At 40.8% G+C, this 288,358-nt stretch overlaps 1 protein-coding gene, 4 long non-coding RNA genes, 1 other non-coding gene and 1 pseudogene across 11 annotated transcripts; 5 read left to right on the top strand and 2 right to left on the bottom strand.

Annotated features, from left to right (window-relative positions):
* Positions 1–55,626: 55,626 nt before the first annotated feature.
* On the top strand, positions 55,627–62,254 carry LOC123329475. The gene is made up of 2 exons (XR_006544950.2): positions 55,627–55,907; positions 62,091–62,254. It is a non-coding gene; the product is annotated as an uncharacterized LOC123329475 (long non-coding RNA).
* Positions 62,255–93,125: 30,871 nt separating this feature from the next.
* On the bottom strand, positions 93,126–114,572 carry LOC123329474. The gene is made up of 3 exons (XR_006544948.2): positions 113,813–114,572; positions 98,312–98,486; positions 93,126–94,134 (listed from the first exon to the last, which is right to left on the bottom strand). It is a non-coding gene; the product is annotated as an uncharacterized LOC123329474 (long non-coding RNA).
* Positions 114,573–139,793: 25,221 nt separating this feature from the next.
* On the bottom strand, positions 139,794–142,600 carry MSC (musculin). Its single transcript, XM_006080468.4, has 2 exons — positions 141,891–142,600; positions 139,794–140,978 (listed from the first exon to the last, which is right to left on the bottom strand). The coding sequence occupies exons 1-2, from the start codon at positions 142,398–142,400 to the stop codon at positions 140,892–140,894; spliced, it is 597 nt and encodes a 198-aa protein (XP_006080530.1). The 5' UTR covers positions 142,401–142,600; the 3' UTR covers positions 139,794–140,891.
* Positions 142,601–142,699: 99 nt separating this feature from the next.
* Positions 142,700–282,423, top strand: LOC102393072. Of its 6 annotated transcripts, none has more exons than XR_006544943.1 (4): positions 142,785–143,266; positions 148,236–149,084; positions 151,523–151,613; positions 280,626–282,423. It is a non-coding gene; the product is annotated as an uncharacterized LOC102393072 (long non-coding RNA). The 6 variants fall into 6 exon arrangements; XR_006544945.1 differs by lacking the exon at positions 280,626–282,423 and adding an exon at positions 215,713–216,140; XR_006544944.2 differs by lacking the exon at positions 280,626–282,423 and adding an exon at positions 178,273–178,633.
* Positions 173,661–173,732, top strand: TRNAE-UUC. The gene has a single exon. It is a non-coding gene; the product is annotated as a tRNA-Glu (tRNA).
* LOC112579092 lies at positions 178,765–179,932 on the top strand (annotated as a pseudogene).
* LOC123329473 lies at positions 259,897–262,553 on the top strand. The gene is made up of 2 exons (XR_006544947.2): positions 259,897–261,352; positions 261,673–262,553. It is a non-coding gene; the product is annotated as an uncharacterized LOC123329473 (long non-coding RNA).
* Positions 282,424–288,358: the final 5,935 nt, after the last annotated feature.

The raw sequence follows: 288,358 nt of genomic DNA, 5'->3' as shown, positions 1-288,358 counted from the left end.
AGGTAGAGGAAATAGCCTATTGATCAGTTTGTAGAAAGGTGGCGCTTAAGTAGTCGGGAAGTAATTTTGTTCATGTAATTCTCACATTTGGATAGCTTTAATGAGGTTACACTAACCACTGAACAAAGTTCAAATCTGACTCTTAACTAATCTTCCAAAGTAATTCCTCACCCCATCTGCCTCACCCTTACCCTTCACCCCAGGTAACAGATTCACCTGCCAGCAGGCTCATTAGGTTAACACACCTGGATGAAGCAGTCCAGGGAAATGAACACATACATGATGCCTGAGTGGTGCCTGGGAAGAACTGGAGAAAGTCCATGTGTCCAAGATGGGGCAGGGACTGGCTGGCTGGCTCCATCTACTGTTGAGTCTAAGAAGGAGGGTCCAGGGTGGCTGGATCATCTGCTTTTCTTTAAGAAAAGGCAAAGAGACAGCTATTTTAATTCTGCAACCTCCTGATTTCTTTCTGATCTTAGGCAGAGTAATTTTTATTCATTCTGCCACCATGTTGGTGAACTATTTCCCATCCGTTGACTGGCAGGGTGCAACCTGCTGCACCCTAGCAATCCTGACTACTTGGACTTTTCTCAGAAAGCAGCACATTATCCTGCCTCTGAGTTTTGGTTCCTATTGTTTCCTCTGCCTGAAATGTGCTCTTCCACTTATCCATTTGATTGAGGCCTGCACACTCATCTTTTCTTTCTCATATTTATTTATTTATTTTGCTGCTCCAAGTCTTAGTTTTCGGCCTGTGAACCCTTGGTTGCAGCATGTGGGATCTAGTTCCCTGACCAGGGATTGAACCCAGCCCCCCTGCAAGGGGAGTACAGAATATTAGCCACTGGACCACCAGGGAAGTCCTCCACCCATTCTTAAACATGGGCTCAAAGACAACTGTGAACAAGCGTTTGTTGGCCTCCCTCCTCATCTGATCTCCAAAAGTCCCACAGAACTATTCCTTTTTCCTATGTTTCCCTTTACATTATTTATACCTTGGAGGGGAGGGTGTGCTACATTGGAATAAACTTAGCTGTGATCAATACCCATCTCCCCCACAAGATGTAAGATACATTTTATTCCTCTTCATGTCCTTGGTGCTTTATAGGTGATGCTCTTTACACCGAACGACACCGAGATTGGCCAATGCTTGTTGAAATAGCACATAGAGTAAAGGGTTCTCACAAACTTCCCTACCTGCCTCTTCATCAGTCATCATTTTCTATTCACATCAGAGCAACAAAGCCCAACAGTCTCACTGATAAGAGTCTACAGTTTAGATTTCAGAGTGGTACCTGCTTTGAGACCAGATTTTCATAACTAGTGGGACTGGTTTTTGCTGTCTTGTGCAGTGTGAATGGGCTTCCCAGGTGGCTCAGTGGTAAAGAATCCACCTGCCAAGCAGGAGACTCGGGTTTGATCTGTGGGTCAGGAAGATCCCCTGGAGAAGGAAATGGCAACCCACTCCAGGGTTGTTGCCTGGGAAATCCATGGACCGTCCATAGGGCCGCAAAATATTGTCAGACTAGACTTAGCACCTAAACAGCAGCAGCAGCAGCAGTGTGAACACACACACACAAGCCAGGTCTCAGGGGGCTTCCATTCTGGGAAATGAAGTCTTTTTCTTTCATTCAGTATTATTTCAATACTGTTCATCATTCAAGTACCCTCAGGTGATTCTAAAAGCAGATCAGCCAACACTCCCCTTTCCCATACTTCTATTTTTTAGGTGCAGAACCCGAGATCCAGAAAGTGAGGTAATTTAGCCAGACACACAGCAAGTTAGTGTTAAAAGTGGCTGTTGAAATCATTTTCGAGTATCAGATACAGTGTAAAAAAAAAAAAAAAAAATCTAAACAGCTATTTCCTTTTTCTTAAAGGAAGCCAAAAGCTTCCCATCTGTACACACCCTACACTCGTATGCATACACACGAATATTTGTAAACATTAGGGGTCAGCCACTCCTACCAGATTTTCATTTGTTTGATCTTTTCATCATTTTGTTTGGCACTATCATGGGTTTGAGGTGAACTTGACTCTCAGGTCACAGGTTTAGACTTGTTTCACATCATGGAACTTCTCTAAAACATTTTGTTTCTAGAATAAAAAGTGATATAATTCAATTTCTGACAAAACAAGTAATTTTAACTTTCTTCTCTGCTTTTCTATATTTCAATACAGTGGCATGTTTTCATTTTATAATTGAAAAAAAAGGAAAACTTGTTTTTAAGAAGGAATACAGATATACACATGGTCAGTCTAACTTAATAGACATATCAAATTCACCATTTAATGTATTATTCTATGGTCTACTTATTTTTTCAAGTGGCCAAACTTTATATGACCTTAAAATGGTTGAGCTAAATTCTATTATAATCGAGACCGAAAGATACTTAAACACAAATGTATTTATGAGGCAATCATGGGAAAATAAAATGTACCCACAAGAGCCCCACAGATTTTTGTAGTTTGCAGACAGGCAACCCCGCTCTGGTTCAGAGAGAAGTGCTTCAGGGAGTGTTTTATGATTTCTTGTCAACAAATTATACTCACTAGACTTCTGGGCTGAAGCCCCAGTTTTCTCATTTATAAAACATGGATAATAAGATCCACCTCTTCCTTCTCCCCCATGTCTGTTAGAGACACATTAGCTCTTAGGGGATAAAAACACAATAGAAAAAGAAGGTTCTAGAATACAAACCAGAGTTAGAAAATATGTATGTTGTGCAGAGTTGGTTTGGTGGTGAGAAAGCGCTTTCACTATGTGGAAGAATCCTGAGAATATAGCAATATTCATTTATTAATTCCATAAACATTTTTGAGGGCTAAGTGCCCAATACAGTCATAAGCCTTGGGACTCTAATTTGGAATAAGACAAGGTTCTTGGCCTTGTGGGACTTACAATCTAGCAAACAAGATAGACAAGTAAGGAAATAAGCAACAGGTAAGATAATGACATAATAATAGCCCAATTAATACAAACAATAGCATAATCACATAATTATTTTACAATGTACTACAAAAAGTAATAGTGCTTGGTTCTATGAAGGAAACTGGGTGCTGTAATATAGAGTAACAGAAGGAAGCTTTTTAACGATTGTGCTGATCGTAAAAATAATTTTTGTAGGTCTTATGTAGGTTGGGGTAGTTGTGTTTTGCCCTTTAAATTGGACTTGAACGTCCAATGAGAAACTCTAATGATACAAAATTAGCTGCAGTAAGAACTAATTACTAATTACCTAAAAAGAAGCACTTTTTAGTATTAGGGACATTTTATTTCTCTGGATTGATCTCATCTTTTATCTCTCACACACACACAAGTAATCATTTTGCTTTCAAAGCTTTTGCAGCATCTTTGACTTTGCTGGAAATCTCAGAAAATTGCTGAACGTTTACTCAGCCCCTCCAGAGCCATTATAAACCCATTTTGTGAAAGTAATAAGGAGAAAGATGGGTGGAAAAAAGAAAAACAAATTTTGTCACTTGTGAAATATGCCAAGATCCAACCTTCACTAACCCCATTGTGTGAAACATTCAGAATATTATTGAGAGAAAGCTTACAAGTGTAAATATACTTATTCTCAATGAAATCAACACCATCCGACTGATTTGTAACTATTCCCTTAATGCCGCTATAAAGTTTATTGCAGTGAAAACACTGGTTCTACAGATTGCTTTCCTCTTCCTCAGGATGTGTTTGACCTTTGTGGCATCACCACTATAAATCTCATGGCCCAACAACCCCTTGTCTGCAAGTGATTTCAAGTACTATCATAAAAATGAAACAGACAGACTTAATTTGAGTTCCAGACTTGAGGAAACTCAACTAAAATATTAGCATAATTTTGCTGAGGATGGAGGAAATTGTTAAAATATGTGTATTAGAGAGTGTCTGCAATTCGATCCATCTTTTTTTTTTCCTGGCTCTTGGGTGCCACCCAGGGATTAATTTAGTGGCAGGTTTCCAAAGGGGTCTGTGGGGGCACAGACACTGGTCACAGGAAAGCAGGGGCGGAGATATTCGGGGTAGTGAGGGCTGAAGTCCTGAATTAAATTTAGGAATTAAAATAAATCTCCATATAGAGATTTGTCCCACCCAGAAAAACCTGGCTATTGGTGATGTCTTCCTTCCAGACATCCAGACACTGTAGATGATCTGGTCTGTAAATAAGGAAAATCAGATCTTTAAAACACAGACTGGGTGTATAGTCATTTGGTAAAGAAGAGCAGTGGGAAGCAACTGGCCGGGACTTCCCTAGTGGTACAGTGGATAGGAATCCACCTGCCAATGCAGGGGACATGAGTTCAATTCCTGGTCTGGGAAGATTCCACATGCCTCAGGTAACTAAAGCCTGTTCACCACTACTACTGAGCCCATATGCCACAACAACCGAAGCCCACGTGCCCTGGATCCTGGACATCGAAACGACTGAGCGCTCTTGCGGCACCACTGAAGGCCCTGCGCCTAGAGCCTGGACTCTGCAACGAGGAGAAGCCACCACAATGAGAAGTCTGTGCATCACAACAAAAAGCAGCCCCTGCTCAGCACAATTAGAGAAAGCTCACTCACAACAACAAAGACCCAGCGCAACCAAAAGTAAATAAATATTTTTTTTAAAAAAGCAACTGGCTGCCCCTTCCTAACCACCTTCCCATCCCTGTCCCTTGCTACAGTCCCTTGCCCCAATTCTATCTTAAGACAGAGCTGGAAGAACTCTGCTTTATAATCACAAAGACAGAAGGCTGATTCAACCAGGTGATTCTTCTCATTTCATACTTACTAGACTGTTTCCTATCCTTACAACTCATGGGGTGAATAAGAACAAACACTGCCCTTAGCCTCACGCCACAAATATCAATAGACATCTGATGCTGTGCTTGTTTCCAAACAGAGTTTTCTTTCTCCATAACATGTGTGACAAAAATAATACCTTTTACTGAAGATTTGTGTTGCTCTTTGGAGGTAAAGCAACATATACTCAGCTTAATGGGCCTTCTGTTTTCCTCTAGAAAAATACAATGAGCTTAAAAAGAACACTTCTCTATATAGTATACATATTTTTCCTGGTATGTATCATTTATATACTATTACATATACTGTTCATGTTGCTGAAGCTGAAGCTCCAAAAATTTAGCCACTTGATGTGAAGAGCTGACTCACTGGAAAAGATCCTGATGCTGGGAAAGCTTGAAAGCAGGAGAAGGGGGCAACAGTGAATGAGGTGGTTGGATGGCATCACGGACTCAATGCACATGACTTAGACCAAAGTCTATTCTGGGAGATAATGAAGGACAGAGAAGCCTGGTGTGCTGCAGTCCCTGGGGTTGCAAAGAGTCAGACAGGACTTAGCAACTGAACAGCAACATATACATTTTACTTTTATTTATTTCATGTGCGCTCAGTTGCTCAGTTGTATCTGACTCTTTGTGACCCCATGGACTATAGCCTGCTAGGATCCTCTGTCCATGGGATTTTTCAGGCAAGAATCCTGGAGTGGATTACCATTTCCTCCTCCAGGGGATCTTCCCAAGCCAGGGATCAAACCTGTGTCTCCTGCATTGGAAGGTGGATTCTTTACCACTGAAACACCTGGGAAGCCCCCATATTTTATAGGTAATATGTAATATAATCTATTTGTTTTATCATTTGTCTAGTCTCTCTTGCATTGACTTCTGAAAGGTTCACTCAGGCCAAGCTGAGTAGAGGAGTAGATCCTACACAGAAGTATGAAGGTGAAATGGACTCCTCAAGCCATTGTGTTTTCCCCCTACTCAGGTACTATCATCATGGTTACTGAGGGAGGCAGGATCAGAGGACAGACAGTCTAGAAAGAAGGAGGAAATATATTCTTCAAAGGACTAAGAAGGTCCCTATGAATGAAATGGGTAGGGCAGCCCAGATTCTGAGGCGGGAAATGAGCATTGGCATGAATCCCCCCAGTCTCCACTATGTACCTGCCCCTCACCCAGTGCTCTGTCCACTCCCTCTGCCCTGGATCTACAACTTGGCTGAATAAAGCCAAAGGGTGGTGGTGATGTAACAGCAGGCACAGAGGCTGGCCTGAGGCAGGTGGGGACAGCGTGCTCATCTATAGGAACTAGAAACCACCAAGATGCCCACGAGTTGAACAAGAGGTGAATGCCACCCAAACTGGGGACAAATACAAGGAAGTTCACCCCCAAAGAAACTTTTAGAGAAAGCTCATGGACCTGTGGCCTTTTGATCAATCCTGTGTGATTTGAAGGGGCTGGAAGTCCTTCCAGCCACATCCCATGTCCCACTAACATTTCCTCCTGGTTTTCCTGATGCCCTCAGGAGGAAAGGGGATGGGGAGCCATGTTCCCAGACCCTCTTAGTCACATGCTGCCTTCTCACAAGGAACTGCTCTGCCAAAACCAAACTGATGATGAGGCCTTGACACAAGCCCACCAAAGAGATTAACAGACCACTCCTGATGCTAATTTCTCATGACAGTATCACAATAGCAGGAAGATGAAATGCTTTATTTTATTTTTTAATATTTATTTTTATTTGTTTATTTAATTTGACTGTGGCAGGTCTTAGTTGCCTCACGTGGGACAGTAGTTGTGGCATGCGAACTCTTGGTTTTGGCATGTGGGATCTAGTTCCCTGGCCAAGGATCAAGCCTGGATCCCCTGCACTGGACGCATGGAGTCTTGGCCACTGGACCACAAGGGAAGTCCTGAAACACTTTAGTTTATGATGAAATCTTAACTCTTTGACCTATTTTTATAATTTATGGACTGTTTACATACATTAATACTAGGCACTGTGCTGTGCTATTTGAAACTTAAAATCTCTATTTTAAAACCTATTCTTATATTCTTAAAAACCTATTCTTATTATTACCCTTTTTATATAATTGTATAAACTGTGGCAATCAAGGTAAGTACTTGCCCAAATTCATGTTGCTGGTAACTAGCAGCTAGGATTCATCTGGCAATTTAACCCCAAACCTTTTAAGCTTTTGTTGTTGTTCAGTTGCTAAATCATGTCTGACTCTGTGTGATCCCATGAACTGCAACACACCAGGCTTCCCTGTCCTTCACTGTGTCCCGGAGTTTGTTCAAACTCATGTCTATTGATTCAGTGATGCCATTCATCCATCACATTCGAAGTCACCCACTTCTCTTTTGCCCTCAATCTACAGGGCAAAAGTGACTATTTTTCCAGTGAGTATGCTCTTAGCATCAGCTGGCCAAAGTATTGGAGCTTCAGCTTTAGCATCAGTCCTTCCAATGAATATTCAAGGTTGATTTTCTTTAGGATTGACTGGTTTGATCTCCTTGCTGTCCAAGGGACTCTCAAGAGTCTTCTCCAGCATCACAGTTCGAAAGCATCAATTCTTTGGTGCTCAGCCTTCTTTATGGTCCAATTCTCACATCTGAACATAACTACAGGAAAAACTATAGCTGTGACTTTTGTTGACCAAGTGATGTTTCTGCTCTTCTAATACACTGTCTAGGCTTGTCACAGAGAAGGCAATGGCAACCCACTCCAGTACTCTTGCCTGGAGAATCCCAGGGACGGGGGAGCCTGGTGGGCTGCCGTCTATGGGGTCACACAGAGTCGGACACGACTGAAGCGACAGCAACAGCAGCAGCAGGTTTGTCAAAGCTTTTCTTCCAAGGAGCAAGCATCTTTTAATTTCAAGGCTGTAGTCACCATCTGCAGTAATTTTTAGTAGCTTTCTGGCAGCTTTTTAATAGCTTATCATTTGATACAATACCTGAAGTAACATATTTTAGAAACTCAAACTGCAAATTAAAATGATTTGTCTCCATATGGATTAAACAAACTAAACTAATTTTCATATAGATTTAATAAATTTTAAATAAGCTCATTTCCATTTTTTAACACCATTATAGCACCATTGTTTTTGGAAATGCACTCTGACTTTGTATCAACTTACACATGTAATTTTCAAACACAAGCAACCGGTAACTTGAGTATTAACTAAATACATAATTTCCTGGGAAAAATAACCAAAATTACTACCACAAAATCTGAAATTTTAAATCTGTAATTTCTGAGATCCATTTTATATAAACTGATCCATCCAGACCAGTTTATATAAAAATTTATGAAGTTTAATTCTTTTATCTTGTAACTGCTGCCTGTCAAGAGTGATGTAAATAGAAGCTTTAGATTCATCCAAAGTACTAACATGCTTGTTAGTAACTCATTGAAGCCCCAGGTTTCTGTAGTTTAAATCCTGAAGGAAATAACCTTACTCAGAGATTTTTAGCCTAAATTTTAGCAAATCTTTGATTCTGAAATGAGACATTTAGTGCACACTTTATTTTTCAAAGGCTTCATTCTGATGTATCCAACTAGAAGAAATTGACCCCTGGATCCATCCTCAGATAACTAATACATTAATAGGTTGAGTGAAACTGTTTTTATATTTTGTAACTGGATGTCAAAAATGATGAGTTTGATTGAAGCATAATAATTATCTGTCCTTAAAAGTTATTGATCAAAACATCCATTTACTAGTTGATCATGGACAACAATGGCTCTCTCTAAAATGAGATAGAAGATTCAATTGCCATTATATTTATGGATGAGTTTTTCTCCTGCTTGTTATTGGAGGAAAAAATGATTACTATTTATCTAAAAGCTTCAGTAGATTGTTGTACCAACTTTCAAAGGAAGAGCTAGACTAAGTCTCATTTCATCCCATTTAAATAAAAATTGACTGTGTCAAAAGGCCATCACTGCTCTTCTAATGATCTGTGTTGCATTGTAATAGGAACTGTGAAGGAGAATGATATATATCAGATTGATGCTGAATTCCACAAGTCAGCCTGAAATCATAGAGGAATATAACGGTACCCAAATGGTGTCTGAATACTTATGTGTGCCCTGGAAATGGACTCATTCCTGGGACTCAGGAAGGCTGAGAACTGGCCCCTTTGGAGATGATCAGATCTCAAGGGCCCAAAAAGACTATTGCAAGACAGTCAAGGATATTCAGGAAACAGAAGTTCAGTTCAGTTTAGTTGCTCAGTCATGTCCGACTCTTTGCAACCCCATGGACTGCAGCGCAACAGTCTTCCCTGTCCATCACCAACCCCTGGAGCTTGCTCAAACTCATGTCCATTGAATCGATGATGCCATCCAACCATCTCATCCTCTGTTGTCCCCTTCTCCTCCTGCCTTCAATCTTTCCCAGCATCAGGGTCTTTTCCAATGAGTCAGTTCTTGGCATCAGGTGGCCAAAGTATTGGAGCTTCAGCTTCAGCTTCAGCACCAGTCCTTCCAATGAATATTCAGGACTGATTTTCTTTAGGATTGACTGGTTTGATCTCTTTGCAGTCCAAGGGACTCTTAAGAGTCTTCTCCAACACCACAGCTCAAAAGTATCAATTCTTCAGTGCTTGGCTTTCTTTATGGTCCAACTCTATGGCCCAACTTTATGGCAGAAGTTCAACTACCAGCAAATAACCACAAGGTTTACAACTTTGGAATTGAGCAAATGGACAAATCAAACAAACTGAGCAAATATACAAATACCCTAGGTCAGCACCTTGTCACTGCTTTGGATAAGATGATTACCTTCTTCCTGAAGCCTGCTCAAATATTAACATGTCAAAGCTTTCCTTGATCACTGTTCCTCTTTCCTTAACTCTCTACTCCCTTCTTCTGCTTATTCTTCAGACCATGTAGCACTACCAAATACATTGCTGCTGCTACTGCTAAGTCACTTCAGTCGCGTCTGACTCTGTGTGACCCCATAGATGGCAGCCCACCAGGCTCCGTCGTCCCTGGGATTCTCCAGACAAGAATAGTGGAGTGGGTTGCCATTTCCTTCTCCAATGCATGAAAGTGAAAAGTGAAAGTGAAGTCGCTCAGTAGTGTCGCTCAGTCGTGTCTGACTCTTAGCGACCCCATGGACTGCAGCCCACCAGGCTCCTCCATCCATGGGATTTTCCAAGCAAGAGTACTGGAGTGGGGTGCCATTGCCTTCTCCAACCAAATACATTACTTAAATATATATATGTTTGTGTGTGTAAAAGTATATATATATATACACACACACACACATATATATTACTAACAGTTTCCACGAGTTAAACTGTAAGCTCTGTGAGGGCAGAGCTTTTGCTGAGGTCACATAATAAGCATTCAGTAACTAACTGGTGGATGAATGAACTTTTGTGGGTCTCAATTTATCCCTCTGTAAAATCTTATTTCTCGAGATTAAACAAGCCTGCTCCTTACCCAGAGTGGGTACTTTTTTGCCTATTTCTCACACAGGTAAGAGGGATAACAGCTTTCATCTAGGAACCTCTGAATTTTATATCCTCTAATCTACATCACCATGAACATTAAAACCGCAGTCATATTCTTCTGTACCAGGCTTCCCTGGTGGCTCAGCGGTAAAGAATTTGCCTGCGAATGCAGAAACCACAGGAAATGCAGGTCTGATTCCTGGGTTGGGAAGATATCCTGAAGAAGGACATGGCAATCCACTCCAGTTTTCTTGCCTGGGAAATCCCATGGACAGAGAAACCTGGAAGGCTATAGTCCATGGTTTTGCAGAGTTGGTCATGACTGAAGTGACTGAGAACATATTCTTATATAGTTCATAGATAGGATAGTCTGTTCATTTAAGTCATTTATTCACTCAACAAACACTTATGCAGCATGTACAGGGGCTGCTCTGCTGCTCTGAAGTTTCCCAGCAGCTTAGAGTCCTAGAACCTTCATTTTCCTGGATCTAGAATGCTAAGATCAGATTGCTGTCTCTCATAAGTTCAGCCTGAAAAACTGAAGCCAGCTTCCACAGCAAGGGCTCTTTTTATTTTCCACAGTCTCTTGTTGGCATGTTGCTGCTGCTGCTGCTGCTAAGTCGCTTCAGTCATGTCCGACTCTGTGCGACCCCATAGACGGCAGCCCACCAGGCTCCCCGTCCCTGGGATGCTCCAGGCAAGAACACTGGAGTGGGTTGCCATTTCCTTCTCCAGTGCATGAAAGTGAAAAGTGAAAATGAAGTCTCCCAGTCGTGTCTGACTCTTAGCGACCTCATGGACTGCAGCCCACCAGGCTCCTCCATCCATGGGATTTTCCATGCAAGAGTACTGGAGTGGGGTGCCATTGCCTTCTCCGCTTGTTGGCATGAGAATTATACTATTTTATCTTTCCCTTACTTAGAGTGAACCTCACTTCTTTCTTAAGTTACTTCGTCTAGAAAATATTATTTTCCTATGGGAAAATTATAGCAAAGAATTTGATTTCGATTGTAGTAGCAGCAACCCTTGTTCTAGCCTAACAGTCCTTAGCAAAACTTCTTGTTTGTAATAGAAACAGGCAAAATTAGTGAAGAAAGCAACCTCTAAAATATGTTCTCATCTTAAACACTCATGCAGCCATAAATCTAGATTGAGTTAGCCAAGGTACCTACTGATGTGTATCTCAGCAAAGCAAAAAAATATTTTTTCACTTAAGTGGAAAGAATTGTAGTATCAATCACTTCTAACAATTGCCGTCCTGATATCCTCAAGTCAATAACACTGTCATCTGGATAATTATTTGCTTCAGAAAGATAAGGGATGATGGTGACAACCTGGGCAAAGTTCTACCCACGAATTCCTAAAATTCAGTTGATGGTTGTTAGAAATAATGGCACCTAAAAATCTGTAGGTTGTGAATAACTGGCCTTGATTTCATTTTAGTATTTTAAGTCTGAGATGAAAGGAAAAGCACTGTGAATCACCTTAAGAGGTTTATCAGATCACAAATTCATTCTGCAAAATTCCTATGGAGTCTTGGCCAGGATTTCTTGATCCATTCTCATGGAAAAAAATATGCCTTTGACAAAATCATAATGCTTTCCAATCTTTGCTTTTAAGCTAAGATATCCCAGATATCAAGATAATGCAATGGTCACCTTCAGTCAATGCCGTTTACCCACGAATGGAATGTTTTATGACCCAAGTAACTCACACATATCATTTGGGGATAGCTTTAACTTTTCTGGAAGTTTCTTTACTAAGTAACTCTCCATAGAAAATATAAGATGCAGAATCTCAAAATCTTGAATAATCTGGGTTATTTGGTTTGCCATTAGAGATGAATCAGAATTTACTGTATGATTAAAATGTCCAATGATAGTGGCACATTATGATTTGGATATTCAGTGGCAGATGGAGCACATATGATCTTGCTATCATTCTTTAGATTTGTGGGTGGTTTTTCAGTGAGAAATCTTTTGACAGAAATACAGGAGAGGTAGGCATACTTCAGATAACTATGAATTTTAAGACAAGGCCTTGGAAACAACTGTATGTCTTCCTGAGTCTGACAAAAATTGTTTTGTCAACTTGTATTTGAACAGCTTGTATTTAGGTCTGTCTGCTCTTTTTCTTGAATAATAAGTAATACACATTTTTCTAGCATTGTGTAGCAAAACATATCTCTAACGCACTTGTACTAGGGCTCTCTCAAGATTACTTGGTAATGCTAAAATGTCCTGGAGTCCTAAGTTTTACATGTGGACTCTACTCTGGACATCAGCTTTCAAAAAAAAAATACTGTTTTATAGTAAAACAAAGTTATAACAGCATAGAACCCCAGATTTAAATGCATTTTAAAGATGAAACATGGGAGTTCAAAGTAATTCTGACCTTGCTGTGCATCCCTTCTCTCTAGGCCTTCAACTTTGGATCTTTATGATGCTCTTTCTGCTCTTGGGGACATTTAGTGGGAAAGGCTCAGAAGGGCTGTTACGTGCTAGTGTATGAGAGATAAGAAGTCTTAATGTGTTTTAAGACTTAAAAGTGAATGACCACTTCATTGTTTAGAAAACACTCCTTAGACTGCAATCTAACATGATGGAATGCCTTTTTCCTGCAGGCAATATTGAGGCTCTATAATGGTTGCCTTTTATGGAAGAAAAATGTGGTAGAAATTAAATAGTACCAGAATAACCTAAAATGCTTAGTTTGCTTTTGGAGGAGGTGTATCATGGTTTATTCCCTCCCTCTTTATCTTAAATGAAGTAAATATTGTTTTTGGAGCTGTGATAGTATCACTATCATAGTTCTGATTTTATAATTTTTTCCCACTGATAGGTCAAATCAATGTAGGACTTTCTAGGTTACTTCTGTGACTTTATTTTCAGTTGACACCATAATATAATACACTCAGTTGTCCTGTAGAGCCTTGAATTCATCAGAGCCCTAAACCTTCTCTTCTTCCTGCATGCTAAGGGTAGGCAATTTTTTATGCAAAGGCCCAGATACTAAATATTTCAGACTTTGTGAGCCATGAAGTCTCTGCGACAACTACTCAACTCTGCCACTGTAGCAGGAAAACAGATACAGATGACGTGTAACAAATGGGCATAGCTGTGTTCCAGTAAAACTGCATCAACAACAATATGGAGGCAGGCGGGGCAGATAGTAGACTTTAACTGAGAACTGTGGTTTATCGATAACCTGTTCTATGTTCTTGCTTACTGGATTCTACCACCATCCACCCACTCAGTTCAGTTCAGTTCAGTCGCTCAGTCATGTCCGACTCTTTGCGACCCCATGAATTGCAGCACGCCAGGCCTCCCTGTCCATCACCAACACCCAGAGTTCACTCAGACTCATGTCCATCGAGTCAGTGATGCCATCCAGCCATCTCATCCTCTGTCGTCCCCTTCTCCTCCTGCCCCCAATCCCTCCCACCATCAGAGTCTTTGCCAATGAGTCAACTCTTTGCATGAGGTGGCCAAAGTACTGGAGTTTCAGCTTCAGCATCAGTCCTTCCAAAGAAATCCCAGGGCTGATCTCCTTCAGAATGGACTGGTTGGATCTCCTTGCAGTCCAAGGGACTCTCAGGAGTCTTCTCCAACACCAGAGTTTAAAACCATCAATTCTTCGGCACACAGCCTTCTTCACAGTCCAACTCTCACATCCATACATGACCACTGGAAAAACCATAGCCTTGACTAGACGGACCTTTGTTGGCAAAGTAATGTCTCTGCTTGTGAACATGCTATCTAGGTTGGTCATAACTTTCCTTCCAAGGAGTAAGCGTCTTTTAATTTCATGGCTGCAGTCACCATCTGCACTGATTTTGGAGCCCCCAAAAATAAAGTCTGACAGTGTTTCCACTGTTTCCCCATCTATTTGCCATGAAGTGATGGGACCAGATGCCATGATCTTCATTTTCTGAATGTTGAGCTTTAAGCCAACTTTTTCACTCTCCATTTTCATTTTCATCAAGAGGCTTTTTAGTTCCTCTTCACTTTCTGCCATAAGGGTGGTGTCATCTGCATATCTGAGGTTATTGATATTTCTCCTAGCAATCTTGATTCCAGCTTGTGTTTCTTCCAGTCCAGCGTTTCTCATGATGTACTCTGCATAGAAGTTCAATAAACAGGGTGACAATCCACAGCCTTGACGTACTCCTTTTCCTATTTGGAACCAGTCTGTTGTTCCATGTCCAGTTCTAACTGTTGCTTCTTGACCAGCATACAGATTTCTCAGGAGGAAGGTCAGGTGGTCTGGTATTCCCATCTCTTGAAGAATTTTCCACAGTTTATTGTGATCCACACAGTCAAAGGCTTTGGCATAGTTAATAAAGCAGAAATAGATGCTTTTCCAGAACTCTCTTGCTTTTTCCATGATCCAGTGGATGTTGGCAATTTGATCTCTGGTTCCTCTGCCTTTTCTAAAACCAGCTTGAACATCAGGAAGTTCACGGTTCACATATTGCTGAAGCCTGGCTTGGAGAATTTTGAGCATTACTTTACTAGTGTGTGAGATGAGTGCAATTGTGCGGTAGTTTGAGCATTCTTTGGCATTGCCTTTCTTTGGGATTGGAATGAAAACTGACCTTTTCCAGTCCTGTGGCCACTGCTGAGTTTTCCAAATTTGCTGGCATATTGAGTGCAGCACTTTCACAGCATCATCTTTCAGGATTTGAAATAGCTCAACTGGAATTCCATCACCTCCACTAGCTTTGTTCATAGTGATGCTTTCTAAGGCCCACTTGACTTCACATTCCAGGATGTCTGGCTCTAGGTCAGTGATCACAACATTGTGATTATCTGAGTCATGAAGATCTTTTTTGTACAGTTCTGTGTATTTTTGCCACCTCTTCTTAATATCTTCTGCTTCCGTTAGGTCCATACCATTTCTGTCCTTTATCGAGCTCATCTTTGCATGAAATGTTCCCTTGGTATCTCTAATTTTCTTGAAGAGATCTCTAGTCTTTCCCATTCTGTTGTTTCCCTCTATTTCTTTGCATTGACAGCTGAGGAAGGCTTTCTTATCTCTTCTTGCTATTCTTTGGAACTCTGCATTCAGATGCTTATATCTTTCCTTTTCTCCTTGGCTTTTCGCTTCTCTTCTTTTCACAGCTATTTTTAAGGCCTCCCCAGACAGCCATTTTGCGTTTTTGCATTTCTTTTCCATGGGGATGGTCTTGATCCCTGTCTCCTGTACAACGTCACAAACCTCATTCCATAGTTCATCAGGCACTCTATCTATCAGATCTAGGCCCTTAAATCTATTTCTCACTTCCACTGTATAATCATAAGGGATTTGATTTAGGTCATACCTGAATGGTCTAGTGTTTTTCCCGACTTTCTTCAATTTAAGTCTGAATTTGGTAATCAAGAGTTCATGATCTGAGCCACAGTCAGCTCCTGGTCTTGTTTTTGCTGACTGTATAGAGCTTCTCCATCTTTGGCTGCAAAGAATATAATCAATCTGATTTCGGTGTTGACCATCTGGTGATGTCCATGTGTAGAGTATTCTCTTGTGTTGTTGGAAGAGGGTGTTTGTTATGACCAGTGCATTTTCTTGGCAAAACTCTATTAGTCTTTGCCCTGCTTCATTCTGTATTCCAAGGCCAAATTTGCCTGTTACTCCAGGTGTTTCTTAACTTCCTACTTTTGCATTCCAGTTCCCTATAATGAAAAGGACATCTTTTTTGGGTGTTAGTTCTAAAAGGTCTTGTAGGTCTTCATAGAACTGTTCAACTTCAGCTTCTTCAACGTTACTTGTTGGGGCATAGACTTGGATTACTGTGATATTGCATGGTTTGCCTTGGAAATGAACAGAGATCATTTTGTCATTTTTGAGATTGCATGCAAGTACTGTATTTCGGATTCTTTTGTTGACCATGATGGCTATTCCATTTCTTCTCAGGGATTCCTGTCCGCAGTAGTAGATATAATGGTCATCTGAGTTAAATTCACCCATTCCAGTCCACTTGAGTTCGCTGATTCCTAGAATGTTGACATTCACTCTTGCCATCTCTTGTTTGACCACTTCCAATTTGCCTTGATTCATGGACCTGACATTCCAGGTTCCTATGCAATATTGCTCTTTACAGCATCAGACCTTGCTTCTATCACCAGTCACATCCACAGCTGGGTATTGTTTTTGCTTTGGCTCCGTCCCTTCATTCTTTCTGGAGTTATTTCTCCACTGATCTCCAGTAGCATATTGGGCTCACCAATGACCAAACTTTTGCCTCTCCATTCATATCCAAACAAAGATTAAGTCAGATATTTTACCTCCTGTACTAGTTTTCTAGGGCTGTTGCAACAAATTATGATAAACTTTATGGCTTAAAACAACAGAAAATGATTCTCTCACAATTCTGGAGACCATAAGTTCAAAATCAAGGTGTTAGTAGGGCCATGCTCTCTCTAAAGTCTTGAGGAATAGTCTTCCTTGCTTCTTCCTGACTTCTTCCCAGCTTCTCTGGGGTGCTGGCAATCCTTGGCATTCCTTGGCTTGCGGCCTCATTGCTCCAGTCTCTGCCTGCAGTGTCACATGTCCTTGTCTCTCTGTCTCTGTGTTCAAATTTCCTTCTTCTTGAGAGGACACAATTCATGTTGCACTAATGCCAAGCCACTCCAGTCTGGCCTCATCTTAACTTTATTACATCTGCAAAGGCTTTATTCTAAATAGTGTCATGTTTGCAGCTTCTGAATGGATGTGAATTGCAGGGGAAATGGGAAACACCTTGTATTTTCTTATCTGTCCTCTACTTTCTATCTTAGCTACCACAGCCCTAGTTCAGATCTTTATCACTTCTCATCTCTTATCTGATTATTCCACAGTCTCCTAATAGGTCTCACCTCCTGCAGCACCTAGAGTGACCTTTCTAAAATGCAAATATCACCATGTCTCTCTCCTTTTAAAAATCCTTCTTGACCCTGTCATCTCAGCAGTGGTTCTCCATCTTTTTGCCAGCACACTTGATGAATGAGTTCCCTGTATAGTAACAACCTATTGAGTGCCCACATCATGTGCAGACTAACTGCACATCCACTCAATTGAATCTGCTTTAATTTATAGAGAAAAGCAAGTCATTTACATTATTATTGTTGATGCCATTACTTTCAACTCACCCCTGATTGTGTCAAACAATGTTTTTCAACCCTATGGCTTAAAACCACTGGTATTCTGGCTACAAATTCCTCCTTAATGGGACCTTACCAGCACTTCTTTTTTATCTTTGTCCTTAAACAACTGGTTGACTGTTTCGTTTCTCATTATTGTTGCACTCATACTCATCATTTGTGCCCTTTTTTCTGGAATAGTACAGACTCTGCCTTAAAGCAACTTAAAGATAACACAATCTCTGGACCTACCTAGAGACTATCATGCTAAGTGAAGTCAAGAAGACAAATATCATATGATATCACTTGTATGTGGAATCTAAAAAATGATACAAATAAACTTTTTTTTACAAAACAGAAACAGAATCACAGTCTTGGAAAACAAACATATTTACCAAAGCACAAGTGGGGGAGGGATAAATTAAGTGGTTGGGACTAATTTATATACACTATTAAATATAAAATAGATAATCAACAGAGACCTACTATATAGAACAAGAAACTCTACTCAATACTCTATAATAACCTAAATGGGAAAATAATCTAAAAAAGAATATGCATAATTATAATATAATAATATTCAATGTAATAATATAATATGTATTAAAAAGAATATGTATAAGAATATATATAATTAAATCACTTTGCTGTGCACCTGAAACACAATATTGTAAATTAACTATACGCCAATATAAAATAAAAGTTTAGAAACAAAAATGATGGTTTTTAGATGCAGTATGGTTATTAGACAAAGTATATGAAAATGCAAAGCAAATAAAAGAATTTTTTGTTTATCTGAAAAAAATGACAACACAGTCTCAACTTATCCTTGGGAATTTGAAGTTCATTCATGTAGTGGGACAAGTCTGACAAGGACAGTGTACTTTGGGAAATAATATGACCAGATATCTGAATCAGGTCTATCCTGAAAAGCCAAGGCACATGACTGTCCTAAGAAAATATAACAATATACTGCTGCTAAGTCACTTCAGTCATGTCCAACTCTGTGTGACCCCATAGACGGTAGCCCATCAGACTCCACCGTCCCTGGGATTCTCCAGACAAGAACACTGGAGTGGGTTGCCATTTCCTTCTCCAATGCATGAAAGTAAAAAGTGAAAATGAAGTCGCTCAGTCGTGTCCGACTCTTAGTGACCCCATGGACTGCAGCCTACCAGGCTCCTCCGTCCATGGGATTTTCCAGGCAAGAGTACTGGAGTGGGGTGCCATTGCCTTCTCCATAACAATATACTAGCAGTTTTAAAAAATATATTTCCCCAATTTTCTATGACAAGATGCTATCATAGCTGAATATGGTACACAGAAGTCTGTGCCCTTGCCTCAGTCACTCGCACCACTAGATCAGTTCTCTCAATGCCAGGACAGTTTGCCTCAAAGGGAAATTTCATCATTTGCTCTTTACTGTCTTCTGGGTAAGATCCTTATTTTTAATATGCTAAACAAGACCCTCCATGACTTGTTGCTATCAATGTGCCCATTGTCTGAAAGGTGAGCCTCAGATCTGGTCCTTGGAGTGTGTGCTCAGTCATTCAGTCATGTCTGACTCTTTTGTGACCAAATGGACTGTAGCCTGCTAGACTCCTCTGTCCATGGGATTTTCCAGGTGAGATTACTGGACTAAGTTGCCATTTCTTCCTCCAGAGGCTCCTCCAGACCCAGGGATCGAACTCTTGTCTCCTGCTTCTCCTGCGTTGGCAGGCAGATTGTTTACCACTGAGCCACCTGGGAATGATTTGAGCAAACTCCGGGAGATGGCGAAAGATAGAGAATCCTGGCATGTTGCAGTCCTTGGGGTCGCAAAGAGAAGGACATGACTGAGCGACTGAACCACAACACCTGGGAAGCCGTCTGGTCCTCAGTACTTCCTCAGAAATACTTGTTGAATGAATGAATGAACAAATGACTACATGGAAATTTTACAACTTCTAGAAAATACTTTAAAATAAGCTAATAGCTTATTTCATCACAGATAAATCTCTTTGTTGGAGGAGGTCATCAGAGGATGTGACCACTGGTTGACCCTGGAACTGGTCCCAGGCAATCAAAGGCTCCTCACACCTCTCCTGTCCTTAGAATGCATGCTCTACCTGCTGTTCCCACAGTGGGAGCCATTCCAAGGACACAGCTTTTGGAGAGGAAGGTGTTGTTGAGACCATCTGGATTGAATACATGACTGAACCCTGTTAAGACCTCAATATAAACTTTTAAGATTTGGTGAGCAGGTATAGGTACTCATATTGTGGCCACTCAAGACTAGCCTCTTAAGATCCCTTGCTTATTAAACCTGCCACCTACCAATCTGGAATGGTCTGACCTCTTTCCTGGGTCTCTGTCTACACTCTGTTTGGGGACCAGTTTCAGATTATACCAAGGAAGCTCTCAAGGTCGTGACTCAACACCCCTTTGGACATAGGAGGAAAGTAAAACACAGAGAAACTAAATAACCTGCCAGAAAGTCACACAATATGAACTCTAAGTATTCTGACTTCAAATCCTGCTCCATAAAAAAATAATACATCCACTTCTACTTTATCATTTTAAGTGTCCAATCAAGCTATGCTGCTATAGTCAACTCAGACTTTCAAAAACCATTGGCCTGCCACTAAGTTTATGTAAGTTTGATATTAGAACCACTTAAGGGGCCCTATAAGATAAGGCTCTCCCTGAAGAAGGAAATGGCAACCCACTCTAGGATTCTTGCTGGGAGAATTCCATGCACAGAATAGTCTAGCGGGCTACTGTCCACAGGGTCACAAAAAGTCAAACACAACTGAATGACTAACACATACATACATAAGATAACACTCTGCACTTTTAAGCACTGAATACCTGGGAAGTAATCTTTTATGTTCAATTCATTCATTGTAAAGCTGTTAACAATCAAATGATGATATCTCTATAAGGCTTTATGATATATAAATATCATGGCTAAGTTACATGATGTTCAACAGTTTAAAACACAGTGCAAGAAAGTACATTTTCTCCTTCAGTTTCTACTTTAGCACCTCTCAACAGTCCTTTAAAGATTCTTAGCTAAGAAATAGTTGCATGCCTTTCTCTGGGTGTGACTAATGCTCTAAAACTGGCTTCTAAGAAAGATAGGACTTGTCCGGAGATGAGGATGATGGTGGTGGCGATGATGATGGAGATAAATGTCTAATAACTTGTGAAATTAAAGAAAAACAATTGTAGATCATCAATTAAACAACACTGTACAAAAGTTATCAAAAGAAACTGAAGCTAAATTGACAAGATCTCTGATTACTACTCAGTGCTAAGATTAGACAGTCAAGGGAAAAATACAAAAGTAAACATTTTATCCTAATGTTGGAGAAAAAGAAAAAGATTTGAAAAAAATATATTTTTTTATTTGGATAGGGTAGCAGTACACACAAATCAGCACTATTTTTCTTCTGTCTTGATACAGAAATCAAGCTGCTTTGTGCTGTAGACATAAGCTTCATGTCAGTTTGCCAAAAGCATTATAGAGCACTGTAGGGAATACTGTAGTGAGCCTTGTTCTTGTGGGTGGATAAAAAAGAGGAATGTTAGAGACCAAACTCCCTCAGCTTCCCTCCTTACTTCCTGGCTTTCCTGTGCTCAAAATTTCCCTGCATCTTCATCCAACTTCTCCCCCACTTCACCTCTTTCCTCCTATTCCATTCTAATCTTTCTTCCTAATCCCCGTTCCCATCCTGAAACACTGCTGAATCAATTAACTGGCCCCCACCCCATCCCCACTCACATTTGCTAATATATCCCCTCTTCGAAAGTCGCTTCCATTCGACCTGCCAACATGCTATTGTTTTCCTATCCAAACCAGCTTTCTCTTGATCCCGCCATTCCCTCCAACTCTCCCATGCTTTCATTGTTCCTCCTTCAGGTCATGGCCAAACTTCTGGAAAGATGATTGTCCACCACATTGCCTAGCGCCTACTCATACCACTGATCCAATTCTCCCAGTTTCTTGAAACATTTCACTTCAAAACTCACTCACTTGGCTTATATGACTCTCACTCATCTTTCCTGCTTCTCTTACTTCTCTGGCCATGACTCCTCTGTTTCTTCTTCCACCTGATATTCTCTACCTGAATGTAGTCTGTAAGGATCTGTCTTGGCTCCTCCATATCTGCTTCTGGGGCCATTTTCTTCCTTTCCTTCCTTCTTCTCTTCCTTCCTTCTGTCCTCTCTTTGATTCAGGAATTTCATCCAGTCTCAACTACGAATCCACAGCTGGATAACTTTCCTGTCCGCATATGAAAAAGAGATAAAGAAAAGGGAAGAGAGCATACCCAGTGTTTGAAGGCCAAGCCAGAGAGCAGTAAATATTGCTCCAGCTCACATGTCATTCCCCTGACTTAGTCATGTCACCACACTGAATGTGGAAAGAAGGCCGAGTCTTTAGCTGACTGTCCCTGTCCTCTGCTAAACTCTGTTGCTAGGAAGAAAGGCAAACAGACTTTTTGGGGGGAGGGGCACATGAATTGTGCCAAGCATTGAAATTCATTGTTTGGAATAATTCTCATTCCAATATTTTCTTCCAGATCTGGATTTTATTCAGTATTTTATATGTCTATGGATGGTACCATCATCCATACTTTTGAAATAACCGAAATATCTTTCTTTATTGAAGTGTAGTTGACTTACAGTATCATATTAGCTTCAGGTGTGACTCAATATTCCCAAAATATCTTTAATGCTTAATCAACATTCCCTACCTCCCTCCCTCATTGTAACAGCCACAATTTTCCAAAGTATTATGTCGTCTTCCTCTGTTTCATTTCTAGCTAACCACATCCTTTTCTATTTGCCTTAATATTTTTGAAGAGTTAGTGTTTATTACCATTTTTTTAAAGGTTCCTACCCTAGAAGTGCCTCCTCCTGGGTGGTGGTGGTTGCCATGGTGGTAGCAATGCCCTTCTAGACATGCAAATCCAACCACTATCAATATTTCGAGGTCAAGTTTAAATTCCTTTTCTGAGAAGTCTTGTTTCTTCTGTGAAAAAAATTCTCTCTCTCCTCAGATCTTCTGTAAAACTTTATCTTTACCTCACTTGTAGTACTTAACTCTTTATTTATTATATTAAAGCTTTTAGGTACATATCTTATCTTCCATGGTAAGCCCCTCAATTTGTGGACTAAAGCTAATTCTTTTGTGTATTCCACTTGGGTTCTAGTACAACTCAGGACACATAGTGTGTGTTTAACAGATGTGAGATTAATGAACGAATGTTTGAAGAATCAGTTACCAGAGTATGATAAATGCAGAGAGTCTATTAAGAAAATAAGTCATTGTGACAGAAGGACTGACAGGTTTTTGCTTCTGGAACTAATTTCCATTCAGTTAAAATATCGGTAAGACATTCAGGAAGACACACTTAGAGTACTAGCAATTGGTATCTTGGTCTTTTAAGTTTGTAACAGAGATACAGGTGTAAGAGGCATCATGAAAGTATTTTCTCCAACAAGACATACTTCCCTTATGATTATCCAAAACTCTTGTGCGGTCCTAAGTTTTTGAACTATTGTGGGTTTTTTTCTTTGTACTACGTTTTCCAGTTAAGCCTAAAAATATTGAAATAATTTTCATTCTAGTGATTATGTGGTGTTTTCAGTCACAGTCAGTAGTAAGGCTATGAAAACTCTCATTAGAAAAATCCTTTTCATAGTATTTTCCAATTGCATTTTATAACCTGGAGATATTACAATTCTTAAGATAATTTCCCCCCAAAGTCCAACATTTTTCCAAACAAGAACTCCAATTCTTCTGACATTTATGTATATGAAGCATTGGTAAAATGAAACTAACATTTACTTGTAACAATTCTACATTTGCCTTCTGGAATTAGGACAACATTTTAAAGTGGCAGGATCTCATAAATGTTTCATGGAAAATAAGATACATATGTTGTAAAAAATCACCAAACCGTGAGATAAGAAGGAAGAAGAAAAAGTGGGTGATCAATGAAGCACACTGGGATGATTGTGGAATAATTCTTCTAACTATTGACCATATTTTCCTGGTAAGCTGATAAGCGACTTTCTGATCATACATTAGATAATTCTTGAAATTGCTTTAACCCTTTCAAGAACCATATCTCTGTTATCTATGCAGCTAAATCCGGTCCTTTCTAAAGAGTCTACATTTTATTTTGGAGTCCCACATTTCAACTAGAAGTGGCTCCTTATTCACTGTTAGATCTTCGCAAGTTTCCTTTTTCTGAACCTCAGTATCAATATCTACGAAAATGCCCATAATAGAGATTTCTATTACATTGATGATGGTGGGTACATAGACTTTCATTATTTTTGAATATTTGAAGTATTTTATTATAAATTTAATATGTGGCTAAAATACATGCAAAGGGTGTAAGTATATAAGGAGAATATGAATGCAAACTACTCAGTTCAGCACAATAATGGACAATTATTGACATTATTGCTAATAATGATGCTGCTACAGATGATTATTGTATTTCCTTAGCAATAATTGTGTTCAGAGGAATGCACTGGGCATTAGTAGAAGCAGAGAGAGAGGACAGTAATTAAAAAAATAGTAAGACCTAATTATTAGAGAAATGTAAATGAAAACCACAATGAGACACCACCTCACACCAGCCAGAATGTCCATCATCAGAAAGTCTATAAAGAATAAATGCTGGTGAGGGTGTGGAGAAAAGGAATCCTTATACACTACTTGGAGTAGGAAATGGCAACCCACTCCAGTACTCTTGCCTGGAAAATTCCATGGACAAAAAAGCCTTGGCAGGCTATAGTCCATGGGATCACAAAGAGTCGGACATGACTGAGCACACACACACATTCTACACTATCGGCGGGAAAGTAAACTGGTGCAGCCACTGTGGACAACAACATAGAATCTCCTTAAAAAACTAAGAACAGACTTAACATACGATCCAACAATCCCACTCCTGGGTATATATATGGACAAAACTATAATATGAAAAGATAAAGGCACCCCAATGTTCATTGCAGCACTATTGATGATAGCCAGAACATGGAAACAACCTGTGTCCACCAACAGATGAATGGATGAAGAAGATGTTGTATGTATATACAGTGGAATACTACTCAGCCATAATAGAGAATGAAATTATTCCATTTGCAGCCACATGGATAGATCTAGAAATTATCATACTAAGTGAAATAAATCAGACCAAGAAAGACAAATATCTGATTTTCTTGTATGTGGAATCTTCAAAAATGATACAAATGAACTTCTTTACAAAACATAAATAGACTCATACACATAGAAAACAAACATGGTTTCCAAATAGGAAAGCTGAGGAGGGATAAATTAGGAGTTTTGGGTAACATAGTTTATATAAAATAGATGACCAACAAGGACCTACTGCATAGCACAGGGAACTATACTGAATATCATATAATAACCTATAATGTAAGAGAATCTATAAAAGAATATATATATATTCTTTTATATATATATATATATATCTGAATCACTTTGTTGTACCTTTGTTGTACACCTGAAACAAACAACAGTGCAAATCAATTATATTTCAATAAATTTTTTATAAAAAAGTTAAGACCTAATCCCAGTCCTCTATGATTTAAGAGCTTTATTCTGGGACAATAGAATTTACAGACACGGAACTATTAAGTAACAAAACAAGGCAGTATATGATTAAGGTCAAAATGAATGTTCCAGAGTTCAGAGATGCATGTGTTCAAATAATTAGAGTGTGTGTATGTGTGTGTGTGTGACCCACACTAACCAGGACCATGCAGGACTTTAAGAAAGGAGAAACGTTCACATTTCAGCCTAGAATGACAGAGTACTCCAGAGTTTGTTATTTAAGAAGAATTCTTTCAGGGGCTATTTTTTGAAACTCAGAGACCTGTTTGTAACAAGTCTTTCCCCTCCTGCCTAGAAATGCCACCCATATACTATTATCCTGACATATATGGTAAGGCATAAAATACACAGAAACCACTAAATTGATGAGTTAACAAAATACACATGAGCACCAGGAAATTAACAAGATGATGGTCCCAGGTTAGCAGGAGGCATATAGCATTCTGCTCCATGTGGTTTTCTGGCATGCTTATTAGACTCCTGGGCAAGGAAATGCCTCTACCTGGAGATTTAGACACTAGAATTGATATTCTCAAGCAAGAGCATCCTGTTGCTAATAAAAGCAGTCTTTGTGTAGAGAAAATAAAACTACTAGCTTTGTACACTTGTAAGCCACCACTGGCTCACCATTTGCTATTCCTCCTTTACTCTCAGATTGAAAAGAGCTTTTAAATCTGATATATTTTAGCCTGGAAGAAAAAATAAATAAATAAAAGAGCAGGATTCTGTCAACCTAATCTCATTACACATGTAGCCATTACAGTCAAAATGAGTTTCCTCTGAGTAAGTTTGGGTGAGTTTCAAAACCAATTCTCAGAGGAAAAGAGTCATTACATTAAAGTCACGTGTTGTAAGATGCCGCTTCCTATTGTACTAGAACTTTCACCTTCACGTTTGCTTAAGCAGGAGGGTGATAAGACAAATAACCCAGATTTTGTTCAGTGAAAGAAGGGAAGACAAATCATTTAAAATGCATAACGTTAATACCTCATTAAATGTTTTCTTTAACAAGGAGAAAGTAATGGCTTTGGGAAAATACACTCACAGTTATTCTCTCTTGCTTCTATTTTATGTTCTACCGTCTCTTTATTGTACACTTGTTACTCAGAGTCACTTGCCAGTTGACCCATCCATTCCCTTCAATCATTTAACTTCTACCCTCTTCTTTGTTCTTTTACGTAAAACTCTGTTCTCTCAAAATATAAGCTTTTTGATGGCAGGGACTTGGCTTGATGTGTATCTTTAGGAACAAGGTAGGTATCTTATCCGGTGAAGGCGATGGCACCCCACTCCAGTACTCTTGCCTGGAAAATCCCATGGACGGAGGAGCCTGGTAGGCTGCAGTCCATGGGGTTGCTAAGAGTCGGACACGACTGAGCGACTTCACTTTCACTTTTACTTTCATGCATTGGAGAAGGAAATGGCAACCCACTCCAGTGTTCTTGCCTGGAGAATCCCAGGGATGGGGGAGCCTGTTGGGCTGCCGTCTATGGGGTCGCACAGAGTCGGACACGACTGAAGCGACTTAGCAGCAGCAGCAGCAACAGGTATCTTATCACTAATGGGTCTTCAATTAATATTTGTCTGTATATTGTCTGTATTCTGGAAATCCTCTCTCCAGTAACTCCCTGTAAATTCAGTATCATAAAGATGAAGTCCTCATTACACATTTTAATTGGTAAGGAGAGTAATGGTTTCATATGTAATGAGACCAGGCAGGTAGAACTCTGGGTTCTAAAACAAAAATTCAGAAAGAGCTCCAATAGTGAGGCAATGTTGCAGAAAAGTCAATTGGTTCAGAATGGGGTGGGGGAGGACAAGTTACTGGGTTACTGGGCATTTATTCTTTATTTCCTTGTTTTCTTTAAAAGTCAATCAATGGGACTTCCCCATGGTCCAGAATCCATCTTACAATACAGGGACAAGGGTTCAATCCCTGGTCGGGGAATATCCCATATGCTACAGGGCAACTAAGCCCATGTGCCATAATTCCTGAGCTGGAGCTCTAGAGTCTGTATTCTGCAACAAGAGAAGCCACCGCAATGAGAAGCCAGCATACCGCCACTAGAGAGTGCCCTGGCTCGTGGCAACTAGAAAAAGCCAGCATAGCACAAAAGACCAGGCAAGCGGAGAGATCACAACAGACAACACAGAAATACAAAGGATCATAAGAGACTACTATCAGCAATTATATGGTAATAAAATAGACAATGTGGAAGAAATGGACAAATTCTTAGAAAAGTACAACTTTCCAAAACTGAACCAGGAAGAAATAGAAAATCCTAACAGACCCATCGCAAGACATTAATTGAAACTGTAATCAGAAATCTTCCAGCAAACAAAAGCCCAGGTCCAGACGGCTTCACAGCTGAATTCTACCAAAAATTTAGAGAAGAGCTAACACCTATCCTACTCAAACTCTTCCAGAAAATTGCAGAGGAAGGCAAACTTCCAAACTCATTCTATGAGGCCACCATCACCCTAATACCAAAACCTGACAAAGATGCCACAATAAAAGAAAACTACAGGCCAATATCACTGATGAACATAGATGCAAAAATCCTTAACAAAATTCTAGCAATCAGAATCCAACAACACATTAAAAAGATCGTACACCATGATCAAGTGGGCTTTATCCCAGGGATGCAAGGATTCTTCAATATCCGCAAATCAATCAATGTAATATACCACATTAACAAATTGAAAAACAAAAGCCATATGATTATCTCAATAGACGCAGAGAAAGCCTTTGACAAAATTCAACATCCATTTATGATAAAAACTCTCCAGAAAGCAGGAATAGAAGGAACATACCTCAACATAATAAAAGCTATATATGACAAACCCACAGCAAACATTATCCTCAATGGTGAAAAATTGAAAGCATTTCCCCTAAAGTCAGGAACAAGACAAGCGTGCCCACTTTCACCACTACTATTCAACATAGTTTTGGAAGTTTTGGCCACAGCAATCAGAGCAGAAAAAGAAATAAGGGAATCCAAATTGGAAAAGAAGTAAAACTCTGTTTGCAAATGATATGATCCTCTACATAGAAAACCCTAAAGACTCCACCAGAAAATTACTAGAGCTAATCAATGAATATAGTAAAGTTGCAGGATATAAAATCAACACACAGAAATCCCTTGCATTCCTATACACTAATAATGAGAAAACAGAAAGAGAAATTAAGGAAATAATTCCATTCACCAACGAAAAGAATAAAATACTTAGGCATATATCTACCTAAAGAAACTAAAGACCTACATATAGAAAACTATAAAACATGGGTGAAAGAAATCAAAGAGGACACTAGTAGATGGAGAAATATACCATGTTCATGGATCAGAAGAATCAATATAGTGAAAATGAGTATACTACCCAAAGCAATCTATAGATTCAATGCAATCCCTGTCAAGCTACCAATGGTATTTTTCACAGAGCTAGAACAAATAATTTCACAATTTGTATGGAAATACAAACAACCTCGAATAGCCAAAGCAATCTTGAGAAAGAAGAATGGAACTGGAGGAATCAACCTGCCTGACTTCAGGCTCTACTACAAAGCCACAGTCATCGAGACAGTATGGTACTGGCACAAAGACAGAAATATAGATCAATGGAACAAAATAGAAAGCCCAGAGATAAATCCATGCACATATGGACACCTTATCTTTGACAAAGGAGGCAAAAATATACAATGGATTAAAGACGCTCTTTTTAACAAGTGGTGCTGGGAAAACTGGTCAACCACTTGTAAAAGAATGAAACTAGAACACTTTCTAACACCATACACAAAAATAAACTCAAAATGGATTAAAGATCTAAATGTAAGACCAGAAACTTTAAAACTCCTAGAGGAGAACATAGGCAAAACACTCTCCGACATACATCACAGCAGGATCCTCTATGACCCACCTCCCAGAATATTGGAAATAAAAGCAAAAATAAACAAATGGGACCTAATTAAACTTAAAAGCTTCTATACATAAAGGAAACTATAAGCAAGGTGAAAAGACAGCCTTAAGAATGGAAGAAGATAATAGCAAATGAAGCAACTGACAAACAACTAACCTCAAAAATATGCAAGCAACCCCTGAAGCTCAATTCCAGAAAAATAAACGACCCAATCAAAAAATGGGCCAAAGAACTAAATAGACATTTCTCCAAAGAAGACATACAGATGGCTAACAAACACATGAAAAGATGCTCAACATCACTCATTATCAGAGAAATGCAAATCAAAACCAAAATGAGGTACCATTTCACGCCAGTCAGAATGGCTGTGATCCAAAAGTCTACAAGCAATAAATGCTGGAGAGGGTGTGGAGAAAAGGGAACCCTCTTACACTGTTGATGGGAATGCAAACTAGTACAGCCACTATGGAGAACAGTGTGGAGATTCCTTAAAAAACTGGAAATAGAACTGCCATAGGACCCAGCAATCCCACCGCCGGGCATACACACCGAGGAAACCAGAATTGAAAGAGACACGTGTACCCCATGTTCATCGCAGCACTGTTTATAATAGCCAGGACATGGAACCAACCTAGATGTCCATCAGCAGATGAATAGAAAAGAAAGCTGCGGTCAGATCAGATCAGATCAGATCAGTCACTCAGTCGTGTCTGACTCTTTGTGACCCCATGAACCGCAGCATGCCAGGCCTCCCTGTCCATCACCAACTCCCAGAGTTCACTGAGATTCACGTCCATCGAGTCAGTGATGCCATCCAGCCATCTCATCCTCTGTCGTCCCCTTCTCCTCCTGCCCCCAATTCCTCCCACCATCTGAGTCTTTTCCAATGAGTCAACTCTTCGCATGAGGTGGACAAAGTACTGGAGTTTCAGCTTTAGCATCATTCCTTCCAAAGAAATCCCAGGGCTGATCTCCTTCAGAATGGACTGGTTGGATGTCCTTGCAGTCCAAGGGACTCTCAAGAGTCTTCTCCAACACCACACTTCAAAAGCATCAATTCTTCGGTGCTCAGCCTTCTTCACAGTCCAACTCTCACATCCATACATGACCACTGGAAAAACCATAGCCTAGACTAGACGAACCTTTGTTGGCAAAGTTATGTCTCTGCTTTTGAATATGCTATCTAGGTTGGTCATAACTTTCCTTCCAAGGAGTAAGTGTCTTTTAATTTCATGGCTGCAGTCACCTTTAGTGATTTTGGAGCCCAGAAAAATAAAGTCTGACACTGTTTCCACTGTTTCCCCATCTATTTCCCATGAAGTGGTGGGACCGGATGCCATGATCTTCGTTTTCTGAATGTTGAGCTTTAAGCCAACTTTTTCACTCTCCACTTTCACTTTCATCAAGAGGCTTTTTAGTTCCTCCTTGCTTTCTGCCATAAGGGTGGTGTCATCTGCATATCTGAGGTTATTGATGTTTCTCCCGGCAATCTTGATTCTAACTTGTGTTTCTTCCAGTCCAGCGTTTCTCATGATGTACTCTGCATATAAGTTCAATAAACAGGGTGACAATATACAGCCTTGATGTACTCCTTTTCCTATTTGGAACCAGTCTGTTGTTCCATGTCCAGTTCTAACTGTTGCTTCCTGACCTGTGTACAAATTTCTCAAGAGGCAGATCAGGTGTTCTGGTATTCCCATTTCTTTCAGAATTTTCCACAGTTTATCGTGATCCACACAGTCAAAGGCTTTGGCATAGTCAATAAAGCAGAAATAGATGTTTTTCTGGAACTCTCTCGCTTTTTCCATGATCCAGTGGATGTTGGCAATTTGATCTCTGGTTCCTCTGCCTTTTCTAAAACCAGCTTGAACATCTGGAAGTTCACGGTTCACGTATTGCTGAAGCCTGGCTTGGAGAATTTTGAGCATGACTTTACTAGCGTGTGAGATGAGTGCAATTGTGCGGTAGTTTGAGCATTCTTTGGCATTGCCTTTCTTTGGGATTGGAATGAAAACTGACCTTTTCCAGTCCTGTGGCCACTGCTGAGTTTTCCAAACTTGCTGGCATATTGAGTACAGCACTTTCACAGCATCATCTTTCAGGATTTGAAATAGCTCAACTGGAATTCCATCACCTCCACTAGCTTTGTTCATAGTGATGCTTTCTAAGGCCCACTTGACTTCACATTCCAGGATGTCTGGCTCTAGGTCAGTGATCACACCCTCGTGATTATCTGGGTCGTGAAGATCTTTTTTGTACAGTTCTTCTGTGTATTCTTGCCATCTCTTCTTCATATCTTCTGCTTCCGTTAGGTCCATACCATTTCTGTCCTTCATCGAGCTCATCTTTGCATGAAATGTTCCTTTGGTATCTCTGATTTTCTTGAAGAGATCCCTAGTCTTTCCCATTCTGTTGTTTTCCTCTATTTCTTTGCATTGATCGCTGAAGAAGGCTTTCTTATCTCTTGCTATTCTTTGGAACTCTGCATTCAGATGTTTTTATCTTTCCTTTTCTCCTTTGCTTTTCGCTTCTCTTCTTTTCACAGCTATTTGTAAGGTCTCCCCAGACAGCCATTTTGCTTTTTTGAATTTCTTTTCTATGGGAATGATCTTGATCCCTGTCTCCTGTACAATGTCACAAACCTCATTCCATAGCTCATCAGGCACTCTATCTGTCAGATCTAGGCCCTTAAATCTATTTCTCACTTCCACTGTATAATCATAAGGGATTTGATTTAGGTCATACCTGAATGGTCTAGTGGTTTTCCCGACTTTCTTCAATTTAAGTCTGAATTTGGCAATAAGGAGTTCATGATCTGAGCCACAGTCAGCTCCTGGTCTTGTTTTTGTTGACTGTATAGAGCTTCTCCATCTTTGGCTGCAAAGAATATAATCAATCTGATTTCGGTGTTGACCATCTGGTGATGTCTATGTATAGAGTCTTCTCTTGTGTTGTTGGAAGAGGGTGAATGAAGTATTACTCAGCCATTAAAAAGAATACATTTGAATCAGTTCTAATGAGGTGGATGAAACTGGAGCCTATTATACAGAGTGAAGTAAGCCAGAAAGAAAAACACCAATACAGTATACTAATGCATATATATGGAATTTATAAAGATGGTAACAATAACCCTGTACGTGAGACAGCAAAAGAGACACAGATGTATAGAGTAGTATTTTGGACTCTGTGGGAGAGGGAGAAGGTGGGATGATTTGGGAGAATGGTATTGAAACATGTATAATATATAAGAAACGAATCGCCAGTCCAGGTTCGATGCAGGATACAGGATGCTTGGGGCTGGTGTACTGGGATGACCCAGAGGGATGGTATGGGGAGGGAGGAGGGAGGGGGGTTCAGGATTGGGAAAACGTGTACACCCATGGTGGATTCATGTTTGTGTATGGCAAAACCAATACAATATTGTAAACTAATTAGCCTCCAATTAATATAAATAAATTTAAATTTTAAAAAAAGTTCGATGAAAAAAAAGGTTAATGAAACATGCCTTTTGAAGCACAAAACTCAAAACTCCAGTGTGCATCCTCTGTCTGTGCCATTTGCTTTGTGGATAGACTGTCTCTTAGCCAATTCTCTGATGAAGATAATAGACATTAAGAACCCCTGCATGTCCATCTTCTACCATCAAGCTGTCTTCTAAGACGTAATCCATTAGTCAAATGGATAATAAACATTCTATTGCCATTTTCAATTGTTTTTACCTCTTACTATATGTTGTTAATGTCATTATATTTGGATTTTATCAGCTTTGGCCCTTTTTAGTCAGCATATACATACTTAAAAATATATTTGTGAAATAAATTTTTTAATATCCCCCAAAAAACAAAAGTAAATAAACTATTTTTTAAAAAGTCAATCAATGGCTTTGTTTGTGTTCAGTATCACTATGAATGGACTCTTATTATTTTTACTGATGCTCAGTTGTCTAATCCTTGGTCAGGGGAGACTTTTCAAGTTGGTTCCTTGGACAAAACACTAGGTCACTTCCCTGCTTTGTAGTTATGACAAGATGTGGTAGCCTCACCTTGTTCATTTCTAGCTCTAGACCTGTAATTGACTATCTCTCTAAGGAGCATTAGTCCTTCCAGCAGGAAATGACACTTGGAGGTCACAGTTTTGTGCAACAGGGATGTTCATTGCTCCTTTGTTGCTCACTGTTCACGAGTTTCTTCCGTGGACACACTGGGGAGTGTGTATGTGTGTGTGTGTGTAATCCTTGGTTATATTCCAGTTCAAACACAGGGATACAGGAATTTTATTTAACCTCATGAGTGTTACATCTGTATCTGCTTTCTTACCCAACAAAAATCTTGGAGGGGTGTGGATTCTGGGAGATGTAATTAACAGATCTCTTCTGTGATACAAAGGACACCTTGGAAGGAAATAGAATGGAGGCTACTAATTAGCCTTTACTTGGCCTTAAGGAAACACATTTTTCCCTTCTACTTTATTTCATTTTTATCCACTTTTTGGATGGGAAAAGGGATTATGAATCCAACTAATAACAATAAAATCAATAGCCCTTATCTAGCACTTATTATGCACTAGGCACTGGGCTAAAGTCTTCACATGTTTAGGGATGAGAAAGGGGTTCTTACTTCCACACTATTCTTTATCTCTGTTTAGCAATTATAAGACTGTGTAGGAAATAAAACATACTAACAGGCCAGTATTGTCTCATGAACTGATATATAGTTCAGTTCAGCTCAGTCGCTCAGTTGTGTCCGACTCTTTGCGGCCCCATGGACTGCAGTGCGCCAGGCTTCCCTGTCCATCACCAACTCCCGGAGCTTACTCAAACTCATGTCCATACAGTTGGTGATGCTATCTAACCTTCTCATCCTCTGTCCTCCCCTTCTCCTCCTGCCTTCAATCTTTCCCAGCATCAGGGTCTTTTCCAATGAGTTAGCGCTTTGCATAAGATAGCCAAAGTATTGGAGCTTCAGCTTCAGAACCAGTCCTTCCAATGAATATTCGGGACTGATTTCCTTTAGGATGGACTGGGTGGATCTCCTTGCAGTCCAAGGGACTCTTGAGTCTTCTCCAACACCACAGTTCAAAACCATCAATTCTTAAGCACTCAGCTTTCTTTATAGTCTAACTCTCACATCCACATATGACTATTGGGAAAACCATAGCCTTGACTAGACAGACCTTTGTTGGCAAAGTAATGTCTCTGCTTTTTAATAGATTGTCTAGATTGGTCATAGCTTTTCTTCCAAGGAGCAAGTGTCTTTTAATTTCATGGTTGCGGTCACCATCTGCAGTGATTTTAGAGCTAAAAAAAATAGTCTGTCACTGTTTCCATTGTTTCCCTATCTATTTGCCAGGAAGTGATGGGACCAGATGCTATGATCTTAGTTTTCTGAATGTTGAGTTTTAAACCAACTTTTTCACTCTCCTCTTTCACTTTCATCAAGAGGCTCTTTAGTTCTTCGCTTTCTGCCATAAGGGTGGTGTCATCTGCATATCTGAGGTTATTGATATTTCTCCCAGCAATCTTGATTCCAGCTTGTGCTTCATCCAGCCTGCATTTCACATGATGTACTCTGCATATAAGTTAAATAAGCAGGGTGACAATATACAGCCTTGACATACTCCTTTCCCGATTTGGAACCAGTCTGTTGTTCCACGTCCAGTTCTAACTGTTGCTTCCTGATCTGCATACAGATTTCTCAGGAGGCAGGTCAGGTGGTCTGGTATTTCCAGCTCTTGAAGAATTTTTCACAGTTTGTTGTGATCCACACAGTCAAAGGATTTGGCGTAGTCAATAAAGTAGAAGTTTTCTAGTATTCTCTTGCTTTTTTGATGATCCAGTGGATGTTGGCAATTTGATCTCTGGTTCCTCTGTCTTTTCTAAAACCAGCTTGAACATCTGGAAATTCATGGTTCACATACTGTTGAAGCCTGGCTTGAAGAATTTTGAGCATTACTTTACTAGCATGTGAGATGAGTGCAATTGTGCGGTAGTTTGAGCATTCTTTGGCATTGCCTTTCTTTGGGATTGGAATGAAAACTGACCTTTTCCAGTCCTGTGGCCACTGCTGAGTTTTCCAAATTTGCTGGCATATTGAGTGCAGTACTTTTACAGCATCATCTTGTAAGATTTGAAATAGCTTAACTGGAATTCCATCACCTCCACTAGCTTTGTTTATAGTGATACTTCCTAAGGCCCATTTGACTTCACACTCCAGGATGAGCGCTCTAGGTAAGTGATCACACCATCGTGGTTATCTGGGTCATGAAGGTCTTTTTTGTATAGTTCAGTTCAGTTCAGTTCAGTCGCTCAGTCGTGCCTGACTCTTTGCGACCCCATGAACCGCAGTATGCCAGGCCTCCCTATCCATCACCAACTCCCAGAGTCTGCCCAAATCCATGTCCATTGAGTCGGTGATGCCATCCAACCATCTTATCCTCTGTCGTCCCCTTCTCCTCCTGCCCTCAATTCTTCCCAGCATCAGGGTCTTTTCAAATGAGTCAGCTCTTTGCATCAGGTGGCCAAAGTATTGGAGTTTCAGCTTCAACATCAGTCCTTCCAATGAACACCAAAGGACTGATCTCCTTTAGGATGGACTGGTTGGATCTCCTTGCAGTCCAAAGGACTTTCAAGAGTCTTCTCCAGCACCACAGTTCAAAAGCATCAATTCTTCGGCAGTCAGCTTTCTTTATAGTCCAACTCTCACATCTATACATGACCACTGGAAAAACCATAGTTCTTTTGTGTATTCTTGCCACCTCTTCTTAATATCTTCTGCTTCTGTTAGGTGTATAGAATTTCTGTCCTTTATTGTACCCATCTTTGCATGAAATGTTCTTTTGGTATCTATAATTTTCTTGAGATATCTAGTCTTTCCAATTCTATTGTTTTCCTCAATTTCTTTGATTGATCACCTCTTTATTCTTTATTCTTTGGAACTCTGCATTCAAATGGGTATATTTTTTCCTTTTCTCCTTTGTCTTTAGTGTCTCTTTATTTCTCAGCTATTTGTAAGGTCTGCTCAGACAACCATTTTGCCTTTTTGCGTTACTTTTTCTTGGGGATGGTCTTGATTACTGCTTCCTGTACAATGTCATGAACCTCCGTCTATAGTTCTTCAGGCACTCTGTCTATCAGATCTAATCCCTTGAGTCTTGATATATAGTTAGACTACATTTAAATACCCTTTTTAATTTTAGCATCTTTTCTTGACCAAAATTTATGTTGTAAATGTTTAGCAAAATGTAGCAATAAAATTTCAAAATACTTCTGAAAAAAACAAGAATGCCCAGTTTGTAGTCTCTAGATACATCTTCCATAAAAAGGTATCTGGCTCAGAGAAATGTACAGAGAAAATATCTGGAATAGGAAATGTGTAATATCAGCCTGAAAGGTCTTTTGTATGAGAAAGAAAGGAATCACCCCAGTGATTATTGAGGGTGGTACTCAAAGGATTCAGAAGCAATTCTCATTGACTGAAGAGATAAGAGATAATTTGACCATTAGTGATAACAACTTCAGTGGATTGAAAGATATGGACTAGGTTTAAATCCATGATTTCACAATGATATATGAGATGGTGGCGAGAAGAATGTCATTGGTTATCTTTAGAAGATGCCAGGGATGAACTCATTCTTCTATTAATTGATAAACGGGAAAAACGAGCATTTAATCTACCTTTTCTGTTTAAATTGTATCTTGGGGTAACCAACGGGTTTATGAGGAGGAATTTGCATTTTTATAGTAATTTTTCCACCACATAAATGAAGATGGAATGATAGACCATCATCACTTTTCAAAATGATAGTTAATGGACCTTAACAATAATCACCAAAGGCTGCAACATAATAAAATAGGAAGCAAGTTTTATGGGCAAGAAAATAATGCCCATATTGATAGACGTACATAGAATCATGTGTAATTATTCTTGCCTCCCAAATCAAATCTAATTAACCCCTATATCTAATTTCCTTTTGATTTCACTGGCCCAAGAACACTGGCAGGAAAGGCAGATAATATTGTTTGTGGGCAGACATTGCTAAACTGGAGAGTTGTTGCTGATTCAGATTTTTATGTAGGATGACCTGGTGTGTGTGTGAATGCACACATGTACATGTGCTCACACATTTGAGGGCAAGGAAGGTAGAGTGTCACTTTGTTGAAAGGAAAGTGAAAGTCACTCAGTCGTGTCCTACTCTTTGCCACCCCATGAACTGTATCCATGAAATTCTCCAGGCCAGAATACTGGAGTGGGTAGCTTTTCCCTTCTCCAGGGGATCTTCCCAACCCAGGGATCAAACCCAGGTCTCCCACCTTGCAGGTGGATTCTTTACCAGCTGAGCCACAAGGGAAGCCCCAAGACTACTGAAGTGGGTAGCCTATCCCTTCTCCAGTAGATCTTCCTGACCCAGGAATCGAACCAGGGTCTCCTGCATTGCAGGCGGATTCTTTACCAACTGAGCTATGAGGGAAGCCCTTGTTGAAAGGAAGAGGATACTGAACTTTCACTTGCAGAATTCTTCATTCTTAGCTGAGATTATGTCAGTTGTCAATATCATAGAGCGGGAGTGTCTTAGGGAAATTCAGGAGGGAAGCCTGAAAGCTCCCTAAAAGCCCAATAGCTACTATAATGCTACTATAGCCCTAGACAATAGAGCAAAGTATCTGTGGGCTCCTATATTAGTCTCAGAAGAGGAGGGAAAAGATGTTACATTCCAACAAAGAGGGTTTAATAAAGGGAATATTTACAAAATGTGGGAGGCTAACAGGCACTGTAAGCACCTGGTAGTTAGCAATAGCAGGAAGCCCTTACTACCTCTAGGCTGAAGGCAGCAGACTGGGAAAAGTTTACTGGAATCCAGAGAGAACTGTAGCTAAAGCTGTAGATGAAAATGCTGACAGGAGATGTGGACTGTAGTACAGAAATTCAGTCCCTGACAACCTGTGGCCTAACAGATAGGGAACTGACATCCGTCTCCTCTGCTTTGACCTCCTAACCTCCTCTCATCACCTCCGGCTGGATGAACTGGACTTGAAGCCAAATGGAAGCCACAGGCAGAGAACCCACTGAGGAAGTACAAAGGTCAGGCTCCCAAGGTGATGTCAGCAGGTCAGCAGAGTGGGGAAGGGTGGAACAGCACACTTACAGTGGCAGATGGAGGCTACCCACCACAGACCCCCTCCCTGTCTAGGGAAAACTCTCTATTAATGGGTGATCCTATCACCACATTTGATAGTATTAATATATTGAATCTCTGACCCTGACACCATCAGCAATCAGGTCAACTTTTTTATGATTTTATGATTCTAGCTAGAAATGCAAGTTCTTTACCATCCTGCACAGCTCCAGTGATTCTTCATATTTCCCTCCTATATTCTGGAAAATAAAATAGCAAACAGGCCACTCACCATTTGGTGGAGTCCAACCCTACTCTCAGTTTACCCTTACTCCATTCCTCTTATTCAAGTCTGAACTCCCATGCCACTTACTCTTTCTTTGCCCAAGGCAGGTATCATCAGTTGATCTTGGCTCTTTCTCCTGATGAGCTAAGATGCATCCTCAGAATCTTTCTTAACCTAATGCTTTGAGGAATCAAATCAATCAGTTAGAGTTGGGGTACAAGATAAAAGTCATTTATTTCTTATTCCTGGCCTGGTGGGTAGCCTTGAGTCAGAGTTTTCCATGTTTTGTTAAACAGATCATTTCCCATGAACCCTGGAAAACTTACGATACGTGCACTGTTTGTCTTTATCAACTGGAACAACATCACCATTATTAGCAGTAGTTGTAGCAGTATCATTAATTGGAAACCTTTCTTGAGCTTTCTAAATATCAAGGCTTCACAGCTTCCCTTTTACTGTCAGTTTCTTTTCCTCTGTTGAGCTTATGTGCTAACTTGCTTCATTCATGTCTGACTCTTTGCAACCCCAGGGGCTGCAGCCCACCAGGTTCCTCTGTCCCTGGGAATTCTCCAGGCAAGAATACTGGAGTGGGTTGCCATGCCCTCCTCCAGAGGATCTTCCCAACCCAGGGATCAAACTCACGTCTTTTATGTCTCCTGCATTGGCAGGCGGCTTCTTTACCACCTATCTTAGTTCCAGCATTTCATCCTTTTCTTCATTCACCACTTTCCACTCTCTAACTAGGCTTTCATGGGTAGATTCTGATTGGAGTTTCAATTCTTTTACTTAGGTGATGCTGTTCCTTCAACAGGATCCATAATAACAGCAATACCTCATATTTATAGAGTGCTTTACGATGCACCAAATACTCACACATATATTTATAAAAGTCTTTCTGATCAAAGGCAAACTTTGGGGATGTAATTAAAGGATTTTAGATTTTTGGTTTATGGGACTAAATTACTCTTCAGATGCTTATTATCTTCCTATGGCTTTTAGTCACCTTCTTTAAAATAATATCTTTCTACCCACAAATTTCAGAGCTTCTTTTTCCTCACATATTTTCCTTCAATTACATAGGTAATTTTGGCTTTATAGAGTTGGATAAAGGAAGTAAGCCTTTAGAAAAATAAATGTATGAAAAAACCTCTGACTTAGGAACTGAACTACAAATACTTTCTTCCTCCAAGATGATATTCAACAATTGGACTTAATGTAAACCCAAGTTCATATCTGTACTTCTTAGCAATTTACTTATGATTTAAGAAACCTATAGACATTACATTTTAGATGCTTTTTCTTAAGAAGTTATCTTTTTGAAGATATTCATGTTCTAACCCTTTCCTTAAAAAAAAAAAAAAAAAGGAGGGGGAATAGTTTGATATATTTTAGCTGGTCCTTAGAGAAAGTTACAGATGCAATTTACTACATTTCCTGTGGTCTTTTTTATAGGGGCTTAAAATTTTTTTTCTTTTTTACCTTTTTAAAGCCTGCTCCACCAATGCCTTTCCTCTTAGACACAATTTGTCCAGGTGCTCCTGCTAATGTTGTAAAGCTTTCTACTACAATGAGTCTTTAAATGGGAAGCCTTCCTAAACTTTTAAAATAATGAGACCTCACCAGGCAAATTTATGATAAGGTTTCTTTTCTTCCCAGCCTATCCCATTGAATCTCACTCGATTCATATCTCGCCATTGGTGTTTAAGACAATGACAATAAACAATGAAAAGGTTTTCTAAAGTGTCCCAATCTTTTTATGAGAAAGAGGAAATGACTAAGTGATTTCATATTGGCCAATAAAGTCACTAGATATAATGTGATGTCACTATTAATCTTAAGTCTTGATTCTGACTCCTATTTTTTTTTCCTCCAGACTGTTTGCTTCCCTTTTACAATAAAGCCAATGCCTGTGATACATTGGAAAATAGAAAAAGAAAAATGACTTAAAATTACCGTGTCTTTTATCCTCTTTTAGTGTTCCTTCTGTTTCCCAAGGAGCTTCCAGGTCATGATTAATCTGGAGTCTGCAGTTTTAACATTCTTATGGTATTCTGTCTTTTCTATAATACAGGGCCACTAACACCCCAGGGAGTATGTTTAAAACAGGAAGTTGCACAAGCAAATTATTATCTTTAGGAGGACAGATCTATGGCCAAAACATTGCAAAGGCCAACTGCCTTTTCTTCAGGGGCTAGCAGACGGAGGAATACTTTGAGAGCAGAACTAAACACACAAGGCTGCTGCTTTCTGTCATAGCTCTGTTACTACTCAGAGCAGCCATTGCTGAACTGAAAATAGGAGTCACTTAAAGAAGGGCTTGTCATCTTCAACTGAATTAGCTCATATTTTTCTGTAAAGCAGTAAGTGGTTGTAAACACACTCTTCATTTTCCTTCAATGTCTCCACCTTGTCCATGGTTCAGTGGTGACCTTCATGAAGGTTTTTCATTCGAGTTTTACTTCTTTTTCCACTTCATTTGTTGCCAGTAGCTCCAACCTGTGTACGCCTGTGCAGTTGGTTCCCAATTTGGGGGGTATGGGGTAGCAGCAGAGAACCCAGGTGAGGAGTTAGAAAATTGTGATGAAATCCAGCCTGCCCTTCTTATATTACTCTGATTTCAGGACTTGAAGATCCCTGAATCTTACTTCCTATAGCCCACGACAGGAATGGGAGGTTAGGGGCATCTGTTGAAAGACACAAGAAAAGGCTCTGGGGAGGATGTGAATAGCTTTCAAATTCAGTGTCAAAATCTCTTCCAGAGTACAACTGAAAATTATCATTGCACAGAACTTTGGAAAAGTGAATGAACAATAAAATTATTTTATGATAAATGTGGTCATTGGCCATTTAATATAGGAAGAATGCAGTTCCGATGGTTTGCTTAGAGCATAAAAGACCTGTGCACTGAAGCTCTGTGGGGTATGACTCCTGTCTTAAGATGTCTTTTGGTTTTTGGGGCCACCGTAGGTGTGGAACCCAGTGGGCATTCAAGAACCACTCATTAAATAAATAGGTGTCTAGCACCCTGAGCTCATATCCAACCCCAAATACATTTAGGCAAATTGTTATAGAAAAGAAAAATAGAAGGTGAAAAAGGAAAAAAAGCCCTTCATTCAATTGAGTTTCTCCAAGATGAGTGGATATGTGAGGCCTAGTAAAAGATGGACCTGAGGTTCAGAAATGCTTCAAAGTTTCTTCCACTTGCAATTTTTAAGGTAAAAAAGCTTCTTTTAAAAGCAAATTATAACACTACGAAAACAGTGAATGTTTGATGTGGAAGTCTTTTAAACATCAGTAAAAGGAAAAAAGAGAGAGTGAAAAAACTTTTTATTATTTCAAAAACAGGGAAATGGTTTTGGATTTCTTTGACTATTTTAGAATTTAAAAGAATTTCCCAGGCATGAATAAAATCAGATTTTCATCAAAAGGCTTTTAAACAAAACTCCACACTTTTCTCCATAAAACCAAACAAATATTTTTCAGAGCAATATTCTCTTACACAAAAGATTTTTACAAATCATTAGAGTGTTCTGTGTGAGGAAAATAAAATTCAAAATTATTCCTTAAAATATTTTTCTTTCATTTTTTTATTGTTACTAGGAATAAGAAAGCATTAAAGAGGATGTATGACTGTAGATGAAAGTTACCCTGCCAAATATATATATAAAAAAATTCTTTTAATGTTTTGGTCACGAACTCTGACAATGATAAATCACTTTTCAACAGCTGCAGACAGCTGTTAAAGTCTAGAGCCTAAAACACTTAATTGGGGAAGTGTGTTAAAAGTTAAAGGGCCAGTGTCTTTTTAGGGTACATGAAGACTTTCTTCGGCACACTCAAAACAGTGCATTCCAAGGTTTGGGAAAGAACACATTAGTCTCTAGATTCATTAAATGTGAAACATTAGGTGGACAAATGATAAAGTGCTCTTATTTACGTATATGAGCAAGAAACAAGAGTTATTAAACATAACAGTGTTTAATAAAAGAAGACACTCAAGCTCCTTGATAAACAGTTTTCATATATTATTTGGTGATGTGACTGAGATTAGTGGTACTCTTGTATTTCAGGTGTTTGAACTGGACACTCCTAATCTCTTCAATGTGGGTTTTACTACAATAAATACATTTGCTGCTGCCTAATCTCTTCAATGTAGGTCTTACTACAATAAATACATTTACCCAGGATTAATTTATTGATGGATGATTTCCAACCCTAGTCAAATCAGGAGAACTAGAAAAATTCTTTTTTAAATTTTTATAAATTTTTTAAAGTTTGTTTTGTGATGCTTGTATTTTATTCTGACAGTGTTTGAGCAGTTATTTCAGGTAATTTAGGGACTTCACTTCAAATTTTTTCTTCATTAGAGTATTTCAAACTGATTTGCAGTGATAATATTTATTCAAGACATGCTTGCTGAGAGAGTGCCCTTCTGAAACAAGACTTCTGTTGCTTGCATGTGTGACTTTTTCCAAAGTGTGTGTGTGTTTGTGTATATATGTGCATGTATTCACTGCATATGTTATATATATTCACTGCATATACTATATATATAATATATTCATTACATATATAATATATATTGACTGTATAGTATATAATCACTTCATATATGATGTATAATATATAGCATACATTCACTGCATATATATTTTCACTGCAGTCATGTATATTTCTACATGTGTATATATGTGTGTGTGTGTGTGTGTGTGTGTGTATACTACTAAGCTCTGAAAGAACTGACCTGATGGTTTCCTTTTACTTTTTTCATGGGTACCAAGTGTGTAAAGGTAAACATCATATATCTGCTTGAAGAGGGACAGTCCCCGTTGAGTAACTGTCAGTAGGTCATTTCTTCTCTGTACAACCCCTGACATTCAGGAAAGGGAGTACTTCTGTTTCACACTCCGTAGCAAAGGTGATCTCTGGGAACTGTTTGCTGAGTAATTCACTGTTATACAATACATCATTTTTATTGGTAATAAGGCAGATGTCACCAACAGAGGAGTTTGTCCAAGGCTGGCTCTGAAATTTCCTTTAAGGCATTATGCTCCCAATTAGGCAGAAAATTTTCATCAGCGATTGCAGATTGAAAGATCCCATTGCGGCATCCAAGGACTGTTTATGACTTTTCCAGCTATACACAAAGTGGGTGGTGAAGAGTGGTCTTGTGTAAGTGCATTGTGTAAGTGCATACATCAGTTATGATGTATCCATTCTACTAACTTTGGAAAGAAATATACCCTAAAAATATGTTGTGTGCAGTTTGTATTGTGTGAAGCAGATGAATTTATATAGAGGATGAGGGGGGAAAGCAATTCACAAAGTTTGTCTCATAAAAGTGCCTGTTTGAAGCAATTTTACTTATTGCTTTGAAAAACTAAGATAAATGGCTTTAAATGAAAGCTTTTTATTGCTAATATTAATTAGAGAGACAGGTTTGCACCTTTCATGCATAAGAATTTTGTGAGCCATTCTTAACACACTAGATAATGAACCATCATCTCAGGATCTATACTTGTTTACGAGTTCTGTGTTGGTTCCAATTCAATGAATTATTTCAAATTAGAGAAAATATACTAAGTGTAGAATTGTACTATCACTCTACACTAAACTTGTAACTTGTAACTTCTATCTCTTATAAATGTGAGATACTGTTGAGAGAGTGCCCTTCTGAAACAAGACTTCTGTTGCTTGCATGTGACTTTTTCCAAAGTGTGTGTGTTTTTGTGTGTATGTGCATATATTCACTGCATATGTTATATACATTCACTGCATATACTATATATATAACATATTCATTACATATATAATATATATTCACTGTATAACTTATAGTCACTTATCCCACTAAGCAAAAAGTTAAGAGCAACACAACCGGAAAATAAATTTCATATATGCATCACATGAGTGGCTTATCCCAAGCCATACATTCTCTTTTTGCTTTGTTGTTTATAGTATATATAAACAATATATATTTTTGTTGTTTGTGTAACAAAAATCCCTCCGTCCTTGGGATTTTTCCAGGCAAGAGTACTGGAGTGGGGTGCCATTACCTTCTCCGGATTAGCAGCTACTTTCTATAATAGCAACTCCATCTATGAAGGCAAGCAGGAATTTAGAGGACAGCTAGGGCTTCCCAGATGGTAAAGAATCAGCCTGCTAATGCAGAGGATGTAGGTTTAATTCCTGGGTCGGGAAGATCCCCGGGAGTAGGAAATCACAACCCACTTCAGTATTCTTGCCTGGAAAATTCCATGGACAGAGGGGCCTGGTGGGCTACAGTCCACGGGGTCTCAGAGTTGGGCACGACTGAGCACACATATACAAATTTAAAAACTAACCTTAAAAAGAGACAAATGCTCAAACTGAAGCTTCCAAGAACAAGAAGAAAATTTCATGAAGTAAGGAAAATTTACTTTAATCATATGGATGACTTATGCTTATTAAGTTAAAAAAATAACGTGTGGCAAAACTACTACAAAAGTATTTTTAAGTGCTGAACATTAAAACAGCAATAACTAAAAGTCTAGAGTCTAAATTAGATGAAGCCAAATCTACCTGTTCTGCCACTTTTTGTCAAATTTACAATTAGACTTACTTTTGGAATAAATGATTGTCTCTTCCCTCAGTAGTCTGAAAGCTTTATGAGAGTAGATCATTTAATTCCTAGTACCTAGTGTAGTGATCAGCATATAATTGGCTATGCTATGCTAAGTTGCTTCAGTCGTATCCAACTCTTTGCAACCCTATGGACTGTAGCCCACCAGGCTCCTCTGTCCATGGGATTCTCCAGGCAAGAATACTGGAGTGGGTTGCCATGCCCTTCTCCAATATAACTGGCTGCTCTTAATTTAATTAGTCTGCTCTTAATTTAATTAACCAGTTTATAATTGGCTCAAAGAGTTGAATGAAGGAAAAAGTAAATGAATATGTGAATGAATGAAGAGAAAGATATTTATAAAGTTTCCTATTAAACATATCCTGAATCTGAAGATACCCTATGTTTATTATTATTATTAAAGAGAATAAAAATGTAAAGTGACCTTCTGAATTGGCATGGTAATGAAAAACAAAATGTATAATGAAATGAAATGAATGAAAAACAAAATGTTATAACACATTAAAGCTAAAATTCAAAATACACAATGCAATGATGGGAATAATAAACATTAGACACATCTTTGATAGATATGAGTCAAGTCAGAGTTCTGAGAAGATTCAAAACTGAGATTCCAAAATTATGTGGCAGGAATACACAAGGATAGTGTCAAATGCCCACCAGAGAGAAAGTAGTATGTTCGTATCTGGCTACACCACTGCACATAGTTATAGAAAACTTGAAGCAGATTCAGGGAAATGTCACTCTGCAAACTGAGTCAGGGAGTGCAAATGAATCCTTAAGAAAAATGTAAAAAGAACTAGTATAATTGAGCTTCAAGAAAAAGGAAAGAAGCAGCACCCTTCATGTAAAACGTTTCACACTAAGACTTTAGGGAACTATTTTCCAACTCTTCTGTTGCCAGAGCAATAAAAAATGAATAAAATGCAGCAAGCAGGATCTATTATAAGTTAGGATAATTGTTTGAAATTGAGATTTTCAAACCTTGTTACCGGCACTATGTTCCTCTCAAAAGCCTATAAGGACACAAATCTTCTCAGTGGGATGAAATGATTTCAGGGAACACCAGAGGAGGTCCAAGACAAAAGTCTCCATGACCTTCCCAGTGCCCTTAACCTTCATACTGAATAATGAGAGAGGGCTGGAGAACGAAAGAGTGTTCTTTCTTCTATGGAAATCTTTTATCTTCATTGTAAATTTGCCCTGTGCTCAACCACAGAATCTGCTTACATAGTTAGTGAAACACCTTCAGAGGTTTATGATTAAAGGCGATGATCACAGCAGATTTATCTAGAATATGAGTGATAATGCAGACTTGTTTGTTCATATGAGCATTAAAAAAAAAAATTGGCCTCAGAGACAAAAAATTGAGACTGTGAAGGAAAATTCATGCTATGAAACCAGAAACAGACTGAAATTGGTGCTAAGTTTATGAAACAGGAAGTTTTCAAAAGTTAAGTGTATGTTGATTTAATATACTGAGCTTCAAGTATCTGAGTACTGAGGAAGCTACAAAAGCTTCAGCTTTTATCCTGAAGTTTTCAGATATCATTAATCCATGATAGAATGTGGAACTGCCCTGTGACCAGCTCATTCACTTCATTCATTTAGTGTCAAGTAAGTAATAACCAAATAACTATCATTGCATGTGTAGAGTCAAATGTTAAGTTCTATCAACTCAAGAAATGTAAAATAGGAAACTCATTCATGTATAAGGTTTGCTAACCTTCTTTTTATGCACTGTATTGAAAACTAGATGTAGCAAACTATAAAGTACCTACATTTATCCTGTCCTAATGTAATTAAACTCATTTATTTATTCATTCAATCAATAAATATTTATTGCAAGAGAAGTGAAGTCATATTTTATCTCAAGGAGCTTTTGGTTTGGTGGGAAAGAATTCACACCAATACCTAAAATATTAGGTAACCTACTTTCAGTGCCTGCTACTACAGGTTGACTCTCTCAACTTCACCGTTCCTAACCACTTCTCTTTGTTTTCCTCATTTATCATAAAAACTAGAAAGCCAAATGCTTGATTTTTCAGACTCTCTTAAAGCTAGGGGTGACCTATGACATAGTCTTCTCCAAAAGGATGCAGGGCAAAGTATGTTAAAGGAGAGTCCATAAAAACTTTTGCTTTTCAGATAAAAACAGACACAGTCTTTCATTGTCCTTCTATCTCTTCCTATCTGGAATGAGAAAAGTAATAGATGGAGACACCACAGCCATCAAGTCAAGAGGCAACAAGAATGAAAATAACAGGGATGTTGTAACCTCCTTGCCTAATGATACCAGTGATCAGCTGAATCAACACAAACAAGGACCTACATCCAGATTTACAAATAACAAAGTCCTATATGTAAGCTACTATTAGTTGAACATTGTAACATGCAGCCAGATGTATTCTTAACTGACCCAGTATTAAATCTTGGCAAGAGATATCAAGCACTATTGTGGTCCAAGAAGAGAAAGAAGGAATCTGCAAATCTTTGCCAAGGTGAGGGAGGAATGACATTTATTTATATAACTTGAAGTCTCATGTCTTCTATTAGACCAAAAAGCTCTTTGAGAAAAGCAAATGTCTCACCTATCCTTGTATGCTTATGCCTAGTAATTAGAACAGTGTTCAGCATAGAGGAGGTTCTCATTAATGTAAGTTAAATAAAGGTTTATATTCTTTCATTTATATTAAACATAATGAGAAATACCAGAAAATTGTGTCACCTAGTCCAGTTCTCTAAACCAGTGTGACCATACATTTTTGTTGACATAACTCCATTAGCATACCACAAATCTATGTAGGTAAATACTTAAATTATGCATATCACAAAATACCTGAAATAAAGAGTTAAAAGAATGAGACAAAAGTAAACATGATAAACACTATGGTCCCTCCCCTGACTTCAGACAGTGTTTGAGGTTTAAAAATAAAATTAAATTTAAAAAAAAATGTAGGTTAAATAAAGATGATTCCATAGAGGCAAACAAAAACAAAAACAAAAAACATACCATCTGGGGACATGTTTTATACATAGCTCCCCTTGGGGAACACCTTTCCAAATTAGAGTACCAGAGAACTATTATAAGTTCAAGGAGCAACTGATGAGTCACATAAATTATATCAATATCTCAAATTGCACTATCAATCATTATATATCATTTCCTTCTAAGTTTTTCAAGTTTTATAACTATAAGAATTGGTGTACAATGGCTAAAAATAAGATATTTCTAGGAATCCAACCGATTTCACCTGCATTTGCTCCAAAATGAAATAAAATGCACTTAGGAAACATTCATTGGGTCTCTACTGTGTTCTTGACACTATGTTGGGTGCTGGAAATGTAAACATTAATTGTCCCAGCTCTTCAGGAATTAATTGTTCATTGGCAAATAGGCAAATGAATGAATGAAGCACCACAGTTTCTATGACAGATGCTTGTCCCCATACAATAGAGCCATGAAGGAGCTATTCCAGCAGAAGTTGCATAAAAGTCAGTGACACAAGCTGTCAAGGTCATTAAAATGGGGTTTGCATTTCATTTGCTAATTTTTGCCAAGTAAAAATCCTTTATATTTTATTAACTAATAATAAATTACTTCTCAAATTACCTCTTACGATGAATAACATTTTTTAATTAACTGGTCTAATAATAGAGTATTTCTGGTCTAGAAGTGCCATTAAAAATTGTCTGGGAGGCACACAGCTGATTTTTTGGCATCGTGCTTTGCATAGTACAGGTCAGTCTTGGAGTCAGTAGGAATTTGCTTTCAGAAGTAGAAAAATGGCCCATATTTTAAGGTGATTTTATAAAACATCTCACCTTAGAGCCCACAGCATAGCTTCTAAAGATACTATGGAAATAAAATTTTGGCTAGTAATTTAAAAAAATATTATATTCAACTGATTTAGACATGAAAGTGTATTTGCATTTTTGTACTAAAATAATAAAATTTATATTTATTATAAGATTATTTTATACTCTACTGAAGAAAAGAGGCGATGAGAAAAATTTAGAAGAAAACTAATTCTTCCTTTGACTTAAGTCATGAGCTCCTTCCCCCTACCAGCACACCCCCAGTCATTCCTATAATGGTTTCTATACAGAGTACTTCCCAGTTTTAGATCCTGGGAGGTATGTCTCTTTGCCATAAGTCCTTTGACTTCCATCCCCTCCCCCACCCCCCAGCCAACCCCCAGTGACTTTTCATTCAACACCTCCAAGAGCAAATGAGTTTCTTTTGTCTAAAATTGTCTAGACAGATACAAGGGGGCAGGGAGAGCATCAGACTGCTTTTTTTTTAACCTGGTAATTAAGGCTGTATTAATTTACTCCATACCCGTTCACACTAAAGAGTTTTAAAATGGCTAATATAAATCCACTTATTTAGATCAAGCTATAGTGTTGAGTGTCCATTATCTGGTGGTGCCTGAACATTATGAATATCGTGTTAGCAGGAATCCTCTCCTATTTGGCCCGTGATGAATATCTTGATGCTTAAATTTGTCCTTTTCAAAGCCCTCAAGGACAGGCACATTTCTGCTCTTGGTGGCTTACTTGAAAGCAGAAAGCCCAATTATTACATTTTCGCATTTAAGCTGCAATGTAGGCTTTGATTTCTCACCTTCGTGGCAGTTTTTCAGCTTTGGCAAGATTTTCATAGTAATTTTTATTCACAGAAAGAGTGACAAGAATTCCTCTCAGCTCAGTTATCAGTGGACAAATAGATGATCTTGGAAACTGGCAATCTGCATCTCCTCCTGAGGATGTCAGCTAGATAATGAAGAAATACATTCCAGGGTTCAGAGGTGACTATTTCTTGCATGTATGCATGCATGCCTGTGGATGTATATGCATGTGTGAGATGCTATGGGTATTAGTGTGTTGCTGTGTTAGTGTTAGTATATTACTGCATATTGATGTTAGTACACGGGTCAGTGTGTATACTGGAGTGTGTGTTGACGCACGCGTATTTGAGTGTATGTGTGTTAGTGTATGTCAGTGTCTGTTTTAGTGTGCATGTTAGTGTGTTGGTATGTGTCTATTAGTATTTATATTGTGTGTGTATGTTAGAATACGTGTGCATATGTTGGGGTGTGTATGTATGCTGCAAAAACTGGGGCAAAGATTAACCCACAAGCAGGAATAGGAAACAAGCATATTAATCAAGGAAGGCTATGTTCTGTTTGTTTGTTTTCCATGAAAATGCTGGGCTGGAACTATTCAATTAAGTATTGGGGCAAAGAAAAAGTTGGGAACAGGAATAAATTGGGAGGGATGAAGTGAGGATAGAGAGTAAGATCTAGACAGGAAGGTAGAAAGAGAGAGAAAACAGAGGAAGTTGGAAAGGCAGCACCATGACCTGAGCCTATGTTGCCCTTGACTTCCCCACTAAAATATCACCATGGAGTGCTCAAGAAAAATGAGGAAAGGTCAAGTTCAACCCCTTGGTCTGAAGTCCATCTTACCTCCATTCTGCTTTGCTCTCTTTTTGAGGAACATTAATGATTAGCCTGATGAAGGACAGTATGAAGCCCAGGACATTTGAAAGCTTCTAAACTGGTGATGACTTCCTGGAACTGGACAACAACATTCTGCTGTCAATGCAGCAGTGGCCCCAGAAAGAATGGGAGAACTTGCCCCCAAGATTAATTCTTTCTGTGGAGGGGAGTATGTGTGTGTGGGTGCCTGAGTGGGGGTGGGATGGATGGGAGAGAACAATAGAGGAAAAAAGAAGCATAGTTTCCACACAGAGTAGAGCCTTTAGAGCTGTTGAATAGTCCAATCCATTTTCATGTGGAGATTTTACTAAAGGCATTTTATTATGATTACCAGTAAAGATTTAGTCATATTATTTATCTATACACACACAAACACAAAAACTATATGTAAGAGCCTTGCCTTGCCAAACAAAAAATTTCATTGCATTTAAACATAAGGGAGGTTAAAAAAATAAATGAGGCACATGCTTGCAGAGATAAACGTTCACTGCAAACATGAAAATGTGGTTTGGACTGATGTCACGAGTAACATAATTAACTACGATAACAACAAAACCACTAAAGGATTTGTGAGAACTAAAAGAAAACCCAAAAGGCATCCAAAAGGTGAGGGGCTTTCCGATTACGCCATTCCTCGTGCTCAGTCCCCACGTCAATCATTTCCCTCCCAGCGGTCACTAGCTTGGCTATTTGTCTGTTTCCACACTAATGCATCACGAAACATCATGCCCACTTGCCTGGAAAAGATACTATCTCACACATATGGGGCCTGCCTTTGATCTCTGTGGTCGAGCTAGAGGTCAGAGGCCTGCCTTCTCCAGGCCCTTACTTCAAATGATTCCTTTCATTTACTGAGAAACCAAACGTTAGCAGGGAGAAGGCAGGAAAAATAAAAGCCATGATTTAATAGCAATTTATGTGTTTGGCCTATTTCAGTTTGGGTTTTATCCTCTTTGGCTCACATATAATTCGTCATTCGTCCCCGTTCCCCTGTCCTCCCTGCCCCACCATTTGTTTATTTTGGGCCCTCAGACAGATTGGCACTGGAAGGGATGCTCTTACATCCTCTTTGTCAGGTTGTGGGGTGCCATTTTGTTCTTCTAAAATGTCAGACTTAATTCACTGTCTCTTGTTGATGGGAAAAAATATTGTGAGTAAGTAATAAAGCACAATTACAGACTGGACTCTGGTAAATTTAATGTTTCAACCGGTGGGTATAAAGGGCTTTTGAAACTCACATGATTCATCGAGGGAATGTTCTATTTGTACACAAATGGAGAAAGAAGGTAGGTGATGATAAACGTTGGATCCCCAACTGGAGTGGAACTTAGACATGGAAAATATTTTATAACATTTTCTCTTTCATGAATAAAATAAAAATGATCAGAGTGGTGCACATTTTAAAAGTATGAATTTTCATGTAAGTTGTAACAGCTAATTTGTAAGCTTATTAATGATCATCACGATGCAGAACTTCACCTCATAATACCAGGGAAGGTTCGAATTTACTGAGGGCGTCCCAGGTGACTCACACTCAGTAGGGTGCTTAGTCGTCTTTTTTCCCCATCATCTTCACAATAAGCCAATGAGGCAGATATTATTGTTCCCCTTTTAAAGGTGACAAGCAGTCAATCAGGAGTAGCAAGGAAAAGGAAAACTCCTTTGATTCCTCTGGAATTGTCAGTTTCCCTCGAGAGACTGACTGCAATGGATGTGTTTTTACATCCAGAGTAGAAAATACTCTACTGTGTTTTTATAAAGGAAGGAAGGGCTGGCGTGTTCAGTTCACTGTTGCCATGCTTATATTATCATGGCAGTTCACTGCTTTCCCTGCTGCGAATGCAAATGACCCCGCCAAGGGTCCTGGAGTCAGAGAAGAGGGAATCTCAGAGTCAGAGTTAGCTAGTAACCCCCAGGCCCCAGTTTCTCTGTAAAGTGGGTATAAAGAGAGTACCTACTTCATAGGGCTGTCATGAAGATTAAATGAGATGACACATGTGAAACCCTAGTTTACTGCTTTCTGTATTCCTATATACATGTGCCTCTGTGTGTCCCATATATATTCCAACATATATATATATATATATATATGTGTGTGTATATATATATACACACACACACACATATACACATATATATAGGGACAGGGAGGGAAACAGAGAGAAACTTAGAGGCTGACTGTTATGCCTGACCAAAGACGGCCTGTGGAGTGAAAGCAGAGACTCATATAGACAGCCATATAGCAATCAAGATTTTTGCAGCTCAAAAATGTATCATGGGAACAAATTTCTCAAAAAATTAAAACTAAAACTACCATATGATCCAACAATTCCACTCCTGGGTATTTACTTAAAGAAACAAAAACACTAATTAGAAAAGATATATGCACCCTGATATCCGCTGCCGTGTTATTTGCAATAGCCAAGACATGGAAGCAACCATGTCCATCACAGATTAATGGATAAAGAAGATGTGGTGTGTATATATATATATATATAAACAACGGGATATTATTTAGCCATAAAAAAGAATGAAATCTTGACATTTATGATAACATGGATGGATCTAGAGGATATTAAGCTAAGTGAAATAAGTCAAACAGAGAAAGACAAATACTGTAAGATCTCACTTATGAGTGGGATCTAGAAAACAAAACAAATGAGCAAACATAACAAAAGAGAAACAGAATTATAGATACAGAGAACAAACAGATGGTTACCAGAGAGGGGTGAGGTTGGGGAAAAAAGAAACAGGTGAGGGGAATTAAGAGGTACAAACTATCAGTTGCAAAATAAATATTGGAAATGTACAATGTAGAGAATACAGTCAATAACTAAGTAATATATTTGGGCTGACACTTCCTAACTAGATTTATGTGGTAATCATTTTGAAATGTATTTAAAAAGTCATTATATTGTATAACAGGAACTAATATAATATTGCAGGTCAATCATACTTCCAAAGCAAATATACAAACTCAGGGAAAGAGGTCAGATTTGGGGGGGAGAGGGGGCAGGGAACTGGAAATAAAGATATGGGGGAAAACTTTAGAATGTTGAACATTATACAGTGACTGCAGCCATGAAAGTAAAAAACTCTTGCTCCTTGGAAGAAAAGCTATGACAAACCCAGACAGCATATTAAAAAGCAGAGACATCACTTTGCTGACAAAGGTCCGTATAGTCAAAGCTATGGTTTTTCCAGTAGTCATGTATGGATGTGAGAGTTGGACCATAAAGAAGGCTGAGCACTGAAGAACTGATGCTTTTGAACTGTGGTGCTGGAGAAGACTCTTGAGAGTCCATTGGACAGGAAGGAGATCAAACTAGTCAATCCTAAAGGAAATCAACCCTGAATAGTCACTGGAACAATTGATACGGAAGCTGAAGCACCAATACTTCAGTCACCTGATGAGAAGAGCTGACTTACTGGAATAGACCCTGATGCTGGGAAAGATTGAGGGCAGGAGGAGAAGGGGGCAACAGAGAATGAGATGGTTGGATGGCATCACCAACTCAATGGACATGAGTTTGAGCAAACTCCAGGAGATAGTGAAGGACAGGGAAACCTGCCATGCTGATATTCATGGGGTTACCTTGAAGAGTTGGAACCACTTAGCAACTCAACAACAATACAGTGATTAGTTTATGGAGACTTTGGAAAAGTAGAACATAAGATTCTACACATACTATTTGCCTAACCATAAAAAGACAAACATGGAATTCAGTTAATCTGGTCTGAGCAGCTTTCTATAGGAATAGGAGGGCCATGTACTGTCCCAGGTATGCTGCCTGGGGCTTGGGAAGTCTGTAGAGGACAAAGTCAGGCTACTGTAGCACCTGCTCAATTTTCTATCAATGAAAGGGCAGGTGGTGTGGCAGTTAAGAGCCTGGACTTTACAGCCAGGCAGCCTTAGTTCAAATACCAGCTCTTCCTATTTGAACTGGGGGAACTTGAGTAAAGCCAGCATCTCCACTTGCCCACTGGCACAGCACACCGTGGTGTGAGGGTTACCAAGTTCATGTATATGAAGCACTCGGAGCACTGCTTGGCACAGTTTCAAGATTCAAAGGATGCTTTCTATATAGAGGCCAAGTGTCAGGCTGGATGGATGCATCTCAGTGCCAGGGGCTGCCTAGTTTGTTTTTCAAAGCTTTCTCTCATGGCTCTCAGAATCTCTTGGAACTTTATTAACAAGAAAAGATGCAGAATTAAGAAGGGACGACATGAGTTTTCAAGAGGCTTCCGGTGTCTGATTCATTCATTGTTAGGTTCTGAGAGAGTACTCCATACCTTGTGCCAACCAGAGTACCATTTGCTTCCTCTGCTCCTAAGTAAAAACATTTATGATTCAGGAGAAAAGACTATAATGATTCCATCTGACTGAGAGAGCAGGAAAATTACAGGTTTTCAAGAAACAGGAGTTGCTTGGGAGCCAATGTCCATTTTTACTAGATGGTTCTGTCAGAGTATGAAATTTAAAATGATCTGGAAGAATAGATGGGAACTTGAAGCTAATCTAAGAGAGAACCTTCCATCACAAGAAGACTATGAGCATGGGAGATGGAACACCATTTGTTAGCACTGTATCGCCTTAACGTGTTCATTCAGCAGCATTCACACTCATTTGACAGGTTTGGGAAAGGAAAGCCTTCATGGTGATAGATTTTAAAGGGAGGTTCTCCCTTCACCCTGAAATGGGTGAATCCCCTATTTGGGAACGCTCATTGCAGACACCTTAGAGAAGGAGGGCAAGTACACAGTTTCAGGTTCTCCTAGATTTAGAAGGAAAAAGAAACTGCAACAGAGATGTGCATACCAGGCAAAGAAGTTAGAATCCAAGAAGCAGGGTCTGGGGATCTGGACACCAGAAAAGCTGGTCCCTCCCCAGCTCCCTGTTAGGGCAGCTGAATTCTGTTTCTCAGGTGTGCATTCCACTAATACTGCAAAAAGGGATTAGCCCCGAAGCACCTGTGATCGTCTAAGCTCGGGCTTAGACTTGGAACACAGCAAGATAAGCTTTTCCAGGAAGGAATTCTTGTTTAAACAGAACCCAGTGTTGTTTTCCCACGCTTTTCACTTACCACTGAGCCATCTTTTTCTTTTGTTTCTAAACAAACTTTCTGGGGGTCTCAAGCTGAAGCCCATCCTGATTCACTCACACTCACTAATCCCCTCACTTACAATAGTCTGAGGTCCTGAAAACCTGGATCTCTTACCCACCTGCTAGTCGTTAAAACAATTACATGGTTAGGAGCTCACAAACAAAGCAATTCATAATGGGCTCGGGTCCTATTTCCCCCTGGTCCCCTGTGAGGGCGGATGAATTATGTCCTTGTCCCCTCCAGGACCGGTGTCTCTGGAACAATGACACACACATAAAAGCGCAGAAGCGGGGAGTCTTTTTTACTGCTCCTGTCTGTCTGTCTCCCCAAACCCTCACCTCAAGGTAAGCTCTCGTTCCCACGTTGTCATTATCATTTCCCTAGAAAATCCGGTTATTTTCTGCTCCATTGCATATAAATAAATTTTAGTTCATTAGTTCAACATTTAGCACGTATTTGTTGCATGCTTACTGTCCTTGGTATGGGGGTGCAACTGTAAGTGGGCAAAATCCTTGACCTTCTGGAGTTGATGGTCTCAGGACTATGTGGTTTGGCTGCAGCAGTGCTTTGCAAGCTGGATGGAAAGTGTTCCGAGGGTAAACAGGATGCTTTCTAGTCTTGTTTTTAGTAAGGGCATGAATTTCAATACCAACAATCCTTTGCATTCACTTCACAACTTGTAAAGAACTCTGGTCCTGGTGCTCAGTTTTGTTACTCCCAGTAGAAAGCGCTATCTCCACTGGGGTTGGTCTTTTGTGACAAGAGGCAGTCTACCTTCTATTTCTCAGAGATCTTCAGAATGTCCCGTGGTATGACAGACGGTGTGGCTCCTTTACATTCACTAAAAAAATTATTTCTTACAATAGAAGTCATATTGGAATAAAACATTAAAATGTACACAGAAGAACATAAATATTAAAGTTAGAAAACAGGAAAAGGCAGCATTCTGGCTGAGGTGGGAGTGGGTGTGTGGGTTAAGCCCCTTTGCACAAAGAAACCTGGGAGCTGCCTTTTCATTGTGGCTTCAGCCAGGAAGTTGATCTTACTTCCACTCCCCAAGCAAGGTCTCTGTGGCTCAAGAATAGAGGCTTCTGGAAGAAAACACTGTGGACTCAGGAAAAGAGTGAGAACACAGGGCATATTTTTGGAGCTTGGGGTATGGAAACCCTTTTAATATACAGCTGATAAATTCATTCAACAAACATGAGCCAAACGTCTCTGTGACAGGCTTTGTGCCAGGTGCTGTGTGAGGGGTGGTCTAGGGAGTGAGGACTGTATGTAGGGAAATAGCGATTTTTCTTTTTTTGCTATGAATATTTTTTTAATTGATGGTCAATTTAACAATACTATATTAGTTTCAGGTGTATAATACAGTGATTTTATATTTTAGATTATATTCCATATTAAGTTGTTATAAAATATTGACTATATTCCCTGTGCTATACATCACATCCTTGTATCTTATTTATTTTATACCTAATGGTTTGTATTTCTTAATCCCCTCCCCCATCCTGCCCCTCCCCCCCCCTCTCTCCTCAGAGCTACTAGTTTGCTTCCTGTGAGTCTGTTCTGGTTTTATTTACTCTATTTTTTAGATCCTACATATAAGTGAAAACATACTGACTTGTAATTTCAGGTGTGAACTTGGTATGGCTGCAGATACAACACTGAGAATCATGCAATAGTTACAAGGGTCCTGATATAAGGAAACGAGAGCCCCAGTGTGACCAAGAGCAATTAGTAACACAAGCCAGAGAAAAAAAGTGGAGAGAAGGTGTTAAGAAAACTCTTATTTGACTAGAACAGAGACAGTTGCTGACAAAGAGATTTAAAAATTTTTCACTGAAGAGGAAGAGAAATCAATATAACAGCACTATCACATATCAGTTGTTGTACATGATTATGTTTAAATTAATTGCATAGTAAGCCATGTTCATTCAGCAATAGATATGTATTGAACATTAATACAATTAGCTCCCACCCTGAAGAATCACTAGGAGAGATTCTTATACTCAGAGCCCCCACCTAGACCAAATAAATCAGAATTTTACTGGTGGGGTACATATACCAGTATTGCTTTAAAAGCTCACCCAGTGACTTGAATGTACATTCAAAAGTTGAGAACTATTGGCCTTGTGTGGTGGTTCTTGAGGCTCACTGCATATTAGAATCACCTGGAGAACTTCTAGAGCATACTGATTCTGGGTTCCAGTACTGACCAATTGAACCTGATTGTAGGAGGATGAGGCTTCCCAGGTGGCTAGTGGCAAAGAATCTGCCTGCCAATGCCAGAGATGCAGGAGATGCAGGTTTGATCCGTGGCTCATGAAGATCCCCTGGAGGAGGAAAGGGCAACCTGCCCTAGTATTCTTACCTGGAAAATTTCATGGACAGAGGAGCCTACAGATGGGCTACAGTCCATGGGGTGCCAAAGAGTCGGATGTGACTGAGCAATTGAGCATGCATGCACACAGGAGGAAAGGACCTGGACATCAGTAATTAAAATCTCCCTGGGAATTTCTAATGTTCGAATACAACCAATACCAGGCACTCCTGTTAGGTGCTTGTAAACAGAAAACAAAGCTAGTGAGCAAATATAACATCATTTGTGTCCTCACAGAACATCAGATTTAATGCAAAAGAGAGGCAAAGAACATCTTAAAACAATACAATTATGATATACTGAAATAAGTATGGTGATAAAACCAAAAGATGGCAAGCATTGGAAATTATGGTGGAGTGTGAGGGAATGACTGAAATTAGGCAGAATCGTCAGAGAGGTGACATTTAACCTGGAAATTAAAGGAAGACAGAGTTCCAGTATTTGGAATTTAAAGAGAGTGGGGGGCGGGGAGGGGCGGGGAGAAGAAATAGGGAATAGATGTTTCTAGGTAATTCAAACAACACATGCAAAGGCCCTGGGGTGAGACAAAACTAGACATGTCCAAGGAAGGCTTTTGCCTGTCCGGGAATAAAGACAGAAATAAGTGATGCAAGATGACCTGGAGAAACTTCACAGGGGCCCGTCATGCCATGTTAAAGAACTTGTATTTCACTTTAAGCTTAATGAAAGTGAAAGTCACTCAGTCGTGTCCAACTCTTTGCCACCCTGTGGACTATACACAGTCCGTGGAATTCTCCAGGCCAGAATACTGAAGTGGTAGCCTTTCCCTTCTCAAGGGGATCTTCCCAACCCATTGATCGAACCCAGGTCTCCTTCATTGCAGGCAGATTCTTTACCATCTGAGCCACCAAGGAAGGCCTTAAGCTTAATAGAATTTATCAAAGGCTTTTAAGCAGGCATGTGAGATACTTCCATTAGTTTTTCCCAAAGGTCAAGCTAGAGATGGGAGAGGCTTGGATGATGGTGATGCAGTAGAGATGTAGAAAAATACCCCTACTGGCTGGTAACTACATGTGGTTTTAAGTAACAGAGACCTGGAATAAAGGTTATTTAATACAGAGATTCAGTTTTCTCTTACATAACAAGCATTCCAGGGCTGAAATGGCGGCTTCTTGAGTTTCTACCTCGACCTTCCCTAGAAAGTGCCTGTACCCTTAAAGTAATTTCATGATTGCAACATGGCTGATGCAGCCCTAGTCAGCATGCCCTAGCCAGGAGTAACAGGAGATGTGGGGGCATGGCAACCCACTCCAGTATTCTTGCCTGGAGAATCCCCATGAACAAAGGAGCCTGGTGGGCTATAGTCCACTGGGTCGCAAAGAGTCAGACATGACTGAGCAACTAAGTACACACAAAGGAGACTAAGATGCCGTGCTAACTAAATGCAATGTGGGATTCTGGGGTGGATCCTGGAACAGAATTAAGGACATTATTAGAAAATCTGGTGAAATCTGAATAAAGTCTGTAAGTTAACAGTATTGTACCAAAGTTACTTTTTTAAACTTTGGTAGCTGTATCGTGGTTATGCAAGGTGTTAAAACTAAGGAAATATACAGAAAGCTGAAGGGTATATGAAACTCTGGAATATTTTTGCAACTTTTCTCTAAGCCTGAAAATTATTTTGAAATAAAAAGTTTTTTAAAATCTATGTGATAAACATAACTCCATAAAGCAACAACCAATGCCACTTTGGTCTCCTAAATGCCATTTTGGACACCCAGGTAACATCTCATAATTATTTATTCTGAAGTTTACTAACGCAAGGGAGAAATGCAAACATTGAAACAGCAAAGTACATTACCATTAATGTAGCAATCATTACCAATCATCATCAGATATTTCAAACTCTTCCTCTCTATTCAATTCCAGATCACAGTTACAATTTAAAAAAGTAATTCTGTACTACTGAGGCTATATCTAAAAATGGCTGGTGACGAGTTGCTTGGTAATTTTTGTCTGTTTAAGCTAACTTCCTACAATGTGACAGTTTCAGACAGCCTAATAAATAGGAATTATTTTCTTCTTTTCTTCCAAACGCCTTAAAATAATGTGCACAAACTTCAGTGGGTTTTGTTGTTAGACTTAAATCTAGAGACACATATACTTAAGAAGATGATGTTTCCACATATACATTCACATGAAAAATTGATAAAACAATGAGAAATATCTAGATGACAGTTTATATGAAATACTCAAACTAATGATATAAAGTATTTTAATACATTATGAGTTTATTAATTTTCTGTCACTTTTATTATTAAATGTGTGTATGTGCTCAGTCTTGTCTGACTCTTTGTGATCCCATGGTCAATAGCCCACCAGGCTCCTGTGTCCATGGGTTTCTCCAGGCAAGAATACTGGAGTAGGTTGCCATTTCCTCCTCCAGGAAATTTTCCTGACCCAGGAATTGAACCTGGGTCTCCTGAGTTTCCTGCACTGGTAGGTAGATTCTTTTCCACTGCACCACCTGGGAAGTCATTATTAAATAAATGTATTAATTTTTTAACTTAAAAAATGTTAAAGTACAGAGTTTAGCAGTTTAAGTATTATATTTTATGACATGAGTCATTTTTTAAAACTATTCTCAGCTGCCATAATGACCTACTTTTTATATCTGGGAAACACTGTCATCTAGTAAGTGAAAGTCTAAAAGAAAGTTAGACAAATCACTTATTAGAGCTTTGCAAAACAAACAGACAAAAAATACTTGTAGGTGACAGGTATCTATAATTTCTTCTTTTCAAAATATATCTCTAGAACACAGTTACTTCCTATTAGTACATGTATAGTTCCAAAACATTTCTAGAAACTGATAAACAGAAGATTGTAGTCTTTACTCAAAAATGTTCCTAAAATTCTGCAACCTTGAAAATAAATAACTACATTTTTTGATAAGCAAATGCATCTATCCCAATAATAAAGGGAACTGGAATTTTCTTGTGGTATTCTCCGCAAAGTAACTCATATTGAAGAACTAAAACTGCTCAAGGTTAATCAGCCTAATCTGAAAGACAGGAAGTTTACCCTTCATTTCCCAACTGATTCTCTTTAATTTGGAAGCTACACTGACAGGTGGCCTCAACACTTAGGGCATTGCAGACCACCTTGAAGGTCTCAGTGCCAGTAGCCTTTGAAGTCAGAATAATCAACAAGCCATTCGATATCTGATCAGACGAAACCTCCCCATGGAGAAGGCAGTCTCTCAGGTAGACTGATTGTCTATCAAATATGAAGAACTCGATACAGTTTGCTGAACCAATTTATAGACTTAATAGACCTCTAAAACAGAGACAAATTGACATTACAAACTGATTTTCAGTGCTCTTACTTTCTACATGTGTTAATATATTTTCTTTCAAGAGTACATAAAGCATCAACCAAAAAAATAATAATCCTTTACTAATAATGAAGGGAAGAAAAATAGTTTGTATTTTATCGGCAGATAAAGTTCCTCTTCTTATATTGGTACATGGTAAATAGTTTGATCAAATATTTTGAATAAGAGGTCAGGTATAGTACAAAGAAAAAAATTAATTCTTTTGCCATGATGTGTGAATAAATGGAGGAGAGAATTTTCATTCTTGGGAAGGAATTGATGTTTTCCTATCAGGACAAAATAGTTTTCCCAACTTCAAGTATTCTCTGTGATGATGGTTATTAAGATTTCTATTCACCAAATATGATTCCAACTGCATTTATTGAGTTCTTAGTTGAGTTTTTCTCTTAATTGGGCAGATAAATTTGTGTCTTTACCTTAAGTGGCCAACACTTCCTGTTCAATTGAGGAATAATTTATAATTGCATTGTGTGCTCAGAAAAGGACCTAACACGATTTGCATGTATATTTATGGCCCTCACATTGTCACTGTTCATACCAATTACACTTAATATAATAGTCACTACAATATTCATATCAATTCAACCTGATACAATAGTTTCTAAGCCCCACCTATATTTCACTCACTGGACCAGGGGCTGGAAATGGAATTCCATGGATTGATTGTAGTGGCTTTCCCACTAGTATTGACAAATGCATGCATGGGCAAGCTCCCCAAAGTGAATGATGTGTTTGAAATCCTCTGCATGACTGCAGTTCTCAGAAAATCATTTTTCTATTTCATAGGAATACTTAACCTTATGGAATATGAAGAGATTCCCATTAGCAGAGACAGCTGCTATGATTCATCACATGCATTGGAAAAAAAAGACTGCTATTGTTAACCTGTATTTTACCTATGATAACCTTCCTGCCTCTTAAGAAACTCAAATACAGTGAAGGAAGAGATAACAATTAATTGGGCTGTGACTTCCCTGGTAGTAAAGCAGATAGGGATCCATCCACCAGTGCAGGGAACACGGGTACAGTTCCTGCTCCAGGAACGTTCCACGTGCCATGGGGCAACCAAGCCCGTACACCACAACTACTGAGCCCAGGCTCTAGAGCCACGAACCACAACCATGGAGCTCGTGTGCCACAACTACTGAAGCCCACACACCTTAGGGCCCACACGTTGCAACTACTGAAGCCCATGCGCCTAGAGTCTGTGCTCTGCGACGAGAAGCCACCACAGAGAGAAGCTGGTGCACTGCAGCAGAGGGCAGCCCCCGCTCACCACAACTAGAGAATGCCCACAGGTAGCAACAAAGACTCAACACAGCCAAAAATAAAATTGATAAGTTACAATAAAAAAAAAAAGAGTAATTTTTTAAATACAAATCAGTAGCATTGGAAATGTCCAAATAGCTGAAGTCTCATCTCTCTGTGATGCCTGGATTCTATGACCATTTGCCTCATCATTGGTGAGCATTTGCCACCTGATAGTTGCCACATGGTTCTAAGGCAGACTTAAACACAGGCTCTAGAGTCAGGCCATGAATCAAGTTCCAACTCTGCCAATTAATAATTGAGTGAACTTAAACTGATTACTTGAGTTTTCAAAGTCTCAGTTCCCTCATTAGTAAAATATGGGTAATATTATACCTACCATAATCTCAGAGACTCACATGAAGATGAATGAGAGTGCATGTAAAGTGTTAGCATATAGCTTAGAATAGAATCAATATTTGATGTCATGTAGCTTCTATTTTTATTTGGAAATGTTCAACTTTTCCTCAGAGCTACTTGGCAAAGCATATAGTATTTTTCAAGGCCCTCAGCTTCTGTACTTGTTGTTCCAATTTAGCTATTAAACCACTGTTGTTCTTTACCCCTTCCTGTTATTAATATATCTTAACTTCCAGAGCTCAAAAAAGATACTTCAGAGTAGATGAATTCAGGACTTTGAGAATTTTCTGTCATGAAATAGGAGAAACTTGTAAAAATTGTCTTGAATACTATTCTGCAGGGGTTATAATGCAAAGATATTTAATCTGAGTAACAGGAGGAAAGTTGTGGTTGAGGAAATCTGGCTGAGAATAACGTGTTGAGCACAGTGACAAGAGACAGAGAAATCAATGACAGAGACTGTTAAAATAATCCAGCCACTAACTAGAGCGAAACAAAAGTGAAAGCATAAGGAAAATGTGATTTGAAGAGATTAACACCCCCCCCCCCAACAAACAAACCCAATACCATTAACAAAATCACCAAGAAAGATCAAATATTTAGGAAAAAATAATCTGACAAAATATGCACAGGATCCATGTCCCAACAACTATAAGACACTGATGAAAGAAACCAAAGACCAAAATAAATGGAGAGATAAACCATATTCATCTACCAGAAGGCTCAATATTGTTACATTGATTTCCCCCAACCTGATCTACAGATCTGATGCATTCCCATCAACATACCAGCAAGGTGTTTTTTGTAGATATTGACAAATCCAATTAAAAAAATTTTTTTTGAAAAGCAAAAACCCACAGAAAGCCAGAACAGCCAGAATAATTCTGAAAAATAAAAAGAAAGTCAAAGAACTACGTGATTTCAAGAATTACTATAAAGCTGAAGTAATCATGAGAAGTGGTCCTGGCAAAAAGACAGACACCTAGATCATTGCCACAGAAAGACAGCCCAGAAACAGACATACATATAAATTGTCAACTTGGGCAAGTGGTTTTTGCCAAAGTCCAAAGACAACTTGGTGGGGGAGAAAAATAGGTTTTTCCAACAAATCCTTCTGGGACAACTAAATCTCTAAGTGTAAAAATATGAATTTTAGCTCATACCTTGCATATATACAAAAATTAATTTAGAATGGACTTAAATATATAAAGTCCAAAAAATAAAACTAAAACTTATAGATGAAAACATACATGAAATGTTTATTGCCTTGGTTAGGCAAAGATTTCTTAGATATGTACCAAAAGCACTATCCACAAAAAAAAAAAAAATGATAACTCAGATTTCATCAAAATGTAAAGCTTCTGTAAAAGATACCCTTAAGAGAATAAAAATAAAAGCCACAGACTAGAAGAAAATATTTGCAAATTACATATTCACAAAGAACTTTGTCAAGTATTTATTAAAGAACTCTTGGCCTTCCCTGATAGCTCAGTTGGTAAAGAATCTGCCTGCAATGCAGGAGACCCAGTTCGATTCCTGGGTCGGGAAGATCTGCTGGAGAAGGGATAGGTTACCCACTCCAGTATTCTTGGGCTTCCCTGGTGGCTCAGTTGGTAAAGAATCTGCCTGCAATGCAGGAGACCTGGGTTCGATTGCTGGGTTGGGAAGAACCCCAAGAGAAGGGAAAGGTTACCCACTCCAGTATTCTGGCCTAGAGAATTCCATGGACTGTACAGTCCATGGGGTCATAAAGAGTCGGACACAACTAAGCGACTTTCACTTTCACTTTCTCAAAACTAAACAATAAGAAAATCAACAACTTAATTTGAAAAAATGAGCATAAGATTGGAACTGATATTTCACAAAAGAAGATAACAGGTTGGCATATAACCACATGAAAAGATATTCAACATCATTAGCCATTAGAGAAATACTAATTTAAATCAACATGGTGGTGTGGTTCATGCCTGCTCAGTTGTATCCTACTTTTTTGCAACCCTGGTGGACTGCAGCCCACCAGGCTCCTCTCTCCATGAGATTTCACAGACAAGAATACTGGAGTGGGTTGCCATTTCCTACCCCAGGGGGTCTTCCCGAGCTAGGGACAGAACCTATGTCTCCTATGTCTCCTACATTGGCAGACAGATTCTTTACCACTGAGTCACCTGGGAAGTTCCATGGTATATCGTTAAAAACCTATGAGAATGTCTAAAATTAAAAACTGATAATGTCAAGTGATGCAGAGCATACAGAACAACTGGAACACTCCAACTTTGCTGGTGGGAACACAAAGTGATGCAGCCATTTTGGGAAAGAGTTTAGCAGTTTCTTATAATGTTGAACATACATACATGCCACATGATTCAGCAACTATATACATAAGAGAAATGAAAACTTATGTATACACAAATGCCTTGTACATGAACGTTTCCAGTGTCACTACTCATAATCACACACACACAAACTAGAATGACAAATGAAAAAGAAAAAATAAAATTAGAAAAATAAATACACATTGGAAAAAATAAAAATGAAACAACACAAGAGCAAAAATAAATACAATTAAAATTAAAAAATAGATAAATAACTGGAACCCCAAATACCCTTCAACTAAAAAACAGATAAACTGAGATTCATCACACAATGGAATACCACTCAACAAGGAAAAATTTTTCATAGAGAAAGCAACAGGGATGATGTGATGGTAGTATGAAAAGTAAAAGAAGTCAGACTCAAAAGCTACATACTGTAAGTTTCTATTTAATGACATTCTATAAAAGGCAGAATTTGAGGAACCAAAAATAGATCGGTAGCTGCCAGGGGATGAGAGTGGGAGCAGGGATTAATTACAAAGGAGCAGTGTGAGAAAATCTGAGGAAGTGATAGAACATTTCTGTATCTGAAATTGTTGTTGTTACAAAACTACATGCTGAACCTGTATGTCTATGCCTATAGACCTGTCCAAAAAAGAGTTCATTTTACTCCACATTCATTTTTTTAACTGAGTAAAATAAAACAAAAAAAAAGTCAAGGTGTTTGAGCTGGTATGGCTAAAAAGAAATGATTAAAAGGGTAAACACTATAAGAGATCTCAGAGAAGTAGAAAGAAAACCAAAAATATGTAGAGTCGTGGGAGGGAAAGGAAAAGAGCCTTTCTAGAAGCAGATGATAGCAAATGCAGTCAATGATAAAAAAACATTATTGTTGATTTTAGGAAGACCTGTTCGAGCAAAAGAGTTTGCCCATTTAGCAACTACTTTATTCTTTCCTAGGTCAGCAACACACTAGTTTGACATTTAACTAACCATTGCCATAAGGGGTCTGGACTTCACAGGTGGTACTAGTGGTAAAGAAACCCATCTGCCAATGCAGGAGACATAAGAGACGCAAGTTCAATCCCTGGGTTAGGAAGATCCCATGGAGGAGGGCATGGCAACCCATTCCAGTATTCTTGCCTGGAGAACTTCTAGGACAGAGGAGCTTGCCGGGCTATAGTCTATAGGGTCACAAATAGTCAGATGTGACTGAAGCAATTTAGCATACAACGATAAGAAAAGACTACGGTAGTTACTAGATGAGGCTTCAGGTTCAAGAAACGAAGTTTTAAACTTGGGGATACGCTTGAGAATGTAAGATACAGGGGCAAAGGATTCACAGAGGAAGAGGAGACTGAAGAAGCTGTTGGAAGAGAGGACATGGCCCCTCAGAAGATGAAGAGAGAAGTTAGCCTTGAAGGAAGGGGAGTGAGTGGCCTCTTTTCTCTTGAGTGGGGGAAAAGGCCAGAGCTAAAACAGAGCTTCTTGGGTGGCGATAGTGGTAAAGAATCCACCTGCCCGTGGCACCTCACTCCAGTATTCTTGCCTGGAAAATTCCATAGACATAGGAGCCTGTGCGCTACACCCATGGGGTTGCAAAGAGTTGGACACGGCTGAGCATCTGAGCATAAAGACAGTGAAACAGAGACACCGAGAGACACAGGGCTGACGCTGAAGTGATTATTCCAAATGGCTCTGCACGTCATTCTCTCTCTCTAGTGATGATAAGTCTTCATACAGCTTATTTCTTACTGTGGTAACTTCAAAACAGCTGGTGTGAGTTTCTGTTGTTTTCGTTCTGCAGCTTGTCTTGAGCAAGCGAACCCTACTCAGTGATGTATTCAGGAACGTGTTAAATTAGTGCCCCCTTGTGGCCTCAGGGAAGAATGGGGTCCATTGTGTTGACTACATTTGCAAACAAGCCCCTAGACTCAAGATGCTCTATAAAAGACCACATCCATTGGTTGCTTCTTCCCCCTAAGGTAACGAGGATTTAGTCAAGTGTCACCTTGAATAAACTGTTTGTTGTTGTTGTTGTTTAGTCGTTAAGTCCTGTTCAGCTCTTCTGTGGCCTGACCAGGGTCCTCTGTCTGTGGGATTTTCCAGGCAAGAATACTAGAGTGAGTTGCCATTTCCTTCTCCAGGGGATTTTCCTTACCCAGGGATCAAACGCACATCTCTTGTATTGGCATGTGTAATCTTTACCATTAAGCCACCAGGAAGCCCAACAGGGATAATGTGCAAGGAGAAATGTTAATAACAAGTAAAAATAATGTTTGAATGAATTCTACTTCCAGATGTGTTCAAGTATGTTCACAGCTTTCATTCAGACAAGACTTGTGAGTATATAACTTCTGGCATCAACAGAAAAAAGAGAGTAAAAATGGTTCTGAAATTGCTGATGATTCCTAAGCTGTTACTTAATGGGCATCATTCATAAATCTATTTGTAAGGCTATGGACCAATGACTGAAGCAATGGAAACCAATTTGCTATGGTGTTTGGAATGAGAGACTTGGGATATAGATGTTCAACTTCAGCAAACTTGAGGCAATTTTTCATGAAAAGGCCTAAGAATTGATCAAATTTGACATATGTCATACCATGTTTGCCAATTAAATAAAAACCCTACAGAGACACACATAGTGCTTTAATTGCAAAAATAACACCTACACTCAGGAGAAGTACAGCAAGAATCCTCAGGATTCCCATTACCTCTAATTGGAATCAAACAGCAAAATCCCTGACCTCCATGAGGCATATTCATTTCACAGCTGACATTTGTTTTTTGTTTTTTTTTTTTTCCTTCTCAGCTGATATTTTAAAATTATCACACAAGCAGAAAAACGTTTTAGGACTCTGTTTGGTTCAATATTCTAGCCTTGACTTGTAGGATTACCTTCAGAGGCCAGGCCGAGTCCTTTCTCCACACTACTTTAGAGCCATATGGCCAAATGAAAACAGAATCAGGTCATCGTAGCTTTTCCTTCTAAGCCATCTTGTAAATGGAAAAGTGCTGTGGTGAAGCAGAGAGAAGTGTGAATTTCCACACTCATAACCAGCAAACAAAGAAATAAATTACTTTATGGTTTCCATCCTTAAATGGAAACAAAATGGCCTCCTCTTTGACTCATGACAATTTAGTCCATTTCATTTGAGTTGTTCCCAGAGGTCAAGCCCTTCCAGATCTGGAAATGATTGAATATGGCAAAAGTGAGCAGCAGGATGTACCCAAATGTTTATATTCAGGTTGACTGTAAAAGGCTGATAATCTGAAAGCTGAAATTTATAACAGCTTCAGGGCTACTGTGGTATTTATTTCTTGAATTGGCCTGGTTGAGGATTAATAAATCTATTGAGAAGTACCATGGGGAATTCCCTCTCAGGCTATTTGAATGGTGAAGAAGAATTAAAGTAATGTGGCTGATAGCTGAAATGGTACCTGGTGACTTCACTGAGTCAAACAGCAGCAAACACCTAAATAAAACTAAAAAATGCAGTAAATTACCCTAGAAATTTGACCTGTCCTATTGTCAAATACACAAACATACATAAAAGTATAGACACAAGAACTTGCTTGTGATATTGTTCTCAGGATCCACTGGGATTTTTTATGGAGAAACTACTTTATCAGTTCAGTTCACTTCAGTTCACTCAGTCATGTCCGACTCTTTGCGACCCCATAAACTGCATCATGCCAGGCCTCCCTGTCCATCACCAACTCCCAGAGTTTACCCAAATTCATGTCCATTGAGTTGGTGATGCCATCCAACCATCTCATCCTCTGTTGTCCCCTTCTCCTCCTACCCTCAATCTTTCCCAGCATCAGGGTCTTTTCAAATGAGTCAGCCCTTTGCATCAAGTGGCCAAAGTATTGGAGTTTCATCAATCCTTCCAATGAACACCCAGGACTGATCTCCTTTAGAATGTACTGGTTGGATCTCTTTGCAGTCCAAGGGACTCTCAAGAGTCTCCTCCAACACCACAGTTCAAAAGCATCATCTTCGGTGCTCAGCTTTCTTTATAGTCCAGCTCTCACATCCATACATGACCACTGGAAAAACTACAGCCTTGACTAGACAGACCTCTGTTGGCAAAGTAATGTCTCTGCTTTTCAATATGCTATCTAGGTTGGTCAAAACTTTCCTTCCAAGGAGTAAGTGTCTTTTAATTTCATGGCTGCAGTCACCATCTGCAGTGATTTTGGAGCCCAAGAAAATAAAGTCAGCCACTGTTTCCACTGTTTCCCCATCCATTTTCCATGAAGTGACGGGACCGGATGCCATGATCTTAGTTTTCTGAATGTTGAACTTTAAGCCAACTTTCTTACTCTCCTCTTTCACTTTCATCTTTAGTTCTTCTTCACTTTCTGCCATTAGGGTGATGTCATCTGCATATCTGAGGTTATTGATATTCCTCCCGGCAATCTTGATTCCAGCTTGTGCTTCTTCCAGCCCAGCATTTCTCATGATGTACTCTGCATAGAAGTTAAATAAGCAGGGTGACAATATACAGCCTTGACATACTCCTTTTCCTATTTGGAACCAGTCTGTTGTTCCACGTCCAGTTCTAACTGTTGCTTCCAGACCTGCATACAGATTTCTCAGAAGGCAGGTCCGGTGGTCTGGTATTCCCATATCTTTAAGAATTTTCCACAGTTTATTGTGATTCACACAGTCAAGGGCTTTGGCATAGTCAATAAAGCAGAAATAGATGTTTTTCTGGAACTCTCTTGCTTTTTCCATGATCCAGTGGATGTTGGCAATTTGATCTCTGGTTCCTCTGCCTTTTCTAAATCCAGCTTGAACATCTGGAAGTTCACGGTTCATGTACTCCTGAAGCCTGGCTTGGAGAATTTTGAGCATTACTTTACTAGTGTGTTAGATGAATGCAATTGTGAGGTAGTTTGAGCATTCTTTGGCATTGCCTTTCTTTGGGATTGGAATGAAAACTGACCTTTTCCAGTCCTGTGGCCACTGCTGAGTTTTCCAGATTTACTGACAAACTGAGTGCAGCACTTTCACAGCATCATCGTTTAGGACTTGAAATAGCTCAACTGGAATTCCATCACCTCCATTAGCTTTGTTTGTAGTGATGCTTCCTAAGGCCCACTTGACTTCACATTCCAGGATGTCTGGCTCTAGGTGAGTGATCACACCATCGTGATTATTTGGGTGGTGATGAACTTTTTTGTATAGTTCTTCTGTTTATTCTTACCGCCTCTTCTTCATATCTTCTGCTTCTGTTAGGCCCATCCCATTTCTGTCCTTTATCGAGCCCATCTTTCATGAAATGTTTGTTCCCTTGGTATCTCTAATTTTCTTGAAGAGATCTCTAATCTTTCCCATTCTGTTGTTTTCCTCTATTTCTTAGCATTGATCACTGAGGAAGGCTTTCTTATCTCTCCTTGCTGTTCTTTGGAACTCTGCATTCAAATGGGTTTATCTTTCCTTTCCTCCTTTGCTTTTCACTTTTCTTCTTTTCACAGCTATTTGTAAAACCTCCTCAGACAGTCATTTTGCTTTTTTTGCATTTCTTTTCCATGGGGATGGTCTTGCTCCCTGTCTCCTGTACAATGTCACGAACCTCTGTCCATAGTTCATTAGGCACTCTGTCTATCAGATCTAGTCCCTTAAATCTATTTCTCACTTCTACTGTATAATCTTTATACTAAGGTCTATTTCATATAAAACCAACCAGAAGCATAAAGTCACCTGAGAGTAGTGCTGAATTAGAAATAGGAATCTATATAGACATAAATTTAGAAATCTGCCATAGGGAGGATCCATGTAAGCTAATGAATTTCTCAAGATTTGGAACATATTAATAGAAAAGGACAAGCAGAAGGTCAAGAGAGATAACTGGTAGATACAAATCTACCATCTCATTTGTCTTCATCACAACCTGCCATTATATATTCATTTTGCCAATATATATTCATATATTCATTCATGTCTTTCCTCCTGACCCCACCCCTTAGGAAACCTCCATGAGAGTAGGTGTTTTGTCTTTTTGAAGTCCCAAGTACAGTTCAGTTGTTCAGTCGTGTCCGACTCTTTGTGACCCCATGGACTGCGGCACACCAGGCTTCCCTGTCCACCACCAACTCCCAGAGTTTACTGAAACTCATGTCCATCACATCAATGATGCCATCCAACCATCTCATCCTCTGTCATCCCCTTCTTCTCTTGCCTTCAATCTTTCCCAGCAACAGGGTCTTTTCAAATGAGTCAGTTCCTCGCATCAGGTGGCCAAATTACTGGAGTTTCAGCTTCAGCATCAGTTCTTCCAATGAATATTCAGGACTGATTTCCTTTAAGATTGACTGGTTGGATATCCTCGCAGTCCAAGGGACTCTCAAGAGTCTTCTCCAACACCACAGTTCAAAAGCATCAATTGTTCAGCATTCAGCCTTCTGTATAGTCCAACTCTCACATCCATACATGACTACTGGAAAAACCAAAGTTTTGACTAGACGGACCTTTGTTGGTAACGTCATGTCTCTGCTTTTTAAAACACTATCTGGGTTGGTCATAGCATTTCTTCCAAGGAGCAAGCATCTTTTAATTTCATGGCTGCGGTCACCATGATTTTAGAGCCAAAAAAAAAAAAAAACAAAGTCTGTCACTGTTTCCACTGTTTCCCCATTTATTTCCCATGAAGTGATGGGATTGGATGCCGTGATCTTAGTTTTCTGAATGTTGAGTTTTAAGCCAACTTTTTCACTCTCCTCTTTCACTTTCATCAAGAGGCTCTTTAGTTCTTCTTCACTTTCTGCTATAAGGGTGGTGTCATCTGCATATCTGAGGTTATTGATATTTCTCCCAGCAATCTTGATTCCAGCTTGTGCTTCCTCCAGCCTGGCATTTCGCATGATGTATTATGCACAGAAGTTAAATAAGCAGGGTGACAATATACAGCCTTGATGTACTCCTTTTCCTATTTGGAACCAGTCTGTTGTTCCATGTCCAGTTCTAACTGTTGCTTCCTGACCTGAATATAGGTTTCTCAAGAGGCAGGTCAGGTGGTCTGGTATTCCCATATCTTTAAGAATTTTCCATAGTTTGTTGTGATCCACCACAGTCAAGGGCTTTGGCATAGTCAATAAAGCAAAAGTAGATGTTTTTCTGGAACTCTCTTGCTTTTTTTGACGACCCAGCAGATGTTGTCAATTTGATCTCTGGTTCCTCTGCCTTTTCTAAATCCAGCTTGAACATCTGGAAGTTCATACTTCATGTACTGTTGAAGCCTGGCTTGGAGAATTTTGAGCATTACTTTACTAGTGTGTGAGATGAATGCAATTGTGTGGTAGTTTGAACATTCTTTAGCATTGCCTTTCTTTGGGATTGGAATGAAAACTGACCTTTTCCAGTCCTGTGGCCACTGCTGAGTTTTCCAGATTTGCTGACAAACTGAGTGCAGCACTTTCACAGCATCATCTTTCAGGATTTGGAATAGCTCAACTGGAATTCCATCACCTCCACTAGCTTTGTTCATAGTGATGCTTTCTAAGGCCCACTTGACTTCACATTCCAGGATGTCTGGCTCTATGTGAGTGATCACACCATTGTGGTTATCTGGTGTGGTTATCATGAAGATCTTTTTTGTACAGTTCTTTTGTGTATTCTTGCCACCTCTTCTTCATATCTTCTGCTTCTGTTAGGTCCATACCATTTCTGTCCTTTGTTGTGCTCATCTTTGCATGAAGTTTCCCCTTGGTATCTCTACTTCAAAGCCTAGATCATTGCTTGTCATGCCGTAGGTAGTCCAAAGAAAACACACAGAGCTGCTGAATGAAGTGAAGAAAAATACAAAGAAAAGAGATGAGAACCAGGAGGAAAAATGTGGGAAGAATCACAAGAAATAGGTTACTCAGTGCTGTCAGACAAAGCTGAAAGGCACAGATATTTAAGAAAAAGTCTAGGAAAGGTTTGTATACTGGGATAATGCATTGTAGAGAGGTTTAGTGGAAGTGAGAGCAAGCAGGCCATGTCATGAGCGGCATAGCAAGCCTGCTACTGAAAAATAAGTCTCTTTTCAGTTATACAAAACATTTGTTAATTTGCAATGAAAAAAGCAGGAGGCATAATAAAAGAATATGAGGAGGTATTAACATAGGTATGTTCCCCAGATGGTCACCTTTCACCTTCCTTATGTGCTTTTTAATATGCAACATAAATGTGGGATGGAATACAGGACAAAATCTCTTACCAATTATTTGGAAAAGTTTCCAAAATTAAGATTGCTCATGGAGATCGGGATTGAAATGTATTTCGAATAGATTAAGTGATATTCTTTCGCAGCACACTGAATTTTCTATTTTGATCAGGTTAATATCAACATGACTTCGTTGTTTGCAAGTGTTCATGTTGAGGGCAGGAAAAGTGACCTCAGAGGTTTCTACTGTACAGGGAAAGCAACCTGAGATATCTATGTGCTCTGAATATGTACAGTGAGCCACCTAATATTTCTGAATTATCATTACTGTTCAAGGGCACCCAGCCAGAGTAAGTGTGTGTACTGAAATTCTATGGGGGTCTAACTTGAGCTTGCGACAAATACACATAAAATCTAATATAAAAGGTCACCATTAATTGTGTATGTGTGTGTGTGTGTGTGTGTGTGTGAACAGTTATCCTGTGACTCACCAAAACACACTCAACCATAACTCCCCTCCAGCATCACAGCCAACAACCTCTAGTCACTGTGGCCTCCTGCCTGTCATCACTAGTGAGAGAGATGGAAGCCAACTGGGAATGAGCTGGGACATGGGTGCCTGGAACATACATACAGGTCATCAGAGTTCTTATTGCAACTTCAGTGTGTGGGGGGCCAACTTGGAAAATGCTTAAAAACAGTGGCTTTTTTTTTTTTTTTTAATGGTATGAGTTCAGGAATCTGATCCAGAGAGGAAAAGAATAATGAACTGTATATTTTTAATAAACAGAAGAGAATCCCAACTGGGGACTTGATTGGGGGATTCTGTTTGTGATGGTTAATGGCTGTTTTATGTGCACTTGAGAGTGGTTCAGGAGCCCCATGCTGAAGCATCACACATAGTAGTTAGATGTGAAGGCCTGCCTCAGTGAATCCTTATGAAGATAGGAACTTTGCTATAAACTTTTCAAAGGAGACAGCATTTTGGAACATTTGAAATCAATTACACAAAAGGCCTATAATGAATCAGGTATATGAATTTTGAATTATCCCCAGTTGGGAATTTCTGGGCAAGTATGTGTAGATTTAAGGGAAAGAATAGTCTTCAAAGAAAGCTCAGGTATCCAAGGATGTTGAGTCATCTGGCTTTGAATATTGTATTGTTTTCTCCATTGTCCAGATTTTTTCTCTTGGTCTATGTGCCATATTTAAAATAGGGTCATAATTAAGGAAACTTTTAGAGTCAAAGGAAAGGGGCTTGCAGATGGCTGAGTTGAGATGGAGGTGACCTTTTCCAGAAAAGAAGAGAGGCATGGGAGTGTTGGGGTCAGGCAACCAGATTAGGGACTTCTGACCCCAAATTAGTGGTTTAACTAGTTCTGCAACCCTAAATTAACCTTCCTGAGCATAACATTTTTATCACCTGTAAAATAGGGATAATGGTATCTACTGTGCAGTGATGTTAATCAGATTAGCACTGATTTAAATAAACACCTGACATACAATTGGTACTCGTAGTCATGATTGCATCTATCCCTTCACATTCCTCACCCAGAGCTAGTTGTACCATAATGCATTGTATATATTGTAATGTTTATCTCTAGAAATGTGGTAGATAAGCACCCAGCTAAATTTGATCTGAATTTTACATTTCAGATAGATAACAATCTTTGGAGTTTAAGTAAGTCCTATGCAATTTGGAGAATATACTTAACACTAAAAAATTAGTTGTTACTGATTTGAAATTCAAATTTAGCTGAGTAACTGACATTTTAATTTGCTAAATCTGGCAAACCTGCCTACTCAGTATGTATTCCCTATTTATCTCTTTCTAACAGCACGTAGATTTTCATTCTGATAATGAACCCTCTCCTACAGTGCAGAGTCTACATGGCTTAAGGCAATCAACACTTTTCATCCTCCTGGCCAAAATAACTGGGTTTTTTTGGTAGGCATGTGATCTAAGTCACAGTGAATTTAGGCCTCTTGTTTGGAACACAAAATTAGAAATATTCGCTCTCTCTTAGGTGTGATCAAGAAGAAAGAACTCTGCACATTGTTGGTAATCATTTAGCTACTGTGTGAGGAACTGACCCATAGAAGATACAAAGCCAGGGTTACAGCTGGGGAGTTACCCTTCTGGGGCTAGCAGTAGAATCAGTTTCCCTTGAAGCACAGGGCGTATGGGGAAGAGATGGACACCTGATGGACACCTGAACAAAACCCTCTTTCTCCCTTTTTTTTCCTTTTGTTTAAGGAAGGAAGAAGGAAGAATTGATGCATCATAGGTAAGAGTATCCAGTACAGGGTGAAAAGAGGAACTAAGAAAAAGCATGTCCTTCTGTGAGTTCAAATGCTTTAGTTGCAAGTAGTAGAAAAACCTAACTCAGCTAAACAATAAAGGGAATTTATAGGTTCTTGTAACATAAAAATCCCAAGGGTAGGTGAGCTTCAGGGGAAGCTGTTTATTTAACAGTGAAATATGACAACAGAGAGAAAAGGGGAGGGGGGCTTGTTCTTTTTTTTTTTTAAGTTAGCCACTGCTTCTATTTTTATGATTCTATAATTTTATGATGATTTGGCAAACTCAAAATGCAGCTGCACTCATTAGTTTCCCAAATTAATATTTATATAACTTGATGCAGCATTGGGGCCAAATTTTTAGTAGAACTTTACAAACAGTTCATTGCACGTCAGTCTTATCTGCTTAGAAATGCAAGCATCACATTTTCCTATACACATCCCAGAATTACTTCTGCCAATTCAAGATTTCATGATAAGTTTGCATTTGTAAGCTTCATTTCCTGATTCCTTGATTTGTGCACTTGCAAATTACAATTCTGTGCATGTTCAATAGAATTAAGATAGTCAAAATTCTGTAATCTCCTTACTGCATGAATTTAGATCTCAGACATTTTATAATAATACTTTTCCCACAGCTGATTTTAATAAAATATATAAAAATAATAATTATGAAAATAAAGAGCATATGATAAGAAATCTTCCTTTCAACCCAGCAATCATATTAAACACATTTGGGTCTAACAAACATATTCTTATATACATGAAGCTACCAATATGCATATAATAGATCTTTTATCCAGGAATATGAAACTAGAAACATCCAAACAGTAGAATTATTGTGAAGTATTTTTTTTAATTTTCATCCATTAAAAAAAATTATATATTGAAAGATTTGAAAATAATATAGCTAGATATTTTTCAGGCAACAGCAGCTCACGGTTGCCCTGTAAACTGAAAGATGGCAGAATAAAGTTGTCACCTGGTAGATTTGTGGGTATCATACTATATTAACCACCTTAGCTCTCAGCTGATACACAGTTCAGAAGACAATTACTTTAAAGTGTTATTTTCCAGTCGTGCAAATATGTGTTACATAAATCATTCCTTAATTAGGATAACAGAAAGAAATACCCTGAGAATGTACCTAGTGGGATGGAGTCTTTCCTAATCGATGGGCTCCATCGAAATGCAGACATCTCAGACCCAGAAATACTATTGGACTAAGATACATTTCAGACCATCCCAGTGAATTCTTCCCTACTAGAAATAACATTGTATTAATAATTAAAATAAAAATGGCTCGTGTTTACTGAGCTATTATTATGTCTGGAGCTAAGAGTTTTGACTTTCACAGCCCTGTCTCCACTTTGTAGATAAGCATTTTGCTAAGTCCAGAGAAATGCCAGGCCACTTGGACCAAAGTCTCTCTAATAGCAGAGCTAACAAGAACACAGGTCATCCTGGGTCATAATGGGGATCATACACAGTAGGCTACACCCTTTAGACTGGAGCTTTGTGAGACAGGCACTCGTGTTCCCATTGTGTAGAATAGGGAAGCTAGTCATTTGCCAAACTCACTCACTCATCTATCAGTTTTTATTAATTTAATATAAAAAGTTTAGGAATGCAGATGAGCTCTCCCTTGACAAAAAGAGATGTTCTGTGACAGAGCTAAGATGAGCTAAGGAAATTTTGTGGAATGACTGATTTGAAAGTGTTAATTTTCAAGAGAATCTTCAGCTTTGAAACTACTACTTTTTAGTTAGCATAAACAAGGTAGCTTAATACAAGCAATAATATTCTAAACCCATATATTTTCCACCCAAAAGACAAAGAAATAAAACTTCACAAACAACATTAACTTTGAGATACGCCTTCCTCACCATGCATTCAAATAGCATGCACAAGCTCTAGTATTGGCATTGCTGAGAAATTGGTTCTTTTATGTCATTTAAATGGCACTATAATCTTCCATTCAGGGTCTGGCTAAAACTCAAAAAACAACAAACTACAGATGAAGACCTTCCTTTTCAAATTATTCTTTTGTTCTGTCCAAGTTAGGGAAATTGGTATTCCAGCAGAAAGCTGCTGCTTTAAGCAGAACAGTCTTTAATATGGAAAGATTCTTCCTTAGATTGCTAAAAGTTTTGCAGTTCTACTTTTAGTCATTATTACTATAATCTACCATCAAGAAATCTCTTTCACAGTGAGGTCAGGAAAAGTATATGGAATCTTCTAATGGTCAGGTTCTCCATTTCACTTTCTACTCTGTTCTCCTCCAGAAGTGGGGCAGGATCCAGAGTTTAACAACATGGGATTCAAAATTTATGTGCATACATGTGTGTGAACATGTGTTTTAACCTTTTTACACCTGTCACCTTGGAAAAGACCACTTGTCCTTTAAAACCTCAGTTTCCTTATCAGTACAAGAAAGGCACTGGACTAGGTCAGGTCAGTTCAGTTCAGTTCAGTCGCTCAGTCGTGTCCGACTCTTTGCGACCCCATGAATCGCAGCACGCCAGGCCTCCCTGTCCATCACCAGCTCCCAGAGTTCACCCAGACTCATGTCCATCGAGTCAGTGATGCCATCCAGCCATCTCATCCTCTGTCATCCCCTCCTCCTCCCATCCCCAATCCCTCCCAGCATCAGAGTCTTTTCCAATGAGTCAACTCTTCGCATGAGGTGGCCAAAGTACTGGAGTTTCAGCTTTAGCATCATTCCTTCCAAAGAAATCCCAGGGCTGATCTCCTTCAGAATGGACTGGTTGGATCTCCTTGCAGTCCAAGGGACTCTCAAGAGTCTTCTCCAACACCACACTTCAAAAGCTTCAATTCTTTGGCGCTCAGCCTTCTTCACAGTCCAACTCTCACATCCATACATGACCACAGGAAAAACCATAGCCTTGACTAGACAAACCTTTGTTGGCAAAGTAATGTCTCTGCTTTTGAATATGCTATCTAGGTTGGTCATAACTTTCCTTCCAAGGAGTAAGCGTCTTTTAATTTCATGGCTGCAGTCACCATCGGCAGACTAGGTCAGCCACTCTCAAAGAATGGTCTGGCAGCATCTGAGGTTTCCTAAGGCCCTTTCAGGCAGCCTTATGAGCTTTCAAGCCCTTTCATGAGCCTTTCAAGCTCATGGTTAAAACTATTTTCCTGATGACACTAAATACTGATTATATTATTTTTTCACTCTCACACTTTCACTTGTGAAGAGTGCAGTTTTCTAGAACCTCCATGCTACGTGATGATGTCATCAACCTGAATGTGTTCTTATGTAACCTTGTGTTTCAAAATCATTTTTAGTCTTAAATATCTAATACCATAAATTTCAATAAATACAATTCACATAAAATCTAATAGGGCTCTCAACAGTTTAGGGGTTAAAAGGAGTCTTAAACCTAGAGAGGTGAGATGGGGGAGTGGCAGGGAAGTTCAAGAGAGAGGGACTATATATATACTTATGGCTGTTTCACATTGTTGAATGGCAGAAACCAATACAACACTGTAAAGCAATTATCCTCTAATTAAAAATTTTTAAATGAGTCTTAAAATCAAAAAGTCTTAAAAAAAAAAGTCTTTTAAAAGACTTTTTAAAAAAAGTCTTAAAATCAAAATCAAAAATTTGAAAATTGGTGGGCCAGATCATCTCTGCCTCAGTGGTTTCCAGTGGCTTGTGCTAGGGTTAAAATGTCTTTTTCTTTTTTTAAGGTGATGAGGGTAGATTTTACTTTTTAAAAGTTCCTATTTGGTAAGAGAAAAGTGATACCCTTTGTGACTACCTCCATTAAAAAAATTATTACGCTACTAGTTTATATAGATGCAGCCCTATGAACCCTTTTCGTGACCTCCTATGTTACCTATGATTTCTTGTGACCTTCTATGATTTAAAGACAAAAAACATTAGTTTCTGTGTAGATTGTTACTACCCAAATAGGTATTGATGGTGTTCTATGAAATTGTCCTTAGGCCCTCAGAGCATTTAGATAGAGTTTGTACTTAAGTGAAAACCTAATTAAGTGTAAGAACGTATTTACACATGACCAATTCTCTAATGTCAAATTCAACCGTGCTTTGTCTTTACCTGGGCTTTTCTAGATTTCCCGCTATAGACTTCAAGTCAGATCCTGAGACTTGAGCCAAAAGCTCATTCCTCAAATATGATTTTAAGGTGTCATGAAGATGGATTGATTGATAATAAACTCTTTCAGTAGGTATGCAAAAAAAAAAAAAAAAAAAAAAAAAAAAAACGCCTGCTGGCCAACTCCAAGAGGAAAATTCCCAATTCAAACAATACTTCTCCTTGCAACACTTTCTGTATTTGATGGATTACTTCTGGATAAGTTATAAAACTGAAAGTTCAATTTTAAACAGGACCTTTTATTCTGAAAGAATTGCAACTCAGGATAATATCAGTGAATGTTTTCTTTCCCAAACCAATTATATGGTAAAATAGGATTATCGTATTCATTTAATCTACATAAAGTCCATAGCATTAAATGATAGATCAGCTGGTTGTTTCCAAAGCACTTTGCACTTTTGCAGTGCTGAAGGAGGCTTATTTATTTACTTTTTATTTTCAGCCTTTCTCTTTAATTGGCTTTCCACTACATAGTGCTTATTTCTTGATTTTTAAAAAGAACTTCTTATTATTCTTCTCCATTATCTCATCTTTTTTCCTCTTTGTTGGACTGAAGTGACAAGGGGCCTTGAATCCATGATGAAAGAAAATGTAATTGAGCCTAGGGAGCTAACCACAGGAAAATCTGAGTTCAAACTCTGGCACTGTCTCCCCTTCATTATCAAACCCTGGAGTTCCATAATCGAGAAAATGTATATTGTTAGAATACTTCATGGAGATGTTGTAAAGATCACTGAGTGCATTTCCTTTAACATTAGTAGTCTAAAAAGTGAGGCAGAGAAAAGCGCTTTTCCAAATGCACTCCCCTGGAGTGAGGGTACAAGACCTTGGAAGCAACTTTCTCCCCAGATATCAGTCAAGTCAAGAACAGCAGAAACAAGGTGATTAGAAGTATGCTTTTTCACTTGTAGGGGGTTGTAATTAGGTTAATTTCTTTTGGAGGGACTCTCAGGGACCTGTTGCCTAGGAAGTAAGTAGAACCTGTTCTTGTTGTGAAAATGACTTCATTCTGGTATGGGTTTCAAATGTAGGTGAAAGGACCAGGGAGCAGGTCTCAATCTGATGTCTGCCTACACTGACCGCTTGTCTTTTAATTTGCTGTCTGGGAAATTGCTAGTTAATGATTTTTTGTGCAGAATCCCTTTGATCACTGCAAAGTTCAACTATGCTCCCATGGAAAAACCCTCACAATGGTGACATCGCTGTCTACAGCAGTCTTCTTCGACTTGGCACTATGGACATTAGGGGGTGGATAATTCTTTGGTTGGGAGTGGGAAGCTTTCCTGGGCAATCGTGACCTCTACACACTAGATGTCAGTGGTGACAAACATGAATGTCTCCAGACATTGCCAACTGGAAGGAAAAATCACCCTCGATTGAGAACTGCTAGTCTATGGAGTCAAAGAATGTTAGAATCAGACATGGTGCTCAGGGCTGGTGCACTGGGACGACCCTGAGGGATGGGATGGGGAGGGAGGTGGGAGAGGGGTTCAGGATGGGGAACACATGTACACCCATGGCTGATACATGTCAATGTATGGCAAAAACCACTACAATACTGTAAAGTAATTAGCCTCCAATTAAAATAAATTAATTAATTTTTAAAAAAGAATCAGAAAAAATATTCACATTGTATCATTCCTTGTTTCCCCTAAAATTACATCTCATTTACCACTTGTGGTATACTTGATGATTTTAGGTAGAAAGCAGCATTGAAAAAGTGAAAAGTGAAAGTCACTCAGTCGTGTCTGACTCTTTGCGACCCCATGAATCACAGCACGCCAGGCCTCCCTGTCCATCACCATCTCCTGGAGTTCACTCAGACTCACGTCCATCGAGTCAGTGATGTCATCCAGCCATCTCATCCTATGTCATCCCCTTCTTCTCCCACCCCCATCCCTCCCAGCATCAGAGTCTTTTCCAATGAGTCAACTCTTCATATGAGGTGGCCAAAGTATTGGAATTTCAGCTTTAGCATCATTCCTTCCAAAGAACACCCAGGGCTGATCTCCTTTAGAATAGACTGGTTGGATCTCTTTGCAGTCCAAGGGACTCTCAAGAGTCTTCTCCAACACCACAGTTCAAAAGCATCAATTCTTCGGCACTCAGCTTTCTTCACAGTCCAACTCTCACATCCATACATGACCACTGGAAAAACCATAGCCCTAACTAGATGGACCTTTGTAGGCAATGTAATGTCTCTGCTTTTCAATATGCTATCACGGTTGGTCATAACTTTTCTTCCAAGGGGTAAATGTCTTTTAATTTAATGGCTGCAATCACCATCTGCAGTGATTTTGGAGCCCCCAAAAATAAAGTCTGACACTGTTTCCACTGTTTCCCCATCTATTTCCCATTAAGTGATGGGACCAAATGCCATGATCTTAGTTTTCTGAATGTTGAGCTTTAAGCCAAATTTTTCACTCTCCACTTTCACTTTCATCAAGAAGCTTTTTAGTTCCTCTTCACCTTCTGCCATAAGGGTGGTGTCATCTGCATATCTGAGGTTATTGATATTTCTCCCGGCAATCTTGATTCCAGCTTGTGCTTCTTCCAGCCCAGCGTTTCTCATGATGTACTCTGCATAGAAGTTAAATAAGCAGGGTGACAATATACAGCCTTTATGTACTCCTTTTCCTATTTGGAACCAGTCTGTTGTTCCATGTCCAGTTGCTTCCTGACCTGCATATAGATTTCTTAAGAGGCAGGTCAGGATGTCTGGTATTCCCATCTCTTTCAGAATTTTCCACAGTTTATTGTGATCCACACAGTCGAAGGCTTTGGCATAGTCAATAAAGCAGAAATAGATGTTTTTCTGGAACTCTCTTGCTTTTTCCATGATCCAGCTGCTGCTGGGGATGTTGGCAATTTGATCTCTGGTTCCTCTGCCTTTTCTAAAACCAGCTTGAACATCTGGAAGTTCACAGTTCACGTATTGCTGAAGCCTGGCTTGGAGAATTTTGAGTATTACTTTACTAGTGTGTGAGATGAGTGCAATTGTGCAGTACTTTGAGCATTCTTTGGCATTGCCTTTCTTTGGGGTTGGAATGAAAATTGACCTTTTCCAGTCCTGTGGCCACTGCTGAGTTTTCCAAATCTGCTGGCATATTGAGTGCAGCACTTTCACAGCATCATCTTTCAGAATTTGAAATAGCTCAACTGGAATTCCATCACCTCCACTAGCTTTGTTTGTAGACATGCTTTTTCTAAGGCCCACTTGACTTCACATTCCAGGATGTCTGGCTCTAGGTGAGTGATCATCCCATCATGATTACCTGGGTCATGAAGATCTTTTTTGTACAGTTCTTCTGTTTATTCTTGCTGCCTCTTCTTCATATCTTCTGCTTCTGTTAGGTCCATACCATTTCTTTCCTTTATCGAGCCCATCTTTGCATGAAATGTTCCCTTGGTATCTCTAATTTTCTTGAAGAGATCTGTAGTCTTTCCCATTCTGTTGTTTTCCTCTATTTCTTTGCATTGATCGCAGAGGAAGGCTTTCTTATCTCTTTTTTGCTATTCTTTGGAACTCTGCATTCAAATGCTTGTGTCTTTCCTTTCCTCCTTTGCTTTTCACTTCTCTTCACAGCCATTTGTAAGGCCTCCCCAGACAGTCATTTTGCTTTTTTGAATTTCTTTTCCATGGGGATGGTCTTGATCCCTGTCTCCTGTACAATGTCACAAACCTCCGCCCATAGTTCATCAGGCACTCTATCAAATCTAGTCCCTTCAATCTATTTCTCACTTCCTCTGTATAATCATAAGGGATTTGATTTAGGTCATACCTGAATGGTCTAGTGGTTTTCCCTACTTTCTTCAATTTAAGTCTGAATTTGGCAATAAGGAGTTCATGATCTGAGCCACAGTCAGCTCCCGGTCTTGTTTTTGCTGACTGTATAGAGTTTCTCCATCTTTGGCTGCAAAGAATATAATCAATATGATTTTGGTATTGACCATCTGGTGATGTTCATGTGTAGAGAGTTCTCTTGTGTTGTTGGAAGAGGGTGTTTGCTATGACCAGTGCGTTCTCTTGTCAAAACTCTATTCGCATTTACCCTGCTTCATTCCATATTCCAAGGCCAAATTTGCCTGTTACTCCAGGTGTTTCTTGACTTCCTACTTTTGCATTCCAGTCCCCTATAATGAAAAGGACATCTTTTTTGGGTGTTAGTTATAAAAGGTCTTGTAGTCTTCATAGAACCATTCAGCTTCAGCTTCTTCAGCATTACTGGTTGGGGCATACCCTGGATCACTGTGATATTGAATGGTTTGCCTTGGAAATGAACAGAGATCATTCTGTCATTTTTGAGATTGTATCCAAGTACTGCATTTTGGACTCTTTTGTTGACCATGATGGCTATTCCATTTCTTCTAAGGGATTCCTGCCAGCAGTAGTAGATATAATGGTTATCTGAGTTAAATTCACCCATTTCAGTCCATTTTAGTTCGCTGATTCCTAGAATGTTGACATTCACTCTTGCCATCTCCTGTTTGACCACTTCCAATTTGCCTTGATTCATGGACCTGACATTCCAGGTTCCTATGCAATATTGCTCTTTATAGCATCAGACCTTGCTTCTATCACCAGTCACATCCACAACTGGGTATTGTTTTTGCTTTGGCTCCATCCCTTCATTCTTTCTGGAGTTATTTCTCCAGTGATCTCCTGTAGCATATTGGGCACCTACTGACCTGGGGAGTTCCTCTTTCAGAGTCCTATCATTTTGCCTTTTCATACTGTTCATGGGGTTCTCAAGGCAAGAATACTGAAATGGTTTGCCATTCCCTTATCCAGTGGACCACATTCTGTCAGACCTCTCCACCATGACCCGTCCATCTTGGGTGGCCCCACACGGCATGTCTTAGTTTCATTGAGTTAAACAGGCTGTGGTCCGTGTGATCAGATTGACTAGTTTTCTGTGATTATGGTTTCAGTCCATCTGCCCTCTGATGCCCTCTCGCAACACCTGCCGTCTCTCCTAATGGACTTTATATTTGGCATATCTTAGCATGAAAATGGCAAGGCTTGTTTGCCTTCATAGCATATTTTAATGTGGCCAGGTTACAATTGCTTTGTTTATAATGGTGTGACCCCAGGCTTAAAGTTCTGGAAAAAGTTTTCCATTTCATTGTGATGAGAAATGTGACTTCAACAGATTTACAACTACTGTGTCCTTAGGATGATTATTCTTCTAGACAGAAACACTTTTCTACAGTTTCCCCCCATGATAAGCAATGCTGCACTCTGGGAGTCCAGCCAGCTCCGTGGAGCACAGGGCTTTATGGAAATTTCAGTGTAAACAGTATACTAAATATTTCTGTATCAGTATTAGAAATTATGTACATGACACAATAAATGATTAAGCTATTATTCTCAAAGGCTACTAAATCTCCTCATATATTAAATCACAGTGAAAATAACATTGATCTTCAGCTTTTGATTTCTAAAAGTGATTTTTGAAGCTTACCGCTAAGATTTTTTTATTTCACAGGCCAAAATTACATCAACAGAAAGGTCTTAATTGCTATCTGGTTGATGTGTTTGGGTACAATGAAAGGCCCTTGTTTTTACTTCCATGTGACAGTCACATCAGTCTGAAAGAACAGGAAAAGCTACTATGATGAAAACCTCTGCAGCAAAGGGACTCAACCTCTGCAAGTTTACAAGTTGTTGGATTTCAAATGGCATGAGAGGAAATCCTTTGGGCCGGAAGTTGACGTGTCATTTTGTAGCCCTCAGCCTGACCTTCCCCAAACATTAGCTCAGACACAAAAGACAACTCTGCTCCAAATGACTTTTTTACCTTTAGGCTGGTAACCCTATCATCTTCCTGAATGACACCTCTGCCACCTTCCACTCTTGTCAGGAAGGAAACCTTTGAATTCTTTGAAGCTCAAAGCCAGTGATGTTCTTCACAGTGACCTTGAGGGGCTGATCACTCCTCAGTCCTTGGCAACTACAGATTAATTTCTATTATTTGGCCCCAAGAAAACTGTCAAGGAGCTATGGATTCATGTAAGCCTCCCTGATGGGCTGAGTCCGTTTAAATTTATTTGCAGGTGAATTTGTTTGTGATTGATCATTTTCATGGGAATTCTAGAACTACTACTAGGCTATTTAAACCCCTCTCTATTAGAAAAATAGCGTGAAATATCAGTGGATGTGAACATATTTGCCTCCATGTAAGGACTGAAAAACTGTTAGAAGAAAAAAAAAAACAAGGTTAAACTGTTCTATTTTTTTTTTTTTTTAACTAAACCAAAAGAAGCAGAGCCAAATACTCGATTTGAGGGCTGGCCTCAAATAGTTTCCTGTAATGAAAATTGGGAGGAGAGAAACAATCCAAAGTCAGTGAGAACCAAATTTGATTTAAATAAAGCTGTTAGAAGCTTTAGTACTTCTAAAAAGCAAAGTACTTTCCCTTACTTTCTTTTCCATTTAAAAAATCCTCTCTCACTTAGGATATGTAAGAAATTGCCTAGGGATTATTAAAAAAAAAAAAAAAAAAAAAACTTATTGCATGGGCCATCCAACATGTTTTGCTTCTGAGAAACAAAAGAAAAAGCCCAGAGGTCCAACCAAGATACCATTCAAAACCAGAGTTACTAGGAGCTGAATTTGGAGATCTTTTTACAATTTTGTGTCTGAAACTGAAGAAGGCCTTTAGACCCACAGAAGCCCCATGCACTTGTGCTGATCTTCTGTGTTTTAGGACCTCTGTAACCCTTCAGTGTTGACAGGTCTGTATGTGTATATTTGTGCATTTTAATTGAGGAGAAATTCATATCTCATCGAATTAACCCTCTGAAAGTGCACTGTATACTCACAATGCTATACATTCATCACCTCTATCTAGTTTCAAAACACTATCATCCACAGAAGAAATACCATCCCCATTAACCAGTCATTCACCATTCCCACTAGTGTTTAAGGAATTACTAATCTATTTCTTGGCTCTCTGGATTTGCCTGTTTTGGATATTTCATAGCAATGGAGTTATACAGTATGTAATCTTTTGTGCCTGGCTTCTTTCACTCAGCCTAATGTTTTCAAAGTGCATCCATGCTGGAGCATATATTAGTCCTTCACTTCTTTTAAATGGATGAATAATAATATTCCATTATATGGATAGATCACATTTATTCATCTATTCATTTATTGATGGATATTAGGGGTGTTTCCATTTTCAAGCTATGGTGAATAGTGCTGCTATGAACATTTGCATGTAAATATCTAAATTGTCATGGTAGTTTCGTCGCTAAGCCGTATCTGACTCGTGTGACCCCATGGACTGTAGCCTGCCACACTCCTCTCTCCATGGTATTTCCTAGGCAAGAATACTGGAGTGGGTTGCCACTTCCTTCTGCAAATATTTGAATATTTGCTTTCAATTCTTGTGGTTATATATCTAGTAATGGAAGTTCTGGGTCATATATTGATTCTAAGTTTAAACTTTTAAGGAACCACCAAACTGTTTTCATAGCATGTGCTCATTTACTTGAGGCATACAATTCATCTCTCTTCTTTGAAAATCTTTTTGAACAGGACTCAAGCAGAATAGACAAAACTTTAGGTGACCTGGTCTTCTTCAATCTTCTCAGTGTGGAGTGGAAGCAGCAGTAGTTATTGGTTCCATTTGGAAAACCTTTCTGGGGGGCTTATAATATACTTGATGAATTACTCAAACTCCAAATCTTTCTCCATAGGGGAGGATGGCTGTCATACTGGGGAAGTATTAAACACAGTAAACACTTACTATAGTGTGGTCTCTTAAGACCTGGGTCTGCAGTTGGAAATCTGCCCCCTTTCCTCACATTTGTGTAGAGCAGCAAAGTGACTTAAACGGATAGCCAATGGGAATTTGCTGTATGGTGCAGGAAACTCAAACAGGGGCTCTGTATCAATCTAGAGGGGTGGGATGGGGAGGGAGATGCGACAGAGGTTCAAAGGGGAGGGGATATATGTATACCTATGGCTGATTCATGTTGAGGTTTGACAGAAAACAACAAAATTCTGTAAAGAAATCATCCTTCTATTAAAAAAAAAAAAAAGACCCAAGCTCCAGAGGCTGTTGAAGCACATTTTTCTCCATCAGAAAAACCCAACAGACATCTTTGAATCCTACACATTGCCCAATTCATACATGGATACATAGTAATATGATGTTTTGACATTCTGGAAACTCATCCAAGCCATTGTTTAAATTTTGAGACAATAATTGTTTTTTTCTCAGTCTTTCCTGGAGGCTCCAAGTTCTCTAAGATGAATAAATAACTAAGAGCTGTTTAGCCATTTCTGTGAATTGCTTATTTTACAAAGATATCTCCAACCTTTAGCCTCCAAGCATTTCATTACCATTTGTAGGCGACTATTAGCACAGAAATTCTCTAACTCCCTGAGTCTTCAACCAGGCTAGAGTTTCTTATTAAGCATGGATTTAAGAAGGAGTTCATTCTTTCTGACTTCAAGTCATAATGACTTCTCCATCTCTGCTCTTTATTGAGAAGACAGCTTACTTTTGGAACAATTTTTCTTAGTTCTCAAAATATCACTGTGTTTGACTCTTATTTACTACCTGATGGATTCAAACAGGACCTGGTTTGCAACCTACCACTCCCTGGTGGCTAAAGAGGTTTTAGTTGACAGTTCAAGTAACTAATTTATGACCCCAGACTACCCTTGACACAGTGTAGTGCAAATCAGAGTCTTGATTATTTTTATACTGATATATTTTAAATATATATAATTTATTTTCTTCTTAGTCAACAGACCAGCTTTGTTTATACTGATGTAGTCTGTTGTCTATTCTTCCCTTTTACCCTTAAGTTCATAAAGTCATTGAAAATCCTACTTCTACGCTTTCTCGTTTCATGAAACTAGGAAATTTTAACAGATATCACTTCTTTATTATCTAAAAATGGGAAGAGCTCATATTCAAGAATTGTGTTTCCAGTGATTTGAATGGGCAGAGAGGTTAGGGAAAAGGGATTGAAAAGGAGCAAAAATCTTCTCCCAGGACTTCTGGAAAAGGCAATGTAACGGCTTATGTGTTGTTCCCAGAGACGTACAAGGTTGAGCTGGGGCAGGACCAATACTGGAGACAAGCTGAGTCACAAAAGAGCCACTGGAGTTAATTGAACTGCAACCATTCACACTCTTTCCTCAACTATTTTCAAGATGTGATACAGGATGACATAAGTGAAGTGTTGAGAACTCCAGTCAAGGGTCATGTCCTGTGTTATTACGAGTTTAAAAATGTAGTTAAGAGGTTGGTGGTAGTGAAAGCACCACTCAGAGGAGAGAGCAGATTCCCAGACACACCATCTTTGAGTTCCTTTTAGGCACTGCCAAGCCAGGCCCTCAGGTTTAGCCTGGCTCGGATGTGAAATAGTCTCCTTCTCTTTTCAGAGGGTCATGGATTCTGTTTTGATTTCCATGCTTTTTCCTGAAAGTGTGCCATCATGTTACTATACCTTCCCCAAAAGTGAGTCAGACGTGCTGACCATTAGAACACCAAAGTGGTGGTTCCCATAGCAGCCAGAACCACATGGAGGCAAACAATAAAATACCAACACTGTTCTCAAACCAGCGGAGAACTACAATCACTAGAGCGAATCGAGGACATAGTCACAACGCTGTGCGTTTCTGAGGTTGACATGGCTTTTCCAAACTGGAAGAGTTGTCCCTCCTCCTCTGAAACCATCTTCACAAAGTGAATATTAGAGCCCCTCAGTCTTTCCAAGGAAGGACGCTCTTAAGTTTCCTCTTGAATGCACACTTCTGACTAGGATGACGTCACATGGTGGACTCACAAACAAGACCCCTTTGTGGTCTTCCAAAGTAAAGCCAGATGTTGGTTGCTGCTTCCACAGAGACTAAATGAGGTTTCAGGTAAATCAGATCTATGCATGATTATAAAATTGCATGGTCCATTTCACTGAAATCTGCACTGGTGCAGAACATGGTCTCCATGGTACAACCTTAAAATGCGGACTTGAACATTTACCTGGAAATATTTTCAGCTTTTATAGAATCATATTTGGGTGAAATAATTATAGTTGTAGAATATTTACCTTTGGAACAAGGAGACAGAAAAAACAAGTGTTCTTAGAAATATGACCAAAAAAAAAGATTTTCTTGATTCTGTGTAAATAAGATGCCAAAGACATAAGAGACAAAAAGGGAAAATTTCTGAACTGATATATTTGTGTGTACAACAAGGAGAGAGTATAGTTTAATGGTTAAAAACATCTACTCTGGAATTACACAGATCTGAGTCTGGGCATGTGCTTAACATGCTCAAACCTCAACTGTCTTCTCTGAGGAGCGAAATGCGAGTGACGGCAGTAGCTCCTATCTGTTGAGCGTTTCTTGTGTGACAGGCACGGCGTTATCCTCATTTAATCCTCAGAACAACGGTTACAAGGTAGGCACTATTACTGTCTGATCACAAACAAGGAAACTGACAGAGAGAGCGTTTTAGTTGCCTAAATATCTAATAGAGTTGACTTGTGGATTAAGCAGCTACCACAGCATCTGATACATATTAGCACTAATAGATGATACCTATAGATGGGATTGGAGAGTTGGTATAATGTGTATAATTACTTCCTGCTTCATTTTGAAATGCATTTTTATAGGTTTTTTTCTCCTTTTCTTTTCCCCCAGTTTTATTGTATTACCATAATTGGTATACAAAAAGCCACACATAATTAATGTATTCAATTTTGTGAGTTTAGATATATGCATATACTTGTGTTACCATTACTAGAATCCAGGCATTAAACATATACATCACCTAGAAGTTTCCCTGTGTCCCTTTGTTGTTTTTTTTTTTAACAAACACAACATTAGATCTACCCCTCTTAAAATTTTAAGTATAAAATGCCTTATTATAATTACTATTATAATATGTAATACTTTCTTATTAACTATAGGCACTGTGTTGTACAGCAGACCTTTGAAACTTACTCCTCTTGTATAACTGTAATTTTATACTCATTTTCAAATACCAAATTTAAAATCCCAGAAATGGATCTTCCCTGCGACAAGAAATAAGCAATAGGTCCTCAGAAAAAGATTTTCTTATGCTACTTCTTCTCTACCTAGAGTCACCATTAAACATCAAGGGACAGTTTTACTTTAAAAAGCTGTTTTTATGCTACTCTAAAATGGGTTGTCTCACCTCCATACTTTTTATAGGTTTTGTTTTTTTTTTCTATATTTTCGGGAGGGCATTTCACCACTTTCTCACCTATCATGGGGAAAGTACAGAGCAAACTTTCTTTGGGGAGAATTTCTTTCAGTGAAAAGGAAAAGCCTAAAAATAAATCTGAACAGTCCAAACATCCATAAGTGCTTTAAAAGCAAATATTAGGATCCCCATATTTACACACATCCAGAGATAGACATATTTTCCTTAAGTTTGGACAAGAGCCCAACTCTGGCAGTTTCTGCAGTGATGAGAAAAAAAATAAATAAATGCACATGGAGCCATGATATAGTGAAACTCTTAGAAGCCTTATTGTTTCCTGCCAGATAAAATAAAAGTGAGCTGATTGGGAAAGAATTCCTAATAATGCCAGCATCATCAAGAAATAGGTTAAAAGATTTTAGAGTGAAATGAGGGCCAAAACAGATAATCATGGGCTTATTATATAAGTAATAATCTGTCCTCATGTTGTGGTTGTGGCCCATAAAACTTGATTCCTTTTTCTGGCAATAGGGATGAATGTGTGCTGAGCCCCTCACAGTCTTCTTGTCTGGACCACCTTATGATGAGGGTCAGGAATTCATGGATAATGGGTGGGATCTGAGTTCAATCCAGAACATGAATCAGGGGCATGACTTTCTGCTCCAAACCTTGTCCTGGCCATGCTGCCATGGTGTGTGTGTGTGCTAAGTCGCTTCAGGAGTGTCTGACACTTTGTGACCCCATGGACTGTAGCCCGCCAGGTTCCTCTGTCCATGGGATTTTCCAGGCAAGTATACTGGAGTGGATTGCCATTTCCTCTTCCAGGGGATCTTCCCAACCCAGGGCTCACACCCACATCTCCTGCATTCAGTTCAGTTCAGTCGAGTCACTCAATCATGTCCAACTCTTTGTGACGCCATGGACTAAAGCATGCCAGGCTTCCCTGTCTATCACCAACTCCTGTACTGGCAGGCAGATTCTTTACCATTGCACCCCTGGAAAGTCCATGCTGCCATGGGGCTATAACCAAATGATAGCTCCAACACAGTATTTCCAGTTTCAAAGGATGTTGCATTTATACTCATTGAACTCACACTTCTGAAAAGATAGCTCTTGTTAGGGCTGACATTCAGCAGGCGTGGATGGGAACCCTAGCCCTTCTTCTGCATATGATGTCCGAAAGTTACAGGTTAGTAAGTATTTTGAATATCACCCTGAAAGACTGCATGGTACAACATAACCTGTTCATACAACATATCTATCAAAAGTCTGAAAGCAATATTAGATTTTAAAAAGATCCAAAATTAGACATCCAGAATCTGATGTCTAAAATTGGCCTTGTTGTGTCCATCTAGATATGAGGTTTTTAATTTTTTGCTCAGCAGATGAATCTCCAGAGTTGCCAATTAAGTATTGATAAATGATTCTTACATGAAGGTATAGGCTTACACTGCTGAAGAAATGATTAAGTCAACCTTCTACAACCATAGGATCTACCTGCTTAAGGCAATCACTGAATCCAAACTTCACAGCCCTTTCAAAGTATGTATTCAGACATCACAGTTTTGAAAAACTTCCAATACATTTGCCAAGTGCCTTCCCCCCACAACCTTTTAATATTTGAACAGATTTAAAGGAAATCTAATCCATATGTTTCTGACTCATTTACACTTGAATCATAAATATATTATTATCTAAGAACCATTCAATATCCAATAGCTTTTTGTCACCTATAAAAGATAAAATTTTCAAACTTCTTCCCTTAAAAACAAACAAACAAACAAAACACAACTTTGAGCAAACTAACATAGAAAACAGGTACAATTCTAGTTGAAAGTTTCTGTTTTGGGTTCATCTTAAACTTGGCAAAGGGTGCTCCTTACATGTTCCCTATTTGTTATGTTAACTTCAGAAGCATGCCAATTTTTCATTCTTTTACTATATAATTATTAACTTTAGTACCATTGTGGTTCCTGTTAATTCATTCCACACGTTGAATATCCTCTGGAGACCTTTATTTTTCAAGTATCTTTAAGCTTAGGTCATTTGGGGCTTAAGAAGTAAAAGAAATGGTTTTTTTGCAGGGGGGAAATTTTGCTTTTTTTGGAATGTAATTTTTCAGCAAATAATTTCTTAAAAGACATATACACTATGTGATCCATAACCAGCTCTGGATTATTTTTTCCTTCATTTTGAAAACAAACAAATAAAATTCCAGACAGCACAATCATTCTAGGAAAATCCTCCAAGGAGGCCAACAACCATTAATGCAGTGCTTGAATTTAAGGTGATTTGAATCAGAATCTGCTGTTTCCAACGCACTCGTGAATAAAGAGGATTGAAGGTCTGGGAACTTAAGAAACACTAGTATTACACATTACTGTATGACAGCCAAAAAGCTTTTATTTTTTTAGCAAATATTATTTTTTCACTTTCTCCAAAAAGTTCATCTTGTTTAATGCATTTCAGTAATGGCCATAGATATGTTTCTATTTCTCACTGAAAATATTTCTATTAATTGCTTCCATGTGTTGGTATCCATGCTGATGTAAAGCTGTCTTTGCTTGGAAGCACCCAGTTATTTACTTTGACATGACATTTTAAGGATTCTGTCTTTTCCTTACATTTATTTAAGGGCTTCATATACTTGATGTAGTTCAATTGCTATCAGATTTATAGATCTATCTTAAGAAATAAAATGGAGCCCAAGAATCTTTAGAAGAATAATTACATTTGGCCCCTTGAGATATTCCATGCATGTTTATGTGATCTGGCAAGCGATCTCCTAATGCTTACTTATCATGAGGTATAATCAACACGACAGGAATATAAGAATATCCAAGCTCCATTAAACTATTTAATTTAAAATTTTAGAATTCACTTTTCCTTAAAAAAGGAAAACTATAAGCATTCAATATCCATGAAGGCTGCTTTTGATTTGGAGGTATATCAGAGGTTACTGGACTTCCCAGGTGGTGCTAGCGGTAAAGAATCCATCTTCCAATGCAGGAGACATAAGAGATGCAGGTTTGATCCCTGGGTCAGGAAGATCCCCTGGAGAAGGAAGATTTCATGACAACTCACTCCAGTGTTCTTGCCTGGAGCATCCCATGGACAGAACAGCCTGGTAGGTAACAGTCCATAGGGTCACAAAGAGTCAGACAAGACTAAAGTAACTAAGTGTGCATGCACATGCTTAGTAGAAGCACGTGTAGAACTTATTAGAATATTAAGTAAAACCAGTTCAGACTACATCTATATGACACACTCATGGTAGTCTCACAATATGTGAGTCTGCAGTAATTCACGGTAGATGCAAAATCAACGACATCACCAACTCAATGGATGTGAGTTTGAGCAAACTTCCGGAGATGGTAAAGGACAGGGAAGCCTGGCATGCTGCAGTCCATGGGATCGCAGAGAATCAGACATGACTGAGCAACTGAACAACAAAAAACAACATAGTCAAAAGAATGATTGGTGTGGGTGGCCTTGCTTTGGTAACCAAATGATTTGTTGCCCCCATCCACCCCCATTTCAAGCCATTTCATCAGCTTATGCACTTGACTGACAGCATCTCAGGACTTCCTTTCTATTCTCCCACTTTCTCACCCTCACTGTTACAAGTAGGACATCCTCCTCCCTTCTACAGCTCCCACTGACAGAGACAGTAGTTTGGGATACATCCTTGCACTCATACAGAGGAAAGAGAGCTAATATTTTTGAAGAACTCACAGCAATTGAGAAGGCTTTGTTATCATTTTCCATGACTGATCCAAGTTGGAGAACACAGGAAACTTTCAGTAATGAATAAAATCCTAGGATCACAATGCCTTGCATTCCTAAGCATGCTTTGGTGAATCACCTACTCACTGACAGTCTACATGGTGTAACTCACCTCTATGGCTTGGGTGTTCCAAAGAGACACAAAAGATTTTGTCAACTCCTTTTGTAGCCACATTGCTTAAACATGAATAGCATGTGTCAAAGAAACAAACGCTAATACGAGCCATGCCAGGAATAGTCAATTCAACAATTAAATCAATGTTTTAGATTCCCGATCTTGTCTTAGAAATGAAAATTGCTCTTTTTGATTCCTACTTCAAGCTAGGAAAACAGAATACACATTTCGGCAGCAATGGACAGTATTAAGAAAGTCTCAAGCAGAAGCCAACTTCCTCAGAGTTGATATTTCAAGGCTTGTTCTTAAGCACCCATAGTCAAATGTTCAGACAATTTATGTTCTGAAATCCTGACTCTGCCATTGGTTTGGCTCACAGCCTAGGCATGTCACTTGGATATCAAAGGATCATGAAAAAGTACTATGGCGTATGAAACTGTAGGGTGTTGGTGAAAGGACTAGCCTGTACTCAGGCTTAGGTATGATTACAAACGTGGAAATAGGGGTACCTGTGGTGGTTCATGGTATGACTAGGGGGAAGAAAGAGAGGGGAAGTAACAGAAGGGATGACCAGGGGCCAGACAGAAAAATTCTTTAAGCCATGCTCTTGAGTTTGTACTGTATTCTCATGGCCAAAGGGAGTCACTGACATGATTAAGGATGGGTTTGACAGTCATTTGGGCTTCCCTGATATCTCAGCTGGTAAAGAATCCACTGCAATGCAGGAGACCCTGGCTCAATTGCTGGGTCAGGAAGATCCGCTGGAGAAGGGATAGGCTACCCACTCCAGTATTCTTGGGTTTCCCTTGTGGTTCAGCTGGTAAAGAATCCGCCTGCAATGCGGGAGACCTGGGTTTGATCCCTGGGTTGAGAAGATCCTCTGGAGAAGGGAAAGGCTACCCATTCCAGTACTCTGGCCTGGAGAATTCCATGGACTGTATTATAGTCCATGGAGTCTCAAAGAGAAGGACATGACTGAGAAAATTTCACTTTCACTTTGACAGTCATTTAGAAAGCTCACTCTGGCTAAAAATAGTATATTATTGAAGTTTGAGGTCAACAGAAGCACTATGGACCTTAGACTGTAACTCAGCATTATTCTACCAGGCTCAACAAGGAAGCCACCACTTAACCAATACCTACATTTTAAATTCTGATAATTATAAAATAGAATAAGGCAGACAGTATTGCATGAGTTATTTTAATGGCAAAAAAAAAGCTTGAAAACTAAGTGCTTCCTCTATGCACTATCTTCTATGGTTACAAGAAGAGTACTGGAAACTTTTTACCACCTGATTAATCTTTAACACTGCTATTTCTATCTACCAAATTATCAAGTTTATACTAGGTGATAATAAATGTAAATTACTCCATCTTCTAGGTTAACTTTGGGAATGAGACAAATTCATCAAATTCTGTATAAGATGTCCTTATGTGACAATGACTCTGAATAAACTGCTAATGTCACTGAGAGATCAATTTCCTCTATTCCAAATAAAATATTGTATGGAAGCAGTCTTTCCTTTGAGTCAATTCAAAACCCATTCTTGGACCACTCAGTTCCTCTAACCCCTATCGGCCTCACTAATCTTTCTTTAACTGTAGCTCCTGGAAGGGGCTACTGGAAAACTTGTTACGGTGGCCAGAAACAGAAGGAGCAGAAGAGAGACAACTTAAGGCACCAACTGAAAGATGGTCAAATGGAGAAAGAGAGTCATTAATCTGCAACAGGGATTTTGTTCAGGGCAGAGAGAATTAAACTTGGCCCAAGCTGGGGAGAATAGTTGTTCTGTTATTGTTATTACTTCTGATTGTCATACATTCAATTTCCACTGAAAAAAAATATTTATTCCACTAGCCGCTCCATGGGACATGACTAATAAATAATACATGGAAACAATAATTCCATTTGGTACAATTTATTTCAGTGGGTCAAGGCACATTTTTATTGCTTGCTGTCGAGGACCTTGTGTTTAGAATGTGTTCATGTGTCTATTTATCAAGAGACAGGTACTGGTATTGGCGGAAGAGGGGGACTAACAGGAACTAATCAATTCCAATCCCGTGGTTTCTTTCGAGTTCTCCAGCTGCCAACGCGCAGGCTGCATTCAGCATTCAAGAGCCTAGGAAACCACAAGCCCGTAAAACCTGCTTTCCTCTTGCAGTTCTACATCCTGTAGAAGGACAGATTTCCCTGGTTTGGGGTGCACCGTGACATTTGGTGGTGAGGAGGAGGTGGGGGCCGATGCTGGCCTTCAGAGAAGGCCTGGCACTGGTGACTGTTAAGCCAGCTGTCTGGCATCACATTACTTGGAAAACAACCCTTCATTTTTCACTCCCCTAAAGCTGGAGGGCGGTAATTCTTGGGCTCATTACCCTTGTCTGTAAAATACCGGAATGTGAGAATGTGCTGGAGTGGGTTTCAAAGCCATCGGACTTTGTGGTCCTGGTATCTACTTGGGTGCCCAGCTCTGTGTTTTATGGAGCCCTCGTCTTGTGTGCTTTGTGGGCATCATGATGGATAAGCACTTTGCTGTGGCCAAAGCCCAGAGCACATGGAGTGACCAGACTATCAGGCTGTCATTAAAACTCCAATTGCATAGAGATAGTTCTAGGCTATATATTGTAAAAAATTTTTAAAGGGTATAAAAGATGGGTAGATATCTGTATATATAAATTTTATACATAATATTTGTAGGGGAGAATTTGGAAAGCTACACAACAGCCATGTAACAAATAGCTCCTTCTGAGTTCTGGGATTTGGGTTAGTTTTGCATGTGTTTATTGCCTGTTCTATTTTAAGAGAGCCAACTCTGGGTTTGAGTTCCACACACCGCTCCCCCCCCACCCCCCAATAATAGCTGGAGACTTGGGATCTAAATCTCAACTTTTCTATTTGCACAAATGGAAATAATAATAGTATCCACTACGAAATGAAATGAAACAAGGTTAGATATATGAAAAGCTCAGTTCAAGTCCAGGTTCACAAGAGGTACTCCATAAAGGTTGGTTATTGTTCATATAGTAGTATTATGTTGGTGCTGTTGTTGTTATTGGTACTATATATACATATATATATATATATTTGGTGAAACTAATTGAGGCATTTCCCCAGTTGTGATTTCCTGCTCACATGTGTATGTCTCTCTCAGACCCCTATGGGTCAGGGTTGTCCGAGCAGCACTTCCCAAGAAGAGTGTACTGGTGGGTTCCAAGCCCATCTAGACCACTCACCAAGTTGACTTGGTCCATACTTTCTCTAAGAAAACCATATATTCATGTGTTTGCCTTAACTAAAATGAAAATAATCTTCAGACCATGGCTACTCACCAGGATTCTCTGAGTTCTCATAAATCATGAGGGTTGTATTAAATGTCACAACTGAATTGAAGAGTCCCATGAGAGAATTCCAGAGTGAACTTCTCACCCTTCTGATCAAGGTCCTCATCTTTCTGAAACAAGGAGAAATAGCCTCTAGTGCATGATTCTTGTAACCTCAAAGATTCTGAAAAAAATAAAATACGCAACACATGAGAATTGCATTCTTGCAAACTATGCTTCATTAGGTTGCTGGAAGTCCTTACACTTTCACATGATTCAAAATTGAGACATTTTGGAAAGGTTGTTGACATTTCAGATTTTGAACCTTTCCACAAGGTTCAAGATGTTTTACCCGAATCTTGTCTATAAAGAACCCGCCTGCCAATGCAGGAGATGAAAGAGAGGTGGGTTCGATCCCTGGGTTAGGAAGATCCCCCTGGAGGAGAGCATGGCAACCCACTCCAGTATTCTTGCCTGGAGAATCCCATGGACAGAGGAGCCTGGTGGTCTACAGTCCAAAGGGTCGCAAAGATTTGGACACAACTGAAGTGACTTAGCATGCACACCTCTCTATAAAGCCATGTAGACAAAGCTACATGCATTTCTCTAAGGAGAATTGATATGCGAGAGCACTTTCCCATGGCTGAGATTCCAAAAACCTCGGTCATGTCATCCAAGAAGCAGTTACCACATACCTACAGACTGTGTAGCTATAGATGCCCCAGCTTCAACCCTGCACATACACTCAATGCTACATAAACAGTAGGCCCAGATCCGTAATAGTCTGTAACTCAGTGTCAGACGCAATCCAGAACCAGAGAGTGCTAGTTGCTCAGCCATGTCTGACTCTTTGCAACTCCATGGACTATAGCACATGGACTATAGCATTATGGGCTCCTCTATCCATGGACTTCTCCAGGTAAGAATACTGGAGTGGGTTGCCATTCCTTTCTCCAGGGAATATTCCTGACCCACGGATCAAACCCAAGACTCCCACAGTGGCAGGTGGATTCTTTACCATCTGAGCTACCAGGGAAGCCCAAACCAGATAAGGGCAGGATAATAACTCTCCAGCTGCACAGTCATGAGAACCAGTGTCCACAGAATCCTCTCAACTCCACATCCTTTCTTCCCCCATGGCGGTGGCCAGAGAATCCTGGTCCCAGTGAACAAGTCATGGCAGGATCCATCTGCATGGTCACCCATCATCTGGTGCAGAAACCTCACCTTCACCTTCTCTCTTGGACAGATGTTTCCCTGAGACGACTTTATATATCTTTCACTTAAAGTCAAATTGTGGAGGAAAACACCACATTCTTTAGACAAGACTGTCTAGACATGATCTGCATGCATGCTGAGTTGTTTCAGTTGTGTCTGACTTTGTGCAACCCCATGGACTATAGCGTGCCAGACTCCTCTGTCCATGGGATTCTCTAGGCAAGTATACTGGAGTGAGTTTCCATGACCTCGATGATCTCAAAATATTTTTGTGCCACTCTCAAGCTCCCCAGTCGAGTGACTTCTCCCTGGTTGGTCAGTGCAGTAAACATGACTCCAGCAGCTGCCCATACAACTTCACAGCCTGAGCTATTTGATAAGAAAATGAAAGTGAAAGTATCCCCATGGAAGATACAGTCCATGCAATTTGCCAGGCCAGAATACTGGAGTGGGTAGTCTTTCCCTTCTCCAGGGGATCTTCCAACCCAGGGATTGAACCCAGGTCTCCCACACTGCAGGCAGATTCTTGACCAGCTGAGCCACAAGGGAAGCATTTGATGGGAAATGGCCTCAAAATTACTGTGAACGTGACAGGATGCTTGAAGACTAATGCTGGAGGGCTCAGGCTTGTTCTTTGATGGAGAGGGCTTCTGAGGGTACAATGGGGCAACCTGTGGAGCTTTGGGATCTTGAACTCCTGAATGTGAATGATATCCTGTGTCTGTGGACATCAGCTGAATCCTTTTAATCCTCAAATCCTTAGATTTGATTCTGACAAGATCAGAGTAACAGGACATGGTCAGAAGCTTCATCCTTCACTTCTAGGGCTCTCTTGAGGGAAGACCCATGTTGATGATCACAAAAATCAGAGAGTAGCAAAATAAATTAGATTTTTCAAATATTTAATAGGGAGAAACTTGTGGTAACAATAAATCAAGCAGTTAAATAAAGTAGTAGAGTGATTTGACGTCTCTCTCAACACACATACAGGCAAATGTACAGAGAATTGGTATAACACCATAAATTTTTTTTCAAAAGCCCAAAGACTAGAAAAAGGACAGGTCTAGAATTACTGAAGTGTGATGCAGAAATTGAAAAATTAATAGAAGATGTTATAGAAACACAGAGTCAATGTTTCTGTTCACAAATTTTGACATTTTGGCTGCTAATCCTATCATTCTGAACTTTGCTGTGTACATCTGTGGAATTAAAAACTAAGCTCCCAATTTTGTTTTTCTTCATTATTTGCCCTTCATTATAAACATATTTGACCACTTCCAATTTGCCTTGATTCATGGACCTAACATTCCAGGTTCCTATGCAATATTGCTCTTTACAGCATCGGACCTTGCTTCTATCACCAGTCACATCCACAACTGGGTATTGTTTTTGCTTTGGCTCCATCCCTTCATTCTTTCTGGAGTTATTTCTCCAGTGATCTCCTGTAGCATATTGGGCACCTACTGACCTGGGGAGTTCCTCTTTCAGTATCCTATCATTTTGCCTTTTCATACTGTTCATGGGGTTCTCAAGGCAAGAATATTGAAGTGGTTTGCCATTCCCTTATCCAGTGGACCACATTCTGTCAGACTTCTCCACCATGACCCGTACATCTTGGGTGGCCCCACACGGCATGGCTTAGTTTCATTGAGTTAGACAAGGCTGTGGTCCTAGTGTGATTAGATTGACTAGTTTTCTGTGATTATGGTTTCAGTGTGTCTGCCCTCTGATGCCCTCTTGCATCACCTACCATCTTACTTGGTTTCTCTTACCTTGGACGTGGGGTATCTCTTCATAGCCGCTCCAGCAGAGCGCAGCCACTGCTCCTTACCTTGGATGGGGGTATCTCCTCATGGCTGCCCTTCCTGATCTTGAACGTGAAGTAGCTCCTCTCAGCCCTCCTGCGCCTGTGCAGCCACCACTCCTTGGACGTGGGGTAGCTCCTCTAGGCTGCTGCCCCTGACCTCACCATGGGGTAGCTCTTCTTGGCCTCTGCCCCTGACCTCGGGCGTGGGGTAGCTCCTCTCCACCGCCACCGCTGAACTTGGGTGAGGGGAAGCTCCTCTTGGCCACCAAACAATGTTCAAACTACCACACAATGGCACTCATCTCACACGCTAGCAAAGTAATGCTCAAAATTCTCCAAGCCAGGCTTCAGGAATATGTGAACCATGAACTTCCAGATGTTCAAGCTGATTTTAGAAAAGGCAGAGGAACCAGAGATCAAATTGCCAACATCCACTGGATCATCAAAAAAGCAAGAGAGTTCCAGAAAAACATCTATTTCTGCTTTATTGACTATGCCAAAGCCTTTGACTGTGTGGATCACAATAAACTGTGGAAAATTCTTAAAGATATGGGAATACCAGACCACCTGACCTGCCTCTTGAGAAACCTATATGCAGGTCAGGAAGCAACAGTTAGAACTGGACATGGAACAACAGACTGGTTCCAAATAGGAAAAGGAGTACATCAAGGCTGTATCTTGTCACCCTGCTTATTTAACTTATATGCAGAGTACATCATGAGAAACGCTGGACTGGAAGAAGCACAAGCTGGAATCAAGATTGCCAGGGGAAATATCAACAACCTCAGATATGCAGTTGACACCACCCTTATGGCAGAAAGTGAAGAGGAACTAAAAAGCCTCTTGATGAAAGTGAAAGAGGAGAGTGAAAATGTTGGCTTAAAGTTCAACATTCAGAAAACTAAGATCATGGCATCTGGTCCCATCACTTCATGGGAAATAGATGGGGAAACAGTGGAAGCAGTGTCAGACTTTATTTTTTGGGGCTCCAAAATCACTGCTGATGGTGACTGCAGCCATGAAATTAAAAGACGCTTACTCCTTGGAAGGAAAGTTTTGACCAGTCTAGACAGCATATTCAAAAGTAGAGACATTACTTTGTCAACAAAGTCCGTCTGGTTAAGGCTATGGTTTTTCCAGTGGTCATGTATGGATGTGAGAGTTGGACTGTGAAGAAAGCTGAGTGCCGAAGAATTGATGCTTTTGAACTGGGGTGTTGGAGAAGACTCTTGAGAGTCCCTTGGACTGCAAGGAGATCCAACCAGTCCATTCTGAAGGAGATCAGCCCTGGGTGTTCTTTGGAAGGACTGATGCTGAAGCTGAAACTCCAGTACTTTGGCCACCTCATGCAAAGAGTTGACTCATTGGAAAAGACTCTGATGTTGGGAGGGACTGGGGGCAGGAGGAGAAGGGGACGACAGAGGATGAGATGGCTGGATGGCATCACTGACTCAATGGATGTGAGTTTGAGTGAACTCGGGGAGTTGGTGATGGACAGGGAGGCCTGGCATGCTGCGATTCATGGGGTCACAAAGAGTCAGACACGACTGAGTGAGTGAACTGAACTGATAAACATATTTTAAAATATTGAGAGACTGTTTTGCTCGGAGAGATTTAATCATAATATTGAGGTACCTGATCCATGCTGGGTGGCAATAACCCCATTCCTCCACCCATTCCTTCATGCAATAATGCATTCTTTCATTCTTATGCAGATATTCAAGTACCTGCTGAGATTTAGAAACTGAATTCCACTCCAAAATAATCTCACCCTCCTCCTTAAATCATCCTCTTCTCTGATGTTGACCATCTCTGCAATGGCAACCCTGTCCATCACTCTCTCCTTTCCTCTCTAAGCACCCCTTCCCAACACCATGATAAGCATCCTTGAAAATCTAAGTACTGGTTAAACTGCTGATCCCTCAATCAGGGATTCTCTGATTTTTCTTTGAATCCCTCATACAAAGAAGATACATGGTCAGAGTAAGTGTTTAATAAAAATGGAAGAGATGAACGAAAGAATGAAAGAATGAATGGTTCATCCTCTAATGTCTCTCATATTCACATTCTCTTTCTATCCCTGGGATCATAATTCAGGTATGTAATCTCTTCAAGCAGACCACTGAAGTCACCTAACGGACAGGGTCTCCATTTCTATTTCCTCTCTGTGACCATCCATTCCTGGCACCCCTTCAAGCATGTTTCTCAACTCACTATGTCTCACGAAGCCTGAAGTCTTTATGGTGGCCTTCAGAGCCAACTCCATTTGGCTACAATTTATCTTTTCAGCCCCACCTCCTGCTACATCCCATTAAATTCCTGCTTTATCCAGTCCAGATGACAAAAATGGCTTTGCCAGTGTTTGAATCTCTATCTCTATAATATTTCTGCCTGTGCACCCATGGCCACTCCATCTCATCCAACCGACTTTGAAGGCTTATTTATACAGTCTTATCAATTAGTAGTTTACTCTGTCCCCTCAAGGTAAATTTTACTTATAGCATTCATCACATTCTTTCTTATCTTTCAGATATTTGTGACCATATTTTATCTTCCACTACTAAATCATAATCTCATGATGGTGAGAATGTGTGTCTCATTTATGCTTTCCCCACAGTGTCCAGAAAATGCCTTATACATTTTAGGTACCAAATAAACAATTCTGTGTTCAACACAGAAATGCAATACAGTTCTTACTCTTGAAAGAATAAGGGAGAATATACATGAAAGAACACAGTATAGTGAAAGCCATCAACTTTGGGCCCTGGAGATATTTTCCTACTAACAAGAAAATGCAGATTTATACCACGGACTATCAATATGCCTGACAGAGAATACAGGATCCTCCGTAGTCTAATACCTCCATCCCGATCACGGTACTAGCAGTCAAAAGTTAAACACACATATTATTGAGCATTTTCAATTGCTAGTGGATGTAAAAGATCTCTTCTAAAGCCCTCATATCAAACATGAAGATGCTGAAGGAAGTCCAAGGAGGTTGATAATGTCCTTGTACATTTATTTTGTGCCAGATGCTGTGCTAAGTGCTTTATATGCAGTTTAACTTGAATCCTTACCACCCCATGAAGTGGGGACAGTTAATAGTCCACATTCCATAGGTTGGAATGAGGTTTGCAGAGGTTAATAACTTGCCCAAGTTACATAAAGCAAGGAGCAGGCAGAATCAGGGTTGCAATATACATTGTCTAACTTACACGTACTCTTTATTATGTGGGTAATGCAATGCTTCCAAGACCTTTCCATGAGTTACAGGTAGGTATGAGATGACAGCTGCAAACTCCCAACATCTGTTTCCTGTCTCCTTCATTTATCACTTTCATTGGGATTTGCCTAGTAAATTTCACAGGTTTTAAGTGCCTAGGAAATGCAAATTAAAATCAAATAAACTTGTTTCATGCCCCTGAGTGGTAGGGGATACTCTTTATCTTTTGTGATCTTTTGTCTTCTGTGCTTTTCTCTGTTTGAAATTTTCTATAATTGACATATACATACTTTGTTGTGCTCAGTCTCTCAGTCGAGTCCAACTCTTTACGACCCCATGGGTTGTAGCCCACCAGGCTCCTCTGTCCTTGGGATTTTTCAGGCAAGAACACTGAAATGGGTTGCCTTTTCCTCTTCTGTGGGATCTTCCCAACCCAGTGATCAAACCAGCATCTCCTGCATTGGCAGGCAGATTCTGTACCACTGAGCCCAATATACACAATACTATATATAAAATAGATAACTAATAAGAATCTGCTATATAGTACAGGGAACTCTACTCAATACTCTGTAGTGGCCTATATGGAAAGAAAAAAAAGTCTTAAAAAAAAAAAATAAGAGTGGATGTGTGTGTGTGTGTGTATGTGTGTATATAACTGATCCTCTTTGCTGTACACCTGAAACATAGCATTGTAAATCAACTATACTACAATAAAAAATTTTTAAAGACATAAATTTAAAAGTTGATATTTTATAATAACTATAAATGGAGTATAACCTTTAAAATTTGTGAATCACTATATTGTACACCTGTAACTTACATAATATTACACATCACCCATACTTCAATTAAAAAATAAAGAAAAATTTAATGAAAAAGCCTATGGCCAAAAATAAAATAAAGTAGGATTTATTGTTCTTTAATACTAGAGAACCATTCTTTAGGGAAAGACCGTATCAAAAGCTTCTTGGTAGGCTCTATCAGAAATAACCCTTTTTAAGATAATTTTCTACCAAGTCTCATCAAGGAACAGAATTTTAAATTTAGATAACGAGCTGACAGAAAAGTGTATCAGAAGATGAGGAAAGATCAGTATGTATTTGAGATGGAGGGAGTGGGTTGCTATTATTTATTCCCTTCACAGGCAGAGGCTGCCCTCTGCTGGAAGAAATAAGCCTTTACACCCCTTTATCTGATTCAACTGCAGAACTCTTGTTATCAAATGTGCCACATAAAAGGTTGTAAGATACTAGGTGTAATGTTTACATTCATCGTGAGAAAACTTTATTGCTGTGGATCTGAAAGGCAGAATATGAGCTTCAGATTGGTGGATTTAGTCAACGAGGTGATTGTCATATACATCTTAAAAATCACATTTTTACTTTACAATGACCAAGTCTTATTTAATGGAATGCCAGAGCCACTAGCCAAAGCACTTCTTCTACTCTCCTGTTGGAAAGAGGTACCAAGTTCCCATCACAGGATAATGGTCCAGATTAAATTATATAAACAAAGCACCCAAACACAAAGCCAGGCACATAGTAATCGTTCAGCAAATACAAGTTTTCCTTATTATCTTTATCTCCATCACAGTCATATCAAGGGCAGTGTATTAGTTTGCTAGCATGCCATAACCAAATACTCAGACTGGGTCACTTAAACAGCAGACACAGCTTTGGAGGCTACAAGCCCAAAATCAAGGCGCCACTGGGGTTGATTTCTGGAGAAACATCTCTACGTGACTTGCAGATGGCCACCTTCTCACTGTGTCTTCACGTGGCCTTTCCTCTGTGCAAAGTAAGGTAAGTAAGGTAAGTAAGCTTTGGTATCTCTTCTTTGTGTAAGGATGTCAGTCCCATTGGGTTAAGTTCCACTCTTATGACCTCACTTAACCTTAATTACCTCTGTAAACTGCCCACCTCCAGAGAGTCACGTTGAAGCTTGGGGCTTCAACATATGAACTTTGTTATCTAGTTGCTAAGTCATGTCCGACTCTTTGTGACCACATGGACTGCATCATGCCAGGCTTCCCTGTCCTTTACCATCTCCCGGAATTTGCTCAGACTCATGTCCATTGAGTCAGTCATGTCACCCAACCATCTTATCCTCTGTCACCCACTTCTCTTCCTGCCCTCAATCCTTCCCAGCATCAGGGTCTTTTCCATTGAGTCAGCTCTTCCCATCAGGTGGCCAAAGGATTGGAGTTTCAGCTTCAGCATCAGTCTTTCCAATGAATATTCAGGGTTGATTTCCTTTAGGATGGACTGATTGGATCTCCTTGATGCTTAAGGGACTCTCAAGAGTCTTCTCCAGCACCACAGTTCAAAAACATCAATTCTTCAGTGCTCAGCCTTCTTTATGGTCCAACTCTCACATCCACACGATTACTGGAAAAAACCACAGCTTTGACTATATGGACCTTTGTCGACAAAGTGATATGAATTTTAGGAGAACACAATTCAGTCCATAGCAAGGAAGACAATGAAAACATCACTTGGGTACATCTTGGAATGTACAGACAGGCTGGTTGCCTGCCCTTCTGACATTCGTCATTTAGGTCTACAACTAGGTAGAATGAGCACTCAGGCATGATAACTCCAAAATTCCCTTGCCCAGTTCCCTGGATCTTCTAGCATGGAATTCACAGGCTAGCCTCCTACATTTCAAGATTTTCAATGAGGGCTAAAACAACTTATATTTAATACAAAAAGGAATTGAATAAATCTTAATTTAAGCTGAAGATTCAACAAGAAAAATCCAGTCCTCAAAGCCATCTAATGGAAGTTTCTTATTTTTCTGTGGTTTCATCTCACATCTTAAAGCCAGAATGGATTCTAGTGCTGACCAGCTACAGAGCAGTCAGCCTGACCTTGTGTTGGAGTCACCAACACTTCAATGCTGCTGCTGCTAAGTCGCTTCAGTCGTGTCTGACTCTGTGCGACCCCATAGACGGTAGCCCACCAGGCTTCCCGTCCCTGGGATTCTCCAGGCAAGAACACTGGAGTGGGTTGCCATTTCCTTCTCCAATGCATGAAAGTAAAAAGTGAAAGTGAAGTCACTCAGTCGTGTCGACTCTAGCGACCCCATGGACTGCAGCCTACCAGGCTCCTCCATCCATGGGATTTTCTAGGCAAAAGTACTGGAGTGGGGTGCCATTGCCTTCTCCTAGAACTGAAGCAACTCTTGGTTCTTAGAGGGAACTGCTTTACTTTGTACTGGAAATAAATGTTACCTTGTGCCCACAGAAGAATTTTTTGATCTCCCAAGTTGCTATTTCATTCGCAAGTCCTTTAAGATCCAAGGCACTATTTGGCATAAGATAGTAACTACAGCTGGAGAAGGCAATGGCACCCCATTCCAGTACTCTTGCCTGGAAAATCCCATAGGCAGAGGAGCCTGGTAGGTTGCAGTCCATGGGGTCACAAAGAGTCAGACACAACTGAAGCGACTTAGCAGCAGCAGCAGTAACTATAGCAGAAACACTGAACATGCTAAGATCTTTGTGGATTTAGTTTTAAAAAATTTTAAACTTGGGCCAGAGTGCTTGGGCCAGAACATCAACTTTCACTGGGCCCACCACCACATTTCTTTTCAAAGAATAACTCAGGAAAATGAAACAAAACATCAACATTTCTATTTTGCTTACAGAGATTTTAATTTTTCCTGTGCTTTGGAGGTAAGAAATCAATTAGGAAAAAAGAACAAATTAATACAAAGAAGACAGTGAAGCTCTTTGTTTGGAGCAATGGGTTATCTGGCCTCCTCCTTCCTTTACTATGGAAAATAATTTCATCCTTTGACAAGTAAGTAGTCAAAGCTTGTTGCCATAGAGTGCTTTCCTTTTGGAAAACAAAAATCCTCGTGGTTTTAAAAATCTTCTTTGTCCCAAAATTATTCCCATCAGTTTTTTAAAAAATTAATTTATTTAATTGGAAGCTAGTTATCTTTACAATATTATGGTGGTTTTTGCCATACATTGACATGAATCAGCCACGGGTGAACATGTGTCCCCCCGTCCCAAACCCCCCTCGCACTCCCCTCCCCATCCCATCCCTCTAGGTTGTCCCAGTGCGCTGGCTTTGCGTGCCGTGTTTCATGCATCAAACTTGGACTGGTCATCTATTTCACATATGGCAATATACATGTTTCAATGACATTCTCTCAAATCATCCAACCCTCTCCTTCTCCCACAGAATCCAAAAGTCTGTTCTTTATGTCTGTGTCTCTTTTACTGTCTTGCATATAGGGTCATTGTTACCATCTTTCTAAATTCCATATATATGCATTAATATACTGTATTGGTGTTTTTCTGACTTACTTCATCTGTATAATAGGCTCCAGTTTCATCCACCTCATTAGAACTGACTCAAATGTGTTCTTTTTAATAGCTGAGTAATATTCCACTGTGTATATGCACCACAACTTTCTTATCTGTTCATCTGCTGATGGACATCTAGGTTGCTTCCATGTCCTAGCTATTGTAAACAGTGCTGCAATGAACACTGGGGTACACGTGTCTCTTTCAATTCTGGTTTCCTCAGTGTGTATGCCCAGCAGTGGTATTGCTGGGTCATGTGGCAGTTCTATTTCCAGTTTTTTAAGGAATCTCCACACTGTTCTGGCTCTACTAGTTTGCATTCCCACCAACAGTGTAAGGGGGTTCCCTTTTCTCCATACTCTCTCCAACATTTATTGTTTGTAGACTTTTTGATAGCAGCCATTCTGACCGGCATGAGATGGTACCTCATTGTGGTTTTGATTTGCATTTCTCTGATAATGAGTGATGTTGAGCATCTTTTCATGTGTTTGTTAGCCATCTATATGTCTTCTTTGGAGAAATGTCTGTTTAGTTCTTTGGCCCATTTTTTGATTGGGTCCTTTATTTTTCTGGTATTGAGCTGCTTGTATATTTTGAAGATTAATTCTTTGTCAGTTGCTTCATTTGCTATTATTTTCTCCCATTCTGAAGGCTGTCTTTTCATGGTTTTCGAGGGATAGCAGACACTTTAGTGGGATTCCCAATTGGCACTAGTGGTAAAGAACCTGTCTGCCAATGCAGGAGATGCAAGAAATGTGGGTTCGAATTCCTGGGTCAGGGAGATCCTCTGGAGAAGGAAATGGCTACCCACTCTAGTATTCTTGCCTGGAGAATACCATGGACAGAGGAGCCTGGCAGGCTACAGTCCATAGGGTTGCAAAGAGTCGGACTAAAGCGACTTACACACAGACTTCAGTAACTTCGTTTTTTCAGCAATCTGGAGGGACTCGCTAATAATGAGACTTCTCAGCCAGGAAGCCAGACTCTTGCAGATCCAGCTTCAGACTCCCTTTTCAGACACCCCTGTCCTCCTCACCTTCTCCTCCCTCCCACCAACCAACCCACTGGTCCCTCAACATGCTGTTGTCATTACTCTCTTCCATCTCCATGCCTTTACATAAGTTGTTGCTTTTGTCTAAAACACTTCAACCTCCCTCTTATTTGCCTATCAAACTTGTAGTAATTTTACATTTTAGATTAAATCATCTGATCCTTTGGAACAGCTTCATGTTCATCCTTCACTACAGAATTCATTTTCATAGAACATATTTCTGGGACAGCACTTCTAATAATGAACAATAATGATTTCTTTACATAGTAACAGCTAGAATTTTTTTAGTATACGATATGGTAAGAACTCGGTTGTATGTTTTACGTGTATTATTTCTACTCCTCTTATTAATTTGAACAGATGCAGAAACTGAGGCTTAGAGGCATTAAGTGATTTGCCTGAGATGACACGGGGTGTGGAGCTCAGATGTGAACCTATTTCCTTTCAGTTCACAAGCCACGTGATTTGTCACTACCTCACACCACTTTCTATTAACCATCTCCCAAGATGATCAGTTCCTTTACGTCAGGGTCACACTGAATTCCTTTTGGTAGTCTTAATGTAAAGCACAGTACTTTTTATCTAAGTGTTGTGTTAGAATGTAGGCTGAATGAATAAGTGGAAATTAATGAAGCACTGCAAAAGCTTTTTGAAATAAGCATTACATAGTAAGAACTCTACTTTCTAAGGTTGAGAAAGGAGGTTCTCCAAGGAGGTCTACAAGAACTACTCCTGTTCCAACCCCATATCCTCTCCTCCCATCCTCTTCCCTGACTGTACCCTGTTCGCTGCATTTCAGCCTTTGTTGTTGTCCAGTCGCTCAGGTGTGTCTGACTCTATGCAACCCCATGGACTGAGCACGTCAGGCCTCCCTGTCCATCACCAACTCCCAGAGCTTGCTCAAACTCATGTCCATTAAGTCAGTGATACCATCCAACCATCTTATCCTCTGTCATCCCCTTCTCCTCCTGACTTCAATCTCTCCCAGCATCAGTCTTTTCTAATGAGTCAGCTCTTTGTATCAGGTGACCAAAAGATTGGAGCTCCAACTTCACCATCAGTCCTTCCAATGAACATTCAGGATTGATCTCCTTTAGGATAGAGTGGTTGGATCTCCTTGCAGTCCAAGGGGCTCTCAAGAGTCTTCTCCAACACCACAGTTCAACAGCATCAATTCTTCAGCGCTCAGCACTTCACTCTAGCAGAGCTGATTAATGCTACTTCCTCAGAACTGCCAGTGCAGCTGCCCAAGTTGCACTCACTATTCCCACCCCTCTTTCACCGTCCTCACCAAGCCCCTTCTCATTTCACACATGTAACCTGTGAAATCTAAACTCCCTGCCAATAACACTTCTCTGGACTAATCAGACAAGGAGTAAAGTAAGAATACTAAGAGCTGTAAAAGATCAACCCATGGGGCAGCAGTGAGGAGTGGTCAGAGGTGAAGGCTCTAGAGTCAGACACACTTGAGTTCATTCAATGGTGCTGCCACTTTTTTGTTGCATCATTTTGGAAAAGTAGCTAAAGGTCTCTACATGTTATGGAACCACTGATCAAAACCGCCTGCCTTGTCCAGGCACAATAATAACTGAATGCATGAGTCATCTCACAACAAGAGGTTCCAATAAGGAACATGTTGCTGACACCAAAAACTAACTGGGAGAATTCGGGAGGGGCCAAAAAGAAGGGGACTCCAGCCCATAATAGTCCTTCCCAGTAACTCTCACAGTAGAATCTATCTTGGCAGAGAGATGAATGCACCACCAGGAAGGACCCTGAGTCAGACCAAATATGGGTGCAAGCAAGATGACTGGACAGAGACAATCTGGAGAGTTAACCCTACTACCATAAACCCTGAGACTGCAAGTCACCTAGCAAAGCAGATGTCCTGGGTCCCCTTACCCTGTTGCCTCTTTCCAATAAAGTCTTCTACTTTGTCAGTATGTGTGTCTCCTCACAACTCATTTCCAAGTGTTAGATAAGAGCCCACTCTTGGGCCCTGGAAGGGTTCCGTCTTCCAGCAACATACAGGACAATTTTTTAAATCTACCCATCTTCTAGGGTAATTCTGAGAATTCATGCCTCTAAAGCTTAGGATTTTGTACAATATAAACACTCAAGGAATATTAGCTAATATTATTAATAAAACAGAAAACTGTAACCTTTCATAGATGAGTGGTCTTGCCAAGGGCTTCTCTGGTGGCTCAGCAGTAAAGAACCTGCCTGCCAATGCAGAAAGCCCGGGTTCAATCCCTGAGTCAGGAAGATACCCTGGAGAAGGAAATGGCAACCCACTCCAGTATTCTGGGAAATTCCATGGACAGAGGACCCTGGCGAGCTATAGTCCATGAGGTCACAAACAGCCAGACATGACTGAGGGAGCATGAGTGTGGTCTTAGAGAAAGGAAAGGAAACCTCTCCAGATTTTGAGGCCCAACTTCCAGTGACCTGATAAAAAAAGTAACTCCTGGGCTATGTACATGGATGCAAGACTCACTGTCTTGCATACTCAGGTGAAGACTCATTGTCTATGAGTCTTGCCTAGAAAGCCCATTGAAATTTGGGATCAAAAAGCAAAGACTATAGTCTTCCATCTAGTAAAACAGGTAACAACTCCACACCCTGTGATTTTTGGCAAAGAGATTGATTCAAGGGCAACAGTTCAGGAAAAACAGGCTATTTCCTGTTTTATGGAAATGGCTCATAAACACATGGGCTATACTCTTTGAACTCAAGTACGTCAGGCCTCCAGTGACTCGTGCTCACAGAAGTTCTTAATTGTGAGGCAAAGACACTTAACAAGTGTTGAGTTTTCACGGAAAATTAATGACGATTTCTTTAGAGGTACAAAGAGGGAACGTGGTAGGGGTGGGGAAGAGAGGTAACAGCATACAACAAGGAGCAGGGATTCATGGAGAGACTTGTAGGACTGTTAGGAAGGCAAGCAAGTTCATGTGCCCAACTCACAGTGAGGCCAAAGAACACCAAAACGTCAAGAGTTTGGAGCAGAGAAATGCTTACTGCAGGGCCCTGCAAGGAGATGGGTGGCTCATGTCTTAAAAAAAAACCCTAACTCCCCAAAAGCTTTTAGCAAAACCCCTTTCTAGGAAAGGTGAGGGAGGGGTATGGTTAGTTGTTGAAAACCTCTTGGTGTCAGATCTTTTGTTCTTGAAGTCAGGTCACGGTTGGGTCAGAGTATTCCTGTAAACCTCCACCAAAAAATGTTATTCTCTGTTCTGAGAAGAAAGGGCAGAGTTCCAAGGCTCAACTTCCCTCTCCCAGGTCCAGGGCCTGGCTAAGACCTGGATAGGCTGCCTGGGAGTGATTGTTCAGCAACCAGTCAAGGTCCTTCTGCCACTGCCCAGGCCAACTCAAGAGGCAGTTATAAATTGACGGCACCTTCAAAGCCGGCTCCCCAGACTCTGCTCAGCCGGGATCACCAGGAAGCCAGGCGCTCAGGGCCTAGTGGGCCCTCAGGCTTTTCACTTAAACTGGGGAGAATCATTTGTATAGGATTAATAGAAACTAACACACAGTTGTAGCAAATACCAGTTAATTACCCCCTTTAGCTCACACTTAGCTCACAATTGCCCCTCTTTATAAACAGCCCCCAAAACGGAGTGGGACCAGAAGTAATAATATGCAATATCCTTGCAACTTCAGCTGGACCAATATTTTGACATTTGAACGGAGAGACTTAAGCTGGTGGTAACTGTTACTTTAACAGCACTGTCCGGTATACTTCAGTTGATGAGGCCTCCATGGGCCTTGGCCCACAGAAACTGCCGAAGCCATCAGGTCAAGGCTTAGGCCTGGCTAGCAGGCAGCCAGGCCGAGGGCTCTGGAGCTCTGCCGGACACACCCCCAGCCTGTCCCCAGGCCCCTCAGCTTACCTGCTGGCCTCTAGGCCTGGAAGGCTTCAGGAGAAAGCTGCAATCCACCTCACACCGCACTCTCTGCCATGAGGACCACAGTGAAGCTGACTGTTAGTAGAGCTGATCCTCAAACCTCAGAGCTCAGGGTCTCGCGAGAACAGTGCTCAGGGTCTCGCGAGAACAGTGCCTAGCGTGTCCAGATAATGACTGTGTGGCCTGCTCCACCCCTATTATAGAAAGGTAATAAGACCAACTAGCTTAATCTGTATTTCTTCTGCTGCTAATGAGCCATGTACTTCCTTTACCTTGGCCTATAGATTTCCCAACAACTTCTTTGACAAGTAAAGGAAACATTTTCTGTTTCTAAGTATCCCTCTGAACTAGAGGCTATGCCTGCAAACAATGGTTCCTTGGGGAAAAAAACCCACAAAACCCCCTTTTTTGGAAGCAGTATAGTGTGGTAGTCAAAGCAGGAGCTTGAAGTAAGATAGCAAGTTATTTCCATTTCAGACAGTAATTGCAGGGATTCAATGCAAATATCTATGAACCATCCTTAGCATGATGCTAACACTCAACATTTGGTAGCTATTTATAGAAGGAAGGAAAGAAGGAAAGAGAGGAAGAAAAAGGATGCAAAGAAGAAAGAAGGAGAGAAGGAAGAAAGGAATTTTTTAAGTAACCTAAATTATATTTGTGTTAGATTCTCAATGCCCTATTATAATACATCTACTTTATATTATCTATTTTTTGTTTTTTAATTGAAATATAGTTGATTGACAATATCATGTCAATTTCTGATATACAGTGAAGTGATTCATATATATCTGTGTATGTATACATATAATTTTCAATCTTTTCCATTATATATTATTGTAAGATATTGAATCTAATTCCCTGTGCTATATAGTAAATCCTTGTTATCTATTTTACATACGGTGGTGTATCTGTTAATCCCATACTCCTAATTTATCCCTCCCCCTTCCTCTTTAGTAACCATGAATTTGTTTTCTATGTCTATTTTAAATACTAAATAGAATGAGAAAACCCATCCACAGTCCATCCATTCCCAAACTCGTCTTACTACTGTAGGGATTATCACAGGTGCCTGGATGTATCAGATCATGAAACAGTTTTCATCCTAAAGGAGATTCCAGTTTTGGTTATAACCAATGGAAAATTCACCTCATTCTTCCCAGGGAGCAAGCAACTTGACCAAATTAAGCTGAGTCTGATTTTCTTTGTGAGCAATTCAAGTCTCATCTCAAGAAAGTTACTGTGTAGAAATTGCTGGAGAGTGCCAGAGATAGATCCCTTGGGTTCCCACCCTAGAAGTGAAAACACTGCAGCCCCTCACTAGCAAGCATCTGACTGTGCTTGAGAATGAGCCACCTGTCCTGCTAGAAGAGTCGGCATCGGCGTCTCAGGACTACTCTTAGGTAAGGAGAGAAGGTATTGAGAAAACTAGAATAAAATGGAACAAATTCACTTTCAGCATTTCCACCTTAGAGGAATTGCTGTACCTTTCTGTCCTCCTTCTTCCTCAACTAGAGTGAAAGCTCCTGAGGTTGGGGAGCAGATCTCTTGCTAAGTGCCCCAGGCAGCAAATGCTCAATAAAAGTTTATGGAATTGTTGAGTTGAATTTACTGTGACATTAAAACACAACCTTTCCCTGGTGTGGGAGTGCCTATTTCTGCTCGGTCTTCTGAAGGGATTATATTTGTCCACCTCTACTTTCCCTGACAGTAGTTGGGAAAAAGGCAAGTGAGTATTAAAGTGGCTAACTGTAGCTGCTGCTGCTGCTAAGTCGCTTCAGTGATATCCAACTCTTTTCGACCCATGGACTGTAGCCCACCAGGCTCCTCTGTCCATAGGATTCTCCAGAAAAGAATACTGGAGTGGGTAGCCCTGCCCTCCTCCAGGAGATCTTCCCAATCCAGAGACTGAACCCGCATCTCTTGCGTCTCCTGCATTGGCAGGCAGGTTCTTCACCACTAGCGCCACCTGGGAAGCCCCAAATTGCTAAAAGCCCATCCTAATAAGAACGTCCAAACCATAAATAACGTGTTTCTGGAAATGAATAAAAACAAGTTTTAAAAAGATGAATCATTGGTACTGTGTATAAAATCTTCTAGTCTCCAATCACTCTTAACTTCTAGAAATAATGGTATATGATATTCATAAACAGAGAATTCTTAGAAAACATATATTGAAAGGGCAAAACTTTTTAATATACCCCACAACCTTCCCTAGTAACAGAGAAGAGGTGAACAGGGATGACATCAGTGTAGTTCTCATACCCAACCAGAATTTACAGACAGAGAGAGCTCTTGCCGAGTGTTAATGGTGAAATCCACATTAAGTCTAAACATGACATTAAAGACTCTGTAGGTTAAGGCGTTCTCCCCAGGTAGAAAAAGTCTGCCAGGAGGAGAAAGGGTGTGTTCCAGAACACTTTGGTTTTGTGACTGCCACTCAGTTTAAAAAGATAATTATATTACTAATAAAATTAATGCCCTTTCCATTTCTTTTCAGAATCCCATCCAATCCTTTCTCCAAGGGGTAACCACCACTGTCAATTGAGTATTTATCATTTCTATGCATTTCTTTTACTTCTGCTACCTAGGTGGGTATCTCCAAGCAACATAGAGCATTACTTTGCCTGTTTCAACTTTATATAAGTAGAATCCTGCTCTGTGTTTCTGCAGGTTTGTTTTGTTGTTCTTTTTTTTTTTTTTTTTTTGCTGCATATCAAGAAAAAGATTTATAAGCTTGCTATATTCATTTTCAAAACTTCTGATCATCAAAAGACCAGAGGCAAAAGGAATAAGCCTTAGATGGGGAGATGATAGTTGTAAAACTCATGAGTAATGATCACCATCCAGACACTAAGCTCACAACTTATGTCAGGTTGAAACTTGAGTCTCTAGCACTCCCTTTCCAGGCCTCTGGACAAATGCGCCCTACAGTGCTTCAAATGATAATGTCATTAGCTCTGGACCCACAAAGCCTTCCTGTCATATTACAGCTGCTCAGTGATGAGAACAGATCAGAAATCGAGATCAAGTTCAGACCGTTTGTTTGGAGACCACCCAGAAAAGACGTTGTCTGTGCCAAGAAACCCAACTTCTCCAACCCCAGCTAAATTAGACAAGCTAGATGATACCAAAGGAAAGAAAAAGAAACCAGGGATACGGTGAGTAATTGCTGGTGACTGATGAGCTTATAAAGGAAATCTTAAAAATCAAACTAAAAGGTCAGCTGAAGTGACAATCAGAGTCCTCAGCATCATGGAACATGAGGTCATGGGATGATCCACTGTAGTTACTGAACATGACCCCCCAGAAGATACTCTACTCCAATTCTGCTCTCCGGAACCTGTAAATATGACCTTACTAGGAAACAGTCTTTGCAGATATGATTAAAGAACTCAAGACAGGATCATTCTGGATAATCCAGAAAGTGAAAGTGTTAGTCACTCACTCATCTCTGACTCTTTGTGACCCCCCACGGATTGTAACCTGACTCTATGCAACCCCGTGGACTGTAGCCCACCAGGCTCCTCTGTTCAGGGGATTCTCCAGGCAAGAATACTGTGGGTTGCCATTCCCTTTTGCAGGGGATCCTCCCAACCCAGGGATTAAACCCAGGTCTCCTGCGTTGCAGGTAGATTTTTTACCATCTGAGCCACCAGGGAAGCCCCAAGTAAGTATGTAAATAAGTAGTAGTGACTCAGTCCTGTCTAACTCTTTGCAACCCCATGGACTATAGCCTACCAGGCTCCTCTGTCCGTGGGATTCTCCAGGCAAGAATACTGGAGTGGGTTGCCATTTCCTTCTCCAGGGGATTTTTCCCACCCAGGGATCAAACCTGGGTCTCCTGTATTGCAGGCAATTTCTTTACTGTCTAAGCCACCAGGGCAACCCCAGGTGGAGCCTAAATCCAATGGCAAGTATTTTACAAGAGACAAAAGAGAAGACACAGAAGGGGAGAAGGCATATGAAAACAGAGCCAGAGACTGGAGTGATCTGTCCACAAGCCTAGGAACGCCTGGAGCCATGAGAAACTGGAGGAGATAAGCTTTGCTAGTGCCTTTGGAGGAAGTGCTGACTTGCTGACACACCTTTCTGAATGCTATCAGAAAGCCAACTGTATTTTCATTGTCTAGGATTTTTTTTTCTCTAGGATTTCCAATATTTAAAGACAGCTGGCTTCCTCTGTTCTCTGTTAACCTTCAGACCTGCTGAACTACCTGCATCTTCCACAAGCATAGTCTCTTTCAGTGACCCAAATAGGAAAAATAATTTGGGAAAATTAATAAAACCTCATACCAGATGGCTAGAGACTCCATCATTAATTTAACTGGGGCCTGCAACTTAAAAAAAATTACAGGCTAGTTTTAATTTTACCAGTTTAATCTTAAATGGGCATACATACAAAGTTATAAATTGGGGATAAAAGGATACAACTGTGCATATAGAGATTAAACAGGTTAGCGGTATAGTGTGTGAAAAACAAAGTAAATCAACAGAGATTGAGACACAGGGAAGACTATGTGAGAACACAGGGAGAAGACTGCTGGATAGCTACAAGCCAAGAAAAGAGGCCCCCCAAAGAAACCAGCCCTGCCAACACTTTGAGCTTGAACTTCTCACTTCCAGCACCAGAGGGAATAAATTCCTATTGTTGAAGTAAAAAAAAAAAAAAAAAAAAAAAAAAATTGAAAATGACATGGACATGCTGATCAATAACAACAATTCTGGGCTGCATTAATAAGAATGTAAGAATGGAGCAAAGCAGACAGTAGACTGGGTCTACTCTATCCGTTCCTGGAATCCACCCCATGCTAAGAGCAATGTCTGCAAACTTAACTTACCCAATGGAAAGCAACTAAGCCTTTAGAGTGTGGGTGTCATGACCAATGACCAGCAGATGAAACAGTTCATGATTTTCAGCTTGGAGAGAATCTTTGGGTAAATGTGATGCTGTTTTCTTGCCTTCGGATCATCACAGGAATTCGATTGAACTCTGGGTACCAGAGGGCAGAAACTGGTAGAAGTGGGTGGGCCTTCAAGAGGCTAACAAGAGTTCATCAGAGAAGGTGTGGGTGAGGGGGGACCAAGAGTGTGTTGTATCATAGAAGCCAAAGGGACAGTTCCCGGCCAGGTGGTGTTTGTATGGAAAGAGACTCAGTCACCAGGACCACGCAAATTGAGGGAGACAGAGGACTTTTCTAGAAAGGGAGAAATCTTTGAAGACACTCACATTTACATTCTGTGTCATATCACGTATCTATTCGTCCTGGATTTTGGCTAATCTGTAAAAACACAATAACAAGAACAACAACTCATCTATCCTCTATGTTTACTATGGGTCTTAATGGTTGTCCACTGTTGCCAACCACCTGTGAGGAAAGTTCTAGTTTTGTTTTGTTTTTTTAAGGTTTTTAAACATAATTTTATTTATTCATTTTTGGCTTTGGTGGGTCTTAGTTGGTTGTGGCAAGTGGGGAGCACTCCCATTGTGTGTGGGCTTCTCACTATGGTGGCTTCTCTTGTTACGGAGCGTGGACTCTAGGGAATGAAGGCTTCGGCAGTTGTGGCTCCTGGGCTCTGCAGCACAGGCTCAACACTTGCGGTGCACCGGCCTAATTGCTCCACGGCACATAGGCTCTTCCTAGACTAGAGATCGAACCCGCGTCTCCTGCGCTGGCGGCAGAGTCTTTGCCACTGAGTCACCAGGAAGCCCAAGGTCATTCTAGTTTAACGGAGAAAGGCATCATCCCTTAGGCCGGGTGCAGAGCAACGTCGGTTCACGCGTCACTCTCCCAGCCACTCTCTCAGATACTCATCTCATTTTACAGATGAGGAATCTGAGAGTTCGGAGCAGTTAACCAGCAATGAAAGAATTTAGTTGTTGCATAGTAATCTCCACCACAGTACAAGGAGTTTCCCCAAAGAACCGTATTTCTTTCCCACTTTCACACCCTCCTTCCTATGATACCACTCTTGACCACAAGGGGGAAGTATAGACTCATTTTAATGTGTTCATTTTACATGACCAGTTTTACCTATTCTTAGTTTTACTTATTTTTAATGAAAACAAAGTGCAAAAATCTATATTACCATTTTTTAATGCTTCTGTTTTTGTCCACAATATTATTTGGCTGGAGTGAAGAACCAAAATGGACTTCCCTAGTGGCTCAGATGGTAAAGAATCCGCCTGCAATGCGGGAGACCTGGGTTTGATCCCTGGGTTGGGAAGATTCCCTGGAGGAGGGCATGACAATCCACTCCGGTATTCTAGCCTGGAGAATCCACATGGACAGAGGAGCCTGGCAGGCTACAGTCCATGGGGTCACAAACAGTCAGACACGACTGAGCAACTAAGCACAGCACAAGAACCAAAATGGACAGAGTGAGTAGAACTCTGGACTGCACTACAGTGTGTGTGTTCCTCTTAAAGCACAAACACAGAATTCATACCTGTGGATCCAGATTTTCCATGAGAAGGAGCAGAATGCTTCTAGTATTTTCATAAAGATGTAGCAAGTGAACCTACCACCTCTGTTTATTCTTTTTTTTTTTTTTGGTTTTACACATTCTTTATTTATTCAAATGACCAAGCATCCGAGTTTGATACATGTATACATAGATTTAACAAGGAAATATTTCTAGGTAAATAAATTACTTATGATCTGAGCTATGTAATACATTGCATTATTAAAAATAAGTAATAAGAAATAGTATATTGCTTTATAAATTTATTTTATGAATCATAAAATTGTATGAATTAATCTTGTCTTAAGAGGATGCTATCTTACTTGTTCTACACTATATTGCTCAGTGGTTTTGAAATACTTTTCAAAATAAGTATTTTTTTTATTTTATTTTTAAACTTTACAATATTGTATTAGTTTTGCCAAATATCGAGATGAATCCGCCACAGGTATACCTGTGTTCCCTATCCTGAACCCTTCTCCCTCCTCCCTCCCCATACCCTCCCTCTGGGTCATCCCAGTGCACCAGCCCCAAGCATCCAGTATCGAGCATCAAACCTGGACTGGCGACTCATTTCATACATGATATTATACATGTTTCAATGCCATTCTCCCAAATCTCCCCACCCTCTCCCTCTCCCACAGAGTCCATAAGACTGATCTATACATCAGTGTCTCTTTTGCTGTCTCGTACACAGGGTTATTTTTATCATCACCTCTGTTTATTCTTAAAGACAAGGCTCAGGTCTAACAGGTATAAAGTGGCCATAATCATCCCCATTTATTTCTCACAGGATTGTTGAAAGTTCAAATGAACTGATCATCACTGATCCTTCCTTGAATAACTCTTGCTCCAAAAGCCTCTAAGAACTGTAACACTGCTAACAAATATGACCAAATGATGAAGCAAGTTATACATCTGTGTCTCATTCATAAACGAAGTAAAGAATCCTCCTGAAATGCAGGAGACTCCAGTTTGATTCCTGGGTTGGAAAGATCTGCTGAAGAAGGGAAAGGCTACTCCCTCCAGTATTCTTGGGCTTCCCTTATGGCTCCGCTGGTAAAGAATCCTCCTGCAATGCCGGAGACCTGGGTTCAATCCCTGGGTTGGGAAGATCCCCTGGAGAGGGGAAAGGCTACCCACTCCAGTATTCTGACCTGGAGAATTCCAGGGGTTGTAAAAAGCAAGACACGACTGAACCACTTTCACTTCACTTTACATAAACTAACTAGTTGTGGGTAGCTTCCTAAAGCAGTTTTCTAGAAGGGCTCTGATAGCAACAGTGTCCTTGAAAAATTACTACAGGGGATCTGAGACTCCCCAGATGGCCCACAGGTGAAAGAAATACTGCCTGTGTTGTGGGTGCTCCTAACAGTTTGACACACGTGCATAGCCCAGTTTGTAAGCCTCTTTGGATCCCCTCCAGCATGGCTGCTACTGCTGCTGCTAAGTCGCTTCAGTCGTGTCCAACTCTGTGCGAACCCATAGATGGCAGCCCACCAGGCTCCCCCGTCCCTGGGATTCTCCAGGCAAGAACAGTGAAGTGGGTTGCCATTTCCTTCTCCAATGCATGAAAGTGAAAAGTGAAAGTGAAATTGCTCAGTCATGTCTGACTCTTCGCGACCCCATGGACTGCAGCCTACCAGGCTCCTCTGTCCATGGGATTTTCCAGGCAAGAGTACTGGAGTGGGGTGCTATCGCCTTCTCTGACCAGCATGGCTAGGTCTCCAGAAAGACCCCTGCCACCAGCTACTTTCTTGATGGTTGCAGAGGAAGAAGATACACTTCCAGAAAAGTAAATTTTGTTGCGTTCCATAGCTGCCTTTAGGAAATGAACGATGGCTTACGGTGAACGATGTCAGATTCATGATCCCCGAAGATTAAGCTTCAGGACCAGAGACCAGACTTGACCACTCAGGGCTCTTGTGTGGCAGAAGTTTTATTACAGTGAAAGGGGACAGAGAAAGCTTCTTACATAGACGTCAGAAGGGGCCAGACAGTGCCCCCGTCACTAGCGTTAGCTAGTGTTAGCAAGGGAGTTATGTACTTTTTAAGTTCAGTTCAGTTCAGTTGCTCAGTCGTGTCCAACTCCTTGCAACCCCATGGACTGCAGCACGTCAGGCTTCCCTGTCCATCACCAACTCCTGGAGTTTACTCAAACTTAGGTCCATTGAGTAGGTGATGACATCCAAGCATCTCATCCTCTGTCATCCCCTTCTCCTGCCCCCAGTCTTTCCCAGCATCAGGGTCTTTCCAAATGAGTCAGTTCTTTTCATCAAGTGGCCAAAGTATTGGAGTTTCAGCTTCAGCATCAGTCCTTCCAACGAATACCCAGGACTGATCTCCTTTAGGATGGACTGGTTGGATCTCCTTGCAGTCCAAGGGACTCTCAAGAGTCTTCTCCAACACCACAGTTCAAAAACATCAATTCTTCAGTGCTCAGCTTTCTTTGTAGTCCAACTCTCACATCCATACATGGTTACTGGAAAAACCATAGCCTTGACTAGACAGAACTTTGTTGACAAAGTAATGTCTCTGCTTTTCAATATGCTATCTAGGTTGGTCATAACTTTTCTTCCAAGGAGCAAGCGTCTTTTAATTTCATGGCTGCAATCACCATCTGCAGTGATTTTGGAGCCCCCCAAAATAAAGTCTGTCACTGTTTCCACTGTTTCTCCATCTATTTGACATGAAGTGATGGGACCAGATGCCATGATCTTAGTTTTTTAATGTAGCTTTTAAAATTAGTTATTATAGTAAATCAAAAGAATGTCTCAAGGCTGTAAAGATCTTACTAGACCCACTCCTATAATTTACATTTTAAGATAACAGGATTAGCCGGAAGGTTTTCAGGAAGTAGAAACTGTCCTCAAGCAGGATTGTTGTTATATAATCCTTAGTACAGAGTTTAAACTGAGTTGTTTGTTGTGTAGTTATCAGTTCCAGGCTTAAAGAAAAAGAAAAAAAAAATTTATGTGACTAAGACTAGGGAATGTAGAGAGAGAGAGAGAGAGAGAGAGAGAAAGAGAGAGAGAGATGTTTGTCCTTTCCTCCTTGAGAATTCCAGACCCCTATCTCTACTTCAAGAGCCCTAGACACCTTTCTCCTCCTTAAGGACCCTGGACTTCTTATCAATCTGCCTAGGAAGTGACTCTCTCAGAAAGGGACCACTTCCCAAGTGAACTGAGGGCGGGAGCAGGTCATCAAGGCAGGGCTGTGTGAAAGGAGAAGTTCAGGGCCTGATCCCACCTGGTGCCCAGGCAGGAGTAAGGGAGGAGACCCCAGGTGGGGCTGACCTCCAGGAAAGGGAGATGGAGCAGGTGGGAAATCCCTTCCCCCAACCCTCCCTCAGCAGCCCCAGCACCACCACCCTTAGGGGACCCGGTGGCTCCCTGCGTCCTCTCTGAGGATGTCCTGCTTGTCCCCAAACTGTAACCAGCTTAGCTTTGCACTACATGGGGTTCCATTTCCTCCTTCCCTGCCTCGCTCCCATTTCCTTCCACGTCCTCGCTCCTGTGATCCCAGATTCCCCGCATAAGGTGGTAGTGCCAATGCTTTTGCTTCTGGCTCTGTCCTGTAAGGAATCCAGGATAAGACAGAGTGCTTTTGTTGTTTTAAAATGTTAAGTCTTCCAGAAGGCATGTAACCTCAGTCTTTGTATTCACTACCGGAGACCTAAAATGGTTGAGCGTGAAAAGGCAGAAAGTATGTATTGGATGTGAGAGCTGGACTATAAAGACAGCTGGGCGCTGAAGAATGGATGCTTTTGAACTGTGGTGTTGGAGAAGACTCTTGAGAGTCCCTTGGACCGCAAGGAGATCCATCCAGTCCATCCTAAAGGAGATCAGTCCTGGGTGTTCGTTGGAAGGACTGATGTTGAAGCTGAAACTCCAATACTTTGGCCACCTGATGTGAAGAGCTGACTCATTTGGAAAGACCCTGATGCTGGGAAAGATTGAGGGCAGGATAAGATGCTTGGATGTCATCACCTACTCAATGGACATGGGTTTTGGTGGACTCCGGGACTTGGTGGTGGACAGGGAGGCCTGGTGTGCTGCGGTTCATGGGGTCGCAAAGAGTTGGACACGACTGAGCGACTGAAATGACTGAACTGAACTGAACTGAACCTCAGGGTTAATACATGCAGGTTAAATGTTTGCGGCAACTTACAAATTGGTCACTAGATGGCGCGCTGAACACATCTTTTCATGGCTGGGCTCGTATGGTGCTCAAAAACTTGACTTTAAAAAAATATATATTTAATGTATTTTAATTGGGGGATAATTACTTTACGTTACTGTGATGGTTTTTGCCATATGTCGACATGAATCAGTCACGGGTATACATGTGTCACCCTATCCTGAACCCCGCTGCCACCTCCCTCCCCACCCTATCATCTGGATTGTCCCAGAGCACTGGCTTCGGGTGCCGTTTCAAGCATCGAACTTGCACTGATCATATATTTTACTTTCTAAATTCAATTATTTTTTCTGATTGAATCCTGTGATAAGAGTTTGAGCTTCAGAGAGTTCCCAGAATAGCAGAAACAGTGATTATGTAAGAAAACAATATAGTGTGGAAGTGTCTGTTGACAGATGTATTTACTGCCCTTGAAGATGAGTTTAAAAGGACTCATTTTCTTATACTTGATAAAAATTACTACTTTTTTAAAAAGAAAAATCCTTTTTGAGATGAAATTCACAAGACATAATTTTAAAGTGAATAATGTAGTGACATTTAGTACACTGACCATTTGTGCAGCTACAAGGTACATCTAGTTCCAAAACATTTCCATCATTACAGACTAAAACTCTTTTAAGCAGGCTGTCCCCATGCCCCCCGACTCCAGCCGCTGGCAACCAACCAATCTGCAGTTTATCCTGATGGATTGATTTATCTGTTTAATACAAATTTCATACAAATTAAATCATACAATATGTGATCTGTAGTGCCTGATTTCTTTCACTTTGCATAATGTTTTCAAAGTTCACCCACCTTGTGGTATTTATTCATTTTTATGACTGAATAATACTGTATTGTATGAGGATACCACAATTTATTTATTTAGGATATTTGGGCTATTTTCAGCCACTGCTGTGAACTGTGCTCTTTTAAACATTCATGTGCATATATTTGTTTGAGTAACTATTTTCAATCCTAGGAGTGGAATTCGTGGGTTATATGGTAATTCTATGCTTACCTTTTTGAAGGACTCTCAAACTGTTTTTCACACCAGCTAGTATTTCTACCAGCAACATTGTTGGAGGACTACAACTTTTTCACATCCTCACCAATGCTTGTGATAGTCCTTTTCTGTTACTAGAATAACCATCCTAGTGGGTGTGAAGTAGTCCTTCATTGTGGTTTTGATTTAAATTTCACTAATGACTAATGATGGTGAGCATCTTTTAATGTGTTTGTTGGCCACCAGTATATCTCTGGAAAAACATCTATTCAAATTCTTTGACCATTAAAAACAGTTTGGAATTGTTTGCCTTTTTGTTATTTTTAATCTTTGGCAATATGAAATTAAAAAGAAATTGTTTCCTTCTGTTATTGTTCAGCTCAGTCAACTTCATACATGCTTAATCCTTACCATTCACTTGTGTTATTTCATTTTGTTCTGTTTTTCTTTTTTTTCCCATTTCCCGTGGTATATCAGTGTCTTGTTACTGATTTCTCAGAACTCATTTATGACTAAGGATGTCATGCTGTGCAAATGAAATACCATATTTTATTGCCATCAAGTTACTATGATGTTTTATATTTTGGTTGTGTATTAAAATATAATCATGTATTTTTTTAAGAATCTTTTATATACTCTGGTTACTAGATCCTTATCAGAATATAATTTGTGTGTGTCTTAGGTGCTCAGTCGTGTCTGACTCTTTGTGATCCCATGGACTGTAGCCTGCCAGGCTTCTTTGTCCGTGGAATTCTCCAGGCAAGAATACTGGAGTGGATTGCCATTTCTTTTTCCAGGGTTTTGGTATTATACCCACTGCCAAGTCCAAGGTCTTAAAGATTCACCCCTACGTTTACCTCTAATAGTTTCATGGTTCAGGATGTTATATTTAACGCATAAGTCACTTACGCATTTTGAGTTAATTTTTGGTGTGACGTAGAAGTCCAAGTTCATTCTTTGGCCTGTGGATGCCCTGTTGTCCCAATACCATTTGCTGTTGTTGTTTAGTCGCTAAGTAGGGTCCGACTCTTTTGCAGGCCCATGGACAGAGGAAGGCAAACCAGCCAGTAAAAAATAGCTAAGAAATTATCTTAAATGATAAGGGAATGAAAGCTGAATCTTCAAGCAGAGTCTTTCTCTAATCCCAGATAGTTGAGAAGCCACATTCAATTTCCAAAATACAAATTCATTTTCCTTCTCTGTAAAATGAATAGATTGTCTTGGTTTCAATTATCATTATTAAAATTATCATTTCTTATCTGCTCATAGCATAAGCCTTTCCCATGTAGTTACACAATTTGGAGACCATAGTTTTTAATTGTTGCATAAGAGTCTGTGGTTAGGTAATCACAGTAGACATTTAGATTAGTCTTTATTTTTAATTATTTTTAGCATACTGTGATGAAGCTAAAGTAGATATCTATGAGACACCTTCTAGCTCTAAAGTGTTCTGGCTTCATGATTCTATGAAATAGATAACACAGATCCTACTTAATTTCATGATTACTAATCCCTAATAGTGGAGAAGGCAATGGCAACCCACTCCAGTACTCTTGCCTGGAAAATCCCATGGATGGAGGAGCCTGGTAGGCTGCAGTCCATGGGGTCGCTAAGAATCAGACATGACTGAGTGACTTCACTTTCACTTTTCACTTTCATGCATTGGAGAAGGAAATGGCAACCCACTTCAGTGTTCTTGCCTGGAGAATCCCAGGCACGGCGGAGCCTGGTGGGCTGCCATCTATGGGGTTGCACAGAGTCAGACACGACTGAAGCGACTTAGCAGCAGCAGCAGCAGTCCCTAATAGTAATGGTTAGAAAACCTCTCTATCAGATTTCCTTAGGTTTACCCTGATTTTCACGTCTCATTTCAGACGTATCATTCCTTGTCCTGTCATTGTGAAAATGGGTAAGAGTGAATCACTCATTGCTGGTGGAAAGTTGTCTCTTCCGAAACTCACTTCAGCAATTCTCCATTAAACACCTCTGATCTGATTGGCTATTCTAGGTAGAGTGGGAGTGGCTCCAGTGCTGTATTCTCCAAGACTGTAATTCTATGAGCTAAAAACCCCAGTGCGGGAGACATAAGAGATGCGGGTTCAATCCCTGGGTCAGGAAGATCCGCTAGAGAAGGGCATGGCAACTCACTCCAGTATTCTTGCCTGGAGATTCCCATGGACAGAGGAGCCTGGCAGGCTACAGTCCATAGGGTCACACAGAGTTGGACACGACTGAAGCGACTTAGCATGCCTGCATGACGATAGATTTACCTCTTTTAGTTCAGCCCATAGAGAGCAGGCATTTTTCAAATCATCTTCATTAGGAGATAAAGAGGAAAGCATAACCAAAAAGAAACAGATGTCTTTACAGATGACAAATGCCTTCCCCTGTCTGCTTCAGTTGATACTACCAGCTAAGCAGACAGACCCTGGCTCTTTTCCCAAGGTTCACACTGTTCTAAGCACTCAGAACCAGGTAAAACTCTGTAGACTCATCCACTGTTCCAAGTTCACATCCAAGGCTAAGGTGGCCTGGTTGGTGGGAACCATTTTCCCACCAGCTTCCTTTATACCTGGGAGACATATTGAGGGAGATAACAGGATGGGATTGATTAAGGGTTCAGATTCTGAACTAAAGAGAACCAGGTTTAACCTCTGAGTCTATCACTAACACCCATGTGGCTCTCAGCAAGCTCCTGAAGCTCTGTGGCCTTCAGTTTTCCTACCTATAAATGAAGAAAAGCAGAGACTTTGTAATGTTCTGAGGAGAGACTTAAACGAGATACTGTCTACAAAGTGCATAGCATAGGAGTTAGCGTGTATACAGTGTTAGTGTGTCTCTTCCCATTTTAAAGCTTTTGTCCTTTATTATACTCAAGCAGTGAGTTTCCTTTCTGTCTGAGGGCTCCCAGGAACTATCAGATTCTGGGCAGAGCTGAGGCATCTCCTGTTTGGCAAGAATTAGTATCATTGTCAAGCCGTGTCCTGGATGCCTGTGATGATTAAGTATCTCACAGGGGCTCTAAAGAATGGACTTTCCCCAATCACCATCATTTCACAACAAAAAAATAACTTACCCCAGGAGTTGTTGCTTAGTCACTAAATTGTGTCTGACTCTTTTTTGACCCCATGAGCTACAGCCCACCAGGCTTCTCTGTCATGGGATTCTCCAGACAAGAACACTGGAGTGGGTTGCCATTTCCTTCTCCAGAAGATCTTCCTGACCCAGGGATTGAACCCGTGTCTCTTACGACTCCTGAATTGGGGTTTTTAGCTCACAGAATTACATAGTCTGCGTCTCCTGCATTGGTGGGCGGGTTCTTTACCACTCAGCCACCAGGAAAGCCCAAACCAAGAGTAACAGTAACTACTCTCTATTAGGACTAATTCATTAAATATTTATTGAGCGCCTCCTTTCTACTAGAAAGATGGGGCTTATGATTTCATAAAAACTCAAAATGAAAAACCAAGATCCCTGATCTGAATACATTTACAGTTCAGGGACAGGAGAAAGTCAAGCTCATGCAGAAGGGTGGCAGGGACATTGTTTCCAAGATGTGTGTCTTTGAACCAAGGAGTCCTTTTTTCTCTCTCTCTCTCTCTCTCTCTCTCTCTCAGCTTTTAGTTGCTAGTGTACCAGTTTCGAATCTGAACCCCAAGACCAAGACCAAATGTGGTAAGAATCTTGTTAGGCCAATGGACAGTAGAGTCCCTAAATGAATGGAAGAGTTTCTAAATTCTGTACTCTTTCAAACTTGCCTTTTTAAACTTCAGTGATAAATGATGACTCATGATGTATACTGTCTGGCCCAAGTTAGAAACCTTGTAGTCATCCTTAATTTCTTCCTGTCTTTCGTCACCCACATCCAGTTCACAACCCAGTCAACTCAGTTCTAGCAACAAAATGCCTCTTGAATCCTCCCCTGGCATTCTCACCATTACCCTTAGCCTGAGAGCTCAGCTTCTTTTGCCTGGTCTGCTCAATCCACAGGTCCTTCAGCCCATCCTGCACACTGCAGTCCATGGAGTGTTCCAAGCGTCCAGGCTCAGGTGACCACATCTCATCTCTAGGTGTGAAACAACTCACAGGTGTGATGCTAAAGCACCAACAGAGATTTTGAGAAATAACCAAGGTGAAACTTACTAAAGGAAAGCAATGGGAAAATATCCTACCTAAAGAGAGAAAAAGCTCACCAGATTCTCAGAACAACAGACAGAGTTTCAACATTTCCTAGGCTTCTAGGAGTTTAAAGAAAGCCATCCTTTTCTTCTTCTTCTTTTTTTTTTTTGGCTGAAGTTTCTTTGATTTGGATCAGATTTTTCCACTATAATTTTTAGTCTGAGGCAAATTAACTACAATCATTGAACGCTTGTTCAAAGGTCTGACCAGTTTCCTGGTCTCATTAAAAAAAGAAAAACTAATTAAAATCTGTTTTTAGAAGGGAATGGCTTTATTTTTAAAAAATGTTTTAAAAATGTGAGCCATTTTTAAAGTCTTTATTGAATTTGTTACGATATTGCTTCTGTTGTCTTTGTGTTTTTTTTTTTTTTTTTTTTTTCCTGGCCTCAAGGCATGTGGCATGTGGATCTTAGCTCCCCTTGGATGGGACCCTTACCCCCTGCACTGGAGGGCAAAGTCTTAACCACTGGATCACCAGGGAAGTCCCAAGAATAGCTTTAAATACCACAATTTCCACACTTATTTGATTTCTACATCACATCAAAGAAGGCTTTAGCACCTTTGTCAGACTGAGTATAAGGAAAACGAAGAGTCTGTATCAAAGTTTATAACTGACAGTTAAATTGTATTGAAATAGCACAATTCTTCTGTACAAGTCAAAAGACACCTGAGGAGTTTGATTTCACCTAAAACCTTTAAGTGAACTTTGTCCTTCTGCTCAGGGGTTCAGCCTCCCTTTTGCTATGTACTAATGAACTGGATCACTGATGTCGAATGGGAGACCCATAAGAAGTAGACCATTTTAGAACTGAAAAAGACCAGAGGCTTCATCTCGCTCAGGCCCCTCATTTTTGATGAGAACCCAAAGTTGGAACATGAGCGATTGCTCCGGGCCACCCAACTAGTCAGTTTCTCTGATAGCCCCCACTTGTCACCCTCGGCAGACTCCCAGTGCTTGGCCAGCGCACATCACAAGCAGCTGCGGAAAATAGCTGTCCTGGTGCCAAATTCTTATCTGCTGGTGTCCTTCAGATCGGGTGGGCTGAATGCCAACGGGAAACTCAGAGTCTGTGAATTCTAATCCTGGACAGTTCTGGTCATAGGGTCTTAAATTTCCCTCCAGAGCCAAGGTCCTGGGACAGATCTAGTATGAGTGGGTACATCTGAATCCACGCAGATGGTTGGTGCTGTTTATAACCTCAATATGTTATAATGGCCGTAGAGTGAATCTACCCGTTGTTCTATCCAGCTGTCGTGACCATATAGATATATTTTAGAGACCTATTCTCCAAATGAGCTAGATGTGTTGCTTGTTGCGCAAATCAATACCCTGAAGATTTCAAAATTCTGAAAAGGCCAATCCCTTTAGAGGAGAATTGAAACACAGTCAGAGTTAAAGGCTGAGATTTTTCAGATTTATGGAAAAATAAGGGGCTCTGAATGGTCAGGGACTTAGCATTTTCTCCTACATGCTGAGAAAATGACTTTTCCCAGATGGTTATCTCAGTGTGATGATAATGGTGATAGGAACGCTGATACTAATAGATGAACATTTGTTGATGACTTACAATTCCAGGCACTAAGTGTTTGATAGTCACTGTGGCTTTGAACCTTCATAAACAACCCTCTCAGGTAGGTTCTATTATATCTTCATTCTACAAGTGAAGAAATTGAGATTCAGTGATTTTAAGTCACTGGTAAGAGTCCATGCTCTCCACTGCCATACTAGCTGTGAACTTCAGCCTCTTGACCAGTACTGGAAGCTCTTCATAACTTATAGTTCTTTCTGGGACGTCTTTCCCCTACCTTGTCTTCCAGCCTCACCTGTCAGCTCTCTGGGAAGCCTTCCACGATGATCCAAGGCTGTGTGTTATACCCTGCCTCCTGAAAGGCCATGTCCCTCCAAAGCGTGCAGCACCCTGTACTTCACAGATCAGTCCATCTGACTGTTTCTCTTTTCCTTTATGGTCTTTGAGGCAGGCAGCTGTCATTCATTTCACTCTACCCAATGTTGTCCTGGCTCATTGCGGATGACCCATAAGTGTTTCTTGAATAAATGGATGATGTGGAAACTGACAATAAGTTTCAGTTATCTATTGCTGAGTCATAAACCACCCCCAGTTTAGTAGCTTAAAACAACTCTATTATTAATGCATGCGTGCTGAGTCGCTTCAGTAGTGTTTGACTCTGTGTGACCTCTATGGACTGTAGCCTGCCAGGCTCCTCTGTCCTTGGGATTTTTCTGGCAAGAATACTGGAGTGGGTTGCCATTTCCTTCTCCAGGGGATCTTCCTGACCCAGGGATCGAACCCACGTCTCCTGTGTCTTCTGCATTGCAGGCGGATTCTTTACCTGCTGAGCCATCAGGGAAGCCCTTGTTATTATTATCTCTCACAATTCTGTGCATGGGGAATTAGGGCAGGGCCCAGTGGGACTGGCTTACTTCTGCTGTCCATTCTCTGTGGCTTCTTCATTTGCCACAATATGCACCAGGGTTGCCTCTGCTGGGATCATCGGTCTCACTGATCTTGCTTTCAGCAAGGCTCCTCCATTCTTAGGTGTAGACTCAAGGTTTCTCTCTTTGTCCTGTGGCCTCTCCATGTGGTCCCTTCAGGAAGGTGGTTGGAATTTTCATGTGAAAGCTCCAGGATCCCAAATAAGTACAAGCAGAAGTGGCTGGTCCTAAGGCTCAGGCCCGGAACTGTCAGAGAGTCACTTCCCCCACCTTCTATTGGTTACAGCAGATCACTGGACCAGCCCTATACAAGGGGCCTGGTTCATGGGGGACCATCTTTGGTGATTAGATACCCCATCATCTAGTGGAACCTAACCCATCCCAACCCAAGCCTCCAAAGAAATGGTGTTGGTCGGAAGAGGGCCTAGGCAGAGAAGGTAGATAGCTGAACCTATTCCACCACCAACATTTAAGGGAAAACCTGTAATTAAAGCCCATGAAAGTTAGGGATTTCCAGAGATTTCTGTCTGTGTAAACAGCCAGCCATACAGGGCCTGGTCAGAAACACCTCAGGTGTTCTGTTTAGAACATAATACACAGCCCATGTCCAGCAAGGCAGAGGTCTGAGACAGCATGAGGACTGTGCTCCTTCCTCTCCTGACAGCTTCTTCCTTTTCTCTGTGTATATCTGGTTTACCCATCTTGACCCATCAGGCTCCTGAGGCCTTGGTTTGAAGCCCCTCAAGCACTGTCCATTGCAATTTTGATTCTCCTTAACTGGATTTAGCCTGAGGTGTTTCTGCTATTACTTTGCACAGATAATATGCTGTCCAACTGCCTGGCTCTTAAAACAGTTTCTTTAAGGATCAGCCAAGTGCCTTAGACCTCATGTCACTGAGTTTTTTATTTTATGGGGTCCTTTCTTTGCATTGAAGATGCTTGCTTCCAAAGCATTTGATGGCTCAGTGGTAAAGAATCTGCCTACCAATGCAAGAGAAGTGGGTTAGATCCCTGGGTGAAATGACAACCTATTTCAGTATTCTTGCTTGGAAAAATCCCACTGACAGAGAAGCCTGGTGGGCTACAGCCCATGGGTCACAAAGAGTTGGACATGACTTAGCAACTAAACATCAACAACCAAAGCATTTGAGGATTCTCTGGGTTTTTGTTGTTGTTTGTTTTTGTTTCTTTTCTACTCTAATTATGCATGTCCAGGCATTTAGTTGCTTTAGTGATGTGCCCAGTATAAGTTAATCGATATTATCATGAATAAATGTATCTTTCCCTACTTGGCAAACCTACAGATAAAAATAAATTCTTTATTGAGGACCACTAAAAGCAATGCCCGTATTTCCTTAAATAAATTTATTTTTTAGTATGATATAGAGAAATTTATTTAAGGGAATATGGGCATTGCTTTTAGTGGTCCTCAATAAAGAATTTATTTTTATCTGTAGGTTTGCCAAGTAGGCTTTATTAGTATAATATATGGAGAAGGCAATGGCAACCTACTCCAGTACTCTTGCCTGGAAAATCCCATGGACGGAGGGGCCTGGTGGGCTGCAGTCCATGGGATCGCTAGGAGTCGGATAGGACTGAGCGACTTCACTTTCACTTTTCACTTTCATGCATTGAAGAAGGAAATGGCAACCCACTCCAGTGTTCTTGCCTGGAGAATCCCAGGCACGGCAGAGCCTGGTGGGCTGCCGTCTATGGGGTCGCACAGAGTCGGACACAACTGAAGTGCCTTAGCAGCGGCAGCAACAGCAGTATGATATAATGGCTGTGATTCTAATATAGCCATAAGACAATATTAATATATGGACAAAAGAAAAAGGGATTTTGAGGTCTTGAACTTTGGCCATTACTTTCCCTTTCATCTGAAAAAGGGGGCCAGTCCTGAGGCTACCAAATTAAGAGCCTGGAGGAGACAAGAGAGATGGGAATGAGGAAGAAAGAGTAGGAAGTGATACAAAGATCCTTCCGCCTCCATGGAACCATGCACATGTTGGTCCAGCTGCTTTCCCTGAGAGATACAGGAAGAATGTATGGAGAAAGTGTTGCATGGAGAAAGTCCTTCACATCTAAGCTATCATCCTAACCTCTCATCCTAAGCCATTCCCTGATGGCTCAGATGGTAAAGAATCTGCCTGCAATGCAGAAGACCTGTGTTTGATCCTTGGGTTAGGAAGATCTCCTGGAGAAGGGAATGGCTACGCACTTCAGTATTCTTGCCTGGAGAGTTCCATGGACAGAGGAGTCTGCCAGGCTATAGTCCATGGGGTCACAAAGAATCGGACATGACTGAGCAACTAACACTTTCACTTAACCTCTCTAGAGAATCTTTCTGATCAAGTGTTTGCTTCTATATCCAATGTAGATTTTATCTACAGGCTCCTGTCCTACTGAGATCATCACAAAATCAAGAAAACATCAATCTTATCAATTGATAAGCCTTAGGAATGATCTAGGCCAGTGGTTCTCAAACTTTTCTTTGTTCTCTTTTTTGACATTAAAAAAAATTTTTTTAAACCCTGAAAAGCTTTTGTTTATGTGGCTTCTATCTGTTCATATTTACTGGATTAGAATTAAAAACTGAGAGAAAATATTTGTTAATTCATTTAAAAATAATAAGGAAGTAATTACATGTGAATGTAAATAACACACTTTCTATTATAATAACTGTATTTTCCAAAACAGTTGAATGGGCAAAGTGGCAAAAAGTTTTATATTTATGCAAGTCTCTTCAATATCTGACAATAGAAGATAGCTGAACTCTCATTTCTACTTTCTACATCAATTTGTTATGATATGTTATTTTGATTAACGTACATGAAGAAAACCCAGCCTTACACAGATATGTAGTTGTAAAGGGAAGAAGTATTTTAATGGCCGTTTTAGGTCATTGTGGATATTCTTTTGATATAACACCAAGGTTCCTAGAATCTAGCTTCTGAAAGGTTGGCTGCAATACAGAATTATATCAATGAAAATTTTATACTCTATTATATCAAAATCCATTGGACTATCTTGCACTCCTAAATGAATTTTTTTTTCAACCCATGGATAAGTTTTGATGGTCAGTGGTTTGATCTTTATTTTTTAAGAGAAAGCAAATGAAAATTTCTCCTTAGTGACAACAAAAAGAAAGGTCAATATAGGAAAACTGGCGTGGCATAAAAGTACAAGGTGATAAAAGTGGCAGGGGGGAATGACAGAACACATTTTCAGGAGAGTGAAAGACATCTGAACTACTGTTAGAGGAAAGGAAAGAAATCAAAGCTTCAATTTTTTTTTTTTTAATTGGCACTTATGGAGTATTGCCTAAGTGTTTAATAGAATTGTTGCATTTAATCCACTTTTAATACTTTTGGGGATATAGGATGTATTATTCTCATCTCACAATCATAAAGGAAATCAGTCCTGAATATTCATTGGAAGAACTGATGCTGAAGCTGAAACTCAAATACTTTAGCCACCTGATGCAAAGAACTGAGTCACTGGAAAAGATCCTGAAGTTGGGAAAGATTGAAGGCAGAAGGAGAAGGGGACAACAGAGGATGAGATGGTTGGATGGCATTACCAACTCTATGGACATGAGTTTGAGCAAGCTCCGGGAGTTGGTGATGGACAGGGAGGCCTAGCATGCTGCAGTCCATGGGGTCGCAAGGAGTTGGACATGACTGAGAGATTGAACTGAACTGAACTGATTCTCATCTCACAGGGAAGAAAGTGCATGAGGGTGCTGAGCTGTGAAATGGTGGGATTAGACTGGAATCAGCTACATCTGACACATCTTTCAGTCTTTTTAAAAAATTGAGTTTTTAATAATTCCAAAAATCAATATATAACATTGGGTTATCCAAAAAGTTTGTTTGGATTTTTCTATGTAAGAGCTTATGGAAAAACCCAAATGAACTTTTTGGCCAACTCGATATATAAACTTTCTTAATAAACAAAGTAAAAAATACAAGTTTCTTGCTCCTTGTTCCCCTCTTCTCTGCATGTTTACTGATAAGAGTAATAATCAATATAAATACCATATTTTCACCAAACTGAAAGCTGCTCCATAAGCAATGAAGGACCCCAAAGTTGATCTGTAACCCATCTTGGTGACAGAAGAACCACAAGGGCTGAGAAAATTCAAGGCACTGGTACTCAGTGCTAATTAGGTTTATCTACACCATTATATATAGATTTCAAGTTCTGGCTACTTCTTAGACCTGGATTTCAAGAAATTTTATGGACCATTTTTCACCACTGTGGGAGAGAGAAAAAAAGATAAAAATGACAAAATGGTGTTGAAAAGGAGATGAATGGCGGGTTGTTGTTGTTTAGTCACTAAGTTGTGTCCAACTCTTTTGCGACCCCATGGACTGCAGCCCATCTGGCTCCTCTGTCCATGAGATTTCCCAGGCAAGAATAGTGGAGTGGGTTGCCATTTTCTTCTCCAGGGCATCTGCCCAACCCAGAGACAGAACCCGGGTCTCCTGCACTGGCAGGTGGATTCTTTACCACTGAGCCACCTGAGAAGCCTGAATGGTGGGTAGTTAATACAGAGATGCAAGCATTCTGATCATCCTCAGGTAGATAAACAGAAGTGCCCAATGAAAAGAGAATAGCCAGGTGCCCAGGTACAAAGGTGGTGCCCATAAGTTAGATGCTTGGCAATGAGAAGTCAATTATGAACTTTCCTGGTTTTTGTCTTTCCAGACATTAGAAAAACAACTTTCTTGGTTATTTTTTTCAAAAGTATTAGCCAAGCTATTTACCTACTACCTATTAAAATAGGGTGTGTTCCATTTAGTTCTTTTTATAGAGGGGAGATGTCTTTCTTATTTATTTTTGACTTATGAAGATTTTATTGCCGGAGGCAAAAAAGCTGTGCCTGTAAAAAAAAATCTCCACTGTAAATTGTAATGATCATTGTCACTATCTGTTGAAGGAGATATCAGACTGAAATAAAGTTGTAACTTGAAGCTCGGTGCAAAAGAAAATGCCCCAAATCAATTCTTCATCCACAACCAAGAGAAACGCCTAAATGTTTCAAAATTACAGTGCCGAAAGTATTTCATGTAGAATATTCATCTTAGGAAGAGCCTGTGAAAGGGGATTTTTGTTCTTTTTGATTGAGTCAGTCTCACTAATAATAATGCTTTGGTCCCTCAAAAAGCCCCCGGAAAAGTATTTTTCAATTTACTCATTTGATTTGTTATTCAGTACTTTTTACATTTCTTAACCTTTCTTCCTTCAACTTTTCTCTCACAGTAGTATAATCAAATCGAAATAACCCTAAGGACAAACTTACTTCTCTTTTTTTAATTTGCTGATTTCCCCAGTCCCAATTCCTGTTTATCCAGCCCAAATCCCTAAAAGGAAGGGAAAAAAGAAGGAAGGCTTTGGGATGTCTTTCTACCCCTTAGAGCACATAGTAATCACCATATTCACTGGAGATCAAGAAAGGACAGTTCAAGGTACTCCAGGCCTCTCCCAGCAGCAACCCTTGCCCAGAAGTTTGAGCAATTTATACTGATTCATTTGGACTTACTAGAATTGGCCTCTCCTCTTTTTTTAACTACATAATTCTTGACATTGAACTTTTTACTGAAACCATGGGGCAAAATATTCTTGAGAAAGTTTTTTCTCTTCTCTATAAATTATTAGGTTATCAAGTGCAATAAAAAATGAGCTTGCAGAGAACAACACTCTGGATATGTGAATCAGTGAAAGCACCCCCTTCTTGGGGGTGGGAGGCAGAGGAGGAGCAGAAAATCTGTGGGTTTGCCCCTGAAGTATCCTGAAAGGATATAATCATGGTAACACACATTTTAAATATTTTATTTATGAAAATGTGCCCTAATATATTTCCTTGTTTATCCAATTGCTTTTTCCTGCTTATATTCACTGCAAGTGGTCTTTTTCTTTTCTTTTCTGTCTCTGTTTCTACTCTGGTGGGGGGCACTTTTCTCTCACTGTTTTAATCCAGGCATCTCAAAACAGGACCCAGTCTTAAAGACTGGATTCCTGAAATGTCCCACCTGTTTAAAGTGGTACCACCTGTTTAAAGTGGCCCCCCCCTTAAAATGTTCCCTTTTGCCAAAGTCTTCCCTTCTGTTTCCTTCAGTCATCAATAAGCCTTTAGGACACGGCTCACTGCCTTAGGAAGGATGCTTAAATACTGCTGTCACTTTTATTCCTGATGACCATCTTCTGAGGCAACCACTGTTACTACCCCATTTTGTAGATGCGGAAAGTGAGGCTGAGGGGAGTTGCATAGTCACCAGTCTGTGGGGGGGTGTGGCTGAGCTTGGATCCCAAGGTAACTTCTGCAGACTTTCAGGTTCACATTATGAGCTAGGACACTGCCTCCTTTCCTTTAAAATGACCTCATTTGCTGGCAGCTTTGTAAAAGACCTCGACTCAGGGCTGGCTTCTAGCAGACACCCAACTCCCAAGAAGCTGGGTCCCCAAAACTGGCCTAAGTGGGCTTCCCTGATAGCTCAGACGGTAAAGAATCTGCTTCCAATGCAGGAGACCTGGGTTCGATTCCTGGGTCGGGAAGGTTCCCTGGAGAAGGGAATAGCAGCTCGCTTCAGTACTCTTGCCTGGAGAATCCCGCGGGTAGAGGAGCCTGGCAGGCTACAGTCCTTGGGGTCACAAAGAGTCAGACAAAACTGAGCAACTAACACACACACTAAGTGCCTTTAACCACCATGATAAGGTTTCCTGTCACTAGTTACTCCCAAGTACTCCTTTAATCAAAGATCCTTGATGCCACAGAAAGCTCCTGCCAACTTCTGCCACTGAAGACTGGATCCTGAGGGCTGGATCCCCCACCGGGATATGAACAAAAGCCCAAGAAAATCCTGCCAGAAACCAGTTCTCCAGAGTTTGGGTTCGGTTTAGTGCAACACAGGAAACCATGCTCCCTCACTTCCCTCTCACCTCCTAAACTCCAGCTATATTTTCTCTCTCTGGTAAGTGAACTGCCTTTTGATTTCATAAAATAATGGACACACCCCAAATTGGGCATTTGTTTAGTTTCATCCTTCACACTTTTCTAAAATTTTTAAGGTTATACAAAGAGAATGCTCCTCTGTAAAAAGACCTGCATTTAAAAACCTTGTGATGGGTTTCCCCAGTTATTACTTCCTGTGAAAATTGCGGGTGGCTGGATCAAAAGTCTATATAAACATTATTAAAAAAAAACCAAAAACTCTCCTGAAATACAAATCAGTGCCAGTTAGACCCAAGACTCATTCCTACTCTGGATGTGTTGGCTGTAGGGAGTTCTTGAATTACTTGCAATTGTTAGCACTAAAGTGTCTTTTAGGCTGGAGAAATTCTTGTGTGTGTGTGTGTGTGTGTGTGTAAGAAAGAAGTGCACCTATATTGCTTTGAAGAGTGTATACCTTTCTTTCCACGTGGCCCTGACGCCAGAAGACTATTAAGGGCCTTACAAGCCTCTAGTCCCTGGCTTCCAAGAACCCTTGCCTTACGAAGAGGAATCAGAATCAGAGAAAATAATGAGAGTTATACTTAAAATTGCAGCGATCCAAACCTGATCAACCCCTCCGCCTCCAACAATGACCCAATTCCCACACAGAGCCAAAGGGCAGCTTTAAATTAATTCCCAGACCAAACAGCCACGGGCAAAAAGACCACGTTTTGACGCCCCAGGGCACTTTTCACAATGCGTTTTATTATTCATAAAAAAATAAATTTATTTACATTTGCTAATTATTGTGGTAGTGCTGCCTGGGGCAGCGGCGCATTCCGCCGCATCATGGTCTCTAGTACGGAACAGCCTCCGCGCCCCATCCCGCCCGGAGGAAGAATGGGGGCGCCGGGAGGTGGAGTCGGAGGCGGGTGCCACCCGAGGGGGAAGCCAGGTGGGGACAGTCGGGAGTGGGGGGTGGGGAGGGGGCCTGCAAGTAGGTGTGGGAGGAGGGAGCAGAGGGAGGTGCCCAAGCAGACGCGAGCCAGGTCGGTGAGGAGAGGCGGATGCGAGGCTCAAGCCTTAGAAGGGGAGGGGGCAGACCTAAGCCTGGTTAAGGGGAGATGCTCGCCTCGAGGGACGGAGGGGCGTCACTGGCCCCCGGAAGCGCGACCGCAGGGAGTGCTCCGGGCAGACCCGGTCGGGTGGGTCTCTGCGAGCGCGCTCCCACCTCTCCCAGAACCGGCAGGGCATCGTGCGTCCGGCCCAGGGAGAGCAACCCTGTGCGATACAATTCTAGCACAGGTGTGCCGCGCTCCTCTCTTTGCAACTTAAAAACACACCCCGATGTAGGGTCTGGCGTGAAGACTTCGGTCTTTGAAGCCGGTTGTCCAGAGCGCGTTCTGACCATGGTCTAACCGTGAGAAGCTTGGGCAGTGCAAAGTCGTGCCATCACACGGTAGATCTGGCTCAGTTTGGAAACTAACCCCTAGGCGGCTGCGCGCTGGGCTCTGACTGCACCGCGGGGGTAGTCTATACAGCTAAAGCCCGAGGCTTGATCTGGGTCCGCGTGTAGTGTCGTCGCCCAGACCCGCGGCAGCAGAGCCGTCTGCGCCCTGCGATGCCAGGCTCACTGCCGACACCCGGGAACTGCCCACCCCCACCCCCAACCCCCCCCCAACGCCCGCCACCTGTCCAGTTCACGGTCCTGGGCTGGGGGAGTCTGGGAGAATCCAATGGAACGTTCTTCCCATTCTTGGGGCTTCTCACACTGTCTCCCTCCTCTCCCTCGTCCCCAAATCCGTGTGCTCAACCAATAATCCCAAGTGAGTTCGAGTTCGGTCTAAGCGGTGGTCCCACATAATCTGTTGGCCGAGGAGACTTCTTTGGTGTCAGAGTCGGGTCGTCCCGAGACCACAAATGGCCACGTCTGTAAACCAGAAAGAGCATCAGATACCGGAGAAACGATCATTTCAAACCGAAACCGCTCTCCAAAAGAAACCCCGGGATATCCCTGGCTTTGTGTAGCTCCGATTTTATCAGTATTCTGGGAATTTTTCGTGTCTTCTCTCTAAAACCAAGATTTTAATTTTACTGGATTTTGATCACGTAAGAAGGGAATTTTCCGTTCCTGCTGTCCTCACGGTGATTCCGAGAAATTTGCATGAATTTGGGATTTTGTGGCTTAGTTCCCTTCCCCCCAAACACACACACACACACACACACACACACACACATCCACACACCCACACACCCATCCACCCATCAGCCATTCACTCCAAGAAGGAACTGGGATATGATCTTTCTCAAGCCGGGAGAGTTGGCAGGTCGAAGAGGGACTTTCCAGACAAATCCCGTTTGGGGAAACCTCTGCTATTCAAGAATTGAAAAAACCCAAAGGCTTTTAAAAAGGTCTCGGTCTTCCCTCCCTCCTTTCAGAAAGTAGGGCTGGTTGATTTAAACCTGTCAGACTCTTATCTGGAAAAAGTTAGGAGAGGAGACTTTTCGTTCTATCTGCAAAGGGACAGCGGACTCCAATGGAACGTAGATTTACCCCGGAAGCAGGATATTAGCCATAGTGATAGTAACTATCAACCGGCAAAAGCGTCACGCACAATGATCAGACTGATGCAAACACAGAAGGGTGGATGGTTCTCTTCCAGGAAAACGCCTGGCTCCTCCCGTAACTTGGGAGAAACCAAACTGGCCTCCTCACCACCCCTACCAGACCTACCCCCGCCCCACTTCGGGTTCTTCCCAGCGGCCAGACTCTGCCGAGCGCCGGGAAGCGCGCTAGGCATCACTCGACCGCCCCGGCCCGGGCCTCGCGCGCGGCGCCTACCAGGTTCACCGGGTGCACGTAGCCGTTCTCGTAGCGGTCCTCCTGCAGCAGCTGCCGCAGGTGCGCGATGTAACTGGAAGCCAGCCGGAGCGTGTCCAGCTTCGAAAGCTTGGTGTCGGGGGGCACCCAGGGCAGGCTGGTCTTGAGTCTGGAGAAGGCTTTGCTCAGCACGCGCATCCGGGCGCGCTCTCGGGCGTTGGCCGCGTTCCTCTGAGACTGCTTGCACTCGGCCGCCGAACCCTTGGGCGGGAGGGGCTTCTTGCCGCCGCCGCCCCCAGCCACCCGAGGCCGCTTCCTCTTGCAGCCTCCCGCGCCGCCCGCCGCGCCCAGCGCACAGCGCTCCTCCTCGCCGTCGGGGTCATCCTCCTCCGCAGACGAGTTGTCGCTGGGCGACACGTAGCTGCGCTCCGCGCCGCGGAGGGACGGCCTCTTGGAGACGGGGACCGGGTACCCTCGCTGCAGTCCCCGCAGCTCCATCTCCTCGGGGTCGCTCACCGAGCCGGTGGACATCGTTGCGTCCCCGGCGCCCCAGCTTTCTTCCCCCAGTCCAGTCTCGCGGCCTCCGCCTTCCGCTCCCTCGCGGAGGCGGGGGCCAGGCTGAACTCCGCAGGCGAGGAGAGATCTGGGTCGTGAACCGCGGAGCCTCGAGACTGATCCGGGAGAGCGTGGCCGAGAAGTCGGCGCCTGGGCCCAGGCTCGGCGCTCACTACCGCGCACCGCGCGTTTTGACCGGACTATTTATTCTGTACTCCTCGGAACAAACCACCCCGGCAAAGAAGAGGGGGTGGGAAAGGGGGGCAAGAGGTGGGGCGGGGGCGTGGAATGGGTGGGGACCGCTTTTCAGAGTGCCGAGAATCTGCTGGTGGGGGCGGGGAAGGGGAAGTCTCTTGAACTGGGATCTGGACCCCTGGGCTCGAGGGACCCATCACTGCGAGACGAGTGCTCCTGGGTGAGTGAAGGAGGGGATCTTGTTCGTACCCAGGTACCCACTTCCACCCCCTGCTGATCTTAACGGAGGCGAAGATCTCCGGACACTTGGAAACCCCAGGATCTCGACCTCTGCGTCCTTCCCCTCTTGTCAGCCGAAATGTATTTTCCAAGTTCATCATTCATAATGTATGACTGCCTATTCAAGCCCGGCCCGACAAAAGCGTAAAAGCTAAACAAGCAACACCGAACAATGGGCGAATTACCTCTCATTTTCCTCCCCTCTTTTCCTTAAACGTCGCAGTTTGATTTACAAAGCACTTTCATCTACAGTGGTTCGTTTCCTTTTCCAACATCTGTGACTTAAATGTTATTATCTCCACTTTGCAGAACTTGAAGCTAAGCCGCAGAGATGGATGTTAAGTAAAGGACCCCATATCGACGGTCTGGTAAGCAGAATATGGACTCAAAATCCGTGTGTAGAATCCCAGGCCCCTCGGTATTTCTGTCGCACAGCACAGGATGCTCTGCGTCTGTTTTCTGCTATCTGGGGAGTTCCACGCGTTAATTCTGTTTTCAACATCAGAGTGCGGTAAGCTAGAGGGGTCCTGCCCGCGCTCTGAGTTACAGTCTAGGGAATCAATGACTATTTTCGATGGTGTGTTGAAGAGCACGCTCCTGGATTCAGCATGCAAAGTCAGCACAACCATCCAAAGTAAAACAAAACAAACAAGAAAAAACACCACGATAAAACAGCACCCAGAAGTATGCCCCTCAAAGGAGACAAGGCATAACTGCGGTCTCCTTGTTTGCTAACTGGGAGAGCCTTGGCAATACGTGGTCTGGGACTGTGTGCTTCATTTTGGGAGTGGACATCAATGGCCAGCTGTTGAGTGCCTGCTGTGTGTCAGGCACTGGATTAGGCGTCCGGTGCACCCCTTGAGTAATTAAAACTGAAACAACAGCAAAATAATTAAAATTCTGTGAGTGGGTTTGGGTTGGCCATGCCATTCTGCACTGAGGAAACTGAGTAGTCACACCCGAATTAGGTATACCTGTCCTTTCCCTACAAGCCTACAGCCAAGCTGAGAGAAGCTTAAGGAGACAGATGGGCAGTCGACCCGGGACGGTGCGGGCAGAAGCCGCAGGCCAGCCTCGTCCCAACGACTCCTCCAGCAGAACAAATGCGCCGGGCTTGGTGCCTGAAGTGCCGCAACAGGTGGCTGGCCAGGGCTGACTTCATCACTCAGGCATCATCGTTCCACCTTCGTCTCCCAGGCCAGGCCTCCCTGTGGGGATGTTTTGCCAAACCCCTCCCTCTCGCCCCGTTTGCAGAGGTTTTCTCCCGATATATTTTGCCATTTGGGGGAGGGGGTGGGGGTGGGGGGGGGCAGAGCTGGGGGAGGGTCTCTGAGGTCAGTTGAGTAAAACGCTCGCTCTCAGTTCTCTCGGTGCTGGGAAAACTCAGGGAGTACTTGACAGAGCTAGAAATCTTTCCTGGACCGCTGCTTGAACTTGAACTTGACTCTAGGTGCTGGGAGAAGGAGGGGCGGTTGGGGAGAGGAGAGAGAAGGGAGGGTGGCAGGGAAAGGGGAGCAAAAAGATGTAAAGGGAAGATCTCAGGCCGCTTTTTGCACCGCCTATTGATGACCTGAAGCTATCAGTATAAATACAGAGCCTCATACATTAGAGGCAGGCATATAGGTTTTAAAAAACGGGATTGTTTATACAGGTGCAGAACAAAGTCTTTCTTTGGAAAAGATTAATGGCAAGGAGACTGCTAGATTTTCTCTAAACAGTCACAAAAACTGTACCCAGCCTCAACGCCAATCAGGTCATGGCCAGTTTCTTTTTCTTGAAGAAACTGCCTGACCCCAACGATTCATGTTGTTGTTGTTGTTGTTTTAAAACTAGCTCTTTCCTGTTTGTTTTTTTTTTTAATTTATTTCCCCTTCCTTCCTACTTTCTTTTCTTCCTTCCTTCCCATCCTTCTTTTTCCCTTCCTCCCTCTGATCTCTTTCAAGAAATATAGCCATTTCCTCTATTTTCCCATTATTTTGTTTTCATTTTCCCTTTCCCTCCATTTCTTTCTAATTATATTTTTATTCTTTCATTCTTTTTTTTTCAAGTTGCAGACTCCTAATGAAGATTAAGAAATGTATCTTCATATACATTGCATGTTAGTATATAACTGCAGTTTGCTTTAACAGGTTTGTAATGGCATCTGATATTACACTTTAAAAATGCTTTTACTTTTCCTTCTCTCTCAGTGATTACAAAAACCTCATAAGCTGAAGTGCTAATATAATATCTGTTTTGAAAAACCAGTTGTTTTGATTGTTTCAGCAAGTCCCCATACACTGCAAATAAAAAAATGAAACGTTTACTTTTGTATTTTAAAAACAAGCACACTGAAAACAATTCCTATTTGCCCATGAAAATAACCTTTGAGATTTGTAACACAAATATACAGGTTTCTGGAAAGTTATGACCAACCTAGATAGCATATTCAAAAGCAGAGACATTACTTTGCCAACAAAGTTTCGTCTAGTCAAGGCTATGGTTTTTCCTGTGGTCATGTATGGATGTGAGAGTTGGACTGTGAAGAAGGCTGAGCGCCGAAGAATTGATGCTTTTGAACTGTGGTGTTGGAGAACTCTCTTGAGAGTCCCTTGGACTGCAAGGAGATCCAACCAGTCCATTCTGAAGGAGATCAGCCCTGGGATTTCTTTGGAAGGAATGATGCTAAAGCTGAAACTCCAGTACTTTGGCCACCTCATGCAAAGAGTTGACTCATTGGAAAAGACTCTGATGCTGGGAGGGATTGGGGGCAGGAGGAGAAGGGGACGACAGAGGATGAGATGGCTGGATGGCATCACTGACTCGATGAATGTGAGTCTGAGTGAACTCCGGGAGTTGGTGATGGACAGGGAGGCCTGGTGTGCTGCAATTCATGGGGTCGCAAAGAGTCGGACATGACTGAGCGACTGATCTGATCTGATGGTATATATTGATGATTTTGAAATTCTTTTAAGATGTTCTTTTTAAGTATGCAGTGGGAGGTGGGTTAAAGTTACATTATCAAACAAACATTAAATACATTTAATAATGGTTAAGACATTAATAATCCCAGCTCTCCTTCTTATTAACTGTATGACCTTTGGCAATTTTTTTTTCAAGGCCCAGATTACTAATATATAATATGAAATATCTATCTTGTTGTGAGGAAGGGGGAGTCTATGAGAAATTGCCTGGGCCACAGCCTGATGCATGAGAAAAAAAATCAAGAAATGCTAGTTATTTTTATTACTATGAATTGTGTGATGCCCAACATCAAACATCTAGTAAGTGTTAGGGTCCAGAACTGACCCAGGGTTTGTAACCAAGGGCTTGTTCTGGGTTTCAGGCAGCACCAGAGGTTTCTTTTCTTTAACTGCAGGCTTCTGTGGTTCAAGTGCATGGTCCTATTACCTGACATTTCCCCCAGGCCTCAGAAAAGGCCTCACTGAGAGAAACTGATGGGACTACATTAGAAACTTTCTTTTCCCAAGCTTTCTCCCCATAATGCCACAGCAATTCTCCCAGCCTCCCTTCCCCTATTTGAAAACTACTAAATAAATAAATATAAATAAAACTCCTAAATCAGTTACTGAAAGGGTTAAATGAAATTGTGGAAAAGCAACACACTAAGTGTAACACTTAGTGCTTAATTTGCTGAAATATAAAATTCGCAGACTCTGGTTTTCTAAAAAGAGAGAATGAGGTCACAGACCACAGGAAAGGCCATTTAATGCCACACACCCACCCTTTCCACCCCCGAAGTAGGTACCAAGGCCATTTAATGCCACATCACTCCAAAGTAAGTGCTGGGGGAAGAAGTTTGAGGCTGTGCAGATCAAATAGTTTAGAGTTTAGGGAGAGTAGGGACTGTGTCTATACTCTTGGACACCAAGTCAAAGCATGTAGAAAGTAGGTGCTTAAGAAATGGTTGTTGTGGGAATGCATTTCCCATATGACTTTCCTGGTGGTGTCTCCCCAGATAACTCTTGATGTTCTGGGTTGCCCAGTTGGCTGAACAAATTGCCTGTTCCTTTGATCTAGAAAAATAAGAGTCTAGACCAACACTGGCTAATATTATTGATGTCACCAGCCACATAAGGCAACTGAGCACTTGGAATGTGACTAGTCATGTCCAGTATTGTAAAATACACACTGGATATTGAAGACAATGTGAAGAAAAGATGGAAAATATCTAATATTTTAAAAAATATACATCAATGATAATGTTTTGATATATTGGGTTAAAGGAAGTATATTATTAAAAATAATTTTCCATGGCTTTGTATTTTTATAATGTGGCTACTAGACATTGGGATTTACAGATGTGGCTCGCATTATATTTCTGTTGGATAATTCGGGGATTAACGATGCAATTGTGCATTGAGTGTCGTGTTTGCTGTGGCAGGTGTTGGTGAGCCCGACTCCCGCCCACTCGGAAGGCACATTCTCGTGGGAAAAAGCACCATAATGCGGGAAGCACGTCTGCTCTCACTACCTCCTGTCATCTCGCCTGCACCCTCCACGTGTACCCTACCCCATCTAATAGGTCCAACCCCAGAACACTGGGAGAAACGCTTCCTGTGGGTTTGGGCTTCTGGTGGGTTTGAATTTCCGTAGCGCTTCTCACGGGGAAAAGTTACACGGAGGCGTCCATTCCCCAGGTAGTTTGGGCCACCCCACAGACAGTGGATGCCAGGGCTCCGGATGCCCAGTTCCTTGGTCGTTTCAGAGCATCTCTGGATGCAAAGTACGACGTGCACGCGTGGGAGGCTCAGGGTCTGGCAGTATGCAAGTCACGTGGAGCACAGGTCATGTGGTATACGGTTATGGTGGGGCGGGACAGTCACGTGGGGAGCATAGTGTTGCCATGTTTGTCTTGTGAAGCCGGGGAGCTGATTGGGCGCATCCAGCGTGTTCCCACGCTTCCTGACCCGGAAGGACAGGAACTTGGACCCTGACGGCCACGTGGTCAGGTGCCTGTGGGAACTGTGGGGCCTGCGAGATGAGTCTTCTATTGTTCCGAAGGCAATCGTTCCTCCGCCGGTTATTTATCCAAGATTTGCTGCTAGATTTTTGCCTCTGTGGAGTTCCGTGAGACCTTAGCCTTTAGAGAGGCTGGGCCTGGGCAGGTCAGGTTTTCGGAGTCTGAAGGTGGAAAAACTGGAGTTAAGAATGAAAAATGAGATATGGAATGTGATCAGACCCAGAGACCTGATTTTCTCTGCCATTTAGGACAGAAGAAAAAAAAAAAAAGTCCTCAGTAGTTTGTCTTGATAACTAAAATGCACGTGACTTTGAAATAGATATTTTTTAAAAGCTATATGTGTGGGCACTAACCAAGGTTTCTACAAACTCCAGGTTAGGACTAGAAAGCTGCGGGACTCCTACAGATGGACTTTCCAGATGGCTTGGCTGTAAAGAATCTGCCTGCCAAGCAGGAGAGGCAGGTTCCATCCCTGGGTTGAGAAGGTGTCCTCTGGAGGAGAGAATGGCAACCCACTCCAGTATTTTTGCCTGGATAATCCCATGGACAGAGGAGCCTGGTAGGCTATAGTCCATGGGGTCACTGAGAGTAGGACAGGACTTGGCTACTGAACAACAACAAATTCCTGCAAACGACTTTGAATTCTCCATTAGCAGAGTTAAGCAGCCCAGCCCAGCTCTCAGGAGGAAACACATGGTGATGGCTTGGCCTCTGGAGGTTTGTCTGCAGAATCCCTGGACTTCACTTATTTGGAGGATCCTGAAGGACAAGTTGGTCTGGGCTGTGATTCATGGGTCTGACAGAAGTCTTATTTTTTAAAAACCCTTTGGGACAGCCTTCCATTCTTAGAAGCTGAGTCTCTGTCTAAGAAGTTTTTCTTTTACTGTTGATTTTTATTGGCAATACTTTGAAACTGTGACAATGCTACATTTCCAAAACATCCCTTGAAACGTAGAGGGTCTCTGGTATGTTGCCCCAAGCCTTGGATTTAACTGTGGAGTTAACCTAAGAGAAGATGACATCCTGCCATGTGGCACGTACTGGAAAGAGGCCCCTCTGCTGTGGACATTAGGAGATCTCTGCCTATCACCTCAGTGGCCTCGGGACACTTGCTTGCTGTCTTGGAGCTCTTTCTCTGTGTATAGCCCACCAACCAGGTGGCGGTGAGGGGAACTGCAAACCCATGTGTAAGCTTCCCTGGAAAGTGCAGAACATTGTACAAGGTCAGTTATTACACTGCTGTCTTCATTCTCTCTCCTAGGGACTCATCTTTGTCCTACCCCCTTCTCTCAATTGTGAGCCCTGCTCTGTGTCACCCTCATGTTAGCAGCCCTCTACCCTCTACCCTCTACCCCCTTCCCCTCAGCGCCTCATCCCCTATTGAACATCAAGTGAAAACTAAATGCCGCCTGGCGCCAGAGGAAGTTGTCCTGTAATAGATACTTCGTGGTGTCAGAGAGCAGGGATCCTGTGCACTTTGTCAACCAGTCCCTTAAAGTCTTCTGTAAAAGGGAGCCTGGCTTATTTACATACAAACTTTGTTTCCTTGGCCCTAAGTCCCTCTCACCTCCAATTCTAAAATGAGCTCCCATAGGGATCAGAGAAAAGGGAGGTGTTTGGGGCAATGTGCACACTTTTTCTGAATGTTTTGTCCTTTGGATTATTTGTGCTGCTCTGCCCAATTAGCAAGGATAATGAGCCAGTTAGCAGGGGGAAAACGCTGCCCTCTTTAAGTTTCAAAGATGAACTCCTTGAGGATGTTGGAAACAGTAGATAAGGAATCTTCATGCCTGTTTCATCACTCTATCCCTATTTCTTCTTAAATTGCGACATTTAGGCAACTTCCTTTAGAGAGGAGAGTAGCAGAATTAAAATTAATAAGAAAACAAAAAGACTAAATTGTCAACTCAGTGATGACAGAGACTGTGCCTTGTTCATCTGGGTATTCCCCCTGTCTGTAACAGACACTACCTAAGTATTTGATCATTGAAAACATTGAAAAACACAGGAACCCAATCTAATCTTCACCCATAATTACTGGAAGACATACTCAAACCATTATTTGCCCTTCACTTAACCAACTCAATTTACTCCTGTGTGCTCTGCCCCACTATCAGTACTTACAGAGATCCAATTACATTTCTGATTAATTGAATGGACTTATGGAAACTATTTTCTGTTTTTGAATGTAGCTTATATGTCAGTTTACTCATAATGTAGTTGCCACAATCCGAGTGTTAATTCTAAATAATTGAAGAATTATGTTTGTTATAAACATCCCAGCAATGAAATTTCTCCTTATAAAAATGAAATCTGGCTTTAAATACTGTCAATAATTTTTTTTTCCTGATTGAAAAAAAATTCAGAATTTTTATAAAATTTCAGAGGGTCATAGTTCTATAAAGCCTCACATTAAACCTTTATCATAGTGTAAGGGGAGAATGGAGCCCCGAAAGGCCCACACATTTAATGGGTGAGCAGAGCAGGGGATTCAGAGAAAGTAAGGCCATCATCAGAGAGGTGAGAGGAAAACCAAGATTACTGTTTTTGAAAGCAAGGGAGGGGTTTCAGGAAATAATGGGTGGGGACTTCCAGTTGAGGTGGTATGATAAAGTCACGTTTTGAAGCTGCCTTTGTGCTCCAAGCACATGGCAATGAGTTAAAGTGTAAAAATAGGAAACTAGAAAGGCGCAACTGGGTTCAAAAGCAAGAAAAATACCCCTGTGGACCAGGAGTAGAACAGAAACTGAATGTTGAGTGCAGTTGGAGCTTCTGGCAGATCCTCCAGGCAAGAGCATCCAGGAGTTGAGTTCCTTTGCAGAAAGGGGGAACATCATTGTCCCCTGTGAGGAGGGGGACTGGTGTGGGTCACTACCTAAATTAGGATGGAGGTCCACCTTAGTGAGTACAACCACCAAGGAAACAAAGAAAGCAAACCCAGCTAGCCTATTGGCTCTGTGACTGAATCAGTTTCTTTTTTTTTTTTTTTTCTCTTAATTGTGGGTCACTTTTTCCTGCTTCTTTGCATGCTTTGGTGCCTTTTGTTTGGAGGGCAGCAGACACTGTGAATTTTGCCTGTTGGTGCTGGATATCTATGTATTCTTATAAATACTATCAATATTCGTTCTGGGATGCAGTTACTTGGAAATAGTGTAATCCTTTTCAGTCTTGCTTTTCAGATGGCTCGGTAGAAGGAATCAACGGTGCTCATTCTAAGTTAATTCTTCCCCGTACTGAGGGAAGACTCTTCTGAGCACTCAGCCTGAAGCCCTGCGCATAATGGAGGCTTTCCAGTCTGGCTGGAGCATGTGTTATTCCTGGCCCTGTATCCCTACCTGACTCTGTTCCCTTTCATCTTTTTTGGTGAGAGTTCCTTCAACCTCTGGTAGTTTCCTCCTATGCTTGTGCTGCTCCACTGAAAACTCCAGGGGGACCTCCTGCAGATCTCTGGAGTTCACTCTCTGGGCCCCTGCCTTCTCTCTGGTCTTCTGTTGGGTGGATTCTAGCTGCCTCGTTCTCCCCACTCTCTCGGCTCTGGCTTCTCCACTCAGGGGTCTGCCTGAGTTCTCCCTTTCTGCTTCTCACTTTGGAAACGTCTGTGATGGCAAGATCTGGGGCAACGGCAATAATTATAGGCCTTTCCTTGTTTCCCATCTCTTAGGGTCCACTGTCCTTTACTGCCTCCCGTCCAATGTTTGGAGAACCATTGTTTCATCTCTTTTGCCTGTTTTGTGGTTGCTCCAGATGGAAGGGTAAGTCTTATCACTGGAACTCAATTTTGGCCCTAAGTGGAAATTTTTGAAATTACTCCTTGGTAGGAAACTGGTTTCTTTTTGGTTTGCTTTTAAGGGTTAGAATTGCTTAAGCATGCTTATGTTTTGAGGAAAAATTAAAGATGTTAAAAATATGAGAAACAGGAGTTCCCCAGAGGAGGTGGAAGGAGATGGGAAGGTAGCTTTGATGAGCATAAAATACACCTCTTTGCCTGAAATGAGTTGAAACTAAATAATGTAGGATGCCACTGTAGATCAGGAATGGTTTCTCATAGGAAGTTAAGAGGCTAGCCCCTGTGAGTAGGAATGAGGTATTGAGGTTAACAGAGGTGGGGAATGCGAGGAGTAACCTTTTGGAGAATAGAAGAAAGGACTGAGTAGGTGTAAGACCAAGTGTTTCAAAGAGTGTTAAGGGCCCTGATGAGGGACTTCCCTGGTGGTCCTGTGGTTGAGACTTCCTTCCAAAGCAGGGGCTGTGGGGTTCGATCTCTGGTCAGAGCTAGGATCCCACTGTGCCTTGGGGCCAACCGCTCCCCCCACCCCCCAAACATAAAGCAGAAGCAATATTGTAACAAAGTCAATAAAGATTTTTAAAAGAGCCCACCTAAAATAAAAGAAAAAAGGGACCTGGTGAGTTTGAGCATTTATTCTCATTAATAAATATGAAGTTTTCTAGCATATTGGTTGATATATAGTGGTTATTAGAAATAGTTGAATCTTGATAATAAGATTCCCGGTTTACATCTCTGGTAACAAGAAATTGCAAGAATAAGCTGCAAATGGATTCATTATGTTTTGATGAGGTAGAGAGGCAAGTTAGGAATATGGAGTTTAGGGGAGACACTGTTAGGGATTTAGATGAAGCTTCTATAGTTGGGGACCCGTGGTACACAGGAGGGAGGCAAAAATGAAAGTGTATTTTAATTTTTTTTTTTTCTTTTGGGGTTAGTGGAGAGGAAAGGATTTGCAAAGACACAGTACCACTATGTTGCACAAGTTTTGAGGGTGTCATTGACATAGAATTCAATGTGGAAGAACCATATATTCAATTATCATTTATCTATTATTGATTTTTTTAATTGAATATCTATTTCTTATATTTTTTGTAGTTGTGCCTTGTCCTTGCAACCAGAATACATAAATACATGCACATATGCCTACATACATGTAAACTGTTCTTCGAAATTTAGGCTACCTGGAGGTATTAGCAGATTTTTTTTCAACATATCCCACAGCAGTTTAGAACACAGCAAATATTGTGTATTTTAAATCAATGAGAGGCCCCCTGATGTCTTGATATTAGTTAGAGGGTACTCACTGGCATGTAATAGATAGTTTAATGGGGGAAAAAGGTAGGATGAGTCAGATTGGTCCCCAAATGCCCTTATTTTCTCACTAGTATTCCTCTACATTTTATATTAAAGATATTGAGGTTAAGAGAGGCAAAGTCCCTTGCTGAGAAATAGTTGAAGGTGAACTCAGACTTCTAGATTAGGAGTCTAGCTCTGCATTTACCATTTCACACCCATGATGGTTAATTTCATGTGTCAGTTTGGCTAGGCCACAGTTCCCAGTTACTTGGTCAAATGTTGTTCTAGATGTTTTTGTGAAGGTATTCCTCTGTCTCTTTTGGATGAGCTTCACTTTGAAACAGATAGACTCTAAGTGAAACAGATCATCCTCTATCATGTGAGTGGGCCTTATCCCATCAGTTGACTGTCTTAATAGAAAAAGACTGACCTCCCTAGAAGAAGAAGAGGAGATTCTGCCAGGAGACCACCTTCAGACTTGGACTTCATCTCTTCCTTCTGTGTCTAGTCTGCTGGCCTACCCTGCAGATAATGCTCTTAACCAAAAACTGTTGAATCTTAAAGAATTTAGTAAGCAAGATAATGTGTACTATCAGGCACTCCTAAATTGGGAGTGTTATAAAGGGATAGTGAATCTCATAGTCCTTGAAATTTAGTCCTTATTTTAGAAGTCATGGAAAAATGAATCTAGCCAGGAAGGAAACTGCCCCGGGTAACTGTAAGTATCAATGCACTGACTTTTCTTTTCTTTTTTTTTTTTAATAGTATTATGCTACTTGGTTGAAAGATGGTGAATTTAATTACAAATTTTTCTTTACATTGTTTGGTTGGATGTAACGACTGAGTCTCTGTCCAATAGAAATATAAATCTCGTACCATAAAAATTCACCCTTTCCAAATATGTAGTTCAGTGGTTTTTAGTATATTCACAACATTTTGCAATCATTTCCATTATGTATTTCCCCAAAATTTTTGTCATCCCAAACTGAAACCCCATAACATTTAGCAGTCACTCTTCACCTCCTGGAAACTTCCCTTCCACAACTCCCGGAAACCGCTGATCTCTCAGTCTCTGTTTATTTGTCTATTCTGGACATTATTACATAAATGGAATCATCTAATTCCATCTATAAGCCATCTGTATAGTAAACTATAGACCTTTCCATCTTAGTTTATTTCACTAAGTATAATATTTTTCAAGGTTGATCCATATTTTAACATTATATTAGTTCTTCATTTTTACACGGATGGATAATATTCCATTGTGTGTATATACCAAATTTTGTTTATCCAATCGTCAATTGATGGCATTTGGCTTATATCCACTTTTTGGCTATTATTAATAATGATGCTATGAATATTTGTGTATAAGGTTTGTGTGAACATGTTTCCAAGCCTCTTGAGTATACATCTAGTGGTAGAAATGCCTAGTTGTATGGTAACTTTGTTTAGCTTTTTGAGAATCAGGTTGTTTTCCAAAGTGGCTGTACCATTTTACATTTCCAGAAGCAAAGTAGAAAGCAATTTCTTTGCATCCTCACCAACACTCTTTATTGTACTTTGTTCTGATTATAGTCATTCCAGTGGGTGTAAAGTGATATGTCATTGTGGTTTTGATTTGCATTTTCCTGATGACTAACAATGTTCAGCATCTTTTTATGTGCTTGTTGGCCATCTGTATATCGTTTGTGAAGAAATGTCCATTCAAGCCTTTTGTCCATTTTTAAATTGGATTATTTGTCTTTTTGTGGTTGAATTGTAACTATTCTTTATTTATAATAAAGATTAGGATTACTAGAACCTAATCAAATAATATGATTTGCAAATATGTTCTCCCATCCTGTGGGTTTGTCTTTTCATTTGGTAGTATCCTTTAAAGCACAGAATTTTTATTTTGACAAAGTCTATTTTTTTTCTTTGATTGCTTAGGCTTTGGGTGTCAGGTCTAAGAAACCATTGTATAATCTATGGTCACAGAGATTTACCTCTGTTTTCTTACAAGAGTTTTATAGTTTCAGCGTTTATATCTGTCTCTGTGGTTGATTTGTAGTTACTTTTTGTGTATGGTATGAGGTAGAGATCCAAATTCTTTTCTTTTTTTTTGCCTGTGAATATCTACTTTTCCCAGCACCATTTGTTGAAAAGATTGTTCTTTCCTACTTAGATTATCTTGGTCTCCTTGACCAAAATGAATTGAGGAATATGAGAATAATATTTATTACCAAATAAGGCAATATTTATGGACCCTCAATTCTGTTCCACTAATCTATATGTCTACTTTTATTCCAGTACTGTAAAGTCTTGATTACTGCATCTTTCTAATCAGTTCAGTCGCTCAGTCATGTCTGACTCTGTGACCCCCATGGACTGCAACACACAAGGCTATCTTTCTAGTAAGTTTTGAAATTGGGGATCTTTTTCAAGATTATTCTGGTTATTCTGCCTCCCTTGAATTTCCACCTGAATTTTATGATCAGTCTGTCAGCTTTTCAAACAGCCAGCTGGAATTTTGATAGGAATGGCGTTGAGCCTGTAGACTAACTGGGGAAGAGTATTGCCATCTTAGTTTTAAAGCTTCTGACCCATTAACATGGGATATTCATTCATTTAGATATTTGGTACTATCTTTCAACAGTGCTTTGTAGTTTTCAGAGTATAGCTTTTATACTTCATTTGTTAAATTTAGTGCTAAATATTTTTATTTTTTTATTAATTACTTTTTCTTGGAGTATAGTTGCTTTAAAATGTTGTGTTGGCTTCTACTGCAGAGAAAAATGAATCAGCCATACATATACATATATCCCCTTCCTTTTTGGACTTCCTTCCAATTCAGGTCACCACAGAGCTTAAGTAAAGTTCCCTGTACCATGCAGTATGGTCCCATCACTTGTCAGTTTTATAGATACTGTCAGTAACGTACTGTATCTGAGACAGTCCCAGTCTCCTAGTTCCTCCTACCCAACTCCTTTCCCCCTTGTTATCCATGCATTTGTTTTCTGCCTTTGTGTCTGTATTTCTGCTTTGCAAATAAGGTCATCTATACCGTTTTTCTAGATTCCATGTATATGTGTTATTTTCCAATATTTGTTTTTCTTTTTCTGACTCACTTCATGCTGTTTGACAGTCTCTAGGTCCATGCACATCTCTACAAATGGCCCAGTTTCATTCCTTTTTATGTCTGAATAATATTCCATTGTATGCAATAAATGGAATTGTTTTCTTAATTTCCATTTTGGACTCTTCATTACTAGGGTGTATAAATACAATTTATCTTTGCACATTATTCTTGTACCCTGCAACCTTTCTGTACTCTTTTATTAGTTTCAATGGTTTTATAGTAGATTGCTGAGGATTTTCTGTATGTGAGTTTGTCATCTTCAAGTAGAGATAGTTTTACTTGTTTCTTTCCAATTTGGATGCCTCTTTCTTTCTTCTTCTACCCCCTCATCCCACCTTCCTCCATCGTTCCCTCTCTCTTGCTTTCTTGCATTTTCTTTTTGGTCTAATTGTCCTTGTTAAAATGTTGAAAAGAAGAGGTAACAGTGTAAATCCTTCTCTTATTCTTGATCTTAGGGGAAAAGCATTCATTCTTTCATTAAGAAGTATGATCTTTGTTGTGGATTTTTTATAGATGCATTTTTTCATATTGAGGATATATCATTCTATCCCCAAATTGTTTAATATTTTACCATGAAGGGGTTTGGATTTTGCAAAACGCTTTTTATGCCTCTGTTGAGATAATCATGTGAGTGACTTTTTTGTACTTTATTCAATTGATATGGTGAAATAATTGGCTTTTGGATGTTGAACTACCAACTTTACATTCCTGGATTAAATCCTAATTGATCATCACATGTAATTCCTTTTCTATATTGCTGGGTTTGGTTTGCTAGTATTTTATTTGTTGCTGTTGTTCAGCCACTAAGTCTTGTCTGACTCTTCATGACCCCATAGACTGCAGCATGCCAGTCTGCCTTGTCCTTCACTGTCTCCCGGACTTTGCTCAGATTCTTGTCTGTTGAATTGGTGATGCTGTCTAACCATCTTATCCTCTGCTGCCCTCTTCTCCTTTTGCCTTCAGTCTTTCCCTGCATCAGAGTCTTTTTCCTATGAGTTGGCTCCTAGCATCAGGTGGCCAAAGTATTGGAGCTTCAGCTTTAGCATCAGCCCTTCCAGTGAATATCCAGGGTTGATTTCCTTTAGGATTGACTGGTTTTATCTCCTTAAAGTCCAAGGGGCTCTCAAGAGTCTTCCTCAGCACCACAATTCAGAAGCATCAATTCTTTGGCACTAAGCCTTCCTTATGGTCCAACTCTTGGTTTCTCAGGAGACAAGATATTTGTCTTGTAACAGAATATCTATGTCTATATCAGTGAAATATGGATTTTGTTTTCTTGGTACGTCTTTATGTTCTTGGTATCAGGGTAATACTGGCATCACAGAACAAGTTAGGAAGTGTTCCCTCCACTTCTGCTTTTTGAAAGAGTGTGTGAATGTTCTTTAAATGTTTAGAAGAATTTATAGGCTTTTTTTGTGGGTAATTTTGTGATTACTAATTTAATCTCATGTCACAAGTGTATTCAGAAATTTTATTTCTTCTTGAATCTGTTTTTGTAGTTTGTGTCTTTGTGTACATATAATTTAGGTTATCTAATTTGTTGGCTTACAGTTGTTTTTAGTATCTCCTTATAATCCTTTTTATTTTTGTAACTGTATGTGTGTGTGTGTGTGTGTGCACACACACACATGTGCACAGCCATGTCTGACCAACTCTTTGCAACCTCATGGACTGTAGCCTGCCAGGCTCCTTTGTCCATGGAATTTTCCAGGCAAGAATACTGGAGTGAGTTGCCATTTCCTCCTCCAGGGGATCTTCCTGACCCAGGAATTGAACCCACGTCTCTTGCATCTCCTGTCTTGGCAGGCGGATTCTTTACCACTGCACCACCTGGGAAGCCCATTTATTTTTGTAAAGTCAGTAATAGTGTCCTGTCTTTAATTCTTGATTTTAGTCACTTGAGTCCAGTCTCTTCTTTTCAGTCAGTCTAACTAAAGTTTTGATTACATTGATCTTTTCAAAGAGCCAACTTTTGGTTTTGTTGATTATTCTTTATTTTCATATTTTATATCTCCACAGTAAGCATTGTTTTCTTCCTTCTGCTTGCATTTGGTTTACTTTACTCTTTCTTCTTCTGGTTTCCTAAATGTGGAAGTTTAGGTTATTGATTTGAAGTCCTTTTTATTTTTTAGTATAGGCATTTACAGGGGTGGTGAATAATTTTACATGTCAGCTTGGGCTAAGCTATCTCCCAGATAGCTGGGAGAACAGTGTTTCTGGATGCATCCGTTTGGGTCTCTCCAAAAGAGATTGATACTTAAATTAGTAGACTACCTAAATGTGATGGGCCTCACTAATATAGATGGACATTATCCAATCCCTTGAAGGGTCTGATTAGAACAAAAAGGTGGAGGAAGGGTAAGTTCACTCTTTCTGCTTGAGTTGAAATATCCATCTTCTCCTTGCCCTTGGACATCAGCCATCCTGGTTCTTGGACCTTGTAAGTGAAAGTGAAAGTGAAAGTGAAGTTGCTCAGTCGTGTCCGACTCTTTGAGACCCCGTGGACTGTAGCCCACCAGGCTCCTCCATCCATGGAATTTTCCAGGCAAGAGTACTGGAGTGGGTTGCCATTTCCTTCTCCAGAGGATCTTCCCCACCCAGGGATTGAACCCGGGTCTCCCGCATTGCAAACAGATGCTTTTACCATCTGAGCCACGAGGGAAGCTTGGATCTTGAGACAGACTGAATTACACTACCTAGTTTCCTGGTTCTCCAGCTTGTACATGGCAAGTGTGGGACTTCTCAGCCTCCATAATCCTGTGAGCCAATTCCTATAATAAATCTGGTTTTGTTTCTCTGGAGAACCCTAATATAAATATCCTTCCATGTATGGACCATGCTTTATTGTTTCTTTGCATGCCTCGTGATTTTTTTTCGATAATCAGACATTTAAAATAATGTAATGTGGCAATTCTAGAAATCAGAATTTCTTCCTCCCCAGGGTTTTCTATTGTTTATTTTTGGTTTTGTTTGTTTAGTAACTTTTCTGCAGCAATCCCATGAAGCCGGCATTCTTTTTTGTGTTTCTACTTGGTTTCCACTTGATTATCATAGTGGTCTGCTGATTAGATAGGGATTTCCTTACATGCTTGGAACCAAAACGTTTCCCAGTCTTTGCTGAGGGGCTCTCTGTGTGTTTTGAAGCATAGCTTCAAACCTTCAGCCCTTAATCAGACAGGTTCTGCCTTAACCTTCTCTTCCTGTTTGCACAGAACCTCCAGATCATCCAGAATTTAGGCCCTAAATTCAGGTCTTTCTTAAGCATGTACACGGCTCTGGGAATGTGCACAGAGCTACTTGTGTTTGTGGCTTTCTTAATTCCCAGAAGCATGGCAGAGCTTTTCAAAGCCCACATAGAATTCTCCTTCCCAAGCTTTTCCTTTTAACATTTTTGGTTAGCCTATTATTTTCCCCAAGCTTTATTCACCACCTTAGGCAGCTTCAGAGTTGAGCAGCTGCCTGTAATTTTTGACGAATGCACCTGGAGGAGAGACTTTTTGCACTGGCTGAGCTGAGTGAGGTCAAATACAGGCATCACTTCAAGTGGGGTCTTCTAGGGAACTAACAGGTCAGATAACGACAGTTCTCTTGGAATGAAAGTTAACAGAGCCCCACCTCATTCTTCTCCCTCCAGCAGCTGCCAGTCCGCTGATTTTTTTTTTAATTATTTATTTTTAATTGAAGGATAATTGTTTTACAATATTGGTTGTTTTTTTTTTTGCCATATATCCATATGAATCAGCTGTCAGATCAGAACAGATCAGTCGCTCAGTCGTGTCCGACTCTGTGACCCCATGAATCGCAGTCACCCTGTTCATTTAACTTATATGCAGAGTACATCATGAGAAACGCTGGACTGGAAGAAACACAAGCTGGAATCAAGATTGCCGGGAGAAATATCAATAACCTCAGATATGCAGATGACACCACCTTTATGGCAGAAAGTGAAGAGGAACTCAAAAGCTGCTTGATGAAAGTGAAAGTGGAGAGTGAAAAAGTTGGCTTAAAGCTCAACATTCAGGAAACGAAGATCATGGCATCTGGTCCCATCACTTCATGGGAAATAGATGGGGAAACAGTGGAAACAGTGTCAGACTTTATTTTTGGGGGCTCCAAAATCACTACAGATGGTGACTGCAGCCATGAAATTAAAAGACGCTTACTCCTTGGAAGGAAAGTTATGACCAACCTAGACAGCATATTCAAAAGCAGAGACATTACTTTGCCAACAAAGGTTCATCTAGTCAAGGTTATGGTTTTTCCTGTGGTCATGTATGGATGTGAGAGTTGGACTGTGAAGAAGGCTGAGCGCCAAAGAATTGATGCTTTTGAAGTGTGGTGTTGGAGAAGACTCTTGAGAGTCCCTTGGACTGCAAGGAGATCCAACCAGTCCATTCTGAAGGAGATCAGCCCTGGGATTTCTTTGGAAGGAATGATACTAAAGCTGAAACTCCAGTACTTTGGCCACCTCATGCGAAGAGTTGACTCAATGAATCAGCCATAGGTATAAATATATCCCCTCCTTCTTGAATCTCCCACCTCCCACACCATCCCACTCCTCTAGGTTGTCACAGAAGCCCGATTTGAGTTCCCTGAGCCATACAGCAAATTCCCACTGGCTATTTTACACATGACAGTGTATATGTATCTAAGTCAGCTGAGTTTTACTGTGATTGTGAGCTGTCAGTTTTCAAGGCTGCTGTGGAGCTAGAGAGGAGCAGTGAGCACAGGGCAAATGAAAATGCCTCAAAGCACACTGTTCTTACCAAGATTAAGCAGTTTGCCTTGAAAAACCACTACCCAGATTTCTGGGATCTTTTGATCAATTTCTAGAATTCTTAAAATACTTAACCTGACCATTGTTTGTGAGTTTTCTAGTTGCTTTAATGGAGAAAATGAAGAGAGAACTTCTGTAGTTCCTTGATCTGACATCATTTCCCTTGCCCACTGAATTGTGATGTATCAATAGATTATATATATCTTGAGATCCAATTAGAAAGGCAGTACATGAAGTGCTGGTTATCCTGTTCATGTGTAGGAAGGAGAATGTTAAGAGGTCTCACATATGTTGAGGAATTTGCTTTCAGTCTTTTCTTGAACTTCTCTTGGTGCAAGAATCAGAGGAATCAAGGAGCAGCTTGTATTCAGCAAGACTGTTTTCACATTGCTCGTCTACCACATCGTCCTCTGTAAACCACACTCCTGTGCATTTGTGTTTTTGCCTCTCCATCTTCCATAATAGCTTTCCTGTGATTAGACTTCCCAGGGTGAGGACTGAATCATTCCACTGAGAGAATCTGATGTAAGAACTGCTGTGTTCTAAAAACTTTCCCTGCACATTCAAGAAGGAAAGCCACTTAAAAGAATGGGTGCCCTTAACTATTTGTATCATTGACAACAGATTAATATTATGTAGTACTTTTGTAAGACTGTTCCGAGGTGAATAAAAAGAAACAATAGGTATTTAGTTTCTTTCTTTTTTTCTTATCTCCCTAATAATACTTGCACATATAAGCACAAGTTGCCTGTTGCTAATAGGCAACAGTAGTCATTTTGGCATATATTCAGTCAGTAAATTCTGTAATGAACCCAGGTAAATGAGTTCACTCCCTCAGCAAGGAGATGGTGAGAACTTACTATGGACTAGGCATATGATTAAGTTTGTTGCTCTTATTCTCCCAGAATTCCAGAATTTTCCTGTTCCTTCCATATCTTGGGTGTAAACTATGAAATTGACTTCGTTACTTCTCTTGCTTTATCCAGAAACACAGAACAAAGTGATCTAGATGCCACACAAAATATTCAGTGTTCCCTCTGCTTTCTCACAGACACACAAACACATCATACACACGAAGTGAAACAGGAAAACTACCTATAAAATCAAGGAATGTTAAGTGCAAATAATTTCTTAAGCTCATACCACTTCCTGAGACAAGGCATACTAAGGCACAGTCATCGGTTTTTTCTGGTCCTGCTCAATATCCAGAGATACACTCAGATCCTAATTTGAGATTTGGAGATCATGGGGGAAATTCTCCTCTTGAAAGTTTCCACCTCTACATCCAGTACGTGCCTGGTATCATATTCAAAAATATTTCATGAATGAACAGTAGAGTTCAGAATTTGCTGGTTTAGCCTCAGAAGTGATGAGATTGCCAAGATTTTCCAGTTTTCTGTGTGTCACCTCTTTGTACATAAGCTTGCAAGGTCTGCGCGGGGCTGGGTACTCCCAGTCCTGTGGGGGAGGGTGGGAACGCGGGCAGCTGCCAGGACGGCTGTGGCGGTGGACGGCTGGATGCAGGTGCACAGCCTGCCTCGATTTGACAGGCTTTAAGGCTCGCATTATCTCTAGTGGTATCCAATATCCTGACCAATACGGTCCTTCAAAACAACAGAAGCAACCCAGTAATGCAACTTCACCAGGGCATCCAGTTCCATAATGTTCACTCAGATCTACGTAGATAAAACATCTGCAATGTGTTTTTTTGTGTGATTTGCATGGTCCCCCGTCCCAGCAGCTTAGAAATTAAATCATGCCCCTGACGTTATGATCCATTGGTATCTGCATGATATTTTTTTTGCTTACACCCTGTATGCTCTGTAAAGATTAGAACTTTTAAGGGTGCGTAACAGTTCCTTGCCAGAGCAGTTCAAGGGACAGGTAGTAACTGCTGGGTGAATTATTCTCCTGGTAGAAAGTTGGTGTAGAATTCTGAAGCTGTACAATGTTCATTCGGAGAAGGCAATGGCACCCCACTCCAGTACTCTTGCCTGGAAAATCCCATAGATGGAGGAGCCTGGTGGGCTGCAGTCCATGGGGTCGCGAAGAGTCAGACACAACTAAGCGACTTCACTTTCACTTTTCACTTTCATGCATTGGAGAAGGAAATGGCAACCCACTCCAGTGTTCTTGCCTGGAGAATCCCAGGGACGGGGGAGCCTGGTGGGCTGCCGTCTATGGGGTCGCACAGAGTTGGACACGACTGAAGCAACTTAGCAGCAGCAGCAGAAAGTTCATTTGCCTCTGGTTTGGAGAGTCTAGTCTCATTGTCTGATGAATGAACTTAGTCCCCATCCACCACTAACTAACTAGACCATGGATGAGTCACTTGAGTTTTCTAAATCTCCATTTTCTTGGCTGTAAATTAAAACAAATAACCCCTGCCTGGCAGCAGCCTTACGAGGTGGTTTTGAGAATGAAATGATAAGAATGTGTGTGAAAGTAGTTTGGAAATGACTGTTAGAGGCAGATAAGAGCTCAAGATTATCTCTCCTCCCTGCCAGGTTTTCACCTCAAGAGAGAAGAAGAACCAGCAAATAGGGCTTCAGAGTGTCATCCTGTTAGAGATGTAGCAAACAAAATTTGGGGCTTGGGAAATTGGAATTGGAGAATGTGGCTTAGACCTGAGGCTAAAATTGTGTCCCCTGCCTCCCACCTCAAATAAAAACCTTTGTATTGGCAAAGAGAGCCAAATTGACTGGGCAGCAGTCCAGTCCACTCACTGCCAATTCAAGGATGCTTCTGGAGGATGAGAGGAGCTGGGACACAGAATGGCAAGCAGTCCACACACACAATGGTGGTGCGGGTCCTCCCACAGTGGTCAGTGCTCAGAGATAGGAAGCGCTGGCTCACCCCAGAGGAGGAGGGGGCTTCTACTGCCTGAGCCCACGTGGTCAAAGAGAGCTAGACATCCTGCCACCAATGAATAGTGACTTGCCATCTCCCCAAGCAGGGAAACAGGCTCCTCAAACAGATGAGCACCCCTCCTTCCTGAGGAGAAGAACAAGTAAAGAGGGGAGTGTTGACTTCATCACTGTAGAGGGAGGAAGTGACTGGAAGTTTGTGGATTTGTGAAGGAGGGCAAGAGTCCCCTCCTGTCGCCCAGTCACGGTGGTGAGGCATACAGAGGAATCAGGGTTTGCCTTTATAGGATTTGCCTATAAGTGAAAAGTCTGAGGAACTTGTTTATTAAGGTACATTGCTGCTGCTGCTGCTGCTGAGTTGCTTCAGTCATGTCCGACTCTGTGTGATCCCATAGATAGCAGCCCACCAGGCTCCCCCGTCCCTGAGATTCTCAAGGCAAGAACACTGGAGTGGGTTGCCATTTTCTTCTCCAATGCATGAAAGTGAAGAGTGAAAGTGAAGTCGCTCAGTCGTGTCCGACTCTTAGCGACCCCATGGACTGCAGCCTACCAGGCTCCTGAGTCCATGGGATTTTCCAGGCGAGAGTACTGGAGTGGGGTGCTATTGCCTTCTCCGTAAGGTACATTAGAGGATATTAAACAGTCCCCTCATTTTATAGGGAGAAGGGGCCAAGGGCAGGTGGGTGACTGGCTCAATTCATTGATGTCAGTTTTCTGGTCTTCAGAAAGAAGATTAGGTCTAGAGAACAGAACACTTACCAGGGAGGGTAGGACTTGGGTGGTGCCCCTGGGAAGCCAGAGAGACAAGTAGGGGAGTTTGGGAGTGTGTTCTCAAACAGAAGTGTATGTGTGTGTTGTGTTCCAAGTTGCTTCAGCCGCATCCGACTCTTTGCAGCCCTGTGGACTGTAACTGCCAGGCTCCTCTGTCCATGGGGATTCTCCAGGCAAGAATACTAGAGTGGTTTGCCATTTCCTCTAGGGGATCTTCCTGACCCAGGGATTGAACTCATGTCATTTATGTCTACTGGCAGGCAGGTTCTTTACCGCTAGCGCCATCTAGGAAGTCCTTCAAACAGGAGTGTGCATGCTAAGTCACTTCAGTCATGTCTGACTCTTTTTTTTTTTTTGTAAATTTATTTATTTATTTTAATTGGAGGCTAATTACTTTACAATATTGTAGTGGTTTTTGCCATACACTGACATGAATCAGCCATGGGTGTACGTGTGTCCCCCATACTCAACCTGCCTCCCACCTCCCTCTCCATCCCATCCCTCAGGGTTGTCCCAGTGCACCAGCCCTGAGTGCCCAGTCTCATGCATCGAACCTGGACTGGCAATCTATTTCACATATGGTAATATACATGGTTCAATGCTATTCTCTCAAATCACCTCATCCTCGCCTTCTCCCACAGAATCCAAAAGTCTGTTCTTTACATCTGTGTTTCTTTTGCTATCTCACATAGGGTCATCATTACCATCTTTCTAAATTCCATATATATATGTTAATATACTGTATCGGTGTTTTTCCTTCTGACTTACTTCACTCTGTGTAATAGGCTCCAGTTTCATCCACCTCATTAGAACTGACTCAAATGTGTTTTTTTAACAGCTGAGTAATATTCCATTGTGTATGTGTACCACAGCTTTCTTATCCATTCATCTGCCAATGGACATCTAGGTTGCTTCCATGTCCTAGCTATTGTAAACAATGCTGCGATGAACACTGGAGTACATGTGTCTCTTTCAGTTCTGGTTTCCTTGGTGTGTTTGCCCAGCAGTGGGATTGCTGGGTCATGTGGCAGTTCTATTTCCAGTTTTTAAAGGAATCTCCATACTGTTCTCCACAGTGGCTGTACTAGCTTGCATTCCCACCAACACTGTAAGAGGGTTCCCTTTCCTCCACACCCTCTCCAGCATTTGTTGTTTGTAGACTTTTTGATAGCAGCTGTTCTGACTGGCATGAGATGGTACCTCACTGTGGTTTTGATTTGCATTTCTCTAATAATGAGTGATGTTGAACATCTTTTCCTGTGTTTGCTAGCCATCTGTATGTCTTCTTTGGAGAAATGTCTGTTTAGTTCTTTGGTCCATTTTTTGATTGGGTAATTTATTTTTCTGAAATTGAGCTGCATGAGCTGCTTAAATATTTTAGAGATTAATTCTTTGTCAGTTGCTTCATTTGCTATTATTTTCTTCCATTCTGAAGGCTGTCAATAACACAATAATAGTGGGAGACTTTAATACCCTACTAACATCTGTGGATAGATCAACCAAACAGAAAATTAGCAAGGAAACAGAAATTTTAAATGATGCAATGTAATAGTTAGACCTAATTGATATCTATAGGACATTTCACCCCAACACAATGAATTTCACCTTTTTCTCAAGTGCATACGGAACATTCTCCAGGTTAGATCACATCCTGGGACATAAATCTAACCTTGGTAAATTAAAAAAAATTGAAATCATTTCAAGCATGTTTTCTGATCACAATGCAGTAAGATTAGATGTCAACTACAGGGAAGAAAAACTATTAAAAATACAAACATATGGAGGCTAAATACCACACTTCTGAATAACCAAAAAATCACATAAGAAATAAAAAAGAAATCAAAATATGCATAGAAACAAATGAAATGAAAACATGACAACCTAAAACCTATGGGATTCAGTAAAAACAGTGCTAAGGGGAAGTTTCATAGCAATACAAGCTTACCTCCAGAAACAAGAGAAAAATAAATAACCTAACTTTACACCTAAAGCAACTAGAAAAAGAAGAAATGAAGAACCCCAGGATTAGTAGAAGGAAAGAAATCATAAAAATTAGGGCAGGAATAAATGAAAGAGAAACAAAGGAGACTATAGCAAAAATCAACAAAACTAAAAGCTGGTTCTTTGAGAAGATAAATAAATAAGGCAAACCATTACCCATACTCATCAAGAAAAAAAGGGAGAAGAATCAAATCAACAGAATTAGAAATGAAAATAGAGAAATCACAACAGACAACACAGAAATACGAAGGATCATAAGAGACTACTATCAGCAACTATATGCCAATAAAATGGACAACTTGGAAGAAATGGACAAATTCTTAGAAAAGTATAACCTTCCAAAACTGAACCAGCAAGAAATAGAAAATCTTAACAGACCCATCACAAGCATGGAAATTGAAACTGTAATAAAAAAATCTTCCAACATTCAAAAGCCCAGGACCGGATGACTTCACAGGTGAATTCTACCAAAAATTTAGAGAAGAGCTAACACCTATCCTACTCAAACTCTTCCAGAAAATTGCAGAGGAAGGTATACTGCCAAACTCATTCTATGAGGCCACCATCACCCTACTACCAAAACCAGACAAAGATGCCACAAAAAAAGAAAACTACAGGCCAATATCACTGATGAACATAGATGCAAAAATCCTCAACAAAATTCTAGCAAACAGAATCCAACAACATATTAAAAAGACCAAGTGGGCTTTATCCCAGGGATGCAAGGATTCTTTAGTATTTGCAAATCAATCAATGTGATATACCACATTAACAAATTGAAAGATAAAAACCATATGATTATCAGAGAAAGCCTTTGACAAAATTCAACATCCATTTATGATAAAAACTCTCCAGAGAGCAGGCATAGAAGGAACTTATATCAACATAATAAAAGCCATATATGATAACCCCACAGCAAACATTATTCTCAGTGGTGAAAAATTGAAAGGATTTCCCCTAAAGTCAGGAACAAGACAAGAGTGTCCACTCTCACCACTACTATTCAACATAACTTTGGAAGTTTTGGCCACAGCAATCAGAGGAGAAAATGAAATAAAATGAATCCAGATTGGAAAAGAAGTAAAACTATCATTGTTTGCAGATGACATGATCCTCTACATCAGTCAGTTCAATTCTGTCACTCAGTCGTGCTGACTCTTTGCGACCCCATGAATCGCAGCACACCAGGCCTCCCTGTCCATCACCAACGCCTGGTGTTTACCCAAACTCATGTCCATCGTGTCGGTGATGCCATCCAGCCATCTCATCCTCTGTCATCCCCTTCTCCTCCTGCCCCCAACCCCTCCCAGCATCAGGGTCTTTTCCAATGAGTCAACTCTTCGCATGAGGTGGCCAAAGTACTGGAGTTTCAGCCTCAGCATCAGTCCTTCCAATGAACACCCGGACTCATCTTTAGAATGGACTGGTTGGATCTCCTTGCAGTCCAACGGACTCTCAAGAGTCTTCTTCAACACCACAGTTCAAAAGCATCAATTCTTTGGCACTCAGCTTTCTTCACAGTCCAACTCTTACATCCATACATGACCACAGGAAAAACCATAGCCTTGACTAGACGGACCTTTGTTGGCAAAGTAATATCTCTACTTTTTAATATGCTATCTAGGTTGGTCATAACTTTCCTTACAAGGAGTAAGTGTCTTTTAATTTCATGGCTGCAGTCACCATCTGCAGTGATTTTGGAGCCCAAAAAATAAAGTCTGACACTGTTTCCACTGTTTCCCCACCTATTTCCCATGAAGTGATGGGACCGGATGCCATAATCTTCATTTTCTGAATGTTGAGCTTTAAGCCAACCTTTTCACTCTCCTCTTTCACTTTCATCAAGCGGCTTTTGAGTTCCTCTTCACTTTCTGCCATAAGGGTGGTGTCATCTGCATATCTGAGATTATTGATATTTTTCCCAGCAATCTTGATTCTAACTTGTGCTTCTTCCAGCACAGCATTTCTCATGATGTACTCTGCATATAAGTTAAATAAGCAGGGTGACAATCTACAGCCTTGACGTACTCCTTTTCCTATTTGGAACCAGTCTGTTGTTCCATGTCCAGTTCTAACTGTTGCTTCCTGACCTGCATACAGGTTTCTCAAGAGGCAGGTCAGGTGGTCTGGTATTCCTGTCTCTTTCAGAATTTTCCACAGTTTATTGTGATCCACACAGTCAAAGGCTTTGGCTTAGTCAATAAAGCAGAAATAGATGTTTTTCTGGAACTCTCTTGCTTTTTCGATGATCCAGCGAATGTTGGCAATTTGATCTCTGGTTCCTCTGCCTTTTCTAAAACCAGCTTGAACATCTGGAAGTTCACGGTTCACGTACTCCTGAAGCCTGGCTTGGAGAATTTTGAGCATTACTTTATTAGCGTGTGAGATGAGTGCAATTGTGCAGTAGTTTGAGCATTCTTTGGCATTGCCTTTCTTTGGGATTGGAATGAAAACTGACCTTTTCCAGTCCTGTGGCCACTGCTGAGTTTTCCAAATTTGCTGGCATATTGAGTGCAGCACTTTCACAACATCATCTTTCAGGATTTGAAATAGCTCAACTGGAATTCCATCACCTCCCCTAGCTTTGTTCATAGTGATGCTTTCTAAGGCCCACTTGACATCACATTCCAGGATGTCTGGCTCTAGGTGAGTGATCACAACGTCGTGATTATCTTGGTCATGAGGATCTTTTTTGTACAGTTCTTCTGTGTATTCTTGCCAGCTCTTCTTAATATCTTCTGCTTCTGTTAGGTCCATACCATTTCTGTCCTTTATTGAGCCCATCTTTGCATGAAATGTTCCCTTGGTATCTCTCATTTTCTTGAAGAGATCTCTAGTTTTTCCCATTTTGTTTGCATTGATCACTGAGGAAGGCTTTCTTATCTCTCCTTGCTATTCTTTGGAACTCTACATTCAGATCCTTATATCTTTCCTTTTCTCCTTTGCTTTTGCTTCTCTTCTTTTCACAGTTATTTGTAAGGCCTCCTCAGAGGGCCATTTTGCTTTTTTGCATTTCTTTTCCATGGGGATGGTCTTGATCCCTGTCTCCTGTATAATGTCACAAACCTCTGTCCATAGTTCATCAGGCAGTCTGTCTATCAGATCTAGTCCCTTAAATCTACTTCTCACTTCCATTGTATTATCATAAGGAATTTGATTTAGGTCATACCTGAATGGTCTAGTGGTTTTCCCCACTTTCTTCAAGTTAAGTCTGAATTTGGCAATAGGAGTTCATGATCTGAGCCACAGTCAGTTCCCAGTCTTGTTTTTGCTGACTGTATAGAGCTTCTCCATCTTTGGCTGCAAAAAATATAATCAATCTGATTTCGGTGTTGACCATCTGGAGATGTCCATGTGTAGAGTCTTCTCTTCTGTTGTTGGAAGAGGGTGTTTGCTATGACCAGTGTGTTCTCTTGGCAAAACTCTATTAGCCTTTGCCCTGCTTCATTCATACTCCAAGGCCAAATTTGCCTATTACTCCAGGTGTTTCTTGACTTCCTACTTTTACATTCCAGTCCCCTGTAATGAAAAGGACATCTTTTTTGGGTATTAGTTCTAAAAGGTCCTATAGGTCTTTACAGAACTGTTCAACTTCAGCTTCTTCAGCGTTACTGGTTGGGGCATAGACTTGGATTACTGTGATATTGAATGGTTTGCTTTGGAAATGAACAGAGATCATTCTGTCGTTTTTGAGATTGCATCCAAGTACTGCATTTCGGACTCTTTTATTGACCATGATGGCTACTCCATTTCTTCTAAGGGATTTCTGTCCACAGTAGTAGATATAATGGTCATCTGAGTTAAATTCACCCTACTTAGCCTCAATTTGTAAAATAGGGGGTAATATATTCTTTCTCAAAGACTTTTGACGATCAAGTGAAATAATTTGTGTGAAGTATTCTAGAATGGGCTTCCAAGTGGCACTAGTGGTAAAGAACCTGCCTGCTATTGCAGGAGACATCAGAGACTCAGGTTTGATCCCTGGGTTGGGAAGATCTCCTGGAGGAGTGCGTGTCAATCCACTCCAATATTCTTGCCTGGAGAATCCCATGGACAGAGGACCCTGGTGGGCTACAGTCCAAAGGGTCCCAAAGAGTCAAACATGACTGAAGTAACTTAGCACACATGTACCCTAAGACAAAGCCAGATTCATAGTAGTTACTCAGTGAGTTGTAGTTGGGTTGCTTTACAGAAATTTATCTTTTGATGATAGAAATTCTCATTTGGCTAAGAGTAGAGTTTCTCCCTTGCTGGCTCAGCCATAAAGAATTCGCCGTCAATGCCTGCCAATGCAAAAGATGCAGGTTTGATCCCTGGTTTGGGAAAATCTCCTAGAGAAGGAAATGGGAACCCATTCCACTATTCTTGCCTGGAAAATCCCATGGATAGAGGAGCCTGGTGGGCTACAGTCCATAGGGTTGCAAAGAGTCAGACATGACTTAGCAACTAAACAACAGCCAGAAGTCTTTCAGTTGTGACCGGTTGTTAAATGTGCTGAGATTTTGTCTCCATCTGTTACCTTTCACTGTGTGGAGGCATTCTGGGTGGTCAAAAACTAATTCATGAACTCCAGCTGCCTCTTGGTTCCAGAGCCTACCTAATTGGAGGTTGTTATCAATAAAATTGGGCTTCCCAGGTGGCACTAATGGGTAAAGAACCTGCCTGCCAATGCAGGAGACATGAGAGACATGGGTTTGATCCCTGGGTTGGAAAGATCCCCCTGGAGAGGGAACTGGCAACCCACAGCAGTATTCTTGCCTGGAGAACCCCATGGAAAGAAGAGCCTGGAGGGCTTCAGTGCATAGGGTTGCAAAGAGTTAGACATGACTGATGAGACTTGGCACAGCACCAACAAAGATAATCTACCTGAGGCCAGAATCATTTATTTTATAGAGAAACAGTGTCATCAAAAGGTAGTAAGTCCAGCATCTTTCTGCAGGACTACACTTCCCTTTCAACATGGGATTCTCAAGCCCTTGCCACAAACTTGATTCAGATCAGGGCTGAGTACAGTTTAGCCAAGCAGTATCATTGAAGGGCATTAGAAAATCTAGTTGAGAGCTCAACAGTTCATCTGTGTAGAAATCTCATCCATGACATCTGGGATACCCAGTCAGCCTCAGAATTCCCTTGGTACTGACGTCAGTGCGGAGAGGTTGTTCTGCATTTGTGAAGTCCCTTCCTCTTGATCCATTGTCCTCCCTCCTCTTGTGTCATTATAATCATAATAAATTGGATCTGCATGCTGGCTGCCTGGATGGAAATAAATTTTATGGTTTTAGTATAATGGGAAAAGAGAAGAGACACGCATAATACTCATACTTGGAATTGCTAAACTTGGAGCCAATATAGTTATACCCATAGCCGAGTCTGTGAGTTTGTGTTTGGTATATGAATTCCTAAGTGCTGCTGCTGTAAGTTATGTGCAGGGGGTGTCATTACTGGATTATGAATCTTCTGTACTAGAAGGCTTAATATTTTGTTCAGTGCTTTGCATAAAATTGTTCAAGTGTCATGAGTAGTATATGGATCTGGCCATCATTCTTGAGTTGTTTGAGAAAAGTAGTCCCTTTTAAAGGCTTCTTGTTTGAAGTTTTGTGAAAAAGCCATCATTGTATTTCCACTGATCGTATCTTAAGCTATTTGTGTTTTTACTTCTTTAAGGCATCTCATGTTGCAGTACTGAGGCAATCTGGAATGTGGGTTTGCAAATTCAGTTCTGAGGAGCAGGCCAGCTGGGAGCCCCGCACAGATACCATGAGCCACTTCTGTGGGAAAACAGAAACCTCTCTCACCACTAATGACCCCTATAGAGACAATCAACTTTTTAAAAAGATATATATTTTTAATAGTAGTTATTAAAAATCTCAACTTTTTAAATGAAGATATTTCTATTCAAACATTTAGAAGAAATGAAATAAAGATGATAAGTACACTTTTTAAATTCATGGTAATGTCAATCAGGTCAACAGTAGTTATTTAACCAAGACATTACATATCTCATCTACCCTATTTCACATTTTAAGATCACTCTAGGTAAGGAGATAGCTTTAAGAAAGTATATGTTAGATTGAAAATTATAGTCTCTTTTTGGTATTATCACCACAGTATTTTTCTGATAATTTAGGCATTAAACTCAATTTATAGGAGTAAAAAAAAAAAAAAAAAATCCCAGCCTTTGCTTTTTTCATTGTTCTGTTTCATTTAGGGCTTCATTGTCACTATGTGAACTGTGTTTACTCCAGTAAACTACAGCCACGGTAAGATCTCCTCTGTTATCTTACATGGAAAAGTTCATTGGATAATATTTGTACATTGCTTTGAATTCCTCCAAAGTATGCACATTGTTCCCCAAATTAAATACCCAAAATCATTTTTTTCACAACTACTTTAAAACAGCATGATTTTTGAATATATAAGTCCTGCTAACTAAAATATCTACCCTTTTTCCATTTTATCAGCATATTCACCGCCTACCTATTTTCTGTTTGGTTACATTTTATCCCACAGACAAAATAAGTATTTCTAGACTAATGGAAACCAACAGTCACACTGAACCAATTAAAGCAAGCAGAGGAAAGAATTAGCTGAGAAAAATCTGTGGTGTTTTATGGATGAGATTTTATGCACAATATCATACCTCACATTATCATAACTCACAGACTTCTTACTTTCTTAATGAGTGACAATAGCAAATCTGGAAAACATCTGCCTTGAAAAAGAACACTAACTGCTCTCAGCTTAAAAAATGTTGCTCGGCTATTACTGTATAGCAGCCATGCGTATCATATTGTGGTATGAGATGTCTTGGTTGTAAGAAATTAACATTCTCCTGTTTGATTTCCAATTGTCTAGAACAGAATCCCGGCATAACTCAAATCATTGTAAAGCCACAGTTGCAATAAAGAACATGATTTACTATTAAGCAAATCTTCCCCACTGCTGCTCAATTCCCAGAAATCATTATGGCTTGGACGAACAAAATTTAGCAAACTGTTCTGTGATTTTGTGCTATCTAAAAAGAAAACCTTCAATATAAAAATGAAATCTAAAAGCAACCTCTCATTTATATAGCTAACCGTTTCGACTGGTAAGCATATTTTGGCAGCACAAATAAAGTATTTTCTTTAAATTTCGTTACAAGCTCAAGAGCAGCTACCATCATAAGTTTATCAAAGTAATTCTCTGGTGGTCCAGTGGTTAGGACTCAGTGCTTTCACTGCTGAGGCCTGGGTTCAATCCCTGGTTGGGGAACTAAGATCCCACAAGCCAACTGGTATTTGGAAGATGGAAGAATGACACTTTTAGGAGAAGGAATAAAAAACAATTCCAGCATCATTTGTACATTACATGTCCTAATTTTTCGAGTTATTGTTCAGTAGGTCTGAAAGTTAAAAGTAGCTGTTTATTCATTTTTATTTCTCTTGAAAGTGGGAAGTAAGATCACAGTAAACTGCTTTCTCACTTTGAATATGTGTTCTCATTGTACTCATACTGTGTTATTAATTTCTAAACCACCACGAAAGCATAGAGTTTGGCAAAATGCTTATTATTTCTTTCTTGGCTTAGAAAATAAATTTGGTCATGGAAAAGAATTCATTTCTGGACTATCTCAGATATTTGTCATCATCTTTTTATTTATTTTTTCATTTCAGTAGTGATGCCTTATTATTACAAAGTGTGAAAATTTCCGTTCAAGAGTGACTTTATCCAAGACATTATCTAATGGAACAGCTGGTACCCTTGTTCATATTGACCCTGAACCGTTGAGAAGTTCACAATTCTCACAGGCCTTTGACTTGCCCTTGTTATAAACAGAGCAAGGTCTGAATGAACTGTATTAACTATTATTTTATCTTATTTTAACTTTTTTGGCTGCACTACGTGGCATGTGGGATCTTAGTTCCCCAACCAGGGATCGAACTTGCACCCCCTGCATTGGAAGCTAGGAGTCTTAACCACTGTACCACCAAGGAAGTCCCTTTTGTCATGTTTGATGAAATAATTCACATGGATTGAAGACAGAATTTTTCCATATACCAATTGAGTTTTAAATTATACAGATGATTTGCTTTCAAACATTTTTGACAATCAGAAATGCTCTCAAAACATGCCCTCCAATTCATAATTTTATGTATCAGTATATGTATAGATACTGATATATATCTGTTTTTAGAGAATTCTACTGTTTAGCCCAAAGCGTAAGCAGATTTGAATTTTTAATCTTATTAGTTCCAGAAGACAAACCTAGTAGTGTGTAAAGAGGACTGAGCCAAGTTGATGGTGGCTTGTGAACAGGCTCTGAACAGAATCATATACTGTTTACAGTTGTCTGTTGCATGCAGGTGCATTGTGGGAAAGTAACCCACCTCTGAAGTCACATCGTAAGAAATTAACAATGCTGTATTTGTTTCTGTTTAATATTTCTCATATTTCTTATTCTCATTCTGTAGGAATGCATTCTAATCCAAGCACACATTCTCATACATTCATTAATCCTTGTGCTCCAAAATGATTCACATGAAAACTCAAAATCAGATGGTTTCATGTGTTCCAACTTAGCTTTTGCTAAAACAGGGTCATCCTTGAACTTGTCATCTGCTGAGGTATTGAATTCCCTAATTCATTCAATTACATGATCTTAAGAATGTGGCCATTTGCCATTTCTGTCTCAACTTTGAACACATGTTTTTGCATCTAACTGTTCAGCTTAGGAACCCCTTAATTATAAATGACCTAATGGAAAAAAGAGTAAATCATTTAAGAAACTACCTAAGCAATACATACAAATGTTATTTCTGTTTAAAAATAAAGTATTATTAGTGTAATTTTCCTGGTGATGACAAATTTTAACTCTTTAAAGCATGCTACTGTAATATCTGAATTACAAATTAATTATTTAAAGAGTAAAATATTTCTTTAGTTTTAAGAAGAATTCTCATATACTTATGAAGTTTTAATCAGGGTGATATTTTGAGAGAAAATCAGTTGTCATTTTTTCCCTAATTTAAAACAGTATACTAATTCTGGACTAATTTAATTGTAAAAAAATTATTTTCACATGTGTATATTGTTACTCAATTTTCTTCTAAGAATGGACAGGTGTTAGTTTCAGATATTTATAATTAAATGATTGAGTCAAATTAAACATAATTTGTCTTCTTCATTGGACTAAAAACTCCTTAAGGGTGCAGATTGTGTCTTTTTCATTCCCCAGATAGAGAAATGACTAGGACAGAATTTGGCATGTAGCAGGGACTCATTAAATGTGACTGAATTGATCTAAATCTTTATGTGGCCAGATATAAAACCCCTTTTTTATTTTTATCATACAGCCTTCAACTAAAGAATAAAATATAAGCTCATACTTTGCATTTATCCCATCTTTTTAAAATCCTTTTCAGATCATTTTCACATAGTTATACCACTTGATCCTTTTGGAGTGATGAGTCTAATAAGTCTCATCAGTCCATTTTTCTTGTTTGAAGTCACACTCCTGGCTAATTAATTACACGGCAGGAACTGGAAACTAGGTTTTTTTCTTTTAAACACTTGTAGGCCCTTTGTCTATTCACTGTCATATGAGCAATATGTGGGATGGGTCAGATTGCCTCTTTGTAGAAAAGACTTCTTTATTCATTTGGAAATTATGAGTGCTGAAAAGACTATCACTTCTACACAAACAACAAGGCGGAAAAAAACCTGACAAGTGGAAATTAATGATATTTGAACCTGTGAAAGAATTGAGATTTCAGGGTGAACAACTACCCTGAAATATGGGGAGAGACAAGTGCTTGCAAAGAAAGATGTTGCCAGATTCATATAAGCCAAAGAGAAGATTCAGCTAGAAGTTTTTAATGAATTTCTAAAGATGGTAGCAATAACCCTGTATGCAAGACAGCAAAAGAGACACATGTATAGAACACTCTTTTGGACTCTGTGGGAGAGGGCAAGGGTGGGATGATTTGGGAGAATGGCATTGAAACATGTATAATATCGTATGTGAAACTAATCGCCAATCCAGGTTCGATGCATGATACAGGATGCTCGGGGCTGGTGCACTGGGATGACCCAGAGGGATGTATGGGGAGGGAGGTGGGAGTGGGGTTCAGGATGGGGAACACATGTACACCTGTAGTGGTTCATGTCAGTGTATGGCAAAACCAATACAATACTGTAATTAGCCTCCAATTAAAAGAAATAAATTTATATTTTAAAAAATAAAAACAAAAAATATAAATAAAAACTACAAATGTATGAGGGGAAAAAAAAGAAGTGGCTGGAACACAGTCTTTTTTTCCCTATGCTATTTGAAATAGTGGTTTGAAATACTTAAACTTTGTTGTGATTTTAAAGGTGATATTGTAAAAAAAAAAAAAAAAAGTCTCTCACAAGATAAAAAAAAAAAAAAGCCTGGGTGGGAGGGTGAAGCCCCTGGAGCTGCAGACATTCGTGTGTGTATGGGGTCACAGTCACAGAAGAATTTTCCTCTAGGAACTCCCAGGGCAGATTGAGGAGAGGCCTAGGCAAACTTCCCCTGTGATATGGCTGGAATAGGGGAGGGAACAGAAGCCACTGCCAACACTGCCAGATTCACCTTCTGTATCATCTAAGATGAACAAAAGCCTTACTATACAGGGAAAGGGAAACAAGGGTATGGACTAAGGCATCTGGGGGATAGCTGAGACCATGTAGACCCAGTATTACCCCTGGAGAAGGAACAGGAATACTTAAGAATGTCATAGACCTGAGATCCAGGTTCATAATGCTTGCCTAAATCTGAGGCTTAATAAGAACATCTCCTTTCACCACTCCCCCTATTATTCTCAAATAAAATTAAGAGCGGAATACAACTGGGAGAGCTGCAGGAGACAGAATCTGTCTTTTGCACAAAGGAAAAACAAAAACAAAAACAAAAAAAAAACCTTAGCCAAGTAGAAGACCCAGAGCCAAGCAGGAAGCAAGCTTCAAACCCAGCCCAATTCCTGACTTGATGGGCATGAACCCCTATACTAACAGCCCAACAGGGGGAAATGTGTGCCCATCTCCAAGTATAACAATCATATATCCCCATATTTGTTTTGTCTTGTACAATACATCCAACTTTAAACAAAAAAAATTTAGGCATACAAAGAGGGAAGAAAAAACACAGTTTAAAATGACAAAGGAGTCAATAAAGCCAGACTCAGATATGACCCATATGTTGGACCTATCCAATAGGGATTTAAAGTAGTTATGGTTAATATGGTAAAGGCTGTAATGGAAAAGGGAGACAACATACCTGGCTGAGTAGATGCTTTGAGCAGAGACATGGAAACTATAAAAATGAAAATCCTAGAAAAGAATAATTCAGTAGCAGAGATCAAGAATGCTTTCAGTGATTTTGCCAGTAGATTTAAGATAGCTGGAAAAAGAGCCAATGGACTTGAAAATGGAGCTAGGTCAATAGAAATTACCCAAAGTGAAACACAAAGAGAAAAAAAAAAAAAAAAAAAAAGAATGATACAAAAGAGAACAGAGCATCCAGTGGCTAAAGGACAATACCAAATGATCTAACGTATGCATAATTGAAACTGCAGGAGCTCAGATGGTAAAGAATCTGTCCACAATGCAAGAGACCTGGGTTCGATCACTGGGTTGGGAAGATCCCCTGGAGAAGGGAATGGCTACCCATTCCAATATTCTTGCCTGGAGAATCCCATGGACAGAGGAGCTTGGCAGGCTACAGTTCATGGGGTCGCAAAGAGTCTGATACTATTGAGTGACTAACACTTTCACTTACTTTAACTTTCAGGAGAACAAAAAGAGTAGAGGGCAGAAAAAGTATTTGAAGAAATATGAGTAAGAATTTTTAAAAAACCCAACACCTGTGAACATCATGCTGTAAATCCTGAAAGCTGAAGACAAAGGAAAAAACCTTGAAGGCAGACTGAGGGAAAGATGATGTTACATTGATGAACAAGGAAGAGAATTACAGCAGACTTCTCATTAGAAATCATGTAAATAAGAAGGCAATAGAATGATGTCTATAAAGTTCTTAAAAGGAAAAAAAATCTGCCATATCTAGTAAACCAATACAATATTGTAAAGTTTAAAAATAAAATGAAATTAAAAAAAAATCTTTCAATTATGAAGCAGGGGACTTCCCTGGTGGTCCGGTGGTTAAGAATCCACTTGCCCATGTATGGGACATGGGTTCAATCCCTGGTCCAGGAAGATCCCATATGCTGCAGAGCAACTAAGCCCGAGTGCCACAACTACTGAAACTGCTCTGGATGCTGTGCTCCACAAGAGAAGCCACTGCAGTGAGAAGCCTGTGCATCAGAGTCAAGAGTAGACCCTGACTGCCGCAACTAGAGAAGGCCCACACACAGCAATGAAGACCCAGCAGTCATAAATAAATAATGATTTGTAAAAATTGGAAGTAGAAGCAAAGCCTTTCTCAGATAAACAAAAATTGATGTAAATCATTACCACAGATCTACTCTGCAAGAAGTGTTGACGTTTCTCAAGTAGAAGAAATATGATACCGGCAACTTGGATTTATACAGAGAATAAAGAATGAAGCTAAAATGGAATATTTTGTTAATTTGTACTTGTTCTAAAAGCTAACTATATAAAGCAAAACTTGGAGCAATGTATTTATTCCATAAATAAAAATGAAATGTATGGCAAGTGTGGCACAAGGAATGGAAGGACTCGGGAATGTACTGTCACGTTGCATAAGAAGTGGTATAAGATTATTTGAAGGAAAACTCATTAACCATTACACAGTTAAATATTAAAAAAGGTAGAGAGCCTCTATGAGGAAGACACTGACTCCCCATGGTTCCTTCTTGCTGAGGAGGGAAGTCAGTCAGGAAGTTATGCTGCTGCCATATGGCAGCCACGGATTTTAAAGCTACTGGAATGACACTCATGGCCCCAGAAGTGATGGTTCACTGAAGATTTACCCTAACCGGCCGCCATATAAAATCCTTGGGGAAGCTGTGTGCTGACTTGATGAGAGGCTCAAAGGAAAAGAACCTTAAAGTGGAAAGGCTGGTTCAGATGTCTACCAGGACTGACAATCACTATGAGAAACACTCTTTGTGGTGAAGCTTCTAAGACTTGCCAGCATTTCCAGAAGATTCTTAAGTGACTCATTCACTTGGACAATCCTTCTGAGAGAGTTAAGCAAATTACTTCTATTATTATTGAGCCGAGAGTAGAGGAAATCACCATTGTGTTGCTTAAATCAACTATTTTAATAAATTGATTATTAGTCATTGAGAAAAGAGGCATAAATAGTAAATAATAGTACGAGATAAAATAGATCATTGAAACGCTTTGTTGTTCAGTTGCTCAGTAGTGTCTGACTTTGCAACCCCGTGGACTGCAGCACACCTGACTTCCCTGTGTTCCCCATTTCCTGGAGTTTGCTCAAACTCATGTCCGTTGAGTCGGTGATGCCATCCAACCATCTCTGTCATCACCTTCTTCTGCCTTCAGTCTTTCCCAGCATCAGGGTTTTTTTTCCAGTGAGTCGGCTCTTTGCATCAGGTGGCCAAAGTATTGGAGCTTCAGCTTTAGCGTCAGTCCGTCCAATGAATATTCAAGGTTGGTTTCCTTTAGGATTAATGGGTTTGATCTCCTTGTTGTCCAAGGGACTCTCTAGAGTCTTCTCCAGTACTGCAATTCGAGAGCATGGATTCTTTGGCACTCAGCCTTCTTTATGATCCAACTCTCACATCCATATATGACTTCTGGAAAAACCATAGCTTTGACTATTCAGAACTTTGTCAGTAAGATGATGTCTCTGTTTTTTTAATATGCTTAAAATGTTTAGTCATTCAGAAAAGGCATAAAGTGAACAAAAAAGCAGCAAGGGCCAAATTGAACAAATAGAAAATGGCAGGTTTGATGCACGATACTGGATGCTTGGGGCTGGTGCACTGGGACAACCCAGAGGGATGGTATGGGGAGGGAGGAGGGAGGAGGGTTCAGGATGGGGAACACGTGTATACCTGTGGCAGATTCATGTTGATGTATGGCAAAACCAATACAATATTGTAAAGTTAAGAAATAAAAAAAAAGAAAATGGCTAGCAAGATAGTAGATTTTAAGCCAACCATAATGATAATCACTTTAAATGTCTAAATGCATCAGTAAAAGGCAGATTGTTAGATTGGATTTAGAAAGAAGACTCAGTTTTATGTTGTCTATGGGAGACTCACTTCAAATATAAAGACATAGATAGGTTAAAATAAAATCATATACAGGTCCCCCAACTATCCACAAGTAAAGTGTTCCTATGAAACCTTTCCTAAGCAAAAATGCCTTAAAGCAAAGAAGCATTTATCTTAAGACACATGTTGCTAACAGATGCAAAAAATAAATCAAGGTAAAGCACAGATGCTCATACAGTTCAAAGCAATGGTGGTTTCATGCTGGGATGCTGAATGTGCTTCCTAGGGAAGGAGTTTGGTGGTGCCACTGGCTGCCAGGGGTGCCCTACCTCCACGCCGCAAAATAATACTGAACACTGCGTATTGTTTATTGTAGTTGGTTTGCCCTATTGTGTTAGTTTTGGATGTACAACATAGTGATTCAATATTTTTTATAGACAATACTCCCTTTGTAAGTTATTACAAAATAATGGCTGTACTTCCCTATACTCTGCTATATAGCCTTGTTGCTTGTTTATTTTATGCATAGTTGTTTGTATCTCCTCATCTGCTTCCTATCAGGGCTTCCCTGATAGCTCAGCTGGTAAAGAATTCACCTGCAATGCAGGAGACCCCAGTTCAATTCCTAGGTTGGGAAGATCCCTTGGAGAAAGGATAGGCTACCCACTCCATTATTCATAGGCTTCCCTGGTGGTTCAGACAGTAAAGAATCCACTTGCAATGCAGAAGACCTGGGTTCTGTTCCTGCGTTGGGAAGATCCCCTGGAAGAGGGCATGACAACCTATTCCAGTAGTCTTGCCTGAAGAATCCCCATGGATAGAGGAGCCTGTGGGCTGCAGTCTGTGGGGCCCCAAAGAGTCGGACATGACTGAGTGACTAAGCACACCCACAGTCTGCTACCCCATCTTGCCTCTCATCTCTTTCCTCTTCCACTTTGATTTTTGTCTGTTTTTGTAAGAGCAAAAACCCTCTTCAGTTTTTTTTTGCTTAGCTAAAACAGGTACTAATAGAGGTCTTTCAGAAAAGGGAAGTGTATAAAGCAGAAGATACCTGTACCAATTACTGTGTCCTGACTCCTCCATAAAAAAGCCAAAGCAGGACTAAACTATGTTAAATTCAGTCAAAGTAGACTTCAGAAAAAGAATATTGTCAGAAATAAGTAGAACATTACATAATGATAAAGTGGTAAGTTCTGCAAATGGACCTGACAGTCCTAAAGGTATACATACCTAAGAGGAGAGCTTCAGAACACAGGAGGCAGAAAGCTGAGAGGACAGACAGACACATCTGCAATTATCATGGTGACTCCCGCCCTCCTATAGTTGCTGATAGAACAATTAGGCAAAAAAAAAAAAAAAAAAAAAAAAAAAAAAATCAGTAGCAACATAAATGATCTGAGCAATGCTATCAATCAACTTGACATGGTTGACATTTATCACTCCACCAAAGAACTTCAGAATACACATTCTTCTTAAGTGCCCATGGAACGTTCACTAACATAAACTATATTCTGGATCACAAATGAACTTTAACAAATTTAAAAGAACAGACATGGTACCAACTATGTCCTCAGGTCATTATAGAATTATATTATAAATTAATAAGAGAAAGCTGGAAAATTTCCAAATATTTGGAAATTAATACATTTCTAAATAACCCATGAATCCAAAAGGCAATCTTGAGGCAAATTTTAAAAAATATTTTGAACTCTCAACAAGAGAAAAACAAAGAAGCCGGGCAAATTATTTTAACAGAAACATCACCGAAGAAAATACACAAATGCAAATAAGCATATGAAAACATGCTCAACATCATTTGTCATTGGGGAATTTCACATTAAAACAAGATGCCATTACATGTGTATTCCAATGGGTAAAATGTTTTAAAAATCTGATAATACTAATTGCTGGCAAGGGTGAGTAACAACAAGAACTCTCATTGTTTGTGGAAATATAAAATGATACAGGTACTTTAAGAGACAGCTTGGCAATTTCTTACAAAGCTAAACATAGTCTTCTTATACAGCCACAGATCAGGCTCCCAGGTATTTTAATAATAATGAATAAATAATGACAGTTCCTCAAATTTTCTTCCAGAAAATAGACAGGGCTCACTTAATAATTCATTCTACAAGGCCAGCATTCAGTTCAGTTCAGCCGCTTAGTCATGTCCGACTCTCTGTGACCCCATGGACTATAGCATGCCAGGCCTCCCTGTCCATCACCAACTTCCAGAGTCTACTCAAGCTCATATCCGTTGAGTTGGTGATGCCATCCAACCATCTCATCCTCTGTCATCCCCTTCTCCTCCTGCCTTCAGTCTTTCCCAACATCAGGGTCTTTTTCAGTGAGTCAGCTCTTCGCATCAGGTGGCCAAAGTATTGGAGTTTCAGTTTCAGCATCACCTTCCAAAGAATATTCAGGACTGATTTTCTTTAGGATGGACTGATTGGATCTCCTTGCAGTCCAAGGGACTCTCAAGAGTTTTCTCTAACACCACAGTTCAAAAGCATTAATTCTTCAGCACTCAGCTTTCTGTATAGTCCAACTCTCACATCTATATGTGACTACGGGAAAAACCATAGCTTTGACTGGATGGACCTTTGTTGGTAAAGTAATGTCTCTGCTTTTTAACATGCTGTCTATCGTTCATAAAACTAAGATCATGGCATCTGGTCCCATCACTTCATGGGAAATAGATGGGGAAACAGTGTCAGACTTTATTTTTTGGGGCTCCAAAATCACTGCAGATGGTGATTGCAGCCTGGAAATTAAGAGATGCTTGCTCCTTGGAAGGAAAGTTATGACCAACCTAGATAGCATATTCAAAAGCAGAGACATTACTTTGCCAACAAAGGTCCGTCTAGTCAAGGCTATTGTTTTCCCAGTGGTCATGTATGGATGTGAGAGTTGGACTGTGAAGAAGGCTGAGAGCCGAAGAATTGATGCTTTTGAACTGTGGTGTTGGAGAAGACTCTTGAGAGTCCCTTGGACTGCAAGGAGATCCAACCAGTCCATTCTAAAGGAGATCAGCCCTGGGATTTCTTTGGAAGGACTGATGCTAAAGCTGAAACTCCAATACTTAGGCCACCTCATGCGAAGAGTTGACTCATTGGAATAGACTCTGATGCTGGGAGGGATTGGGGGCAGGAGGAGAAGGGGACGACAGAAGATGAGATGGCTGGATGACATCCCCGACTCAATGGACATGAGTCTGAGTGAACTCCGGGAGTTGGTGATGGACAGGGAGGCCTGACGTGCTGCGATTCATGGGGTCGCAAAGAGTTGGACACGACTGAGTGACTGAACTGAACTGAACTGACTGAGGTTGGTCATAGCTTTTCTTCCAAGGAGTGAACATCTTGTAATGTCATGGCTGCAGTCACCATCTGCAGTGATTTTGGAGTGATTTTTTGGGGGCTCCAAAATCACTGCAGATGGTGATTGCAGCCATGAATTTAAAAGACCGTTATTATTCCAGTACTAAAGCCAAAGAAAGAAGAACAATATCTTATATGACCATAGAACAAAATTCCTCAATAAAATATGATCAAGTTGCATTCATCATTGGATAAAAAACATAGTCTATCATGACCAAGTTAGGTTCATCCCAGAAATACAAGGCTAGTTTCACATTTTATAACCAATTAATATAATTTGATGCATTCATAGGTTGTATGAGGAACACCAAATGGTCATTTCAATATATGGTGTAAAAAAAGAATTTAACAAATTTCTACATTCTTTCTCAATAAAAACATTTAGTAAACTAGGAATATAAAGGAGTTTCCTAACCTAGTAAAGGGCATCTACCAAAAAAAGCAAAAGACAACAACCCCTGCCAAAAACAAAAAAAGCCCAAAACAAAACTAGACCTACTGCCTATGTTACGTTGAATGGTAAGAGTTTGTATCTTTTTTCCAAGACCAAGAATAAGGAAAATATGCCTTCTCCCCTCACTGTTTATTCTTCAGGCAAGAATACTCAAGTCAGCTGCCACGCGCTCCTCCAGGGGATCTTCCCAACCCAGAGATCGAAGCTGTATCTCCCGTGGTTCCTGCACTGCAGAAGGTTTCTTTACCCCTGAGCCATAGGGGAAGCCCAAAGCTAATCTATAAGAGCTTCCAATAAGTAAACCTGGAACAAATTTGGACAACAAAATGAATGGTATTGGATTATAAGCTAAGAAATAAAATCAGTATCTCTTGAGTTTGTACTGATATAATTATTGAATAAGTAAACAAAAAGAAGAAAACAGACTTACCTTCCTTACTTCCTTAGAGAATAATTCCAAATAATAAATGTAGAAAGGATGAGGAAAATAGAAAGTTACCATCCGATCATCTTAGTAATAATGGTAACAGGGCATGATCCACAGATGAATGTCAACGTTAATAGGCAGAACTTTACAGAGAAACAGGATATTCACATAGCCTTGGTGTATATTTCCTATGACATTTATTAATCAGTGATTAATAGATGTCATAGGAAATATACACCAAGGCTATGTAAATATCCTGTTTCTTTGTAAAGTTCTGCCCGCTAACGTTGACATTCATCTGTGGATCATAGGCAATGGCACCCCACTCCAGTACTCTTGCCTAGAAAATCCCATGGGTGGAGGAGCCTGGTAGGCTGCAGTCCATGGGGTCGCTAAGAGTCAGACTCGACTGAGCGACTTCACTTTCACTTTTCACTTTCATGCATTAGAGAAGGAAATGGCAACCCACTCCAGTGTTCTTGCCTGGAGAATCCCAGGGACGGGGGAGCCTGGTGAGCTGCCATCTATGGGGTCGCACAGGGTCGGACACGACTGAAGCGACTTAGCAGCATCGTGGTCTTAACATGTTTCCACAGTTTCCTGATGCCTTTCCAGGAGGTGGAGTTTAGTCCCCCTCCTCTTGGGTCAGATATAGATTTAGTAACTTGCTTTCTAATGAATGAAGTATAGAAAGGGGGAAAATGAATTTTACAGAGCAAAAACATGCAGTTAACAAAAACTATACAATCAAGTTAACTGCACTAACCTTAGTAGCCAGTAGTAATTCAGGCTGATATAGTGATTTGTTATATGAGAAGGGTACTTGACTCTGTGATGTTCTTTCCTCAAATCTGTATTCCCTATCTAATGAGAGAACATCAAACAGACAGAGAATCAGTCTACAAAAATATCTGACCAGCACTTTTCCAAAGTGTCAAGGTCATGGAAAAACAAAACAAAAAATAAAAAGGAAAAACTAAAACAGTCACAGATAGGAGAAATAAAAAATAAATGCAGCCTGGTGCATTGGATTGGATCCTGGAACAGGAAAGAGCCTTTCATGGGAAAAGCCTGGTGAAAAGTCTTGATAAACTATAGTTATGTAAGCATTAACCTGTGAGAAAGCTGCATAAAGAGTATACAAGAACATTCTGTATTATCTTTGCAATTCTTCTGTGTATCTAAAATTACTTAAAATGTTTTTTAAAGGCATGTAGTAAAGTTTTGGTATATGTGAGGCAATTTGACAGTGCTTTGATCTAGGCAAAGAAAATACAAACTAGCATAGCCACGTGCTCTGTTGCTTCAGTCGTGTCCAACTCTTTGCAATCCCATGGACTATAGCCCACCAGGCTCTTCTGTCCATGGGATTTTTCAAGCAAGAATACTGGAGTGGGTTGCCCTTTCCTCCTTCAGGGGATCTTCCTGACCCAGGGATCAAACCCACCATCTCCTATATCTCCTGCATTGCAGGCAGGTTCTTTACTGCTAAGCCACCGGGGAAGTCCCTAGCATAGCCATAGTCATTTATATAAAAATAATAGAGTGACAAAATAATTCTGGCGCAAAAGAGTTTAACATACTACCTTTATATACAATATAAAAGATAGTGAAGATAATTTTGGTGCAGTATAGAGCGTGCTTAATGTACAAGTAGTTCTGTCCATCCCACAATTGTTTAATTAATATCTATTTTTTTGTTTCTTCTAATGATACAATATCTAGGTTTGTACTACCCAATTAAAGTTTTTTATAACGAAAGAAAGTCACTCAGTTGTGTCCAACTCTTTTCAACCCCATGGACTATACAGTCCATGGAATTCTCCAGGCCAGAATACTGACTGGAGTGGGTAGCCTTTCTCTTCTCCAGAGGATCTTCCCAACCTAGGGATTGAACCCAGGTCTCCCGTATTACAGATGGATTCTTTACCAGCTGAACCACAGGGGAAGCCCATTTTTATAGCGATGGAACTGTTATAAATCTACTATTCAGTATGGTAGCCACTAGTCACATGTGGCTGTTGAGCACTTGAAATGTGGCTAGTATGACTGAGGGGGTAAATTTTAATTAATTCAACTTTAGTTTAAACATAAATTTGAATAGCCACATGTGGCTCGAGACTCTCATATTGGACAACAGAGCTCTATATGATAAGTCCCTTGAGAGCAACAATATGTCTTACTCAGTTTTTATCACTTGTCTGAACAGTGATCAACAGAGATGTGTGGTAAATAAAGCTGACAAAGTCACTTTTTTGAGAGTCTGGTGTAGTGATTTTCAACCTGCCTGCACATTAGAATCACATGGAAAAGTGAAAGTCATTCAGTTGTGTCCAACTTTTTGCAACCATGGACTGTATAGTCCATGGAATTCTCCAGGCCAGAATACTGGAGTGGGTAGCCTTTCCCTTCTCCAGGGGATCTTCCCAACCCAGCAATTGAACCAGGGTTTCCTGCATTGCAGGCAGATTCTTTACCAACTGAGCTATCACATGGAGAGAGCTTTAATTTGTGATCTCCACCCCAGACAGTCACCTTAAGGCAGGGAGGGGCTGGGGGAGCCAGAGAAGGGAAGAGATGTCCAGATATAAGGATTTATTTTAAAAGATGTTAGGTGATTCCTAATACAACCAGGGTTGAAAAACACTGTTTTCAGTAAAGAAAGGATATATGACACAATGATCAAAAATGGATTTAAATTCCCTACCTTGCTACACTGCCCAAGATTTCTTACATTATCTAATAGATGGCAAAGTAAAACTATGTTTCATGCATATAATTTTAAACAAATAAGTACTAAATAGTACTTTTAGGAAAAAGATATTGTATCATTTAGGCTATTATAACTCATGAAAAAATTGTGTCTTGCTGTATTAGACAGTATAATGGCAACCCACTCCAATACTCTTGTCTGGAAAATCCCATGGACGGAGGAGCCTGGTAGGCTGCAGTCCATGGGGTCGTGAAGAGTTGGGCACGGGACACGACTGAGCGACTTCACTTTCACTTTTCACTCACATGCATTGGAGAAGGAAATGGCAACCCACTCTAGTGTTCTTGCCTGGAGAATCCCAGGGACGGGGAAGCCTGGTGGGCTGCGGTCTATGGGGTCACACAGAGTCGGACACGACTGAAGCGACTTAGCAGCAGCAGCATGTGTACTGTACATATGATACACATAGAGTATCAATGAGAATAAGATATCTTGAACATATATCTCTGCAGTTCAGAAACAAGCAGAATAGATAAATCACAAATCACAGATTTTATTGTTTGTTGTAGTAGAAAGTGGTTAAAGAGAATCACTGTTGGAACTTTTGTTTTTGGCCTATCGAGTAGATTTGTTACCTGGGTTCTAAATAGTGAATTAACATAAGGAATGAAAAGTTTAAACCCAACTAGGGTAGAAGCCAAGGAGCTGACCACCATTATTCCCTCACTACTGATGAATTTCCTCCTTCAGATTCCTGGATCTTTGTGTTTTAATTTGGTGTGTAGGTTGGGAGATTATGTTTAAACCATTAAGGGATTTTAACTGGAGAAAGGTGAGGGCTGAGGGGTAATTGTTATTGGATGACAGTATAAGGTGCTATCAAAGATTCAGCTTCAACTTGGATAATCATTTATCTTCTCTGCATCTAGAATGCCAGCTATAATCATAATCAATTACGTGTTCCTTTCCTGTTGACTTTTTTTTCCTTTTCTTTTTCTAATAGAGTGATTTGGGGGAATGGGGAGCTGAGAGCCATAAAAACCCTGTTAGTCATAGAGAATTATTTGTTGTATAGAATTACTTATTACTGATGGTGAATGGTTTTTATGGGCCATTCCCTAAGACTTGGAAATGATTTAACTGGTGTAGCAGGAAAAGCATGGACATTGTACAGTAAGACCAGGTTTTGAATCTCAGTATTTTCACTTACTACCTATATAATTTTGGGGAATTTTATCTCTGAGTCTCAGTTTCCTCTTTTACATGGTGGAATTATAATACCTGTCCTAGTAGAGCTGTTGTGAAGAATAAATGAGCTAATATTATAAAGTACGTGGTAGGCAGTTAGTGCGTTCTAGTTTTCCTTCCTTGATGACACCTCATGCTTCTCTCCACAAGATCATTCCCCTCGCTCCTTCTGGCTCTCGGGGGTCCAGCGCTGTAACCCCTGTGTGTTCTGCAGCCCTCCTTTCAACCCAGCATCACCACCTCACCTGTGGTCTTCTAGGTTCCTGCAGGTCTCAGCATGATGACTATTCTTACTCCTCCTCTTCTCCCTACTCTAAGTTAATATTTATTGAGTACAGTGTTAAATTCTTTAGGTGTATGTCTACTTAATTAATAACATAATATATAATAACATGATTACTTTTATCTATGTAACTATGTATCTATGTATGCTTCCCAGGTGACTCAGTGGTAAAGCATCTGCCTGTCAATGCAGGAGAAGTGGGTTCAATCCTGGGATCGGGAAGATCCCCTGAAGGAGGGAATGGCTACCCACTCTAGTATTCTTGCTTGGGAAATCCCATAGACAGAGGATCCTGGTGGGCTACAGTCCAAGGGGTTGCAAAAGAGTCAGACACAACTGAGCGACTGAACAACAGCTTAATCTTCATGACAGTGTCATCCCTATTTTACACATGAGGCAGCAAGTCTTAGATGAGATCTCCCTCAGGTCATGACACTTAGCTAAGGTGACATAGCCAGTCCACTGTCTTGGTTGGCTCCATGTTGCCCCCAGGACCCATTGACAGCTTTTCAGGACAGAATACAATTCTCTGCATGGTTGGGACTCCTGTGTCTCCACCTGAAGCTTCAGCGACACTCAGACCCATTCCTTAAACATTCCATGTCTTTTGTGCTTCCTGCTTTTCCACATATTACTCCCTGCAGTGCCCTGTTCTTTCTCCAGCCATCCAGTTAGCTTCAGTTTTGCAGCCTGTCTAAGATGTCAAACTTTCCATGAATTCTTCCTAGCTTGTTGCAGGCCCTCCAACTTCTGTAGTCTGTGACACAAGCTTGTAACTGTCACTTTTCATACTCTTTGGAAATTAGTAATTCGTCTGTTCCTTTTCCTATGCTATTATTTATATTAAACTATTACACTATTACTGGCTTTCCTGATAGCTCAGTTGGTCAAGAATCTGCCTGCAATGCAGGAGACCCCGGTTCGATTCCTGGGTCAGGAAGATCCCCTGGAGAAGGGAAAGGCTACCCACTCTAGTATTCTAGCCTGGAAATTCCATGGGGTTGTGAAGAGTTGGGCGTGACTGAGCGACTTTCACTTTCACTTTTCATTACACTATTACTATCCTTCAGTTGCTAGCTTTCTCCCTTCTAACAGGGAGAAGAATTTTTACCACCTACTTGGTGTTTAATAAAGGTGTATATTGTGTGTGTGCATTAAGCTGGAATTTCTATTAAGATAATTTTAATTCCCATGTGGTAACAAGAAACAATAGAGATCCCTTACATGGTGCTCATTTTCCTCTAGTTCTGTGTGTGTGCTAAGTCGCTTCAGTCATGTCTGACTCTTTGCAACCCTGTGGGCCCTAGCCCTCCAGGCTTCTCTGTCCATGGGATTCTCCATGCAAGAATACTGGAGTGGGTTGCCATGCTCTCCTCCAGGGGACCTTCCCAACCCAGGGACTGAACCCACACCTCTTACATATCCTGCATTGGTAGGCAGGTTCTTTACTACTAGTGCCACTGGAACCTTTAGTAAAACTATAGTATAACATCAAAATCAAGAAATTGACCTTGATACAGTCCACTGATTTTATTTAGATTTTTCCAGTTTTACTTGGAAATAATACACACTCATTTCTGTGTGTATTAAGATTACTTAAAATTTATCACCCATGTAGGTTTGTGGATCTACCACCACAATCAAAATACTGAACAGTTCCAATACCACATGGGTCCCTTCTGAGCCCTTTTATAAGCAAGTTCATGTCATTCCCTCCCTTGCCCACTTCTTACCACATCCTTTGGCAGCCTTACCTAACCTCTGGCAACCATTTATCTGTCTTTCATTTCTAAGATGTTGTCATTTCAAAAATGTTACCAAAATGGAATCATGTAGTACATAATCTTTTGGGATTGGCTGTTTTAACTCAGTGTTACTCCCTGAAGATTCATCCAAGTTTTTGCATATATTAATTGTTCATTCCTTTTATTGCTTTTATTGTATTCCACGCAATGGCATATCTACACTCCACTTGCTTGGCATTCTACACTCCACTTTCTTTAATCATTCACCTGATGAAGGACATCTGGGCTGATTCCATTTGGGGGCTGTTATGAATAAAGCTACTATGAAAATTTGTGTTCAGATTTTTAGGTGACCATAAATTTCATTTTCTCTAGAATAAATAATCAAGAGTGCAAATGCTGGATCATATGGTAATTGCATGTTAAGTTTTAAAAGAAACTCTCTTCTTGGGCTCCAGAATCACTGCGGATGGTGACTGCAGGCATGAGGTCAGAAGATGGTTGCTTCTTGGCAGGAAAGCAATGGCAAATGTAGGCAGTGTGTTGAAAACCAGAGACACTACTCTGCTGACAAAGGTCTGTATCTTCAAGGCTAAAGGCTATGGTCTTCCCAGTGGTCACATACAATTGTAAGAGCTGGACCATAAGGAAGGCAGAATGCCAAAGAAATGATGCTTTTGAGCTGTGGTTCTGGAGAAGACTCCTGAAAGTCCCTCAGACAGCCAGGAGATCAAACCAGTCAATCTTAAGGGAGATCAACCCTGAATATTCACTGGAAGGACTGATGCTGAAGCTGAAGCTCCAGTATTTTGGTCATCTGATGTGAACAGATGGCTCATTGGAAAAGTCCCTGGTGCTGGGAAAGATTGAAGGCAGTAGGAGAAGAGGGCATCAGAGGATGTGATGGCTGGACGGCATCACTGATGCAATGAATGTGAACTTGGGCAAACTCTGGGAGGTGGTGAGGGACAGGGAGGCCTGGCGTGCATGAACTCCATGCAGTCCATGGGGTCACAGAGTCAGACCTGACTGGGTGACTGAACAACGACAAAAGAACCCCCAAATTGTTTTCCAGAGTGGCTGTACCATCTTGTATTCCACCAACAGTGCATGTGTGGTTCAATTTCTCTAAGTCCCAGTCAGCATTCTATATTTCCTTTATTTTTTATTTTGACCTTTCTGATATTTCTCTCACTCTCTCTCTTCCCCTTCCTTCTCTCCCTCTCTCTTTCCCCCAAACTTCTTTTCTTCCTGAGAATCACGCCTGTCTCATTGTGTGCCGTATTTTACCATGAGGGCATTTTCAGGTAGGTTCCTACTTCACTCCATGGATATTTGTGTTCCTGCCTCTTGTATGTGGTGAGCTGTGTGCATGGAGGGGAAGAAGGGATCTTTTATTGTAGGGTGGGGTGCTGGCCACCCTTCCTGCTGTGGCTTCTCCTCTTTGGCACCCATTCCCAACCTATTCCCAAGCTTGTTTCTTCAAACACCCTTCTAGGAGACTTTCAGGAGAAGTCAATGGCACCCCACTCCAGTACTCTTGCCTGGAAAATCCCATGGATGGAGGAGCCTGGTAGGCTGCAGTCCATGGGGTCGCTAAGAGTCAGACATGACTGAGTGACTTCACTTTCACTTTTCACTTTCATGCATTGGAGAAGGAAATGGCAACCCACTCCAGTGTTCTTGCCTTGAGAATCCCAGGGACAGGGGAGCCTGGTGGGCTGCTGTCTGTGGGGTCACACAGGGTCGGACACGACTGAAGCGACTTAGCAGCATCAGGAGACTTTCAATGTGTTCCCCCACCCCCCACCCCCAAATTAACCTTTGCTTCATTTAGCCAGTTATCTGTTACTTACAACTTAGAATGCTGGCTGATATCATTTTCTTTTTTTAAATGTAAATTATCTTCACTAATTATTCATAGTAGGGGCTTCTCTGGTGGTTTAGCAGTAAAGAATCCATCTGCAGTGCAGGAGATGCAGAAGACTCAGGTTCGATCCCTAGGTTGGGAAGATCCCCTGGAGAAAGAAATAGCAACGCACTCTAGTATCTTGCCAGGAAAATCCCATGGACAGAGAAGCCTGGCAGGCTATGGTCCATGGGGTCACAAAGAGTCAGACCTGACTGAAGCAACTGAGCATTTCATAGTAGAATATTTAACATATATTTCAGTGTCCATTCTTAATAATATAAAAACATAAAAGTATTACATAATGTGGAATAGTACTAAGTGTAAAAGAAAACTCATGCAGATTCAGAGGGAGAACTATTATATTTACCTGAGTGCAGATGGGAAGACGAGATCAGGAAAGGTTTTCAGAGGATAAAGAATTTGAGTAAGGTCTTAAAAAGCAAATAGCGTTTGGACAAATTACAATCCAAACTGAACAGCTATTTGCTGAGTTTTGGTTTTACATTCATCCAAACAGATCACCACTGAACATCTTTTCTGCATTTTCACTACTTTTGTATTTACCTATTCTAAATAGCTAAAAAATAGACCCTGTGTTCTAACACAGTCTGATCATCTTAGATTGGTGTAACTATATCCTTGTCTGCACTGAATAAGTGATGGTGATTGTGCTGGAACTAAATGGTCGGGACTGGGGAAGAGGTTGCAATATGATACATTGTATCAGTTCTTCACTTACAAGATGGAGCTCAGATATTTTGTTTTTATGATTATTGTTCTTTCTTTTAGTTTTTCTTAAAACATACTGAGTTTCATCCAGTTGCAAAACTGTTGCACTATTCCACATTATGTGATGCTTCTATGTTTTTAGGTCACTAAGAGTAGACACTGAAATATGTTCAATATTCTACTGTGAATAATTAGTGAAAATAATTTACATTTAATAAAAGCAAATGATATCAGCCAGAGTTGTAAGTTGTAAGTAATAAAACTCATTTTAAATTTTAGTTTTAAAAGTATGAATTTGATTATGCTGGTAGGAATTTTATCACTTGCAGGAGACCTGGGTTCGATCCCTGGATTGGGAAGATCCCCTGGAGAAGGGAAAGGCTACCCACTCCAATATCCTGGCCTGGAGAATTCCAAGGGGGTTGCAAAGAGTCGGACATGACTGAGCCACTTTCACTTTCAAGGGGACCTGTCTGCCTGTCCCAGGCTTATCAGTGGTTAGGAGCAATACCAATGAAGGGAGCATACAATAAACTTGTAAAGAACTTCTTCATGTTATAGATGTAGTTCTTCATGTTATAGATGTAGTTCAGTGTGTTTATCATAGCTACTGAAGCCAAAGAATGGATTCCTATATAGAATGTTGTGGCCTCACTGAATATTGTATTTAATTTAGCTCTAAAAGAAATGAAATCTTCTCAAGTTATCAAGTCATAAATTATATTAAAGGTGAAAGTAATACTTGAATTACATAGTTAATAGATAAAAGTACTATTTTAATTTATATCAAGAAATTCATTTGTGACATTGTTGAGATGAGCAATGTGAATCCTAAAACATGATGATAGATTCTAGAAATATACACCACAACCCATATTTTTTATTATGACATACATCGTCTCTATAAAAGAATATAAATAGCTGTATATATACAATCTGCATACATGTTCAGTTGCTCAATTGTGTCCAATTCTTTGCAACCCCATGGACTATAGCCTGCCAGGCTCCTCTGTTCAGGGATTTCCCAGGCAAGAATACTGGAGTGGGTTGCCATTTCCTCCTCCATGGGATCTTCCTTACCCAAGGATCAAACCCATATCTCCTGTGCCTCCTTGCATTGGCAGGCAGATTCTTCACCACTGAGCCACCTAGGAAGCCCGTATACACTCTTTAGAGAATAGTAAAATAAATAGCCACATTCCTGGCAATGAGTTTAAGAAACAGAATGTCCCTAATGCCTTTACAATCTTCATGTACCCTCTAGAGCCCTTCCTCTGCCTCCCTCCTGGAGGTGGGTGGAGCCTAAAGTTTGTATTTATAATTCTTCTGTCTTTCATAATGATTTTATTACTTATAAATGTATCCATAAACAGTAAATATTTTTAAGTTTTGCATACTGCTGAGGCATATATAAATGAAATTTACTGTGTGTGTTCCTCTGTGATTTGCTTTTTTTCTCAGTGTTAGATTTAACATTTCATCATGTTGATGCCTGTTGTTGCTCAGTTGCTGAGTTGTGTCCGACTCTTTGTGATCCCATGAATTGCAGCATGCCAAGCTTCCCTGTCCATAACTATCTCCCAGAGTTTGCTCAATTTCTTATCCATTGCTTCAGTGATGCCATCTAACCATCTCATCCTCTTCTCCTCCTGTCTTCAATCTTTCCCAGCATCAGGGTCTTTTCCAAAGAGTTGGCTCTTCACATCAGCTGGTCAGAGTGTTGGAGCTTCAGCTTCAGCATCAGTCTGAGCTCTAGTTATTCATGTGTCCTGCTCTATAGTGTTCACTTGTAATAATGTCCCACAGATATTTTTATCCAGTCCAATTGCAATGAACTTATATTGGACCTACTCTTAGTGGATGTAAGCATGTAAATGTAAAATAATTTATGAAGCCTGTTTTTCTATTATAAAACTGAGCTGAGATACAAGTTTCTCTAGAATTGTATTTTATTAGCTTTTCTGACCATGACCTCCAGAAGATACAAATTGGTTTTGCAATTTATATCATTCACAAAACAAGGGATTACAAGGGATGCCTTTTGATATTTTCTATTCTATTCCATTCCATTCCATTTTTAAAAATTCTGCCTATGGCCACAGAATTGTATTGATTTCTTGAGCTACTAATGCTTCACAATCAGTCAACCAGCAATTTTTAAAACGTTGCACTCACACCAGGAATGGAATTGCTGGGTGGCATATTATGCACACTCTCAGTGTTGTTAGACAGTGCCAAATTGATTCCAGTCATTTGTGCTAAGTTACTCTCCCAGTAGCAGCCTGCATGTTCCCTTTGTTGTATAGATTTGTTAACACTGGATACTGTCAAATTTCCCCATTTTCTGGTTTACTGCATTCCATGTTTTTAAGAAAAGTAAATTGAACAGGAACCCAGTTTTAAAGCTCACACAGATAATCCAAATTAAAGTGAACCTATTCAGTGTGTCAATAAAAATTACACGTTCAGAAGAAATCAGAAGTTTCCATTTCTAGGCATTTTAATATAAGGGTGCTTTTAGGAAAAATAAAAACACCTCCTGTGTTTTAACTGTATATCCTGAACAGTGAGCTGGAATCAAATCAGATTCCAGATTGATCTTTGGGGGACTCATACTGTCCAGATGAGTAGCCAGCTATGAAAAGCATACACGCATAGTTGTGAAAAATCTACTTTGCATTTTAATGAAGCAACAGGAATGTTAGCATGAATCATACCTGTAAGCAAATGAAACGTGTGGCTTGGATCTTTGAGGGCTCAAGTGTACAACATATTGAAGGGATTTCTGGTCTTGTGTTTCTGCTGTTTCTACTTAAAACTTGGACAAAACTATACTTTCTCGATTTTCCCACTATCCTCAATGAAGAATGATGGGAAGAGATTGATCTATTTCTTTCACTTGACTTTGAAATCCTTGAGATACAATTCTGGTGAACCTACCACTCACTAGTGGTAAATTCGGGGCACAGGAACTTGTCTTCCTGTGCCTCTAGCCAGCATGTGGAAGGCTCAGGAATGTAGGATTTTCTAAATTTCCATACACACAACCCTTCAGAAGCTTGTAGCATCCCCAGCCCTCAGTTATTCCCAATGCTGAAGCAAATTAGTGAGGCCAAGCAGTCATTTACCTACTTGGAGAGGGAGCAAATTTATTTATGGCAAATTCTCTGGCCACTTGCCAACATCATACACGTTCACAAACAAAACTGGTTGGAGGAGGGGAGGCAGAGAAAGGAAAGTGGTGAAGATGGATCCTGTGCCCTGGAATCATCAGGGCCTCCAAAGGGTGGAGCCTCTACAGGGTTTGAGAAGGGCTGTTTGGGAGAAGTTTTCCTAATCCCACTTAAAAAGAGAAATGTATTCTGATGTTAGGTGGGCCGTTCTGCTGCCTGACAAATGATATTTTATAGCATTTCAGTAATGATATTCCATTATACAGAGAGGTAACTAAGGTCCAAGAAAGAAGGAGTGAGGCTGGTAGGAAGTAAGTAAGACCGGTGCTTTTTAGTCCTGGCTCTGTTGGCAGTTTGGCAGTTGTGCATGTGTGCTCAGTCGTATTCATGTTTTAAAGAAATAGCTTTATTTAAATGTGAACCTAAAGACTGAAAAAAAAAAAAAAAACCCAACATATTTTAATTTATATGCATTCTTAGGCCTAATATAGATTAATATTTAAGTAATAGCATTCATTCATCATTCATTCACTAAGCACCATGCCAGACACATATCTGACATTTACAAAGGGCTCTATGTTTTTGCAAAGTACTCTTAATGCATCATCACAAAAGTCCAGCAGAACCCTGAGAGTGTCTTAGTGGGTCTTCTCAGATCAGGAATGGTGATGTTTCCTGGCTGCTGGAGGCCTGCTGAACCAGACTGAAGCCTAAGGGTCTGCTCTGAGGTGTCACTAGGCAGGGAAAGTAGGTATCTGAAGGCGTTGGGACCTTGGTCATTATGGCACGATGGTAAAGAATCCCGCATCAATACAGGAGATTTGGGTTCGATCCCTGGGTTGGGAAGATCCTCTGGAGAAGGAAATGGCAATCTACTCTAGTATTCTTTCCTGGAGAATCCCTTGGATAGAGGAGCCTGACGGGCTATAGTCCCTGGGGTCACAAAAGAGTCAGACACAGTTTAGTGACTAAGCAGCAACCACCTATCGTCCTGTGCCAAACCAGGCCCTGTGCTCTGAATAACGAGGTTGAGATAAAGACACTGGAGTTCTGGTGATTTTCTCTGCCATCCCTCCCTAAATACCTCCCCGAATGCCATGGTACAGCCAGGAGGAAGAACTTGCAGAAATTTCTCATGCTGGAGCTTCACGTGTGACGAAACCTAGGCAGGGGAAATATTTTTGCTGATTCCCAAGGCCAGGCAAATCCAGGTGATAATTTTGTTATTGACCAAACTGCTTCCTTAGTGTTACAATAACAATGGGACTTCTGCTATTTTCATGGCTGTTTTAGCTGCTGCATTAAGTAAACCGTTTCCCAAATAGATATGTTAGAAATATTTTTAAATAATTATGGGAAGGAGTGATTCTTCAGTCTACTGAGGAGACAGCCAGTACAGGTTGAAAAGCTGATAAAAGAACCCACAGACAGACCAATCAGCTAATGATGAGCATGGATAAAATTCTACTTAATGAACTGAGCAGGCAATTGTGAAGATGAGTTAGCTTTCGCCTTTCCTCCACGTGTATGTGTTTGATAGTTTTTTGCATAAATTAACTGACTCCTTAGAACCAGTTCTAAGTCTTCCCCCATCCCATGCCCTGGTGGTCCTAATGAGCACAGGTACTCTGGCAAAGCAGGGAGGAAAAAGAGGAAAAAGTTGGCCACAATAAAACAAGTAATGGAATTCATATCCCTCTAGAGAGGTTTTAATGGCACCTGTGCCTCAGGTGAAGAAAAGACTAAATGTTTTAGGTGCCTAGGGGTCTTGCATCATGCAAAAAGATGGGAAGTACTCAACCAGGGACTTGGTGTCAGATGCTGAGGACACAAGGAATTCCAAGAATTTGTATCTGCTCTCAAGATTCAGTGCACAGAGCGAGGTCCCAGCATCTGGGGAGCTGAACACAGGACCCAGTGCCCTCAAGATCTCACCCTCCTGGAGGGGAAAAGTAATAAGCCCCAGTGAGGACAGCCAAGGTGAAAGGGTAATGCAAACCGTGATTATCTTCTCACTTACAGTTCATACATGGACAGACCACAAGTTGGTTAACCCAGTGTGCATTCCCGTTGCCTGCTTCTGCTAGAGCAGCTGGGAGAGCTAAATGCTGTTGTCACGATCTCCCCTGCACCCTGGACATGAGGCAGAAGCAGAAAACTGCTGTGGGGTGGGGAGTCGGGGTAGGGAGTGGGGTGGGGAGTGGGATTCTGGAAAAACTTCTGCTTTCCTACTAAAAAAGACTGATGTGGCTTCTTTGCTCCTTCCCCTTTCTTCCCTTCTTTCTGTCTTAGGTGGGGATGTGTAACCAGAAAATGAAAGTATTCGTTGTTCAGTCGTTTCCAATTCTTTTCGACACCATGGACTATAGCCTGCCAGGTGCCTCTTATCCACGGAATTCTCCAGGCAAGAATACTGGAGTGGGTAGCCATTCCTTTCTCCAGGGGATCTTCCTGACCCAGGGATAGAACCTGGGTCTCCTGCACTGCAGGCAGATTCTTCACTGTCTGAGCCACTACGGAAGCCCTAAGCTGGGGGCAGCTATCTTATAAAGGAGAGAAAGGACTTCAGAATCACTGTCCCTGACATTGTTAGGCTGCTGAACTAACACTAGCTTTTGCCAGTCTATAGAATCCGTAAGATATGAGAGAAATCAACCTCGATTTGTTGAGGCCATAGTAAGATATTTTTTTGAAACTTACTATGTATCTTTTGTGTTTTCTCTTGATTCAAACTTTGCAATACATGTTGTAGTCCTAAGTTTCGGAGATATCTGGGTCAGCTCCGGGAGGCAGCAGAACCTCTTGACAACATTCTGTGACACCACCTGCAGGAATTAATAAGACATCACTTGCGTGGATGAGCGACAAATGCAATGTCACATTATCCATTAGTGACCTTCAGTTCAGTTCAGTCACTCAGTCGTGTCCGACTCTTTGCGACCCCATGAATCACAGCATACCAGGCCTCCCTGTCCATCACCAACTCCCGGAGTTCACTAAGACTCATGTCCATCGAGTCAGTGATGCCATCCAGCCATCTCATCCTCTGTCGTCCCCTTCTCTTCCTGCCCCCAATCCCTCCCAGCATCAGAGTCTTTTACCCACTGTCAATTTTTTCTGAACTATTTTTCCAAAAATTTGATAAATTGATGATTCACCCATAATAAGGTTTATTTCCATTCCTGCAGTTTGGGTAGTGTGTCCTTAGTACTACTGAAGCTAGTAGATCTTTTAAGATGAGGTCAGTGGGGGACATTTGGTTTAGAGAAGAAAGAGAATGAAATCTTTAAGAATGAGAAAGAGAAAAATTGTGGAAAGGTTGGAACATGCGTTCAAAAAAAATATGCTCAATTATGTTTTCTCTTACTTGTTTCTGGATTGTTTTCAATGAGATGACATCATGGATTTTGAAAGCAATAATCATATCTGTTATTCTTAATTTATTTTAGGGTTAAAGCCCCAGTGTATTTACTGCAAGGCAATCTTTTCTTCTGACATGTGTGTCTCCTGTCTTCATCCCACCCCCACCCATATTCAGAAAGGTTAAGAAACATTCTGAAGTATGTCTAATCGTATGAGCTTTGTGGCTCTATTTTCAAGCAGAAGTGTGGGGATAAAGTTGGCTGATCTGAACCTTTAGAAAAGGGGTGGTATCCACTGAATTTTATGTTTTACTAAGTGTGATGAAAACAAAATAAAACAGGTGCCCTTCAAATGGAGGCCTGAAATCTGCAAAGGTTTTTCCGTTAAGCTTAACAGTAATGGTTCTTTCCTGTGTTACATTTGGCAGGGGCTTAGCAATTGAGTTCTCCCTTCTGTGGGGTGTTGTGAAGGGCAATGAAGCAGGGGTTGGAACCTGAATAAGGTTTGCAAGTTAAAGCGGATTGGAAGTGTCTTCTGTATTTTTTCTGTCTTTCTCCCTGAAAGTCAAATAAATCTTCAGAACTCTTCACATTTCAAACATAATATTTTTTCACATCCATGAAATGATTTTCTGAAGCTCACTGTATGCATGTGGCTTTTATATCTGCACAGTGCTTCCCAGGGATGTTATTAGCTATGCCTCCTGAGAACGCTGAGGGGGAACTCATATTGTTACCCTGGTTTGATATTTAAGAAAACTGACAAAGGCTTATCAGAGGCCGCCTCTGTGAGCTCTTGGAACGGTGACATGTCACAAATGGCTGAGTCGTTCTGTACTTCGTCTGTGTTTTTAAAGAGTATTCTAAACATATCCTAGTTTAAAACAGAAGCCCAGCACAGTGCTTTAGCTGTATTGACACTTCAAGATATATCCTCCAGTAATATCTCATTTTTTAAAAAAAATTCAGCTGCTTCCTAATTTACAGTTACTGCAAGGAGATCCAACCAGTCCATTCTAAAGGAGATCAGCCCTGGGTGTTCTTTGGAAGGAATGATGCTAAAGCTGAAACTCCAGTACTTTGGCCACCTCATGCAAAGAGTTGACTCATTGGAAAAGACCCTGATGCTGGGAGGGATTGGGGGCAGGAGGAGAAGGGGATGACAGAGGATGAGATGGCTGGATGGCATCACCAACGCGATGGACATGAGTTGGGGTGAACTCCAGGAGTTGGTGATGGACAGGGAGGCCTGGCGTGCTGCGATTCATGGGGTCGCAAAGAGTTGGACACAACTGAGCGACTAAACTGAAGTGAACTGAACTGAATTTAGAGATACAGACCTTCTTGTGTAGAACTGGGATTAGGCAGCATGCCTGGAAGATGATACGCTGTTGCTGTTGTTCAGTCACTGAGTTGTGTCTGACTCCGTGCGACCCCATGGACTGCAGCACACCACTTTCTTCTATCTTCCACTGTCTCCCAGAGTTTGCTCAAATTCATGTCCACTGAGTTGGTGATGCTATCCAACCATCTCATCCTCTGTCGCCCGCTTCTCCTGCCTTCAATTTTTCCTAGCCTTAGTCTTTTCCAATAAGTTGGCTCTTAGCATCAGGTGGCCAAAGTGTTGGAGCTTCAGTTTCAGCATCAGTCCTTCCAGTGAATATTCAGTGTTGATTTCCTGTGGGATTGACTGGTTTGATCTCCTTGCAGTCAAGGGGCTTTAAAGGCAGTCCAGGTGATGCCATAGAATAACCCCATACTAAAAACTGGGTTTGTCTTCTTCATCAGGCCCATTCTATTCAATAGTATCAGCTTATAACTCTGTCAAGGACTCTGACCCCACTTACCCCTGAGGGTCATATGTTACTCATTTGTGCATGCACCCATCAAACATTTATTAAGAACCTACTATTTGCTGGGAAATTGGCTGGATTCTAGAGACAGAAAGAAAATTGTGTCAGAGTTATGTACAAGTAACCTAGGAAATGACTGAATGGACCTCTGGAATTATTCCCAGGATGGCAAAGAAAAATGCTTTTTTACACAACATTTTAGTAGATCAGTGAATTACTGATTAAATGGGAACATATCATTCAGATGTTGGATTTTAGACTTTTGTATCACTTAATATAAAACACTTGTGGAAGTTTTAGAACAATCTAAACTATTCTATGGAGAAAGTAAATCTGAACACTGTTACCTGGAGGGTGGGGGGAATGAGGGTGGTTATTAACTGAAGGGGAGCAAGAGAGAGTTTTCTGTGCTGGTGACGATGTTCTGTCTTTTGATGGAGGTTTGCATTACACAGATACACATACTTGTCAAAACTTATCAAATGTGCCCTCAGAATTCATGCATGTAATTCAAAATAAAAGTGGCTGTAAGTGAAAGATTAAAATTAAAACACTTGGGGGCTAAGAGAGCAAGGAAAGAGGCATTTCTTTATACCAGATCCCTTTTACTAGGTCTAGCCCAAGAAGTTGTGTTGTCCAGTTGCTAAGTCGTGTCCAACTCTTTGCGACCCCATGGACTGTAGCCCACCAGGCTCCTCTGTCCAAGGGATTTCCCAGGCAAGAAGACCAGAGAGGGTTGCCATTCACTTCTCCAGAGGATCTTCCCAACCCAGGAATTGAACCTGTGTCTTTCATTGGCAGGTTGGTTCTTTACCACTGAGCCACCAGGGAAGTCCCACATTCTTTTTACCTGCCATGATTCCCAGAATGTGATTGTATCATGGTTCCCTGTGCAGTCTTGATGGTTAATGAAAGGTAGCTATTGTTTTTGGAAGGTCCATGCATGCTTTCTGAAAATAAAAAATATAGATTCATGAAGAGCAATTTGAATTCTTCCCAGAGTCAAAGATCTCTTTTGTCACAAAAGATTCTACTTGTGATTGATGAACATCTCTAGGTTTGTTCGTAAATTTTTGAGGAAGCGCTAAGTTTCAGTGCTAAAAGCCAGTTATGGTGTCACAAAAGAATCAAACCATCCTTTAGGGTTTTTTTTCTCCAGGATTTCCGATAAAATGTTTTTGGAAGGAACATTTTTTCCCATCAAGGCTCATGTTAAAATACAGGTCAGGAAATTCAGTTGAGTAAACAAGTTAGCCACAACTTTCATCCAAGGGGACGCGCATCACAGGGGTCACTTGGTGGTGCTGGAGTTGGGTTAAACACATTGGTCATGGTTATATATAGTACTTGAAGTCCAAACATTCACTCCAACTCCATCATCACTTTCTTGGGTTGTCCCAGCAAATTCCTCCTGGACTAGTTCTTTGCCAAGTTTAAAAAGCAATGGATTCTAAAGTATAACAGAGAAAAATCAACCTTTCCTTTATTGAAAACCTTAAAAAGTTTTCCCTTCCTTGCCCCTAAGAGGAAGCTTTTCACATACAAATGCATTTGTAAATAAGCGCATTCAGTTAATGCCGCAGTGAAAGCAATAAACTTGTTTATCTTGGTAAATGAAACTTTTATAAATTAAAGTTATAAGAAACAATATCCTTATTTTATGGTTTTTAAAAGCAAAGCCACAGAAGATAAAAAGATAAGAAATAGCAAAAAAAAAAAAAAAATAGCAAATTAATGTACCTATTATGCTTTTTCCCCTGGAGAAGGAAATGGCAACCCACTCCAGTATTCTTGCCTGGAGAATCCCATGGACAGAGGAACCTGGCAGGCTACAGTCCACAGGGTCGCAAAGAGTCGGACAAAAAGCATAATTACTTTTTAAAATAATATGCTTTTTAAAGTAAAACACATATTTTCTCTGAAGGAAAATGTATGTATAAATATATACGGTTTGTAAATGTGCAGCTTGAAGAAACTGAATACACCCTGGTAACCAGCACTAGAATTGAGAACTAGATTATAACCAGAGCATTCTCCCAGGAGCCCGTCTCTTGTTCTCTGCTAATCGATATCATTTCCTATCTTTTAGGATAATTATTACTCTAACTTTTGATATCATACGCTTATCTTGCCTCTTAATATCTTGTATAAATGAAATTATTCAATAAGTACTTTTTTTCTGTCTGGATACTGAGTAGAGCTGGTGGGAACATGGTTGTACACATCTTTGAGTGAATACATATATGCATAGGAGAAGGCAATGGCACCCCACTCCAGTACTCTTGCCTGGAAAATCCCATGGATGGAGGAGCCTGGTAGGCTGCAGTCCACGGGGTCGCTAAGAGTCGAACACGACTGAGCGACTTCCCTTTCACTTTTCACTTTCATGCATTGGAGAAGGAAATGGCAACCCACTTCAGTGTTCTTGCCTGGAGAATCCCAGGGACGGGGGAATCTGGTAGGCTTCCATCTATGGGGTCGCACAGAGTCGGACACGACTGAAGCAACTTAGCAGCAGCAGCAGCATACATGCATATCTTTTAGGCATAAACCAAACCATAGAGTTGGTGTGTCATAGAGCATGTATATGTTCAGTTGTGGTTGTTCAGTCACTAAGTCATGTCCAACTCTTCATGATCCCATGGACTGCAGCACGACAGGCTTCCCTGTCCTTCACTATCTCCCAAAGTTCATTCAGACTCATGTCTATTGAGATGGTGATGCCATCCAACCATCTCATCCCCTCTTGCCCCCTTCTCCTGTTGCCCTCAATCTTTCCCAGCATCAGGGGCTTTTCCAATGAGTTGGCTCTTCACATCAGGTGACCAAAGTATTGTAGCTTCAGCTTCAGCATCAGTCCTTCCAGTGAATATTCAGAGTTGATTTCCTGTGGGATTGACTGGTTTGATCTCCTTGCAGTCCAAGGGACTGTATGGTAGATAATGCTGAACTGTTTGCAAAGTGATTCTATGTGCTTTTTTTTTTTTCTTTTTAATGTATGCCTATGCTAAAATATGTGCTTTCCAGGTGGAGCTAGGGGTAAAGAACCCACCTGCTAATGCAGGAGACATAAGAGATGTGGATTTGATCCCTGGATCAGGAAGATACCCTGGATAAGGGAATGGCAACCCACTCCAGTATTCTTGCCTGGGAAATCCTATGGACAGAGGAGCCTGGCGGGCTACAGTCCATAGGGTCGCAAAGAATCGGACACGACTAAAGTGACTTAGCATGCACACAAGCTAAAATATAATGCTTTTCCCAATCTCATTTGTCATGAGAGTTTTAAACTGAAAAAATAATCTGAAAAACCAAATAATTTTGCTAATATAGTTATTTCGAGTGAAATTTTTTTGAGACCTAAATCATAACTGGTGAAAACTTGTTCATAAAGGTACCTACAACTCCACCTAAAGCCCAGGCTGGCAGCTCTGCAGCGAAAGGTGAATCACCGTGAGACAAGGCTGTAACCCAGTTCAGAACAAGAGTGCGTATTCTAATCTTACATAACAAGACCTTCCTGTTTACAAACAGATACTAGGTTGCTTTCCAGGACAGTCAGGTAGAGATGTGTTTCTTTCTTCTCAAAATAGATGGTTTTAAATTGCAAGCCACTGAAACCAATTCTGGTTAATTGAGCAGAAAAGAAAAGAGATTTGATTAAAAGATTTGATTAATAACTGCTCAGTCTCTCAGAGTGTCAGAGAACCAGCCAAGGAGACATTTCAGTCATGGTTTAGAACTGCTCCGGGATACAGATTCAAATTCCTGCAGTCTGCCCTGGGTAGCCAGTCTCCATCCAGGTATTTATGTTCTGTGCTCTGTCCTTTTACCTGAAATTAGGGCTTCTCTGTCTGACTGGTAGAGTTTGGCAGATGTGACAGTGTGTGACTCATGAGATGAGGTTATAGAGGACATTGAAGTTTCCCATTGGTCTCTGAGACTGTGCACTCAAAGGGAAACCAGCTGCCACGGGTGGAGGATACACTAGGAATCTCTATGGAGAGGAATTGCATTCCCCTGCTGACAACCATCACCAGCTTAGTAGCCACAGGGCAGAGCTACCTTGGAAGCAGGCCCTCTGTCCCCAGTCACCTTCAGATAACTGCACCTAACATCTTGAGTGCCAACCCCTGAGGGACTCTGCGTCTGAGGTTAGTCAGCTGTGCTGGCCTGAATTTCTGACCCACAGCACTGTGAGAAAAAGGAATATTTACTGTTGTTTGAAGCCATCACATTTCAGGTAATTTGTTACATAGCAGCAGATCGCTAATCACCAGTCCTAGTTAACAGGCTATAGCTGTTGGAACTGTTGGCATCGCTGCCTTTGGGAACTAGATGTAAGTCAAGCAGCGTCACCAATGTGAGGCAAACTAGAGTTCAAACCCTTGGCTACTCTATCCCTTGGCTGCTGCTGCTGCTATGTCACTTTAGTCATGTCCGACTCTGTGCAACCCCATAGACGACCTCCCACCAGGCTCCCCTGTCCCTTGGATTCTCCAGGCAAGAACACTGCAGGGCGTTGCCATTTCCTTCTCCAATGGCTAGCCTCTCCAAAATAGCAAAACGGTTGATGTGATCCAAAATGTTGTATCAAAGTGTTTCCTGAATACGGACTTTGTTTCCTCTTTAAGCAAAGGCTTTGTGGCACTCTCTAAGAAAGAACTTTTAGGAAAATGCTATTTTTCTTAATCGTTAATATACTATATATTACAAAAGCTCTGGTACCTGCCTTCGACAATATTATAATGGCCTTGTGACATAATAAGCAGTTGTGTTCTAGAGTTTTGCTTTTAAGACAAATCTCTTTATTTTTTAGGTCATTTGTGGATATAGTTTTAAAAATATTGAAGCCTTTCAAGACTGATATATACAAACCTTTAAGAATTTTAACTTCTGAAGTTTGAAGTGTTAGGTGGCTTTCAGCATTACACACCAATCTTATGAAATATATTGTTAGTCAAGCTTAATTGTGTCTGACTCTTTGCTACCCCATGGGCTGTAGCCTGCCAGGCCCCTCTGTCCATGGAATTCTCCAGTCAAACAATACTGGAGTGGGTAGCCATTCCCTTCTCTGGGGGATCTTCCCAACCCAGAGATCAAACATAGGTCTCCTACATTGCAGGCACATTCTTTACCATCTGAGCCACCAATGAAAGTCACTCAGTTGTGTCCAACTCTTTGCTACCCCATGGACTGTAGACCACCAGGCTCCTCTGTCCATGGAATTCTTCAGGCAAGAATACTGGAGTGGGTAGACATTCCCTTCTTCAGGGGATCTTCCCAGCCCAGGGGTTGAACCCAAGTCTCCAACACTGCAGGTGGATTCTCTATTGTATGAGCCACGAGGGAAGCCAGAGAAACCCATAAAATGGATGGCTGCTCCATGACTGTGAGTTGATCCTTTGACCTCTGGAGATCAGCATTATGGTCTCCTAAATGGACCATGGTTCTTAAGGGAGCAAATTATATATAATATATATTTTATATAAAATTATATATATAGTATACATATTAAATGATACATATTATATAATATATTATAACATATATTATTATATATGGATCATGGTTGTTAAGGGATCAAATTATATATAAATATATATTATATATATGTGTGTGTATTTATATATAATCTGACCCCTTGACAACTGTGGTCCATTTAGCAGACCATAATGCTGATCTCCAGAGGTCAAAGGACCAACTCAGTTATGAAGCAGCCGCCTCTGACCTCAGAGCTGATAGGACAAGTCTGGACTCCAAGGTGGAGGCTTTAGCCTGTAACAATCCACATGCATCCCTTACTGACAGAGCCCTAACTGAAGATTCCGAAGCTTGTAAATTTCCACCACACTTTTAAGAAGTTGGGGGTGGCTAGAAGTCATTTCACAGTAGGAGTGATTTGTAGCCAGAATCAGCCAACCTTTGGCCTCATTTTTGTGTAGTTTGGATGATTCTATCATCAGATCTGCCTCTCTATATAAAGTGTTTCCTGTTTGAGTTTCCTTTTTCAAATGAATGGATTTATTATCCTAGAGGAAGACTTGGTCTAGCTGTTCTGCAAAGGGCAGGATGAATGAAAGGTTATAGATCAAATGCATTTTATGTTGCCAATTCAGCTGAGAATTGGCTTATGTGTATCATTTTATGGAAAGCAAAGAAGCAGTGACACACACATTGGATGTATTGAATCAGGTGTGACAGCACTGGGGAGTTCTAAGGAAACAGATACATGTGTGGAGAGAGGAAGAGAGGGAAGAGAGAATGAAAGGGTCGGGAGGAAAGGAGAGGAAAGAGAAAAAGAGGAGAGGAGAAGAGGAGAAAGGAGAGAGACCTCATGGCCACTTCCTGTCTCACTTGGGATGTGTGGGCCAGAACCTTCTGGGCCAGTAAGTGGAGTAGAAGAGAGCGAGAACAGTGTTGGATGAAAAGACTGAGAAGCCTTCATGGAATAGCTGAAATCCTAGGCAGGAGTTAGATAACAACTTTGCCTACCACTTACTGAATACCTATGGTTATTAAACATGGCCTGGTGTAATCTTTGCAGCAGCCCTTTGAAGTAGGTACTATTGTGCTCTATTTTCTGTTTTATAATTCCAGAAGGTGAATGGCCCATATCACACAGTTCAGAGGTAACTGGAATTCAAACCAGACTGTACAGCACACACTGTTGACTCTGCAGTTCTCTGAGCTGACTCAGTCTGGGCAGAGGAGATGTGCTGAGTCCAGGGATGGACTGGGAGACAGAACAATCTGAAAAAAAGGTTGGGAGGTGAATGAGAGTATGGGTATACTCTGGGGTCAGTGCAGTTGGGCTGACCAGTAGATGACTCAAGTGAATGGTTTTGCAAGAGAAGTTGTGGTGGATAAAAGTAGAGAACTGATAAAGTTGAAAAAGTTTTAGGAATTAAAGATGACTACATTAATGGATTCTGAGCAGGGAAATAGTACTGCAGAAAATGTTTTCTTAAGAAGGTGAAATCAGCAGTCATGTATAGGCAAACAGAAAAGGGAAGGACTGGAGGCTGGGAAATACATTGAGAACAGTGTGCACAAGCGACAGAGATACGGCAGTGAAGACCTGGAGTAGTGTAGAAGCAGTTCTCCAAGTTTTGGTCTTGGGATCATTGATACACTTAAAATTGATGGAGGACTCCAAGGTCCTTTTGTGTGTGTTTATCTATCAATGTTTATCAGATTTGAAGTTAATACAGATAAATTTTAAAATATATATTAAATTATTTTAAAATGATAAACCCATTATGTATTAACATACAAGCATTTTCATGAAAAAATAACTTTGGTTTTGAAATAAGAAACAATGAGAAAAATGACTTTTACCCTTTTGCAAATTTCTTTACTGCCTGGCTTAATAGTATCCAGCTGGAATGTTACATAGTCCGTGGCCATGCGTCCACTCATGCTTGTGAGAGACAGTGAAAAAGGCAAATAACAGCCTAAAGTTATCATGAAAATCGGTTGACCCCAGGACACTCTGAAAGAGTCTTAGGGACACTCACGGGTCCCTGGATGACAGTTTGAGGACTGCCGGGCTAGAGTGTGGTTGAGGAGATGAGAAACAGGGAACCAACACAGACGGGAAAAAACAGAGAAACCAGAAGCATCTGAAGACTGATCAGGCTTAGGGGGCCCTGCGAAAGAAAGAATCCTACATGATCCACGCATCAGACCTGGGTGACCTGAGAAAATCATGATGCTTCTTGCAGAGTGGGGAAACCCAGAGAGGAAGGCAGTTTGGTGGGGAAGTTGGTTATTTCTGGTTTTGGTGATTTCAGTGTGAAGTGGCAGAAAGACATCTAAATACACAAAGAATTGGGTCACAGAAGATGACAGAATCTTTCATTACTAATGGAAGTAAATTTTTCAAAAGTTAATTTAAAATGAAATTTAAAATGTCAATTTGAAAATGAAATGGAAGCAGATACTATACTTTCTAGTTAATTAATCACAAAATAAGTATTTCTTTATTTAGGAGTGGAACATTAGAGGAATTCAACTGTATTTGAAAGATTTTATTTCCTCAGATGAGAAATGAGTATAGGGGCATTTATTGTATTACTATTCATGCAGGTTTATATGTCTGGAGTAATTCATAATAAATCAAAAAATTTAAAGTTCATATCATACTAGTTCACACATTTCTCTTCCTTTCAACCCCCCCAAACACACACATACACACACACATACACATATACATACACAATATTTATACTCATTAGATTAGATGCTGTTTTATTTCCAGGTGCTAGTGCTGGGGATAGAACCATTTAGAAAAAGAAGGAAGGAAGAAAGAAAGAAAGGTGGGGAGGGGGAAGGAAAGAAAGAAAGAATATAAGCTAAATTCAAAGTCTTTCCCTTTCTCTTTAGACACCAAAATGTAGTCTGTTGAGAAAGGACTTGCCGGCCACATTAACAAAATATGAGGCAAATGTAAGCTAAGTAAGAGGATGCCAACATTCATAGGATACCAAAGACCCTGTACGTTATCACATGCATTGGGCAATGATTCAATCAGATGTGAAGTTCCTGGAGAGGTTTACAGCACTTTGTGGGAGCGTTGCATGGGTAACAAAGAACTCTTATTCTTGTGGTAAGTTTCCAGTAGAATCAGGGCCTCAGAAGAACAAAGCACTGAGGGAGGGTACCAGAGAAGAAGCCAAGTCTGTGTCCCTACTCTGGAACTGGAGGAGACATGAGGGTGAGCACTGACTCAGGCACAAACTAGCTTTGAGATGTTGAGAAGGTGACTTAATTGCTTATGCTTTGTTGTTGTTCAGCCACTAAGTCCTGTCTGACCCCATGAATTGCAGCATTCCAGGCTTCCATGCCCTTCACTGTCTGTCTCCTGAAGTTTGCTCCAAGTCATGTCCATTGAGTCAGTGATGCCATCCAAACATCTCATCCTCTGTTGCCCCTTCTCTTCTTGCCTCAATTTTTCTCAGCATCAAGGTCTTTTCCAGTGAGTTGGCTCTTCCCATTAGGTGGCTAAAGTATTGGAGCTTCAGCTTCAGCATCAGTCCTTCCAATGAATATTCAGGGTTGATTTCCTTTAGGATTGACTGGTTTGATACCCTTACTATCCAAGGGACTCTTAAGAACCTTCACAATTCTTTGGTGCTCAACCTTCTTATGGCCCAACTCTCACATCCATACATGACTACTGGAAAATCATAGCTTTGACTGTATGGACCTTTGTTGGCAAAGTGATATCTCTGCTCTTTAACACACTGTCTAGGTTTGTCATAGCTTTTCTTCCAAGGAGTAAGTGTCTTTTAATTTCATGACTGCAATCACTGATGGCAGTGTTTTGGAGCCCCCCAAAATAAAATCTGCCACTGTTTCCACTTTTTCCCCATCCATTTGCCATGAAGTGATGGGACTGAATGCCATGATCTTAGTTTTTTGAATGTTGAGTTTTAAGCCAGCTTTTTCACTCTCCTCTTTCACCCTCTTTAAGAGACTCTTTAGTTCCTCTTCACTTTCTGCCATTAGAGTGGTGTCATAATATGCTTTAGTTTTAAGATATTTTTATTGATTAAAAACCTAGTAATAGGAGCTGTTTCCCAGGATTACAGCCAGGGATTAATGCAGTTTAAGGCTCAGGAATGCTGGCTTCTCGTACCGTGTAGCACTGAACAACAAACCTTCCATCTGCCCTCCACACTCACCCCCACTCATCTCGACATCTACATGTCTCTCCTGGAGGACTTTGAAACTGCTAGTGGCTGCCACTGTGAGCCCTCCACATTCTCACTAACCGCTCTGACTAAATCTCCACCATGCAGTCATGCAATTGTCCTCCTTCTTAGCCTTCAAAAGCCTGGGCCCTGCTATCCACCAGCCTCAGCCCAATCTAGAGCATTTCTGGAACATACTTTGTGCCTTCCATTCTATTCATTTCACAAGCTTTTTATTTTCTGTTTCTTCTTTAGCTCTGAAAATATTACATATTCACCAGATTATATATATCTTCCTTTGCCTTAAAATTCACTCCAGAGTGTGTCCTGTAGCTGTTTTATGTGCGTGCTCAGTTGCTAAGTGGTGTCTGACTCTTCTGCAATCCCGTGGACTGTAGCCCACCAGGCTCCTCTGACCATGGGATTCTCCAGGCAAGAATACTGAAGTGGGTTGTCATTTCCTCCTCTGGGAGATCTTCCCGAACCAGGGATGGAACCCGAGTCTCCTGAGGCTCCTTCTGAATTGGCAGGTGGATTCTTTACCACTGAGCCACGCAGGAAGCCCATAGCCATTTTAACCAACAAATAAATGAAGTGGGAAAGAATATACAAGTTTTTCAGTTTTTACACAAGAAATTTACATGATAATTAAAAAACTTGTAAAATTCTTTTAAAAAGCATGTTTGTGGGGAGGCAAGATGAGAGGGATGTTTATTAAAATATCTTACAAAATTAATGAGTAAATTTACAGGTAGAAGGAGACTGTTATTTACCTTCAGTATCTATTACTGTGTCTATTGAGTGACTATACTCTCACCTGAGGCTCTGAACCAGTTATAAACTGGGTGCCTTAGATCAATGAATGAATGAATGAGATAAGCAAAATTACACACACACACACACACAGACTGCTTAGCGAAAAATAATGTCCATATGAAGTTCACTCTGTAGCTATTTTAGCTAAAAATGAAGCTAAACTTTCTTGACGAACAGGAATTTAATTTTGGATTCCTTTTCTTTTCACCCAGCGATATAATTCATGTGAGGTAGGGATAAAAGTTACCATAATGCCAGGTAGAACATCTTCCTACTAATAATTGTTTCATAAATATATATGTTCTGTAAACTGTCATAACCTTTCATTTTTTTGTGCTCATTTCATGACCTTCACAAACAAATGAAAGGCTCACGTTTGCTAAGTTCCCCTTAGTAATGAATTACTAGAAATTTAAGGACCTAGCAGGGACTGCAGCTGTTGTGAGTTTCAATTATTTTTCTGCATATCTTCTGGGGTTATAACTTGGAAGTCTGGACTGAATGCATGCCATTTTTAGCAATAGGAAGCATCAAGATAGTCTTGTTTCCCACATAACTGAGTGGAACAGGAGACACAGGTAACCCACAAACTTCAGAAACCCTGTTGGAAGGGCTTAGGAGATAAGCAGGAACATTTACACTACTGGGAACAATTAGTTTTCATCAGAAGACTAAGCCATAAAAGTGGAAAACTGGGCTGGAACAGAAGGGATGGTAAGAAAGGCTTCCTGGATGGTATAAAGTGCCAGTATAAAATAATGATATACATGCTTTTGGTGGTGTGTTCAGTTGCTCAGTCGTATCTGACTCTTTGTGACCCCATGGACTGTAGTCTGCCAAGCTCCCCTATCCATGGGATTTCCCAGGCAAGCATACTGGAGTGGGTTGACATGTCCTCCTTCAGGGGATCTTCCCAACCCAGGAGGAACCCATATCTCCTGTGGCTCTTGCACTGGCAGGAGGATTCTTTACCACTGAGCCACCTGGGAAGCTGAGCATTGTTGCTGTGATCTGGCACCAAGATGTTGAATCATATGTCTCATTTTGAATCATAGATTTTCAAGCACTCAGTTGGATCAAAGGTCGATTTCTCTATAGCCAGGGAGCCTGGGGCCCAGAGAGCTGAAAGGACTTATCCAGGGTCCCACAGCTAGTCCAGCAGAGCTGAGAACAGAGTGCATTTCCTATTCCCAGTCAGAGCACTTCCCCCTCCACCACATCTGTTTCCTCTCCTCCTTGATGTGTTTGGCTCTCAGGCCAGAGCGCAAGTGGTCTGATGGGTTTTCTCAGCACAATCTCCAGATGGTTATTTTCGACATTTCTGTATCTGGGCACCACTTTCTTGTCTCTTAACCTAAAAAATAATACTCTTGTAAAATTATTGATGTTTGAGAACTGATTGCATTTGGACAATATGTGGAATGCAACTGATAACGTATAGCTGGGTGCTATTGATTAAGGTGTGTTTGGAGAATCATACAGCTGGAAGGAGTCATTTGGATCAAGTGACCCCTGCTTTGCAGATTAGGAAATAAAAGCCTGGAAAATCTAGTGGCCATTAATTTAAAATACTTAAGTTCTAATGTCATGGAAGTGAAGTGAAGCAAAAGTTGCTCAGTTGTGTCTGACTTTTTGTGGCCCTACAGTCCATAGAATTCTCCAGGCCAGAATACTAGAGTGGGTAGCCATTCCCTTCTCCAGGGCATCTTCTCTACACAGGGATTGAACCCAGGTATCCTGCATTGCAGGTGGATTCTTTACCAGCTGAACCACCAGGAAAGCCCATGGACCATTCTTTCAAAGCAACATTTATCTATTTGAAGTTTGACCCTGTGAAAATGTAACATATATGGTAATGTTCTTGTTCCATTCCAAATATAGTTCGTATTCTTTAAATATTGATGTACTGTACTATATTATTCATTGTTTTCTTCATTTTGAGGCATTATTATAGGAATAGCATGAAACCATTAACAATTAAAAATTATTGGAGTGCTGGGGTCCAAATAATTTACTTTGAGCAGCAGTAGATTGCCATAGTCAGCAACAGAGCCATTTTGATTAGACTGACTCTCAGTGTACTTGTTGCACATGTTTCTGTCTGGATAGCATTGCTTTTGCTGTTGCCATCTCACCATCCTACAGCTTCGCCTGTGAAATCCTCCTTAGCCTTCAGAGCAAGTGCGCTCTCTCCTACAAAGCTTTCAACTGTTGTTCCAAATCTAGGGGATCCCCCCCTCCTTTGCATTCTCAAGGCACTTAATACTTCTCTTATTATCCCAGTCTGTGTTTCACTAATAAATTAAATGGTGCTGTTCCCCCTTTTCTGGATTTTAAGCTCCCTAGCAAAAAGATGAGGTCAGTAATTTTGTATTCCCTGCAGCATCTTGTGTTTTGGAGATGCACAGTATTTGTTAAATGAGTAAATGAATGGATAGTAAATACAAAAGCACTTGGCTGAACACAAAGCATTACACTTTAGAATATTGATATTAAACAGCACAAACTGGGGAAGTCCTAGCTTTTTAAAGTTGAGAGTCATTTGAGAATTTATTGAGAAACTGAGTGTCCAAAATAGGTATCATAAAGAATGCCTTCAGTTCCACTCTGGGATGTCTTTATTCACAGAATAAATCTGAGAAATAACAGTTTGACAAATGCCAAATGACATCGAAAGTTAGAAGAGTGGAGTTCCCATACTATTCAGTTCCCCACAATTTGAAAACCACATGTTGTCCTTTCAATAACTTTTTCAGCCACATCAGGTGCATGAATGGACCCCAGAAACCATCTGCTCCAAGGCTGCCAATTAAGTTTGCTGTGTTCTCCCTGACAGGCCGACTGTTCCATTAAAATGAAGGGCTTTTCCAGGAAAAGAGATCTTGGGATTTTCTTTGGTCATTAGATAGCTCTACGCCAGATAGGAACATAAAAATTTTCTTTGTGTGGGGAAAGAGGAGTGCTTTCCTGAAGTTGGACTCATATTACAAAAATGGGGGGAAAGGAATTTAAGTGCTTATTTCAGTTCCTTTTCCAAACATGGAAAGTTAAATAGTAGTTCAGCCTCAATCCTTTCAGAGGAAGATCTCGTTGCAAATGTAAACTTCACTGCTCACTCACAGGGTTTCATATATTGCAAATAACCCAGGCTCAAGATTCAAACAGCCCCATGCAAATCCCGGGTAGAAGTCTGAAAGTGTTAGTGAGATCAAAAGCAAAATTCTCTCCATGCACTTAGATTCTGATTTAACTTTCTTTCTGTCTATATCATAGATCTCCATGTTTTATCCTGTGAAGTGTAAAACAGATGAGAAAACTAGTATCACCCAAGTATTAGTTGACTACAGAGTAAATCAGTGGCAGAAATGGAGCATGACCTTTGGATTTTGAACTTGCTCGGGTCCATGAGGCAAATTGCCTCATCCTTGGCTTTGCTCTTTCTGCTGTGGGGTGAGAATGGACCAAGCATACCTGACTATTGTTAGTACACCTTCCCTAAGGCTCCATAGAACATATTTCTCGAAACAATGAATGAAGTGGTGAAACACTTTATCTGTAACTCCATCTTTGTGATTTACTTGACTCCATGAGCCACACTGTTTCCAGTAACTGGAAATATCAATAACCTCAGATATGCAGATGACACCACCCTTGTGGCAGAAACTGAAGAGGAACTAAAAAGCCTCCTGATGAAAGTGAAAGTGGAGAGTGAAAAAGTTGGCTTAAAGTTCAACATTCAGAAAACGAAGATCATGGCATCTGGTCCCATCACTTCATGGGAAATAGATGGGCAAACAGTAGCTGACTTCATTTTTTTGGGCTCCAAAATCACTGCAGATGGTGACTGCAGCCATGAAATTAAAAAACGCTTACTCTTTGGAAGGAAAGTTATGACCAACCTAGATAGCATATTCAAAAGCAGAGACATTACTTTGCCAACAAAGGTTCGTCTAGTCAAGGCTATGGTTTTTCCTGTGGTCATGTATGGATGTGAGAGTTGGAAGTTGTGAAGAAAGCTGAGTGCCGAAGAATTGATGCTTTTGAACTGTGGTGTTGGAGAAGACTCTTGAGAGTCCCTTGGACTGCAAGGAGATCCAACCAGTCCATTCTGAAGGAGATCAGCCCTGGGATTTCTTTGGAAGGAATGATGCTAAAGCTGAAACTCCAATACTTTAGCCACCTCATGCAAAGAGTTGACTCATTGGAATAGACTCTGATGCTGGGAGGGATTGGGGGCAGGAGGAGAAGGGGACGACAGAGGATGAGATGGCTGGATGGCATCACTGACTCGATGGACTTGAGTCTGAGTGAACTCCGGGAGTTGGTGATGGACAGGGAGGCCTGGCGTGCTGTGATTCATGGGGTCTCAGAGTCGGACATGACTGAGCGACTGAACTGACTGAACTGACATAAAGGTATTGTAACTGTAGAGTGCTACCTGGACTCATCTTGTAAATCTTTGATTTTCTTCGTTGGAAACGCTGAAATATACTGAATGTCATGTAACTCCCCAGAGTGTACCTTCTGCTCTACAATTGTTTACATAGAAAAGGAAAAGGACCTGCTATCCACAGGGGGTAGAGAGTACAGAAAAATGTTGTTAATTAGCATGTAAAACACTTGTAGGGAATTTTCTGTCTCCTGAGAATGTGCTCTCTTCCTTTTTGTTTTTTTGTTTTATTTTTTAAATTTATTTGTTTTTAATTGGAGGATAATTGCTTTACAATATTTTATTGGTTTCTGCCATATATCAACACATTGTCTCCTTTGTAAAGTCAGTAATAATGTATTATTTTTATTATTCATTTTGATGCTCAAATTGTTACGTATTGACCATGGGGAAGTCCCTTATGTTGTTTCCTGTGACCCACTGACATATCCTGTCATTCTTTGAACACTTCCCTACTAATATTTTGCACAAGATACACTAGGTTCATCTTGTACTTTTCCTTCCTCAGGCCTAGATTCAGCCATTTTTGCAAGAAGTGCTGGCTCCTTTTAGTAGAGAAAGGGATTTAGAAACCAAGATCTTTGTACTAGATGTGCTGATTGCTATGAGAGTGTCATTGCTTTTAGGTCCTTTCAGAGGATGGAGGGAAACCAGGAAAAAGATATAGCCAGTCAGAAGTATATGTCTGCAGTATATGACACAATGTGTCTTCCAAGTAGAAAAAAAGCATGTGCAGATGTGTGTGGGTATCTTATTTTCTTGTTTTTCATTTATCTGATTACTAGTAATGCTGAGCCCTTTTGCCATGTTTATTTGCCATTCATTTTTACTCTTTTGTGAAAAGAAGTGTGCAATTATTTTTCTCTTTTGCCTAGTTCTCTTTTGGGTTATTTGCCACTCTTGTGTATTTGAACCAGTTTTTTTTTTTTTTTTTTTTTTTTTTTAAACCTTAACATTTAAAACTCCAGGAGATGGTGAAGGACTGGGTAACCCTTGGACTGCAAGGAGATCCAGCCAGTCCATTCTGAAGGAGATCAGCCCTGGGATTTCTTTGGAGGGAATGATGCTAAAGCTGAAACTCCAGTACTTTGACCACCTCATGCAAAGAGTTGACTCATTGGAAAAGACTCTGATGCTGGGAGGGATTGGGGGCAGCAGGAGAAGGGGACAACAGAGGATGAGATGGCTGGATGGCATCACTGACTCGATGGATGTGAGTTTGAGTGAACTCCGGGAGTTGGTGATGGACAAGGAGGCCTGGCGTGCTGCGATTCATGGGGTTGCAAAGAGTCGGACATGACTGAGCGACTGAACTGAACTGAACTGAACCTGGCATGCTGTTGTCCATGGGATCGTAAAGAGTCAGACATGACTTAGCAACTGAACAACAACAACATGCTTAAAAACCCTTACAAGTATATACATATTTGAACATGGACTGAAACAGATACGCAAATGTTTATTGTAGCATTACTAATGATAGACAAAAAGTAAAAGCAACTCAAGTGTCCATCAGCAGATGAATTGCTAAACAAAATGTAGTATTATTTGACTCTTGAACAACACCAGTTTGAACTGCAAGGATCCACATATCAGTGGATTTTTTTTTCACTAGTAAATACTACAGTTGGCTGAATCTACAGGTATATAACCACGAATATGGAGGCACTGGGTATATTAGGACAGTTGACTTAAAGTTATAGGTGGATTTTTTAACTGTATGGAGGGTGGGCATGCCTATCCTCTCCTTTGTTCAAGGATCAATGTATATGTGTACAATGAAGTATTATTCAGCCATAGAAAGGAATGAAGTTCTGATACATGCTACAAGATGGATGAACCTTGAAAATATTGTGCTGCATGAAATAAACCACACAGAAAGGATAAATATTGTGACTCCATTTGTATGAATTATCTAGAGTGGGAAAACCCATAGAAACAAAAAGTTGGTCAGAGGTCTTCAATGAAAGGTAAATGGGTTATTGCTTAATGGTTAAATTTTCTCCTTGTGTGATGGAAAAGTTTTAGAAATAGATAGTGGTGGTGGTTATACAGCATTGTGAATATAATTAATGCTTTCATTCATACTTAAAAATGATTAAAATAATAAATTTTATGTTATATATATGTGTATATTTAACCATGATAGAAAATAAATGGACATGTTTACACAGGTAATATTTCTGAATCCTTGTTCTTGTCCATTCATCTATGTGTCTTTCTCTCCACTGGTACCACACTGTCTTGATTACTGTAGCTATATAATAAGTCTTGAATTTGAGTAGACTAATTCCTCCCATTTAATTTTCTTTTTCAAAATAATTTTAGCTATTCTAGTTCTTTACCTTTCCATATAAATTTTAGAATACTCTTGCCTGTATCTACAATAAAAATTACTGGATTCTGATGGGAATTCACTAAATCTATATTGTTACATCTTTTGATATATTAAAAACATTATGATGTATCCTATATATCCCATGTAATATTTATGTTCATAGTCTAATTTGTCTTATGTAAAAATTGCCACCTCAGTTCTCTTACATTTTGCATTTTATAACATATCATTTTGAATCCTTTTACTTTTAAATTACATGTGTCTTTATATTTAATGTTTGTTGCTGATAGACAACATATAGTGGGGACTTTTTAAATCTAGTTTGATTATTTCTGACTTTTAATTGTTTTTTTTATTAATTGCCTATGTGATTAATTAATTACATATGTGATTCAGTTTAAATGTTTTCTGTTTTTTCCCATTTTATTTGTTTCCTTGTTCTTGTTTTATTTTGCATAGGTTAAATGTTTTTGTACTTTATTTTTGTCACTATTACTTGCTCTATCTGTTCAAAATTTTTATTTAATGTTGCTACTCTCTTTTGGGCTTCCTTGGTGGCTCAGCTGGTACAGAATCTGCCTGCAATACAGGAGACCTTGGCTTGATCCCTGGGTTGAGAACATCCCCTGGAGAAGAGAAAGGCTGCCCACTCCATTATTCTGACCTGGAGAATTCCATGGACTGTATAGTCCATGAGGTTGCAAAGAGTTGGACACAACTGAGCAACTTCACTCCCTCACTCTATCTTTAAATAATTTTATAACATTTCACTTATAATAAAAAACAAACCTTGCATATGTGCTAAGTCACTTCAGTCGTGTCTGACTCTTTTCGACTCCATGGACTGTAGCCTGCCAGCTTTCTCTGTCTATGAGATTCTGCAGGCAAGAATACTGGAGTGGGTTGCCATGCCCTCCTCCAGGGAATCTTCCCAACCCAGGGATCCCACCCACATCTCTTATGTCTCCTGCATTGGCAGGTGGGTTCCTTACCACTAGCACCACCTTGGGAGCCCCAGAAAACCTTACAACAGTTTATTTTAGTTCACCTCTATCCTTTCTTAATCACCCAGATAACCATGCTCATGAGGTCACTCAATTAGAGCCAGACATCCTGGAGTGTGAAGTCAGCTGGGCCTTAGGAAGTGTTAATAAAAACAAAGCTAGCAGAAGTGATGGAATTCCAGCTGAGCTATTTCAAATCCTAAAAGGTGATGCTGTCAAAGTGTTGCACTCAGCATGCCAGCAAACTTAAAACACTCAGCAATGGCTGCAAGACTGGAACACGTCAGTTTTCATTCCAGTCCCAAAGAAGGGCAATGATGAAAAATGTTCAAAAACTACCACACAATTGTGCTCATCTCACATGCTGGCAAGATAATGCTGAAAATCCTTCAAGTTAGACTTCAACAGTATATGAACTGAGAACTTCTAGATGTACAAGCTAGATTTAGAAAAGGCAGAGGAACCAGAGATCAAATTGCCAATATCCATTGAATCACTGAAAAAGCAATGGAATTCTAGAAAAATATCTACTTCTGCTTCATTGACTAGGCTAAAGCCTTTGACTGTGTGGATCACAACAAACTGGAAAATTCTTGAAGAGATGGGAATACCAGAGCACCTTATCTGCCTCCTGAGAAACCTGTATGCAGGTCAAGAAGCAACAGTTAGAACCAGACATGGAACAATGGACTGGTTCCAAATTGGAAAAGGAGTATGTCAAGGCTGTATATTGTCACCTTGCTTATTTAACTTATATGCAGCATACTGCTAAGTTACTTCAGTCGTGTCCAACTCTGTGCGACCCCATAGATGGCAGCCCACCAGGCTCCCCTGTCTCTGGGATTCTCCAGGCAAGAACACCGGAGTGGGTTGCCATTTCCTTCTCCAGTGCATGAAAGTGAAAAGTGAGAGTGAAATTGCTCAGTCGTGTCTGACTCTTAGCAACCCCATGGACTGCAGCCCACCAGGTTCCTCCATCCATGGGATTTTCCAGGCAAGAGTACTGGAGCGGGGTACCATTGCCTTCTCCCAATATGCAGCATACATCATGTGAAATACCCAGCTGGATGAATCAGAAGCTGGAATCAGGATTCTCAGGAGAAATATCAACAACCTCAGATATGCATATATCACCACCATAATGACAGGAAGTGAAGAGGAACTAAAGAACCTCTTGATGAGGGTGAAGAGGAGAGTGAAAAAGCTGACTTAAAACTCAACATTCAAAAAACTAAGATCATGGCATCTGGTCCCATCACTTCTTTGCAAGTAGAAGGGGGAAAAGTGGAAGTAGTGACAGATTTTATTTTCTTGGGCTCCAAAATCACTATGGATGGTGACTGCAGCCACAAAATTAAAAGACTCTTGCTCCTTGGAAGAAAAGCTGTGACAAATGCAGACAGTATTAGAAGCAGAAACATCACTTCGCCAACAAAAGTCCGTTTAGTCAAAGCTTTGGTTTTTCCAGTAGTTGTGTACATAACACATGTGAGAGTTGGGCCATAAAGAAGGCTGAGCACCGAAGAATTCATGCTTTCGAATTGTGGTGCTCCCATTGAGAGTTCTTTGGACAGCAAGGAGATGCAGCCAGTCAGTCCTAAAGGAAATCAACTCTGAATATTCATCGTAAGAACTGATGCTGAAGCTGAAGCTCCAATACTTTGACTACCTGATGTGAAGAATCAACTCTTTGGGAAAGACCCTGATGCTGGTTCAGGTTGAGGGCAAGAGGACGAGATGGTTAGATGGCATCAATGACTCAATGAACAAGAGTTTGAGCAAACTCTGGGAGATAGTGAAGGGCAGGGAAACCTGGTGTGCTGCAGTTCATGGGGTCTCAAAGAGTAGGACACAACTTAGCAACTGAACAACAATAATAAATGGAATAATGCAATAAAAGCATTTGTGAACTGGCTTATTTCACTTAGAAAAATACATTGAAATTTCATCTGTGTCATTATGTTATTCAGTAGTTCATTCCTTTTTAGTGTTGAATCCTATTCTAGTTATCCATAATTTAAAGACCATCTAGGCTTTCAGTTTTCAGCAATCTATGAGTAAAATTGCTGTAAATATCGTGTACAGACTTTTTTGCGACCATAACATTTTAATTCTTCTCGATAATACATAGGGATGGATTGCCAGGGTAGTCAAACTTTCTTTTTTTTTTCCCTTCCTTATTTTACATCTCATAGTAATTTTTTGAAACTCAAGCATCATGTGCAGGCTGGTAAAGATGTAGATAATTAGTATTTGTACCTGAAAATGAACAGGCATGCATGCAGTTAAGTTACATGGATCCACTTGATTCTTTTGAGGCTTGTTTTGAATCTTTATTAGTAAAAGTTTAGAGGAGCCTTTACTCTGGGGTATGGCCCTTCTGGAGTCTTTATTAAATATTCTGAGTGGTTATCAAGGGTTCTTTACACAGATGAGTAAGAAATATGAACACCTCTAAGCCCCATGTGGGCTTTGGGAATTGTTTAGCTTGTGACTTCTTATTGCTCTTTATCCAGTTTCATGGAATTTCACCCTGCGTGTGTGTACATTGGTTGTCAGCCAATGAGGCTAGATGAATGAGATGAAGAATTCTAGAACTTTTTTCTATGAAGTGTCCTTTTCTCCCAAACTCTGATGCTAAAACACCAGTTGATTCAGCCTCATGAACTCTAATTTCTGCCTCATAATCTCAGTGAGACTCACTGGTACCCCTTGTGAGTCCTCCTCCCTGAGTAAATAAGTAAAGTAGCTCAGTCGTGTCCGACTCTTTGCGACCCCATGGACTGTAGCCTACCAGGCTCCTCTGTCCATGGGACTTTCCAGGCAAGAGTACTGGAGTGGGTTGCCATTTCCTTCTCCAGGGGATCTTCCCAACACAGGGATCAAACCCTGGTCTCCAGCATTGCAGACAGACGCTTTACCGTCTAAGCCACCAGGGAAGCATGAACCTCCTCCCTGAACCATGAACCAAAAAGTATCTCAGACTGAATGCCTAAGTGATTAGAGTTGAATTCACTTGCTTGCTTTCTGTCAGAAATGACAGTCCTGTGCTGATATCAAGTTTTAAAAATCATTTGTCTTAGATAGCTTGTCCATCTTTAAAAAGGTCATTGTTCACAGTGGGAGGAGAAGTATTGTCTCAGTTATGCCATCATGGCATCCTCATCTCATTTTCCTTATTTGCTTTAATTTTGATTGTGCTTTCCATTGTCATGCTCCTAGCTAAAAAATTCTCTCTACTGTATTTAATATAATGCTTCTGACTATTCAAATTGTGGAAGTTTTTTAAATGGCAATGAATTCATTGCATATCTATAAAATAAAATCCATATTTAAAAAATTTTATGTACACCCAATATTTGTAAGAAGGCTAATGCCTAATTCTGATTCACTGATTGGGTTTATGACATTCTAATTTTTCTCACTGTCAAGATAGTTATATTGAGTCTTAGAAACAATACCATAAAAGTCAGAAGGATAATTAAATGAGGTTTTAAGTTCCCCTTATTATCTTGTGTTTTTTGAAGTTAACGTGTCCTTCCTTTTAAATATCAATCCATGTTAGCAAATAAAAATATAATTTTAAAATGATGTGTCTAAATAAGTCAAATAAGAGTAACCCAGATGTTTATGAATAGTCCATTAGGTACACTGGTAGCAATAAGTTGAATTGATGTGGAAAAAGCCAGTTTTGTGTAAAATCAGAAAGAAACAAAATTAAACTACTGATCCCCAGAGAAGTGATTTTATTATTTAGTAAATCCTGCCAGGCTGCGATAGCCGTATTCCCTCCTCTCAGTTCAGCAGCTTGTCTCTCGTGTCACAGCTCCTGCACTGACATGGCAGCCTCCTTGGTACCACTTGTGAACACGTGCAGTGTGCTCTGAGTGTGGGCTCCTTGTTCTTTCCTGTGATCCCGTGCACCACCAGCTGGAGCGCTGATGCTATTGGCAGTCTGGTACCCACACACAGGCTTGTGAGCATCACCAATCTTTGACCTTTGCCTCCTGAAGGAGACTACTGACTATTGTGTTTCCTTTCCCTTCCTTTCCACCTTTGCAGCCTTTACCAGACTGACCCTTTTTTAGGAGTTTGGATTTTTTCCACTAAAAAGGGGGAGAATATGGAAGAGGTGAAGTATGTGAAACTACTAGAAATAGCAAGCACGCAGAATCTAGGCTAGGTAATGTTCTAACAGCCTTACAAATCCTCGTTCATTTAATCTTCACTATATCATGAGCTTTGTGTATTATTGTCTTCCTATGTTCTTCTATCTACATGAGTGATCTGATATTGATCTTGGCTTTACTGGGATTATGCTTGAAATGATCAGTTTTAAGTCACAAACTTGCACAGAAATGAAAGCTCTCCTGATTTGTCTCACTCAGTTTCACTCCTGCATCCCCCAAACCCTCAAGATTGGCAGATGTGAGAAAGCAAATTTCTCCTAATTTTACTTTCATCTATATATGACAGAAACTTTGAATTTTTTTTTTAAAAAGGTACTTAGTAACACCAACTAACTTAGTAACTCCGGGCAGAAGTGCTATAGTTAGTCTGTGGTTTTGTGTCTCTTTAGCATACCACTGTGACTACCCACCCAAGTGAATGCATAAAAATGGCTTAAAAGAATTGTTTGAAATATTACATTTTAGCTTCAGTAAAATCTTCTTTTCTAGAGTTCAGTCATTCTCATTTTTAATTGGATGATGCCCAAAGGGGACCCCAAGGGCTGGTCCAGAGAGAGGGCTAAAGGCACGATGGGGCTGCCTGCCCAGTCAACCAATGGAAGGAGAGGTCTGAAGGCATAGATGGCTGGTGAGCGTAAACTGGAGCATATTTTAGTAGCACTTGTGTGCAGAAGATGGCATGCAGAAGCTTAAGAGAGCTGAGAGCTTCAAGAGTTTTGCAAGCCAATTGTTAAATATAGCCATTATTAAAAATTAAGTTATATAAACTTCCAATTAAATAAGTTACATTAAAAAGAGGTAACAAACAAAACAGAAAGAGACTCACAGACTTAGAAAGTGAAATTATGGATGCAGGAGGTTGGTGGGAGCGTGGGAAGGATGGTGGGGAGGCATAGTTAGGAAGTTTGGGATGGACATGTACACATTGCTATGTTTGAAATGGATAACCAACAAGACCTACAGTAGAGCACAGGGAGCTTTGCTCCATGTTATGTGGCAGCCTGGATGGGATGGGGGTTTGGGGGAGAAGAGATCCATGTATATATATGGCTAAGTCCCTTCACTGTTCACCTGAAACTGTCACAATATTGCTGGTCAATTGGCTATACAGTCCAAAATTAAAAGTTTAAAAAAAACCACACCAAAAAACAGAGAAAAAAACCAAAAATGACAAACTCAAAGTCCTCACTTTCCAATTGGTTTGCTCTTCTCTATGCTCTTGTACTTCTTGACATGTATCATATGTATATGATGTGCTGGTACTGGATGTCGCTTACTAACTCCAAACTCAGAGATGTCACTTAGGTAGCTTGAAATTGTGCAGGGATTTACATGAGAGAGAGCTGATTGTTAAACGTTTAACAGCACAGCACTGCTCGGAGGGAAGCCTGGGTCTGACAGAACCTGGTTTCTGGGGCAGGCTGAGAAGAGGAAATGAGGAAGGCAGAGATTATACATGAAGCAGAAATTAGAGCAGAGATTTCAGAATGAAGGCATTCCTGTTCACAGATGTATTGTATTTGCCTTCCATATTTAAAAAATCATTTGGATTAGTTGATAGCACTTCTAAATGAGAACTTAATGTAAAAAATCAGAATTCCAGACTTCTTAGAAAAATAAAACATACTGGTAGTATATTAATGCCAAACTAAGTCCTTTGGTAACTTGGCAGAAGGTATCTGTCTTCCATGGTTATTTGACCTTCCCAGCCCCGGTTGTCTTTAATGTCATCATTCTTGCTGTAATGAAAGTGTCATTAGGTTCAGTAGCCAAGGGAATTGAACGAATAGGAGAGAATGAGATGCAGACAAAGTGACATAAGTTATTTCTAGGACTGAGTTTACAGACAGGGGCATATCCCCCAGTGTTCCTTTTACAAGAAACTTAGACTTGCCAGGACCGGCATAGCTTAAAACCCACACAGACCTGGACATAGACAGGTCTCTAAACATCAAGATAGGTGTAATCTAGTTCATGACCTAAAGATTCTCTATTTTATTTATGACTCATGCTCTTACTCAGAGTCTGATTGTTTTAACGTTTATTTTCTTTTAGAAAGAATCACAAAATTATTTGTATTATCTAGATTTCCAAACCACATAAGATTATAAGATAAAAATTGACAATAAGAAGAATGCTACTAAAAACAAGGCCTCAAGCATAATTACATGGGACCATTTATTTCAGGGGCAGCAACTCTCTGCATCTCTGTAGCTCCTAAAGAAACCATTTCTTAACACAGCTAATCAGTCATTGATGATCAAAATGGTGACTTGTGTTAGCTTTTTGTTTATAACACATTCAGTGCATTTAGTTACAAAGGTAAGGAAATGTAAACCATCACAGCAATTCCTGTCTTTTTCTCTAATCCAGAAGTTTGCTTCCCCTCTGGTCCTTTTCTGCTCTGTGTAAGGTTCTTTTTGCTTCTCTCTTCACCTGGCTAATTTCTGTTTATCTTTCAGGTTATAGCTTAGCATTACTTTCTCAAGGAGGTCCTCCATGATTTTCTGGTCAATATTAGGTCCCTCTGTTATAGGCCCTACTCCACTGTACCCTGGACACTTATTTCCTTTATGGCTTATTCAATCATAGTTATAGCAATTTCCATCTGTATTTTTCTTTGTTTAGTGTTTATCAGCATCACTAGACTGTGATTCCATGAATGCATTAACCATATTTATCTTATTCATTGCCGTGTTGCCTAGTGTCCATGGTGGCTGTACAGTAAATAATTTTTTTAATAGATAATGGTCAGACTAAAAACAAATCTTAAAATACTACCATGTATCTACAAAACTTGGCTCTTAATAAAAACATGGTGTGTGACTGAATTCCCACATATACTTTTCTCTCTTCTTGGTAGATCATATTACAATGGGCCTGATAAATATTTGCTGAATGAACAATGCTAAACAATAAGAAATTTCACTTTGGTCCTTTTTCCTTAGAGGCAGTGGTCCTCAGCACCGGAGACTTGAGAGTAACTGCACATTTACACATTTTAACTACAAATGCAAACAAGCAATTTCTCTGGAAATATTGGGAGATTCTAAATCCTGTCAAATGTGACAGCGTCGCAGATGGAAGAAAATGCAAGACTATGTGCTTATTCATTAGCCACTTTAAACCCCCAAGTGGTCTCCATTTTACTCTTTTGGATCATAAACACTTTGCAGACTCATAAGAATGTCTGTCTCTCCAAGTGATTCCAAAAATGGGGAAGCTGGCCTTTTCTACGACTGACTACAGGCATATGTGGTAGCCAAAGACAAAAGTGTTAGTCGGGAAAACAAAGGTTCTGTTTTAATGTAATGGAAAATTAGGAATCCTAAACAACTTGCTCATCAATCAAAACACTGGAAATTTTGCAAAAAGGAGCTTTCTAGTTAACAGTGTTTTCACCTGGGGCTCATTAGTGGTTCTAAAAGTGGTTCTTTCTCTAGTTTCTAACTAATGTGTGGCTGGGAGTCAGGCCAGGTGTCCCTTCTACTGATTTCCACTCTGTGAAGCTTTATCTGAAAACCCATCCCTTTCACACCACGCAGGCGGAATCTGTTCACTGGTTCTATTAAATCAGGTCCGTCTCCACCACTGTGCACACACCAAGGCAAGTAGCTGGTTTCAGACCCCAAAGCTAAGAACCCTAAATTCTTTGGGTTGCTTGTCTTTCATTGATGAGAATTTGAGCTCCTTAAATTCAGAAGTCTGTTTTAGATTGTGTTGTTCTATTGAAGGAATTAAATGAGACAATTCTCATAGTCAAGTGTTGGACAATTAAAGTATTAGGCTAATAATTTTTAATTAAAAATGTTCAGTTTACAGGCTTTCCCATGTTTCAGTGAGAGGACCTGCAACTGTGCTTGGAGGAGGAACTGTCCCCAGATCAGTCTGGCTTCTTCTATCAAACTTTCCCTATAGTTTTCCCAAGCAAGAATAAACTTCTGTTCTTCCTAGATTCGGCCTTGATGAGAAATGCCTTGACATTTAATCATATAAGACCTAGCTTTGAAATCTTTGGTGGTAATGTTGTTTAGTTGCTAAGTCATGTCCAACTCTTTGTGACCCCATGAACTGTAGCCCACCAAGTGTTAGAGACTTTCTTTTCAGATCACGGGGCAACGCTGGCAACTGAGAATATAAAACTTCACACCAGACTGACCGTAACTTGTTCCAGGGGTGATTTGCTGGGGTTTCCTTACATGCCAAATATATGTGAATACTTCAGGCTCAAGTGCTTTGATGAGCGATTAAGAAAATAACAGTCTTAATGGCTTGCGAAAATGGGGAACAAGTAATAAGCTATCATAAGGGGAAGACAACTTATGACTCCAGTGTAATGAGGGAGTCAGAGAAAGGTCGACTGAAAGAAGTTGAAGGTAAGCCATGGCAGAACGAGCACAGTTCTGAAAGTGAGTCACAGTAGAGTTGGAGAGGGGACCGTAAATTTCACGTATGGTCTTCCAAATTGGATCAAAAGAATTGAATTAATGAGACAGCGAATTGTGTCCTGTGTACTGCGAGGAGGACATGGCCTCTCATGGGCCCCCATAAAAAAGTGTAAAGACTGTTTTCACAATCACTGAATGTACAACTATCAATATTAGACTGACCACATCCTGATGCACGTGGGGAGGAAATGTATTTGGCGTGAACAGTAATTTGGGACATTTAGTATCCTCAAGTAGGGTGAATTTGTATGTTTTTCTTTTTTAGAGAGCAATACAATTTTTCATTTTAAAATAGCATGCAATGCCTTTTGACAATGGCTCCTTTTCATTGAGCAGACAGTATCTAATTTATGGTAACAAGAACCAGCTCCTAAATGTGTTTGTTTTTCTTGCGCTATAGCATCCAGAGAGGAAAGTGGACGGTTTTTACCAAGTGTGAACTGTTCTGGGGTACTGATTTATGTGGCTGCTGTAGTGGATGGGGCTTCCCAGGTGGTGCTAGTGGTAAAGAACCCGCCTGTCAAGGCAGGAGATGTAAGAGACGTGGGTTTGATCCCTGAGACGGGAAGATCCCCTGGAGGAGGGCCTGGCAACCCACTCCAGTATTCTTGCCTGGAGAATTCCATGGACAGAGGAGCCTGGGGGGAGACAGTCCATAGGGTCACACAGAGTCAGACATGACTGAAGCGACTTAGCGTGCACCCCGTGGATGAGGCAGAACTAAGAGGGACTCTGCCTAACTGTGCACTGTGCTCACCTTCAGAACACGGAATGGTTCCGTATTCCAGTTCTCTTATGCTCAGGGTGGATGTGTTTCAGAGTGACCCAGATGCCTTGGTCTTTTGAGAAATAACTCAAGGTGTACCTCCTGTCTTGTCTTAGGTACTGAAATCGTAAATACACATCACATATCTACCTGCCCCTCTATCAGCTTCATTTAAGAAAGGAGGGAGGTGGGAGAAAATATACCTCCTCTTTTCCAAAATAGAGAGTGCGGTTGTTTGTGTTTGGACTTTTAGGTCACTCATGCATTGGAGAAGGAAATGGCAACCCACTCCAGTGTTCTTGCCTGCAGAATCCCAGGGACGGGGGAGCCTGGTGGGCTGCCGTCTATGGGGTCGCACAGAGTCGGACACGACTGAAGCGACATAACAGCAACAGCAGCAACAGAGGCAGTATTAGAGAGCATTTGCTTTCCTTGACCAACTAAGACTGCCCAGAATATGGTGTATATCAAAGTGAAAATCATTCAGTCGTGTCCAACCCTTTGCGACCCCATGGACTACACAGTCCATGGAATTCTCCAGGCCAGAATACTGGAGAGGGTATCCTTTCCCTTCTCCAGGGGATCTTCCCAACCCAGGAATTGAACTCAGGTCTCCCACATTGCAGGCAGATTCTTTACCAGCTGAACCACAAGGGAAGCCCATGGTATATATAGGTAGTCACAAATAACCATCATCAACACATAATTTTGTTAAATTGGTAAAAAGACTTTTCTCTCACATCCCTTTTAAAGGGTCAAATAATCCTGAAGGAGTAGCTAGCTATCCCCAAGTGCTTTTAGGATGGGTGGGATGAGAATGGCAGAAATCACTCGTCTAAGAATATTTTAAAATGTCATTACATCACTTTATTCTCACAGTTCTGTCCTGAATCACTTCCTGGTGGTTCAGTATTACAAAAAAACCCTAACTCTTTCAAGCTACCAAGAAGGTGTCATAGTTATGGTGTAGCACCTATTGTTAAATTTATAGAGGCTCCACGAGTTGAAAACAGAAATGACTCTAACAAGGCTTATAAAGTCTAGTGATCTTTGGGTCCAATGTACAGTCTATAACACATTAAGAAGATAAACACTGGGTTTAATTTTTCATTTCAGAAGCTAGTTGAGCTGTTTCTCTTATTCCTATCAGCCTTTGGTAAAAATGTACATATTCAGCTGAACTAAAATACGGGTGATTTACGCGTCTCAGCAGGCACTCATTTGAGAAGGAAATTGCACCCCGTCCTAGTTCATACTTGTATGTGGCTGTCACAAAATTAGCTTACGGACTGCCTTTTCAAGAATTGATACATACGTAACACCAGCGTTTGCTTTCCTTTTAATGATATCAGTGAAACTAAGACCTCCCATTTTCCTGGTTTGGTAACCTATTAAGTTGTACCAGAGGCTCAGTGTCAGGAAGCCAAGGTCTCAAATGAGAACTAAAGACAATAAACTCCCTATTTTTGGACTTGTGGCAGACAGAGGCAAGTGCACAGTTTCAAACTAGGTCTTGAAGCTAAATCTCTGCCATGGGAAGCTGTAAGTGTTCCTGATAAACCCATGTCCAAGGAGATGGAGGGAAGGAGGGAGAGAAAGGTAAGAAGAGAGGAAGGTAAAGAGGACAAATGAATAAACCCAGGTCTAACAGGGGTTTGCACTAATTAGCGTTTCTTTTAGCATTTGTTTAAAAAACAGGATTTAGGAATTAGATGATACTGCTCACCTCTCACCTAGCATTCTCTGTGTAATATTGTTTTGGCCTTCTTGTCTTAGGGCTTCTTCTGTCTCCAGGGTATGAATTCTTTTTGTAGGTCACCTTCCATCCCTCATTTTATTCCTTTTTCTATTCTCCTTTTATGACTTTCTAAATGTTCTTGTCATCCTTTTTCTGTCTTCTTCATTCTCTCTACAAAGAGTAAAAATGTCCTTGTGAGTTTAGCATATGACCAAATTCTAAGCATGACATACATTTTTGTTGTGGATTTTTATAAAATTTGTTTTCACATGCTGTTAATTTAATATAAAGTGGCAGGACAGTAGCTTATTTGGAATATTTAATCATCAAGAATTAGGAATTTCTGTGAAAAACCCTCAAGAAAGGGGAAGGTCCTAAAAGTTCTTGTGGGAACCTAGATTACAATGTAATTTTACAAACTTGGTCTCATCTTTTTCAAAGTAGATTGGTAAGAAGATGCAACGTTCAGGTATCATGACCACTAAAAGGAGACTGTTTGCCATGGTCTTAAGCATTTTCAACCCATTCGATAAAATATTTAGGGGTCTGATATATCCCAAGGAATTAAGAATTCATTTTGGGTCAGTTTTGGACTTTATTCCATTTTTTTTATCAGTCTCAAATTATGTGAAAAGCTAATCAATACTGAAGAAGACCTATCTTTTTGTAGTGTTAATTTCCTATGTGATTTCCATTTTATTGCAGTAGTTATCTAGAAATATGTTTAGTTTGTAAATTAAAAACATTTAACCTATTATTTTATTTCTAATATAATTTTACTGGATTATAAGAAAGAGAGAAAATTACATGACTTAGTATTTAGGATTTTTTAGGCTGAAATTTAGAGTTCATTATGCAGCTAATGCATGGTTTGCTTTTGTAAATATTCCATATGTATTCTACATTTGGTATTGAGTTTTACCTGTTATTAACAGCTTGACTGTGTGGATCACACACTGTGGAAAATTCTGAAAGAGATGGGAATACCAGACCACCTGACCTGCCTCTTGAGAAACCTGTATGCAGGTCAGGAAGCAACAGTTAGAACTGGACATGGAACAACAGACTGGTTCCAAATAGGAAAAGGAGTACGTCAAGGTTGTATATTGTCACCCAGCTTATTTAACTTCTACGCAGAGTACATCATGAGAAACGCTGGGCTGGAAGAAGCACAAGCTGGAATCAAGATTGCCGGGAGAAATATCAATAACCTCAGATATGCAGATGACACCACCCTTATGGCAGAAAGTGAAGAGGAACTCAAAAGCCTCTTGATGAAAGTGAAAGAGGAGAGTGAAAAAGTTGGCTTAAAGCTCAACATTCAGAAAACGAAGATCATGGCATCTGGTCCCATCACTGCATGAGAAATAGATGGGGAAACAATGGAAACAGTGTCAGACTTTATCTTTTTGGGCTTCAAAATCACTGAAGATGGTGACTGCAGCCATGAAATTAAAAGACGCTTACTCCTTGGAAGAAAAGTTATGACCAACCTAGATAGCATATTGAAAAGCAGAGATATTACTTTGCCTACAAAGGTTCATTTAGTCAAGGCTATGGTTTTTCCAGCGGTCATGTATGGATGTGAGAGTTGGACTGTGAAGAAGGCTGAGAGCCGAAGAATTGATGCTTTTGAACTGTGATGTTGGAGAAGACTCTTGAGAGCCCCTTGGACTGCAAGGAGATCAACCAGTCCATTCTAAAGGAGATCAGCCCTGGGATTTCTTTGGAAGGAATGATGCTAAAGCTGAAACTCCAGAACTTTGGCCACCTCATGCAAAGAGTTGACTCATTGGAAAAGACTCTGATGCTGGGAGGGATTGAGGGCAGGAGGAGAAGGGGATGCCAGAGGATGAGATGGCTGGATGGCATCACCAACTCAATGGACCTGAGTCTGAGTGAACTCCAGGAGTTGGTGATGGACAGGGAGGCCTGGCATGCTGCGATTCATAGGGTCGCAAAGAGTTGGACACGACTGAGCAACTGAACTGAACAGCTTGAGTTTCTTAATTATATTGCTCATATCTTTGGCATCTCTGCTTAAATTTTGTTCACTTGATCTATTTGTTTCTGAGAGCCATGCAGGTTTGGATGGAAAGGGGTTGGATAACTGACTGTCCAAGGGTAGATATTCAATCAGTACTACTACCACTTTCATTAGCTGCACACACAGGGCTTTTGAACCTCCCTGGTATCAAAGGACACTAGTATGCGTGAGTGTGGGCTGTTTTGCTCATTTCTAGGGAATGGACTGCAAGGATTGGACCAAGCCAATATGGAGTGAAGAAGGAGCAAATGAAATGATTTCCTCCAGCTTCTCCTTTCACTACCACGCTAAGCTCCCTTCTGCCCCAGATTGCCATGGGAGGCTCCCCCACACACATCTGTTTAAGACAACCTGCAGGTTCAGCAGGAGGTTACCATGCTCTTTATCCTTGTGGTTGTTTCTGATATTGCTAGTCCTGGAATCCATGTTTCTCCTTGGCTTTGATAATTTCTCCAGGCTTGATTCTGGGAAGGAGCTAGCAATGTCTTTACCATCTTGACAGTAACAAGATGCGAAAGAAGTTCTAACTTGTACCTCGGAGGTACAAGTTCTTTTTACATGCTGCTTGACCTCATTTACTAACTGAGAGAGTATCTTTGCATTTAGTAGCTAAGATAAATACTAGGAATGCCCTCAGTGTTCTTATTGAATCTTCAGAATTCCACAGTAGCTAGATAGATTGTTGAAGTTCATATGCTGTAATTTGAAGCCATGAAATTAAAAGATGCTTGCCCCTCAGAAGAAAAGCTATGACAAACTTAGACAGCATATTAAAAAGCAGAGACATTACTTCGCTGACAAAGATCTGTCTAGTCAAAGCTACAGTTTTTCCAGTAGTCATGTATAGATGTGAGAGTTGGACCAAAAAGGAAGGTGAATGCCGAAGAATTGATGCTTTTGAACTGTGGTGTTGGAGAACTCTCTTGAGAGTCCCTTGGACTGCAAGGAGATCCAACCAGTCCATCCTAAAGGAAATCAGTCCTGAATATTCATTGGAAGGATTGATGCTGAAGCTCCAATACTTTGGCCACCTGATGCTGAGAACTGAGTGATTGGAAAAGACCCTGATGCTGGGAAAGATTGAAGGCAGGAGGAGAAGGGGATGACAGACGATGAGATGATTGTATGGTATCACTGACTTGATGGACATGAGCAAGCTTCAGGAGTTGGTGATGGACAGGGAAGTCTGGCGTGCTGCAATCCACAGGGTTGCAAAGGGTCAGACAACTGAGCAATTGAACTGACTGAATTTGACATTTGGATAAATAGTATGTAATTAGGCTGATGAAAATTATATTAATTTTTGTACTTACTATTACTTATTTTGTATTGCCTAATTATTCAAATCATTTGTGACTATTACTTAATCAGCAAGAAAAAGCAAACATACTCAAATCCGTGATGTATATGAGCAATCCCTGCTTTGTCTGGGACTGTAAAAATGACTGTGTGAGCTAAAACTATACAAAACAGTGTTAATAACCAGTGGGGAAAAAATTATGGTTTTTTGGTGACCTTTAAGTTTTGTTTTTTTTATCAAACATGAAAAACTCTCTGTTAGTTTTAAATGTATAGGGAAATAAAAATAGAGTAAAACTAAAATTTCTTTAGTACACTGTAATTTAAAACATTTGAAACATTGAAAATTAAAGTTATATCTTTGCAAAAACTTATCAAGATTGTTTTGAACTATGCTTTCTGCTTTCTTGTCATATAACTTACCACACTGAGTGAGCATTTTTCCTATGCTATGGTGAATCATTACTTAGAAAGTTGTTTGGATCAACTTATGACATTTTATCTTTGTACTTTAAGTGTTGTGAAATATCTCTGGAAGTCCTTTTAACATGAAGATTTTTAATGGCATCATGGTTCTTCTGGGATAGCTTCATCCTTTTCATCACAACTTTCCTTGTGTATGTCAGTAACTCCATCTTCACTGTGTTCTTCCAGCTGCATATCTAGAGTCTCAAACAGTGGCAGTATCAACATTTCCATGACAGCTATAACTATAAATGGAGTTCTATAACTCCATTTACATTCAATTCAGACTTCCACTCTAGCACCGTCACTTCTTGATTTTTTTTGTTTCACTTTCATATTTGTTAGTCAGTTCCCTCTTCTGATTATCCATTTCTGTAATATCATATCAGATTGTCACTAGGAGACAAGGAGTCAACCCAAATGCATGTTTGCTACCTGTGCATGAACTTTATAACTGGTACAGTGCCTGATCACCAAGAAATGAGATTGAACATCGATTACTGTGCGCGTCTGTTACTGCAGTAATAGTTTATGGACTGAAGTGGTAGCAGCAAAGTTTGTACTTCATGCAATTTACTCACAGTTAATATAACATGGTAACTGAAAGTGGAGTCATGTTGTTGGAGGACTGTTGTTACTTGGCTAAATCATGGTAACTGAAATTCATGCATTTTGGAATAAATGCAAAGAAAGGACTGCCTGTTTACGTTTTACATTAAAGCCAGTCACTTGACAGCTGGATGAATGTGGTGACCGTGAAAATACCTCACTCACATCTGGGCTTGGAGAAGTGCTTGATGGATGGCTCCAGGTGCTAAGCTTTGAACCTACAACCTTGTTCCCACTGATGCCATACTTCCCATAAGCTGCTCTCATCCAGTGATTGTTTTTTTTTTAAATTTAGATTTATTTATTTTAATTAGAGGCTAATTACTTTACAATATTGTATTGGTTTTGCCATACATCAACATGAATCCGCCACGGGTGTACACGTGTTCCCCATCCTGAACCCCCCTCTCACTTCCCTCCCCATACCATCCCTCTGGGTCATCCCAGTGCACCAGCCCCAAGCATCCTGGATCCTACATCGAACCTGGACTGGCGATTCGTTTCTTATATGATATTATACATGTTTCAATGCCATTATCCCAAATCATCCCCACCCTCCCTCTCCCACAGAGTCCAAAAGACTGTTCTAAACATCTGTGTCTCTTTTGCTGTCTCCCATACAGGGTTATTGTTACCATCTTTCTAAATTCCATATATATGCATTAGTATACTGTATTGGTGTTTTTCTTTCTGGCTTAACTTCGCTGTATTTAATCGGCTCCAGTTTTGAATGTGGCACAGATAGAAATGTCCATTCCTACCAGATGGTGACTTTGGCTCAAGGACTTCCCATTGGCTTAGCTGAACCCTTCAGAACTGCTCTGCAGCCTGTGGCTCTTCTCACCCAACCCTTCTTCCTTCCTTCTCTCCTTTCTCCTTCACAGGGGACACACCTGCTTTGTCATCCAAACTCTCCTGACCTCCTTCAGCTGTTTCCCTTGCAGATGTTTCCTTCAATAAACCTCTTGCACATCTAATCTCATTTTGACATCTGCTCCTCAGAGGCCCTAAACTAATAGAATTAGTCCCGAGAGTGGCCTATTAAAACAAGGGTCTGTCAGTACACAGCAGTGAAGAGAATGCCACTGTGAGTGATGTGTAGGGTACGGATCCCTTGCTTCAGATTTTACAGTTGGAGAGATGGACAGAAGTCCAGATGAAATAGAGTGTTTATAGATGCGATACTTTGGGTATTTTTGAGAATATCTACAAAGACAGTGGAGTTGGCTAGTTACTGCTAAGTTGTTATAGGTGCCCCTCTGTGGGGGGATGAGAAATAAAGGACCATTAACAAGCAAATCTTAAGAAAGGTCCTTCTTTCCTGTGCTTGAAGAGCAAAGGCCACTGAGCAGCAGAATGATCTAATAGAGTCACAGAAGACCAGAAGCTGTTTGAACACTCTGCTAAGCCAGTTTGCCGTGTTAAGGGGAGTGTTGGTTAAGAAAACCTGGTACCCAGATGGGAGTTCCCTGATGGCCTGGTGGTTAGGATTCAGCACTTAAAGATGGGAAGCCTGGGTTCCATCACTGGTTGGGGAACCATCCCATATGCCACGCAGCATGGCCAAAATACAAAAGTAAATAAATAAATACAAATTAAGGGGAAAAACAGTTTAAATAAACAGCTTAAAAAACTAAAATAAGAAAGAAAACATGATACCCTGAAACATAGGTTGGGGACATCTAGGAGGTTGCCCCTGAGGATTTTGGCTCTGCTGAACCACTGTGTAATTGCAGAGTTTGTGGTGGTCCACCCTTCCCTGGGACAAGCTGGCACTCCCAGGGCTGGAAATACTGCAGAGGCCACTCCCCAGAGGCAATGGGTGCCCCCCAGGAGGTGCCTCACCTGCTGTTCGGCTGCAGGACTGATAACTTGCAGTTGTTGACCAGATGGTATTGTCTATCTGGTAGGAAAGCCAGAAAATAGTGACAGTGCTGGAAACTGGAAGACGAAAGAAGGACGTGTGATTCAGTCTAGACCAAAGGAGGGGCAGAGAGAGTACTGAGACTGCTCAGAAACGGTCGGGCATAGATGGGGGGTGTAACCTTGGTGCAAGGGAAGGCTTGACATGAGAGAGAAGGGGAGGGAGAAGAGGAGTTCTAGCAGAAGGTGTGGCATGAGCAGAGACATGGAGGCCTTGGAAAACGGCACATCCAGGGGCTGAAATCAGTTCAGTAAAGCTGAAGAGTGCAGAGACACAGAGGACCATAGAGAGATGAGAAAGAGACTATGACAAGTGCCTGGGACACTTTGATAACAGGTGTAGCTTTTGTGATGAAGGTAAGTAAGCCTAAGGGAATTTCAGCTGGGAATGAGGGTAACTTACGTGATTATACTTGCATATATGAAAGATTACTCTGGTGGCCATGTTGGGGGTGGACTGGAGGGATGATAGATTTGAGATGGGGGTATAGGAAGAGGCTAGGAACAGGGAAGGGCCTTAGGAGGTCATTCCAGGGATCCATGTGAGGAAATATTGGGAGTTTGAATAGAGACAGAGGCAGGGAGAAGGAGGTAAGATGCATTTCAAAAAGACTTAGGAATAGGACTCAATCGCTAGATGTGATGTGAAGAAAGAGGTTGTATAATAGTCCTCAGGGTCTCATCATGGGTGACTAGATGGAGGGCTGAAGGTGACATATTCCTTCATGTAGTCAAAAAAAAAGGGAACAGGTTTTGGAGAAGGCCGAGAGTTTAGCTTTTGGACATGTTGAGTTTGAACTGCTAGTAAGATATATCAGTGGAAATATCTAGGAGACGAATGAATACATATGGATTTTCCCATTCAGGTTAAAGATGTGGGATATGTGTGTGTGTGTATATATATATGCCCATATTCATCCTCATTTATTTTATACATATCAGTATTTATATTTATATATATATAATCAATATATAACATATGTGAGCCTATATAAATATGTATGTGTATATGTATATCTAAAATATAAATATATATGTATATATGTGCAATATATACACATATACCACATATATAACATATTTAAAACCACAGACTTGATCAAATAGTCTAGGAGAATGTATGGAGGAAGGAGGAGAAGAATCCTCCTTCTTTTCCTGCAATCCTGGAGAACCAAATGTTGGAAGTGTGTAGAGAAGGAAAAGATTCCCCTAAAAGTGACCGAGAAAAACTGGGCAGGAGACAGACGAAAAAGAACAGAGGAGGCCAAAGAGAGGGCTCCTTTGGGACCTGAAGGACGGCGGGATCCACTTTGATCTGCACCCTCGGTACAGACGAGGCAAGTGAGACAAGCATTATGACTCACTCTGTTACTGCTAAGGACTGGGAACCCTACCTTGTATGTGTGATATCCCTAAATTCATACAACCTGAAAAAAAAAAATCACTGAAGAGAAGACGGATCCCATGAAGTGAAGTACTATGCCTCGATCACAGGAATTCCATGAGTGGTGGAGCTTGGGTGTGAGCCCAAATCCGAGCTTGCACTCCCTTCATGACATTGTGCTGTCTCTGAACAAGTGCCTCTTGCCTCAGAGCAGTCTCTACAAAGGCGTGGGCACAGAGCTGGGGCAGCCGGCGGTGCGGGGAGAGTTTGGAGACAGTGGGTCAAGGCTATGTTTTCAGGAAACTCGAGCCTTTATTTGGTGGAAGACAGTTGCTCAAAACTGGTAAAGATACCAGTTGAAATGGTGCACAAATGGTAGTAACACATATGCAGTCACCCTACAAGCAGTAATAAACACTACAGTGATAACAGAGCCAACAATGAAATGTTTCCTTAGACATACTCTCCAGTCTGATTAGTAATTATTTACTCAATGTCTATCTCCCCACTGGCCTGTAAAACCCTGGAGGGCAGAGACTGTGTCTTTGTTGTTGTTCAGTCACTCATTCGTGTCTGACTCTTTGTGACCCCATGGACTGCCAGGCTCCTCTGCTCATGGGATTCTCTGGCAAGAATACTGGAGTGGGTTGCTGTTTCCTCCTCCAGGGGATCTTCCTGACCCAGGGATTGAACCCACGTCTCCTGCATCTCCTGCATTGTCAGGTGGATTTTTTTTTTTTTTTTTTTTTACCACTGAGCCACCTGGGAAGCCCATGTCTGTTTTTACTCACAACTTGATCCCAGTACCTGGCACATAGGAGTTACATAAATACTTGTTTGAAGAATGACTGCTGCTGCTGCTAAGTCACTTCAGTCGTGTCCAACTCTGTGCGACCCCATAGACGGCCTCCTACCAGGGTCCCCCGTACCTGGGATTCTCCAGGCAAGAACACTTGAAGTGAAGAACACAAGAAATGGAGTGGGTTGCCATTTCCTTCTCCAATGAATGTGAAAAGTGAAAGGGAAGTTGATCAGCGTGTCTGACCCTCAGCGACCCCATGGACTATAGTCCACCAGGCTCCTCCATCCATGGGATTTTCCAGGCAAGAGTACTGGAGTGGGGTGCCCTTGCCTTCTCTGTTGCAGAATGACTAAACTCAGTCAAATCTTTTATTTTCAGTCATGCTCATCACTGATTTATGGGTGGTCGATTTGTGTAGATTTGGCTGCCCAGTGAAATTTGATTATTAGGATGGTCAGTTCTTAAAAATCACTTTATTAGCATCCTTTGGATGCTGTAACAAGTTACCACAAACTTGGTGACTAAAAACGACAGAAATGTATTCTCTCATAGCTCTGGAGACCAGAAATACAAAATCAGGTGTTAGCATGGATGAATTTTCTCTGACGTTCTGGGGAGATTCAGTTTTTTGTCTCTTCCTACCAACTTCTGTGAGCTCCAAGTGCTTCTTGGCTTGTGGCCACATCATTCCCATCTCTGCCTCATTGGTTGCCATGAGCTTGGTTTAGGGCCACATCACTCCAGCCTCTGCCTCTGTCTTCATACAGCCTCTTCCTCTTCTGTCCATGTGTCTCTCCTTTGTGTCTCTTATTAGGATACTTTTCATTGGATTTAAGGCCTACCCAGATAATCCAGGATGGCTTCCTTTTAATTACATCTGCACAGATGCTTTTTACAAGTAAATTAACATTCTCAGGTTTCACAGATGTGACATAGATATATATTTGGGGAGCTGCCATTCAATCCAGTAGTTCAAGTACCCCCATCCCTGAGACTTATCCCATTGAAGCATCTAAAGTCACATATGCACCAGGGTAGTTATCTTTGTTTTATTTTACCTGGCAGCAGAAGTGAGGTGGTTAATTTTCAATAAAAACAGAAAGTATAAACTTAACTTTTGTGACTAGGTGGAATTAGAAATATATACAGACATGTGACTTGTCCCCTTAAAATGTTTGGGAAAGTTTGTAGGTGATTTAGAAAATTCAGAAAGTTGAATTCACTGGATTTTCATTCTGAATCCAGATCCTTAGGAAAACTTTTTTTTTTTCAGTAGGAAAGCCAGCCTTTAGCTTTTGTGTTCAGTAGATCTTGTCCAGTCAATAGTCTAATAATTGAAAGAGAACAAATATAGAAAGCTTTTTTGGAGGCTCAGAAGCCAAAGGGAAATAATAAGTGGTGGAAAAAAAAAGATTTGAAAATGTCATCAAAATTTAAAGTTGTGGAAGAAGGGTAGCTTTTTGAAGAACAACTTTTGTGGAAAAAAGCTTTTGTTATAAAACCTTTTTGAAGAACAACTGCTTATCAGCTGCCCTTGAGTGCATACAGCTCTTATTGAAAATTTCATTTTAAGAGAAACTGGGATGACTGAAGATAATACCTCTGATGTTATCTCTGGGTGATTTATTTCTTTTTTCCTAGAAATTAGAATCTAGGCATTTTGGGAGTACCTGTTTTGTTCCTATCTGCTTTCCTCAATAAGATAGCAAATAGAGTTGAGAAGATGATTCTGTTAAGTAGCTGCATAAAAGGCTGAAATTTATTCTCAGTATTGTTCCACTATTATTTGATGCTTGAAACTTGGAAATCTAAGGCAACAGCGAGAGATTTTGTCTGGATTTGAATTTGGGGTTATTATGGGTATAGAGAAGTGGGTCAAATCAATACTATTGTGTAAGAGTGGGATTAAATGTTTATATATATATTCATTTGTTAGTGGGACATTAAAAATGGAATCGATGGGAACTGAAAATGTCATTTAATGATTGTGCAGGATTTGAATGATCAACAGAAAATAGTTTTGTCACCCTTCCAAATGAATTCTCTCTGACTCCTCCTCATATGCCCACTTCCAGATGCTTCATAAAAGCCATCAGTGTAATGAATTAGATGGAAATATGAATCCTTCATCTGGTGTGTTTTGACCCCAGCTGGTAACAGGACTGTGACTCGAGGCAAGAATTTCCAGAAGAACTAAATGCTATTGGAATAGCAGCAACAGATATTAGTCTCAGTTATCATGATATCAGATTTGCATTCTCCTCCAGCCTGGTGCTACAGGAAGAAGACAAGCCAATCTGTGAGATACTTCTCAAGCTTGGAGCTTTTTGTGTTCCAATCCCCAGAATCGAAATTCCTACTTGCCCAACAAAAAGAGAGCCTGGAGAATACGGTGAGAAAATGAGAGTTGGGGTAACAAGCCTTCAGTTTGTCAGGAATTTGTCCAGCGTGTCTCACAATGTGGTATACGGACCATAAAGACGGTCCAGCCCCGGATCACAAAGGGCGAGTTAACAGACGCCCAGCAGCTGTTCCCATCTCTCCTGAGACTGGAGAGGAAATGGGTTTACATTGGAGCGGCAGGGATTTAGAGTGGTCTATGAGAGGATTTCGGACTCGAGGTAATGCTTTCTCACGGACAGCACAATCATAGCTCCTGCTTCTGTTATTTAAAAACACACAGAATCTGGTGTCTTCCAAAGCAAGCTAGTTCAGTGGGCCCCAGAGGCCCACGGGATGGTTCTTTTTTTTAATATTTCCAAATCCCTATTCATAGATATTAAACATTTAAAAACAAAAAGAGCTGAATAGATGAATATCTTTTTGGAAACCCTTTGATTGAAATTAAATTCAGCTTAATATTATCTCACATTAGTCAGATGCTGTTATTTTTATTTTATATTTTTACTCTTTTGGCTGTGCTGCACAGCATGTGGGATCTAGTTCCCTGTCCAGGGATGGAACCGATGCCCCACTGCACTGAAAGCGTGGAGTCCTAACCACTGGACTTCCAGGGAAGACCCACTCTTATTTTTAAAAATGTCTCCTATGACTACAAATGGAGAGTTAGTTGTTAATTTTTGTAATCAGTTTGATGGTTAAAATGTTATTGAAACTTGGGTTCAGTGGGAGAGAAATACAAAATTCAAAAGAGATCTTTGGTGGTGAAAAGGCAGGACTCCCATTTCTTCAGAAGGAAAAGCAGGATGTGTTAAGAAACTTGATTTAGGGTTCAGATACCTCTAGATCTGCAGACACTTTTCCTTGCCTTCCTCGTGAGCTTTGTTTATTCTAAAATAATAATACTCAACTTTTAGACTGTGAATATTATGTGAGATAATATTTACTAAAATAGAAGCTCTCTGGTTCTGTTCTGAAAAACATGGAAGCACAGAAAGAAAATTTTTAGGAAGGAAATAAAAAAATACATGGAGCCATTCAATTAAAGAAAGAGAAATTTTGTCAAGTGAGCTTAAACATGGAGCCAGATTACTGCTGCCTCTTAAGCTTGCACGCTTGTCTGTCTGTTTTTCTTCACTACGTCAATGGCAAGGGCTCATTTGCAAAAACACAAGCCATGAGAATAAAGAGCTTTTGCGAGTGACAATGATTTTATTTATTTTTCACTGTCTCTGCCTTCTCAGTTATTGGTGATTTTATTAATGCGGTTTTAACACAGTTGATTATATATCCAGATCATTTATTATTTATAGGATCTAGGTGTTGTTATTCCCTCACTGATTTCTCATGGTTTAAACATTCTTTAACCCATTGGAAAATAAATATGATGTAGTTCTTAGGCGCTGCTCTCCATGTTTCCCATTTTCTTTTGGATTGTGCCAACAGCTGACTCTTAGAAAGGGGATGGCTGAGACCCCAAGTCCTTGTTCAGTCAAATCCTTTGAATGCTGCCTTACGTCTCTTACTCACATACTGGTGATATTTAGCCTTTTCCACTTCTAGGGTTATCCAGGTGCTTTTCTGGCAAGACTGAATCACAGCAGAGGCCTCAGCTTCTACTGAAAGGGCACAGGTTGGGGGTGGGGGGGCTGCCTGTATAGAGCAGCAATTTTGGAGGCAGAGAGAGATCCAGTGGAAACCTTTTGTAGTTCTTCTGTGGGTAGCATCAGCCTGGCTCCAAAGAGCATCTCACTTGGTACTTCTCTTTCTGCTTTCTTTTGACCATTTACCAACATAACCATCAGCCATATATTTAATCTTTTTTTTTAATTTTCACTTTTTAAATTTAACATCTTACAAGGTGTTCCATCTTATGCATCTTATGCATATGGATAATTCAAAAGTAGTAGCGCCAGTGGTCTAGATAAGATAGATAAATATGGCTATGATGAATGTTGGGCTTCCCCGGTGGCTTAGCAATAAAAAATCTGCCTGCAATACAAGAGCTACAGGTGATGCGGGTTTGCTCCCTGGGTTGGGAAGATCCTCTGGAGGAGGAAATGGCAACCTACTCCAGTATTCTTGCCTGGAAAATCCCTGGACAGAGGAACCTGGCATGCTACAGACCATAGGGTCGCAAAGACTCAAACATGACTGGAGCTACTTAGCATGGACGCACAAGATGAGTATCAGTCTGTGGTAAGACTGATTTGTATACTTTGTTGTAAAAAGTAATAAGATAAGAGCTCTAATTTTTTGAAGTAACAAATAGGAACTCTCTAATCTGAAATGTTTAGTGATACTTTTTTTTTTTTAAAGCAAATCACAAAATTATAGTATGGCTACTACCCATGGTGATAAAGTTTAGATAGGGTCATCTTTTGTGGCCAACTTATCTCAAAGGTCAGAGCATTTTTCTTAAAAGAAAAGATTACATAGAAATGATGAAATACATCATGCCCCTGTATTAAACCAGCATTCCTGAGAGGCTGAAATGTTCCTCCTTAGAAGTTTGTAGTTGAAAGATACACTCAAACTATGAGTTTTCCCTGAGGAGCTCAAAGGCCAAGACTGTCAGCCTATCCAAAGTTCACCTTCCTACAGGGACTTGCCTTGAAAAGCAATTAGTAGGACACTATAGACGGTTCAATGTACGGTTACAAGCAGTGTGGGGTCAACTCAGCCTGGAGGGTGGCAACCAAAAGACCCTTTGCTCTTCTTTTCTGAAGAGAGTAAAGATCTGGCTTTTGCTTGGATCATGCCATATTTCATGTTCAATTACACTTAACCATGGGCTTCCCAGGTGGCTCAGTGGTAAAGAATCCACCTGCTATGCAGGAGCTGCAGGAGACGTGGGTTTGATCCCTGGGTCAGGAAGATGCCTTGAAGGAGGGCATGGCACCCATTCCATTATTCTTGCCTGGAGAATTCCATGGACAGAGGAGCCTGGCAGGCTAGAGTCCATGGGGTTGCAAAGAGTCAGACACGACTGAAGCAACTAAGTAAACACACTCACTTAACCATAGAACTCCCAAATGCTCCTCTCCCACCACCATTCATCAGGATGCTTCCCAAGACAGTCCATGGCCAGTGGAATCAACTCCATTCCAAGTTCTTCACTCCTAATTTGCAGAGCCTCTGTCATACTTTTTTTTTTTTTTGCTCTTTTTTTCCCCTCACTTCTGATGTGGCTGAAAGACTGCACTCACAGCTCTCTCCAATAGTTTAAGGATATTTGATCCCTCAGTATTTATCCATTATTGGCTCTGTTTACCCAAGGGAAAATTAAGTGCAGGGCCTTAGAACACTGAGCACTTTAATACGTGGATGCATATGCTGAGCTCGGACAGATGTTGGTCTTTGGGAACAACAGAAGCAGAGCTACGTCATTTGCTTGGGAAGCTGCTTGTGCAAACTGACTGATCCTTCAGGTGCCCGGGACCACGTGGGGTGAGCAGCCCACGATGCTGAGAAAAATGTCTGCTGCAGCGATAACCCTGAGAAATAGTATGGGTTTTCACACACACAGAAAACACACACACACACACACATCCAGCTGGCAAGGAATTCTGAGCAGTGCCCAGTAGGAAAAAATAGCCAGTCTATATTAGCAGGCTTTAACGTTTAGCTCTTTCTTTTTTTTTTTCCTTCTATTTTTTGTTTTCTAGAAAAAGAGAAATCTTCTTTGTATATGTCACTAGGTGTTTTGGGACTTTCTTGGTGACTCAGTGGTAAAGAACCCACCTGGCAATGCAGGACACTCTGGTTTGATCCCTTGGTTTGGGGACTTTCTTGGTGACTCAGTAGTAAAGAACCCACCTGCCAATGCAGGACGCTCTGGTTCGGTCCCTTGGTCGGCAAGATCCCCTGGAGAAGGAAATGGCAACCCACTCCAGTATTCTTGACTGGGAAATCCAGGAACAGAGGAGCCTGGTGGGCTATAGTCCATGGGATTGCAAAGAGTCAGACACGACTTAGTGACTGAACAACAGTCTGATTTGTAAATCTACCCTTTCTCAGGATAAAATGTATTTTAGGCAGTGGTTTTTGTACATGTAGGTGGTGTGTGTGTCTCTCTGTGTGTGGTCTCATGTACATTTGAGATAGAAGAAAGCCCTTCAGGCAGGTTTTGGTAGACTCTTGTTTCTGATTAAACTTCCCCCGCTATTTTTGCTGCTATGGGAGCCTCTTAGAAATGAGGTGACATGTTTGTGAATGTGCTTGCTTTTCTATTGCCGAGTTGGTGTGTGGGGGGCACAGGAATGTCCTTCCACCTCTCTGTGCCAAAGCACCTTGAAGTCTGGGCTGCCTTATTCATCTGTGTGTCCCCTCCCCCTGTTACATTGTGGGTGCTCATGTGTTCATCAAAGGCACGCCCCAGCCCAGGTAGGCATCCCAAACACCAGATGTCATTGCTTCTGTGTGTCTTGTTCCAAAAGGGGCAGAAACCCAACAAGGGCAGTCACAGCCCTGAGACTTTGAATGAGGACTTTAGGGAAATTTTATCTTCATTGTACATGTAAAATCATTGTTTTCTCAGTCACCTCTCATTATTGAGACAGTGTTGATGTAAATTACCATCAACATCTTACCTGATTCAGGTGCTCTATTGGACTCTGGCGAGCCACCATCGCCTTCCTGAGACCTACCTCATCATGATGAGCAGCAGCTGGGGCCAGGTGCCCCAGGTCCAGAGCTGAGCTCTGCCTGTCGCTGACTAACCTTGAGGAGTTAACCTCTCTTTAAATTAGCTGTTGGCATGCAGATTAAATGAGTCAATCTGTGTGAAATGCTTTGTTGGCATGCAGATTAAATGAGTCAATCTGTGTGAAATGCTTGAGGGTAGTGCTAACATCCCTGAGAAGGCAATGACAACCCGCTCCAGTACTCTTGCCTGGAAAATCCCATGGACGGAGGAGCCTGGTAGGCTGCAGTCCATAGGGTCGCTAAGAGTCGGACACAAGTGAGTAACTTCACCTTCACTTCTAACTTTCATGAATTGGAGAAGGAAATAGCAGCCCACTCCAGTGTTCTTGCCTGGAGAATCCCAGGGATGGGGGAGCCTGGTGGGCTGCCGTCTATGGGGTCGGACAGAGTCGGACACGACTGAAGTGGCTTAGCAGCAGCAGCAGCAGCAGTGCTAACATATATTGGGTTGGCCAAAATGTTTTTCCATAAAATCTTACCAAAAAACCTGAAGGAACCTTTTGGCCAACCCAATAATACATGTACATATTAACTATCATATCATTAATTTCTCTGATAACTTCCTCCTTCTGTTCATACCCAGGGAATGAGGTGAACTCCAATGGTAATCTATGGACTTTTCCTTTACTCCAGTGCCCAGACCATGGCACTAGCATGGCATTGGGTTCCTGAGATCTCAGATCTCCTCCCTGCCCTGCCTGCCCAGCCCAGCTCTGCCCCATCCCATCCCTTCTCCTGGCTCTCAGACTGGACACGAACCCACATCTCCACTCAAATGCCTCCTGGTATCCATCACCCACTCTCCCCTGGGTGGTATAACTTTCTGTGGCTGAAGGACTCTGTCATTTTGATTTAAAGAACATGTATCAAGTTCTACTTTCCTCAGATTGAAACAAGGAATTCACATTTTGAGACTATTGAGTGAATGTCTTACTCATTGGAAGGCACTGTTGAAGCAGAGAACAAATCAGAACGTCTTTGCTCATGGAACTCTCATTCAAATGAGGGAGTCAGATAGTAAGCAAATAGATGTGTAATCGAGGTTGTGGGTGACCCAGATTTTCTTAGGAGTTGCAGTGTAGCCATCTAAGAAATAACCTCCATCTAAGAAATGTTTGGCCCCATGAGGCCCACTGTGAAGTCGTACCTGCAACTAACACAGTTATTTCAGTTCAGTTCAGTTCAGTCGCTCAGTCATGTCCGACTCTTTGTGTACCCATGGACTGCAGCACACTAGGCTTCCCTGTCCATCACTAATGCCCAGAGCTTACTCAAACTCATATCCACTGAGCCAGTGATGCCATCCAACCATCTCATCCTCTGTTGGCCCCTTCTACTCCTGCCTTCAATCTTTCCCAGCATCAGGGTCTTTTCCAGTGAGTCAGTTCTTTGCATCAGGTGGCCAAAGTATTGGAGTTTTAGCTTCAGCATCAGTCCTTCCAATGAATATTCAGGACTGATTTCCTTTAGGATGGACTGGTTGGATCTCCTTTCAGTCCAAGGGACTCTCAAGAGAGTTCTCCAACACCACAGTTCAAAAGCATCAATTCTTTGGCACTCATCTTTCTTTATAGTTCAACTCTCACATCCATACATGACTACTGGAAAAACCATAGCTTTGACTAGATGAACCTTTGTCAGCAAAGTAGTGTCTCTGCTTTTTAATATGCTGTCTAGGTTGGTCATAGCTTTTCTTCCAAGAGACAAGCATCTTTTAATTTCATGGCTGCAGTCACCATCTGCGGTAATTTTGGAGCCCCCCAAAATAAAGTCTGTCACTGTTTCCACTGTTTCCCCATCTATTTGTCATTAAGTGATGGGACCAGATGCCATGATCTTAGTTTTTTGAATATTGAATTTTAAGCCAGCTTTGTCACTCTCCTCTTTCACTTTCAACAAGAGGTTCTTTAGTTCTTCATTTTCTGCCATAAGGGTGGTATCATCTGCATATCTGAGGTTATCAATATTTCTCCTGACAATCTTGATTCCAGCTTGTGCTTCATCCAGCCTGGCAGTTCGCGTGATGTAGTCTACATATAAGTTAAATAGGCAGGGTGACAATATACAGCCTTGAAGTACTCCTTTCCCAATTGGGAACCATTCCAATGGTCCATGTCCAGTTCTAACTGTTGCTTCTTGACCTGCATACAGATTTCTCAGGAGGCAGGTAAGGTGGTCTGGTATTCACATCTCTTGAAGAATTTTCCACAGTTTGTTGTGGTCCACATAGTCAAAGGCTTTGGCTAGTCAATAAAGCAGAAGTAGATGTTTTTCTGGAACTGTCTTTCTTTTTCCATGATACAGGGGATGTTGGCAATTTGATCTCTGGTTCCTCTGCCTTTTCGAAATCCATCTTGAACATCTGAACCCCTTTAAGGAGGAGTTATCACACTGGCAGATGCTCTTCCTTCCAGAAAAATCTCACAGTGCATGCAGAGTCACAAGGTTGAGCTGGAGCTTGGCCTAAAGTTGATCGATCCCTTCTTCCCATGAGGAGAGCAGCTTTTGCAAACAAAACATTTCCGACCATCATCAGAAGGTGATTTGACAGGATTTGACACAATACAAAATAAGCTGTAGCTAGTATTTAAAATCAGTGAGTTAACTGTTTTAGAGTTGGAAAGAACTATGCTGTGACAAAATTGGGAAGGTACACTCTAGAGATCTCAAATGGAATTTGGTAGTAAGGAAAGAATAGTATTTAATAAAGTAATAAAGCTTTTGCAGGGAGTACTATGATAAAAATATTATGACTACTTTTTGACTCTTACACATGATGGTAGAATTTTCAAATAACAGTTTCTCCTGATAGTTGATAAGTGGTATCTACCTGGTCTGTTCTACCCAAACAGCATCTCAGAGTCCTTCCCTTCTTCCACCACCTCTTAGCCGCCAGCTACTGCAGTCAAGGCCAGAGAAGCTGCCACTCTAGAATTTCTCTTCCATTATCATAGCCTTAGAAGTTGAGGTTTCTGCCAGTGACCTATTTGAGCCTGATCCAAAAACCCGATGTTGTAACACAACATCAAAGCAGAGAATAAGGATGTCTAATATTTCAGTCTAATTTCAGCATTAATATTCCCCAGCAATAATTAATTGTAGAAATACATATAACCTACAAAAATGCATAGAACATGCTAGAAACACACATGAGAAGTCATATTACCATTTTATGTAGATCTGTGGATGTGGTCACACAATATTCTACAAAGAGGAAGTCTTTCCTTTTATGAAATTACTTTATTACTCCCCATTAAGCTCATTCTAATATGTGGTAGCCTCACCACCACCCTTTCTGCCTGAACTATAACAATACCTGCTTATTGATCCCCCTTGTCTCCATATAATGACACTTTGAGCACCTAACCCCATCGGCATCCATTTGTTTCTTTAAAAATATAAATATGCCCATGTATACATATCTTAAAACGTTTCAATGGAATATGATTGTCTGTAAGATAAAGTTCATATTTTTGAACATGACATGCAAGACCCTTCACTCACGGCCTGCACGTGCTTCTGCAACATTTTCTCCTGTCTCTCTCCTGTGTCAGTTCCTGCCTCCAAGCATTTCCATCCTCTTGTGCTGTGAGTCCCATGGTTTCCATACTTCACACCTGTGCTCTGTTCTTGCATCCTGCTGTCAACTGATGCACGTGGAGAGTCCCATGTGCCCTCCTTCAGTCTCCCTTGGTTTCACCTTCACTTCCAGACAGAGCTAACTTCTTCCCTGTCTCTCTTCCCATATATCGTGGTTTCTACTGAAACATTTCTCATTCCTTTGAATCTGTTGATTAATGTGCCTGTCTCTTCATCAGCTTGGGCAACTTAAGGATGGAGATTTTTCCTCTGTTTGTATGCTCCCAGGGATAGGATAGAAGGGGTGTGAAATGTGTGTTAGATTAAGATTAATCATTGAATGTCTCACAGTCCCAAATCTCTTTAATCCTTGATTATTCCAAATCTACTGAAAATAAAATGCTTTTGAAATATGAATAATCTTAGTGAGTGGCTTTGCATATCCAGCATTCAACAAAGATCTTATTCTAAATACTCAAAGCCAAAAGACATTTTCAGCTGGGCAATGCAAAGATCATATAGCTATTTGGTGGTTGAATGGTCAGTTCAGAAGAACCCTGAACAAGACTTTGACAACAGGGAAAAAATCCTAAATAACTATCATATAACTATATATAGAATTCTGTATAATTACAAAGTATTTATTAGCATATTTGCAAACCACTTTCTTGATTTTCATTTGTTTTCTTGGGCTCCTCAGCTAGTGAACTTGACCTATGAACTGATTTTGAAGAATAGGTTGGAAATGGAGACTTTGCCTTGCACTCTGGCCTCCAGTGAGCACCGGGCAGCATTTTGTGCAGCGTTGTTTTCTAGCCAAGAAGATACGTCCCTGGGGGACCAGTGGACATGGACGGGCGCAGTTTCCAAGCCCCCGCCAGGCCACTGTGTCTCTCAGACTCTTGCACACAGGAGGCTTCTACCAAGGACAAATTGCCTTCCCGGGCTGCTCAGTGTCCTCTGCGCCACCTTGAACATTAAATGGTGCGTTTTCCTCTTTGCTGCTGTGCCTCAGGCCCTAGCATCTCAGTTCAGAGTGTTTTTTTTTGCTTTATTGAGTTGGCCAAAAAGTCCATTTGGGTTCATCTTATGGAAAAACTCAAATGAACTTTTTGGCCAACTCAGTAGTTTCTACTTTCTTAGCATTTGGGTGTTAGTGTCCGAGCATGTGTCACACTTGATTTCATTATCTGAGTGCTGACTTGTTTCCTCCTCTAGACTGTGATCCCCTGTCCTCCTCAAAGCCCCTGATTTCTGTCTAGGTTGTGCCTAAAATAGTGCCGACCACATAGTAGGCACTCACTGAAGTTTCTTGTTGAGAGTAGTAATGGGTAAGGAAGCTTATTTACTTACCTAATATGTAAGTTTCTCTCCCTGTGAATATTAACCAAACATTTTTCCTTTCTTCCTTTACCCCACATTAAGAACCTCCTCATTGCATGCTTTGGAAATGCAATCCTTAGGGGGCAGTTTAACTTGATTACCTTCACAGAGGATCAAGACTCTACTCCTGTTCCCATATTTCAAATGATCATTTTTCTGGATTGTGTGTGAAATGTGCTTTATCTGTGGAGGAATGGATCAGTTATGACCGCAGCTCACATCTGCATCTTGCCTAAGGAAGACCTAGCGCAGTCCGTAAGCTGTGAAATCATTTTAGCCCAAGTGAGTGTCTGGGGGTTCTTTGTTCATGGAGATTGTGTGAAACAGGGCACACATGTTGCAGTGGTAATTGCAGCCCCACTGAGAAAAGGAGTGCTTGAATCGTGTCTTGAAAACTCATTCTTGCACATGTGAGAAAAGACAGGGTAGAAGAGAGAGCAGTCACTTCACAGAGAAGGTGGACCTCTGTTCTCCTGAAACAGTGCGGTATATCTTGTTGTTATCAGTCGCTCAGTCGTATCTGGCTCTTTGAAACCCCATGGACTGCAACATGCCAAGCTTCCCTGTCCTTCACTATCTGCTGGAGTTTGCTCAAACTCATGTCCATTGAGTGGATGAAGCGCACCCACCTCTCTTTAAATTGACCCCAAATAGCAGTTGTATGTGGTCTACTTCCAATCCCAGTGTTCTCCGTGAAAGAGGGACAATGACCATAGGGTTTATTTCAGGGCATTCAGGTCTGATCATGGGCAGAAAGCCTTGTAGGTTCTTTAATGTATGGACGTGGGAAGGCAATGTTGACTTGGCAGTTACTTTTTAGAAGAGACAAGTTGTATTGTGAGCATCCAGATCATCTTAAAAGGAGAGAAAGAATGGGCTTGCCGAAGGGGATGGCATCTGAGTTGAATTCTGAAGCGTGAGAAAGAGCTAGCAGATGAAGATTACAGGGGGAAAGGTATTCTAAACATAGGACACCGTGTGTGCAAATACAAGGAAATGAGAGACCAAGGTGTCCTGCTGAGAAAAGTGGTTCTGAAATAGAAAACTCAAAGCAGTTCAGCAGAACTAGAGAGGATAGGGTGAGGGGGTGGGAGATGAACCTGGAGAGGTGGGCAGAGGCCAGATAAGGAGGGATCTTGTGTAAGTCCCTGAAGACTGTGCAATTTATTTCCTGGTGAAGGAGGAGCCAGTTGAAGATTTCAAGCAGGAAAGTCACAAGGTTAGGTCTTACAGAGATAACTTTGGAAGTAGAGTGAGTGAGCCACACATCTAATTGAAGCAGCGCTTTAGAAGACCTGGGAATGAATGCTATACTTCCAGGTGTATAGAGCCGAGAAAGTGCCTCATGTGTGAGTAAGAGGCACTGGCTGAGATTCATTACAGCCTTCTTTGTAGGAGCAAAGAATCAGAAACAATCAACTCATTTTTAAGAAATTGAATATGTCAAATGATGTAGAGTTATTTGAATACATGTACTAACATAACATACTAACATAATTAAATGGTATGAATTTGATTTTTCTATAGCAGCATAGACTGACCTTAAAATAATGTCACCCTCCCAAAAGTGAAAATTTTAGCATGTGATCATTTATCTAAATTTAAAAAACATAGAACCAAATATGACATATGTGTGTAAGCAAAAATTTTTAATGAACTGGAAGGCTGTACACTGATTCCATGATAATGGCGGAGAAGGAGGGCAGAGAAGGAAATATGATTGAATAAGGGTGATGGATTAAAGAAGCTTTCGCTTTATCTGAAATGCAATAATTTGTTTTTGTTTTTAAAGGATAATATAGGATTATTATTATTTAATTTTCTTAAGGTATAATTAGGGGGAAAAATGAATCTGATAGCAAATATCACACAGTGTTAATAGATATTGATTCTGAGTTGTGAGTTTGTTAAATTATACTTTACATTGTTCTATACTTGAAAAGACAATTCTCTCCTTTTAAGTAGAAAAGAATACTGCACGTGTGTATGTGTGTTTAAGCAGTGGCCTGAGAAGTGTGAGCGCCAATAGTATGATGACTATAAAGCCAAGGAATGTGAAAGTTCAAGAACCGTCAACAGGGTCAAGATGAGAACTGAAAAGAGTTGAATTAATTTGTGATTTAGCAGGTCAATGGTGGCCTTGATGTGAATGATTTCAGCACAGTGATGTTGAGTGGAAGTCTAGGGCAGTTGACAGAGTAAGTGGAAGATAAAGACATGACAACAAATTCCATTTGTTTTCAGAACTTTGACCATAAAAATGAAGAAATAGATGGATTTGTACCTAGAGAGGGATGTTGGTTTAAGAAAAATGGTTGTTATTTTAGAAAAACTTGATATTGTTCATCTGAGACAGGAAGAATATGAGAAGGAGGTGGTTGAAGGTACATCTAAGAGAGGAGATAACTGATGGGGCAGGAGAAAGAAGGAAGGAATAGAATCTACAGTGAAAAGGTGGAACCCTCCCCGGGGAGTGGAAGTTGATGGGTGTAAGCAGAAACTCAGGGCTCTGGGGAGAGAGGGCTGGAATGATTTTGAGGAAGTTCAGATCAACAGCTTCAATTTTTTTTTAATCAAAATGCAAATTATAGTTCTGCCTTTACTGAATATTGCCACTTATATAGAATAAATATTTTAAGATATATACTTTCATGTACATAGGTAACTGTGCAACTATTTTTCTTGTAATTATTAGAAATGATCAAAAGTAGTAAAAATATTATCCTTTGGGCAATGAGATCACTTTTGGTTTCTGCAGGTATAATGAATATTAGAAAGAAAAACAAATTACCAAGTAATGTAGATAGAGATATGGTTTTAAATGAAGCATATGCCCATAGAGCATGGAGGTTAGGTTTACTTTTTACTGATAGATCATGGAGGAAATTACATCAAAGTAATATGTTCTGCCCTGTCCTAAGCACATGAAATACTTCATAGAACTTGATCATGGCAAAACCCTTAAGGGATCTGTTGCCCTCCTCTTCCTTCCCTGCCCTGCTGAATTAATCTTGTATTTCACCTAATTAACTAGGTTGATGGATATTTTAGCATTTTTTTCATGACATTTTCTTTTTAAATAATGCAAACATACTTGTAAATACTGTCTGTTGCTTTTATTCATTCGAGAATACTATTGGGATTTCCCTGGTGGTACAACGGATGAGAATCCGCCTGCCAATGCAGGGGACACGGATTCGATCCCTGGTCTGGGAAGATTCCATATGCCTCTGAGCAACTAGGCCCATGCACACAAATACTGAGCTCACACACCTAGAGCCTGTGGTCTGCAACAAGACAAGCCACTACTATGAGAAGCCTGAGCACTGCAACTAGAGAGAAGCCCCTGCTCACTGCAACTGGAAGAAGCTTGTGTACAGCAATATCAAATGTATAAATATTTTCTATATTTATAAAATATATAAATCAGTAAGATCAATGCCATATTATAAATACAATGCTAATGAGCTCCTGATATCAGTATCTCATTATTGTAACAAATTAATTTTCATAGGATTCCATGATTGGAAGAAATGTTATATGGCTTCTGCTCATCTATTTCAGCTTCCATCCATCGGATTAGAATGAAAACCTGGAGGGATATCAGGACCCCAGTGAGAGAATTAAAAAAAAAAAAACACCAGCAACGTTCTCCTCTTTCTCTGCTGAGGCAGTCATGTGTGACCGATTGTTCACTGATGAATATGCTAAGAGCAGCAGTGAGGGGGTTTTTTTGGTTTTTTGGTTTTTTGGTTTTTTGGTATTCATTCGGCAAGGAGTGACTGAGCATATGTTTATCAAATAAATGCAAAGTTATATAGAAAAGGGTTACCTCCTTTGTCAACCACGAGCTTCCAGTCAAATAAGATACAAAACCCCCCAGAAATCCAGTAAGATGCCCAAATACCCCATACCCAAGGTAAAGCAGAGCTGGTTTTGTAGTCATACAGCAACAGTTACTTGTTTGTGGACATATATGTTGCTATAAAGATGTATACTTGACAGAGAGTACCCCCATTGGGGAATCAGGAAGTCTTTCTAAAATCTCCTTATTTTCCCCTTCTTGGCTGGATTACAAGTAGGTACATGGCCACTGGTTTTACTCTATGTTGAGAGAGGAGGGAGTGTAAATTATGGTTATGTCAGAGCAAAGTGAGTGATAAAGCTTTGCTCATGGGGGGCTGATGTCTGCAGATAAGTGTGGAGTCAGACCCTCCCTGTCCTCTCCATACTCTGACTCATCAGCTGTGCTTATTATATCTGTTCATAGCAGCTTCTTTGTGCTAAATCTGATTGGTTGTATCATATTACTGATATTTTGTGGTGCTGGAGAAGACCCTTGAGAGTCCCTTGGAGAGCAAGGCGATGAAACCAGTCAATCCTAAAGAAAATCAACCCTGAATATTCACTGGAAGGACTGATGCTGAAGCTGAAGCTCCAATACTTTGACGGCCTGATGAGAAGAGCCAACTCATTGGATAAGACCCTGATGCTGGGAAAGACTGATGGCAGGAGAAGAAGTGGGTGACAGAGGATGAGATGGTTAGATAGTATCACTGACTCAATGGACATGAATTTGAGCAAACTCCTGGAGATAGTGGAGGACAGAGGAGTCTGACATGTTGCATTCCATGAGGTGGCAAAGAGTGGGACACGACTGAGCGACTGCACAGCAACATTACCAATTATACTTTTTACTTTCCCTCACAAAACCCTTGCACTCTTCAGAGAATTTCTTCTGGTTGATGTTACCTAGTTTTTCCTGTTTCATGGGTCTCTGAGTAAAAAGAACCATCTTGAATTAACAGATGTCTTGACATACATTATTGGAATCAGATGGAAGATTCTAAGAATTTGAGGATAAACTCAGCAGAGATACCAGAGATTTTTTTTCAGCATAAAGGAAAAGGATAGAGTAGAGAATCTTAGGAGAACCACAGAGCTAGTCTCTTTGTCCTATCAATTTTTGCTAATTTAGGCTATTATTTCAGTTATCTTTCTACTGAAGAGGTGTCTTATTAGTTAATTAGTGAATGATCAAAGCCTTTACAGAGCGTCAAGGTGTTTGGCATGTTATTTTTGTCACTAACCTCATCTAATTTGTATATTCTTGGAAAGCATCCATGTGAAGAATGCTGCATGAACCGTCATGATAATGTTACAGTTGAATGTCAACACTGCTAGGAAATGACTATGCTTTCCATTCATTCTACTGACTGCCTAACAGCAGTTTCAGTTTCCAATTAAAGCTTGTGTGTCGATGTTCTTGAAAAGAAGGGGCAGAGGAGGTGGAACTTATGAGAGCAGCAAAATCCTCACTCGGGGGATGCTTAACACTAACCCAAGTTTTCTTCAGAGAATTAGACCCAAAAACTTAGGTGCAAAAAGGAGAAGTAAATCAGTCAGATTTTCAGTCAAGAAGTTGTGTTGTGGGGTGGTTACCCACAACTCTTTATTTACATCGAACGAACTAAACTTTCAATACATTAATTTCAGCCAAGACCCTTCCTAAATTGTTCTTCTAGATGAATTGCACTGTTTTAAGCAGATCAATCAGTTTGGAGAAGCAGAAGTTGAATGCAACTTTTTGTTTGGAAAGAATTTTCATCCTTTATTATTATACAGAGAAGGTATGGGTAAATTGCTTATTTAAATTTTTTTCTGATTTAGAATATTTGACACAAAAGTATTTTATAATTTTTATACATAATTAAAGTTAAAATGTTTGTTAATGAAAGGCTAATTAGTTAATGTAGAGGTGTACTTGAATTTCTAAGTCACTTCTTGGGAGGGAAGGAGTAAAGGTTGCAAAGCCAAGAGCTACTGTGCACAAAAGCACCATCTAGTGGCCAGAGTGAATAACTATGTGCACACAATTCTTAAGAATAAAAAAGAGAACCCATAAAAGCACCCATTACAGGGACTGGTTTCCATGTGCTCATTTTTTAATCAGCCTCAGTGTTATTATCAGGCTTCCCTGGTGGCTCAGTCGGTAAAGAATCCACAGTGCGGGAGACCTGGGTGTGATTCCTGGGTTGGGAAGATGTCTTGGAGAAGGGAATGGCTACCTACTCTAGTATTCTGGCCTGGAGAATCCCATGTCCATGGGGTCACAGAGTCGGACAACTGAGCGACTTTCACTTTCAATGAAGAATATCTAGTCAGTAATTAGTTCCAAGACAGACTTTCATCTTCTTTCAGTAAATTCTTAGGTTTTAATGCATTTTTCCCCTTTTCAATATTAACTATTTCAAAATGACCTGACAATCACATTAACTTGTAAATGACTGAAAATTGCTCTAAACTGTTCACCTCCCAGGATATACTCAAATTTTGAAAGACAATATTCTACTAACAATAGAGGTATCTATTGGATGTTACCTAGATTATTGTGCTGATCATGTCATGATATATGGGCTTTCCCAGGTGGTGCCGTGGTAAAGAATCCACCAGCCAATGCAAGAGAAGCAAGACACACAGGTTCAACCCCTGGGTGGAGAAGATCCCATGGAGGAGGAAATGGCAACCCACTCCAATAGTCTTGCCTGGAAAATTCCTTGGACAGAGGAGCCTGGCAGGCTACTGTCCATGGGGTGGCAGAGTCAGACGCAACTGAGCATGCACACACGCGTGTCATGATATATACATATATCAAAATCATTATGTGGTACACTTAAAACTAATATGGCATTTATATCTCAATTTTTTAAATGAGGTTTTATGGGTTCGTAGGTCCATAACTATTTTTGATAAAGGAAAACTCCATAACCATTTAAAATAACTGACCAACTATCTATTGTTGTGTGTTGTAGTTGCCAAGTTGTGCCTGACTCTTTTGAGACCCCATGAACTGTAGCCCACCAGGCTTCTCTATCCATGGGGTTTCCTAGGCCAGAATAGTGGAGTAGGTTGCCATTTCTAATTCAGAGGATGTCCTCGACCCAGGGATCAAACCCACCTCTCCTGCACTGGCGGTGGATTCTGTACCACTGAGCCGCCTGGAAAGCCCTGACTAACTACTAATAGCATAAAATCTCCCCTGATTTGATGGCATAGCCGTTAGAAAACCACTTGGAAACATCATCCAGGCGTTAAAATTTGTGGCTTTTAGTACTTTTCTATTGCTTAGGAGGGCAATACACTTAAAGCAAAATGCTACAAAATTAAGTTGATATATGCTGATCACCACAATTTTTTGTTGTTTCTTTATATCCAAAATAAATTTTACTACAACTTAAAAGCTAGCAAATTCCTCTTATGAAGAAGAAACAGATTTCCTGAGAATATATCCAAAGAAGTTTATTACAATTTTTTTTCAAACCTGGATTTTCAGTTCCTGTCTGCTGTACAACCTGCCCATTTGGCATATTTCCACATGCCTCTCGGGGTAAGGAAGTGTCATTTTTATCATTTTTATTTTAGCCACCTACTTGTTAAGAAAATAGTATACACAAACTAAATGTTAAACAACAGTGGAATGATTAATAAAATACAGCCCATCTCTATGGTGTAGTAACATATAGACAGCAAAAACAAATTGTTTAAGAATATTTATTGATACAGAAAAATGTTTCTAATTCAGTTGGATGAGATTTTCTTAACCTTCATAACTGTATTTTTTGTTTGCTCTCAAGTTTGAAAAAATAAAATAATTTTTTTGTGTCTCTGGGAATAATACTGTAATGACATCATTATTAATCATAGTTTTCTGTGGAAATAGGGGATGCATTTTAATTTCCTATTTACCCTCACCTATATTTTTCAAATCTCAGCTACTGTTTTTTAGCGGATTGCTTAGTGTATGCTGTGCTTAGTCACTCAGTCATGTCCAACTCTTTGCAACCCCATGGACTGTAACCCGCCAGGCTCCTCTGTTCATGGAGATTCTCCAGGCAAGAGTACTGGAATGGGTTGCCATGCCTTCCTCCAGGGGATCTTCCCAACCCAGGGATTGAACCCAGGTCTTCTGAATTACAGGCAGATTCTTAACCTTCTGAGCCACCAGGGAAGCCCCCAGATTGCATTAATATCCTTAATTATTCACCTGTCTCTATATTCTTACACTACAAGATCACCTAACACAAAGTATTTTTTTTAACCACCCCTTATATTTGGGTTCACCCAGTGACTTGCTTTGATCAACAGGATGTTAAGAAGCACCCATGAGCCAAGGCCTGAAAAGTGGTTTTGTCTGCCCTCTTGCACCTCTGCCTTGGAACTGTTTATACTTAGAATAAGAGGTACTGAGTCTCTTAGTTCTTATCAGCAGGCTATGTGCGTGCATGTCTGGCTTGTTGCGATTCCGTGGACTGGAGACTGCCAGGCTCCTCGGTCCATGGGATTCTCCAGGCAAGAATACTGGAGAGGGTTGCCATGCCCTCCTCCAGAGGATCCTCCTGACCCAGGGGTCAAACCCTCCTATCTTATGTCTCTTGTATTGGCAGGCGGGTTCTTTACCACTAGATCCACCTGGGAAGCCCCATCAGCAGGCTGAAGCTGTTAATTCCAGGAATAGAGCAGCACTTCCTCCTGCTTGAAATACATAACTCACAGGAGTGCAGCTCACGCACACTGCCACTCATCTGCCCAGTCAGCCACTTGGTTTGACTCACAGGCTTGGACTTGACTTTCATTCCTACCACTGCAGCCACTGATGATAATGTAACTAATAAAATACTCCTGGAGTGTCTACTCTACACCAGGTGTTTCCTTGCTTATTGTCACATAAATGTCACTACAGGACAAAGCCTTATTAGTCCATTTGCCAGATGAGAACTCCCTGGCTTGGACCATCTCTCCCAGCCAAGGTCAGAGTTTTAGTATTTCTTTCCTGACCTTGTGCTCCTTTGAGGCAAGCCAGGGTCCTTTATAGCCACACCCACCCAGGTAGCCACACTCACCCTGCCAGAGAAGGTGTGGACAGAAAGTGATTTTCCAGAACCTGTTACAGGTTCACAGCAATGATACAGGAATATTCTGTTGACAACAGCATGCAGACTCTTTCTTTCTTTCTTTCTTTTTAATTATTTATTTGGCTGCACTGGATCTTAGTTGCAGCATGTGGAATCTAGTTACCTAAACAGGGATGGAACCCAGGCCTCCTGCACTGGGAGTTTGGAGTCTTAGCCACTGGAGGACCAGCAGGGAAGTCCCAGACTACTTCTTCAAAGTAAAATAAGATTGAATTTCCCTACTGGGTGGGCAAGAGGTCTCCCACTTTGGTGGCCTTTGGTTCCCTGCCTCAATTAACCTAGGACTCCTGTGATGGGCCCTTCCTTTCAGCTTTTACTCCGTACTGCCTCCCTTCTCCCCGGGAGCTCACCTTTGTGGTTGGTCCCCACTTCAGAGGACAGTGGCAGAGGCTGTAGAACAGACGGACTGGTCAGTATGAACTTGCCATGTTGTAGGTCAAATGTGGGCATGTTTGCATGCTTTCCCCTCACATGTCACACTTACAAACCAAGAAGAGTGTCCTGGGGGTTTCTGTTGCATGTACATTTCGTCGGAACTGAGTTTAAAGATTTAATTTTTGAATAAACCCAATGAGAAACTTTTTATCACTGAGGTTTCTGTTTATAATACAAGCAAGTAGCTGTAGCTGATGTCTGTTTAGTACACGTGGATCATTTTTTGCTACAGTCAAGCAGAGCAGTGTCTGTTTGGCAGAGTTACCTATAAACTGTCATTTTGTTCTTGTTCAGGTGCTCAGTCGTGTCCGACTCTTTGTGACCCCATGGACTGCAGCACACCAGGCTTTCCTGTCCTTCACCATCTCCCGGAATTTGCTCAAACTCATGTCCATTGAGTCAGTGATGCCATCCAACCATCTCGCCCTCTGTTGTCTGCTTCCCCTCCTGTCATACAGCATGTTAAACTTGATTGCACACCACACTGAAACATCAATAAGAGAAGTAATATTAAGCAAACCCAGAGATACTAAGTCCGAAAAAAACATTTGACTTGTTCATTTGAAAACAAAGTAGAACTGTTTCTCAAAAAGGGCTGAGTCTATTTATTGATACTTTAGGAGTTCTCAATCCTGAGGAATTAATATTCTGAGTGATAGAAAATAGAATTTAGCCTTTCAGGGAAAAAAAAAATAGTTCTTCGAAGTAACTCATCCTCCTGAAATGTTGCTTAGCCTCTGATTCCAAGCCAGCCCCTATACTGCTCCTGTCTGATTCTAACTTGCAGCCTTTCAAAAGGCCCCTTTCCTTGTTGTTCAAATCACACGTCCTAAAATCCTGCAGCTGTTCACTCAAGATTGCCGGCAAGATAACAGCTATAAAATTCCAACTGTAAGATGCAAATGTTTGCACATTTTCTCCATTTTAACCTAGCAAAAATATTCTGCTTCCTTCCCTGCTTCCCAGGAGCCACTCGCTGAGGTTTTATGACTCTTCACAAGGAAAGGAGAAGACCCTGCAGACCAGTTATGCTCTAAGACCCTGTGTCTCCATTTCTCTAGAACCTGAGATTGGCCCGGGAGTGACTCAGCTTAGAAATGCTGTGTTTGTTTCAAAGGACAGCAGACACAGCAAGGGCCATCTTTGAAGTAAGGGGGTGCAGACCACCCTTTTGCTCCCTCCAGTGAACAAAAGCCCAGCCTTTCTAGTTCTAACGGTTTGGACTAATACAGTGTGAAAAACTAAATATAGAATACTTTTGTTAAAATCAGATTAGACTAATTCTATATGAAGTGCTTTAATGAAAAATGTTTAATGGTTGAAATACTATAACTCTGGCGTTAAAATGCAGGTGCAAGAAGGATATTCTACACTCCCCAGAGGGCAAACCAGTACATACTGTGAAATATCAATTAAAGTTTATAGTTGCCTGGGTTGGCTTAATGTCTTTTTCATGGGAAATTTTCATTCTCTTATGAAATAATCATTTGGAGTTAAAATATGTGCTGAATTAGGTGGGCATTCCAAGTTATTAAGAAATGGATTTATTTTACAAGCAAGCTGGAAGCATTCTTTGCTGTTTTTATGAGGTCATCGACATGACTTTTAAATGGGGCTCCAGGCCAACTCTGATTCTCACATCAGTTCATTAATTCACACAGCTGTCTCTGAAAACTACAAGAATAATATATACTGCAGACAGAGGGCTAGAGAAGGGAGGTGGGGTGAGATTTCAAGGCTGTATTTCAGTCGGGAGATCCTGCTGACATCATAAACTATGAGAAGACAGCTTAAGCTGTTTGGGGAACAGCAGTAGCCCCCTTGATGGAAATATGGTTGGTCTAATTGATTCTTTTTCTTTTCAGAATATACAGAGTGGGGATACCCAGTCGTTTTTATTCTGAGCAAAGTCAACATGAAAGGCAGGCACTGCAGGAATGCATTAGCAGGGGAAACCCAAGCAGTGACCTAAGGTGTGGGGATGGATTTGATTGTGTTAATGACGTCTGAGCAGTCGTGCTGACACATGAAGGGCACTGGCAGAGTTTATTGCACCATGATTTTGTTTTATAGGTGATTGTGAACCCACTGTGTCTACAAAGAGATTTTCCAAATGAGATGTGACAAGGATGATAGGATTGTCCTATGAGTGAGCGTCTAGAAGAACCAAATCCTCTGATGAAGGCCCCTCACCCTGTCTCTATGCTTCCAGATTTATAGCAAACACAGGATGTGAAATAACCTTCGATGGGACTTCTGACAGCTTTTCCCACTTGGTCCGAAAGAGGCATTGCTCAGAGCTACGTGAAAACCTCTTTCTGCTCTGAACCCACGTTCAGAAGGGTTTGATACCAAACCAAATTTGGAGGCTCAACCTGTGCAAAACTAATGTTTATGAGAATGTCCTGGTTTCTGAGGCCTCCTTCAGCCTTAATAGGATATTTTTTTGAAAGGCAATCTGCAGTTTCATATCCTTGAAATTCCAAATTTGTTGTGGTTGCCATGGAAAGGTGAGCTAAGTCTCTTTGAGAATAATTTCACTTCTGCAAATAAATCCAGCCAAGTTTTTAATGTCTTTGGATGGGGGGAAAATTGTATGAAATGTGACATTTTAAGTGTGCTCTTCAGTGACTCTCCATTAAAACCTTGACACCTGGGCACATGTGGATGTTGGAGGTTTTGGGGCCCTTATCTCATCTGTGTACACAAGTGTCTTTCTGTACACGTGAACTGAAGCTTTGCCTGAAAAACAGATGTGTCCTGAAAGAGTAAGAGACTGTTAATGCATAAGAAAGAGTGGGAACATTCAGAATTACTGAAGAGATCAGGGTTGATCTCCATCTCCTCTGCATTTCCTTGGTATACATGCTTTTTCATTCCCTTCCTTATACTTGATTATTCTGTGGACAAATGCTGTGGACTTTTCTCTTGGAATATTGAAGACACATAAGAGCCTGACATGTTTATTGGGTGTTGTCTTAGTCCTTTCAGGCTGCTACAACAAACTACCATATATTAGGTGGCTTATAAACAAGAGACGTTTAGTTATTTCTCACATTTTGGAGGCCAGAAGTCCAAAATGGTACCAACCAGTTCTGTCTGGTGTGAGTCCACTTTCTCATACAAGATCTTCTTGCTGTAACCTCACAGGGCAGTAAAGGCAAGAGGGCTCTTTCTGGGGTCTGTTTTATAAGGGCATGAATCACATTCATGAGGACCCCCCCCCTTATGACTTAATCACCTCCAAAAGGCCCTATCTCCTAATACTCTCATGTTGGGGATTAGGATTTCAACATATTAATTGAGGAGAGGGACAGAAGCAGTAGATTTCTTGCATCCCACCCCGGTTCCCCCAAATTCATGCTCTTCTCACATGTCAATTCAAAAGTCTAAGTCCAAAGAGGAAAAAAAAAGTGAAAATGCTAGTCACTCAGTTGTATCCAACTCTTTTGTGTCCCCATGGACTATAGCCCACCAGGATCCTCTGTCCATGGGATTCTCCAGGCAAGAATACTGGAGTGGGTAGCCATTCCCTGCTCTAGGGGATCGTCCCAACCCAGCAATCGAACCCCAGTCTCCTGTATTGCAGGCAGATTCTTTATGGTCTGAACCAGTCCCATCTAGATATCATCTGAATCAGATATGGGTGAGACTCAAGAATGACTCATCATAAGGAAAATTCCTCTCCCGTGTGAACCTGTGAAATCAAACAAGTTATATGCTTCCAAAATACAGTGGTGTGACAGACACACATAGACATTCCCATCTGCAAAGAGAAAAATAGGAAAAAAGAAAAGAGTAACAGATCCCCCACAACAAGTCCAGAATGTTAAGGCTCAAGAATAATCTTTGACAGCTCTTCCCTCCTGTCCCTGGGACTGAGTTTCCACTTTCCAGACACACTGGAAGGGGTCGGACCCCCTGGGCTCTGTTGGGCACAGCCCACACTGCAGCTCTGCAGGACTGGAACTGTCTCTGCCAGTCTGGAGTTGTGACGCAGCTCAGCCCACATGGTTCCACTAGGTCCTGCCCCCAAGGTCACCCTCTGCCTGGGTCTTGGGGGCTCAGAAGCTCCATCCTTGGAAATCTCGGTGGAAGGACCTGTGTCCTCACAGCTTTATGGCTATCTTCACAGGGGCCCGCCACATGCTTCAAGGGCTGCCCAGGAACATGGGGACGTGTGGGAAGCAGAGACTATGATGTGAGGCTGTGTGGCACAGTGGGCAGCAGTGGCTCCTTTGAAATTGTTCCACTTCACAGACCCTGGCACTCTGGCCTGTGCTGAAAGGGGTGACCCTGATGCTCCCTGAAATGCTCGCAGGGCCATTCTCCCATTGTCCTGCTAGGTCCTGCCTTTTGTGTAGGTGACTGACTAGCGTCCTCATTGCCTTGATGAATAGCCCTGGACTTCTGGCCTGCTCTATCCTTTATACTACCCTGAGTACATTTGACCACATGTTTCATGTTCTCTCCCAAATAGGCTTTCTGATTTTTAATACACGAACAGACTGAGAATTTTTTCAAAATTTTAAATTCCCCTTCTCTTCCCATTAACAATTCCATCTTTAAGCCATTTCTCTCTTCTCACTTCACTGAAAGCAGTTAGCAGAAGCCAACCCACACCTTCCACACAGGGCCTAGAAATTTCCTCAGCCAAATATCCAGTTTCATCACTCACAGCTTCCACCTTCTACAGAATCCGAGAACACAAGCATAATTCAGCCACGTTCTTTGCCACTTTATAATGAGGATGGCCTTTCCTCCGTTGTCCAATAATGCATCCCTCGTTTCCACCTGGACCCCATCACAGTGATCTTCACTGTCCGTACGCCTACCAAAAATCCATTAAGATTACTTAGGTATTCTCTAAGATTCTCTACAGCCTTCCTCTTTTATTTCTGGGCTCTCAGTGTACATATGCCTACCAGAAAATCTGTTCAGAACTGGGTTTGCTCTAAGAAAACCGGGGCTTTCTCTACAGCTCTCCTCTTCTCTCTCTTGAATTTTCACCAACTTTCCCTTAGTGGTCCATTCATGGCAGTGTAGGGTTTTTCCTGCATGCACCTCAAAATGCCTCCAGCCTCTACTCATTACCCGGGTCTAATGCTGCTTCCACACTTGTGGGTGTTAGTTACAGGACCACCCCAACATCCCAGTACCAATATTATTATGTCTTAGTCCATTCAGGCTGCTGTAACAAAATACCATAAACTGGGTGACTTATAAATAAATGCTGTTTCTCATGGTTTTGGAGGCTGGAAAGTCCGAGACTCAAGCACCCAGCAGATGTGGTATCTGTGGTGTGCCCTTTTCCTGTTCTTAGAGGGCTGGCTTCTCACTGAGTCCTCACATGGTGGAAGGGGTGAGAGATCTCTCTGGGATCTCTTTTACAAGGGCACTAATCCCATTCATGAAGGCTCCACCCTCATGGCCTGGTACCTCCCAAAGGTCCCACCTACAAATACTACTGGGGATTAGGATTTCAACATACGATTGAGGGAACACAAACATCTATAGCTGGAACCCCAACAAACAGGTGGCAATCCTCAAGCCTCACCTGAGAGACTTTCAAGTTGGCAGCCAAGACTCTGCACCCACTGTTCTGGCCTTGTCACACCTCCACAGCCTCCTCCACTGCTCTGATCCATAACACAGCAGGTCAGTTGGGAGCACTTCCTCACCAAGAAAAAGTTGAGGACTCCTCATGGAAAACAGCTGAAACCTCAAGATGGCAGCTCTACGCTTTAAGGAGCTTGCGTTGAGAAACCTAGGTTTAATTAACTATGTTAAAATTCACCTTAAAATGTTCTGTGTTATAGTTCCACATGTAAAGGAAGTGTAAGTATAGCTAATAATGGATTTTCATTTATTAAAAGAGAATGATTCTTAATTTTGCATGCCAGAGGTAGTAGATGGTTTAGGTAAATGACAGTTTCTCATGGGTGAAGAGACCACAGTAAGGCAAAATCAGACAGTTAATTAAGAAGGAGTAAACTTATAAAGTAAAAAGAAGAGCGGGAATTAAGAGAAAATTCAGTATACCTAGGAACCTTAAATGTTAAGCAACCAACAATCAGAGAGTTTGTTGAAATCAGAAACCAATCTTGCTGGGTTTTTGAAGGTTAAGACCTCTGAAGTTAACAGTTGGCAGGTGTCACGGACTGATGTTGATGTCTGCATAAAATTCATGGGTTAAACCCCCCCAGTGTGATGGTGTTTGGAAGTGCGGCCTTTGGAAGGTAATTAGATGATGTCATGAGGGTATAAAAAATATAAAATTCAACCAAGTAAATTTGAAGACCTAGTTGGCTTTGTTCAGCAATTCATGAATCAGATAGCATTGTTGTTTAATCGCTAAGTTGTGTCCAACTCTTTTTGACCCCATGGACTGTAGCCCACCAGCCACCAGGCTCCTCTGTCCATGAGATTTCCCAGGCAAGAATACTGGAGTGGGTTGCCATTTCCTTCTCCAGGGGATTTTCCCAATTCAGGGATCGAACTCACATCTCCTGCATTGGCAGGCAGATTCTTTACCACTGAGCCCCCAGGGAAGCCCATCTAGCAAATAGAAGAGTGCTGTGAGGGGTTGTACAAAATGGAAAGTTTTTATAGGAAGAACGGAGGGAGCTATCAGCAAAATGAAAGAAAGGATTATTTTTGGACCAAGACATCTTTGGGGGAGGAAGGAACAGGCAAAGGTTTTATCATGCAAGTACTCAAAAAGATATTTAAGATCTATCCTATTATCAAGAACAACCATGGCCAGAGAGTCTGAGGATCTTTTCTGGACAAGTAATACCTTAGCCATAGAATCTGCAATGTCTTTAAGAATTAAGGAGAGGTTTCTGATCATATTCCTATTTGTATCTACTCTTATTCAGGGAATGGATTTGTTCACAGGAATCACTGTGTTTACTCATTTAAGCCAGGAGTCAGTTGTAGACTTTTCCTAGGCTGAAATAGAGTCATCCTAAACTCTAGCGGTAATTCCCATCCACCCTTTCCCTTAGCAGTGGCCTGAGAGAGAGAGAGATAGAGATAGTGGCCTGTGTTATCTTTCTAGGTCAATGCCAAAGTAATGGAAGAAATAGAAAGGGTTCTTATTTAAAGAACGAAACCTTGATATTGCCTTTGATGTAAACATTCAGCATTGATATGAGCTAGACTTCTCCTGTTTGTCAGTTTGATCAGGAAGTCTCCAGTGTTCGTACAAGACCAGGTGTCATGTGGAGCCTTTGTCCGCTGTGAGATGTGTACCCAAGGCTCAAATCTCTGAAGCTGGATTGCCCCCTGCATAGTGAGGGGGACCTGGCACAGTCCCTTCCAAGGAGACTTAAGGGCAGTCCTTGTTCTAAGTGATTCCAGATCCAAAGGGTAGGAGACAATTGGGAATGTTAATTGGAGAGTCATGGCCAAATATTTGAGGAAACTAGAAGAATGCAGGATCCAGTCCAGTTTACTGATATAAAAAACCTCAAAGATAATAAGACTAGAATCTAGTTTCTACAAAAGTGAAAACAATTTTTCACTTTACAATACTCCCCATTTTTTTCCCCTACATGGGAAAACTAATTTGTTCAACAATGAGTATGAAAACAAGAATGCTCGCTGAGAGTTTCTGAGTTCTGGAAGGATCAAGTAGGGACAAAAAGTAAAGGTTTCATCATTATTCACAAAGATATATCTTACCAAAATGTCGACAGCTTAAGAGAAAAGATTTCTTTACATATGTAAAATAATTTTAAGAACCAGCAACACAAAGTCAAAAAGATTATAGTCATCCTCATCAGTTCATTTAGTCCCATGCTATTCATTCTTGTTCTGCTTGAATTCAATGTATCCATTAGTTTTCTCAGACTTGCCTAATGACCAAGGGTGGTGCAGGCCCTGAGAATCCCAAGAAGTTGGTGAGGTTTAAGACTCACATGGTTTGCCCAGTGAAGGGATTGCCTCGATCCATGAGGAACAGGTTCTCTAACAGTTTCTTTGCCATGGTAAAGGCATCAGCTTTGCAGCAAGGGAATGCTTTACTCCTGCAGAAAGTATACATACAATTCCAGGAGCATATTGATAGCCCACACTCAGTGGCAGTTGAATGAAGTTCAGCTGCAAGTATTCAAGTGTTTAGAGGGAGCGGTCTGAGTCCTCTCTCTAGGGACAAAAATAGCTTTTTTTTTTTTACACTTTTAAAAAAAGTGCACTAGGTAAGTGAGCGCTGCCATGCTGAGTCACTTCAGTCATGTCCAACTCTTTGCGACCCTATGGACTGTAGCCTGCCAGGCTCCTCTGTTCGTGGGATTCTCCGAACAAGAATACTGGAGTGGGTTGACATTTCCTCCTCCAGGGGATCTTCCCAACACAGGGATTGAAACTGTATCTCTTATGTCTCCTGCATTGGCAGGCTGGTTCTTTACCACTAGTGCTACCTGGGAAGCCCAGCTAAGTAAAGGAATTCAAAAAGAAAAACAAAAATGGGGTTTTCCAGGCAGCCTGGAAGAACCCAAGAAGCCATCTCAGGCTTCTCAACAGCCACCATTTACCCATCTTAATTTCTCTGACTCAGGAGCAGATTATTGTCAATGTTACATGTTACATCAAAATGGCAAAATTCTGGAAATGAGGAGTCATTTTTTTGCCAGTTTTTCTGATCATAAAGTTATTAGATCATTTAAAATATCTTGTCAGATTTTAGCCAGCTGCTGCTGCTGCTAAGTCACTTCAGTCGTGTCCGACTCTGTGCAACCCCATAGATGGCAGCCCACCAGGCTCCGCCGTCCCTGGGATTCTCCAGGCAAGAACACTGGAGTGGGTTGCCACTTCCTTCTCCAATGCATGAAAGTGAAAAGTGAAAGTGAAGTCGCTCAGTCGTGTCCGACTCCTAGTGACCTCATGGACTGCAGCCTACCAGGCTCCTCCATCCATGGGATTTTCCAGGCAAGAGTACTGGAGTGGGGTACCATTGCCTTCTCCCAATTTTAGCCAGAACAAATAATAAATATTATTGGCAATGTTGAATGAACCCATTAATTTTCATTTTAGTTTACCCTTGGCTGTTTATGGGAATAACATAGTTTTGGTTTTGTTTTTGTTTTTTACCAGGAAATCCCTTAGAATCCTATAAACTTTGGAAGGGACACTGAAGTTGATGCTGAAGAATTTGTACAGGGCCTTTGAAGATAATCTCTGTTCCTGTGCCCCTGTTGATTATAATTGAGACATCAATTTCTGGGCCAGTGTTTTCATAATGGACCTCTCAGAGGGTATAACGGGGAAAGCCTAGATGTGGTTTTAGGTCTCTGGCCCTGGAGCTGCTGTAGCTGTAAAGCTATTAAATTTGCAGCTTCCTGCTTTCAATCCTGCTCTGGGATCCTTTCAAAATGCTCAGCCACAGTCATGGCTTCAGGCACGCTTGTGGCACGCCATCTTATTTTGTGTTTTTTGATAATGGCTTGTAAAAGATCAGTTGCTATTCTGTGACCCCTTTCTGGCCACCAATCCGGAATATCAACCTTTTGCTTCTGAAGCCAAAAACTCATCCTCAGGGCACCAATGCTGATCGAGTCTCTGAAACAGAGCTTTGGGAGAAGTGGAAAATAATAAGCTTTATTGCTTTGCCAGACAGAGGGGAACACAGCGGGCTCCTGCCCTTGAAAACTGTGTCCCTACCTGGAGGATTTGATGAGGAGTTTTATAGTAGTTCAAGGGTGAGGGTGCTGACAAGATTAGGGTGTATGCAGGGCCTCCAGTCCTCTAATCTGGTCTCAGGAAGTCTTCTTGAGGAGCTTCTCTGGTTCCTTTAATCCTGCCTCAGGTGGTTTCTTGGCTGCTCCTCCCTTGATGAGCAACCAAAGAGCAACTGCCCTTTGGAAATCAGAGAAGGTCACAGAGGCTGGACTCTTCCCTGCAAACAGGAACCTGGGTGGTAGGGTGGACAGAGAGATTTCTATGCCCAGGAGCCCCACAGGGTACTGCACGGTTTCACCACCAACATGTGCCATCACAAAAGGTGAGGTCAGCCTCAAAATGTGGTGTGGTCAGCTTTTATGGGCTGGGTAATTTCATAGGCCAGTGAATAGGAGGATTATTCCAAGTATTTGGGGGAAGGGGCAGATACTTCCAGGAATTGAACCACCATCCACTTTTTGGTTTTTGATGGTCGGCCTTGAAACTGTCATGGTGTCTATCGTGTGTCATTTAGCTTGTTGATGCTTTACGATAAATGTACACTGAGGCTCAGGGTCTGGTGGAAGTTGACCTGCCCACCGTCTTGGACCCCTCTTCAGCTTATGTTGTGTCCTCAGGCCATGTCATTCTCTCAGATGTTGTGCCCTGCCCCCCTTTCTTCCTGTTTCAGTGTGAGGAGGTTCATTTGTAACCTGGGTAGTTTTATTATAAGTGGTAACAGTCTAAATAGTCTCTTCAAAGTGAAAAAGCAGTTCAGACACAGTTAGTAAAACACAAGTGAGTTCTCAGGTGAAAAAGGAAAGAACGAGGCAGTAGGAGTCATGTCAGTGGTCTGTCTTTCTTTTTAAGGTATCACTTGTATGTTTAATTTTGTATTAGCTCTTTGCAATGAATTTTTCAGTGAAGCTACTTTGCAGTTTAGAAATCTTTTGTAGGCTTTTTCATAGCCTTTGCTTTTAAAGTGCACTTTTTAAATAATTTTATCTATTCAGAATGTTCCCAAGATTGTTGTAATTCCCCTTAGGGTTGGTATCAGTTTGGTTAGTTCTTGGCCATGAATAGAGTTTAACCCATATTTCTATCCAGTCATGTCTAAGTGCAAATGGGGTGCAACTCACATTTCTATTTGACCATACTTTGGAGCCCCCAACTTCATGGCTACAGAGCCAAGCTCTCAGGATGTAAATAAGTTTCTATGCAAAACAGAACAGACGTGTGCCCCTTGATATGTCTGTAGTAACCTTGAGATGTTACTGCGTCCTAGCCTTTAACAGTTCCCTATGTGGAATCTGGGGGAGGATCCCAAACAAATGGGGAATTGCAGCCTACACCATCCACAGTTCCCTATGTGGAATCTGGGAACAGAATCAAGGGCTGGGGTTTTCCACTATTGGCAATAACCAGAAGATATTACTGCATCCTGGGAATTGTGGTCTGAAAGACGAGGAGCTTAGCTCTGAGCAGAACTGTCTGCCAGCTCAGTCAGGCTCCAGACTGAATCCTTGACCAGCTCAAGCTGACCTGCCCTGTAAAGGAAAGCCATTTAGCTTGGGAGCTTGAATACACAAAGAGCGGAGAAACTTAACAATGGCCCTAGGAAATGGTGGGAAAAACAGTAAACTCAAAGTGTTCTCTGGGCTCCATGTCTGTGTATCTGGGGGTTGTCTGCAGGTGCCATTGGAAACTCCCTTCAGTCCCACCACTGCTACCACATAAATATGTGAAAAATAAAACAGAATTCAATCAACAGAAAGATCCAGTTGTCTTTACCCAGTGATTTGTGAACCAGGCAGCATCCTGTCTAGCAACTGGAAGGGTGCTCCAAGGGGCTGTACAAAATGAAAGACTTTTACCAGAAGTAGGAAGGGCAAGGGAGTTATTAGCCAAATAAAATAAAGGATTATTTTTAATCAAGAACACTTTCCTTTGAAGGGGAAGAAACTTTGAGGGTTTTTTCCTGCAGGTATCTCTTTTTCTTGAGGGAGTTGGAGAGGGCCCACCTGATAGATTACCTTACTGGTTTGACCAGAAAATTCCAGACTAGTCGATTAAGATTTCTTTTCTGGAGAAGGTCAAAACTGCAGTTAAGTCAGTAATTAAGGCTAGCTTTGGTACCAAGGGCTTTACCACAAGTGATGTCCTTTGGGGCTTGCGGTTTTCTCTTTAACATTGACTAAGACAGCAGATTAATTATGAATTTTAATAATTTGTTCCAGCAAATGAGTCTTTTTTTTAATAGTTACTGAATTTCCTTTTTTTGTTATGAAGTTGTGTTTCTTTTATTTGAAGGTTACAGGTATCCAGACTCACTAGTTTCCCTATAGCTGATCTTCTCGATTGTCTATTTCATGTCATTGCTAGTACTATGTATCATACTTTTCCAGTAACTGGTAGCAGCAGAACTAGGATGCCCAGATGACAATGCAGACATCAAAAGAGTTCCCATAAAATGAGAGATGTTTTAGAACTTCTGGATCTTTAATATGTTCACTGGCGGCCGAGAGGAGCTACCTACCCCATGTCCGAGGTCAGAGGGGCGGCGACGAGAGGAGCTACCCCGAGTCCGAGGTCAGGGGCGGCGGCCAGGAGGAGGTACCCCACGCCCCCACACCCGAGGCCAGGGGCGGTGGCCAGGAGAAGCAATCCCAAGTCCGAGGCCAGGGGCAGCGGCCTGGAGGACCAACCCCATGTCCAAGGAGCCATGGCTGTGCGGGCGCAGGAGGGCCTAGAGGAGCTATCCCACGTTGAAGGTCAGGAAGGGTGGTGGTAAGGAGATACCTCTTGTCTGAGGTAAGAAGCAGTGGCTGCACTTTGCTGGAGTAGCCGTGAAGAAATACCCCAGGCAAAAGGTAAGAGAAACCCAAGTAAGACAGTAGGTGTTGCAAGAGGGCATCAGAGGGCAGACACACTGAAACCATACTCACAGAAAACTAGTCAATCTAATCACACTAGGACCACAGCCTTGTCTAACTCAAAGAAACTAAGCCATGCCCGTGGGGCCACCCAAGATGGGCAGGTCATGGTGGAGAGATCTGACAGAATGTGGTCCACTGGAGAAGGGAATGGCAAACCACTTCAGTATTCTTGCCTTGAGAACCCCATAAACAGTATGAAAAGGCAAAATGATAGGATACTGAAAGAGAAACTCCCCAGGTCAGTAGGTGCCCAATATGCTACTGGAGATCAGTGAAGAAATAACTCCAGAAAGAATGAAGGGATGGAGCCAAAGCAAAAACAATACCCAGCTGTGGATGTGACTGGTGACAGAAGCAAGGTCTGATGCTGTAAAGAGCAATATTGCATAGGAACCTGGAATGTCAGGTCCATGAATCAAGGCAAATTGGAAGTGGTCAAACAAGAGATGGCAAGAGTGAATGTCGACATTCTAGGAATCAGTGAACTCAAATGGACTGGAATGGGTGAATTTAACTCAGATGACCATTATATCTACTACTGCGGGCAGGAATCCCTCAGAAGAAATGGAGTGGCCATCATGGTCAACAAAAGAGTCCGAAATGCAGTACTTGGATGCAATCTCAAAAACAATAGAATGATCTCTGTTCGTTTCCAAGAGAAACCATTCAATATCACAGTAATCCAAGTCTATGCCCCAACCAGTAATGCTGAAGAAGCTGAAGTTGAACGGTTCTATGAAGACCTACAAGACCTTTTAGAACTAACACCCAAAAAAGATGTCCTTTTCATTATAGGGGACTGGAATGCAAAAGTAGGAAGTCAAGAAATACCTGGAGTAACAGGCAAATTTGCCCTTGGAGTATGAATGAAGCAGGGCAAAGGCTAATAGAGTTTTTCCAAGAGAACACACTGGTCATAGCAAACACCCTCTTCCAACAACAGAAGAGAAGACTCTACACGTGGACATCACCAGATGGTCAACACCGAAATCAGATTGATTATATTCTTTGCAGCCAAAGATGGAGAAGCTCTATACAGTCAGCAAAAACAAGACCAGGAGCTGACTGTGGCTCAGATAATGAACTCCTTATTGCCAAATTCAGACTTAAATTGAAGAAAGTAGGGAAAACCACTAGACCATACAGGTATGACCTAAATCATATCCGTTATGATTATACAGTGGAAGAGAGAAATAGATTTAAGGACCTAGATCTGATAGATGGAGTGCCTGATGAGCTATGGAATGAGGTTCACGACATTGTACAGGAGACAGGGATCAAGACCATCCCCATGGAAAAGAAATGCAAAACAGCAAAATGGCTGTCTGGAGAGGCCTTACAAGTATCTGTGAAAAGAAGAGAAGTGAAAAGCAAAGGAGCAAAGGAAAGATATAAGCATCTGAATGCAGAGTTCCAAAGAATAGCAAGAAATAAGAAAGCCTTCTTCAGTGATCAATGCAAAGAAATAGAGGAAAACAACAGAATGGGAAAGACTAGAGATCTCTTCAAGAAAATTAGAGATACCAAGGGAACATTTCATGCAAAGATGGGCTTGATAAAGGACAGAAATGGTATGGAACTAACAGAAGCAGAAGATATTAAGAAGAGATGGCAAGAATACACAGAACTGTACAAAAAAGATCTTCATGACCCAGATAATCACGATGGTGTGATCACTGACCTAGAGTCAGACATCCTGGAATGTGAAGTCAAGTGGGCCTTAGAAAGCATCACTATGAACAAAGCTAGTGGAGGTGATGGAATTCCAGTTGAGCTCTTTCAAATCCTGAAAGATGATGCTGTGAAAGTGCTGTACTCAATATGCCAGCACATTTGGAAAGCTCAGCAGTGGCCACAGGACTGGAAAAGGTCAGTTTTCATTCCAATCCCAAAGAAAGGCAATGCCAAAGAATGCTCAAACTACTGCACAATTGCACTCATCTCACACTCTAGTAAAGTAATGCTCAAAATTTTCCAAGCCAGGCTTCAGCAATATGTGAACTGTGAACTTCCTGATGTTCAAGCTAGTTTTAGAAAAGGCAGAGGAACCAGAGATCCAATTGCCAACATCCGCTGGATCATGGAAAAAGCAAGAGAATTCCAGAAAAACATCTATTTCTGCTTTATTGACTATGCCAAGGCCTTTGACTATGTGGATCACAATAAACTGTGGAAAATTCTTAAAGAGATGGGAATACCAGACCACCTGATCTGCCTCTTGAGAAATTTGTATGCAGGTCAGGAAGCAACAGTTGGAACTGGACATGGAACAGCAGACTGGTTCCAAATAGGAAAAGGAGTACGTCAAGGCTGTATATTGTCACCCTGCTTATTTAACTTATATGCAGAGTACATCATGAGAAACGCTGGGCTGGAAGAAGCACAAGCTGGAATCAAGATTGCCGGGAGAAATATCAATAACCTCAGATATGCAGATGACACCACCCTTATGGCAGAAAGTGAAGAGGAACTAAAAAGCCTCTTGATGAAAGTGAAAGTGGAGGGTGAAAAAGTTGGCTTAAAGCTCAACATTCAGAAAACGAAGATCATGGCATCTGGTCCCACCACTTCATGGGAAATAGATGGGGAAACAGTGGAAACAGTGTCAGACTTTATTTTTCTGGGCTCCAAAATCACTGCAGATGGTGACTGCAGCCATGAAATTAAAAGACGCTTACTCCTTGGAAAGAAAGTTATGACCAACCTAGATAGCATATTCAAAAGTAGAGACATTACTTTGCCAACAAAGGTTTGTCTAGTCAAGGCTATGGTTTTTCCTGTGGTCATGTATGGATGTGAGAGTTGGACTGTGAAGAAGGCTGAGTGCCGCAGAATTGATGCCTTTGAACTGTGGTGTTGGAGAAGACTCTTGAGAGTCCCTTGGCCTGCAAGGAGATCCAACCAGTCCATTCTGAAGGAGATCAGCCCTGGGATTTCTTTGGAAGGAATGATGCTAAAGCTGAAACTCCAGTACTTTGGCCACCTCATGCGAAGAGTTGACTCATTGGAAAAGACTCTGATGCTGGGAGGGATTGGGGGCAGGAGGAGAAGGGGACAACAGAGAATGAGAGGGGGCAGGAGGAGAAGGGGACGACAGAGGATGAGATGTCTGGATGGCATCACTGACTCGATGGACGTGAGTCTGGGTGAACTCCGGGAGTTGGTGATGGACAGGGAGGCCTGGCGTGCTGCGATTCATGGGGTCGCAAAGAGTCGGACACGACTGAGCGACTGAACTGAACTGAACTGAATACATAAATCTAGTATATTTCTTGGTGAATAAAAATTGAAGTTTTTAAAAATGTATTCGTTTCTTGTTAGAATGTTTGATATTGATGTAATAATGATGGAAACCCTGTTTTTGCCCTTTGAGTGTTCATCCTTGTTCTTGAGTAGAAAGCAGATCTGTGAGAGGGATTCTAAATACTGAATAGATTCAAGTTGTGAATAGTTTCTGCTTCATCTGTTTCAAGTATATCAAATCATTCTGATCCCAAAAATTTTGCATGTAAGCAATGGTCTAAATCTCTTTTGAGACTAATATTATTTCCTAATGACCAGCTATTCTTTCTGAGATTAGATTGCTTTTTTAAGTGATGCTGCTGCTGCTGCTAAGTCACTTCAGTCGTGTCAGACTCTGTGTGACCCCATAGACGGCAGCCCACCAGGCTCCCTTGTCCCTGGGATTCTCCAGGCAAGAATTCTGGAGTGGGTTGCCATTTCCTTCTCCACATCCCTCTGATTCTTTCTTAGAAGGAAAGCAGGCCACTTTAGATAATAATCCCATGACTCTTTGGTAAAGGACTTTTTTTTATTGCTGATTTTATTTATTCCCAGAAGCCCCTGGAAACTGTTCCTCCCCCGCTGCTGACCTGCTGTCTGGAATCGAGGTTCTGTGGTGAACTAGGTGGTTGGGCCAATTATCCAGCCGTCAAGACTGCCTGGACCTCAGCCTTCCCCCTTACACAGGTCTCCCCGTTCCCTTAGTTCTCTCTCATCTTCAGGGCTTTCTCTCACTATTCCCGGAACCCAGGAGAGCCGTGTCAACTAGTGGTTAAAAGCATAGATTCGAATTTCAGACAGATCTCAGTTTAAATCTTGGTTCTGCTATGTAAATATTATGTAACACTGGGAATGACATCTATAAAAAAGGTATCCTTGGGAATTTCCTGGCAGTCCAGTGGTTAGGACTCAGCGCTTTCACTGCTATGGGCCTGGGATTCAATCCCTTGTGCATGAACTGAGATCCATCAAGCCTCTATCGCTCTGGAATGTTTGGGACGGGGGGTGAAGGGGGGTTTAAAATGAGAGGACGTGCATGAAGTACCTGAGAGTAGCTGCACACAGGAGGGATGCACTGAATGTCAGTTTCCTGAACCCATTCCTTCCCTTGCTTTTCCAAGTTTCAACTCAAAACTGACTTCAAGTAGCTCTCATTGTAACAAATGTAACAAAATGCAACCAAAAGAAAGATCTAATTGTCTTTACTTAATGATTTGTGAATCAGGCAGCCTCCCATCTGGCAACTGGAAGGGTGCTCCAAGGGCTTGTACACACAGATGTCAATAACGGGTGCAACTGAGTGTCAGGGAAGTTACGCATCTTCCCTAAGAGGGTAGAGTCAATGGCAGTCAAGGATCAAACGCAGAGTGGTCTGCCCTTGACCTCTGCACCAGACAGCCTCCTGGGAGCTGCTGCCAACCCACACAGGATGGGGCGCTCCCCTTAAAGGCAGGCCGAGATACAGAGCACACAAAAAGACCAGAGTGGACACAGGATAGCTGAAAGTAAGCAAAAAGCCTTCACTGGAGGATATATAGCATCCCCTCTTGGCACCCCACTCCAGTACTCTTGCCTGGAAAATCCCATGGATGCAGGAGCCTGGTAGGCTGCAGTCCATGGGGTCGCTAAGAGTCGGTCACGACTGACCAACTTCACTTTCACTTTTCACTTTCATGCATTGGAGAAGGAAATGGCAACCCACTCCAGTGTTCTTGCCTGGAGAATCCCAGGGACGGGGGAGCCTGGTGGGCTGCCGTCTATGGGATCACACAGAGTCGGACACGACTGAAGTGACTTAGCAGCAGCAGCAGTATATTTTGGGGCTTCCCTGGTGGCTCAATGGTAGAAGAATCCACCTGCCAATGCAGGAGACGCAGGTTCAATCCTTGGGTCAGGAAGATCCCCTGTAGTAGGAAATGGCAACCTGCTCCAGTAATCTTGCCTGGGAAATCCCATGGACAGAGGAGGCTCATGGGCTACAGTCCATGGGGTCGCAATGAGTCAGACATGACTGAGCACGCACACACCTACAGTATATTTTTAGAATTTTTAAACAATTAGTATCATAGAGCCTGGGTGTAGGAATAATGCCAAGGCTTGAGACCTCATAAAAGTATGCATATACATTGTTTACTTTTGTGCATATGTCTGGGTGTTTGCACAGGTAGATGTGTGCATACACAGAATGAGTGTAACTTGATCTAGATGGAATTTCACTTTGAAAGAAGTAATTTACTGCATATATGATGCATTAGCTCTGACAAAGGAAAAATATTCCAGAAAAAAATTGTAGTACCTCTTATAAAGAATTCCTTAGATGACTGTTCTGTGCTGTCTTAACTTTGAATAGATTGATCCTTTCTCAAGTCCTTGTCAAATAAAATAAGTCTTCATCAGACCAAAATGAAATTGTCTATTTTAAAGTTTATTTGAAGAGGAGCTTACTTTCTATCCAAGACTGAAACTTACTTTGTAATGTAAATGCCAATTATGGAAAATAGTACATAACCATTATCAAGGTTCTCTTTCAAAATGAACTCAGCTTGTGGAGTTTGACACTCATTTCCATGTTGTTGGAGTGACTTCTTGAACTGGCACAGTTGTTATTCATTTGAAAGGAGATTTTAAGTGAATTTGGGGAACTTCCACCCTCCCCACCCCCATCTGCCTCCCATTCAGATTGCCGCAGCATTTGTCACCTGACACCGCTGATCCTTCCCATTCCTGTTACCTTAGCAATCAGTAGAGCAAACTCCCATCTAGCCTTCCTAGCTAGAAATTCGTGTACCCTTAGCCTTCTCTCTCCCTTACAGCCCCCACACTCCACTTACCGCTAATACCTGCTCAAGCCTGTCCTTCTCCGCCTTATAGCCATTTCCCGGAGTTTCAGAGGCCCATGTTTCCTCTCCTAGGCTGTTAGAAGGCTGCGCCTAAGCTCTCTCTCCCTCATCTCCTGAGTCACTGAGCACATGTCTGTTGCTTCAGACACACTAGGTTCTCACCTTTCTTGAAATATTTCCGGCCGTTTCAAAAGTCCCTGACTTTTTCTTCCCGGCTCTATTTTTATTCCGCTTAGCTGAAAAAAACAAAAAGCAAAAACCAGAAAGCCAGCCACCAGTCAGGATTCATCTCAAATGCCACCACCTCCGTGAAGCCTTCCCTGACTGACACTTTTGGATTCCAACAAATGTATATTTTATGGCACACAGCATACTGTAGCATAACTTATTTTTAATTACTGCCTCCCCCCACTGGACTCAGCTGCCTGAGAACAGGGATGACTTCTTAACTAGTCTGGGTAACTGACATAGCTGACATTTTAGATGACATGTCTACTCTAAGAAATGTATTATTTTTTACTTTTAGAATTAACTGAAGATATGCATTCTGAAGGTATGGAAGTACCTCTCAAACTACTGTGATCATCCTGTCCCCAAGGTGAGTCTGTCCTCGTATTGTCCACAAACGCTTCATCCAGCATAATTCCAAGTGACGACAGGAAACAGGGGCTGCCGCCCCTCACGTAAACAGCTCTCCACTCTGATGGGACTAATCGATTTGGGGGAGATTATCCTGCTGTGTGTGCCTTCCTCCCAATAAAATTGTGTGTTGCTCACTCTCTTTAAGGCCTGGCTTAATCGATGCTATGAATCCAAACCACATTTCGAGCTCCTGTTAAGAATCCAGTGCTTCTGAGTATTAGCTTAGTGGCAATCAGTTTAACCTCCCCATCATGGATTCTGTTGTGAGAGGAGATATAAATTAGGCTTTAGATTGCTTATTCTGAGTAGCTCAGGAGCAGAATTTTCATGAAATCATCTTGAAAATCCAGAAGACTCTATATCATGGCACCATAATCCAGTTTCTTCCTCATTCACCCATCTGACATCTCCTGGGGGAAAAAAAATGAGTATTTTAGGCAGGAGACAAACTCAAGGGAAACAAGGGGTTTGGGGGTGAAAATAGGGGGGCAGAAGAGAACTCTTGTTTTGGTGAAATGGATCCGCCCACTCGGTATACCAACATTCTCCATCTGCTGGCTTCCTCTACTTTTCCACTCCATTTGACTCCCCCACCTGCAAGGTCAGCTGCTCCAAGGAGCAATTTATAAACTTGCAGCTCATATTGTGGTTGCTGTTCCAGGACTGACATGAAATTAAATCAGTCTTGAGTGCTGCAGGATACAAAAGCTACCTTCCGAGTTTACGGAGCCCTCCACAACTCCTCATAAATCTTGGAAAGGTAGCATTCCACCAGTAACTGCCCAGTTTCTCTGCTCACAAAAGGACCTTGAAATGGAAACAACGGAGTTTTCTTTGAGGCCATATTTCATACCACGGAGAGAAAGATGTATGTGGAAGCCACATTCTTAAATGCCCTTTTCCAACTCTAGGCGAGCACTGGGGAAGACAGTGTGAAATAAACCCTTAACTTATGCCTCCATGTTCAAAATTATGGGGGCCACAGGATATGAAAACACCCACAAAAAATCTGTCTGTACTCACAAAGCCTCTTTATTGTTTTTCAAGAGCAGAAGGTAAGTTTTTAAAAATGCAATGAGCCTAGAAACATGCCTTTGCTACAAATGTTTCACCCCTCAATGTCCAGAGACTCCAAAGCTTATTACTGGGAGGCTCATCAGTAGACTGAGAAGGAAGCAGATGCTGTCACGTGGTCCTGTTGAATCTACCCAATGGTAACTCATTCATGTCTTTTTTAATGTTTTAAAACTTAAACGATGAATCGAATCTGCCTTAACATTGTGGGACACAGTCTGTTACTAAGTCCTATGCAAAGTGTCTTTTAGGCATTAACATTTATTTTCCCCAAAGCTCTCTGAGCAGAGATTATTATGATCCCCTGTGATGGTTAATTTTATGTGTCAGCTAGCTCAGCCACGGTACCCAGTTTTTGGCCAAACACCAGTTGAGATGTCACTGTGAAGGTATGTTTTAGTTGAGATTAACACTTAAATCCGTCGACTTTGAGTAACGCAGTTTACCTTCTGTAATGTGAGTGAGCTCTTCTAATCAGTTGAAGGGCTTAAAAAATGACTACATTCCCCCCAAGAAAGAGGGAATTCTGCCTCCAGACTGCTTTTAGACTCAGGCTGCAGAATCAGTCTTCCCTGAGCCTGAGCCCCAGGCCTGCAAATTTCCCACTCACCAACCCCCACAATCCATGCACTAGTTCCTTAAAATAAATCTCTGTATAAATAAATGGATAGATATTATATCTGTAGATATATTGCATTATATATATGGAAAGAGAAAGAGAGAGTTCTCTGGAGAACCCTGACTAATAATCTCTATTGTACAAATGATGAAACAAAGTCTCAGGGAGATCCAATAATTTGCCCTCAGCCACACAGCTAGGTAGTGGCGGGCAGAGTATGGGGGCCATCTCTTTTGCAGGGCCATTCTCCCAATTAAACAAGAACCCCCATTCCTTTCAGCCTGCAGCCAATAACCACATGAGGGACACAGGAGAAGTTGCTTGTATTTAATCCTGTCATCACTTTATTGGAAAGCTTTTCACTACAGTCCGAGTGAGGGAAAATGATTTGCTTGGGATGAATGTGGCCACCAGTGCGTTATTTCCCTTAATCTAAACAGAGCCTCAGACACACTCCATTGATCACGCCTTCAAGCTGAAAGGTGGCCTTAAAGCCGGCCAGCAAATATTATGTTTCTCAGGCAGCCCTATGCTGTCAACCACATTTCCTGATCCACTCTGATTAGATATATAAACAGCTTCAGTAAAACAGAGCCTGAGCTTTGCTGTTAAAAATATAAGATAAGGTTCCATAAAGATTCATCAAGAGCAGAGATGCTGTCTAAGTGAGGCCTGAACTTGTGTGTGTGTGTGGGGGGGGGGGGGAGTAAGAAGGGTCAGTGGGCAAATAACCCATGATTTATAATCATGTTTTAATAGTGGCTGGTGCTCCAGCTATGGAACACCTTGGTGAGAAGAAAGGGTTAAAAGAATTGAGCAGGATCACAAAGTGGTCTTGCGTTAAGGACCCAGCACATAATTGACATTACTAAGTCACTTAAGTCATTTTGTATCTGCTAAGAAGTATCACCGTGTCTTAACTAAGAACAGGAAGAAGTGATGTTGCCAGAAAGGTGGAAAAGGCTTATGAAGGAAGGGTAAGGATGCTCAGAGATATGAAGTAATGAAATGAACATCTTATACCTTCAAACCATCATGCCTGTTTCAATACATCTTGTTCTATAAACATATACAAGGCAGGAAAAGTTTTTGGAATTTTATTATAGATATAAGTGTTTGGTTGGTACACATTTCAAAATATCCTAACATTTGTCCCAATGATGGACTAAAGGATTTTTCCAGCTCCAGTTTCTTTAAATGACAACCTATGTCCTTTCCAGATAGTTTTTGGTGTGTATTTTTCAGAAGTATAAAAGGACTATCAATATCAGTTTTAAAATGTAAAAGTGAGAGTAAAAAGAGAGCTCTCCAAAGTTGCTTGGTGGGAAAATGTAAGCAGTTAACATGTTAGATAAAGTTTTAATGTGCATGGGTATTTGCATGTAATCTCTAAAAGATGTTATGCTCAAGTGAAGGCTGATCACCTTTTTAAAGATCACCTCTTTAAAGACTACTTAAATTTTTCCTAAATTAAGCAATGCAGTTTCTCTTCAACACTGAAAATCATTGTTAACATCTTTTGAGCATTTACTGTGTACCCAGAACTGTCCTGAATATTTTATACAAATTAGCTGAGAATATCCTGCCAGCAGCCAAATAACTGGCTGTTTTCTGCCTCCCCGCCCCACTCTTAATCTCAGTCTGTAAAATTATACATGCTAACTTTAAATCTGTCATGAACTAGAATAGTATTCTCCCAGGCTAATGCCTGGTTTAGGTTAACATCAAATATAAACATCGCTGGGATTTCCCTGGCAGTCCAGTGGTTGACTCCACACTTTTACTGAAGGGGGCACGTTCCCATTCCCAGGGTTTGATCCCTGGTCTGGGAAGTAAAATCCTGCATGCTGAGTGGTGGGGCCAAAAATTAAATACATAAATGTCTTTTATTTTCCTGAGATAGTGGTCTTATTTTCTTGGAATTATCAACCAGTGGTTCTTGTGTCTAGCTATTCATCAGAATTGCATGAAGAGCTTTCCAAAAATGCAAGTTCCTGGGCCATGCCCCAGCTGCTGGAACCCTAAGGGTGGGACTACTGGAAGGTGCTATTTTTCTCCCTCTTACTGAAGAAGTAATTGAGTCACATGAAATCACATAAATAATAGCCTGCAGTTGGACTGATAGTTAATGGAACAGCTACATGCAAACATAGAATGACTATAGGGTTGTTGTTTTTTTCACCTTTTTTTAAAAAGCTGGAATGTACTTGATTTATAATGTTGCATTAGTTTCTGCTGTACAACATCATGAATTAGTCATATGTATACAAATATCCCTCCCTCTTGAGTCTCCCTCCCAACCCTTATTTCCATCCCTCTAGGTCATCACAGAACACCAGGCAGAGTTCCCTGTGCTTTAAAGGCACTTCCCACCAGCTCTCTACTTTACACGTAATAATGTGTATATATATGTCAGTGCTACTCTCTCAGTTCATTCCTCCCTTCTTCCCCCACCCGGTGTCTACAAGTCTGTTTTTGTTCTCTACATCTGCACCTCAACTGAAAGTAGTGAAAGTGAAAGTCGCTCAGTCGTGTCCAACTCTTTGTGACCCAGTGGACTATAGAGTCAATGGAATTCTCCAGGCCAGAATACTGGAGAGGGTAGCTCTTCCCTTCTCCAGGGGATCTTCCCAACCCAGGGATTGAACCCATGTCTCCTGCATTGCAGTTGGATTCTTTACCAGCTGAGCCACCAGGGAAGCTCTACCCTGCCAACAGGTTCATCAGTACCAATGGGTTTTTTTAAATTATACTTTAATTGGTCTTAATGCTGTTTGTGCTTCTATAACAGCAACGTACTTTCTTTGTACAAGGTGTACACTCACTAAGTGATAATCAGGCTGCTTTGAAGGATCCATTTGGGGGAACTTGGGCCAGCTCTCTGAGGTGTCCAGAAAAATGAGCACATGTGGATTAGCTTTCATCCTTTCCTTTAGATCACATATCCTTAGGGCTTGGTTTCCATGTGCAAATGGGTTCGATTGCTAGACTGATTGGAGAGAACCGGGCAGACTGATGTGGGGAGGCAAGCCCAGCTGAACAGATGTCTGGAACCATAGTCATTTTCACGAGGGAAAGATACAACACAGATCTAGAATCAGAAGCTTAGGGAGGGGCTGCTGCCCTGGTTACTTCCTGTCTGCTCAGCCCTGAGCCAATCTCAGGATATCTTTGACATCACTTCCAACTTTTGCTTCTGAAGTGTCAGGGACCCCTGAATAACAGTGCCCCAGGCATTCTCCAATGAGCATTCTGCAGCTTCCAGAACAAAGGCTCAGAACAGAGGAGTGGGGCAGGCATCTGATGAGCCCATTGCTGAATCAAGGCAAATTCTTTACGAGGGGCAAAAAGTGAATCTCTGATAAAATTCAGGTGTGGAGAGCCTTAAGAAGGTTCTTCCCTTCAGTTTAAATCGGGTTGCTTGACAGGACATTACCAAGCCACAGGTGATGGGGAAGGACATGGTATACTTAATTTTTCATCTCTGGAAGAACATTCCGTTCTATGTGCTATTTTTAAAAGTTCCTGCAACGTAGTTCCACACATTTTCTAAGGAAAGGAATTTTGTATTCTAAACATTGCATTCGGGGCTTTTACTATTACAGTAGGTTTTTTTCCTTCATTTTTTCTTAATTCCCAAGTACACAATGCAGAGATAAACAGACTTAGTCTTTTACATTACAGCTCTGAAGTGTTTATGTATAAATCCAGGAGCACTGCAGTTCAGTGTGTAGAGTGATACAGATCACATTACTCTGTCTTATGGTGTGTTCTTTGGTTGTAATTTCCTGTTTATTCAAGGTAAAGAAGGGTCTTGCTACCACGGACTGGAATCAGACATAAACCGTTTGCACCTCTGAGAGCTGAAGTTCCAAGGACCATCTCTGTTTTTTTAAACAAGTGGTGTTTAACTCCTCCAGAGTTTAGACCTGCCCATTTCCGCATTATGTTTATGCTCCATTGCTCTATTTACATATTTCTTCCAAAAGCCCTAGGAGAGCAGCTGCATACATTGTAATTTCTTTCCTTTATAATGTAACACCTTTTCCTCCTGTATCACATGGGCAATTGCTACCTTATGGCAAGGCCAGCTCTCTTCTCCTGCTGTTCATGGCCTGCTGATGACCTAGTAATGTCTGAAATAGACATGAAGTTGACAGTGATTCGATTTCTAAAACAAATAGGACAGTTCTCTGCAGCCCCAACTTCACAAAATGCAATTTATTCCATCATACCTAAGTTTAGTTAAATTGAAAGAAATATCCATCTCCCGAGCTGTCCAGGGAGGCTAGAGCTTTGCCTGTCCTTAATGCCTTCGTTATTATTAACCGGTTAGGGGCCCCTACATTGCTGCCCTTCTTCTTGCTATAATGCCTTTCAGAATGCAACTGTGATTAGTGACTATGCCCCCTGCCTTTAAAGCAAGTACCTAAGAAATGCTCATTTTTGGTTTCTGACTAATCTTCCTATTTTCAGATGCAATGCTGACTAATCTTTCTATTTTCAGATGTGGTGCTGAGTGGACTTACAGAAATGCAAAGTAAGGAGGTAGTTTAAGAATTAGCAAAAGTCTATTAATGAGAAATTGACCTAGCATCGAGGGACATCCACATGGGTAGCTAGAACACATTTTGAGAGTGTCTTATAATCTTATAAGTAGAACTACACATGAGCCCCTAGAGAAGGAAATGGCAACCCACTTCTGGCCTGGAGAATCCCTTTGACAGAGGAGCCTGGCAGGCTCTGGTCTATGGGGTCACAAAGAGTCAGACCCAACTGAGTGACTGAGCACACATGAGCCCATGCACAGTGATGGGAGATAAATAGGCCAGAGCTTCTGGAAATTCTAAAGAACAGTTCAGTGATGACCCTTCTCAGTTTCTGTTTCTGTTCTGACTCACTTTTAACTCTCGTGCTGCTGCTGCTGCTGCTGCTGCTGCTGCTGCTAAGTCGCTTCAGTCGTGTCCGACTCTATGCGACCCCATAGACGGCAGCCCACAAGGCTCCCCCGTCCCTGGGATTCTCCAGGCAAGAACGCTGGAGTGGGTTGCCATTTCCTTCTCCAATGCATGAAAGTGAGAAGGGAAAGTGAAGTCGCTCAGTCGTGTCTGACTCTCGTAGGGTATCATAGACTTTTATAGTGTGTCCTAAATATTGTTCCTCTAATCCAGTGTTTGTCAACCTTGGGCTATTGAATTCGGGGTCTCTGTTCTTTGGTTCTTTGTTGTGGGATCTGTTTTATATATTGTGGGACACTGAGTGACATACTCATTATATGCAAGTAGCCTTCTCCCAGCCCAGTTGTGACACCCAAGATGTCCCTGTCTCCCATTCTCTGCCCCTCATTGAGTACCACGGCTATAATCCTGTACAGCAGCGGTCCCTAACCTTTTTGACACCAGGGACCAATTTCATGGAAGACAATTTTTTTCATGGACTGGGGGTGTGGGGGTGGTTTTGGGATGATTCAAGCACATTTACTTTTATTGTGCACTTTATTATTATTATTATTATTATTACATCAGCTCTGCCTCAAATCATCTGGCATTAGGTCCCAGAGGTTGGGAACCCATGCTATATAGTAACCCTACATATGAATGAGTTCCATTCTAAGAGCGTGTTCGTAAGTCCAGTTTGTTCATACATCCAACAAACTTAGTTTAAGTACTCAACTAACACAATCAGCTACATATTATAGAACTGTACTATAATAGGTTTATAATACTTTTCACACAAATAATACATAAAAATAGCAAAAACTAAAGAAAGCATTTTTAGTCTTACAGAACAGTACTTTGAAAAGTACGGTAGTACAGTACAACAGCTGGCACTCAGGACTGGCATCGAGTGAACAAGCAAGAAGAGGAGGAGGGCGATGCGGTGGGGTACGGGAGAGTAAAAGGACCGTCAGCAATAGGAGACGG

The sequence above is a fragment of the Bubalus bubalis genome, chromosome 15 (genome assembly GCF_019923935.1).
Source record: "Bubalus bubalis isolate 160015118507 breed Murrah chromosome 15, NDDB_SH_1, whole genome shotgun sequence".
Taxonomy (NCBI): Eukaryota; Metazoa; Chordata; class Mammalia; order Artiodactyla; family Bovidae; genus Bubalus; species Bubalus bubalis.
The sequence above is the reverse complement of the archived record's forward strand: the minus strand, read 5'-3'. Positions and strand labels throughout refer to the sequence as shown.

What these genes read in the sequence shown, in the direction of transcription:
- MSC (XM_006080468.4), bottom strand. Translation starts at nt 142,400, where the DNA reads ATGTCCACCGGCTCGGTGAGCGACCCCGAGGAGATGGAGCTGCGGGGA. An exon ending in ACGTGCACCCGGTGAACCTG is followed by an intron (nt 140,979 to 141,890) that starts GTAGGCGCCGCG and finishes TCTGGTTTACAG; the next exon opens with ACGTGGCCATTTGTGGTCTC.